Genomic DNA, 282,539 nt, shown 5'->3' with positions numbered 1-282,539 from the left:
CATAGAACTGATGTAATCGTTCCCACACCACATCCAACCCTACGTTACTGTACGTAGCATTTACAGCTATGGATTATTTAGAGCAAAAGAAATCTACTCCTTTTACCCAAAAATAAAAAGAAATCCCCGGCAGCATAGCTGGGTGACATGGAGATGAACTGCAACTGAACTCTGAAGGGCCGGAACTGAGTTCTTTCACTAAGATCTGTCTGTTTACTTGTAATGACCCTCTGTAACATGATGAATGCTGTTTAGTTGAAATGACCATCTGTAACATGACGAAGTGCATAGGAAAAATGCCACAGGATGGGTGGCACCTTGAACTCAGTCTGCCTAATAGGCGCAAAAGCCCCTGATTTTCAAGGCTGACAAACTCAGCGAAAACAACAGAGCCTCCCCCCCATTCACGCTAGCAGAGCCCTTTCAGATCCTGTTAGATAGGGTGTACTCACCAGCCAGTACGCCCCGGCAGCGAGCTCACGCAGCCGAGACGCTCTCGGGAGCAGGAGCACAGGTGCGTACAATGACAGAGAGAGAGCGTAAACACGCTGGGAGGCTCTCAGTGTGTGGAGATGTACTCTCCTTGGCTCCTCCCCCCCCCCTCTCTCTGCCCTATCTCTTCTCTCTCTTTCTCTGAGATGGAGAGAGAGGGTTTGGACAGCACAGGCACAGAGAGACATAGCCCTCGAAGCTGTGCGATCTTAACTGCACATACAGATGAGCTTCAGACAACACAGGAGAATCCCACTATTCAGCTATCGGTTCCACAGAAACGGTTAACCTTAGCAACAACTTCCACTAACCTTACTGAGAGTATTCCAGTCAGACCAAACTGAAACTTGGAAAATGAACTTGGAATTTAAAACGATAAACGACAGGCTCCATCAGTCAACAAAGCTCACCTCAAGAAACTTTACATGACAATTAATCAGAAAAGATAAATCTATCTGATAAATCTATCAGAAAAAAATAATACAAATATCAAACCTGAAACACCATCAAAGGCAAAACCTAGATCTATACCACAGACATTGTGAAACCCTTAAATCAGACAAACAAACCTTAAACAGAAGGAACACATTAAAGAACACATTAAACTCTTGCAAAATCACATTCTATTGACTGAAACCAACTCTGGAAAAATGGAATATTTTAAGTAACAAAACAGCTCACACACTAGCCATTAAAACTGTGAAACCTGGAAAAAAAACCCCAACTATTTTAAAAACACTTATTAAGAATTTGCCCAAGAAGACCTAAAATCAGAAGAGAAACTAATCCAAGAGAAACTGAAAACACTTGAATGAACAATCAAGCACAATCAAATATCCAGTGGAAAACCCAATTACTCTAAAAGGGTAATCAGACAAACTTCGAAAACTCAAATCAAGAAAAGCAAGCAGCCCCAAAAGCATTCAGAATAGAAAAGCTTAAAGGCATTACCCGAAGCGCAGAAAGGCCTTACTAAAATTATTCAGCCTGCTCTCGCAAACAACCTGCTTCCCTGGCATCTGTTAACCAAGGGCTTTTATCCTCAATTTCCGAAAGTGGAGACAAATTTGACCTTAATACCCGCTAAGGCATCTGTGTGAGCAGTCTTGTGGAGAGGGTTTTGAATGCAGAATGCAGGTCTTCATTGCCAACCATAGCATTTCTTGCAAAAACACTGCCCTGCTGATCATTTTTACAACCTACACCCCATCATTGATGAACATGTGTAACAAAAAAAATAGGAAAAAGTTTTCGGGTGTTTTACCAAATTCAAGAAAGCATTCTATTAAATCTGGCATAAAGGCCCACTTCATACAATTTTGAAATGTGTCTGAATTTTGAATATGTCTGAATTTGCTGGATATACAGTACCAGTTAAAAGTACTCCTACAATAGGCTGCGGTGATTTGAGGATCTAGCAAGTTTCATTGTGAAAACAGACACCCCTCCTTCATGGATGTCAACAGAAAACACAGAACGGGAATTTGGAGATTGAAATGTAGCCTGTGACATCATCGCCCAGCGGTGTGGCTCTGAGCTCAGCACCCCAGGTCCACAGCTCCGCCACTGCGTGGGTTAAAGGGGTGACCAAAGCCTTCTAACTTCATGAAAGAATTCCTCCAGTGACAGTTAAGCCAGACATCGACTAGTGCGCTTTCACTCTGATAAAGCACACAGCAAACAGCATTTTCCTTCAGGACCGAAACTACCGGTGAACTGTCATCCGTCGAATGCGGTGAACAGTTGATTATCTCTTTGCGCAAGATGACTGCAGGGGGTTTCTAATTGAACAATCTGGGGCGTGGCACAGGAAGGAGAATCCTGACCGGAGAGGATGCGGCGACAGCTCAGACATTTATACCCACCACACGCCCGCAAACTCAGCTGGATACAGGAGTATTTACACACAAACACACACACACTCGCGCACACACACACAAACACATTTTTGAATGTGTTCTTGCAACAGTGTATTATATATTTTCTTTGAAGTCAAGATTTGCAATTTTTTATATTTAATTACTGGTCACAAACATCTGTCTCAGCTCAGGAGACAAAAACACCTACTTCATGAGTGGTGAATGTCAATTATGCATAGCAATTATATTAAAGCTGTATTCAAAAACAAGGAAAAAAAACTCGTAAAAATGGAACAACTGAGATCAAAATTAATATGCTTAATAAAGCAATTAATCATAAAACTAACAAATCTGATAATAAATTTAATAATACGTTAATAAATGTAATGAGACAAATTCTCATACACCTTCTTTCATGCTCTGGGTACAGCACAGGCTCCTGACAACCATCAATAATATTCCAGGAAAGTAAAGTTCCAGTGTCATGGTAACAGTTCCACAGCATCCTATTACCAATACTTTAGGGAACCTATTCTCAGTATTATAATTTCAGACGTTGGTATCCATGGCAGCTGACAACAATAACACATTTATACCTTAAGAAAATGGAAAGCAGTCAGATATAAGAAGCAAAACCTTTTAACAACAGATACACTAAGCTGAATTATTTTTAAATCCACCACAGCAATCAAATAACACATGCTGAATGAAAACCTTTTTCATTCCATTCAAAAAAAAATATATATATTCTTCAATATATTAATATCTGCTGTAAAAACTCTGCAAATATAAGAGTTTATTTCCAGAACTTGAGCTTTTAAGAAATGTTAGTACAAAAATACTAGTATGGGAAAGAAAATTACAATCAGCTCACAAGGCAAATACTGTAATATTCTGGAATTGGGCAGTATGGCAAATGTCAAGATTACACTTAGTGAAATTTAAAAAAAATCGAAAAAGTGAAATCATCACGTTCCACAAAAATGATCATTTTCTAGTTGTGTTCCCTCAGTAATTTCAAATTTGAATGTTGCCATCACTGTGATGTCCTCTAATTTTAGTCTCATGCTATAATACATGCCAATCCCAGCTTTTTTTTTTTAACCTTATCATCGTTCCATAGCTACAGTCACATAATCATAAACCATTTACTTAGCTCTGAAAAGCATAACATGCTTATAATCAGTCCTATCAACAAATGAACAATAAATAAACTTAAACATATCATTGGCTGCTAGGCACCAGCACAGAATCTCAATATGCAGGTAATACTGCGAGTCGATAGATGACTGCCAGGACATCTCCTGTACAAACACGATGTACCTTCCTGGCTTCCACGCCCCTTCCAAGCACAGTAAGCTTAAAACCTATAGATACATATGATGTAGAGACACTCAGGAATAGAGTACAATAATGAGCTGAAAACAGCGTAAGAGCAAAGAGGAACATCACTGCTTATATAAAAATTCACTACATAAGACAGAAAAAGGTGCAGGTGGCCAGTTAAACGTAAAACGCATGCACACGCACACATACACACACTCGCACGCAAAGCCTCTCTCGGTTGTTGTATTACCATGGCAACTGGTGTTTACACTTCCTGTGAAGCAGTGAGGCTCCGCTAGGTTTCGGTTTCCACACGTGCGCACACGCGCACACACACACACACACACACACACACGGCATCCTCTTCACAAAAGACACGAGGCCACACACTTGCAGAGAAAAGACAATGTATTCCATCCAGTAAACCCATAAAGTGGAGCTGCTTACATAACTGCAGCTGGCCCTACTTGGTGTTGCATGTATAGTCCAGTGTGCAGAGGCAAAACCACCCAGGAGCTCTGATTTAGAGAAAACAGTGGTTCTGTGTCACAGGATTAGAGAGACAGGAAAAAACACTGACCGCTGCAAGTTCTGATCACTGTACCATTGGCTGTCTTTCTTTATGAAGGTTAGACCTCCCCTGACACACACACACACACACACTCACATACACCCACACACTCACATACACACACGCCTCTGACCATGTGCCACGGCTCTAACACTGGCACACACTCTCTCTCTGTGAGTGACGTCTTTCACAGGACTGCATCCTTCTGCAGCAGCACTGTCTCATGCAGACTGCAGTCTCTGGAACTGTGCATAGATCAGGCAGATGGCTGACAGTTTGTGTCTGCTGTATGCATGTGCTAACAATTTCCCTTGCGCAACACCACCAGACAACAAACAAACCTACGTAGTCCAGAAATTTGGTGGCAAACACTTGTGACGTTACAGATATACAAAATAATGTATTCGAGATTTTGTATATTAATGTAGGACCAATAAAGAGAAGATATTGCACACAAATACAGTGCTTGTTTACTGAGCCTGTTTCATGGTTGTGTCATCAGTCTTTTCTCCTAAATAGTACCGACAGAGCTGAGTCACGGCAAGTATTTTAGTTAAATGGCAACAAATTGCTTGGCATTATGAAAATGTATTCATTACTTGACAGTTGTTTGCTTCATGGATTTCTTGTGAACAACAAGTAATTGATATTTGATTATACTCACAAACTTTTTTGCAGTTCAAAAGGAGTTTTATTTGTTTCTGCTGAAGTCCTTAACATCCTCTTAGATTTTGCAGATGTGTACATTTTGCTGTGTCCATGTCTATCTTTCTAAATGACAGAACACGCAAGCTTATTTTGAACAAGGAAATTTTTCATGATGAAATTGCCGCGGACCCAGTCAAATGTTTTCATCTTGTGTACACAGATGGGAAAACCCCCTTAAGGGAGATATCGACACGTTTGCTCATACCCGTATTCAGAGAAATCTCATTTTCACTCTAATTCTGTGATCAAACGGAACACCTGTGGTCAAGAGTAGGATGAAATTCAAGCATTATGCTGATGTGCTTCCAGAAAGCTTTACTTTTCCGCAGATGCAACTCTTGCTGAAAAAACTGATCACGTTTCCTTGTAAGACATTAAACACTGAACACCGCACATTGCCCTGGTTAAGGATATCTTTTTAAAAACGCAGACACTGTATTTATGTAGTTGTGTATGATATTATATACAGCCCTTACAATGTACAGGGCACAATTATATATAGTACAAATCAAAAGTTTGGACACACCTACTCATAGACAGCTTTTTATTTTTTCTTACTCTTTTTCACATTTTAGAATAATAGTAAAGATATTATATTTTAGATTCTTCAAAGTAGCCAAAAAGTATTTTTAAAAGTGTTTTTTTTTTTTTAAGAAATTCATACGTTGACATCAACTTCACTATTTATATTTGTCTAAGAAAGAAATTTCAAGCATTTAAGCATAGGTCTTTAGATGAAAATGCCTTTGAATGCATGTTTCCCATCATCTTAATCAGGTGTGTCCAAACTTTTGACTGGTACTGTACTCAGGAGTGCAGGAGAAGTACATCACTCACAACCACAGAAGCAAACAGGGTTTCCAATCCTCTGGTCACACCCACAACCACTTACTGACCACATGGTGACCACTACTGTATGCTGTTGGGTGAAATTTAACATTCCTTTGTCCACATAGCAGATGCCATCCAGGTCATCTCCCATTGTGCACATTTGTATCCGTTATTCAGGGAAAAGGTCGTTGTAACAGCAGTGCCCGACCTAGCAAACTTGTGGATGAACGTTTCCCAAACCACTGCACCACACAGCTGACAGACCCTGCAAACAGATTCTTACAGTTTTTCTTTCCATTTAAAGTGTTCTTCTTAATTCAGCCATGAGTCAGGTCTGGCACTGCAGCAGTATGCTAAGGCTGTGGTCACCTTGGAGTCACAGTTGCGGTTGCCAAGGTGAAACCCCACCCTACCACTGGCCACACAGCCTGGTACTCCTGTATGGCACAATGTGGCCCCCTGCCCAGCTTTTTTGCTGCCCTCAGTGACTCCTGCATTGTGTCAGTCCTGACACACAGCCGCTTTTCAGTTTAACACAGAGAGCAAGGGACCTTCCAATGCTGCTGAAACAGATCATGGGGTGAGATGTCCTTTTACAACCAGGGACAATCCCACGTGGAGCTGTCATTTTACAGACAGACAGTCACAAACAATGGAAGAGCTCATTTTACAAACGGGGATAATCACGATCACTGGGTGAGCTGTCCTTTTTACAAGCAGGGGCAATCACAGAGTGAGTTGTCATTTTACAAATGGGGACAATCGCAATTGATGGATGACTAGTCATTTTATAAGCAGCGACAATCACAGAGGGCTGCCATTTTATAAACAGGCCTACATTCTTTTAAATGACAGAACACAAAGCAGTTTTTTAGGACTCAAATTCATATCTAATTTTTTGTAATTTTCTATTTTTCTTCTGCATTTAATGCACGGTTAATTGTTTCTTAATATGTTCATAAATTTTCTTAAATAATGTCATTAATGTCATCCTTTTTAATTTCAGAAGAACTTTTTATACGTTTTTTTATAAGTAATATAAGTTTTAAGGTCTAATAAAAAACAATTAAATATAAAAGATTTTTAATAAAATTCCTGCATTCTAAACACTACATTTAAAAACTAAGTTTAAAGAATACATTTAGAAAGTAATGGTATGAAATGTTTTTAAACAGTTAAGCCTTTTTAAATAAGAATTTCTTGGTGACAAATTGTTTAATTGTTTTGAAATTTAAAAAAATAAAAATAAAATGGAAAAACACATTACGTTAAACCTTCAGCCATAACAAGAAAATATATATATATAAATTTCATGTGTGTGAAACACACTGACATTTACATGGACGTAAATTCAAAGTTCTTTCTCTCATTCATTTTAATTAGTTGACATCTGCTAGTAATGGAGGAAAAAAATGCTATTTAAATTCTATTCATTATTATAAACATTATCACATAAACTTAAGTGCAATGTATAGGCATGTAATATATAAAATTTACAAGATGCACAAATAAAGTATTCTTATAAATTCAAATTCAGAGTGTCATTGGCATGACCACACAGATGTACAATATTGCCAAATTAATTTCACACAAATATGCGAACAAAACAACGCCTGTTTAGTATGCATTTTCGAACAATATTTAAACAGGATTTGTTTTGTGTGAAGACACTACCTTTACAAATAACTGTGAATAACTGAAAAATGTGCATCATGTATGATTACATCATAACATTAACATTTTCAATATCATAACATTAATGTTTTAACTATATATATATTTTAAATTGTCTAAATTAACTTTGTGTGTCTTGTTTTTCATCATTCCGCTTTTATATTAACTTCCAACACCATAAGTGACACAGAACCCAGTAAATTCACAGATTTATTTGAGAAGTCATATTCCAAAGCCACATTGGCCATGTAAAGCTATTGTATAAAACATGATCAATAGGTTCAGGGCGTTTTAATCATTTATAAAGTGATTATTTGGTCATTTAACACATGTTATCAACTTGGTTATTGGCCTGGTTTATTGTATACATGTAAAAATTTACATTAGGACACACCAGCAAAATGGATCAGTATTGGCTCTTTGAGGCCAGCTCATTAAATGTATTTATCCTCCTTAAAAAGGCTGTGGGAGGTAGTACTGTAAAACAGTTTTCAACCAGCAACATTAATCCACATTTTCATTGATTGCATAACAATAATGTGGTTCCTTTTTTACAAGTCACAAAAGGACTGGTCTCCGACTGATCACAGACTGATCATAGTTTTTATTTAGACTAAGCAGTATATTTTATGACATTACACATCTCAGCTGTACACATGATTTTATATCATGACGTATGCTGCTTTCTCAGAGGGGGGTAACCAAGCCAGGACAAAACATATCATAGTGCAATTTATTACTGATTTCTTGGCACAGCTGACCAATCTACTGAAGAATTTGTCCGAAGGATTGGGGCAATATTTCCCCTGGCTGCCATGGCAACCTGTCATGTCCTCCAAGATTTCTGTATGTCGGTTGTGTAAACACTTCGTCCACAAGTGGTAGGGGAATGGCTTGGGTACTTTCTTGCCTTTAGTGACCGATTCTGTACCAGACTGATCGTTTTCGGCTCTGAAACCTCTCCTTTTCCTCTCCCTTTCTCCACCATTTCATTCCCCCTTTTCTCCTCTCCTCTTTTCTCTGTCACACTGCAGTCCAGTTCCAGAAGGTTGCCATGGAGACAGATGGGCGTGCTGTCCCCGCTCTCTCACGGCAGTCCGCATGCCCTGCGGTCCTGAGCCAATCGGATGCCGCGGCTGGGACTTCGCAGCCAATAACCTGTCCGGTAGTGGTGGGCAGTTCGATTCATTTTAGTGAACCGATTCTTTCGAACAGTTCGAGAAACCGAACCGGGTTTTTTCAGGTTTTTGAGTTTTGATCCTTTTTCACTTCCGGTACGTTTCCTCACTCATTTCTTCAGCTTACGGCACTCGCTGAAGCTTTACAATGAATGCAAAAGGCTGTGTACAAATCTAATGTTAATAAAATAATTACTCAACCTTTGCATAATTTCAATACAGCTATTTATTTCTCCTTTGCTAATTTTCCCTTTATATTTAAATTCATGGAAATTTACATACTCACATATATTTATTCAAGATATAAATATGTATTTAAAATATCATTGTGCTCATTTTTGTTTCTACATTTAGTTCATACTAAATTCATATTTATATATTGTGCTCAATTTTTTGTCCATTATTTTATTCAGGCTATTTTATTTTGTATTGTTGTTTGATTATTCAAGTAATAAACTCATTTTGTTCTGATTTCTTTGTTTTGCAAGAACTTTTTACCGTTCTGAATTAAAGCCTATCCAGTGACTGAAAATGAATTGGGTCCGTTAGATAAAACATTCAACTTTTTGTCATGCCAAAGCCTGAATTTTATGAGGTAAAATAAACCAATTGACCGCATCAGTTAAGCATACATACATTTTGTGCGTATTGAAGCCTCATAACTCCTTGTTTTTGATCAGGCAAACAAAGTATCTTTTCGCCAATTAAGTTTGAAAAACACAACAACACGAATATTTGAGATTTGTATAGTGTTTAATTCTGGAATATTAAAAGAAGTGCATGTCAGTACAGTTGATTTTATTGTTTGTGATTACATAGACATACATACATTTCATTTGATATTGCTCATGCATTTATATTGTTGTTTAACTGAACCACACTAAGTTTCCCAAAGTCATTTTTGTCAAAACAGTGACACAGACACATAGGCCACCAGTTCCCATAGTAACTGTCAAGAAGAAGACCAATGGCAAATCTCTGGTAATTTTCCGGAGACAGCAGTCTAAGGGGGCTTTCACATCGGGGACCCAGGCCCAGATCCGAGTACACTGGACCCCAAAGTCCAGTTCGTTTGATTAGTGTGAACACTGTGTACCGTACCCGGGTCCACTTGAAAAGGTGGTCTGGAGTGAGGTTCATGTGTACTCGGGTACGGTTCGCACCAGGTGTGAACACTACTGTACCAAAACCACGGAAGTGGAACTGCTAACGCCGTCTGTCTCCTCCGAAATCTGCGTATGCGCACAGCACGCGCCGATCTCATCCTCTGAACTGCACAGCCGTAGCTGATAAAGTAGGAAGGCAGGCGAGAGGGTCGTTCTTGACACTGTCTCCAAAATATCAATAATATTATGCATAGAGCAAAATTCAACTCCATTGTATGGGCTTGGGATGTTGCGACTGGCGCGCTTTTCTACACTGCAACGACAGCATAAACAAATGTCGCGTAGTTGATGACGCAAGTCTACTCTCCTTCTTCTTTGTGTTTATTGGTGGATCGCAAACCAACTAGGTGCACATCGCCACCTACTGTATCGGAGTGTGTAGATACGCAAGTGTACTCGGGTACGGAACAACATTACTAATGTGAAAGCTGAGCGGCGGGGGAGTGGAGAGGGGGGGGCAATCGTACTCAGGCACAGTACGAAGCAATCATACCTAAAATGGAAACGCCCTAAGTGGGAGAGGGTATGGGGCAGGTCTCTCTCTGAGGTCATAGGTCACTTTATAGCAGGGACAGGTCTTTTCCCTTCCCATTTTGGTCACCCCCTCACCCCAGGGGTTGTAAACCTCAGTTACAGAGGACCTGACAGTAAGATAAAGATTTTCTATAAAAACAATGAGCAGCAAAAGCAAAAAGAGTGATATTTGGAAACATTTTACAGAGGTTTTCCCATCAAAAGCAAAAAGAACATTCCTGCAGACACTGCAGTCTTTTCAGGGTAGATCAGCGTTTAACATGAGACGGCATCCCCAAAGCAAACATCCAGTTGTGCAGCTGACACAGGTCAGAACTGAGGGCACAACTCAGCCTGCAGCACCATCCTCTGGAGAAAAGAGCCCTGAAGCTACTGTCACCTCTGTCAACCATCTGCTGGTCATGCAGCAGGCACCACCACTGTAACATCAAAGTTTCAGCGAGACCAAGGAGTCACAGCAGTCAACCCTAAGCAGCTTTGTTAGAAGACCTACTGGACCCTTAAAACAAAGGCAGGTGGACGAGGAAGCTGGTAAAAATGATTGCCTTGGACTTCCAGCCTTTCTCTATTGTTTAGGACAAGGGGTTCAGGGCCTACACCAAGGCTCTAGATCCGTGCTACATCCTACCAAACAGAAGGACAGTTACAAGAACTCTCCTTCCACAGATAAATGAGAAAGTACGAGCTGAGACCATGGAGAAAGTGAGAAATGCTTCATCTGTGTGTCTCACGGAAGAAAACCTACTCTGGAACACTCTCGGCTAGGCTGAAGCAAGCTTCAGGAAGGATACCACAGCAGTGGCCTCAAACCCAGAACCCTCTGATCACAGAGCCCTAACCTGATCACTGTTTCTCCGGGGTCACGACTTTAGCTTCTCGTCACTCCTTCATGTGCAATGTTATACAGGGCTCATTTTAGTCTGTGACTAGAAGGTCCTTTGCCTGCTTGGTTAGCATTTTATGCTTAGTAGATCCTCTTATCCAGGGCAACTTGAGGAGCTTTTACATTATAGTGTGGCATACAGTCAGGCAGCAGGCGGTATCGCCCATACTAAATTAGCACAGGCACCGTGACCTGGAAGAGTAAATAGCAAAGGCTGAGGTTTGAGGTTTTTCTCGTGCTGTAAGCAGGAGTATAATGATCCTGAGCCCTGCTCCGGTCACAGAGACAGAGTTCTGCCCTATTTTACCCCACACGCCCCGCCTCCTTTGGAAAGTAGACTGAGAACGGGTCGAGCCAGAGTGGTACTGACCCAGGAACAGCGGCCGCAGAGCGGACCTTATCCAGGAATAGTGGCCGCAGAGCGGTTCTGATCCAGGAACAATGGCCAGCACCACAGCGTCTAGTAACAGCATTCAACACTATGTTGCGTGTACAACTGAAATGCTGATTCTGGTCTCAACCTAAGCAACTTCTTACACGGGCAGCCTCTATCCTGTTCATCTGAACCCCGGCCAGAAAAACACACTCACTGCTAACGGCTACCGGTCCCGGGTTAGCTGTTTTGCAATTGCGGGATGGCTGTTACAATTTCAATCTTGCATCAGATCAAGAAATCTTACTCATCTAGCACGGGCTAGATGACTTTCACACAGTGGTACCATTTGAAAAAAATGCATTAAGCGCATCTAAGTGAAACTCTCGGACTGCATTTGCTCTAATTCAAATGAACAGTCGTTCTCACACTGCGAAACACCCCGAGTACTGATATGAAAGGTGAGACAGCACAGCGTCTGTTTGGCGTTGATCTGACGTTTTTTTTTTTTTTTTTCCCCTGCTTCGCTCGTACAACACTAATCTGAAGAGCCCTCACTGGCTTCGAGAGGCTGCTTCATCAGTGCAGATCACCACGGATACACATTAGAAACGGACGCCTCACACGCGTGACAGAGCTGTGGTGTCATGTATGTGCGCTGTGTTTTGATGTGCGGTAAAACGTGTGACAGGTGTGAAAGGGGAATACCACAGAGGAACACGCAGCTGTGCAAGATCAGACCGGATCAGGGCGGTCACCAAAACCTGCACCTTCATCTGCTCTTCACCATCTCGACCATAACCATCTCTCTCCCCATCGTTCAAAGAAAAGGAGATGGATGAAAAACAACCACAACAACGTTAGTCACCTCTCACCGTGAACCGCAGACAACCACAACTGCAATGATGATCAACTCCTCTGCTCAGAACCATGACCGTGCTTATGTTAAACTCCTCCAAGACCATACTGCTCAGAACCATGACCGTGTTTATGTTAAACTCCTCCAAGAGCATACTGTACAGAACCATGACCGTGCTTATGTTAAACTCCTCCAAGAGCATACTGCTCAGAACCATGACCGTGCTTATATTAAACTCCTCCAAGACCATACTGCTCAGAACCATGACCGTGTTTATGTTAAACTCCTCCAAGAGCATACTGTACAGAACCATGACCGTGCTTATGTTCAACTCCTCCAAGACCATACTGCTCAGAACCATGACCGTGCTTATGTTAAACTCCTCCAAGAGCATACTGCTCAGAACCATGACCGTGCTTATGTTAAACTCCTCCAAGAGCATACTGCTCAGAACCATGACCGTGCTTATATTAAACTCCTCCAAGACCATACTGCTCAGAACCATGACCGTGCTTATATTAAACTCCTCCAAGACCATACTGCTCAGAACCATGACCGTGCTTATGTTAAACTCCTTCAAGAGCAGCATCACTGCTACGAAGAATGTAACATCCTTCTGCTGACCTCAGATCCATATCAGTGCTACACAGAATGAAACTTACTCATGCTGATCTCAGATCAGTATCAGCACTACACAGAATAAAAGTTACTCATGCCGATCTCAGATCAGGGGGACTACTGAGACTTTCATCTTTCGTGCTTGTTTCAGTGTTCACTCGAGATTTTTCCTCATTCAGCCTCTGGGAGCTGCGTCGGGACTTTTCAGCCCGGGGTCAGTCAGAGCCGCAACTGTGAACGGTTGATCAGTGTTCCGACCAGCCGATCAGAGCTCTGACCGTAGTTCGAATCACAGCTCCAATCACAAAAAGGGTCAAATCAGAGCTCCAAGCTGATACTCAGTCCAAACTCCAGCCAAGTCAATCAGTGCTTCAGCCATTAACAATCAATCAGAGCTTCAACCTTTGAAACAGTAAGGACCAATTCTAATGGCTTGGGCGGAACACACCCGGAGCTTGAGATCACACTGTGTCCCAAATTGCAAACAACTTTTTGGAACGTTGATCATATATAATTCCTTAATGCCAAGAAAGAGGTGATGGTTGTTATTTGATGATGACAACAATTTTAATATTGGTCAATATTATCCCTTTGTGGAAGAAATTCCTGTAGAATTATGTTCAGTCTGATATAGACTAGCCTCCTGTTGTTTTAGGCATATGTGACTAATGTGGCTTCTGCTCGGTCCCCTTAACAGTTACTCAACTTTGCCATCAAGGAGGACACCGTCTGCGCTACATTTCTAGCTTATGTATGGGGCACTGTTATCTTGTGATATTGGGCATTTAGTTTTTCGTCTTTTGTGAGAATGTTCTCACCATACGTATCCTGTCACAATGACTTTACTCACAGTCTTTTTATATTTTTAACTCTAAGACAAAATATATATTCGACCTTGTCTATGCTTTGAGTTAGAGAACTGTAGTGCTCTGCACTTCTCTCCACGATATCATGCAATAAAGCTTGATCCCGACCGAAGGTTGTCTGAGAATTATTTGACACTCTTGCCTGGAATTTTACTGTCATAGTGTTTCATAATATCTGATCTATTTTCTTTTTCATCAGTATTAATTAAAATTAAGGAGAGCCTTGGAACTCTGCACAAAAATAAAATTTTTAATTACTTACTTAATTAATTTAAAATAATTAATTCATTAATTAATATGAATCATTTTTTGCTTTAAAATATCAGTACATGCACATCTCTTGTGAGTCATTACACAGAAAAAACTGGAGCGTCATCCATTGTTTTGGGGGAAAAAAATCAAGATTTAATTATTCATATAGTAGACATTGGGAGCCAGAGACCATTTGAATATCAGAATGTAGAGAGCCTGCCTGTCTGCATTTAGCATGTTTTCCAGGAATCTTAAATTGTATGCGAAACACATTCTACTGTTTCGCACTTAAATGCCTCTGAATTACAGCAGCCCGATTATCCGAAAACACATGACATTCAGGCAGTGGCAGTGAGGACATTAACACTTTTTAATCGTTATTCATGGATGTATCCATGTGCTGTTTGCTGCTGTAACTGAACCAATGTGAAGATGGGCACGTAACGGGCACTGGCATCGATGCACTGATGCCATCTCCTGGTGATTACATGCACTGCAGCTGACAGATCAGGAACTCGTGTTGCTAGCACACAGCAGAATTTGGGATTCAGCTATACACAGTCACCACCAGGCTCCTGTACCTCGCAATGCTATGCTCTGATAGGACGCAGCTGTAAGCCCCTAGCGTTCTGATAGCATCTCGCTGCCAGGCTCAATGGCTGCTGTAACTGAAGTCCTCGAACCACAAGGGAGCGTGTGTTTTCCTGATTATGCAAAACCACACTTCTGGTGTTTTACAACCGCTCCGTAAGCTTGAACCAGGCATCTCTGCTGTAACGGCATGACGAGGACCGTGCGTCATGAGCCTAGGGGCAGATGGGGGAATTCACACAGGAAAGCTCCTACCGCACACACTGTTTATTTTTCACAGGACTCAGAAACAATTCAGAATCCTTTTTCAAATCTGAAAAGGATGAAAGAGAGTATTCATCTCACACCGACCAATGAATAATATATACCCATAAGCTTATTTCAGACTATTATGTGTGTGTATGCGTGCGCCCATTAGTCATGGCAAAAAAGTCAATATACAGTATTTGTTAAGCTACTTGCTATTTGCAAATACATATAGTCACTGTCAATGAAGGAAGTAGTGCAAAGATTGTTTCGTATAGAGATCAAATGAACAGCCAAACATGTTTGATCTTTGATAAAATATCATATGTTTGCTAACAGTCACAAGAGAACAAAGAGTAACATGTATGTGAGGGCCCCATGTCCGTCTACTCGGTAAAGAGTTAAACAGCTCTCCAGTGAGGCATTCGCTTTTGTTTTGCCTGGTGTGAGTTATTTCTGAGACTATTTACACAGCCCCAGGAAATGGAAATAAAAATGATTTTGACTGTGTTCCAAATCTGCTGCGTCAAACAGGTCTCGGGGCATGACCACACCGAAGAGGAATGCATTCTGATGCCTAAAATAGGATCAGAACGCAGTCTGGAGTTCTCACCTCTCCCAGGGAGAGGTGGGGGAGTGCTGAGGACGGAAATGCAGAACCTCTTTATTTGCCATCACTCAGCCTAGCCCCAGCATCCGCGTTCAGTTTACAGTCTGATAACCACGGTGTGCTGGGTTCACGCTGGTTACTCATGTTTTCCGTTGGCTCCGAAACATGTTTGTTAAACACAAAGATTGGCCTTTCCCTGGAACAGAATGGATAAAACCTACAAGAACAGGTCTGCTCTCCGAGTTTCTCTAAGAGAGCATCTTGTGAGAGAGCCACATCCTGGACTACATCTCCCACAATGCCTTTACTTGCTAGTATTACATGGTAACCGGGTGTTGGCTTACAGGCTAATGATTGCATTGCATTACATTGCATTACATTTATTCATTTTGCAGATGCTTTTATCCAAAGTGACTTACAAGTGAAGCAGAAGCCATACAAGGAGTCACAATCTTAGTAGAGACACAAGCGCATTAAAACATTTTTTTTAAAGGACTGCACATTATTGACTGCTGAAATGAAAACAAATTCTTGTCCTCTACTCTAAATTGCTTGCAGGGATTGACAGTGGAACAGGTAGATGGATTTATGGAGCAATGCTTTTCCTCTCAAACAATTCTGCTGTAGAATGCCATTGCTGCAGAATTCTGACTAAGAGTGGAGGGGTCTCAAAGTGAACATTTTAAACCTCCCACCCTCCCCCTTCCCCTTACTGTTCACTGACTCACTGGCTCACTTAGTGATGTCAGAAAATGTTCTTAATGAGGGGGCCCCCGGGGACAGGGGACAGGAGAGAGGGGGTGGGTTGGGACGCAACATCAAAATCCAAACCAATCACACACATCACCGCCGTGCCCACAGCTCTCTGATCACACACACTGCAAGATAACACATCGCAAGCTATCCTGTCTGATGTGGCTTTGCTGATCTTCAGAAGCCGTCAGATATGGCCTGCACATCCTGCTTAACCTGGATAGAGGTGCAAATTAGCGAGAAAGCGCCGTGGCAAATGACGTCTCTCTCTACGTCTTTCTCAATATCACAACTCCTGAGGTTTCATAACAGCATTCTGTGTGATTATGAGGCAGAAAATGCATAATCATGTCATATTCATTCCCACTATCTTTTTTTGCCATTTTGAAAGCATTTCCCAGCATCCCCAGTGATCGCTCTGCTCCCGATATGACACAGTAGCCAATCCCAGTGAGACTCTGCGAGTATGGAGGGGTGGTAAAAGCTCGTTGGGCACAGAGGGGGTTGCAGGTTTGAACACTGCAGAGTGGTACTCTGGGAAGGGGCTTCCACTTCTTGGCTGCATCAAAACAGCCAGCTCCAGGACACGTAAACAGGTAAAGCACCCACTGCTGATCTCGATGGTGGAGGGCCACTCAGTAACTAAGAAGCAACAGCACTGAAGCCTGGTAATCTGTGGTCAGAGGGAGCAAAAAAAAAAAAAACAGCACAACTGGAGCAAACCAACACTGACACCAAGGGGGAAGACCTGGAGCAAACCAACACTGAAAACCAGGGGAAACCAAAATAAAAAAAAAAAAAAATCTGGGGATAAAGGCGTCTGCCAAATGAATAAATGTAAATGTTCATTCCGTTGTTAATATTTAAGCAATGATGAGAAGGTTTCAAATCATACATCGTACATATAATATTAATGTTAAGAAATTAAAAATTATAAAATGTAGCAATAGGCAAGATATTATTGTCCCAATATAATATTATCCCAATATAATATTATCCCAATATAATACTAACCATGCAAATATATTAGGAATATAATAAATAGGATTATACAAGTATTAATATGTTAGAAATATAATAGTATAACAATATTAATGAGTATATGTCATCTCAGTTAGCCCCTCAAATGACAGGCATGACAAGCATCCAGCTTTTCACTGCTGACACACAGTGAACGACTCAAACAGACAATGCAACCCCCATATTAACAGTCCCCTCTGCTCACAAGGTCACATTACATTACATTATTGGCATTTAGCAGACACTCTTACCCAGAGTGATGTACATTGTAAAACAAAAAGAACTGTAACCAATGTTATCCATTCATATAGCTGGATATTCACTGAGGCAATTGTGGGCTAAGTACTTCGCCCAAGGGTAGAGCAGCAGCGCCCGAACCTAACCGGCAACCTTTCGGTTACGAGTCCTGCTCCTCAACCACTATGTTACACTGACACCTTAACCGCCGCCCCGATGCTCACGAAATAAGTTGATACAGTAGCCTGAACAGTGAACAGTACCACGCTTGGCTGGCCAGCGTGCTGGCTATGGAGTGGGGGCGTATTGATCTCTCTGTTTGACTGTCGTCGTTGCAGGTGTGTAAATGGAGCTCTCTCCGCTGGACACTTAGCGAGGGTATGTTGTCTGGGAAGTGACCGTCATTCTCTGTGAGCCTTACTGACAACTCAAAAAAATCGACTCTGTAACACACTGCCCTCCTGACTGAGTGAAAATGAAAAAATGGCTTCAGAAACGATCAGTGTCTCAGTATTATTAAATAAAAAAAAAGGAAAGAAGAAGTTTATGTAGAGCTACCACAGTAGATATACACAGCGCAAAAGGCTACAGAAAGTGCAAAAGGCTCAAAGAGGAAGCTTTCTGTTATGCCCTCAAACAACAATCTACACAAGTTAACCAGACCCTAATCCCAGCCCAGACTACTTTCAGCAAAAAGTCAAGATTCTCATCACTGATCGCTAGATATAGGTTTGTATGGCAAGCTGAAATCTGGTTGAACTGAAAAAAAGCAACAATACAAGCACAGGTGTTTTCTGCATGGATTCAGGATGTTTTACCGTGAAATCTTTTGCATCCATCCATCTCTCAGGCTTGAGATCCATTCATTCCAGAAAAACTATCCCACAGACTATGTATCAATAATTCCCCTGATCACTAACCCCTAATAAATTTACATTCATACACCAGGCTTTACCGTACATCCTATTTCTAGGAAGTTTGAAAGGGCAAAACTGTCACTTAACGTTTGGTGGCATTTTGCAGATCTTTATAAGGCTTGATCCCGGATTAAATCCCCTTGGCAGGATGTGCGTTTCTTTCCTGGGCCGAAACTGGAGTTAACGGCAGAGAAACAGTTAACGGCACCCCGAAGGAGCTGGGTTGCATATATTCTCTACCTTTGCCACAGTAAGCTGTTTTTGACTTCCTCAAACAGCGCAGGGAGAACGTCCTGTTCTTTTTCTCGCGTGTTTCGGAGATGGCAGCATTCCGGGCGAGCGGTGCCAAGCGTAGCCCGGGTCATTCAGTAAGACGGATTCCTCTTCCACGCTAGTTAGTCTGAGAGCCGGAGCCGGAGCCTCTGCTCATTCACTTACTTCTCCCTCTCTCCTCCTCCCTCGTCTCTCCCTCCCCCTCTCCCTCTCATCTGATGAATGAGAGGTTTGATTAGGAAATTCGGAGGCCTCCAGAGCTCCTTTCTTTAATTACTCCTTGAAACCTGCATCTGTGTTGAACAGCACTGCCCTACATCGGCCCCACTGCGCCACGCTCAAATTGCTGCTGGGAATTAACAGGACTACTGGAGATATTTTATTTGACATTTATCTGACAGTTTTACTTGGTATTTATTGGAGACAAAACTGACCAATGACACTGACTGCCAAAACTGCAGGACTGATGCAGCTAAAAAAAAAGATACATCCTGAGATTTCTAGATATCCTTCAGATCCTTCATAGAAATCCATCATACTTCGCCAAGTGAACTTCAGCTGTGCTTAGCTCCCACCCCATTAGAAAACAAGTGCTACACCCTAATTACATCCTATTCTCTTATCTATCCTCCTCTATCCTCTTCTATAGCAACCACGTACAGTCACTACTAAACCTCACGGTCGAGCTGAACCGTTCTCCACCATCTCCATGCGATACAGAAAGCAACAGCCCACGCTTCCTGTCTTCCTCTCTTTCTAGACGTGAGCCTGTATCCACTTCTCCGTCTCTCACTCTTTCAGTGTCTCTCTCCCTGTCTCTGCTTCCCCCTCTTCCTCTTCCCTCCCTCCCTCCCTCTCTCTCTCTCTCTCTCTCTCTCTCCCTCTCCCTCCCTCCCTCCCTCTCTCTCTCTCTCTCTCTCTCTCTCTCTCTCTCTCTCTCTCTCTCTCTCTCTCTCTCTCTCTCTCGACTGCTTTGTGTGTCACAGTGAGCTTCCTCTCCTGCTCCGCGGTTAGATCTAAACAAACAAACAAAGTCACGCGGGTCACGCAAAGAACATCAGCACGGAGAAAATGTATGTTTCACATGTGGCTTTTCACAGAAGTCCTGCCGCACAACGCACAAAACACACACATTCGGGCATGCATTTCTGCTTTCCCCCTCCTTGCTCCGCTGATTAAGGGGACATATTCTTGTTCATTACAGTGCTGCCACTCCAAAGATGTGACACCTTGCTTGTTTCAAGCTCAGGATGAACCCGAACAAACCCAACCCGGGTTCGAAACTGGCCAACAATGCAAACAATGACTAGAATCCCACATGTTTGGAACAAACTGAATTCGGCGGGGGGGGGTCGTTGGGGGGGGGTCCCTGAGATGGCGGTCCCCCTATCACGCTACTGTCAACACCCCGACACTTACGCAGGGACCCAGGGACCCAGGGACCCATGAGTCACTCGTACAGTGTCAGGACGATGCTTCAAGCCTCTGACATCACCTGCCTCCTAGTTACTGGAGGGCTGGTGGGTATGTGTGTTTACCAGAGAACCTGTGCACCTAAGTGGTTTCAGTGGTTGTTGCTCCTCATGATGGTTATGAATTTAAATATGCATAATTGGGTGGGAAAATAAGATATTACAGTGCACAGGGGACCAGGGCCGACCTCCAGTCTTTAACAGACCTCCCGTTCTGGAGCTCAGTTCATTACTGTTTGTTTGTTCCCCCGCCCCCGCCATCCGTCATCGTTAACCTCCCTCCGCCGCACGTTTCTGCTCGCTCCCGCGCCCGCGGTCCCCCCGACAGGCCGATCCATCCCGCTCACGGCAGCAGAAAACTCCAGACTTCAGCGAAACTATTCTCACTCCGACACGCGGCAATGCGAAAGCGCACGAGCCATTCATCTTCTCGCGCCGCCGGCACGCGCGGGCTTGTTTGTTTGCTTCTGTTTACAGGTGGCAGAAATCCCCCCCGAGTTCATTAAACACAGCGCTCACGTCGTCTGGAGATGAATTTATTATGATGAACCGAATAAAATAAAACAATGCTGAATGTAAAGCAAATGGTTTATTTTGCTATAGGACACACAGATAAATCACAGGGTAACAAACCACTGCACGCTCAAAGCTTGGTACAGAACTATATGAAAGAAAAGACAAAATTACTTCAAATTGTTCACACTTTTAACAAAGAAATATAGCATATTACATTTTCTGTCTGGCCATTTTCAGAGATAACAGGACCGGAGAATAAAAAGCCTGCACTACTGCCTCAGAAGCTAGTTATGCAACACTGATATTTGAATTATGTAATCGTTTTTATTGCCTCCATCTTTGTTGTGGGCACCGTGCCAACTCTTATAACAGATCACTTTAGATGAAGGGTACAAATACCAATGACTCAGACACCTGCATTAGTCAGAGCCAAGGACATAGGAGACACTGTCGTTAACAGCCTGAACCAATCACAGCCGAGAATGGGGGTAGATGCCATTGTAAACAGTCTCTAACGGTCACAGTAAAGATGGGAGGAGACTGTCAATCTCCACAAGTGACAGCTGAGAGTTTATAAGATGGACAGGAAGACCAGGGAGACAGTCAAGTGCAAAGCATCCCCTACAACTCCACATGGCATGTCATGCATGTTTTTCTGCAGTGCTTGCAGCAATACCAACGTGTGAAATAATCTGATTAAAAGGAATACAGTGACAGACCAATGGTAAACAAGGATTACATCACTCCTGCCAACCTGTGGGATGCTGGCCAGACATCTGCTCTTGACAAACTTAAAAGCCTCTCCCACTGCTTCTAAAATGAAACCTTACCAGCTAAATTTTCATGCTCATTATATTTTTGTTGTAAATTCATCAATCAGAAGTAAAAATAAGTATATTAAATTGTAAATAATATTGTCCAAGTTGCCAGCTACTCATATGGTCAAAGAGTATGTTCGTATTATTAATGAAAATGATATATCAGAGTTAAAATACTTTCCGTGCTAATTAATTATTAACTAGCTAATTGTGTCATCATTGATTGGTATATTAATTTTAGAAATATGAAAAACATTACATTTCTGAGCTCAGGAGGAAGTCACAGACCTTCTTAGCAAAGGTTGCCCATACCAACTCACGTACGATAGCCGTGATTGTGCCACTGAGCTCCCATACTGGAAGTGGGGGGCTTGCCATTTTGGTCTGGGTCCCTGTTGTGGGGAGGCTAATGACAGACCCCAGCCCTGGAGGGACTGACATTCCCAAGCCATGCTACAGCAATCGCACCAAGCTGGGCGAGCACGCAGAGGAGAAATCGTGGCAAGGTGAGAGGTGGGGAGGCAGAGAAGACACCACTGACTGTAGTGGAAGGCAACCTTTTTTTTTTTTTTAAACCCAGAGGTAATCTTCCACTATTGTGCAGAATGCACCAGGATGCCAGGCTGACCGCTGTCTTATCCAGTCTAAGGTGGCATAAATTTGGCAAAGATTCTGGGCTACTGGAACTGCACTTAACCTTCACCCCAACCCCATCTTAAATAAATAATAAAAAAAAAATCTTTGAAAGCCTATTAGTTTTAGCCCTGACAATAACTATGAGAGGGTTGTTATGGTTCGTGTTTAAATTGAGTATATGCAGGCTGAAGCCCTGCATTTACTAATATTATTAAAATAAATTTAATTTCTCTGTGTGTAATAACAATGTCGAAAGGCATTTAATTTGGCGAAGCTAAGGTAAAATTGTTTAGGTATATATATATGTATTGCATTGACATCTGAGAGGAACAATAGTAATCCCATCAATTTCCTGCCCTCTCAAATTAAGTCATTCTTTTCAAGATTAAATATAATTATAAATAAAACCTTCGCAAGTCACGTTAAAATTAATAGAAGTGCGGGAAAAGTAGAGTAAAATGCCATGAAAGAGTTACCAGGAAACCCACGCAACCGGTATTTTGAAATAATCATCCGAGATGCAATGATTGAATAGTCTTAAATTTCGTCGTAAATGTCAAGTTATTTGCATTTAATAGTTCCATATTGAGTACTTTGTTATCTGATGAGCCCATCTCTCAGAGCTGTTTACAAACCAGTGTCCATTAGGAAACCCTGAGAGAACTGGCAATGCGCCAGGAAGTATGATGCACACTGGCATCAGTTAAAAGTGGGAAAATGTTAACTATAACGTGCGTCGATTATAACTGTTGCTGCATTATACCGATCAAAAGATAATACGCGTTGCTATACTTCGTCTATTTTTCTTAACTTGTAAAAGATCACGATCTCCTAGGCTACATCTGTGTCGTACATGTGCAGTACCCTGCCCTCTTTCATCTGGACGGAGCCGCGCACACCCGAGCAGCATGCGCGCTCTCGCGGCGGTCAGGTGCTCCTGTTGTTTTCGTACCTTTTTCCAACCACAACGAGCTTATGACGTCACGCATTATTGCCACGTTCCCGTATCTCCTGTTCTAAATCTAGGGAATGGATCTAGGACATGAAAATAGAGTAGCCCCACCTATAACGCGACAGTAAACACTTCCATGGCAACGCAATATTGGCTTTCACATCGCTCAGGAGCATTATCCAAATACGCAATTAAACAAGGACTCAGATGAAGGATGTAAGATGAACAGATCACGGTAAAAAGAGTGCATGTACAGGAACGCTTTGGTCATGCTGCGTATACAGGACCTGCAAGTTCAACACGGGCGAAATAAAATAAGCGTCCAGCATCTGCCGACCTGCCACTCCTTTACAGTAAACTTAATGAAATTCACCGTTATTCATACCAAGAAAATAATGCCAGTTCACAGTATGTAGTTATCTCCCAGTCAGCACTGCAATGGATGCATACGCAACTCAATGCAACTACGCAGCTGAATATATCTGTGATCTGGAAAAAAAACTGTGGTTTCAAACATACAGCTGACAACAAAACAATGCTTTGCGTTTCTGTTTCCTCGCTTGTCACAACAAATATTTAGACCACATCATAAATTACGTCAATAACCCTCAACCATGGCTAGACATAAAAATACATTCATCTTATGCAATGACGACGGTACTGATATAACAGCGCAAGTTATAAAGTGCGACCTCTTAAACGCGTAGAAGCTTCTCTCTCTCTCCTTCTTTACGCTGCGGTTTACGAAAAGACTAAAGGGCAAACAGAGACGTTAAAATAACTATAGTTTAACAGTGCATCACTTCGCATGTAAGCTAAAATACAAAGTGCATAACTGCACAGCTATCCCGAGGCGAAATGATCGCTCATTGCCGTTACACCACCTTCATTATAGCGTCTACGCACTTGGGGGCGTGAAGCGGCAAAGCGCCTGTAAACACCAATACCATGCGTTTACCTCTGTCACGATTAAAACTAAAAAAGAGATATATAGTTACACCGTGTTTGTTAGGCGTTGCCGAATCCACCCATATAGTTTATTTAACTTAGAATTTCATCTGCGCAACATAGGATGGAATGCGGACATTGGCTGGGCGCAAGTGTCACAGCCATGTGGCAAAAGATCAAAAAAGGTCTCTTAGCAACTAAACATGGCGCAATGTTTATTCCTAATCTTACAATTACGTGATTCCTCCTCAATTGGATTATTAACAACTGAAATCCGACATCTAACTTGCCAATGTACTCACACTGAATATATCAGGGTGCACACCTGACAGACAACAGTTTTAACAAACATAACTAAGTACAAATCCACTGGGATTACAATAAAAACACGGCACTCACGCTGCAATTCATGCATCCGATTTTCTATAAATAACTTCACTTACGTTTATGAGATGTGCATGGATTCCAGCTCCAGGTAAAAATGTTACAAAAAAGTACTTGATCTTCCTCTTTTGCAAAACACTACTTAAGAAGGGTAAAAGCAGGTGCAATCCTTTTTTGGATACTATGTCCCTTTGGTGAGACGAGCTGTGGGTGTTTTCGGCGGCCCACGTCTTCCCCTTTATTCCCAGACCCGACTCGAGCGCGCGTGTGTGGGATGTTTGCAGACGATTGCGTAGTTTCTCGATGTTTTGTGGCTAAGGGCGCACTTCGCTCGCTCGGTTCCTGTTATTTCATTATACCACGTCCATCATGTGACACAGTGAGGCCTCTCTATGGAAACTTAAAGGGGCCTCCCACGTGACGCTTCGCAGAAACACCTCGCGCAGCTACAGTGGCCGCATCATCCGAAGCTCTACGGCACAGAGCGCACCAGCACATTACAAATAGCAGGTTAACGCAGTTATACTTTGCAAGCAGGCTGCTTAATTAAAGGGCACTATATTAAGCACTGTACTATGTTACATCCCCTATTTGCCTATATGAACATTAAGTCTTACGTGTATGTGTAATTATATATATATATATATATATATATAAAGAGAGAGAGAGAGTTCAAGAAAGTCAGTTTTAGCTCAATTTTTCCCAAAAAGTAATGTAGCTACTCTCCATTTATATAAAAAAAATGATCCTTAAATCTTTGGGCAGGAATATCACTGTTCAGGGTTCCAGAAACTTTGGTGCGCACCACTCAACAATGTCAGCTCCAGCAATAACCAGGACAGCCATGCATCGCCACCCATTACAAGACTGCTATATCCGACTGGGATCCAGATCTTCTTGCATTCCAAACTGCCACTGAGAGATGGTGGAGGTCACCATTACCAGATTAGCTACTGCATAGTGAGATGTCAGCCCATGGGTGCCAAATTAGGGCAAAAATGGTCATGCCTGGACACAGACATTCCAGCAGAAGGTGCTCAAACGTAAACTATATCATTCTCAGCAATCATTCGCTATTGATTCTGCTATAGAATATCAGCAGGTGGAGACTGTCACATACATAGAGAAAGGTGCCATCATGTCGTGTTTTGGCAAGTAGACCGGTCAGAGGTATACAGATACAGGCTGCATTAGTGTCTATGTGTTTATGCCAATGTTTATACGCAGACTAATGTGGCTGTGGATTAAGTGTTTCGTGATCACGTCTTTCCCGCTGAATGATGAAATTAAGTGCCCACTGCATCTTACTTAGCGCTAAATAACGCTCTGACATCTGCAGGACGACACAGAGTCTCTGGGGCAGAACGATGAGTGTAGGATGGCCTGGCCACCCAGTTCATCCAGCACAACCCCATTACGCCCCTTAGACGCTCTGGACCGACGCGTGCGTCATTGTGACGGCGACAGCATACCAGGAAGATGGTTTCCCAGTGGGATGTATACGTTCCTGTAATGTTCACTCTGTGTTGAGTGAGTGACACACAGTAAACACGGACATTTACCCCTGAAAAGGACATCCCCCTTGAGACTTCACTTCCTCTGACTTCAGTACGGGTTTAAAAAGTGTGGCATAAGTTCCCTGTCATTAAGTGATGATGAAAATTTCTGCCTACGATCTGAAACATACCCCCTTCCCCCCTTTTAATCTTGTTTAATAACACAATTAAGCGAGAATTATTTGTTGCATTTTTCCTCTCAGTAGACACAAACACATACAGACAAACAGCCCAATTACCAAAGGAAGGAATTTGAGGAAGATACTGGAGAAACTCTACTGTTTGATAAAGCAAGTTCATGTTTTATTGCATGTATTAATGTAACAAAAAAGTCAGTGACACTACAATAGTGACCACCGCAGGCGAGACATCACGCATCATATACTACCTCACTCATTTCCTGTAAACTTGCATCACGCTGACCATTTCTGGGGGGTTAGGGAGTTTATTTCTCCTGTCAAGAACTTTCCAGAAAAAGAAAGATTTGCAATGCTGTGAGTCATGACAGGAATGGCAAGGACACAGTGCGTAGGGTGTTCAAAGACATCTGTATTTGCAATGCAATTACCGCATATAGCATAGCACTGTGTCAGCACCCCCCCTCCCTCCCTGACAGAGGGCGATTCCCGGAAAGATTCTGCCTCCACACTAACATACAAAGCCAATCACGTTGTGACGTCGTCCACAAACACTTACAGTTGCATCAAACATGTTTTTAATATACTAAATTACAATGACAGTGATGATAATGGACTGCCTTTATGTCACAGCCTTCATCCTTGTTTTTGGATCTAAAGGCATTTTACAGTGAATTTTAACAGTAAATGTATTAATAATTAGTAAATAATTAGTAACAGCGTTACACAGTCTCCCCCTGTTAGTGCAATAAGTTAGTGACCAATAACAGAAGCCCATCTTGTCTTTTCTGACCCGAGCACTTTCACAGAAGACAAATGCTACAGAGACAGCATCAATATGGCAGCATACTCTTCATTTCTGAGTGTCTGTGAACTTGCAAGAGAGGGAACACACCCAGCTTCCAGCGCAGTTTACAACTATTAGTTCTAACAGAACACATTCCCTGCAATATATAATAGCTAGGATCATCTCATATTTTCTTCTCTTCAAGCACTAAATTATGTTAACAATAATTTGTTATATATTTGGTCGTGATATATGCTGAAACAGTGAATCCCTTTTTTGGTAGCAGTGCAGAATAATTAAACACATATGTGCACGTAGCAATTTTTGGCCTGATGTAAAGCGAAAAATTACGAGCAGATGATGTCACTGTTCTATTCGAACGGGAAAGCATGCACTTCCTGCATAAATATTGGCCTGCGATGCTGTCACACTCTGTTCTGAGGCATGTTCCCAGTATTACCCTCATCATCAGGAAATAGCATATACGCCCAGAGGGCCAATGACGTGCTACCTGCTGTGAAACTCTTCCTGTGACAACTCTTTCAATATCCAAATCAGCATCGATAGTATTCATCATAATAACAACAACGATAATAATTTACTATTACAAATACTACTATGCTGGGTGACGAACTGCAATTCTCACTGTATAGGCTATACAATAACTAATGCAATACCTAACGAAAACAAGGTTAACAAATTACATCTAAATATTTCAAGAACACAATAGACATTAAAACAGTAACAAAATTAAGGCAACAATTCGTTAGAAAATAAGGTTGCCAATTGTTGAATCTTAGGACAAATCGTGTAAGGAAAGAAAACAACAGAATAAGTCATTAGATAAAATCCAGGGTTGTTTGAAAGATCGCATTTGTGAATTTGAAGTGAGTGTGGTACAAACAGGAAAAAAAATATATAACACGGAGCAGTAAAATGTGATTAGCTGTGATGAAATGAATAACAATTCACTTAAATTTACAGTTTGAACCTAAATGTGCAACCTTCTTTCTTGTGACTTGTACTTTACGCATGCCAAACGTCAGAAAGTTCACTTCGCTTCAATATTCAATCAAGGGCTTTCATTCACATCTGAGTGTAGGGACTTGGTTTCCCCTCTATAGCTGCCAATTATCTGAAGTCTTTCCAAATATTTATTTTGTGATATTAAAGGGAACAAACTTTTCTCAATCATCTTGTGCATCTGAGCGGCATCGCAAAGGCACAGCTGTGAAGATGTAGCCTACTGCCTCTTTAAGAAATGTTCGCTCGCCCCATCTCCATCCACAACAACAATAAGTTCAACAAGATGGCGGCCGTGTCAGAAAATATCACAATCGTGGAGTTAATAAATTAGTTCTTAGTCCCTAGCGCAATTAATTTAACGCCAGACTGAATAAAATCCTTGCATACGGAACTGATCAATGCCTACGCTGGCTGCAGCATAGTATGCACAGATCATGCACACTGTTCAGCAATATAGTTAGCTAACTACGCTAGGAAACAGCGCTGCAGAATACCCCACCCTATACCTTGATCTGACTGGCAGCTATCTTATCTGCTGCTGAAATCAGCTGTCTCACTAGTAATTTGCATTCCGAAACTAAAACAAGAATGAAACGCCTCTTCGAAAAAAGATAAGCCACTGAACTGCTGTCATTGTTAATGTCAATGCTACCCCGCCTGCTCCAGTTCTGCTAACCGCTGACATTGCGTCAGCTAGCCGTTTAGCTAACTTAACCTTAACTACAGCAAAGCCCGTAGCGATCTTGCTAATGAATGAACATGAGGACAAGATTATTCTACCCATTCTGCGCACTTTCCCAGGGAAATTCGGTAGGCTGCGGCTGCGGGTTCGCGTCCTTGCGTCATTCTCATGACGTCTACTAACTACGCTGATAGCCATTGGTTCAGCTCAATTCCTACCACTGCCGGTCCTACGGGCCCAAAGAACTGCGGCTTCAGCAGGCATAGGAATACTGCGTCTCTACGATGCAAGCTAGAGTGTAATGAAATTAACTCAAATGACCTGTTAATGATTATGGGATCAAAAATATATTTCATATTTTTAAAGATTACACAGAAAAAAAAAAAAACCTGTAATTTTGCGTTTGTTGTAACCAGTGATATGTCTGATGAATTATAGCGATTGGTCAACCGACTCATCATTCTAACAAATGTCACCATAATTATTATAAAATGATTATTACTGTTACTGTATTGATCATGGGACATGTTACTTTGTTTTTTACGGCTCATATATAGTTATCATCTAAAACACAATCATCAGACTTAAGGCAATCCCAATAAGTCTTTTTTCCCGATTGAAGTAGCATACATAGGGTGAATAATTGATTATGCTTCAGTCTTACTGAAGTTAAGAGGAACAGTATTGCAAAGCAGCATTGTAATGGATGTTTTGAATATCGTCTCTCTCCTTACATTTGCTTATCAGACACTTTTGTCCAGAGTGACGTACACATCTTACATTTTTTACATGTTATTAATTTCATTTATACAGCTTCGGGGTAAGAACCTTGCCCAAGGATACAACAGCGTGTCCGCCAAAGAATAGTAGTGGCAGCCTACGATTTATAAGCCCTGCTGTTTACAACGACACCACAATCTTTCTCTTTAAGTAACAGTTTAATCAGCAGTGATCAGTGAGCAGTGTGGTGGTGATGCAGTGGCTCAGATAACTTGAGATAGCACAAGTCCAAGCAGTCCTGTTAGTGTAATTACTATTCATCAGCCTAGTTTTAGGATTCAGAGACAAAAGAATGAACAAGAACTACGCAGGTGAGGCCATTTGTAATACAAGAGGAAATACCGGTGAGCGCAAGAAATAAACCAGAACATTCTTCAAATAAACTTGAACATTCTTCAGCGTTGAGTCTTCAGATAAATGTAGCAGATAACATATTAACTGTGCTGTACTCATCCAATAATGCCCTAAAACATTGTTGTCAGTGTAAGATGGTGCAAAGGAATTCTATTTTTTTGTCTTGTAGTGTAAGACCTGGAACCTTTGGATTGTTCCAGCCACTGTATGAGGTTAATGCATCTATATGACAGACAGAGAGAGAGAGAGAGAGAGAGAGAGAGAGAGAGAGCATTTTGTGCCAGAGTGAGGCTACGATTTGCTCTCTACCCAGAATACGGTGCGTTTTACCCTGTGCTTGTTTATTCCATCCTCTCCTCAGTGGAGATGGACCATGCTGGAATGTTCTGTCCTTATGGCCCAGTTTCAATACCGAATAAAAAAAAATATATATATTATTATCGGTTGGCCAAGCAAAACCAAAAGCATTTGCGCATAATGGTTTCACAGGCTTCCGTTCCATACGTCTGCTTGATCCAGATTGCAATGGAAAAAATGTGAAAAATGTATTCAATGCATTAAATGTTTTGCTTGGACTGGACCTTTGTCAGAATGTACTGTGTATTGAGCCCTGCTAATCCCAGCCTGCGTGAACATATTCATTAACCACTTCCTGCCTAAAAGAGGAAAAGGCAGAGTGAATTCACTGTCTGAGGGCTGAGTTTACTGTCCTCTTAACATTGTGCTTAAAAACCAGCTGATATTAATTGTTCCCAAAATAATATTCAGACACATTATACACACAGGTCACAGCATGGACAAACATCTACTAAACAACAAAATATGACAATATTAATGACAGTAGTTATGCTAAGAATCATACTACTGCAACAACCAAGACCATAAAACTATCTTCTTCTTCTATCACCTATTAATATGACCTTTTACCCATACATTTGGCACTTCTACTACTGATGGTGATGTTTATGATAATGGTGATGATGATGATGATAATAATGATGATGATGATGTCGTTGTGGGTGGTATTCTGTTCCTCTCTGTCCCTGTCCAAGCTGGTGGCAGTGAAGCACTGCAGGAAGACTCAGCTCTCACAACCAGGGTTGGTAGCGGGTTCGATTCCCCACTGGGTCACTGCTGTTGTGCCCTCGGGCAAGGTGCTCAACCCGCAATTGCCTCAGCGAATATCCAGCTGTATAAATGGGTAACATGTAAAAGTGGAAACTGGAAAAGATTGTCTGCTCACAGTAGTGCAATGACGGCTTTCTGCTGTGTTCTCGCAGACACGGGCTGGTTGCGCTTGCATCGCAGTGCAGAAACGGGAACGGTGAATCGAGGCCTTTGTGCGGTCAGTGCTCACTCTTCCCCCTTTGTTGCATGCACAGGGCGGGCAGGAGTGTGTTCTACGTGTCCACGGGTGGAAGGGAGGAGTGTGCGAGGAACAAGCTGTACTCAGTGTACAGATGGGACTTCTTTGATCCTCAGACTAAACAGTCCATTGTACATTTTTTGGCCGTGTGTCTGTGTCTGTGTGTGTATGTGTGTGGGTGTGTGTTTGTGTGTATATGTAAATTTGCTGGTGCAGGCCAAAATCTTTCAGGTTTTTTTCCCTTTGATTTTCAGCCCCACCCTGTAAATCAAACCCATGTGCTGAAAGCTCTCCCCCAGATGTACACTAACTCGGCAAGACATATGATCTGCCTGTTTTGTGAATGCATTGTAAACCCTACTTTCTAATCCTAATTTCTAGGCTCATACCTTTAACCCCTAATCCCTAGGCCCTAACCCCTAATTCCCATCCCTTATTCCCCTATTTTGAGGACCATCATTTCTAGGGCTGGTTTCTCCTGTCACAACCCAAAAAGTAGCAGATCAATAAAGAGAGATCATATATTACATTTCTTTTAGTCTCCATTGGCACCGCTTATATTTTACTGAAGCAATTCAAGCAGTTAAGGATGTTACTCAAGGATAAAGCAACAGAACCTGCACCCAGCTACAGACCGACGACCCTGATGGTGTCAGTGGTATAGGGAGTCTGTGCTGGCTTCATGCAGATATCAACAGGGCCTGATAGTGTAAGAGCTAAAACTGCTTATAATGTGTTCTCCTGTTAAACAAGTGAAAAGATCTGTTATCCTGAAGGGATGTTGTTGATTACTTTTGCCTTGACGTTGATATTGTGGGATAATTGAGTTCTGTCTAGAGAGTAGTCGAGGGACGGGGTTCTGAAATGTCTGCTCTGTACATTCCGTGTGCGTAAGGTGAGTAAACATCAGAAAAGAATCTGCGGTTCCCTCGAAGGTTTATTTGGTGTAGCGCACAATCTCATCTGCAGCATCACCCAACAACAACAAATATTACAATACCTTCTCTGACCCCTACACGGCAATCTGATCTACTCTTTACAGACCAGGGGCCTCACTCACCTCTACAGATCCTGCACGAAAGCCCAAGAGATGAATGTTAATTACTCTAATAGCGAAGTTTGAATTAGTCATCCGCTGATTAATAGCATGCATGGAGGAATTTAAATAAGTCATCTACTCACAGAGAGGAAAAACGGAAACAGAGCATTGCGTCAGGTTCCAAGAATCTCGTTCTGCTTGCGAACAGGTTCTTTGTAAGTCACCTCCCACGCAATTTGTGGCGAACCAAGCGCAGGTTGTCATATGACCGGCCTCTTGAGCAGCAGCAAAAGCAATTCACTCCTGCCTCTCGGAGGCTACTCACGGTCAGCTCTGCGGGGCAGGGTTCAGACCCTCGACCCGGGGAGTTGTGGGTTTGAATCCTAAATCAGACACTGCTGCTGTCACCTGGTAAGGAGCTGTCCTAACTTTGACCCTAACCCCAACCATAAACCTTTACCTCAACTGTGCAAAACTGAACTGAAAGGCCCAACCATGAGGGCCGCCGTCCTGAATAAAGGCCAACCGACTGACCGATGATTCTGAGAGTGACTGAAGGTGGCTTAGAGGGTGCGCATTTAAAGACCCCAAAGTCCGTCGAAAGCTCAGATGGAAAGCCGTCCCAACCGCGTCCGAGTCGTCTGCTTGTTTACCCCGCCGCCGCCGATGCATCTGTCCCGATAAACAGATTGCGTAAAAAATCTCGAAGGGGGCGAGCCGGCGAGGAGGAGGGTATAAATAGCCCGCTGTCCTGCCACGGCATGGTGGCGGCCCGGGACAGGAAAAGCACAGAATGTGTTCTGGCAGGAAGGCAGTCGCCGGGCCCGCGGAGCGCTCCCATAATCAATCTCACGTGTTTATTGCTGTTGCTCCTCCGCCGAGCAGAATGTTTCCCGCATCGAGGATCAACAATGTCACTGTGTGTGTCAAAAACAAACTGTGGTAAATAAATATGAGCTGGCAGCTAGACCTGCTCTCTGAAAAACTGACCAGGACTTTCCTACTGAAATATAGCGTGTATAATGTATATAAATCTAATATATAACGTACAGATACTGAATTTTGATGTGAAGTACATATTTACATCTTTATAAGTTATACATGTCCGTGCGTGATTAATCCGCCCTTCAGAAATGGACATTGCGTGAGCGCAGGCAGAACTCTGACTCCAATCAGTGTACCAGAACCAGGGCCACTTTCACAGGATGTTCTGAGCCTGCGGCGAGGATTAGCAGAGGGAGAACAATGTTGCATTTATGAACAATTAGAAAACAGTAAGGACGCTGTGCGCCTGTTTGCCTTGTGTGTGTGTATAAGGTGTATGTCTCTGTGTAGGAGATGTTTGTGTGTATGAGGTGCATGGCTGTGTGTGCCTGCATGTTTTTTATACAGGTCTCTAGGTACCAGTGAACAAATATGAGACACTTGTATTTGTTTATGTGGCATATGTATTAGTGTGTGTCACCCTCTGCTGGCATAGAGAAACAACCCTAGCATGGGGTTACAGGAAGAGGAACTATGTCCTGTGCACTAGCAGATATATGATGGCATTCGTATACAAGCCCTTTAGACAGCATATTTTCACACACTCATACACTCCCTCATCCACTCACAGGGAACAGGGTCATGTTTTAAAACAAACAGCTCTCCTTTCATTACATTACATTCATTCAGCAGATGCTCTTATACAGAACAACTTCCAGCACAAAAAAAACAGAAGGGCAGCCATTCAAGCTGAATGAGCAGCAGTGTCAGGCTAACAACATGCCCAGACCAGTGAGTGTGAGCATAACACTATTCAAACCCTGCCACAAGTTAAATTGTGCAACAAGAGAAGCCACGTATACTACCATATATCAGTCACTAGATCACAGAATCCAAAATACTCTGCAATACTACATGCAAAATAAACTGCAAGTACCACAAGTAGCGGGTGTTAGGGGGCAGGGATTGAGGTGTAACTTGTACCACTAAATGATCCAGGCTGTTTGCCAGAGACAAGGAAACAGAAAGCAGCAGTCCTTAAAGCAAAATCAAACAGCAGCCAGTATAGCAGATGGCATTTTACTCACCTCGATGCTCCATGGCTTGGGAGGGTTATGACCTGCAGGTGTGTGGTTAAGGTGCTGTTAATTAGCCCTGAGTGTAATGCACCTGCAGTCCAGGAGAGGGAGCCATTTCAAAGCAACATACTCTTACCAGCTCACACTTTTCAACAAATCAGACCTATCACCGGTGGGCTATGCTCAGAAAGAGAGGTGTTGGGACGCTGCTTGTAAAACTGTTCTGCAAGAATGGTAGTATTTGTGGTTACTGATCTCCATAAAATAGGTCAGCTTCTATTACTTAGGAGTTTAAGTTGGAATATTGTGTTTGCTTGGTGTCTAGTGCCATCTAGTGGCCATGTTCAGCCTTACAGTGCAATGTGTTCATCCCGGTGCGGTAGGCATGTCTGGCTGCTATCTTATGCTAAAAAAACAAAAAACAAAAAACTAGTATTTGACTTATGAAAAATTCCCACTAACCTTGATTTACAATAAACACATTATTGATGTATGTCCCAGAATAGATTGTTTTAACTGTGATCCTGTTTTTCTTGAACTCCTTATGCACCTGCTCTGCCTGCCTCTGTCCTATAAGGACATAAAATATGAGCATGTCACAGCGCCAAAGAAGAGTGTTTACATTATTGTCTGGACTGGGGTTTCTTTAGGTCTGTGAGAGCAATTTTGTAGCAGGTTGTTTGTGCTGGTGTTTCACACATGTGTGCGCACACACACATGCACTCACACACACATACAAACAGGCAGACAGACAGACATAAGCAGACACATATACACATACATGCACGCACACACACACACACACACACACACACAGTCTATCTCTGTTTCTTGTTCTGTCTCTGTGTCTCTTCGATTGGATGTACTGATGTGAAAATGTCTGTTGCACATCTGGGATGTCCGCCTCTCCCCTGCCTCTCCTGGAAGTGAAGCGCATGACAGAATTTTTTTTTTTTTTTTTTTGAGGTCCGGTGTGATCATATGTGTGCTCACATCCTGTTAAAGTTTAACACAGGAAATGTGTTCCTTAAAAAAGAGATTCCTATGGGATATTTGCACTTCCCCAACAGTACAACCACACTGAATTTGCCCTCTGGTAACTATGTAAAATGCACTAAAATAGAAGATTTGAGTTTGGGGGAAGCAGCTCTTTGTTTGGTCTCGTAGGACTGTCGTGTCTTCAGATGTATTAATTTCATTTTTCTCCCTTTTAAACATAAATGATCCATGTTGTGACTTATATTCATGAACAGCTTAAATATTTATCCTTTCCTGCTGCAGATGTATTTGAAATATTTATTTCACTTCTAGTGGCTTTAGCATGCTAGTACATTTTCTCTGAACTAAAGGTATGAGTTAAATGGCATAATTTGTGTAAAATTTTGGTTTTGGGACAGCTGAATCTATCAGAAGGAGATGATGCTGTTTTAGGCAAGAAAATAATAAAAGGATTAAATACCTTCTGTAAAATATAAAAAAATTGAGCAGTTTTTATTTGTTCTTGGTGCGAGAACTGATTTGTGTAGCGATGGCTCTATACAAGAAATTACAGAACAACATTATATGGAATTTGGATGATAAGTAAAAACTGTACTGTATTTATTGCAGCTCCTGTATGTGTATGTGCATCTCATTTACATATGAATGTGGTGTTATATGTCCCATGTCTTCCTCATTTGAATCATAATGGATACACAATATGATAATCGATCTATTGACACCTCTTTGGAGGTAAAAATATCTACAAAGACATGCAATGGTTTATGTCTTTCATGTGGTCACCTGAGAGTGGTCAATCAACTGCAAATCTTTTCGGCATTTGCAAATCAAAGATAATTTTTTTACATTTTTTTTTGTTTAAGATCAACCAATGACACAGTTTATTAGATACCATGACCAAACATGAAGCTGGTTTTCATTCATTCTCCTTTTGTTAAAGATAATGTTAGGGCACAAAGTTGTGTGAGTGACTGAATTATCCCTTTGCAACATGAAATGGAGAGCCAGTGTTCAACCTCACAAGCTTTATTGTTCTTCAGGTAACATGACAATGACAATCACCTCTGCCTGACACACACTGGTCATAAAAAAATACCCTGCCTTCATTCAGCAGGAGAAGAACCATTCAGAGCCAGGCCGTCGTGATCCCGGTCACTCCGGTGTTCAAAAAACACGATTGTCTCTTTCACTTGTACAGGAACGGGCATGTAGTGTACACACATTTTACATTCAGCAACACAAATACAAAAATACAGCAACTAATCATTTGAATTTCATTTCTGAGAAAAAAAAAAAGTTAAATGGTATAAGAGAAACGTGTGTCTTTTCAGAACCACGTTTGATTCACAAGCACAGATTCCAGTGTACCAGACCCCTGTTCTTCTGCTGGTTCAGCAACATCATAAATACAGGACATAGTTCACACCTACAAAACACTTTGGTAAAATTCGGCTCTACATTATGTACAAAACTACTTATAACAAAAGGATAGACACTGAATCTTTCAGAGGTTGTTATTTTATGCTACTTTGTGTCTCTTTTGTGTGTGCGGATAAACACTCTTGCCTTCATGACTCGACCACGCCAGAGACACAAGTGTGTAGTTATTTCTCAGTAGTTTGTTAAAAAGTTAAGACATGCAGACTTAAAATGTGTAAGTGCAGATCTCCCACGATTGGCTGTTGCAAGTCATGTGATCAGGACTTTTCCGTGTAACAGTCCTTTGCAATTCTTCAGTTACCAGTAATACAAAAACAGTACTATCCATTGCCTAATCCAACCTCTTGCCGAGTGACTATACACATTGAAGTCATCTTACTCACCAGGCACTTCTGAGTGTGTAAGCCAGTCATATTTTCCTAGATGCTCAAATGTGGAGCCTCACTGCATTCCATCAGTGTTTAAACTGGCAACCCTCTCTTCATGCGTCCAGTTCTCTTGCCTCTGTGGCACACTTTCTGACCTCTGACCTGAAGCTTGGAGGAGTCCATGTGACTCTGGAAACTTCCACAAGACGTTCAAGACCAGCAGATCAGGAGAACCAAAACCATCAGTGACTTCAGTGAGAGCACAATCTGTATTCACTTTTTTATTTGTTGTATCACATGACTAGAAGCCACCAATCAGCAGAGCCTGAAATGACACCCTAATTCAACAGCATGGTTCTTGGTCTATGGTCTATAAGACCTGACTGCAGATACTGTATACCAATACAGAAAGGAATTAATGTTGCCAGGATGATTTCAATTTATCCTGAAGTCACAACCTAAAACTACCGTGGCTTACCATCTGAGCTGAGTGTTTTTACCTCTCTAGTACTATAAAATTTATACATTATATACATGGGGAGGGGCTTAGAAGAATATGTTTGGGGAAAATAGCTCTGTGCCACAATATGAAAATATGCAAGTTATATTCTCCAGTTATATTCTTTTTTAGGTAGTCTTCAATCTATAATGATGATTGTGAAAACCAATATAATAATGGTGCTCGCTCACTTACTTGATTAAAAATAAATATGCCAGTGGAGAAGAGGTCAGCAAAGCCATCAAAGTCACTGAAAAACAAACAACTTAAAAACGCACAGAGGCATCAAAGCACAAAGCCTCCAGCCCAATTTGCTGGAGTGATGTCTGGTCATTGCAGTGACTGGGTGACTGCAGACTGCAGACACTCTGATTAGATCATCTCCTTCCAAGGAGGACGCACTGAGACCATATGGGAAGAAAACTACAGAATGTTATCTTTAGAAATACTTGAGTTTGATACCTTTACCCAATATTCAGACACACAAAATCTTTCACCTGCACTAGAGTGTTTTTTTAACTAAAAAGGGTCCTTTTGATCCATGCAGACGGGAATCACATAACCAATATGACATCAACATCACATGACCTCCTTTTCTGGCCACAGGTTTATCGGTTTCATGAAAAAAGTTCATGGATTTTTCACCTTTCTAATATTTCTGTGTTTGTAGAGTAGAAAGAGTGGACTATGGTATGTTATGATATAAATACTTGCATACCTCAGTGAAAGCTTATTTAAAGGGCAATGATTGTGTGACCTCATGAAGAGCCACAGATTGGCAGTAGCCTTTCTTTTAAACTGATTAATTTCCTTTCAAGTCATGTTTGCAAAACCTGACACTCCTGTGTATCTCTGACTGGGTGTGGAGTGGTTTTTGCGTGAGTAGTTTCCGTGGTGACAGGGCAGAGGGGAGGAGCCGGGCGGGGGGCGGGGGGAGCATCGGTCATCTTGGCCTTACAGATGTGTATCCTCCTCGTCCGGCAGGTCCTCCTTGGCCAGGTTGTCGATGGGGACGATCCAGCTGTCGTTGCAGTCCCCGTTCAGCCCCGCCTTCTTCTCCTGCATCTCCGGGTGCACCTCCATCACCTCCAGCGTGGGGTTGTCGTGGTAACCGTTCTCCACTGTCTGCAGCTCCTCCGTCAGGTGCTGCTGCGGAGCCCAGGCCGGAACGGACAGGTCAAAGAGGGGTCAGACTCCTCCCACGAATATGTGGCAAAAACTATGATGTGTTTGGCCTCAGTCGCCCCACTGGCTGGATCTCACACAGTTGCATTACAGTTCACAGAATTTTGATAAATGAGTATCTCAGTGTGACATCTTCAGGCTCTCCCTTTTAGTTTGACTGGTGTGCCTCACTAAACATTACACTGCTGTTTCAACACATTCTCCTGTCAGTCTGAAACCACTCCCTTTTACACACACAGCTCAGCACTGACTGGCTGATTGTGTGTCTGTAAGCATGTGCAAGAGAACACCAGCTCACCTGGTCCTTCCTGCGGGATCTGCAATGATATATGGCATAAAAGATGACACCAGAGATTATGACCAACAGGGCGATGCAACAGCAGAGGATGGTGATGAGGGAGGCGTTATTTGCTGGTTTCTGTTGGTGGACCACAAGACAGATGCTGTTAATGTCCCCTCTGGTCAGTTACCTGGCCACTGCACCTCTCCCTCTGTGACTGTTTCACATATCCTAACCAAAATGATTATTAAAATTTAGTGATAAGAAGCAGGGCTTCCAACCAAAAGGTTCAATTCCCCATTACATTCATCCGAGTGTCATACCTTGGTCTGATTTTTGTATATTTCGTTCAGGAAAGTGGGTTTAACTGCAAGAGAAGGAAAGGGGTGTCAGGTGAGATCAGACTGCATTTTGGATGCCTTACTTGTCAGCGGACTGGTCCTCAGCATCCAAGAGTCCTGGTGCAATGATCCACTTTATTTTAAGGTGTAGAAACAATGCTGCTGCAAATAATGAATGCTGATGGAACTGCAATGACCTCCAGTTACAAGCACAGTGAGGGAAAGATTAATCGGATGCTACCTCACTGTACAGTCCCCACATGGCAGCCATTTTGCTCCATCGGCTAATATGGAAAGCCAAGGCTTTGATTATTGAGTTAAAATGGGGATGATCAGAAGGCCAGCTGAGGACTTTGGCTGGGGCACAAAGGATCATGGGAGCCCTGCGAACTAAGCTCTGTGAGATCTTTAATTGCCATAGTGGCTCTGGTTAAACGAGTGCGCTTGAGTCCCCCTGGGGAAACCAGCTGTATCTAAACTCTCTGCAAGTCTACAGGGAGCAGTGAATACATTACTGCCCCCTCTGATGAAACAGAGTCCTTCACTCTATGGAGCTCTATATCCACCATACATTGAGATGAGGTATGCACCCAATGCAACAGGTGCACCCAATCCATTTTGGATTTGATTCATAAGCTCTAAGCTGCTGTTGCCACAGTTCTCAGGTGGAGGTGTGGAAATGTATTTGCAGCCTCGCAGGTACGCATGAAGCACACATACAAGAACATGGCAGCACGTGATATGAAACAAACATGACTGTGCCCAGCTTCCAGAGATTCAAAATACCAGCACTGATTAAACTGAGATTCCATGATGCTTTTAGAGAATTTCCCTTCGTCAGAACACTGAACAATAAGGTAGCTCACCCTTCACCATCAGATTACCATTCATCTGACTGAGACTGGACCGTGGAGACATTGTGTCAGGTTATTTCGCATGCTGTACCACCACTGCTAGTGGCTTCCTCTAACACTGAGCCCCACTCACTAATGGGCAGGTACATGATTCCTGTCTACTTCCTCCCAGCAGAAAGGCACTCCTGTCGAACCCACCTTGGATCACAGCGCTCTTGAAGACCGGGTCCCTGCCGCCAGTGATGACCGTGAGGGTGCAGTTTTCCACCTGCAAGCCTTCCACCAGCTTCTTGCACATCTGGTGATAGATGTCGTTCCCCTGCGTGGCCAGCAGAGGACAGCGTTAACACCCCGTCCCGCTTCCTCACACGGAAAGCTGCCCGCCTCCACACAGCAAACAACAAGGCAAGAGTCACTCAAATGGTCCCGTGACCAAGGAACCAAACCAAAACAAAAAAAACCCCAAACCAGCATTTCTTAGCCTCTCCTGGAGGACCCCTTGTCCTACCTGTTTTAGATCTCTCCCTGCTCCAACACAGCTGATTCAAATGATCAGTTTGTTATGAACTCCTGAAGCTGCTTAATAACAAACTGATCATTTGAATCAGCTGTGTGGGAGCAGGGAGAGATCTAAAACATGCAGGGCAAGGGGTCCTCCAGGACAGGTTTGGGAAACGCTGCCCTTAACAATGCATGAAGGAAATCACTATCCTAACAGCTCCGAAAACATCTGTACTGCCAAGAGATTAAAAAAGCTCAGCAAACAGACCCCGTCAGTTTAGATAAAAACAGCAAAACAAAGGGGCTAAGCACAACCATGCATGGTCCAATCAGAGGCCAGCAGCCCTCTGTTTTCGGAACGGGCCCTGAAAAGCTGGAACAAATATTCCAACCCCGCCATGCTACCTGTCTGCAGAGGGGGGAAATAGTTCCCTTAAAGGAGCGTGCTCTATTTCACTTTGGTTAAAAAAAAAAAAATCATTCCCTTTGTGTGTTTAACAGCTGCTCAGGTGCCATTCTGTAACTACATTGTGACAGGAAAGAACCCACAATCTGCTCAAAAACCTGAATTGTCTGCTTCTGTTCCCATGAAGGGCCTCCTATAAAAGATGAAGGGCACCGCATTGTGACATAACCACGATCTCCTTGACTCTCTCCCTGTTCAGGGCTTTGACATACTTGTCAAATGAAATGTTTCATTGTTTTCTCGCGAGTGAGACGTTTTGACATTCCTGCTGCACGATGTTCTAAGAGCTCCTGCTTCTCTAAGCAGGGCTTCCCCTACAGGCCCCTGAGTCTGATGTACCATGAAACTGAAGTCATTACATTACATTACATTATTGGCATTTAGCAGATGCTCTTATCCAGAGCGACTTACATTTTACAATGGTATCTGTTCATATGGAGGCAATTGTGGGTTAAGTACCTTGCCCAAGGGCACAGCAGCAGTGCCCCTTTGGGGAATTGAACTGGCAACCTTTTGGTTATGAGTCCTGCTCCTTAACTACTATGCTACACTGCCACTGATTTCATTACAGGTGCTACTGCAGGCATAGCCATGAGGTTGGATACTGATCTAATCATCCTGACCAATCCCAGATGTGGCTTTAGAGACCTGGCTTTGCAGGTTTGCTGATTGGCTGTTTAATCTTAACTCTCTGCTGCCAGCGATGAGGGGTAACGTTTCTGCAGTGGCCTAACTGTCATGCGTCGCCCAAGCAGGTGACGAGGCAGCCGTCCCTGCTTTTTCCGTAGAAGTCGCCATTTTAACGCATTCCGTGTCTGTGACCACTGAGCGCATGGGATTCATTTACTTGGGACCAGTGGCACCGCAGTGACCTCACCTCCACACGCAGTGCAATTCAGCAGCTGTGCCCTGCCAGAGACTGCTCAGAAAGAGAGAGGTCAGAGGTCAGAGGTCAGGGGGGTAGTGCTTCCTGTGCAGAGCGGAGCAGGTTATTCCAGCGAGCTCTGGCAGGAAGGAGTGGGAGAAGGGAAAGGTCGGTTTCCCACAACAGCGGCTTTTCCACCCAGATCACAGCGGGACCCTTTTTTAGAAAGTGAGGCGCGTTTTCCTGTCCTTCCATTGCTCACCAGCACAATGAAAGCCAGAGGTCAGGGCGGGGGAGAAGAAAGGCCTGTCATTACCTAATCAACGTATGGCCTTCTCACACTCTTTCTCTGCCTCTGGAGCTCGGTGCCAGAGTGTCACAGTGACGTCATGAGAACGCTTTCCAGACTGAGACATGCAAGCGGTTTGCCTGTAACATTCACTCAACATATGCAAGTGTCAATTTTAGGGTTCGACTTTTGGTTGGACCAATCAAGTGTGAACCGCTCCACGGCTGACTCATGCCTAACCAAAGAATTCCCCCCGGGTAAATTCTGACATGGGGCTTCTTTGGAGAGTGAGCTCAGAGGAGTCGTGTGAGATGAATATCTGGGTGTTGGATGTCAGCGGCAGAGTCCTGGAAGGTCTGCTGACACACATCACACGAGCTCGCTCACAGCGGGTCTTTCCACACACACGCTTTCACCAGCACCATAAACAGCACCATACCGTGTCTCTCTCCGCTGCGCTGTCCGCAAAATCATACTGCAAAAAAGAGAAAGCATTCCTCATTAGAAAGAAAACTGGAATTTTACATTTGTGCACATGGCAATACCTTCTTTCTTGCCTTAATTTGCCAAGCTAATTTCCAGGTCACTTCCACTGTAGCCAGGTGCAAGACACCTCCTGCCCTTGGCAAAAATAAAGCTATCTAGCTGGTTAACCAGTTAACCAGATCAGGCATTGACAGTGGGCTAATAGCTACCAGCTTAATAGCTAATTAGCCGGCTAACTGGTGGGCAATCTAGATACCTCGCTAATTCAGTTTTCCACTAGCCAATTTACGTCTAGGCAGCTAACTCACTACTTTGCTACCTACCAGCTAGTTTCTGTTTACTAGATTGCTAGTTATGTAATGTATATAATTATAGTACCAGTCAAAAGTTTGGATACACCTGTTTAGGATATTGGGAAAGATGCAAACTTTGTTTCCTAGACAAATATAAAAAGTGAAGTTGAAGCCTATGTATGAATTTTATCCCCTCCAAAAAATATTTTTGGCTACGTTGAAGAATCTAAAATATAAGACAGTTTTGATTTAACAGTTTCTGGGTCAATGCATAATTCAATTTGTGTTATTTCATAGTTTTGATGTCTGTGCTATTATTCTAAAATGTGGAAAATAGTCAAAATAAAGGATAAAAGTGTCCAAACGTTTGACTGGTACTGTATATATGTGTATGTATACAGTATGTAGTAAAACGATTTTCTCTCTTACTAAGAAGGTTTTTTCGGTGGGTGTGTTGGTGGTGGTGCTGCTGACATGGTCCCCGCTGGACAGGGGTGTGGTCAGGAATGATGTCACAACGTGGGCAGTGGATGTGATTGGTACTGCTTCTGCAGGAAGGAACACATCATTACCATCACCCTTATCAACAGCGACTGTGATCTTCAAACCCAAGGAAATATGCTGCTGAGGTGTGGTCACTGAGGGACGTTGACTGAGATTTATTAAGGCTGAGGTTATTAAGGCACAGTCACAAAGCCAGAATCTGAAAAAGGACTCGGGCTGGTTGGTCATTCTAGTTTTTCCAAATGAAGTACAATTCTTTTTTGCTTTTGCTTATTGAATGTGTCTTTGAACATCAGATATATTTTAATACTGTAATCTGGAAATATATAATTTGCCAACAAAGTAACAGCGCTTTGTTGATGAAGGCAGTATTCCAAAACATTTGGATCTTTTGCCTCATCTTGAGTGCATGTGTTTCAAGTATCCAAGTATTCTTACTCTGGGAAAGAGGGGATACTCTTACCTGTAGGACCCCAGGTATATGAAGTCTGGAAAATGAGGATTGTTTGCCTGTACTATACAGGGGAAGAGGAGGTGTTCTTACCTGTGGAACTCTGGGTAGTGTTAAGGATGGGCTTGTTGGTGTCTGTGGAGGGTGCAGATGCCAACACCAATGGTGGCTTGGTTGTGGGTTTCAAAGGACTGGAAGTGGTGGTATCTACTGCAGGTTTCACAGTGCTGGAGGTGACAGCAGCACTAGGAGACTGTGTGGGAACCTCCTGTGGGTGTGTTGTTGTGGGGGATTGCGTGGTTGCACTGTCCTTAGTGGTTGCTGTGGTGGCCGTGGATTTGAGGGTGCTGGTGGAGGTTGCAGGTTTAGGCCCCGCCTCTGTTTTGCCTGTTGCTGCTGCCTTCGTGCTGATGGAGACAGTAGAGCTGGGTGTTAAGCTTGTGAGATCTGCTGAGGGTTTTCCAGTGGTTTGTGGAGATTCAGGTTTAATGGTGGCAGATGGGGGGGGTGTGTCCAGCTTTACGGTTGTTGCTGTTGTAGGTGTGGCCTTCATAGTTGTGGCATCCTGACCGTGGGTCTGGTGATGAAGAGCTCCTGGGGAAAGCAAAACAATGAAGCAAAATGAGTCAGAGCTCGGCATGCTGTGACTCTAATGTGCCCACTGAGTCAGAGATCATCTATACACACACACACGCACACACGCACACACACACGCACGCACACACACACACACACGCACGCACGCACTCACACACACACACACACACACACACACACACACACACACACACACACACACATTCTCTACATACTGCTTCACAAATTTTGACCAAAAAAACCCTACTTTTTTCTCAAATAAAGGACATCTGGGCTTTTTAAACAGCAACACTGTTGAACAACATGTGCTTCAGAGACAATTATACAGTAATAATTATAATAATCTAAATAATAAAAAAAAAGATCAGTCACAAAACTCAGTCACATTCCTGCATCCACCTTTGGCTTTGATGACAATAAGTGATGTGTCCTGTAGTGTTTCATGAGGTGGCACTTCTCCATAGGAATGGGTCTAGGGAATATTTCTCCAGATCCTGCAGATGCATTGGTATTTTGTGGTTTAGTGCCTTCCTGGTTCAAAGCACAAGTATAGGTTTGAGGTCCAGACACAATACTGAATTGGAGAATGAGGACTGTGTATGACTCAACCATTTCTTTAAGACTTTGCAGGGTGCTTTGTATTTTGACCATGCAGGGGATGTCAATTTTCAGCTGAGCTTGAGCTTCCTAACAGAGGATACATGAGCTTCAGTCAACTTACCCTGGTACGTGTCTGAACACATTGTTTCTTCAAATCTGACAAAAGCACCATGACCATGATGCAGAACAACCGTGAGGCAAAACAGATCCGTTCAAGAAACACCTCTATCCTGGTAGCAACCATAATGCTGATGAAGTCTGTTAGACTCAAACTTTCTTTCTTGTAACCACATGACACAGTCACAGCTGTGAATGAGATGCAGTCTACCTGTTATAAGCCTCAGAAGAGACTCACATAGCTGATGCTGAGCAGTGAGATGTCACATTCTGATCATGCTAGACTGCCATGGTAGTCCCCTACATTTTGCCTTAGCTTTAAGTTTATCTTCCGGGCATGGCAAGACCACTGTTAACCATGTCTGGATATTCCAATGAACCAGAGTGTTCACACTCAGGAAAGTGACTTTGATGGGATGGACCCTGCTCGGTGACCCCTCTGTAAACCTCCTCATGCACCGAATTACAGAAAAAGGGCTTACCTCTCTAATAATAGCAGAGAGGAAATGACACACCCATTCCCACTTCACCAGCTGCACAATGTGTGAATAATGCTTGCAGCACCAACACCCCCCCCCCCCCCCATACACACACACACACACACACACACACACACACACACACACACACACACACACACACACACACACACACACACACCCACTATGCTCAAAACACAAAAACTGTTGACATACAAATGAACAGAGGAATAAATACAATAAGTAAAAGTCTCATTTTGTCTAAAAATGTCTCTAAAAATGTGGGATTTTTCAAAAGTTTCATTTAAATATGAGATGTCCACTCATGATATCCCCATTTCCGTTCCATGGGTGTGCCAGCTCGGTAGATGTGAGCTCTGTGTTTTGTCTTGTTTTTCATAGTTTTGGGGAGTTTTCACAAACCAAAACACCTCCTGTTCCTAATGGACATCTTCTTCCAAGCCGCAAATAAATATCCACTCATCATCACAAAACCCGCAGAGGAGCCCTGTCACACACCCAAAGCCACACTGGAACACTGTTTCCGGTAGGTACACATCTCCATAAAATAATTCAGAATGATTACAATTCAGTTTTCAGCTTGTTGGTTCAAACAAAAAGCCCTTTTTCACCATATCAGTCTGCTGTACTCAGGCACAATTTGTGGTTCATAAATTTTGAATTGAGATGATTTCCAAACGGCAAAACATTCCCAAAGAAAATCTCACCAGATGACGGGAAGTGACTTTAACAACAAAACATGTCTTTGCCAGGAGGTCACATGTTTTGCTGTCATGTTGGACTTTGTGGCCAATTTTTTCCCTGGTTGTTCTTGGTCCAAAACAATAGATGCAATGACTTCACGAGCGCACGTCTCCTGCGCGTGTGTAACACAATAGTGGTAAAGGATATTACTTTCGCTCAGCATTGCTTGAGCAATGTTGCTACAAGTGTAGTGATACGTTGTGACAACACTATCCCACGTCCTTTGTGTCCTCCCTCCCTTGGGGGAAACCGCTGGTGGTGGTTTGGGGGGTGTGGGGGGGTGCTGTATAACTGATTAGTTGATCCCACCCAGTGAATGACATTTATCATAACATGCATGGAGGATGGATCATCAGTTCACTGATCTAAACACCATATCAAGCTTTCTTGTGTGAGTGCTGTTGTTCAGAACTCCCCCTTTTCAAGCAATCAGAAGAGAAAATTAGTATTTGGTTATTTTCACATTTGTCTGGATGCGAATGTTAAGAGTTGTCACAGCAACGTTCTTTCTGAGTACAGAAACTAGCACAGATCATAGTTTCCACTATTATAATCATAGCACTGATCATACAGTAGATTTCACTTCTCTCTGGAGTATTTTAAGGACAGTACAAACTAGCCTTGATTTGTCATAAGAGAAGCAGCTGGGAGTCCATGCGTCCCACATCATTACAGGATAAATCCTGGCTATAACCTGATCTTGGGACAAACCTGGATAGGTTCATCCCCTAGGACTGCCATGGTAATGAGGCCATCTTGTCTGACGGGCTACTGTTTTCAGATGAGACCAGACAAGTTTGTTTATCAGCCCTAATTACAGCGTGTCCTGAATGCTGGCGGACGGCATACAAAAGGCCACTGGAGAAGACCTGGGACTGAGCCCGTGCCGTGTAATTGTTCATGTGCAGTGGCACAGAACGCGGTCTGCTTGTCGCACGGTCAGCGTGTCCCCTCCCTGCGACCCTTTTGCTCCTTACCAGACCACCTGGCCTTTACCCAGCGAAGAGGGTGTTGGTGCTCAGCCAATCAGCCTTGAGGCTGCTCTTCCCAGCAGCAGTACTGACTCTACTGACTCCCGCCTGTGCTTTCTCAGACTCCATGAAGAAACTACATGCTTTGTTTAGTCCTGAGCAACCATCCTCCCACACACATGGGTGTGTTTCCCAGCTGAAGGACAAGGATGCCATGATTCACCTGACCAGTGACTCAAGATCTTGTCCAGTGCTCCTGAGGGAATCATCAAAGCCCTTTGTGGTACCATGCGATCCCCACTGGACCAATCAGTGACCATAAACTAGGGTGTTAGCGTGGGAGGAAAGAGCGGCCCCCACCTGCTTTGGGTGTGTCATTACATCAGTGGGTGGAGACAGACTGGGTCTATCCAGCTCCACTTTGTGAGAGATCCTCCAGTTTTCACCCAGATGTTTCTGTGTTCAGAACCGGGACGAGGGTTTTAATCTGACTCGTCTGACCTGGCTCGTTTAGGGGTGCCGTACCGCTTTGATAACCAGGACACCAATGCAAATGCATTGGTGGCTTCTGTTTTGTGCTAACATCAGTGTGTCCTGTTAAACATGTTAAACACGAGCTGAGGTACTTGCAGGCTGTCACCGCTCTTCAGACGTGGGTTTTGATTCGGATTGAAGCCCCGCCTCTTCCCGTGCAGGTGGAGGGTCGTAGGGTTATCGACTGCGGAGGGGGGTGGGTTACGTTCCGGTTTCGGCGTTTCTGTGGCCGTGACCCTCTCTCAGACGGACGGGGTGTGAGAACCAACACGTTTTCTCTCCGTCTTCCTGCCCCGTGTTGACTCTGTTATGCAACAGGAAGCGTGCTTCCTCTCTGTGTATGATTTATACCGAGAAACACCACACCCGTCTCATGACTGAGACACACACCGAATTACCAATTACAATTACAAAATACAAAATGTGGTATAAAGCATTATGCCAACTACATTCACACTAAGTGTCCATTACATGTAATAACACTTGAGAAAAGCATTTCTGGCTGTTCATAAGAGGTTGTGTTATAAGAACATAAACAGGCCTTAAGCAGTGAAACAGTTGTTTATGTCAAGTGATATGATTTAGTGAGGGTGTTATGCATCATATTACTGTCTGAATGATAATTCTGTAATGTCTGGAATCTTTTGTATTATGCTGACTTATGCAAGGTTTTCCTCAGTCAGGCCCACCAGGACCTTATAATCACAATCATCTTTCCAAATGGCTGTCTTTCTGTTTCCACAAAACAAACACAGAGCCAGCCTAAAGACCGCGAAGGCAGTGCCTAGCTACTGTACAGTGTGCTTGTGTGTTTAACCTCTGTTCTGCTTCGTAGTGTGAAAGTTCAAATGGAAGCCCTATTCCATCATTCATACTTCATCATCAAAAGGTGACAGTATAATACCACATCACGCTCTGTCTTAGGTACACTTGGCATTATACATTTCAGTCCTATTATAGTTAATAGTTTTTTTTGGTTGGTTTGCTGTAGGCTTTAGAAGAGTTTGCATGATGTAACTAGCTAACTTAGTACTGTGTGCTTATTTAATTTCCTACATGTGACAAACCCCTGGATTAAATAATGATCACCATTTTATGAAGGTCACCTTCTGTGAAATTAACAATAATATTGTGTCACATCACAATACAGCAAAATTTCCCGAGGCTTCGGAGTTTTGATTCAGTACGAGGGTCTCTTACATTTACATTTACATTTATTACTTCACTATAATAATTTGTTTTAATGCTAGATTAGTTTGGGAGGATTTATCTTTTGATTGAGTATCACTTTAGGATACTTTTCAGGATGTTAAAGATTTATATTGTGAGTTATATACTGCGCCATTCCTAAAAACTGAAACACACACCAAGTCATGAACTTTGTGAACTGAAAGCATTTATGGTAGAAAGACTGGGCAGGGCTTGTTGAATTGTCTGACTTCCTGTGAACAAACAGAAAAACAAAGCGTAAACCCAGGGCCCACACAGAATAAAACAAGAGCTGGATGGAGAGACAGATTTATATATGCATGCTTTTTATAATAAGCTCAAACAGGTAGCTGTCACTGAGCCAGCCACGGCTGTGCCTTATTGAGGAAGTTACTGCACTGTGCCGTTCACTACCAAAGCAGCAGCAGAACCCAGAGGTCAGTGAGGCCTGGGGAAGACTAACAGGTGCTCGATCACAGTGTTTTGAGTGGGTCTGTTACATCAGGGGCTGAAAAGATCTGTTTTTGGTTTAACTTCGGTTTGAAAGGAAAAGGTCCTTTTCATTTTTGATACTGTGTGGTTTTGGTGGTTTTTTTGCTCTCTAAAGACCCCCACACAGAGCGTCTATGCGGCTTCATCTCTCTCTCTCTCTCTCTCTCTCTCACACACACACACACACACACACACACCTTCCCTCACAGACCCCCTGTCTCACACAGACATAGACAAACACACACACACACACACACACACACATATACACGCACACACACACACACACACACACACACACACAGACAAACACACACTTGAGTCCTCAGCACCTGACTGACCCGTTAAGTGCTGGGCACCTTCTTGTGTGTGCATGCATGCGTGTGTGTGTGCCTCCAGTAGATACTGAGTCTGTGTTTGCTGAGGGGCGTTAGCGTGCTGGAGAGGGATGGAGAGATGGAGGCAGAGAGATGGGGGAGGGAGAAACAGTAAGAGAGGGGAGGAACGGAGAGAGAGAGAAATGAGAGGAGGGAGGAGTGTGGCAGTGCCAGCCTACAGCTGATTTATGCATAAAGATAGCCTGTAAAAAAGAAAAAAACAGCCTGTGGAAGGGGAGTGAGTGCCCTCCAATCCCTCGCTCGTAATAGGTTACATCAATCAGACCTGTTGGAGTCCTTACTGTTCACACCCCCTCACAGAGTTATGCACAAAAACCCTCACGGCCGTCAACAAACTACCCATCTACCCCCTCTCTCGATCCCCCCTCTGTGACCTCGTCTGGCAGAGTAAAGGAATAACTCAGTACAGCGGGCCTACATCCTCACTGACAGGGAAGAGTGAGCCACACCCTCCACGGGAACAGCCATGTTGAAAAAGAGCTTTTCCTCTGCCTTGTTTCGCTCTCTCTCTCTCGTGCCAGCAGAATTCCACCGCATCCAGACCTGATCCAACGATCAGCAGCCTGCATCCAGACCTCAACCAGCGATCAGCATGCCGCATATAGACCCAATATTACAAAGAGGCAGCCATCAACATACAGCATCCGAACCTGAACCAAGCCTAAGCAACTATCAGCACACTGCATTCAGAGCTGATCCAAACGAGGGCGGCAATTAGCAGCAGAACAGATCCTAAAGTGTCCATTTCCACACCAGGGCTACTTCTGGAACATGAACTGTAATGAAGTCCAGAGAGAGGCCCAGGCAGCTCACTGATATCTTTGGCTTTTAATGAGGTTGTTTATAAATCTATAGTATAGTATATAAATCTATAAAGATGCTTTCTCTACCCCCTTCCAGTCAAAGGCACAAAAACATAATGAACAACAAACATATTAATTGCCCACAATACTTTTCTGCTTTTAGCGGGCAAGAACAGCTTATAGATTTATAGATTTATGTAAGATATGTCAGTTGCCAAATATGAAGTAATACATTTGTGCATAAGGTCCACTCTACCGTGTTTAAATACTGGTCCATCATACCTTCAAAAGTATGATAAATCATGTCTACATCCAAAACTCAATGACACAGACAGCTGGAAAACCAACAAATTTACTGATCAAAGATGGTCAAGAAAAAGACACAGCGGTCATTCAAGCATGAAATGTTAAACTGATAAAAAAAAATACAAATACAGTCTGCACAGGAACAGATTTGATGGCATCATAACTCAATTACCTATGGTATATACTTTTGTCCAGTATTGCCATCATTCAAGTACAGGGAGAAGTATTGTCTTTTGGTTGTTCACATATACGCAATTTATTTTAGTTTCCATGATAATCCAAAATAGACTTAAGTAAATGAAATTTGTCTCTAAATATCCTGTAAAATCGGTAACACTTTAATAATCTCCGTGTTATTAAAAACGTACAGTTTTAGCTACTGGCACTGCCACTCCTGATACTTGTATCAACACTTCCTTGAAAGCCCAATCTGAAAAGCAAATAATCATCAGCGAGTTTTCATGATAAAGGGACACATGAGAAGCCCATCTAATTAAAAAACAACAGAACTCCTCTGGGTCACTCCGGAGCACCCTTTACTTAGCGGACCGTGCACCGGTTCGGCAACTCCTCTGCCCTGACAGCTGCCTCGTGTCTGAAAGTCACTCCCGCCCCTCCCTACCTCCTCAAAGTGCTCTCCATTAAACTCCCACAACTCATATGACGTGTAATCATTTTGGTGTTCTAATCTAAAGTCACATTACATCGCATTCCCTGGATTACTGATCACCAAATTGTATTTAATATTGTCCAACCACAGCCAGACAACCAGTGAGGAAATTGTACTCCACCTGTTATTCTTCCCAGCTACTTGGGAAGTTTGAGTGCAAGTTTTGCAGTGTGACTGGAATAAAAAAAAACGTGCATCCCCGCCCGGTGCAAGTGCATCTGATCATTCCGTTGCTCCAATTGTGTCCCAGCACACCTGCCTAAGTGAAGACGTACACCATGTGCAGTACCTTTTCGCATTAACCCGTGTCCTGACACACAGTAACTGGCGTGCGTGACTTTCTACAACTGCGTTCGTCTTTCTAATTTTAGACTTGTCTGGACTGACACCATCAACAGCCAAATTTACATTTGCTACTTCATTTCAAATGTATAAATTTCACCTGAGTATAGCCAAAACAACTTTCAAGATCCTGGAAGTTACTTTGCAAGTGAATAAAACGTGAGATGTCAAAAATGTAAAAAATGTGGAGACCACTAAATCAACAATGAAACGATAAAACTTACCAAGAAAAATAACCACGCAGATTACACGCATTTTTCTTCCTTTCTTGTTTCTTTTCCCCACAGCATAAAACTCAGTTCAGTGTCGCATTCAGTCCGTGGTGGTCAGATCAAATTTTTGTGTAAATGAGCCACTTGACGATGCGGCGAGGCACGCCGCTATTCAATTCGCTACGCGTATCTCCTCGGGCTCGTATTTGAAGTAAATGATTTTGTCCCGATGTTATTGTTTTTTTGCTGAAAGCCAGGAATGCTTTTGTTTGCGCGTCTCCTCGCCTTTTCTCCCCCGCTCCGACTCGGGGATTTGGGGGAGCGTTTTTTCCAGGTTTCCTTGGCTGCGCTCAATGTAAGCCGCTGTCGCTGGCTCCCACTCGTCCGCTATTCATGCGATGACTCTCTGCTGGTGCAGACTACTGTGCGTATTGTGCTCGCACAACCCCCAAAAAAGCCCGTGACTGGACCCAATCGCAACTACTTTTCAAGTGTCCAGCTGCTCCCGCGACACTGGCGTGGCACTGCCCACATTTTCGCAGGCTGTCACGGTGCGCCTAACCACGCCAGACCACGAGAGATCCAATCGGAAACATCGGGCGGACCCCCTTCAATCGCCAAAACAATAACAGCTGACAACTCCCATAGAGAGCATGTTTCCATATGGTTAATTATGGAATTTGCCTTTGACATGGATACTGGGAATTAACCCAAAATATATGTTTTCAGATATTCAAAACAGTTTGTGTACAGCATTGACGCATATCAACATATAAAGTAACGGGAATGGTAGTAAAACTGAATAGCCTACTTGTGTTTTTCGTTATAGCCTACCTTTTCAGAACGTTACGCGTGGTATTAATGTAGCTTATGCAGATTTAATGTATACCGACAATTAAAGATAGTGGGTTGATTTTTACAGGGATTGAGAATAGCGTAGAATTTATGGCTATGTTGAAATAGGCTAAAACTTTCTACATGGAATAAAATTAAGTTAATGGATTAGACAAATTATGTAACTATACGACATCTGAATTGTGATTTTTATTGACGTCAAACGGCAAAAGCTGTTAAATGTGTTTAAATAAACATATTAGTAGTTGACAAGTTTCGCTAGCCTGCAGACGGGTGATGATCACTGTTTGTTGGCTTGCTTGGGAAAACTCCACAGCAAAACAGCTGTTGAAATGTTTGCCGTTTGAATTGTGAGCTGAAAGGCAAACAGTTCTAAGTGATGGGTGACTGCCCCGGTTCGACGCAACGCTTTACCAAAGAAATTTACCAGAATCTCAGATGTCAATAGCCCAGGACTTACTCTCCTTTATCAGACGAATAAGTGTAAAAGAAAAGACGAATATGTGTAAAATTAAGACAAATAACCTATTTCCTTAAATAAATAATCTCTTCAAAATGCGATGGCCACAAATTTTAAAATAACGTCTCTCTGAGAATTTAGCAAAAGGCCATTCTTTCCTTTATCGTTTTAAATTCACAAAAAAACATGATGACAAATAGCAACATTGATGGTAGCCTAACGTCCTCTTAAAATTTAGTTTCGGTATATACACACCTGCACATGACTAAGAATAATTCCGTTTCTCTATATTTAAAGTGAGTTGTACAAATGTGTAACAGCAGAAGACATTACAGACGGTCCAGAACTCCAGGTACACAGAGCTAACATTCCTTTTCTGGATTCTTTATAGTTGAGATTATTTTATATTTCTGTTACCTTTGTTGTGTTTATTTTGATCTTTCAACACCAATTAGTGTAATTACATTTTTCATAATTAAGACAAAAACCCTGGGGTACAGTTAGAAAATAGGCTCAATGAAATGCTTCGTTTCAGATCGGGTTTTGGCAGTTACAGAAAGTTACTGTAAGGCTGAGGTGAGAGTGCGTGCACACGTGTGGACAATAACGGCCGCAAAGCGCTGTAATCCCAGCAGCTGGTTGGAGGAATGCGGTGTTGTTTCTGTGAAACAGAGGGACAAGGATGGTCAAGTTCCTCAGAGATTTCAGAGCTCATTTACCCGCATCACACCTCACAAAGCACAGCCGTCCATCGCATATTATTTCAAAATAACTGAATCTGTATCAGGGCACTTTTCATATTTAATTATGACGAAAACCGATGTTATTCGCCATATACACCCCTATAAAGTTAATTCTCACAGTAAAAACACAATATGACATAAAATGATGCAGTTTCAAAAAAATGCACGACAGTGGATTTCAGCGCGATTGCTCGTTTGTTTCCTCATGCAGTCGATTAATGCATCTTGTTTAAATACAATAATAACGATAATGTCGTGACAGTAATAATATTGTTAATAATGCATGTTTCACAGAGTGCATCATATTACTTTACTACTTTAATTCGGCCGTCATTTGTGAAAATGCTCAGCTCAGAGCGTCTAATGCGGGTGCGTAGGGGTCGTGTGAAGCGCTGATTTGAATTGAGAGGCATTCTAAAGAAATCGCAGACTGAGGCTGATCAGGCCGCCGCTAGCCGAGCTCTCATTTCGGTCTTTTGGGATTCCTGTCCCGTTAGCTCAGTCACTCCCCACGTTTCGGTGGATTTGTTTCTCCGCCCCAGAGCAGCGCGTCCGCTCTCGTCTCTGGTTCATTAGACGCCAACAATAGTAGGGGCATTTGAGGAATTTCGGGGCGCATTCTCCTGCGTCCTCTCCCTCTTCAGCAACAGAAATGCCGTGCCAGACTCTGTCGAGCTGGGGTCAAGCCCTCTTCGTCATAACTGCCACGTTAATAGCATTTAATTAGCTTGTTGTGTGATGTCACAGATTTTACCATGCTATTCATTTTTGTTGTCTTGGTAACTTTGAAAGCGCATGTAAAGTTTTTCGATGTCGGTGTTCAGCATTTCAAACACATTTTCGGCGCTGTAGTGTAGACGTCGATGACAGTACACTGATAATTTTTTATTCCGTGCACATTGACAGCGATGACTCCTTCTGTCAATGGCCGTAGGTTCTAAAAACTGTGCACATTGTGGTATAATTTCTAAACCGTTATGCCAGTTTATCGCACCGCAGCGTCGGAAGCTCGATTCTAAAAAGTTCACTCACTTTTCGTTCACATTCCTCGTTCCTTGCAACTGCCTTTACGATTGCAGGGAGTGTGTGTGTGTGTGTGTGTGTGTGTGTGTGAGAGAGAGAGAGAGAGAGAGAGAGAGAGAGAGAGAGAGAACGAGAGAATATATGTGCATGTGGGAGTGAGCATGTGTCTGCATGAGTGTGTGTGTCGGAGAGATGAAGCCGCGCTGACAGTCTGCGTGGGGGAAGTTTGGGAAGTGTGGTATAACGCAGACCACTCCGCACCTCCTTATCAGCGGCCTGGTACCAAGCGGACCCCTCCCCGGGAAACCCCCAGCGCCAGGGAGGGAGGGTACGCTCTCCCTCCTCCTGAAGAACACCACGCACATCAACCCCACCACTCCCCAGCACATGTTCAGCCTTCACCCTCAAGTAGTACTTTAAGAGTGAGGGAGGGGGCACACTCACAGCATTAAGGGAGTGGGAGTGGCATTATGGGAGTGAATCTTCTCGCTAAGGAATGGTGTGTAAGTGCTGCAAATGGACAGAGGTCAGCTGGGGAGCCTTAGGGCTCTGGCGTCAGAGACCCGACACCATGAATAAGCCCACGTCACAGTGTTCTGGGTGGCCATCTGCGGCCGGTGCCGGGTTTGTGCTTGAAGATTAATGAACGGGTTTGATTTTGGCCGCCCCCCTACAGGGGCAGGGAATGAGGAAGCAAGGGATGCTGGGTGTTGGGGTCGGGGGACGGGGGCTGTGTAGCTGGAATGGAGAGGCTGAAAGTGGAGGGCTTTGCAGGTGCCAAATGGAACTCTTACCTCCACCTGAGCCGCGAATCAGCATTGGAACAGCGTGGTGTGAGGCTTCACTGGGTTCTCCATTAAGCAGGCAGGAACTGCTAAAGCAGGCCTATCCAACTCTGGCCCGAGCAGGTCTTCCGGCTCTTTCTCAGAGCTGGGGTGGACAGGAAAGCAGTGTGGACCTCCTGGACCAGGGAGGAGTCTTGTGAATCCATGATCACAGATTTGAAGGTCCTTGAACTGTTTTTTGTTCAACCATTTTCTGTGGCTTAATGAATCTTGAAAAAGAGTTATGTTAAACAGTTTCCCAGAGGATTTTAGATTGGGAGTGAGGGGGGTGGGGGGGGGGTGCTCTCTCTGATCTTTGAAATATTGTTGTGGAGAGGCCTGTAACCTTATCTTCCACTTTCAGAATGGACATCCATCTTTCTCAGGAAGGGTTTTGTTAAGGTTTATGGGAGGGTGGAAGCAGCTACCACACCCTGCAAGGGCTATGATTGCAACAAAGGCTGTCCAATGTGTGTCTGCCTGTGTGTGTATATGCACATGTGTGAGCGAGTGTATGATGTGTGTGGGGAGGTCTGTGTGTGTGTGTGTTTGTATATGCATGCATGCCTCTAAGTGTGTGTGCATGTTTTCTTGCATGCATGCAAGCATATGTTCTTATGTGTCTTATCTGTATGTATGTGTGTGCATGTACACGTGTGTGTGTTATTTTTAGCATGTGCAGTGAGTGACGTGGCACAGGGGGTAGCGAGAGTGGAGAGAGCAGGCAGGAAGGTGGAAAACTGTGTTTATTCACAAAGTGGGAGCGGCACAGGAAGTGGCCAACGGGAGCTTGCCTGGGAGTGGCCCTCCGCAATCCCGCGTCGCTATAGGAGGAAACGGGGCATGTGGGCGTGTGCGTGCCAGGGTGTGCCTCCGGTCCAGGGTCGATGTAACGCTGTGAACTTCTGCTGATGCAGGGGAAATCATAACAGTAATCAATCACAGTGGGAATAATAATAATAATAATAAAAACCAATCACACTGCAGATACATGGAACTTTCCATCGTTTCTCCCCCCATTTTACTGATGTTATTTGTTCTGTTCATCCCTACTGCCATGGAGTGTACAATTATTATTATTTTTTTTGTTTTGGGGGGGGTGGGGGTAGTATTTTTTTTTGGTATGTTTAATTCCTATTTGGCAAAAACTGCTGCCTACCTCTAACAACAGAACCAGCAGGTGTGTTGGGTTTGTAGGGGTTTTGATATTTGCTGGTTTTCACTGCCATGCTCTCTGATTGAGAGATGTCTGTGTTTCATTCCAGCTCTCCTCACATCTGTGTGGGTGAGGTGCCACCTCATGTCCTGTTTCAGTCCTTTCCTCGGCCCTTCTTCCTGCCCATAAATCTACCCCCTCTGTTCCTGCTCTAGTTAGTGGGGATACAACAACCCTACTGCTGCAAACATCTGTGTGGCTGCCCATTATTTCACCCAGGGGAATAACAAGCATAAAATCATTTCAAAAGGCCATCTCTCAATAGCAAGAGCTGCAGCTTCCTCCACGTCCAATCGAAATGCAGCTGCGTGTGCACGCTCATCCACAAACCAATGACTGTCCGCTCAGGTGTCCACGCCCGTTAACGTCACCATAATGTCACCATAACATGACCATAATGTGAGCACCCTGGACTCAGAGCTGGAGTTCCATCTGGTCTCATCATTTGTCAGTGATCTCATTCACAGTTTCACCTGTGTGTCCTCACCCCACCCCCTTTAACTTCTCTGCTTACCTGTCCAGTGATTTGCTCTAACTTGCAGTCAGCTAATTTGGCACCGGGCGTCATAGACGTCTTGCCGATAAAGTGGATTCAGCTTTTATGATTGGCCCATTTACAAAGCCCCGCTACCTCGTCAAATCCCATTGCCACTACAACCCAAGAGCATTCTGATTCAATGAGCATCATCATCAATCTCTCTGCTCCATGTGGTAAGCATGTTCCAACCATCAACAGCCTCATCCCCAATAACGAGTATTCCCTGCAGTACTCCCCCATCCATCATTCCATCACACTTACCTGTAATACAAGCCACAATGCTCAGCTGTCCAAAGCTGACATCGTAAGTGCCTGCAAGGTCATGCCCTTCCACCCACATTCCTGGCACTTGTTCAGTTTGCTGGCATAAGAAATATTATTTCGACACTCACCTTACCTTTGGGTCCAAAAGCAGGCCAAAATCATTTTATACACTCGCCAAAGCATTATGCAGGATTTTGCCTGACAACCATCATAGCCTTTCCTCCTACATCTTCAATGATTTCCTCATCGATATCTCCCATTCCAGGTCCTGACACTCTGGCTGGTGTACCTCTGTCTCCTGACAAAACTCTCAAAACTCAACTATTCAGCGACAAATCCTCAACTACTATGGGATTTTTTTTTGTATTGCAAACCCAGACACAAAAAACAACCGTTGACTCTCTCCTGTTCCGCAGTGAAGCCTCTCTTTAGGTCAGAGAAAGGCTCCAGCACACCTGGGGAAAGGTAAGCAATGGATAAGGGTGGAAATGCTGAGCTGGAGTGTAATACTTAATGATCTTATACTCATGGACTAAATCGAGCAAAAAACTTGCCAAGTGCCCCATTCATCTTCTACTAGATACTGGACTCGTAAGTCATGTTATTTCAGTGTAAAGGAATGTAATGGTGAATGCATTATAACTCATTCTAGCAATGAATTATGATTTCTATTCCATTTTAAGGTGTTGCTGCTTTATTTTGAGGGAGTAAACACTATGGTTAATAGGCAACCTGTTGTTAATATTTATTTTCGAGAGTCAGTTTGGCCAAGACTTCTGTACATCCCAGCCAAATCTTCTCCCTCCCAGGACCTGACCATCAGCCTGGGAGATATCATGGCGTTGGCCTCCCAGACTGTCAAGAGCCTTGGGGTGACACCGAACAGTGGACAGAAATACACCAACCACACAGTGGTGTGGTCAGTGGAAATTCTGCCTCAGAACACCAGAAGAATCAACCCCCTCCTCACCACCTACTCAACCCAGCTCCTGGTCAAGCCCCGGTCCTTTCCCATGTAGACAGTAACTGTAACTGTATTCCCTCCCCCACATGTGTAATCAAAGTCCTGCTGCTCATCCTAAACGCTGCTGCTCTGCTGGTCCACAATGCCGGCGTTAGCTTACTGGGCAATGCAGGAAATAGCTCCCTCATATCTATTATCCATTCTTAGACCTTTTCCACTAGCTGGGCCATGGCACTCGGCTTCTTCAGGACACTTGGCTAAGCCCCCCCCCCTTGCAGCCACATAAATAACTTGGTCGTCTATCCACCTTGGGCCTTATATGGTGGAACGAGCTTCCTGCGGTCAGAACAGCTGAGTCTCTGGCCACCTTCTGTCGCAGACTAAAGACCCACCTCTTCAGACTGCACCTCAGGCCCTCTACCTAAGCACGGCATTTCTTATATGGTTCTTACTACAGGGTATATGGTAGCTTTCTGTTTCGAATGGTTGTTATTACACAGAACATAATAATGTAGATATTCACTCGCACTTCTGCATTGAACCAAGTGTGCACCTGTAATCTCAGGACTGAGTTAGGCCCTCACGCATATTCCAATATGGTCAGAAGTGTCCTCTTTGTACAGCTTTTCATGCCTCTTTATTAGATGCACTTTGTACTTGCATTTATAAATAGCTCTGGATAAGAGTGCCTGCTAAATGAAAATGTAAATATAAATGGTTTTGTTCTGATGATACATAATAATACAGCATGCCATTTTTATAAAAAAAAAAAATTATATCCATATTTCTGAATCACCAGTTGTGCTACATTAAGCTTGCCTTGTAGCGGTTAGGTGAGCCTAATGGAGTTATCCCAAGCATAGGGTTGTATGACAGGGAGAAAACATAAAAAACACCAAGTAAATGTGTAGTGAGATGAGGATTCATTGTACAGTATTGGTGGGGCTGGCTGTGTCTTTTGCACCCAAGGCCAGTAGAGTCGGGGGGCAGCAGTGTGGCATAGTGGTAAAGAGCAGGGCTCATAACCAAAAGGTTGTTGGTGCAGTTCCCTGTTGGGGCACTGCTGCTGTACCCTCGGGCAAGGTACTTAACTCACAATTGCCTCAGTAAATATCAAGCTGTATAGATGGGTAAAATAGTAGCCTATGTAAGTTGCTCTGGAAAAGAGAGAGTGCTGGATGATATTAAACATTAAACAAACAGTAGAGTAGCTGTAGGCCCAGCCTGGTAAGGCTCAGGCAGGGAAAGTGGCACCCCAGCTTGGGCCAAGCTTCCTCACAAGTAAGCGCACAGCTCTTTGTAAAAGTGGAACTGCAGGCTGGTAAATCGGGAGGATAAAGGCCTAAGAGTAATGATGAGGGCAAAATAAAGGCTGGGTCTCTGGAGCTCCTCACCCATGGCAGCAGAGTTCTCCATGTTTGTGCTCTTTGGTCATTACCAAGAAACAGGCGGTAAACCTGGCACCAGCATGTCAGGGACATGAGGCGGCCTTAATCCCGCTATCTGCGCGGAATGTGTCTGAGGAATGTCTCGGTTATCGCTGCAGATAGCTCCATTGCCCTGCGTCTCCGTTCTGCCTGTAATCCCTGTGGTATTCCAGAAGGCTCTGTTCTGTCTCTGTACAGTTTGATGTGATCTCTCTGTACCTGCCAAACGCATGCTCTCACACACATTCTCACATAGCCTCGCACGGGTGCACTCACGCTCACACACATGCACAGACACGCACACATACAGTAACGCACACACACACACATACACACACACACACACACACACACTCACACACACACACACGCACACACTCACTCGCACACATACACCTTCATACACATTCACTCACATGAACACACACACACATGCATGCCTTCATATATGTTCATTCACATGGACTCACACACACACACACACAACACACACACAAGCACACACAGGAAACTAACTATAAAAAATGAGATGATTTATAAAAAAACACTCCTATTAGTATCCATTTAAAATTGTGCTAATAATACTAATACTGCTTTGTAGTATTAGGCATTAATAAATACTGTGTATCTTTATATTAAGATTGCACTTAGAGCTGGTTGTGTTGAGTGGGGGGGGGGGGGGGATCTTAAAATACCCTGAGAAGTGGATGGCATTCGCTGTCTTGAAGACAGTTTCAGTGCCTTCCTCCAGAGATGAGGTGTGTAGCTGCTCTGAGCTCCTCCCCCGCACACCGCTTGAGCGTCTGCTTTATCTCAGAGAGGCCGACACTGAAGGAGGGAGTTTAAAATGTCGCAGGTTATCAGCTGGGTTCTTGCTCTGAAATTCCCAAACCGCTGGTGGGAGTGAAGAGTTTTGACTGTGAGGTGGTGAAACCTGACACTGATACAGGTGCTCTGAAAAACAGGGGGGTGGGTCAGTCTATTGTAGTAACAGCCAAGTCTACTGTAGCAACAATCCAGTGTACAGTAGGAACAGTCCAGTCTACTACAAGAACAGCCAAGTCTACTGTAGTACAACCCAATCTATTGTAGGAACAGCCTACAACTTTCTTTGTGGCCATCTTTACCAAACTTACACTGGTTGATGGGGACTCCCTCTCAGAGATGTCATATTGCCAATGTCCACCAGAGGGAACTATTGTCATGGAAATGGCTTCTTAAATTGACCTGGAGGGTATGTGTTCCAGTTCAACATTTCCTGGTCATATCTCATCCTCATTATGCTTTACATTACAATCATTTACCAGATGCTCTTATCAACAGAGATTTAGCACAACAGAATATAAGTGTATCCATTCAAGCCGAATTTGCAACAGTGTCAGACCAGGCTAACAACACTCCCAGACCAGTGAGTGTGAGAATAACACTATTCAAGCTCTACCACAAGTTAGCTTGTGCAACCAGACTAGACAGTGTAAGATAAGTATACTACCATACATCAGTCACTAGATCACAGAAATCAAAATACAACGCAATACTACACATAAAATAAACAGCAAGTACTACAAGCTGCTATTGTTATGCTATTGTATTTTCTGAAATTCCTTTTAGGCCAGATGAGGGCGCTGTTGGAGGGTGCTAATTCTACAAATGTATGGCAGACCAATAATAATTTAGAAATAAAAAGGAATAATTGGATAAAAAAATCAACCTTTGCACTGTTACACATACACAAGTTACACTTTTGCTTATAAACAAAGTACAGTGAATACAATTGTTTCAAATTTAATTTTTTTGCATGTTTTTTTTTTTGCATCCAAAACATAAGAAAGTAATTTAAAATTGTGTAGAGTTGTGCTATGTATGAAGCAAATATACAAATGTACATGCATACAGAATTGCATTACTTTATTGCATTACTAAGGCATTACTTTCAATAAAAACATAGTCTGAAAACAAATGAAAAAGAGCAGAGCAATTTTTTTATCCGAATAGCACATAAATACACATAAAGCACATAAATTAAATCTCATTATCCATTCTTCATAGCCTGTAGTGAGTCTCAACAGCGCCCCCTTCCAGCCAGGAAGTGTTTCACCCTTTCCTGGGGACCTGCTGGATTCTCTGAGTTTCCTGTCATTATTCAGTCTTCCAGAGCTGCGAGGAAGCCCAACCCGTTGGTAGTGCTGCCCAGAGACAACCTGAGACAGGGCAGACAGCAAGACTACTGTATGAAAACCAGGAAGGTGAGTGATTTACTGGCCAATGGTGGCGATTAGTGAAGAGAGGCCGGGAAAACCTGGTTCACTGCTCTCTTAGTCATGCAACCTAACAATTGTTAATGATACAAAAGCCGACCAAATTGCTTCCCAGAATTTGTAAACATGGCATATGGTCATAATATTTAATGACAGGTTTAAAACTTCCTACGACAGATGCAGTTCTTCCAATTGGAAGCCCATTGTTTCTGTGTGACCTTGCAGCTGAAGAGCTTCTGTTACTGTGTGGTGGTTACTCAGAAGGTTTCAGCTTTGCAGTATTAGAATGGACCCATTACAATGCCACAGGGACATGAGTTCAGCTCCTTTTCCTCTGTGGGCTGCGAGGTGTAGTGGTCAAAGATCCAGCACAGGGTACAAAGCACAATATACAATGTACTTATTCAACATGCTATGGTCATTACCTTTGATTAGTATACATTACAATACATGCCATTATTGGAATTTAGCAGATGCTCTTACCTAGAGCAACTTACATGAGTTAATTTTTTTTCCATTTATACAGCTGGATGTTTACTGAGGCAGCTGTGGGTTTAGTACCTTGCCCAAGAGTACAACAGCAGTGCCCCAGCAGGGAATTGAACCAACAACCTCTCAGTTACTAGCCTTGCTCTTTACCACTATGCTACACTGCTGCCCCTATATGCTAAACGCTGAATGTTACTTAACAAGTACTGTTATTTAGCAAGTGAGTACTGTTTCAAATGCTTTTAGAAATGTTAGCCTGTACAGAACATTGTCAGTGTCTTGCTCCAAATCTGGGTCTGAACTTGAAAGCTGAATCTGGAAGTAGCCGAGGTCTCATGGCCAGGACTCACTTGTAATAGAGATATCGAATATTATACTAAAATATAAAGGTTAAGTAAAATTAAAAAAAAAAAAGTTACGGTGTTCATGTCATCACACAGATCCTCCTGCCTCTTTGGGCTCTCTCGATGCTGTGACAACGTTGCAGTAGTGTTATGGCAGTGTTGTGTGTGCTCTGAGAGGATGGCCTCCAGCGCCGAGTAATGGCTTTAGCAGTGACAAACTCATCAGGTGGAAGTGAGGGTAATTAAGGGTGATTGTGTAGGCGGGCAGGAAGAGGGCTCAGCCAATGGGAAGTGGCAGGAGCAATAACGGATGTCCCTCGCAGCCCAGCACAGGTCAGTGAATAAATCTAATTGTTTTTGTTGCTGCACATTTTAATTGAATTGTCAGAAAGGGCTGATTATGCTGTGCTTTTCCAGATGGACTGGAAAAGGCAGAAAACAGAAGTGGGAAAAGGCTCCCTGACCCTGGAAGGGTGGTTAAGAGACTCCTGGAAAGCAGTGGGAAAAAATACAGATAACAGATGGCAGTGGGAAAAAAAACAGATACATGATAACACATGAAGGCTAATGAATGACGTAGCTCACTGATAAGGCTACAAACTGTTATGTGGCCAGAGGGAAGATATGCTAGGCTAACAGTGGCCAGGGCAGGAATGGCATGAATTGTCCTGGAGAACTCATGCAGAGAGGAAGGCCCAGACCTCTGTGAATCTGACTAATGCTAAACAGATGACACTAAATCCCAGCTCTCTTGAGCTCACTTGTGGTCTAAATCACTGACAAGCCAAATCATAGCTTTCTGTGATCATGGAACATCTAAATCACTGACACTCTGAACTTGGAAATCTGTGAAGCAGAGTGGGTGAAGCTCTCATTGGGGAACGGGCTCTGTCCTAATGGTTTACAAACATACAGTATGAGCTATTCAGATGATTTTATATATGGTAATTTACAAAGTGCATTGGTTATGGAATTGCTGAAATCATTGCTGTAATTGTTTAGAACACACAAGAAGGCTATACAAATAAAATTAAATTGAATTGAATTGTAGAAGGTCCACTTGGTGGCTCCACAACGGATGGGCTCTTCAGATAAGAACTGAGCTGAGTACATCTTAATTCTCCATGCCACCAGCAGAGGGCCCCATTGCACAGATTTTTGCAGCTATTGAAAATTCTTGAAAAGAATAAAAAGTACTATTCAAATTTCAAAGAATTTAAGACCAACACCTTTTCGGTTTGAATAATAGCTGGAACACTGACATGAGGTAGTTTACAGCATGCATTACATTATACCTCTGAATGGGTGTGATAAATATGTATTGGTAAAAGGGTAATGTGTGGCTAGCAAAACTGAAAGGCTAACTTCGCCCTGCAATGGTGCAAGTGAATGGTAGCGGTCAGAGGTCCCGCTCCTTTTAGTCAGGCCCAGCTGACAGACCTGCACCCTCTCACAGCAGCAGAGGGGATATACGCTGTCATGCTGGTCTGTATGTACGGCTTTCAGCCCCGGCAGCTGGATGATGGTGCTGAGTAACTCCACAGCATCTTGGGATCTTTGTCCCGTTCAGCTGTTCCGTCTGTTTCCTAGCACATCTCGCGCTGACGGAAATAAAAGCAAAACAATTTTTTTTCCTGTGACAACAAGGCAACATGCAGTATTACCCACTGTTACTGTTTTCACCCTTGCAACCCCCTCCGTTACTCTCTGCCTCATTATATTACTCTGCTTTACAGGTACAGTATTTTCTTTCTCCTCTCACTCTCTCTTCTCCCCAAAGTCAAATGGAGCTTTGTTGGCCTCCAGTGGAGATAAATAGACAACTAGGAATATGAACAACATATATACCACATATCTTTACTATTACATGTAATGTAAATCCTTAGATAAACATACAGTATATCATGTCTTTAATCTGCTTTTTACTGTCCCTCAGGTTATGGCAGGAGGATTCATCTGTAGTTGCCAGGCAAACAGATTTGACACACTGTCCCAGTTGGATAGGGATGTTTTTGATTGCAGGAAAGATGGTGCGTTTAGAGAATGATTTCTGGAGCTGTGGGACATTTGTCACAGAGTCGCGGATATTTTTAGCAGCACAGCAGGGATCCGCCAGCATCTTGCTCCTTCAGTGACTCTGTCAGGTCTTCTGATGGTCTCTGGAGGATGAAAGTGTCTCGAGTGCCATACACGTGCTTCCCAAATGCTTCAGTCTGCTTTACACAATTGCGTAATCTGCCTCACCATTGCCTTTGAACCAATGTGTCAATTCTACACATTGTATAGTCTGCTTTACACATTTTACATATACTTTAGTCTTCTTGACATATTATGCAGTCTTTCCACACGGGCATAACAGTGCTTTATAACCACCCTACAGTGTCATTGCCACACACAATCTACACACAGTACAGAGTACAGATGCCTGATTACATGTCCCCAGTTAGCAAACAATCCTAACCATCAATGGAGGCGAGAGAAGACAGAAAGAAAGAGAGACAGAGACAGAGAGACACAGAGAAACAGAGAGACACAGAGAGACAGACAGAGATACAGGGGATGAGGTGAGAGGGAGGAACAGTGAAAGTGCTATGTTATGTTGCTAACACTTTAGAGAGAGAGAGACGCTTTTCTGATCGACCCAACAGCGTGCGTGTTCAGCTTGATAAGAAAGCTCATTGATCTCTGGTGCTGCACACAGTAGGTGTGGCTTTGCCTGAACCTCTCATGTTCCATCATCAACAGCTGCATCAAAAAGAAGTATGACTGGCCACATCACAGCGTTACACATCCAAATCAATGGGAATGATTGTCAGGGAAATGGAAAGTAACCTGATCAGATCCGCTTCGGTAATGTCATTATATATCAAGGATTGGTATGTCTTTGTTTCAAGTACTCAGGCTTTCTAAAAACATGGATGATAGTGTTTAGCCTCTTCCAAGCAGAAATCGAAACTCCATTCCAGTCTCAGGGAGCTGATGGGTTGACACCAGATTTTTAGGCCTCTAAAACTAAAAAAAAAAAAAAAAAAAAAAAAATTGGCAATGCTAAACTCTAAAATCTAAAATTTTTGGTCTTGATGTTCAAAGAATGCTGACACCATTCACTTGAGAACTACAAAATGGCAGGTTTTAAGATCCACTCCACAGGCTCTTCAGGCACTCTCCAAGCAAAGCACTGTGCCTAACTATCCTGGCACTGTACATTTACATTGCACATCACGAGCGGCGAGCGTTTTAGCGCTGATTCACCGCACCTGTTAAAGAGACAGAAACCCGCCAAAGCCTCCTTATGCTTACAATTCTCTCACCTGTTAGTCCCACTATTTGCTCTGCTCAGGTGAAAAGCCTGATCGCTTCAGGTAGGCCGTCATTATACTGGCAGCAGTTTAACGTGATGAGCAATTCGGAGGCCCGGTTCAAACATTGCGAGTTAAGCACCGTGGGGGACCTGTTAATGGCATGCAAAGACATCTATGAAGAATATTCACCTTTCATATCCAACTCATCGCGTTTAATTGTACACGCCATATGTACACAGAGCTGTAATTAGTAGACATGGACCGCCTGTGAATCCGATAACAGCTCAGGGAAAAAGGCGCTGCTTTTGATACTTGTACTAAACTCACACTTTTCCACCAGTTGTAGCATGAGAAACTATATTTTAAAGCACTTTATTGGAACCACCCGGGTTAAGTATGATAATGAAATATTAGGATTCATTGCAGCATCGAGCCCATCTCTCTCTCTCTCTCTCTCTCTGTAGAGAACACCGAGAGAGAGTCATCGTCAATGAGTCATTAAATTTTAAGTGTTTTCTTATTTGCGGCTGAATTATTCAGCAGACAGAGGGCAGCAGATCCAGGATCTGTCTGAGAGTGTGGTATTAAAAGGGAGCAGCAACACTGGTCAAGCAGATACACACTGCTTTACACAGAGTGGAGGGCGACTGATGGAACAGCCAAGTTAGGATGCAGATGGGAGGGAATATAATAGAACGGCTGAAAAAGGAACACTATAAATATGATGTATTTATGTCGCTTTTACATGGAGTTTGAATTAAATTTTAGAATAATCTTTCAAAAACAAACTACGGAGACATTCTTTATAAATTATTATATGATCAATCACAAATACTAAGACCACACATAGAGCCATAACTATAAACTGCAAATGTCTACAGGCTTCACATCAACAGGTTGTTCTAAGTTTTAAATGAACAAAACTGTGGACACTGTTTAGAAAGTGCTCTAGGTGGTTAAAATGCAAACACAATACTGTAGGAATGTTAGTGTGCCTATCTGTTGCTCCTGAATTACCCAAACCACCAGGTAGAGCCCTCAGCACCACACACACACACACACACACACACACACACACACACACACACACACACACACACACGCACACACACACACATGCACATGTATACACACACACACTCCAGTACTGACAAAGCTAAAAGTACTTCACAAGTTCTAGTTTATAAGTTCTAGTTATAGCAATACCACACCAGATATACAAATACAGATTCCATCTAAGGATGTGTGCTATGCGTTCACCGGAGCCAGTGGATAATTACTGTCCAGCTGTCCTGACTGTTGCAAATGAACGGAGAGCAGCAGGCAGTTCTCGGGCCTCTTTCATGTCTGTGCTTTTTTTATTACACTGCAAAGCAACGGCCAAATTAAAGCCGCTAATCTCATTAATGAGCTCACCCTTAGTACTGTCCTCTCCTCCCACTTCCCTGGATTTCTTTAAACACATAGAGAAAGAGCAAACAGCACACGGCTCCCACAGAACTCACGCATAATTGTTAACTGCTTACGTTTTTTTCAGCGCCATAATTTTGATGGCAGTGTGGTGAAGCTGGCCATCTTTGCTTGGGGTGTTTGTAAGATGGCAGTAATTTCATGGAACTCTGAGGTGTTTGGGAGATGATGGTGCTTTAGGCTATAACTGGTGCTGACCTCCATGGACCGTAAAGCCTGAAGCTGGTATTACACCCTCTCTGTTATCCTGCACCTCCTGTGTGCTGGAGGAGGGTAAGGCTGGAGGGTGGAGCTGGAGTCTACGTTTGGACCTCTCACTGGGGGTCTCTGAATGGAAGCTACCGCATGTACAGGCAACATAAATGACTGAACGTCATCACTGTGCGGGCCAGATCAACATCTCCACCCACAACTCTCTAAATGGACCAGCATTGCCCCTTTACATGGTCCTGATTACATTACATGACATTACGTTATTGTCATTTAGCAGATGCGCTTATCCAGACTGACTTACACAGATTACAACTTTACATGTTACCCATTTATACAGCCGGATATTTACTGAGTAAATTATAGGTCAAGTACCTCTCCCCAGTGGGAAATTGAACCAGCAACCTTTCAGTTACAAGCCTTGCTCCTTACCACTGTGCTCCACCCTTATATGATGTAGTCAGGACGGTGCGTAGAGGCAGAGCATATGACAAGAGCTCCCGCTCCACCCTGCAGCCAGACACTCCGGCCGGGCTGTCTCCAGCCGGGCTGTTTACCCAAGGGGTCCCGACACGCAAGAGGAGAAATCAGCATAAGCTGTTCCCACTTAACGGAGAAAACACCGTCCAGCCAATCAAAACAGGATGAGTTATTGGCCTGTCTTAATGGAGAGGCATTTGAAAAGGAAACCCATTAAAAGCTATCACGGAGAGCTTCACGAGTGACTCACCATCCGAAAAGATGATGGACAGATAAAGCACGAGATCCACAAGCCGCTCCCGTTTTCACCCACACAGCTGGGGGGTGGCGCAATGATAAGGGATGCAGGGTAAATGTTTAGGGTTAGGATTTTAAGATTAGGGTTAGGGTCAGGGCCCCATTTTCAGCTGTACAGTTTGGGGATGGTGTGATGAGAACGGGTGTAGTGTAAACGCTTTGCTTGTTGAAGTGAGTCTGGGGGAATTGCCTCACTCTGTCAGCCAGGCTATGTCGGCCTCTCTCCCTGAGCCCGGGAGGCTTGGTGCAGCACACGCGCAGAGCTACGAGAGGAGACCCCGTCTCTGAGCGGCAGCGATACTGTGTGGGGCAGGGGAGAACAGGGGTGAGCACTCAGAGTATGGTACAAATCCTCTTTACTTACTGCTGCAACAGAGGCCTGGAATCTGTCATGTTTTGCTGTGCCAGTCATGTGTGTGTTAGCCATGTATGTTTCTGTCAGGTGCGAGTCAGTTTGTGTATGTGTGAGAGTCATGTGTGTCGTAGTGGTGGGTGCGAGAGTCATGTGTGTTGTAGTGGTGGGTGTGTGATAGTCTTCTATGTGTCTGTCATTAGTCATTGAGTAGGTTGGGCCTTCACACTATAGTGACAGCATAGGGGAGCCAGTGGATGCATAAACCTACCACAATACAGGCAAATCATTCAGTCTCATTCAAATACCAACCATTTCCATACTTGCATAAATGTATAAATAAACACATGAATAAATGCTTACATGCTCATATAATAATAATGATGGTTTCTCCCCATTTTTTTCCCCCAATCCCTGACACAAAGCCAGTAATATGTCTTTGGTTTACATGTGTTCATCCATACAGCCAGCTGTACAGGCTCTTCGTGCTGCTGTTCTGATACTGTGTCCTTTGCATTACAAAGCAGGACTGTCACACTGGAGCTGGGATAGAGCTCAGGAGAAAAAGGCCTCCAGGAAGTTGATTAACATGGCAGAAAACCGCATAAAGAAATTACACATCCTGTCACACTCGGTTATGGGGCACCACTGCTGAACACAGAGGCCTGAACAAAGTGGATCTCCCCGCTTCTCTGAGTGATTAGGCCCGTCTTTGGTCCGCATCAGAGGCATGTCTGGTGTGTCTGTATGACATGCGCTTTCAGTGAGGGCCATTGTTACCTGGATTTACCCCAGCACATACTGGATTTCAAACATTGCTGACACATTGCTGTATCTTGGGCAGTAGGACAGAAACGTTGTGAGAATGTCCTGTTTGTATGCTGGGGCTACATTTGTCCCTAATCATTTACACACTGCTTTAGATGATGTTTATGAGGGAAATTATAAACAGCTATTATTGCTAATAAAATGGAAAGAAATAATGAAGAAAAGAAAAGGAATAATGATCATTGTTTAATTCTTTATGAGTTTTAAATTAACCCACATTTAATTTATCTGGCAGTTTGAAGTAGTATTAATCTCAATTACAAATAGGGGAAATGTAAACATTTGTTCATTTTACATCATAAAATTATTTCGAAAAAAAGCATTTATAATTATATTATATTTTAATTACATTTGTAATGTCCTGACCTCTAACTCTTCTGAACTAAAACATGAGCTTTTCCTGTTTGAACTTACAGTTCAACTTAGTCTCTTTTAGTCAAAAACCCTTGGAGCTTTCGTGAGCAAACTCAGCACTGACACGTTTCTCCTTATTACAGGCAATGTGACGAGTCAAGACTGATTGACCTGTTTACATGAGTAAACCAACACAGCATGCTCATCTTAAAATCATTTTGAAAGAAATATTAATATCATTGTCACGTCATTGTCATTCGTGCTCTCAAAGGAACCACCCCCTCTTGTGCTGTGTCTGTGTTTCCTGCGTTTCTGTTTCTGCCAATAACTGTAGGCATTTTACAGACTTTTGGAAGCATGGAGAGAAAAAAAAATCAAAGCCATTCTTCATTTAGACAGAGAGAAAAGTGCATTGTGGGTTTTGATTTATTGTAAGGACAACAGCACTGTGGAAGCACTAATCCAATGAGCCTAATAGCCTGTGTTGTCTGTTCTGTGCCCGATGGCCTTACCTTTTGACATTTACACCTCACGCATGGATGTCTATTGGCATTAGGAAGGAGAATAACCTCGTGCTGGAACAATGTGTGTTGACTGCACCTGGAAAAGCTGAAATAATCCAATCAAAAAGCATCATTTATATATTATTTATTCATACATAGAAAGATGAACATTTGATGAAAAGAAAGAGAGAGAGAGAGAGAGAGAGAGAGAGAGAGAGAGAGAGGTAGGAGGACACTGGGGTAATCAGAGCAATGTCATTTTAGGATGCACATCAGAGAGAGACATCTCTGACTTGGCTTCTCCCGGCTTTATATCACTTGTTGTTGAATATTTCAAGCCAATTTAGGTGAGGTGATTCTCCCTCACACCTCTGCTGTCAGCACTTATAAACACTTTCTCCTGCTGGAGTGTTTGATTAATCCCACAATCCCTCTGTAATACCCTTGGGCAGGATTCCAGAACCTGCCTCTACCTCCATATGAGGGGTTTCACACAGGCAAACGACGGGGAACATTACGTCCGCGCGAAACTCTGGTCTCAACGGCTATACTGGTCCCAACAGGAGACAACGTTATGGCCGGCACTGAGTACTGAGTATTTAACTCAATAGCAATGATATTTCAGACAGCAGTGAGACTTACCGTAAACAGTACGGTAATCCCTGGTGCGTTCCTGACAAACTGACTGTAGACATTACAGTACTCAGAGGCGCTTTTTGTACGCCTCATAGGACTACATGTTTATTTTGTTTTCAAAGACACCACTCTTCCCTGTAAGTCAAACAAGCTGTTTACTTTGTGCCTGCCAGTCATACCTTCTCATACAGTCAGAGAGGCATCAAAATTGTGACAAATTGCAGCGCATTGTACGTTTTCGAGAGAAACCAAGAACGATTTCAACAATTTTACGTTTACTTGCTCCAGCACAAAGGTAGGCAGACAGCATACTGTGGATGTGGGGAGAGCCACCATCCATGCTGCACTGTGTGGAGGGTTTATGGGCTGTAATACAGTATTGATCCCAGTGGGTGTCCACTAGGGACTTTGTGACTACACTCCAGGAACATTTTCTCTTCCCGTGTGAGTGTGTGACGGTCAGGCCACCCTGTTCACCCAACATGAACCCAGCAGAGCCCCTTGGGGAGCCTCTGCACTGGCAGGTATTGCTGTGGTCACATACGCTCGCTGAGCCGCGCGCACATCTCTCCGCTGAGAGGAATGCGATTTCCCACAGAGGAGTAAACACTCTCGTAGTGTTGATGCTGTGCTGAGGACTGAAAAATGGGAATGATATTCCACCTTTTTTCGATTTTTTAATATGAGTCTCTATAAGGGAGGTGGGGCTGGGGCTGTCATTCGAGGAGGGGATGGGGATGTGTGTGTCATTTGAGAAGGGGGGTTGGGGCAAAGCTGTGTGTCATAAATGGATAATGTATAAAAATTGTAACCTATGTAATTTGCTCTGGATTAGAGCGTCTGCTAAATGACTGTAATTTCATGTGCTGTAATGTAATGTAATGAATATGGGTTTGAAATTTCATGTGTCATATTTCTCCCCATTAGACATAAGTCACTGCATATTTTGTTCTTGTTCAGCAAGTCATTATCCTTTGCTGGTTTGGATCTGAAACACTCTTCTCTGGACCAGCGCAAAGGGCCTCCAACCTCCAGCCTCTTGCCTTGATTCCATGACCTCTCCAGTCTGCTTAACTCTAGCACTCAACTCAACTCTACCCCTGTGGTGAGTACTGGTAGTGCAGCCAGGTGCTTGACAGCTGCAGTTGGGCGATATCCTGGTGACAGCGGGGCAGTGATGTCTCTTCCTCTCTCTGCGGACGGGCTGTGGGAAAAACTGCCCTCAGGCTGTGCCAGCTCTGGGCCCTGAGTAGAGATAAGCACCTGGAGGGCTTTCCAATTTAATTCTAAAGAGGCCAGTGGAGTGGGAAATGAATCCGCAGCAAAGAGGACCATATACTCCCCTCACTCTGGAGTGCTTCAATTAGCCCTGTGCTTGACCATGGTCCCTTGGGGGTCACATATCCAAATGGAACGTTTAAATCTCCAACTTCTTATACTCATTCTCTCCATCGCTCTCTCTTTCTCTCTCTCTCTTTTATTGCTGAAAAGCCTGTTTGGGAAACATGAGTTGGCCTGGATTTCTTTTAATGATTTCTGTGCACGTAATTGTGTGTGTATGTGTGTGTGTAATGCTTTGGGGATCACAGTGGTCCACAGTGCAAAATTTAAAAAGGAGGAAAAAGATGTGCAGATTTTAAAGCACTGAACAAAACTTTAATCCTAAAAGTTCTGAGTCAGAGTTTCTTATGCTGTGCGTTGTCTTTTTTGCACTCTCTCCCTCTCTCTTCCTTTCTCCCTTTACCAGTCTTTTTCTCTCCCTGTCTCTCTGTCTCTATCACTTTCTGTCTCTCCATATCCCTCATTTGAAACAGCATGTGTGTTTGTGTGCTTAGCGGGGGTAGGACAATAAGCGTGTGTGTGTGTGCATGTATGAGACAGAGGAGTGTGTATATGTGCATGCGTGCATGCCAGAGTCTTTGAGTGTGTGTGTGTGTGTGTTGGAGCGAACAGGACATTGTCCGAAGTTCATATGCGAAAACGGCTCAAGTCAGCCAAATATGTCTGAACATATCACTCTTAACCAAAAATAAATAAAACAAGCCCCAGAGCACGGATGCTCTCACCCTTTCGCACTGCAGGTGATACAGCTAGCCTCTGGTCTGATCTCAAGTACTACATCTTTTATTTTGCTTTATCCTCAGATATAATTACAAAAGCGACACGCCCACCTTCACAGCAATTAAAAGCAGAACGAGCGAGCAATTTTTTTCGTTAGCAATTTTTTCCCCTCAGCCTGTCCCGTGTAGCGGTGGATGTGACACATGCTAGCTCCTGCTTCACAGCGGTCGGTTCCGGCTGGGTGCTCCTCTGATGAGACTCTCTCCAGCGGTCTTCCAGCAGTGTTTTAATTAATACTGGGGGGGGGGGGGGGGCGGGGGGAGGGAGCTGTAATCCCTCAACGGTGGGTAACACTGGCAGCTCAGCCTAAAAATCCGGCAGCGCCGAGACTTGGACAAAAATTGGCAAATTTATTGAACCGCTGGTGCAAAAAAAGCTGTTCGTTACTGAGGAAAGCAGGGCTTGATTGCTGTATTTCAGTGGGACTGTTATTTACTCATGAGCCGAGAGTTACCATAGTGGACAAATGCATTTTGACATTTCTCAATCTTAACTGCATCAATAAGAGAGATCAAACTGTTTCTTATTCTCTTCACGGGTGGCTTCGATGTTTTATTTCTTGTCATCTGGTCAGATATTTTCTATAGGAACCTTTCCTTTAGCTGGTAACCCCCAGAATCATGTAACCAACGCTATTAAGTTTTACTCGTTGAATTACCAGGGCTCTCCTGGTGGTGGAGCCTGTAGATCTCAACCAGAGATGGTAGCTTATGACATCCCTTCAATTCTTTCAGTGGCTTCACTTCAATTTTCACATTCCTATCCCTCACTACCATTCATTACCCGCCCCACCCTGTTACCACATTCTCATGTTTACTCATGCCATCACTAATCAGCCAGCCAATCAAAAGGCTGGGTTGTTGCCACATTCTCACGTCTGCTCACACTACAGCCATATACATGTATGTATGTATATGGATATCCCTGCAGCTAGCTAGTTAGCAACCTCACCAATATATACCCCCACTCGGCCCAGACCCCTGGCACCCACACCACCACCCCCACAGCCTGGGCCCAGACCTTTCAGTCCTGCAATTGCCCAACCCAACCCTGACCTCTGTAGCCGCTGTAGCCCCTGTCTCTTTGCTCTGAGGGTGACCCTCTGCCTCTCTGACTGCCTCCTCCGCACACCACCTTTTGCCAGAGTCACTCACTCCCGCTGAACCCTGCACCGCCTCGTCTCTCAGCCGCGAGGGGGTTACTGCAGCCGGCATCCCAGTAGCCTTCAGTGCAGCGGTCGCCGAGGTCAGTGGCAGGACCAATGATGTTGACCTACTACACAACTCTGCAGACGTGAGACACGTTGGCAGCCCCATCCACTCTTTAGCCTCTCTGCCACGGTTAATGGAGTATCATACAAAGCCAGTGCAATCTTAGTATCACACCATACTGACAAATTCAGATCTTTAGGTTCCCGGGTAACCCAGCCTGAAGCAGAGCCACCCTTTCCCTCTGGAGAATGTGTAAGGCACAGCACCTGGACAGTGGAAATGCTGCTAGCTTCTATCGGTTACAGAAAGCAACACTTATTTTTCGTCTGTTTTCCACTTATTTTCCAGTCAGTTGAGCTGCGGTTTCTTAAGATCAAAGCGGAGACGGTGAAAGATGTTCAGGGTGAATGAGAGGCTGGGAACTAGTGAGACAGACACACTCCCCAGGCATCGCGCTACAAATAAGAAGCAAGCGGGAGGGAGTTGGCTTACTGAGAAACTTTGCTTTCCCAGGTGCCCTCGCTGGTCTAAGCCCCCCAGAGTGATGCAAAGTTAGAGGACAGCATGTGTGAGGAAGATGTCAGGCTGACTTTATCTTATTTTAGTGGTGAAGCCTTGGAGAGGTTCTTCTTCATCTTCACTGGAAAGTGAGTCTTCCTCTCCTCAGCACCTCGCTCACAGCCAGCCTTCATCCTCCTCGTCCTCCTCATTTAACAAACCAGAGACACTCTCTCTCTCTCTCTCTCTCTCTCTCTCTCTCTCTCTCTCTCTCTCTCTCTCTCTCTCTCTCTCTCTCTCTCTCTCTCTCTCTCTCTCTCTCTCTCTCTCTCTCTGTCTCACACACACACACACACACAAAATGAAGCACACACTGCACGTGTTCCAAAGCTGAAACAGTGGCCTGGCGTCCTGCTTCGTACACATTGCTTTGTGTGCACCAGGCCCAAGACGCCTGTCTCCCTTCCCTCCACAGTCAGCACCTTCCTCCCGCTGTGTGGTCCTCTGCAGGCTCTTTTGATTAATATCGCCTTTAATTCGTTGTGTTTCTGCTGACGACCATGTTTTTTTTTTTTTTCCTAGCATTAATCTGGCCATCATTTAAATTTGTGTTATGCGGGTATCGAATGCCTTTGCCCAACAAGTTGAATCGCTCCTTCGGGGCTGCATTGATTATTGACAGCCATGTAATGAGCGCTCTTTCTGCTGAGTGAATAATGCACTGCTCTGCACAGCCCACGCTGTCTGCAATCTGATCAAAGCTTGGTGTGCAGTTTTTTTAGGCTCAAAGTTAAACTCCAGAGGGCTCGGTCTGTGCTTGAGATAAATGACTTTACCGCCCGAGCCGTCTGGGAGCCCAATCCTGCATTTTAACCTGTCACGATGTTCAGATGTGGGACCTTGCTCCAGGTCAGAGGTCATCTAGGTGTCTACAATGGCACCTAATTTGTCATCACTCATTAACTCAGACCTTCGTGGTAACATTTGTATATACAGTACCAGTCAAAAGTTTGGACACACTTTATTTTTACTATTTTCCACATTTTAGAATAATATTAAAGACATCATAACTACGAAACAACACAAACTGAATTGTGCAGTGACCAAAAAAAGTGTTATAAACAAATCAGAACTACCTTTTATTTTAGATTCTTCAAAATAGGCAATTTTTTTAATTAAAAATTTTTTGGAAAGAAATTCATGTGAATGCAGTTAGCATGCAGAGCGTGTTGGCCGGTGGTGCGGAGCATGATTATGTCTTCTGGATACTAGTACTCCCATTCCTCCTTCCACAGTTATGGATTTGAATATTTCCATATAAATTCTGCAGGGATGATGGCGAGGCTGCCATCTGTGAAGGTCACTAATTTAATCCCGCTTTTTACATTTTTAACTGTGGACATCAGCTAATTGTGGACATCATGTATAAGACACCCAGGACTAAAATGTAATGTGAAGTTCACCTCTTGTTTGGAATATTAGGAAGTCAGAACGCTTTTGACGCCCTCTACTTCCCAGTTACCATTGTCTCAGCTTGCATTCCACCAACTCAAACTGAGCAATATAAATAAATCCCCCAGCACTGCTCTGGGGTGCTTCACAGACAGGCTGCACAAACCCACAGAGACAGACATTTAACATCCAAATCGGTCTTCAGTACATTTCCAGCTACAGTTCACAAATGTCTCGCACAGCACAACATGGTATAACTCAACAAACACATTACTGATAATCAATATCAGCATAAATACATACACAAACAATGACTAAACACTGACAGCAGCAGTCATAATATTCCCATAACTACTATACATTTATACTCTCAAGATAACTTCAGTTTAGCTACAGCCTGGCTTGTACCTCTGCTCAATCAGTTAACACTGTCCAAAACGCTCTGGAGATGATGGTGGAACCACAAATATTTATCCTATTTGCTGATGCCTATTAAATGTAGGCTACATCACAAAGAATTACACTAAGAGTGTTCTATTTTCCTCTCACTTGTCACTATGAAAGGTGGTGTGATCTTCTAGCCAGGAAGTATTTAGATCGGCGTTTCCCAAGCCTCTCCTGGAGGACCCCTTGTCCTGCATGTTTTAGATCTCTCCCTGCTCCAACACAGCTGATTTAAATGATCAGTTTGTTATTAAGTAGCTTCAGGAGTTCATAACAAATTGATCATTTGAATTTGAAAAAATACCTACATATGCAGACAAATGAAGACACATGCGTGTGCACATGCGCACACACACACACACACACACACACACAAGAAACATCTAGAATATAGAATGTGGTGTATATAGAAGGATGACAGATTGTGTGCAGTCAGATATTATAAATGGCTTATTTCCAATAAAACTCAGGCAGCCATGAAATGAGGATAGTGAGGCATACACCTAACAAAAGAGCAGTTTTATAGGTTTCACACTCCTCTCTCAGCCCCACCCCCATTACTGCACACACCCACACCACCCTGCCTACCCCACCTCCAGCTTCAGTGCTACCTCAACCTCTGACAGGGCCCAGTCTGAAGAGGCACTAGTAAAAGCACTCCCCTCTCTGCACTACACAAACACTCCACTGCCATAACTCCGCGGGCGAAATTAGTGCGCAGTGAGTCCTAATTACTGCCCGATGCTCTATTTTCAGACCTCATTACAGCTGGAGCTCCTTTTAATCAAAAGCCAGAGTGATTGCTCAGAGGTTAATTGTGCCATTATTACATTGTGTGGGACTGATTGATTGACTGGGGCAATTGTGACACCGAGCAATCTCGCGGTGAGGGGAGGGGTTCCGGAGCATTCTGGGAAGGACCGAGGAGTGAGAAGAGAGTTCCAGAACGCACCGGGAAGGACTGAGGAGTGAGGGGAGGGTTCCGGAATATTCCAGGAAGGACTGTATTTCCCTCTGCTGATAAGAGGTTGAGAGCAATACATAGCACTGTTTGAGTACAACTATGACAGCATCTCACAGGCTATGGTAGGCAAAGGGTTTGCTTTAGTGCTGATGAAGATTAGTAACTGACCTCCTTCTCAATCAGTGAAGGCCTCTGGACCACAGTGAGGCGAGGGAGGGGGTGGGAGAGAGGGATGACAAGGAAGAGTTCATCAGAAAGAGAAGGGAAGTGAATGATCATAACAGAAGAGAGGGTGAAAGAAACACAGGGCAAATAAACTTCACAGATTATGCTGTCTTTCCCCTCTCTGCTGACACGCTTGAATAATGTGAAACTGTATAGCGATCACAGCCTGAAAGCTGCAAAGTCACCACTGATGACTGAGGTGGCGCTCACACGGCGGGTAGGTGTGAGAGAATTAAAGAGACAGCGTCGCTATTTCTGTGATGTGGCGGTCACCTGCTTCTGGGCTTTGTGTCACAGTGACAAAGGGAATTATGAAGCCCGTAATGAACCATGGGACTGTACCTCTCTGAATCAACCAGCCAATCAACCAATCCGTTAGCACATGATCAGAGGGTGATTCTGTACATGGGTATATGTGTCAGTCTGTGACTCCATAATGACAGCTGGGGCATGTTTCAGGTGAAAAACCTGCAGACTCCATGGAAATGGTTTGTGTTAAACCAGTGAATAGTCATGTGACTCTGCCTTCCCCGTGTGTGGGCAATAGCTACAGCCCATACACTAATGCTCTAATATCCCCGTTACATCTAAACGCTATGGCAGTGCTCAATGAACATGCATGCACTTTGTGAAATACTTTCACACACACACGCACGCACGCACGCACGCACGCACGCACGCACGCACGCACGCACGCACGCACGCACGCACGCACGCACACACACACACACACACACACACAGATGCACGCACACACACACACACACACACACAGATGCACGCACGCACACACACATACACACACACACAAACACTCTCTCATGCACAGGCACATATACACATACACTCTCTCTCTCTCTCTCTCTCTCTCTCAATGATACACACAGGCATGCACACACACACGCACACGCACACACACACACACACACACACACACGCGCATTCTTGATTTCCTTGCGGTGAACATCGAGTCAGCGTATGGGTGAGCAATGGGCCAATAACATGTCAGTGGGTCATGGTCAGACAGGCTTCAGCTGTCCTCATGGGCAGTAAACACATCCGGATCCAGCACCTGGCACAGACCACATTACCCACAGATCAGCACTACGGCGAGGTACGTTGCGGTGTGTGTGTGTTTGGGGGGGTGGTGTGTGTTTAGTGAGGAGCGGAGACCCCCCCGGGCAGCTGGCAGGTGCGCTCTCTCACCATGCGTCTCGGCTGCTCCTTCCAACAGGAGCCCGGGGCACCATCTGCGCCCTGTCCTGTTCTCCGAAGAGCCCGCCCTTGCAACCGATTCATCTCCTCATCTCCCGGCAGCAGAATTCAGACGCAGCACCGCGGCCTCTCATAATCTCCCCGAACGTTTTACACAAACACGTTTGGCGTGAATCTCTGGGGACTCAGTCAGTGTGTAGTTACAATTAAAAGACACACGCATTGTGCTGGCTGGGGATTGCCTCTTCTAGTCTCTTCCTCCAGGGTAAGGACAACCAGTCTTTCACGCTCTCTGTGTTGGCTCTTCATTTGGCTGTGCTGTGCAGGTATGATGTGGTGATGTGTGAAGCAGACTAAGTTCCTAAGTGTGTCAGATATGAGTCCAAACCCCCCCCTCTGAAACAGGGTAGGCAGCTGATTAGTACTGGGCTCAAGTCAGAGAGGAGTGTGGTAGTTAATTCCTCTCCATGTCTCTACATCTGGTCCACCCTCAGCTGTTGTTTTTTGTGGTTGTTTTTTTTCTAAAATGTTTGGAATATCATCACACCCGCCTCTGTGAATCAGCTATCCAGTCCCCAACGTGCAATCTAGTGCTTCTAACGCCCGTGCATCTGGAAGGCAGCTAGATTCAGCCTCACAGGAGAGTGCCTTTCCTATAAGAGCAGAAGCATGACAAGCTCGTGCAGCGGAGATAAGGATGGAACAACATTTGAAGAAGAAAGAGAGAGATGGAGGGAGCAGAAAGAGAGGGAAACAGAAAGAGACATTAACGCACACAGTGGAGGAAGACAGTCCTCATTTCCAACCCTGAACTCCACCTTTACATGACCTTTGACCTTTATTTTAGGCAAGCCCTGTGACAAGCTAATCTGGTACATTTGTAACACCATAAATATCACCAAACGGAATGACTTACAGCAGTGCAGTGTGCACTACACATGCATCTTTATTTTATTATTTTTTAAATTGATCTTTTAAAATCAGGTATAATATACACCAACATTATATACAGTGCACACAAACAATATGACTCCTTTGATATGGCTTATATGCACCATAGTAGACACCCAAGGACGAGAAAATATTAAACATCCAGTAGAGTAAAAGACAAATTATCTGAACTAACACACAAAGACTACACCAGCAACACTTATACACAGGGGAGGAGGTGCCACAGCTTTACAGTTTTGTGATAAACAGATATGCCACGAAGTAAGAAAAGAAATGCTAGCGAACATGATATGTATCAGGTAGCTGCAATTTTGCTGTCGTATGGTTTTAAATCCTATAATTATATCCTGTAATTCACTCCAGGTTTTTAAAAATTGGTCTTCCTTATTCCTTTCTCTCACCTTCATCAATATTTAAATAATAATTCCTGCCAAGCATGCCTTCCAGTTGTCCAATTTTAAATTCAATACTATCGTGGAGAACAATATCACCTTGTTTTGAAATTTTGTTAAGCCAGGAATATATTTTCATTTGTGAAGCAAGCCAGACCAGGTTGCAAATTCTATTTACTTGTTTAATACATTTGACATAAATTTTTCCATCTCCTCTCCAAGCTTTCTTATTCCATCTGATGAATGCATCAAAGAATTTTCATTTATTTTACATTTCAAACATTAAGCTGAAGCGCTTGTGTCATATTTATGCATTTTATATCTAGTATAAATTCTCGCCAAGAGCAGAATTGCCTCAAACCCTTGCACTTTGTATATAGACTTTCCATAAAGTTGTAATGTCACCCAGCTCTGGATATTTATTCTTTATTCAAAGAAGGAGGTTTTAGCTGTGTTTATTGTCAAGAGACTGGAAGCACCTTTTTTTTACTGGCAAGTGAAAGTCTTACAGAAAGGACAGGCAGGGCATGTGCAGGGAGTGGATTTCACTTTTCTTTGGTGGGTTGCATCACATCACAGCAGGCTCTGATATGAGGCTGCCTGAGCCTCGGAGTGTTGGACACAATGCTCAGCTTTGCAGCGGCGTTCGCAGGAGGAAAAACAGAATATTCCACTCGTCTTGGTGAGGTTTACAGATCTCCGACAATCACCCCCCCCCCACCCCCCATTAGAGTTTATATCCCTGACACCCCGCATTGATATTTATGATCTTCTGTTTCTTTGTGGTTATGAAGTTGAGATGGGAGATGCAATCTAATATTCCGGATAAACGATGAGCGGTGTCACAGAATGAGCCGAAGGAGTCAGACCTGCCGAATTTTAAGCGTGGAGAATTGAATTTCGGGGGAGGTGAGAGGCGGCATTTTAATGGCCGTCTCATCCACCCCACACCCCCCCTCCCCCCAAGTCGGGCTTGGATATGAGATTTCGCTCTGCCCCATCAATCCTCTACACCTCGTCATGGCGGCGGCCGCCCCATCCGTGAACTCACACCTTATCCGTCGGATCGAGCTCTCTCAGGGCCCGCATGAGGCCAAGGACAGAGCGGCGCTCTCGATTGGCTGCCAGCTCAAACCTGTGGCTCTCAGAGGAGGATTATGGGAGCATTACGGCTCTCATCATTGGTCCGAATGCGCTGTTTGTTTTAATGAGATGGGTCCTTCCAGGCCGCTCTGTAGTTAACTGGGTGTAAATTGTGATGGCAATAAACTCATTAATAAACTTAGTGGATGCCTGACGTTTTGGATGAGGCCAGTTCCTGTGGGAGGGGTGCGGACTGGGTGGAGGGAGGAGGAGGGGAGTAAGAGCCGGGGTGAAGGGCAGACACATGGTTCGATCAGCGCGGAGGGGAACAAGCGTCTGTCTGGCAGCGGGACGTCTTCACGGGACGGAGAGACGCGAGTGGACGGGTTGGACAGGCCCCAATTACGGCGGGCCCCCTGCTTCGCTCTCGCCCGCCCCGTTTCCCCTTCCCGGGGGAAGAACGCGTGTGATGTGTTAAAAACAGACGCCTGTTACCTTTTGCTTCATTGGGGGGGGTGATGTTTCCAAGGACTCTTCCTGACATGGTAATTATCAGCTCTTCCATTTCGGTGTCAAAGTGGTACCTCTCCTCTCTTTCTGTCTCTACCCCCCATCCCCCCTTTCTCTGTCTCTTCTTTCTCTGCATCTCTCGGCTCTTCCTCTCCACCTATAACCATAATTAGCACTTTAGCGCTTTCCCGTGACACCTTGCCGAAAGTGATGGCACAACATCCCTCTTCCGCAGTGGAGAAAGAAAGGACAGAAGGGGGGGTGGGGGGGGGGGGGGTGAGCGCTAGCCCAACTCCCCAGGCGATCGATTCTCCGCCTTTTTTTTCGCCTCTTCAACAGATGATTAAAGCCCAAAGGCAATTACTGTTCATGTGAAAGAGAACAGGGTGAGCCGAACCCTCACAGAGGCGTGAGGGTCCATCCATTATCTGCTCCCGCGTGGCCCGGTAGGAGAGCAGGACGGCCCCAAGGATTCCCCCCCCCCCCGCCTCAAACGCATTCCCCAGGAGCTCTGACCGCCGTGCCGAAGCAGCCGCCATCTGATCACCTGCCCATTCTGCGAGCGGGACCATCTCCTGCGTTAGCGCTTCAAAAGGAAGGCCTGTGAGTGAGGTGGGGATGGTAGCAGTCTCGGGCTGAACGTCCTCTTCTCATTTGTTGGACAGACCCACAGCCTGCACTCCTTGTACACTTTGACTTACTGTGCAGTCACTGTTAAATTATCATACAGTGTCTGATCATATTTATTTTTTATATACCTCATTTATATGTATTTATATGTAATATGTGTTCTGCACCACTCTTGTTGTTTGTTGTACCACTACTGTTGGATGGCATTTGTTGTTGTCACCTTGAAAATCATTGTATGACCGCACTATGAGAGACACTGGGACCAGAGTCAAATTCCCTGTATGTGTAAAAGATTACTTGGCCAATGAAGTCTGATTCTGACTCTGATTCTGATCCTCATCATCAGTACCATACTCTTTTGCTCCTATCCTGGCCCCTATGCTTAGGAGGCAGTTCCAAACTCATGCAGGTCTGTGAGATAAATGGTTTGAAAGCATTACTCTGCTCTGTGTATAGGATTAAGGGATTATAAACCACATATAAATAATGCATAAATGGTGTACAAGTCACAATTTTGTACTAGTCCACGTCCCTAGCCTTCTAAGACAACACTGTCAAGAAAAAAGGGAGAAAATACAGAACAGAGAGGTTCAGTGGTGCTGTCAGTCCTTCCTACTTCTGTCTTATGTTTCAAAACATAATATAGAAAGAGACTTTTACATCACAATATGACAGCACACCTGCCTGCATATGCGTGTGTGTGTACATGCGTGTATGAGTGCATGCAGTGTCATGTTAATATTTAACTGCAGGCTTCTCAGCCAATCCACTGCACTGACATATCCCATGAGGATATATTGTACCTCTATACTTAAATACTGAAATGAGGAGACAATATTTAAATCATGGGCAGAGGCATGGTCTAAACTCTGATTTGAAATGAAGGGCGATAAATACAGCATTTATTCAGCTCATATTCAGTGTTCTTTACAGAGGCTGCTGGGGGTGTGTGGAAAGTATATCTACTGTTTATCTACTGTGTACTTTATCTGGAATTCCCCTCTGAAACAGGATATTAAAACAGTCTGGTCAGAAATGGAAGTCTCTAAGCTCCAGGCAGGAAAGACCTGCCTTCCTTTTCCCCCTCTCTGACACCAGCTGCAATCATATTCTGGAGAATACAGCTGGGGTGTATTATTGCAGAAATGTTATTAAGGTTATTTGTTCCCTCACTTAAGATGAATGCCTAACCTATGCGCACATGATGAAGGAGTCCACTGCACAGGGCTGGCTTGTGATGTTGCCAGTGAATAGGTTTTTCTCTTGTGTGCTCCGTTTTTGCTTCAGTTGAACCATATCCAGTGGCAGCATTTCAAAGGATACATTTCCTCAAGAAGTACAGGTTTCCCGTACATTAGCTATTTCACAAATGCAGTGATTTCCCATAAAGTAGACATTACCTGTAAGGTACAGAACTCCCACAGAGTGGAGCTTTCCCTAATGTGATAATTCGAGCAGTATCAGTAGTATGAAGAATTTTTCTGTAATGACTCTGTGTGCATAGCTGTTTCTGAATGCATTTTTTGCTCAGCAAAAGGTGTTTTTCAGACTGCAACACAATGCATTTATTAATCTGCCAACAAAGTCAACATCCAACTAAGTATTTAAATCAGTGAATAACTGCACCCCACATAACTTCACACTCATGTGTAAGGGGTTTGGCGGTGAAATTATAAACAGTTAGAAACAGCACTAACTGTGTGCGCACACCCTGACCTCTCAGTCTTAGTGAGAGACAGACTCTGAGCACAGCCTGGCCATTGTAAATGCTGACGTGGAAACACAGGACTACCTAAAGAGAATCTACCAGTGCAACGACATTGAGCCTGAACTGCATTTCCTTACAAAATGTGAAAAATATACTGAAATCTAACAGTGATTCCACTACAGTAATCAAAATATGCCCCTCATTCACTCTTCATTTGGTAAGAATGTACATAAATATGTTTGGTACAGATATGTCTGCATATGTCCATGTCCCTTAATTTTTGCTATCATTATAATCAAAATTAAAAGCAAATGGTGTAGGTCTATTGCTTATCAGAGAGAGAGAGAGAGAGAGCGAAAGAGAGACAGGAAGGTGAGAGAGCAATGGAGATGAAGCTCATGGAATAATGAGTATTTATACCAGTGCAGGTCCAAGTCGTTGGAGTGTCTTTGTGGGCCATTAAGACGATGGTGGAGTCCAAATTAAGATCACACTGACAAGGGCAGGGCCGTGATTGTAGCTCAAGGCCAAATTTATGGACAGAATTCGAATGCAAAATGACGCCTCTGCAGATGGGTGTTAGACGCACCCAGGTGTAAACAAGGCCGGGAAAATGACAAAAGAGAGAGGAGCAGGTGAGAGGAAAGAGGGGGCGAGAGGGAGGGAGGTGCGGACATTAGTTCCGCTTGGTCTTATTGTTTCATTTGTTTCATAATGATGTAAGGGTTTGCAAATCCAGCTCTAATTTTCGGCACATCAGACCGATGACGAGCTGCTGAAATTGTTTATGACAGACTGACTCCTCCATTTGTGTGAGCAGAACGCTCGCATATGCTGGCTGCCGAATGGCGTGGCTGGCGACCCCAGACGTCCCGGGAACCCTGCGACCGCTCCCATCACGTCTCCCAGACTGTTGTCAGTGATATGTCCTCACTCTTACGAGAGCACTGTCTGAATCTCAGAGATCGAAGCTGAAAGACAGCATCATGCCATCCTCTTACAGGGTAACTGAAAGATGGGATCTGATGTCACACAAAGACAGAGAACAGCATGCACCCTATAAATATATTGTAATGGGCCGTAATTACGGTCTACATTACAGCTACATAATGTGCCATGATGTGTGTAATTACAAAATGAGGCAGAGCCGGGCATAAGCGCTAACCCCTTTGAATGGTCTAAATTTGGACCCAGTTGTCATTTAATCTCTGGGTGAATTCTGGTATTAAGATTGTGTTTGGAATGGGATTACATTTGGCACAGTATTTAAGATCACGGGGTACATTTAATGTTCATGCACCTGCCTCTGGAAGACAGTTCTGTAACAGACCAAGAACCTTTCATCCTGTGAGGACAGCAATTTAAGTATTGGATGTACTGATTTACAGGATACCACCTATTTACACACACACACACACACACGCACACACGTATTAAAATAGTCTTTCTGAACTATTTTTCCTTTCAGCAAACTGAGGTAAACCTATTCTTAAAGCAGTGAAATTATGGTAATATTACACGTTGGTGTGGAGATAATCCTGCAGCAGTAATAATATTATAATTCTACAGCAATTGCACTATGGTAATCCATAATTCCACAATAAGGGATTAATGTAGTAATCCGACATCAGTAATTCTCTGGTAATCCTACAACAGCAATTCTATGGTAGGCCTACAGGAGTTATTCCGGTAAAAACCTACATCAGTAATTCTGGGGTGATCATTCAGAAGTATTTCTATGGTAATTCTGCGGCAGGAATTCCATGGGGGTTCCACAGCAGTAATTCCCTGGCTGTCCTACATGCAGTGTTTCTTGGGATTGCAAGGTATGGGAGAAACGAGAGGTGGTTTGCTTATGATGACAGCCCACAAAACAGAGTGGCAGGACCGCAGAGTAATGCATTAGCACTATTGCACATGGATGCTACCATGCTATAATCATGCTACCTGTTTCGCTCCACAGCTGATGCGTTACTGATCACTCTGAAAAGTGCTAACCTGCAGAAACCCGGCCAAACAGTCACGCTTCATTCTGGAACGAGCCCAAACGTCTGCGTGATACTTGGAACATTAATATTGTAGAAAAATGATTATACTTTAAAATATTGAATACATTATTGTAGCAGTGGCTAAGTACCTTTGGTACATAATGAAACGACGTTTGCAAAGGCAAACGAGTCCGCGTTTCACCTCCACAGAACTACTCCATCAAATAAACTGCGCGGAATCAATTACTGTCCTCAACATGGTACAGTGGAATATAATCACTGTTAATTACCTCTTTAATACCGCTTACCCACCTAATCATTCTCTTTAATCACCGTATGCTTTAACGGCGGAGTGTGGGACTGGGTAGAGACACTGACTGTGCTGATGAATTGCCATGCCTTAAAATACAGCATTACAATGCAGCAGTAATAGATGGGGGTGGCAAACACTTTGAAATCCAATGAGAGCTTCCTTTGCAAGCTGTCATCTGCACGAGGAGGACGTACCACAATCAATTAGAATTAGCAATCGCAAAGTATGCAAAACGATTTAATGCGATTGATATTCTCATTAATTAGCCGTCTCTGTAATTAGGACAGTGAATTGTCAGACGCTGATAGCAATCAACCCAATGTAACTGTCTTCAGCTTTCTTAAGTCAGGGAACCGCTGAGTTTCTGCACCACATAATTAAATGACAAGCAGCTAAATGTGTATTGAAAGACTATCATTATTTCTTGATAGGAAGTGCTTGTCCGCTAATGCTAGCTTTTGATAGCACGTTAGTTCCATTTGTGCTTGTGAGGGCTTATGAGTGACTTTGATGCGAAAGGCAGCTCCTTCTTTTGAGTCAAAGAAACGTCATTAGTCAAAAATAAATAATGCACATCCAAATGAACTGCGAATTGAGTAGTCTAATGAAGAATAAGCTACTGCATAATGTGCAACACTTTGCACTGCTATTCATGAACATCTGCGAGTGCTTTCAGCTAGTGGAAGACACAAGGAGTGAAATTTAAAAAAGAGGGTACTCTTCCAGTTGTTTGTGGGGATTACAGTTTACAGACTGAGCCGTGGAACAACTATTGTGCGCCCTAGAAGGCCGTAATTGTTTTGAGAAAGTTGAGTATTCATGGGCATTGCCAGGAGATAATTTCTTTCATTTCAAATGACACAAAATCCGAAGCCCCCCCCCCCCCCCCCCAAAAAAAAAAAACTTCTCCCCCCAGTGAGACTTGTCAACATTATTAGCTGGCTTTAGAAGCGATCGAGTGTTCTTCACATTCTCGAAATGATATTTTTCAAGGATGACTTGCAGTCTTGGCAGGCACTTAATTTTCATCTGCTATTGCCAAGCCCTGGCAACCGTCATTCCAGACCCACAGATAAGTTATTTTCAATAAATTTAGCAGAGTTTAAGATCTCTGCAGTCTGTAGTGCTCCAGTCATTTCACACTCTACAGAAGACCCTTCCCCATCCAAAACCTGTTATTCAGAGAGCACCAGCTATACTACCAAATGGCTTCTCCTTAAACGGGAACAACCTGTCATGTGCCAAGTTAAGAGTCAAACGACAGGATATATTTTCCTTATAAGAAATGATAAAGGACTTGGATTTTAGATTCATCATTTCAAAAAGACATTTTTTTAAATATGGGAATATGCAATATGTAATATGTTAAATGTTCTGAGTTGTAGGTATCAGCTGAATACAACAAAACATGGCAACAAGCATAGAAACAATTATTTTTGAACCTGCAAACAAAAACTGCAACACCACAACTATATACAGCTACAACAACTTGGTTTGACTTCATAAATGTGTTGAAAATTAGTAACATGACTCTCTCCAGGGTGTGTATGTAATATGAACAAGAGCTATGATGTACAGCAAATAATTACCAAATTTGGTCTATAACTGTAAGCCAATTTCAACCTTTAGTCATTACCATTAAATCCATCAGAGCCTTAACCTAAACATTCCAGTTTAATCACAGCTGCATTTTGACAAAAGCCCATCCTTTATCTCTGTTGGATTAATTGAAAGCTCTTTTTTTAATCAGAGGGACCATCTTTTTGGAAATCAGATAACATCACAAAGCACAGAAACTATGACCTTTCAAAGACTTGACTGAATCATGTTCCTTTCAAACTGAGGCTGTCATGCACTCTCACCCTCAGCCTTCAAACGCTACTCTGCTGTGCTGTGTGGGAGGGGGACCAAGCGTCTCTGTTCAGGGCTGAGGCAGATTGGTACTCCTGACTTCACTTTCTCTCTACAGAAGACCTTTAAGACTGACAGTCAGATACAGGGCCCCTTGGTGCCTGTGACGGTGTTCCTTTTAACACAGCTTACCCCGAGGACAAGACAGGACAGACTGTACTCAGGGGGCAGTGCATCATTGCTGATGATTAAGTATATCCTGAAATATTTTAAATTATGTATCTGAGGCTCACATGCTCTCCCCCTCAGGTGATAAATCAGCACCCCGGGCAGTGAGGAGCTCTGGCCAGTTCTCCATTTCCTGCAGTCTGGGAGTAAAGAGGTCAGGTAGAGGTTGCAGTCATCAGAGGCTGGACAGAAGAGAACTTTTTAACTGCTGCGGTAGAGTTGGGTGCAATTACAGGAGACCCAGCACAGAACTACCTCTGTCCCACTTTCCTAAGAGTGAGAGAGGAGAGAGGGAAGGTGAAACCGAGAGTGTGAAAGAGAGAGGAGAGAGAATAAGAGGGAGAGAGAAGAGAAAGAAATTTCCCCTGAACTTTTCAACTCCCCTCCGCCTCCAGCACCACTTGGTCAGCGTCGTTGGCAAAGTAACCTTTCCACACAGAACTGTTTCAGAAGTGCGTCATGATTTCGGGCGCTTCCATGGTGCCTGACTAATGAAATAATTCCAAACTAATACTAATGTTAACGTTAACATCACATTTTTGTGTGCTGAGCAGTTTTATAGGAACAGTCTAAAAGAACAGAAACGTGTGTGCATTAATGTGTGCATTAACGGCTTTACTGAAAATTGAGGAACTGATTGCCAATTAGCTTGTACATTGTGAAGAAGTTTTAAATTTAGCTATTGAAATCATTGAAATTTAGCTAAATTAAAATTACAAATCTTATCCACATCTTTTAAATAAAACAATGTATGTCAAGCTTTTGTGAATGTAGTTACTGAAGTACTTATGGTCTCTGCACCTGTTTATAACCGGCAATGTAGGCTGAAATGAAATCACAATCCACTTTTGTTCTGAATTCACACAAAACTCCTGGCCATGAATTCTCATCACATATATAAACAGGCAGAAGCTACCCCACAATGAGAATTCCAGGCCTTTTGAATACACTCGACCATGTATCCTCTGGAGACAACAGCATGGAATATGCACTTCACTCCCTCCATGTCTTGCCCCCCCCCCCCCCCCCCCCCCCCCCCCCCACATTAAAAATTCACAGCAAGCAAGACTCTGATGAAGTGGATGATGCATTTTTTAACAGCACTGAGCTCCTCTCTGTCTCTGACCATCTCTCTCTCTCTGACACCGTGATCTGACCGATGTGGATCATTAGGACTGGTCTCATCAGGGGTAATGGGCCTGTCATTGCCTTTTGTCCCATATGGTTAAATATGTATGCACCCTTTTTTGCCGATGGTGCTCACCACTGGAGCTAATGGGGCTGTTTTCTTTTTAAACATCATTGTTTTCTGCTGATTTTGCAAGAAGAAGAAAAATGTTGCTGATTGTGAATTTTTTAAGCATCTGGTCAATGCTATGGTGCAGTTTTGACCTTTCTCCCTGCCATTCAGGGGCAACAGGGATTGGCTATTTGGTCCTGCTGGTTTCTTTCTGCAGTGGACATAAACAGGCCAAAGCTATTGATTTAAAACTGTACAGAGCAACACTGAGTGACACAATATCCGCAGGGTGATTCCAGCTTAAATATCATCAGAAACACATCAATAATGTTACTGTGAATCTCTGAACAGTGGGGCATATGTTAGTGCCTCTGCTCTGATCTACTGCAATCTACTCTGCTCCCTGGTCACTCTCCAGGCAGAAATGAATGGCTAAAATCACACGCACTGACAGCTCTACTGTCAATGAAACACTATACTGACAATAGATAATATGACAAAAAATAAAATAAATGCATAATAATAATATCCCAGCAGTGTCATCAGCAAACAATTACCAGGACTGCAAAGAGGTAGAAACAATTGGCTTTTGTTTCTGTGGGGACTGGCCAGGGTCACCTCATTTCCTTACTCTCAACCACTCTGATTCATTTGCTACTAGGATGATGTTAGCGGAGCAGTGCCTATCCTGCAAGAGGCGCCCACTGCGCTGCGGTGCATTCTGGGACTTGTAGTTTGAAAAATGGCCAATGCTACATTGAATGAAGATTACAAATTGTCACAGTGAGACAAGCCTAAGTGCAACTGGCAATTTCATACTGGGCTGCATAATAAAGGGGGAAAAAACCATTTAAAAAGAAATGCTGACTGCTGAAGATATAAGGTGGCTTAGTTTGGCTGCTTTACATCAAAAAAGTGGGCAGGAGAAAAACAGTACCAAGAAAGAGGCAGTACCACGAATGAGCATTATATCAACAGATGTTTACCGTTTGACACACATCTGCACTGTGGATTGGTAGATTGTTTAGTAATGTAATGTAATGTTTAGCACTCAGTAGCACAGAATACAATTACATCATGGTAATAGGATAACAGTGGGATTCCAATTACATTAACGTGGTACAGAGACCCCTTTGGTATAGCCTATTATTCAAGGATGGGTGGGGGGTGCACTCACACCAAGCATATGGCATGCCTGTGTGTGATGAATGCACTTGTGCTGCAGTGTAAATTCTCCCCTCTGCCCCACCCCCCCACCTCACCCCTATGTCAATTACAGGGAGACATCTTTGTATGAGGGGGCCCAAATCACTGCAGGTTCACCGCAGGGTGACTGCTCGAGCAATTTGTTCATCTCAGGGCCCCGGGAGAAAATATCCCATGCCATGCCATTATGGCCGTTATCTTCTCCATCATCTTCCTTTTATTATAGAGACATCCTCTCGCCGAGCGAGAGGGGGAGTGGCGAGGAGAGAAATGGAGAGGGAGGGAGGGAGAGGCGGAACAGGCGAGAGAAAATGACAGAGAGGGAGGGGAGGGAGAAGAGGCAGAGGGGAAGAGGGGGGAAGACAGATGGAGGGAAAGAGCCGGGGGGTGGCGGGGGTGCAGAGAGAGAAAGAAGCACCGATGATGATAAATGCTCAGACATTACTGACAAGTCAAATAAAGATGGATGTGAGACGGGTGTGAGACAGGCGTGAGACATGTGGGAGAAAGGGATGAGATGGATGCGAGGAAGAACAGTATTGTAGAATGCAGCCTCCTGTCACCCAGAGATTCACACTATGAGCCCTTGTTTAGGCGCAGCGGAACAGGGGACATTCAAAGCATCTGCTACACTGACAGCCATTTATGAAAACATCCTTTATACCACTCACCAACACACACCTCATGCTAAATGCGTGCTTTCATTTATTTCTCCCTTGAGAAAAAAAAAAAAAAAAGAAAATTTCTGTGCTGTTCGCCGGAGAAAGATCATTTTCTGAAATGCTATCCTTTGCCATTTTTCAAAAGCGAATCAACAGAGGCGGGTATCACTCAATGTCACACGGAAGGTCTGAGAGCTTTGATGGATGTGTTTTGATGAGGTGTGTGTGCGCATGTGTGATGCTAATCACAGTTGAATAGGAATCTGAGATGGCTACAGTTTCACAGGCTGAATGATAATGTGAAATCGAACATCAGCCGAGTGAAGACAGCTCTACGCTGCTGTGCCTGGCTTTTCCTTTCACCGGGGTCTCTCCCAACCCTGTCCTCACAGTGATGACAGCCTGACAGGCAGCTCCTCCCTCTGTTCTTCTGAGCTGCCTCGACAGAACAGAGGCCAGCGGAACATACTCAGAAATGAACCATAAAGGGCACGTATGAAATGGCTTTACTGAGGTGATGGCACACGGACGTGTCTCCTCATGCAAGTACTTAAGCGCATGCACATATCTAAACTTTCTGTCACATTATGAATATTGATAAGCTCAACATTCCCCTTGTCACAGATAGCCATGACGCCCCCTGTTGGCTCTGAGAGTAACATGCAACACTCAGAGAAAGCTTTCTTACACAAATGTATTACATTGTACAAGCATTCAAATTGATTTCCATAGCTTGATAGCATGTTGTATTACCCTTGTAGGGCTGGATGTTTACCAAATCACAGCAGGTTAAGTGTTGAGCCAAAGGGTGCAAAAGCAGTGCCTGACCATGTAATTGAATCTGCACCCTTCTGGGTATAAGCCCAGCCTGCACCGCACTTTTTCCATGATTGTTAACCGGAAAAAAGCACTTTCAGTAGTACAGCTCAAAAGAGAACATTCACAGTTTTCAAGCTTTCAAACCCATTCCAAGAGAGAGAGTGTTCAAAAATAACAGTCAAGAAGGAGCACTCTCAAAGAGTCTGAGGGCTTTCTGTGTTAAAAAGTCATTTGCTTAAAAAACACTCCAGTAGGAAGAAAGAGTGGGAAGCGGAGCTGACTGCTTTCCACTGATCTGCCAGAAGAAAGTCTAGAAATATTAAAAATATTAAAGGCATACCTTATTCAGCTTTGGAGGCCTGGACTTTCTAGCCAATCTGACAATGGAACCGCATATTTCTGCATCCATTAGAAAGGTGACACAAAAAGGAAGTTACCACAACCATCTGTGACCATAGCCTCACTGCAGAGACTCTAGTCTCCATCCAGCCAACAGTGAACCTTCTTACAACGTTACTGCAGTGTTGCCTGGTGTACCTGTAAGAAGTGCATTTCTCCCATGGTTTTGTTGACTGGAGGAACATTTATCTAGTTCCTGGGGCATTGGGAGTTGGTTTCCCTGTGGGATCACAAAATAATCTTTAGGATGATCCCTCACGTGCGTGTGTGTGCGTGTGCGTGCGTGTGTGTGTGTGTGCGTGTGTGTGTGTGTGTGTGTGTGTGTGTGCGTGTGTGTGTGGGGTCAAACACACCACCTGCGGTATTGCAGCCCCAGTGAAGCGCTCTGTAAGTTTCCCACAGACATATTTAATGCACTTTAAAGAGAATTATCATTCTCCAAATATTATACATTACATTACATTCACTTGGCAGACGCTTTAATACAGAGCAATTCAGCATAGCTACAGTTTTTCCATTTACATGGCTGAATATTTACGAAGACAGTTCAGGTCAAGCACCTTCCCCAGCTTCCTCAGGTCAGTATTTGAAATAGTTGCATTTTTTTTGCATAATTTTTGCATTTGGATACAGGCAGATCTGAGTTTTTGCACAGTGACAGCACCCTCCTCCTTTTGAGATGAAATGAAATGAAATATAACTGTTTCTTTCCTGTCTGTTCCATCCGTAGCCACCACACTGCTGCTTACACGGCTCCCTTTTCACAAGTACAGCCATTCTAACCATCGTGTGCTCACATCACCGCACCTTAACAGGAGCACTGTGAGACTCAAGGACACAGCCAAGGTCCCACTGCAGGAAGTCTTTCACACACACGTGCACACACACACACACACACACATACTCACCCACCTCATCAAAAGACACACACCCACAGATGAAAGGTAGCAGTATGTGAATCTTTGACCTGTATTATAAGTCAATTCCATCAGAACCGACGCCCTTTATAGCTCTTCACATGTAGCCTGGCTGCTCCGACAGAGCTGTACTTTACAGATGAATGCACAAAGGAGGGCTATTGAGTGAAAATACACCGCAGGGTTATAAACCTTTCAAGGAGACAGGGGAGAGAGAGAGAGAAAAAGGAACTCTCACCAGAGATGCCCAGTGCAGCTTCCCATAATCCCCCTGACCTCTGACCCCCTGACCTCTAACACTGTGTGCCCCCAACTTGTGCAGGTAGCGGCTTACTACAGAATCTTACACTACAGTTGCTTACCAATTTTTGTTTGTTGTGTGAGTGTAGGAGAACGTGTGCAGGTGTGTGTGTCTCTGTGTGTTTGCATGTGTGCACAAAGTGAGAACAACAGGGTCTTAAAGTAAAGTGTTCCGAACACTAATAGTGGTGAGAATAGCAGGGTTGGGGACAAAAGACTTAAAAAACTAGATACGCATCCAAAAAATACAAGACTTTAGACTTACTGAACATCAGCTCGTTTTTAGACATGGGAGCACTGTGGATAAGGATATCTGATCAGAAAGCTGTAGCTCTCTCTAAAAATGTTGAACACAGTATATGTAAGACCTCTTGTCCGTGTGCTTCTAAACCAGTCTTTTGATATATTTCCACATTCATTTTCAAAGGAAGCAAACTGAGCTGTTTCATTGAACCTGTAATCCATTTTTCAGGATATTCAGACTGCACATTGGATAAAGGAAGCGAAAGATTTTCTCAGATGTGAAACATGGGCCGGTCTCGCAGCTCAGTGTATTAGGGAGCCGAGACTCTACACTACGTGATCGCCATATGAAACGGTCTGCAGCATAATCCCTCACTGCGGAGACGACCTGTGAATACTCCGCACAAAAACGGAAAAAAAAAAAACATTACAAAACAAAACAAAAGGAAGCCCGTGGCCTTCAGAGAGGAAGAGATCGATGTGAACATTCAAGGTGATCAATAATCCTCCTCACCGTTCTCTGTTGATAACCACTCAGCGGCATCAATGGCCCTCAGTGCTCTGGGTTGCGCAACCACTCGATGTGATCAATACGATGCCTCCTCCTGTTCATTAGCTGATCTTTATAGCACCTTTGATCAAAGCACTGCACAATACACTATTGCTCTACTAACAGCTAACTGGGAGGGGGGGTACCGTCTTTGGACCGGCTCAGTTCGGCTCAGATGCCTATTAAATGCGTTGGCTCAAACCGTTGAGCAATTTTAACCGATCATAGTGCTTTTCAGAGGTCCATTACTGGTCTCACATGGCAGATCCAGTATAGCTGTCCAAAAAAACGTAATTTTTCATCAATGGCTACACTGTAAAAACTGTGCTGAACTGCAGCAGAACTCTATAGAACCAGGGAAGGTTAAACCCACAGCAGAAATTCAGGATATTGTGTGTGTCTGACAGAGAGGTTGCACCCCACACAAAAATGAAATATATAGCAATATACTGAGACATATGTTGTGTGGCTCAAGAATATATCAGAAATATGTTTAAAATATACAGTATGAACACAAAGCAGAAATATATTGCAACATACCAACCATTTGTAATAATTCACATATTTTGAATATATTGATTGAGCTAAAAATGTACATTCCCCATATATAGTTTTTTTTTCTATGGGGTTATTGAAAAGTCATGCACTACAGGACCTGAAGTGGACGTCCAACACACCTATAACTGACTGAACCTTGTACATGTCAGAATTAGATTTGGTATCAGTTCCATTGCTTGCTTGTTGAAGCTAGTGTGGGGCCTGCTGTCTTCTTACACGTTGGCCTCACCCATCCGTTCCCTTACCGCCATTGGCAGTATCCGTCAGTCCGAATGATTAGTGCTTCACGCTGCATTATATTCAGCTGGCTCCAGCTCTCAGACAGAGCTAACACTCATATATAAAAACTTAAAATGTTTTCTCTTTTTTTACCTAGATAAAACACCTCGAGCATTGAACCCCTGACCCTTCTCAGCGAGATGAAGTATGAGTTATGAGATTCTTTTTTTTTCCCCCACATCACATAAGGAAGAGATGAGGAAATAACTCACCATTTCCCCTCGGTGAGCTCCAAGACCAATTGGTGCAGATCTTCACAGCTGATTGGTGCAAACATCAGCAGCTCCAGTGTTGATTGGTGCAGACGGTGGCAGGTCAAGGAACAGATTGGTGCACATGCTGTTATCTCCAGGGCTGATGGTATTCTTCTGCCTCTCTGCCACTGATTGGACTGGAGGGCAGACTCACCTGGTGTTCCAGGTGTAAACTGCTAAAGAGAGGTACCTGTAAATGCAGCAGGAGCCTGCCTCCTTTTCCTTGCCTGTGCGAGGTTACGCCATGCTTTCACCTGTCTTTCTGTTGCCTCAGGAGTACGGCTGCCTCCTCTTCCTCTCTCCCGGGCTGTGCCCCCCCCTACTGCTGGATCGCGGGGCTGAAGTACAGAGTCATACGCAACCAGAGCAGAGAAACAGCGTAAAACACTCTCTGCTTTCATGGTCCATCCGTATATGTTTATGTGAATGTATGTGTGTATGTATGTGTGTGTGTGTGTGTGTGTGTGTGTGTGTGTGTATGTGTGTGTGTGTGTGTGTGTGTGTATGTGTGTGTGTGTTATGAGCGTGTAAATGTGCGAATGTGCAAGAGTGAAGATGGCCCATGTGAATGCACGTGGAATGTTTGGGTACTGTGTGTATTTATGTGTGTAACAGACAGGAGTCACTATTCAGAACACTTTAATGTATATTCTTATTCTGAACACCTAAAAAGACCAAACTAACCTGTTTGTTTCATAATAAAGTTTATTCTATATTACAAATAGTATCTTGTTCTTGACTGCAAAATAGGAATGCATATATATTTACATACACAGGTTTACAATGAACTATAAAGTTAAGAGAAGCTTGCATTTTCCCTAAAGGTCATGTTTTTTCCTCTCAAATATATGCGTAATTTCTTCTCAGATGATATTAAACAATTTCTTTAAACGAGTCTGTCACCTGCTGTAACATTGAGATCTACAGGAACACATGTTCTTACAGAACGTTACAGGTGGAAGCTTTACCTGGCACCATGGAAACGGGGTCAGTCCTTTGTGATGACATATTTCCTGTGGAATGTGACATCATGGACTGGCAGAATTTTATCCATTTCTGTACACAAACTTTAAAGCTTTTACGTGACCAATGGCACTGGCAGTTGTCACAGCAAAAGAGTGGAGGTCTCACACAGCCTGGGAAAGTGTTAAATTTTGCTTGTGTTACCTAAAAACACAGCCACTGGCTCACGGTCACCTTGTGTGTTGCTCAGGGTGTGAATGTCACATGAAAGGACTGGAAAAATCTGCTCTCCAACTATAGCAGGAGAATGTATCCTGTCTGTGGTTATTTAACATCAATCTAAGCCAGTGCTTGAAATGCACTTAAATCCAGAACACTGTCTAACACAGACCATGTACCTAAAGGAGGGACGGAACTTTTGCAAGGTGAAAACATGACCACTATCTTAACACATTACATCCAAGACAATTCCAAAGTGAAGCCTGGTCTCAAATGTCCCAACCTTTAAAACTCTCCAAATTCAAAAAAATGCTGCAAATTGTTTGATGATTCAGATTCATTTCTTAGTATCCAGATTGGTCAACATGCATATATTTGTTTTTAAGGTACCACTTTCACATCAGTGTAAAACGAACAGCATGGATTTGATATGGGACACCTTGATAAAGGTTCCACCTTAAGAGAGCTCTTACAGTTCAGAATGACAGTCTGATCCAGTGATCCATCCAAGGCTTCCAAGCAAAACAAAGAAAAAGGACAAATCCACATGATCGCAAGGCATTTTTCTCTATGCTCCTTTTTTTTTTTTTTTTACATTTCGATACATGCGCTTAAAAGCCAGTACAGACCCGGGGAGGTCTCCAAACGGCCACATCACCACATCCAGCATGTCTGTCAAGGCAAAAGAAAGGTCAAAGGTCAAAGAAAGCAGAGCAGTTCTGTCTGCTCTTACTGACAATATCAACATCAAGCGTTTTGTCCCCCCTCCCCCTTTCTGTCTTTTTTTGTGGTCTTTCTTCCACCGTACCCACAAGGCGAGGCCGCTGGGGGGTGCCCTCTGGGAGTTCTCTAGGTGTCATCCTTTTCCTGTGGGCGTGGCATCAAATGACAGGAAGTGGTGAGCGTTTGGGGGAAACTCCAGCCGACTAGTTCAGGAACCACTCCATAATCCTTAAACTCAGGGATCTAGCATACTATCCATGATGGGTGGGTTTTTACTTTGGTGGGTGGGCTTTGTCTTCTTGTGGTGGATATGGTTTCATTGACATTTCCTTTGTTACACGGCACTTTGTATATAGATATATATGTATATATGTGTGTATACATTTGATATCCTTTTTAAAATCAGACTCCTTTGGTTTTCTGCTGGCCAGCTTCTTCCATGTGGCCATCAGACCCAGGTCTGTTTCTATCCATGACTTCCACCAGCTTCTCCGTCAAACAGAACAGGCCCAAGCTCACATTGTCAGTCTCTCTCCTGCCAATCAAAACCAAAGCTAGTCACTACATTTCAAAGTAAGAGTTCACCGCCGCAAGACACTGCTGGGCAGCAGCATGACAGCAGGCTGTGCTTTTATGTAGACAAATGAGGGACCGTTTTCCCTCGTAACCCTATAGGCGTCTTGCATGAAAAAAATGTATTTCCATGGTACAGCTTGGAGAGATGAGCATCGTCACCATTGGTCAGGTACTGAGGTTGCTGCGATCAGGGTAGAAGTGTGCTTCTTTAAAACATTACCTCCTGGCCATTCCACACCCCCCTGCTAACAGCACAGGGTTCATTTTCAACGCCCTCAAGTCTAATGTGGAGGAAATTTGAACAGTCGCTAATTTTAGAGCAAGCAGATGAGGGAGCCACTACTAAAGATTTCAATCCTACACCATCAATCAAGACGAGGCTCAAAAAAGTAAAATTCAAAGAGCAACATGCCTCCCCAAAAAAGTCTTTCAACCGCATTTTCTACTATCATCATGACTGGGACAACCCTGGAATTGTTCATTGCTCTTCATCTTTTCTGTTGCCTTGAAACTTGGAGATGCACGATTTCAGTAACTCATAGCAGCACTATCAGAAAAAAGCGTTGTTTCACTGTGCTGGTTTGGTGTGCAGCCCTCTTCAGCACAAACCCCCCCTTACAGCTCTGTCAATCTCCTTGAACAGTTTAAATAATTCACTGGACGCTTTGATAGGTTAATTTGCATCGTTCTGGAAAAAGAAGGCAGAAATAACTGACACCAAACTTGTTTCAGAGACTTCGTCATCAGCGGCGTTTTCAAGGCAGCATAACAATAAAGTTTTTTTTTTTGCCCCCTGGGGGGTCGAAAGTTGCATATGTGGAGAGGGAGACTGCCCCCCCCCCCCCCACCCCATCCCCAAACACACAAACACCTGTGCACAGCACAGCTAAAGATGAGAACGCTAGCAGCCGCAAGGAAAAGGAACTTCGAAACGGAGGAGATGGTGAGACAAACGACAGACAGGTCTTTTGCTCAGGCACGGCTCAGTTTCTGCCCTCTCCCAGTGCACTCTGGGAAACGCGGTCCTCAGCTCTCCATGCTCATCAGCGTGACCACCTGCTCCAGCTTGAAGGCCAGTCTCTGTTTCCTGGCAACGTCGTCCTGCTCCAGCACGCACACCATCTGCCAGGAGAGGGGGAACGTACAGGTCACTACCCAAAACCTTTCTGTAACATTACAGCAACGTTATCACAATTTTGTTTCGTTTAAGCAGCACTTGCTTGATGTCTCACTATGTTTCTATAACATAATATCACGCATAGATGCCCACAGTAATGCTGAGATTATGTTATTGCTATTTAGTGGATGCTCTTATCCAGGGCGACTTACATTGGTTACAGGTTTTTTTTTTTAACAATGTTATCCATTTATACAGCTGGATATTTACAGAGGAAACTGTGAGTTAAGTACCTTGCCCAAGGGCACAGCAGCAGTGCCCCAGTGGGGAATCAAACTGGCAACCGTTCAGTCACACATCCTGCTCCTTAACCATTATGCTACACTGCCGCCCACAGATAACTTTACAACAGGCAAGCATGTTGAATCAGTGACAGATCTGACTAGAATGTGTTACTATGGGTCAAACAGTAAATTTCTGCTGTTCCAGTGAGACACCTGCTTTAACAGCTTATATGACACAAGCAGGTGGTGGGGGACACAATGTCTTAGTGGTATTTTATTGCCAAACTATAACATAATTCTACAAACCCTTTCAATCTCCTACACTAAACACATCATAAAGGAAAGAGTATAAATGATGCTGTACTCTTAACATGCCTTCTGACTGAGACTGTTAACTGTTTTCAGCTCCTTCTAGTGACCTTATAACCAACAGAATTGATCATATTACTTCTCTCACAGTTGCATGCAAATGCCTCACTGGATAAAAATACTCTGGCAGCCTGTATAATGAGTTCATCACTATCAGTCACAGAGCACGTCAATCATAAAATCCCTCAGTAGACTGCCTTCTGATGTCAAACATATATGACTGTTCCAGTATGTAGCAGATTACAATCTGTGTGTGCTGTATATTGGTTTAAACAAACTGACACATCACTAGTGACAGTATGATGAGAATATGACACAATGAGAACATGACACCAATACTCTGCTCACATCACATCTTTACTGTTCATTTTATAAAATGACCACTGTGGTGTCTTCTCATTACTGTATGTTTGTAGCTGGTAATCTGAGACAGAGGGAGAAGGCTGCCGTTTTCTGGGCGTTTCTTCAACGTTTCGTGGGCGTATACGGTACCTCCTCGCTGTACTTGCTGGCGTAGGAGTAGATCTCGCTGAGGGAGCTCATGGCGTTGAACTCGTGAGCGTGCAGGCGGGACTGCTCCGCCAGGTAAGCGTTCATGTCCTGGTCGCTGATGGCCGGCAACCTGCTGATGTCCCAGTAGTATCTGCAGGATCACACGCACGCACGCACGCACGCGCGCACACACACACACACACACACACACACACACAAACAAAGAGTATTAGCAACCAGCTCAAGGGCCAAGATACACAAACACTCTCAAATGCACTGTCACACGGGCACAAACACATGCACTGACACACACAGGAACACACAGAGCATCAGCAGCCAGCTGGAGGGCCAAGGGAAGCACACACACACACACACACACACATACACGCACACGCACACGCGCACACACACGCACACACGCACGCACGCACACACACACACACACACACACACACACACACACACACACACGCTTATCACATGCGTACACCTGGATGTGTTCCTGTGAGAAACACATACTGTATTCCCATTACACTCAAAGCACTGACCTATTGCACATAATTCATACTCAGCTCTCTGCAAAAAGGCCTCTGTGAGTCAGTATTCCTGTTATCACACTAATTGGTGATTTGGGGTATCATGGGCGCCAATTCCAGCATCCATCCACTGTTCCCTTTCGTGACAGTCATGCCACTCCGCGCCGTTCTTGAAAACCCAGGTGAAGTGTGGCAACGGACTCTGAAATCCTGTTAAAAGTGTCTTTCAGCTTCCGCCTGGCTGACTGGAATGAGGCTTGTGGAAATATGATAATGGTCCATACGCGGGCATCACGCGCTGACACGCTAACAGCACTATCAGCACACAAAGGGACGAGCAATGCTGCACGACAGCGCTAACGGTGACAACAGCCCCTTTCCTGCGCCGCTCAATGTGACAGAGAACTACTCGTCAGATGATAAAGTGTCAGGTGTGTTTTTGGGGATGGGTGCCGGTCGGCAATTGCCAGATCTCTTCTCCCTCTATTTAGTGTCAGAGCTTCATTGAGTTTTCCCAGTCTGACCTGCACTGGGGAAGAGTAAGAACACTGAAGTCACAGCTCCTCTGCGCTCACCTGAACACCTGAAACACTACCACCGAAAGCAATGTCTTATATCTTAAACTTAGTTTTCCTTATAAAATGTGCTCGTATCTCTACCAGCTAGCTTGTACCTTGTCTGGCCAACTACTGAAACTTGGTCATGCAGCGCCTCTAATATTCTTGACTGCTTATATGGCTTTTTGCTTGTGTTGTACTCTGCCTAACTTGTAAGTCGCTCCGGAAAAAAGCGTCTGCCAAATGAATAAATGTAAATGTGTAATGTAAATGCAGCCAGTGCTGTGTACGGGACGCTGTCCTTGCTGTGTGTTAATGAAGGGCTGGAAGCGTGGGAGGAGGAGGAGGAGGAGGAAGCAATCAGTCACTGTCACCGGCAGATGTGCCGTTCCCGACGGCCCCCTTCATTAGGCTCAGTCATTTACATTTTTAATTCCCGCCGCTTTGCCGAATCATCTGTTCCCCGCGGGCTCCCGGTGCTGCGCCGCGCAGCCGTTTCCACTGCAGATGCCCTCCCGCAGACCCTGCGCATTCTGCGACCTCTTTAACTCTGCTGGAGGTTTACTCAACACCCTCAGGTGAAGCTCCCCGCACAAGAGCACTACATCAGAGTGCACCTTTCTGACGAGCTCTCACACAAAGCCTTCTACTGCATGTGAGGCTGTGTTGGGTAGCGTGCTTGGGTATTTGGGGAAGGTCTGCATGGAGGCTGTGTTGGGTAGTGTGTGCGGGTATTTGAGGAAGGGTTGTGTTGGGTAGTGTGTGTGGGTATTTGGGAGAGGTCTGTATGGAGGCTGTGTTGGGTAGCATGTGAGGGTATTTGAGGAAGGTATAAATGGAGGATGTGTTGGGTAATCTGTGCAGGTATTGAGGTAGGCTCCTCGAGACTGTGGGGTGCGTACCTGGAAACTGTGCTTTGAATATGAGACACTAGCTCCCACTATCCTACGCTTCTTTCTGATCCCAGAGGGTGAGCAGACTGCTGTCTGAGGGAACACCTGCTTACCAAGCTCACCGTGTCACAGCTACGCCCCTGCTAAATGTACACCACCCCCACCCCCCCAGTAAAGCCAAAACAATCCACACACTCACAACACACACGAAAGATCAAAGCATGACATGCCATTCTCCCTCGTCCTCCTCCCACTGGTCTGGGATCAGTCTGTTACACTCAGCACCGGTTACAAACCCCCCCCAAGCTGCTCTGACTGAGCAGATTACAGAGAGGAGACAGCTTCATCGCAGACACATTCACCAGTCCACCTCTCATAGCTTCACCTGGCCACAAATTACGCTCTCAGGGCGTTGCTCTAAAGTCTTTGCACCATCACAGCACTGCTGCAGTGTCACAAGAATAATTACATTGCATCACAATATTGTCATTTACCACACGCTTTTATCCAGAATGACTTACACAGCTTACAGTCTTTTTGACATGTTATCCATTTATACAGCTGGACATTCACTGAGGCAATTCTGGGATAAGTACCTTGCCCAAGGGTACAGCAGCAGCGCCCCAGTGGGAAATCGAACCGGCAACCTTTTGGTTACAAGATCTGCTCCTTACCACTGCCGCCCATCACAACAACGCTGCATGTCATCTTAGTTACCGAAAAGTAACTATGCTATTGAATGCACTGTGCACTGCACTGAGATCATGGTGACAGAGTGTCAGCTCCGCTTCACTGACTGCCACAGAGAAACAGACAGACCCCAGATTACAGGGTGGAGACTGGGGCAACAGAGGAGACAGAAAGTCCTGTTCTGACCAGTCCCAGCTACCCTACAGTGCAAGGATACAACAGCAGGCCAACAGTGAGCACTGGGACAGGACATGGGAAACTCAAACACTGTAAATGGTGTAATGAAAGCACTCAGTTACAAAAGGAAAAGGAACCAAGGAACCAAGAATAATCAGAGATAACTTGCAGTACAGCAAGAACAGCCCTGTTATTAGTACTGTTATTAACGCACTACAGCATGCACAGCCATTATTAATGCTGTTATTAACACACTACAGCAAGTACAGCCCTGTTATTAATGCGGTTATTAATACACTTCTGCAATTATAGCCCTGTTATCACACTACAGCAAGTACGGCTATGTTATTAATGCTGATATTAACACACTACAGCAAGTACAGCCCTGTTATTAATGTGGTTATTAATACTCTACTGCAATTATAGCCCTGTTATCACACTACAGCAAGTATGGCTATGTTATTAATGCTGATATTAACACAGTGCAGCAAGTACAGCCCTGTTATGAATGCTGTTATTAATTCCGGACCATGCGGTAGAGAGGCTCATAAAGAGAGCTCCGTTCAACCTTATTTTAATCCATATTTAAATGCCTTCCATCTCAGTATCCTTCCCTCGCACAGTAACAAAACGCAGCCAGGGAGAACACAGAACAGGAGGGATAAACATCTCCTCACCTCAGACAGATGCTGCCATCACTTCAGCTGCCAATGAACAGACACTTTAGGAGCCTCAGAGGTCTTATACTCCATTCAGCCATGTGACAAACCCATTTAATAAAGCTCTTATTTTAACAAGTCACCTGCAAGGCCACATGGACATATAAAGGCTCAAACTGTGCACATTAATAATGGACAGAGCTTGCAGCCCCCAGCCCTATGTTTTATGTTCCCTGGACAGACAAAACGCAGACAGACATACAGATAAACAGACAGACAGATCATGCAGACAGATGAGACCGACCTCTCCACCCAGCTCTTATAGCTGGGGATGTCCTTGGCGTAGAGCAGCTTGTTGGAGGGGGAGTCCTTGCCCAGGCGATGCTCGGAGGTGGAGCAGGAGTCCATGAAGGTCTGGGCCACCACCGACAGGCAGGCGTCCGTGATGCTGCTCTTGTGGATGTCGAAGACGAACTGCGGGTTCTTGATCACGTTCACCCAGAACCTCAGAGGTAGGCTGCACCGGGGAAGAAGACATCTTATTACTGCTGATAAGAGAAAACCTCATACCCTCTGAAACCACCAGTTAACATCTTAGTGCCTACAGCACAGAGCACTGACATTACCACCTTACTGCCTATAGCACAGTGAGTACCAACATTAATATCACACTGCTTATGGCACACCAGAGCTATCATCTCATTGTCTGGCTGCTTGTTCCCTCTTTGAGTTCTTCCTGAGTTTTCATCACATGGTTTCATGTGCTAGGTTATTCACTCTGAGACCATAGACCATAGAGTGGGACAGTGACCAGAATTCTGACTGAGCAAAAAAAACGCTCATCCCTAGTGTGAATCCCATTTAATTCACAGATGCTTCATATTGCTTTCTAAATTTGAGCTAAAACTGATTGCCACTGCAAAACATTCTGATTGGCTGATATCAGGGAGTTGTTGATGAATGGGAAAGGGAGAGAAAGAGAGACTGAGAGATGGAGAGAAGGGAGGAGGAGAGAGAGGGAGTGTGAGAGAGCAATAGAGAGAAAGGGAGAGAGATAGAGAGAGAGAAAGGGATAGAAAGAAAGAGATAGAGAGAGGAGGCGAGGACGCTAGTGTTAATGTGCAGTATTCTGGCATGTTCCATTCTTCAGTACAAAGCTAATGCGAGGGAATAGGGGAGAGGCAGGTGGGCTCCATTAGCAGCGGGTTGCAGCTGTGGGAGCCCTGCTTTCCCTGCTCGTGTTTGTCTTTAACATGAGCCCATACACCGCTGTGTGTGTGTGTGTGTGTGTGTGTTTACTTCCAGTTTGATTACTGGCTGTGTCGATGGTACACCTGTTGTTGTGTGTAGGCAGTCAGGGGCGTTAGCCGTTACTGGATGTGTTTGTGGCTGCTTTGTGTTAGCGTTCAGGGGTGTTAGCCGTTACTAGATGTGTTCGTTTATACCTTGTTTATACCTTGCATTAACATTCAGATGAGTTAGGTGCTCCTGAATGTGTTTGGTGGCTGATTTCTTTTAGCGTTCAGGGGTGTTAGCTGTTACTGAATGTCATTTTGGCTGCTTTGTGTTAGCATTCAGGGGTGTTAGCTGTTACTGGTTGTTTCTGTGCCTGCTTTGTGTTAGTGTTCAGTAGTGTTAGCTGTTACTGGATGCGTTTGTTGATACTTTGTATTAGTGTTCAGGGGCTCATTATACTAACGCAGCTGCAGGGAGAGGCAATGTCCCTTAGAAAAGGAAAAAAAAATATGACCCTATTTATGGGGTGCCCTGGTTGGCTGGATGGATATACTGTGTTTCAAACATCAAAGAGAGGAAACACAATTGCAATAATTTCTGCCCCCCCATCCCCCTTTCCCCTGCCGAACATCACTCAGCCGTGACAACACCACAAACGAGAATCTGAGGGGGGAAAAAAACCTTCAATATTAATCTGGAAGAATCCAGAGGGATTAGCAAGAGGATCAAAAGGATATTAACACCATCGCTATGGAGACTTATTGTTGACAGTCTCCTGCAGCTGGCCACAACGGATAATATTATTTCCCTGGGAGAGGGCAGAATTAATGCCGGTCTCCACACATTTGTCTTTGTGCTTATCGCAGTAACGTTGTGCGCTCACTGGACCGAGCTATGGGTATGAATATGAGCACAGAACCCAGCAGAGAGCCAGGAGTAGACCGCTGCAGGAAGCAGGAACTCTACATGGCCTTGCTCTGCTTGCGGCTTCCTCGATCACAGGAAACACCTTATCAATGGAAGCCATGCGTTAGCGAGGGTGACTCATTCAGTCAGAGTTCATCCACATTTCTGTTGTGAAGAGATTTGGTGGCTCGAGTGCATTCCCTGGACAGGATCCTGGTCCGTTACAGGGCGGCAGTGTAGCATAATGGTAAGGAGCAGGACTTAACAGAAGTAACAGTAACAGAAAGGTTGCCAGTTCGATTCCTCACGGGGCACTGCTGCTGTACACTTGGGTCAGATAATTAACTCACAATTGCCTCAGTAAATACCCAGCTGTATAAACGGGTAAGTTGTAAATAATTGTAACCTATGTAAATTGCTCTGAATAAGAGTGTCTATTTATGCCAATACTGTAATGTAATGTGATGAATAGTCCCCTATATTCATAAATATGACTACAAAGAGGACATAATTTGGACAACGTCACCGCAAGGCTGTGTGCGTAGAGCTGTGTGTAACGTCAGGAGCCGGACAGCAGGGGCGCTGAGGATTCGGCTGGGGGAAATGAATGACCCGTGTGACAGGAGTCTGCAGCAGCATGCGGAGAGGCGCTGGGCCGTGTGAGCCACATGCTGGCCAAACGGCTGCAGCTCAGCCTGACTCCGCGTTCCGCACGCGCGTCGGCGTAAATCGCTTTTTAAGGACCCCTCTTTCCGCGGCGGTTCCATTAATGCCTAATGAAAGCGTGACCCATGGTGCTCTCTCAGAGTGCTTAACGCGCCCGTGAGTGGTGCCCATAGAACAGATGCAGAGAAAGGCAAACAGAGCCTGCTGCCCCCTCCCCGCACGCGCACGCGCACACACACACACACACACACACGAACGCACGCACACATGCACACACATACACGCACACACGCATACAGACACACACATACACGCACACACGCATACAGACACACACAGACACATACACACACATGCACACACACATGTGCGCACACACACACGCACGCTTGCATGCCACCACACACACACACGAATGTGTACACTCACCAGGGATGTTTTTTTCAGTGGGAAACTGATGAAGTATTAGTGTACCATATGTACACAATCACACACAAAGTACACAAACACGCACACACACACAAAACACACACATGCACAAACACACACAACACACACACGATAAAGGAGCTGATATCCTCACTCTTTGTCCATGTAATGAGTGAGGTGCTCAGGTGTGAAGAACAGAGATACCCAAGACCCCTCCACCTGTCAGAGACCACTTTCTGTTTTACATATAGGTCCTAATGGCTGCCACAGCCTCTGCAAAACAAAGACCCCGGCTCCAGCTTGCCTTTCCAATCTGGCAACCAGACTACTCTGTGAAACTTTCAAGCGTTCAGGGTCATTCCGTGTAACGTGAAGGGGAAGCTAATTCGTACCACTGTCCTCAGCTAGAATGATCTACAATGCTTGTGATCCGGTCCGACCGCACTACAACACCCCCTTCTGTTCACGAGCACATCCTATAACACTCATCTAATAAAACACTTCAATTATCATAATTGTCTTTTTACAGATATAAGCACTGTGCATGTCTCTGCAGAGTAATTTCTTAGAAATGAGAGAGGTGCCGGAGCCTCTTTCCACGCAAATAACTGTCTCCCTCGCTTCATCGCTCACATTCATTCCCACAATTAAAATCCCATTCGCTGGCGCTTGGCGACGGTTTCCGTCACAACATTGCCAAAGGCAAACCTGTGACAATGGGCATAGAGAGCTGAAGAAATCCTGCCTGCAGTAGGGGGCGCTATTGAGCATGCTCATGCAGGCGATGTAATCACTCGAGCCCACAACAGCAGTCAGTCACTAGACTCTACAGAGTGTCCTGACCCCTGAGAGTGAGGCCTGTATATTACACAGATGTAACTCTGTCAGATTGCCCTGTGCTTTGAGCCACAGTGCTGCACAATGCCAAAAAAAATGCCCCCCTTCTCCTTTCACACATCACTGTGCAGATAAATACAAGAACGATAACTATAGGACACCTTTGTGTATGTGTGTCTGTGTGTATGTGTGTGCGTATATTTATAAACGCACGCACGCACACACACACACACACACCAATCCACTTAGCTGCGTCTGTTTTTTTTTTCATTCTTTAATCTGTGTTGTGTGAAGCAGACAGGAAGGCGACAAGTTAACTGGTGACAGTGTGCAAACAGCAGTGTGAATGCTAATGAAACCGCAGATGTGTTGTTGAACGGAGGAGAACGGTGCCTCTGAGGACACTGTGTGCTTTGTTACGGCCTCCAGAGAGACAGAAGGGCGATGGTGGAGAGCCAGGGCAGAGAGGAGGGAGACAGAGGGAGCGGAGACCGGAAACAGAGGGAGCGGAGACCGGAAACAGAGGGAGCGGAGAGACAGGAAACAGGGAGAAAAAGAGACAGGAAACAGGGCACAGAGAGACAGAGACAGAACACAAGAGGACAGAGAGACAGGAAATAGGGGATAGAGAGACAGGAAATAGGAAACAGGGCAGAGAGAGACAAGTAACAGGAACAAGGGATAAAGAGAGAGGAAATGGTGATGGAGAGACAGGAAACAAGGGATAGAGAGACCGGAAACACGGTACACAGAGAGACAGGAAATAGGGAACAGAGATGGGAAACCGGACAGAGAGGCAGGGAGTAGGGGAAAGATTAACAGGAAGAGTGGACATAGACAGGAGGTGCCGTGCCGGCTCAGAATGAGGCTCTCACCAGTTGCTCTTCCACGTGTGGCGGACGTGCGGGTCGTGGATGCCGTGCTTGTCCGCCTGCTCATCCAGGAAGTCGAACATGTACTTGATGGCGAGGGGCAGGGCGCTGCCGCGGTGCGCTGTGCTGAAGATGGTCTCAAAGAGGTCGTCCACAAACTTCTGCAGCGTGCCCTGCGGGAGAGAGCAGCAGGGAGACAGGGACTGTTTACACAAGGTCCTACACACACAGACACATACACATGCTCATATAGACGGACACATGCAAACACACAACACACACACACTCAGACACACACACACACACACACACACACACACACACACACACACATACAAATACACACACACTCATACAGACAGACAAACACACATGCACGCACACACATATGCACACATAGACACACAAACACACACACACACACACGCTCAAACAGACACACAAAAACACACACGATCATACACACACACACACACACACACACACACACACACATACTCACCCGAACACAAACTCACATTTACATAACTACACATAAATGTGTACTGTTTCTGTGTAATCAGTATGTGTGTTGCTGTGCATATGTGTGTATTTGCACAGCAGGGTTATTTCCCAGGATGGACCACAGCGCGTAATTTCATTTAATTCTGTGGGGATTCTGGGTCAGAGAAAGAGAGAAGTGAAGGAATGTGTAATAAAGGAAAGGCAGGATCTGACTTCACCGAAGGCTGCAAAGCCAGTCAGACGTGGTGTGAATAAAGCCGCTCTCCTCCAAGCGGGGACGAGAGAAGCAGAGCTGATGATCTCAGGAATATTTCTACACCTGCCCCATACTGATGACTAAAACACTTTCTCCCTCTCACCCCTCTGTCTCCGTAGCAACTGCAGCAAGGGGTGGAGTCAGAATCCAGGTTGATCCAAAAAAAAAAAAAAGTATCCTCATATTTCCATACGTCGAACGAACCAAAGAACAAGGAGTGGCATCTTCATTTGTGCCCAGCAAAAGTAGCAGTTTCCATGTTCTTCGTGAATTAGGCAAACAAACATGAACAGGCCTGCCAATTCAAATAATTATTTGGCCAGACTGCCTTTAACACTCATTTACTGTGAATCATACGAGTCATATCAATAGACGAAGCGGAACAGCAGGGAGGGAGAGATGGGCGGGCGGTGAGAGAGAGAAAGAGAGAGACTGAGAGACAGAGAGAGAAAGAGAAGGACATTAATGGGCGTAATAAGAGGGACGTCAGCTCGGGACACACAGCAGAGATATTTATTGGGGAGGTGAAAACTGAATGCGGTCAATTACAGCGCTGTCACACCAATCATTTTTCATGAAGGGAGACGCTTTCAGATCGACTGGCGATTATACAGGGACCAATCCATCTGAACAATAACACAGTGTCCCCGTCCCCGGCTGGGTAATCACTCACAAACACTGTGTGTGTGTGTGTGTGTGTGTGTGTGTGTGTGTGTGTGTGTGTGTGTGTGTGTGCACACGCTCATTAAATGCCATTTCCCACAACCCCTTAGCCACTGCTGTGTTTGTGTACTTGAAGGGAACTGGCCAATAGGAGCAGCAGAAACCAGAGAAAATGCCACATGTTGTCAGTGAATGGAACACCCTGCATAGTATGATGTTATGAATCTCTTATGAATATCAACCCAAAGAACCAAATGTGCCTTTCTCTTGTTTTTTTTTTTTTTTATGTCCGACATGTTCACAAATCACACATTCTGACTCAACAGTTAAGAGTTAATCTCGCTTTCTTTGTTTTTGCTCAAATGAAATTTGGCCATTAAGCATGGGCAGGGGATTGCATGCGCAATGTACTCAAGACCAAAATGAAGTAATTTCCTGAAGGAGAGTCCCGCTCAAAAGGAGCCTCTTCGAATGGAAGTGTTCATTTTGGTGAGGTACAACTACCTGAAAGACCCTTTCTACACAGGTCACGTTATTGTAATAGAGTAGAGTAAAGTCAGGTAGACGTACCTTGGTGGCCAGCAGGCGGGTCAGGTAGATCTCGGACACCATCTTGCTCCCGCGGTCGCCCTCCTTCTGGTCGCCGTGCTCGTGGTTCTTCACCAGGTGCCACGCCTTGACCCCGCTCTCCGTGTCAGGCGTGATCATGGGCGTGCGCGACCGCTGGCTGTCAGGGCTTCCCGTGTACTTGATCATGTTCTCTGGGAAACGTGGGGGAGAAAAGAAAAAAGTGGGGACGCCGCTGAAAAAGAATCAACGTGGACAACCGAGGCTGGGTCTCCCAGTGCAGCGGGAGCTGATTTAGACACTGCGAATGCACCCACATGCCTGGGAAAGAGCTGAAATTAAATTTCAATTTTTAAAGACTGTGCTCCGCTTCAGCTTGCATTTTCACCAGCATCCCTGAGTCTGCTAGAAGACACAAAATCGAAGAGGTGTCAGATGAACAGAAATATTCATAAGCCGCACACACTGGTTGAAGTGATGGTGACATTTAAGAAGACACGACACTCAACGGCTTGTCTACCCAGTTTGAAATACCTGATCAGCAGCTGGCTGCATGGGGGAAAGTTAAAAAAGGCATGTTTTTCTGAGCTGAGGATGAGGAAAACAATCTCTTTCTCAAGAAAGAGAAAGATAACAGCAGCCCTCCTAAAAACAGGAGAGAAAGAGAGAGAGAGAGGAGGAGGAGTGTGTGGCCCAAACTTCCTGAACCCGACTCAGACCGCTTGGAATGATGGGAAAGAGTAGCAGAGACCCACCAACGGACCGATGGACCCCCCTCCTGTGGGTTATTGAGTGTGCTGTATTTCACTGCGCCGGAGTAATTGGGCCTGACGGGTTCCACAGAGCGGAAAAACTCACCACTGAAATACGGCTCACCGTATCACCACCAGCTTTTGATTAAGAGAGGAGTCTGCTTTCTTTTTTCTTTTGCTGTGCCCCCCCCCACCCCCTCCCCCTCCCCAGATGCAATTCATTTGATTTCCTCTCCCTCAGTGTATAGCCACCGCACGCCGGCTCAAAGCAGATCTCCTTCTCCCGCGCGCTGAAGAGGTCTGGCCGTTTGAAGCTCATTCGAAAGGCAGAGAAAGTGATGTGTGGTGTTCTCCTTCTCCTTCTTCTCTCCGGTTTTGAAATTAATTTGGAGTGGAGGTGAGAGGTGGAGATGCAGGGACATATTAATGCTGTATTTGATGTGGCTGGAGTGTCGGTAGCTGCCACTGGGCTTTGATCTTGTTCTTTATCAGGTTAATAGACCTGAATCTGATGCTAGGCTTAGTCATAGTGGTGAAAGATGTGGGAAAGGAAAGAAGGAAGCAAGAATAGCAACAGATGTCTGTCAAACGCGCGTGTGCACACACACACACACGCAAAAATGATGACATACCATATTTACTGGCAGAGGTTCTGGAGACGGTGGAGCTGTTGACAGAGTTGTACACCATGACCTGTTTGGGGACGAGGGCCACCACCGAATTGTCAGGCACCTGGGAAGATGGGGGCACACACAGGGTTACAACAATAATCAGTCACGAATAATGTGGCAGTGGTAGGGCGGCAGTGTAGCATAGTGGTTAAGGAGCAGGACTCATAACCTAAAGGTTGCCGGTTCGATCCCTGCTGGGACACTGCTGCTGTACCCTTGGGCAAGGTACTTAACCTACAATTGCCTCAGTAAATATCCAACTGTATAAATGGATAACATTGTAAAGAACTGTAACCTATGTAAGTCGCTTTGGATAAAAGCGTCTGCTAAATGAATAAATGTAAATGTAAAATAATGTCTTTCAATGATACTCCGTTGTAGACTCAGCTGACTGCACTGGTGAAAACCTTGTCCATTAAATCAGTGATAGGGTATCTGGAATCCCCCAAGGGTCATACTTTCACATCTACATGTGCTCCGTAGTTAATTTCATGAGACTACAGGGTGTTAAATTTCATTTCTACACTGAAGACATTCAACTCTAACTACATTCTACATTAATGTTTCAAAATAGCATTGAGCAAAAAAAGGAATGTAATGGAATGAGAGATGAGAAAACTGATACAGTCAGCTACCGTAGCGAGGAGGCTAGCCAGCAAGCCATAAAGCAAATACAAGAACACAACACAATTTCTGTGGATGGCAGGGCACGCTGTGGATTTGTGTACATTCCTCATCCCAAACAGCCAGCTCTATGGCCCCAGCAGGCCACTCTTTATGACATGCACCATTTGCATAAATCCAAAAAAAAAAACAATCAGTGCCTGAAAGCACGGATGGCCACTAGGTGACCATATGCGGCTTTGGTCTTCCAGGTGTGCTCTCTGAGGCGAGAGTAAGCTGACATCAAACCAGCGATACAGGTCGAAGCAAATTTCCAATTCATTTTGTTTTGCTGTCAAATATTTATTTATGCATGCCTTTTTTTTTGGTGAAATCACACAAAACATATTGCGCCAGTGAGCTGTATTTTCAATTTGCATTACCATGGAGAACAGTCTTAACTTCCACCCTACACTGGCTGTAGGGATAAGAATTCACGCTCCGATGAAAGACAGCAAACAACTGTCTGATGCAACAGGGTGTGAATGATTTCGAGCTTCCTGGGCAAAGCGTTAATCCAGGTTTACGCCCCAACCAGCCCCTGGATGCTGTCAATTCAAATAACGTCCCGACTCCGCTCACTTCATTTCAATAACAATGACCTTGCGATGTTATGTAAAATGTTTCATCATGGAGTTACCTAAACCTTGATCACCACATCAAATCTACACTACACAACATTTACTTTTATTCATTTTTATCCGAAATGCCTTACAAGTGAGGCAGAGTACAAGTAAAAAGCGATATAAGGAATCGCAAATCTGCAAGTGAGGACTCCTTTTTTCCAATTCAGAAAACTGATTCATGGATAATCCCTCTCCACTGTTGTCTATGCTTTTTTTTTCCTCTTGTGCTTTTATCTTTTAAAATAGTGATCATTTTTTAAAAACTTCTTTTGGTACATGCTTTTTTATTTTCAGATCTTGGCCATTTCCCTGTCTCATACCCACTGCCAATAATCTGATATCCCCCCCAACCAAAAAAAAAGGAATGAACTGCTGTGTTTGTGGTCTCATCTCCGATTCCAATCAGGTCCAAACACGTGTTCACACCGTCAGCCAGTGTGTGTGTCTGTGTGTGTGTGTGTGTGCATGTGAATGCATGTGTATGTGTGTTTGTTTGTATGTATGAGTGAGTGTGTGTAAATTTATTCATGGAATGTGTAGTTGATGGAAACTCAGCGTTGTACTTATCTTCCTTATCTCACATCCTGAATTTCCAGCAGCTCATTGTCATGATGCTCAGCCTGTCCTTTATCTGGTCATGTCCCTGTGTGGAACCCTCTGCATTCACTCCTACCCCAATGGCCTGTTGAGTCTTTGGGGGGGTCCTGTTACTCACTCCCTCCACCTTAAAATGGTCCTGCAGTTTCTCTGTCACGGGCAGGTGCATTCCTTTTCCTTCCATTCTTGACCTTCCATCGTTTCTCTCACGCTTTCCACTTTCACAGTCCAGCTCACCAGTCACAGTCATCCACTCACTGAAACATTCGGAGGTGCACAGTATAGACTACGGCCATACCTGCGAGGGGGTTAGCGTGTTGAGTCTTTGCTGTGGGTTTACCTGGTAGTGGGTCAGCGTGTTGAGTCTACGCTGTGGGTTTACCTGGTAGTGGGTCAGTGTGTTGAGTCTGTACCGTGGGTTTACCTGGTAGTGGGTCAGCATGTTGAGTCTGTACCGTGGGTTTACCTGGTAGTGGGTCAGCGTGTTGAGTCTACGCTGTGGGTTTACCTGGTAGTGGGTCAGCGTGTTGAGTCTCTTCCAGTCGGCCTCGATCTTGGTGGTGGCATCCTCGTCCTGCAGGATGAGCCGTGCTCCTCTCCCCTGACGCCACTCTGTGGAGGAGTAGGGGCACAAAGTATGAAGTATGGTCTTTTTTAAAGGTGCATCTCTCTCTTTTTCTCAAGAAAGAAAGGGGAAGAGGTGGGTGGAAACAGAGGGAGATTTCCTGCCAGCGAGCTGAGCAACATACACTCCACTGAATTCTCAGGTCAGGTGATGCAGTTTGTGCGGTTGCCAGATCATGGGGAGCTGTGGATCCTGTTGGGAGAGGGGGCAGGCAGAGCAATACGTAACTGCTACCAGTCCTGCTACAAAAGCCAGCCTGAACAGATATCATTGTATTGTAAAAACGTCTGGGCCATTTTTTAAATTGTTAAGTCCTGTGCTTTTTGACTTCTGAAAGCAGCTCATTCAGCTCCAAGCGTACTAAGTGTAAACATTGCCATGGCAACTGAAGCAAAGCATGAAAACACAGGAAACAGACATTTGTTTCAGTTTGCCAGAATAAAATTCATCTTTACTGTCCTCAGTCAACCCCAGAACACCCTCACCCAAATACCAAATAACACTTTCTGTTTGTTTTTTTTTCATACTCTGCAATGATGTTTAAACTACAAACAGAATATTCATAAGTTGTTTTTTGTCATTTTCCACAGTGTCGTAATGCTGTTTGTCTTGTGATATTAGGGTGATCAGGCTTGATCAGTGAGCAGCCTCAGTAATCAATCAGCCTGTTGTTCTTTAGGCTGAGGGAAACTGATCGGCCAGTAGAGAAACCTGTTTCACTTCTCGTTTATAATCAGCCTTGTGGATCAGCTCCTCCTTCTGTGTTTTTGTCAGGCTGCCTGTCTGGTCGTAGGGCAAAAACTATGTTGCACTGCTAGAGGGGTGGATGGTCTTAGGTCTCAGACTGAATTTGTAGGCCTGTGATTACCATTGCTGGGAAATGAAGTACAGTCTGAGCCCCAAAGAACACAACAGAATCCCAGGCGATGGAAAGTGTGATCACTGTGCTCTGTGGGATGCATCCAGAAAGCATCTGTCGCTGAAAGAAAGACTCTCTGCTTATGCAGACTGTTAAAGTTTCTGCACCAGAGACTGCAGGGAAAAACAGACTCTTGTTTTTCTCTCAGCACTTGCTGTCTTTCTATAAACATAGAAATTAAGTTTGCTTCCTACAAGATCACAGCTCCAGCTCTTTCACAGACATAGCAGCTACAACGGGCTCACAGACAGCTCCCCTCCTCTCACAGATACAGCAGCTACAGAACCACAGACAGCTCCCCACCTCTCACAGATACAGCAGCTACAACAGGCTCACAGACAGCTCCCCTCCTCTCACAGATACAGCAGCTACAGAACCACAGACAGCTCCCCACCTCTCACAGATACAGCAGCTACAGAACCACAGACAGCTCCCCTCCTCTCACAGATACAGCAGCTACAGAACCACAGACAGCTCCCCACCTCTCACAGATACAGCAGCTACAACAGGCTCACAGACAGCTCCCCTCCTCTCACAAATACAGCTGCTTCAGGACTACAGACAGCTCCCCACCTCTCACAGATACAGCAGCTACAACAGGCTCACAGACAGCTCCTGAGCTCTCACAGATACAGCAGCTACAACAGGCTCACAGACAGCTCCCCTCCTCTCACAGATACAGCTGCTTCAGGACTACAGACAGCTCCCCACCTCTCACAGATACAGCAGCTACAACAGGCTCACAGATAGCTCCCCTCCTCTCACAGATACAGCAGCTACAGCACCACAGACAGCTCCAACACAGACACACAGAGCAGCCACTATCCCTCACTGTGTCCACAGCCTGTGTAATGGTCTGGTCTGAGACTGTTGCTCATTCAACTTGAATAGCTACACTTCTGTTCACTTCTGTTCTCCTGTCACTCTGGATAATAGCGTCCGCTAAATTAATGTAATGCAACGCAAATATCATGGCACAGTGGGCATGAACAGCACAACTACTGCATAGGTGAAAAAAAATCTCATCTACTCCACAAAAGCACCCTTCAACTCCTCAAGTGGAAGAAACTATATCATATACCAGAGAGGATTAGCAAGAGATACAGAGAGAGGGGGCGACAGGGAGAGACAAATAGCGACAGATGAGGTGGACAAGCCTGCTCTGATCTCACCTCCCACCACCAGGGGGCTCCACCAGACAGGAAAAAAATACTCTCTCCTGCTCAACGTGTTGTAGGAATGACTGGAGTAGGGAAGCTGGCACAATCCCATTTCCCTTTATCTGGATCGGTGATCACGGCTGCTATGCAGCCTGAATATGGGGGAGTGGCACTGTGATTCCACATCACTGAGATACTGTTGCATCTCCTCCCATTCTACACAGACCCCCCTCTAACTGTCCTCTCACATTCTACACAGAGTCCCCTATAATTCTGTGCTCTCACGTTCTATATAGAGTTCCCTATAACTCTGTGCACTTATATTCTACACAGACCCCCCTATAACTGTCCCCTCCCATTCTACACAGACCCCTCTATAACTGTCCCCTCCCATTCTACACAGACCCCTCTATAACTGTCCCCTCCCATTCTACACAGACCCCTCTATAACTGTCCCCTCACATTCTACACAGATTCCCCTATAATTCTGTGCTCTCACGTTCTATATAGAGTTCCCTATAACTCTGTGCACTTATATTCGACACAGACCCCCCATGACTGTCCTCTCCCATTCTACACAGACCCCCCATGACTGTCCTCTCCCATTCTACACAGACCCCCCATGACTGTCCTCTCCCATTCTACACAGACCCCCCTCTAACTGTCCTCTCACATTCTACACAGACCCCCCTATAACTGTCCTCTCCCATTCTACACAGTGTCTTCTCTGTCTTTCTCCTCTATCTGTTTGCTCTCCATCCATCCGGAAGCCCCTCCTCCAAAACACAAGGGCCACACCTGCCCCTGACAAATTCCCTCTCTCAATAAGAACAAATAATAACACTATAATAAAACTGCACCCAACTGGCAGTGGCCATAAAGCGACCCCACACAGGGGTCCATAAAAGGCCAAAGAGAATTCCTTCACTTATCAGACAGGCACCCCCTCCTGGAAACCTAATCAAAGTCCCATTGCTGGTCGTAAACACGTTATTACTGAACATGCAGTGCTAAAAGAGCTACGGTGATATTAATCCATAAAAGCTGCGACTCTCTCTGGGGGAAAAAAAAACCCTCCACGCTGGCAGATATACAATCAGGACCAGAATGACTGCAGGCAATGGTGTAGAGACAATGTGGAGAGATTATATCATGTGAAAGTCTAATTCATTATAACAGAACAGGATTACACAGAGGGGGGTGCAGCGCGGGGCTATTTCTCATCTCCAACAACGCCGCTTCCCTACTGGTCATGTTTTATAAAATAAACAACCTTTTTTTTGTTACCAAACAACAGAGCCAACAGCTATAAAAAGCACAGACGCGTCTAGTAATTTCAGGTAACAGCATGATTATATTAGAATGATTTCATCACAGCGTTTACAGAACTGTCCTGATGTTTCTCAAATTGAATTCTCCTCTGCTTAGAACATTCCTTGGCCGATACATTTCATGATCAGTTTGCTTATAAATTAGATGACCAATTAACATGACAAATAAGCCACTCAGCAACAGGAAACTGAGGAGTGAGAAATGACTGCTGATATAGCTGATAGAATGTTGATTTCAAGTTTAAAGACAAAGTGGAAACATAATGAACTCCTACAATACGAACAGTGGGATCTAGATCTATGCTGAGTTTCATGGTGCTGGGTCCTGCCTCCTAAACTCAATCTAATGTTCTGGAATGGACACATATATCTTTAAATTGGGCCTGGTGTGTGCAGCATTCAGAATCTCTAATTATTTTCTCTTGCATACATTCTTCTTATTCAGGATTGGACCTCATCAGCTCGGTTTTGCAGGGCCTTACCCAGGTCCAGATCGGAGGCCTTTTGTCTGTGAGAATAGGGCACGTTCTTATAGATGGCGTCCAGGATCTTCTCCTTGACCTGGCTGATGGTGTCACAGTTCAGAACCTTCACCTGGATCTCTGGGCTCTTCTCGTTGTCTGGGTGTATGCAGTTAACGACCTGCAGGGGGAGCACAAGACACAGCGTTCGTTGATCTGGAACCTTGGCCCTGGAGTGAATGGCTTGTCTCTGGTTGCAGCCAGATGCTTTTCACCAGTGAAACTCTTCATTGCAGCAATATAGTGGGGGAGGGAGGAACTGACTCTTACCTGTGTGTATTTCCACAAAGTTCTATAAAAATAGTAATATGCCCACACATATCAATATTCAAGAATCTTGCAATGAAAGCGGACCACACAGATATTTTTTTGTAACCTGGAACATTCATTTGTACCAATGACTCAAGCAGCAAGATGGAAGGAAACAAAGTCAAAAATTTTCATAACCATAAGAATAACATCTCAAGTGTTTACTAAATTCACAGGGAAAAACTGTCTAAATAATTGTGTTTCTGGTGGAGAGGCTCTTTAAATGTGAGGCAGACTCCCGGTCCATCCCCTGCCGCTGCCCCAGCGACAGGTTTTCAGACAGGCTAAATACACAGAGGCAGTGTGACTGCGTGTCCTCACCAGTGTCTTGTAGTCGATCTGCTGCCTGATGAGTTTGTCCTCGCTGAGAGAGTAGCGTGCCTCGCCCGTGATGGAGTCGATGGGGCCTTTCTCCATCTGCTGCTTTATGGCACAGAAGAGGGAGAACAGGGGCTCTCCAGCGCACTCCTGAGGAAGAGTGACACAGGCCGTTACACACATGCACACGTGCACGCACACACACGCACACACACACGCACACACGCACATGCACACGCGCACACACACGCGCACACGCACACGCACACGCACACAGATAGTGGTGAAAATACACCCATAGGCATGCATGTAAATGCATACACATTTACTGATTCAAATTTGCAATGCAATGTGCTGAAGCTGGAAGAAAATCATGTGCGGTATAGTGGTTACCTTTAGAAACTTGTAGAGCAGGAAGGTGAACCAGTTTGTGAGCATTTTCTCTGCAACAGATTCGGTCCTGGTAAATAAGCAGACAAGCAAACACGGTGACCACAACCATAAAAGATTCTCACAAAACAAAACCACAGCCATGAACAGCACTCTCACATATGAGACACATCCCTGCTAACAGGACCACAAACTTCAACAGCTCTCAAAATCGTGATGAACACCACTCTGACCAGCTTTCAGCAGTAAAATTCACAGTCAATGTTTCAGATTTCCCAGGAGATCTAGCTGCACACAACCCCTGTGGCTTGGTGCAGAGACCGAACCCCTACATTATGAATGGAAACTAACCCTGCAGCTGTGTTACAGCAGCCTGACAGGCACCCTGAGAGAGAAGCCGCACACTGACTCCAAACACCAGGAAATGAGAGCCAGACATATGCCCTGTAAAACAGGGAAAGCTACACTGGGGAATGGGGTGCCTGGATCTGTACTCTCTCTGAATTATATGCGTGTGTATATCCTATCCAGGGTAGTTAATCTGCCAAATCAGCCTTGGTAACAGCCCGTAATGCGTATCAATATTTCAGGATGTGTGAGCGTTCCCAGAAGAGGGGAGAGCCTGGGGGCGGGCATGTGACGCGCCCCTCATGCACTATCCACCGCCTACTGCCCCGCCCCTCTACCCACCCCTCACATTAAGTTCACTGCGTGGCATTTTGGGGGGGTGGGGGTGCCCGCTGGTCCAGTAGAGCTGGCACTGTGCCCATCTCAGCATCATATGTGAAAGGGATTTCCCTCCCCTCCCACTGCACCCACTCTGCCCCTGCCCTGCCTCGTCAGATACCGAGGTCAGAGGTCGGCTTCAGTGCGTCAGCTTCAGTGCGTCTGCTTCATTGCTTCAGCGAACGTCCAGCCCTAGATACGGATACTATGTACAATCTGTGCATTTATCTGTGTGATCACATAAACAATGTAATGATGTTAATCTCTCAATAAACTGGCAAATGAGCAGTAAGAGCCAGCCCATGTGGCCCATGTGAGTGAGCTCATCTCCGCTACGCAGCGGTGTGCTCAAGTGCTCCTTCAGCAAGACAACGGCCTCCCCTCTGCCTCAGCAATCCCAATGTAATGAGCTCTGCATGCAATAAATCTCACCTGTGCCAGCCCATAATAATCACTGCCCATTAAATTGGTCCCTGGTGGAGAAAATGTTCCTGGTCAGCTGTTACACAAAACCCCTGCTATTTTCATTGTATGTGCTCGGGGGAGGAGAGCAGAGTGGATATGGGGGGGTTGCACCGGCTCTTACAGAGCATCATTGGTGATGACATGAACAGACCTGGCAACCTGTGTACTGCACCTGGCAACACTGTATACAGCACATAGGGTATGAACTGTTCTTCATTCTGCACTGGGGACTTTACTGAATTCAGCCACCCAGACACCTTCATGGCCTGTACTGAGTGAGTAGCCCCCCCACAGCTTCACACTGACACTGTAGGGCCATGTTAATTAGGTTGTAGAATAATTCATTAAAGTTAGACTTTACCAATGGGTGGCTTGGACAGCCCCATGTTCATTGTGTGATGATGGACATCTTCCAATGTCATTACACTTTCCCACTGAATACAGTCTAATCCAGCTTGAGGACTAAGATTCTATTTCATTATAATACAGTGTAGCTCATTTAATCAGATCCAGTCATTTGTCTGAATTCTCATCATCTCCCATCTTAAATATATTTGCCAGGGACACGCATGCGAATTTGGGGGTGGATTTGAAAGCGCTCCCTTCCTATCCGAAGGGAAGGGACCGGGGAGGGAGCAGCAGGTAAACCCTGGGCGTTAATGGGCCGTTAGATGCCTGCCACTGTCCTCGTTACGGAGAGAGGGGGGGCCGAGAGGACCTTCCCAGCGGCTGTAATGAGGTGACAGAGCACCGGGGTCATGCTGCAGTGGCTCTCAGGCAAAGTGAGACTCAGGAGAGAAACAACCCTGGAAAACGTCTTGTTTCTCCTGCATATCTCTCTGTTCTATGGCCTGGTAAACCTGGTTAATAAAAAATTACACACTTTCAACATGTAGCTAAATGTGAAGGATTGGGGCTCGCTGTAGATGTGAACAGGTGCCGTTTCGTTACATTACATTATTGTCATTTAACAGATGCTCTTATCCACAACGACTTACATACAGTAGCCTACAATTTTATCCATTTATACAGCTGAGACACAGGCTGCTCCTACCTGCGCAGGTGTACCTGAGACACACACAGCATGGCTTCACCTGCACAGGTATAACTGAGACACAGCCAACTCTTACCTGCACAGGTGCACCTGAGACACACAGCCTGCCCTCACCTGCGCAGGTGTACCTGAGACACACAGCATGGTTTCACCTGCACAGGTATAACTGAGACACAGCCTACCCTTACCTGCACAGGTGGACCTGAGACACACAGCCTGCCCTCACCTGCACAGGTGGACCTGAGACACACAGCCTGCCCTCACCTGCACAGATGGACCCGAGACACACAGCCTGCCCTCACCTGCACAGATGGACCCGAGACACACAGCCTGCCCTCACCTGCGCAGGTGCACCTGAGACACACAGCCTGCCCTCACCTGCGCAGGTGGACCTGAGACACACAGCCTGCGCTCACCTGCGCAGGTGCACCTGAGACACACAGCCTGCGCTCACCTGCACAGATGGACCTGAGACACACAGACTGCCCTCACCTGCGCAGGTGCACCTGAGACACACAGCCTGCGCTCACCTGCGCAGATGGACCTGAGACACACAGCCTGCGCTCACCTGCGCAGCAGCAGTTTGGGGTGGTTCTTGCTCTCCAGGTTCTTGTCGATGAGGTCGGAGAGCAGCTGCTTGAGCACGTCGGTGGCGTACTCCAGCTTGCTCTGCAGCACGGTCATGATGAGCGAGGCCACGTTGCCGCGGTCGCGCATGGAGAAGCCACGCTGAGACTCCAGCGTGTGGATGAAGCACAGCAGGAACACCTTGTTGTTGATGAGCTGGCCGAACAGCTTCAGGCCCTTCTCCACCTGCTCCTGCCGGTAGCCCGGGACCTGCGGCACACGCCACAAACACAGCTCACGTTCACAGTCACAGGGACTGCGATTCAACCCCGCAACCATCTGGTGTCAAGCCAGGGTCCGACCCCACTGCCCCATACTGCAGCCCATATGACTGGAGCCAGGGGGGTCAGTGGGTAAAGCACTGCTCTGACCAAGTGTGAGGAAAACAACAGCAGCCTCTGTGATCATGGGGTTCGCAATGCATCATGGGATTGACCCATGGTTAAAATGGATCAGTGAAGTTCCTTTAATAATTGTGTTGATGGCTTTCACTACCCTATGGTTCACAGAGACAGAAGAACTGAGAGGACTGTGTGTCATGCCATTCTAATGCTGTGGGACTGTGAAGGAAAAGAACAGAAAGCTGTTCACTTTGTGCATCCTTGCATTGCATAAACGCACATGTTTGTTTATCTGGATTCACCACTGCGGAAGAACGCGAGATGAAAGTTGCACGGATTCCGTTGTTCTCGGGATATGAGAAACCCCCCCTTCGCTTGTCTGCGGTGATCCGTGCGTTCTCTTCTTTCCGTTGCTGGAGAGGTTCTATTTCGAGACCTGTCATGTACATCTCAGACAGGGCGGCTCTGGCTGGATCCGTCAGCGTCGGGGGGGGTGGGGGAGAGGGAGGCGTGTCTCCCCTAATCCACTGCTCATGCTTGCTGCCCACCATTGCTCTGATGCTCACTCCCTTTGCTCATGGCTGACAGGATCCAATGAGAGACGAAGTATTCACTGCGCAGCCTCATGAGAGGAACCACAGGGGTGAGAATACGGGTCTGCTCTGACCCCCCTGCCCCAAACTGCAGGGTGAATGGAGTACAGGGCTGAGAGGGGAGCAAGCAGGCACCAAAGGCCGTGGACACCCCCCCCCCCGGCTACAGTATCCTATTGGCCAAACCTGCCATCCACTCACAACTACAGCGAAACAGATGAGATGAGGAGGAGGAGGGAGGGTAAAGGAGGAGGGAGGTAAACCCTTTGTGTTCAGTTATGTAATTTTCTTATTTCCCACCAGCTTACCACCTGTGTTCCAAATATGGGCCTTCATATTTGTTCAGTATTGACAGGTACAACAGATTTTGATAGTAAGCCTCTTTCTGAAACAAGACTTTCTGAACACACGGTTATGACAAAAGCACATTTGACACAGGCATGTTGTTAGACGGCCATCACCTCCAGGTCCCTCAGGACAGGGTGTTCCTCAATGCCGGGGAAGAGGACCCTCATTGTGTAAGTCCTATAATCCAGGAAAGGGATTCCAGCACCGTCCAAGTCACTGGTTAACTCGTGGATATCCGTCTGCAGCTCTGCGAAGGCTGGGGGCACACAGAGAAAGAAATGCCTGCTCAACAGCCACGGCTACATCATGCTAGCCACTCCGTCTCAGTCTAGATAACCAACTGTCTCTCTAAAGCCCACGCTTGACCCGTGTAAAGCACAGACTCACCCTGCTTATTGCCCACACTCACGCTGTTTAATACACACATCCTCTGTAAACCACACTCTCGCCCTGTTTACACCCCGCACTCGCCCCAGTTTACGCCCTGCACTCGCCCTGGTTTATCACCCACACTCGCCCTGGTTACACCCCGCACTCGCCCTGGTTTATCACCCACACTCGCCCTGGTTACGCCCCGCACTCGCCCTGGTTACGCCCCGCACTCGCCCCGTTTACGCCCTGCACTCGCCCTGGTTTATCACCCACACTCGCCCCGTTTACGCCCCGCACTCGCCCCGTTTACGCCCCGCACTCGCCCCGTTTACGCCCCGCACTCGCCCCGCACTCGCCCCTTTTACGCCCCGCACTCACCCCGCACTCACCCCGCACTCGCCCCGCACTCGCCCCGCACTCGCCCCGCACTCACCCTCTTTGCACTCCAGGGCCACGCGGGACTCCAGGTTGTCCATCTGCATCTGCAGCCGCTTGAGCGTGCGGTCGCTCTCGCGGGACTTGCGCTTGTAGGCGATGAGCACCACCACGATGAAGAAGATGAGGAGGGCTCCGGCTCCGGCGATGCCCACCACGGCCGTGCTGCTGAGCGGGCTGTCCGAGGAGATGTGGACCACGCCCGGCGAGAACTCGATCCCGCCCACCCGTGCCTGGGGAAACACACGCCGTGACCATAAAGCTGCGGTCTTACCACAAGCAGTCCTGTGATATGCTGCAAACCCGCTCTGACCACGCACAGGTCACTGCTGGGACAGGTTAAAACAGGAAAAAGTGGCATGGAGCAGACCAGCGCCCCCTGGAGGTCAGGTGTTATTCATTCAAAAACCCTCATCCCTCAAGGCTCTGTTTGCTTGTTTTACAGTGCTGTGGTTCAAAGCTTCCTGCTTTTCAAGTAAGTCGATACGGTAGCCCTGTTCATTCAATGAACCATCAGGGAGCAATGTACACTAGAGTTATTTCTCTGTAGCCCCTTTTAGAGTTATTCTTTTTTTCTGCATAACTTTCCATACAAACAACACAATAATCATTGAGCTGTTGGCATTGCTCAGCATCCCAGACAAAGTTTTACCCACGATGCAGTTCTCACTCACCAGGACCTTGTGGCGCCCCGTCAGGTTCGGTGACTCACAGAGCAGCTGGGTGTTGGAGACAGTTAACGGACAGGGTTTCTCTCCAATCAGAACGCTGAAGTTCAGCTTGCCATTGCCCCCGGGGGCGGGAGGAAGGAAGTTCCTGCCCTTAAACCAGAACAAAAAGAGAATCTAACATTCAAGTGCATATTCAAAGATCACATTTCATAATCCGCATACACAATATGCATGGAAAAAAGGGAAACCAACAGAGCGACAGAGTATGATATATTATCTAAATCAGCTCCGAAGTGCAGGCTGCCTCCTCATTGGTCAGCACGATTCTGAGGAACCTTCAGTTCTTACCTTCAGTATGATGGGTGAGCCGGGCTTGAGTTCCAGAACTCCGGACGTGCTCAGTGCCTCAAATACAGGGTTGGGGAAGTACGTGAAGCTGGTGTTGAGGTCCTGAACGGACTGAACGTCGTCCAGGACGAAGCCGAACTCGTCGGGCTGCTCCGCCACCTCCCTCTGGCGGCTCAGGCTGACGGGCAGCTCCGGGGCCTGGCACAGCATGGCGGTGGAGCTGCGGACACGGCACGTCTGCGCGCACAGAGAGGGACCCGTCAGAAAGCCGCACTCTGATTGGCCCTTGGGTTGGTTGCAGTCAGGAAGCTCATCTCTGATTGGATCTTAGCGCAATATTATCAGCAACATGGACTCCAGCTGGCCATCAAGGTTAAGCAATGAGGTTGCTTAACTCTGACTGGACCTTGATGTGGAGTGATCAGACAACTGAACTCTCATTGGACTCCAACCGGACCTCAGGGTGGAGCAGAGAGGTTTTATTTCCCTTTGTGTCCCTGACATGTCTGCACAGTATTCACCAGGATTCTTCTGCTGAAATAAAACTATATCCATCATGCATGCACATACGTATCCACTTACTACATAATATGTTTTTACTGAAAACATTAAACATCAGGTTTTCACCCTTTACTGGGAATTTCAAGGGGGAATTTCTGACATCATAATTAAATATGGTACAGGACTTAACTCATAGCCAGCTGAGATCCCAGTCTGATCTCGTTAAACACCCTAATGCAGTGGTTGGAGAATCATAAACCTGCACAACAGACATGGTGGGATGTTTTTGGTATCCATGGAAACATTTCCAATGTTTGTTCTTCGCTTCAACAATTTCTTTTGGAGTCTTCCTGTCATTTTAATTGCTTCTTCACAAAATCTGCTTCATGAATGACGATTCCACTTTGATATGCACTTTGTGAGGAGCTATAATACTTTCCAGGAACTCAGCAGGAACTGAGCACAAGATATATGTCTTTCAATCTACCTGGCAATATCAAGCTCCTCAAAGTCAGCCATTACTTCGATGAGTGCATTTCAAAGTTTTTAAATTGCTGCTGAGACAGACACCAATATGGGGATCTGACTGTGTTATGAATTGTTTTAACAAAGTGCAGCTTTACACAAAGGCCTTTTTGAAGGAGCCTGTGTACCTGAAGTAGCAAAATGAAACTGAACCATTTCAAAGGCCAGATGGCAGATGTAACAGCATCTGAGATCAGGCCTGGAGATTACATCACTGTCTTTTGTCTGAAGTGCACTGATCTTCCTTAGATCTCAGATCAGCCAGAGTGCTCTGTGAAAGCCATGTCTTTGGGGGAAACCGGATCTCTCGGTGCGGACAGATTTTTTTCTCTCTCAGCCTTGTGTTTGTTTCAGTGGAGAGAGAACAGTGCAGGCTTTATTGTATTGGATGGGGGAGATTTCTGTGTAGTGAGTTGGCTCCTTCAGGATAACCTGAGACTTCTTCTCACTGATGAATCTTCTGTCCTGCTTTGGGCTGTCCATAGCTCCTGTGCCCAGGCTGAGAGATCAGAACACTGACCACCTCAGGCAACACAACTCATGATGACCATTTGTAGGTGGTTGGTGGAACAGCACTCACGGTGACCGTTTCTGGGCAGCTGGGGGAACAGCACTCACGGTGACCGTTTCTGGGCAGCTGGGGGAACTCACGTTCAGTGTCTCCAGCCCGTTGTACTTGGCTCGGATCATGGGGCTCTGAATGATGTCTAGATTGGTCCCTGTCACCGTCACCGGGGTGTTCCCACTGCAGTGCAGAGACAGGCTGTTAGCACTGACTTCTCTTTCACTCACACGCCCAGAAGCAGAGACACACACAATCACGCACATACCATTCTATTCAAGAAATTGGAATGGGGAACAGAATTTTTTAAAAATCTTAATTTTTTTTTTGCATCCTTGCACAATAAGCATCCTGCCCACCAAAACCCTTCTCCCTGACTTAAATGGTTTCAGAACTTTCCTATTGTGAATGACTCAGAGACGTTTGTGTGCCACAGAGCTCTAACAAGCCAATGCTTCACACATCTCCCACTCTCCTGAGTGCTGATAACCTGCAATCTCTCACGTCTCTAAAGCTCAGAGACGCTCTGATAGGCTGAAATTCCCTCTCACTTCCTGCACCCACTGAGCTGTGATTGGCTGAGGTGTCTACCTGAAAATGCTCCACTCGGGCTCCAGTTTGAGGATGGTGGGGTCCTCCACGTACTCGAACCTGAGGTCCGGCTGCAGATGGGCCTTGTCCACGCTGACCGACACGCTGACGTTCCCGTAGCCCTGCAGGGAGGCCTGGGAGCGGCAGGTGATCCACTGACCGCCTCTCCTGTGAGGGCCATGGAGGAGCATAAGAGCCATCTGCACCGCTCGCCCACACACATGCACTCTGCCTCTCTCACACTCGCACTCGCGCACGCACACACACACACACACACACACATACACACACACACACACACACACACACATACACACACACACACACACACACACACACACACACACACACATACACACACACACACACACACACACACACACACACACACATACATACACACACACACACTCACACTCACACACACACACACACACACACTCACACACACACACACACACACACACACACACACACATACACACACACACACACACACACACACACACACACACACACACACACACACACACACACACACACATACATAAACACACACACACACACACACACACACACATACACACACACACACACACACACACACACACACACACACACACACACACACACAGTCTCCTAAACAGACACACACACACACATTTTCTGTCATAAACACACACACTCTCACACACACAGTCTCACACACACACACACACACACACACACTCTTTACAAACACACACTCTCACAAACACGCACACTCTCTCTGTCTCTCTCTCTCATACACACACACACACACACACACACACACACACACACACATTCTCACACACATACACACAGCACATGAGACCGACTCATCACTAGCTCATTCTTATTGGGGGCTGCTGCTGTTGATAAAGCAGTAACACAATACAATTGTTTCTGACACTATTGATTAGCGGAGACACTTCTCATTCTTAATCAGTGTTGACTGGCCCAGGGTCAGTGCATAAGCACATACACAATGAGTTTTTGTGTGATCTGTCCCAGGGAAGTCTAAGGTTGGGGGTGAGGCTGTTTATTCTCACCTGAGGTAGGTACACTTTTGGTCCTTAAACATGATGGAGACATTGCTGCCAGCATCCAGGTTGCTGCCGGTGATGTTGACGACGGTTCCCCCGGAAACAGGCCCTCGGCTCGGCTTCAGATGCAGCAGTTTGGGGACCTGAGGATGCCAAAGTCAGATCAATGCTGATCGGTAACAATGATTACTTTCTCATTAATCAAGGAAACCCTAGGGGTTGCTCATAATTTCATAATTTTTAATCTGCTTCATGTCTGTCAGGCTGCTGCACTGAATTTGGTGATCAACATGAGTAATGCAGAAAGAAAATATACAGTAGATCATCTCTGAATGAAATCAATAGTCAATATGTCACTGTTCATGATAAATGCATATCATGGAAGTGATTATATAATAATTGTGACATATATGCATTCAGTCTCTTTCTTTAATGTACGTATATGGGTTACCCAACCTTCTCTTCGTAAAAGCTGGTTTTGTGGCCACATTGTTCCAGGCCCCACAGTGACCTGCCTGTCCCAGCTCTGACCCCGGGACAGTGGGAGAGTGCGAGGGTGTGTGTGCTGGGGGCCGCACTCACCACAAAGTAATAGTACTTGTATGAAGTGGCCATGAATTCTGGCCGGCACTCCCCCACGCACACCTGCACGTTGCCAGCGTACTGGCTCTTCTCTGCCTTCCCCATCTCACACACAATCCTGCAAACAGAGACAAGTGTCACATAAGACAGAAAAATGAGAAGAGTGACTTTATTTATATAGAGCTTTATATAGAGCTTTCGTAGTAGTGCTTAGATCACACATGCGCATGCACGCACAGACACACAGACACACAGACACACACACACAGTCACCAAAACACACAAATAGACACACATGCACCCACACAAAGTGCACACACACACACACACACACACACACACATATACACACACCCATATACACAGGCACACCTCCATGCACATACACTCACACACACACACACCCACCCACACACAAACCCCCCTCAAACACACGAATACACGTACAAATCTGTTAAAGGCAGGTTTTCTTCTTATCAGCACCAGCGTTTTATTCCTCTTCCGAGTCTGTCTAATTCATATAATTGCATTTGTAAACGCGTAGGCAGAGCAGGTCAGCAGGTTAAGACAAGTTCTAATCCTGCTCTTCATTTCCTGACAGGTTTCAAACACAGAATTATCTCACAATATTTAAGCAGCTTATCGCTGACAGCCACTTCCCATGAAAACACCGCCGAGGTCCTTTCACAGAGGCAGCTTACTCCGGGGGGTCACACATATTAATGGAGATTTCCCACCATTGTGCTGTACAAAAAACCTCAAGTGATATTATTATAATATTTTCAATCCAGGTGAGAGATTATATGGTTCCTGATAAGGCTTGTTCAGTTTTAGACAGACTTGGTCGCCCATGTAGTAGTAATTCAGGGTCCAAGAGATACAGCATGTGCTGACTGTGTTGGAGGAGGGGGTTCAACTTGATTTGACCTGGTCTAACCTGGTTTTCTTCTTCAGTTCCTCCTAAAACACTCACATTGAAGTGAGTGCAGGGGCTAACTGCACTTTCCCCAGAAACAAAAATCAGGCTGAAGGAGGGTAAATAAAACCAACTAAAAAAGCCTGGCAGTTGTATTGCAGTAGATTTCTGGTTGCACTGTGGTAACAGTGTAGCATTACAGTTGTGGTTGTGTCGTGGTCGTGGTGCGACCGTGACCGCGTGACTCACTGCTCTGCGGGGATGTACCCCTCCGGGACCGGCCTGCAGTCCACCTCCGCCACCTTCACTCGACCCTGGATCTCCCGGAACTCCAGGCCCAGGTTCTCACCCCGGATGGTGACCAGGGTCCCGCCCTCCCGGGGCCCACGCAGGGGACTGATCTGGGACCAGTCAAGAGGGACACTATGAATATTCACACCCATCAGAGGGCTCTGTTAAATGTTAGACCCCCCCCCCCCCCCCCCCCGCCCCTATCAGAGAGGTCTGTTAAATGCTAGAGCCCCACAACTACCGGAGAATTCTGTTAAACATTGGGACCCTGCCCTCCATTGTACCTTATAAGTATCTCAATGTGAAAATACTGTAACTGTTTGCTGGGGTTAGCAATACGATTAAAAACTGGTACAGTGGTACATTTTTCACACACAGCTCATTCTTCTGTCAGAGTCTACCAGTGCCTTAATTTGAACTGCACTGAATCCAGGAAGTGAAAGTCTTAGAACTGAACAAAGGAAGTATTTTCACTTCACTTTACACAAAAGCAAAATGACCACACAAAATGAAAAGCATAGAAGATGATGTTGTGATTCGGATTTTAAGCGGGTCCTTATCAGGCAGCACATCCTAGTTTCTATACAGTGGCATTACCCAAACTGATTAGCTCCTGTTCCACACGGCTGCCCTAATCCCTCCAGCCCCAGATACCGCGGCTGCTCTGAGCCAATCAGATCGCTTTGTTTCACTGAGCATCCATCTGATTGGGCTGATGAGTTGGTCCATTGATGCCTGCCAGAACTATTATTTTCACACGCGTCTGACAGAACACCTCATTCAACACAGCACATCACTACCCTAAAATGACCTCACAAATAACTATGCCCAACCTCATCACAAACATCATACCCCATGAGCTTCTGCATCTTAAAATAAATAAGACCCACAATTTGATGTTTCTATATATTGTTAGGGGGTGTTTGAGAGTTTCATGCTTTCTGTTGTTATTTAAATTTATAATGTTTTACATCGTTACTGTTAGCCCTGTTCTATGACACCAAAGTTTCCAAAAAAGTATGATGTTCACAATGCAGGCAAACGAGACAAGAGTTGGAGAGAATGTAGTGGTGCTCCAATGTAGCTCTGAAGGGATCCAGGCTTTTTCATGAAGATGGGAGAACTACAAAGAGAATCGCTAAGATTTTCTTCAGTCGATTCATTTGCCTGTGTGACACCTTGCCACAAGATCAGCTCAAAGTCTGCAAAAAATGACAAACCTCAATGACTGTATAATGTATTTCAATTCATACCATTATGGTATATAGTGTTCACAAAAAAATGCAGGCATTATCTGTCAGGCTATTAGTGACGGACGAACCCTCTTCCAAATACTAGATAATAAAATGAGTTGAGCTCAAACAGAGGGGTGAATCAGTGACAGAGGTCCCTGAGAGCTATGCATATGACTGTGTTCCCTGTAAGAGCTGAATGCATGAATGTGGCACCTGTGTGCATAAGTTGTTCTACATCTGACCTCCTCAAAATTGCCTGACAGTTTGGCAAAAAATTTGCTACGCCCACTCGTGTCTGAGTCGGTGTGGTTAGGGGGCGGGGCATAGGAAGGAGCTCATGACAGGAGGGGGTCAGTAACAGGGAAGGGGCGGGGCTGGACAGATAGAGGGGTGGGGTCAGAGGAATGGACACCTCATCAATTAAAGCCTTCTCTATTTGCTCAACTGTTAGACAGCACACGGAGCAGATGACTAACACGAAAACAAGTTATTAAACATTCCTCTCTGCTGGACTGCGGGCCGCTTCCCACAGGGACCCCAGGAGGGCCAGGCCCTGGCACAGGCGGCGAGAGAGAGAGAGAGAGAGAGAGCGCACTGATGTGAGACTCATTAAAACCTCCGCAGAGCGCAGAAACACTGTCAGCGTGAAAAAAAAGACTGCCTTTCATTCCTCCTTTGATGTAAACACCCATGTCTGCTCATTAAGACAGACACGGGAGTGCTTAACGATTTTTAAAACTCCTGAACGACTAGGGTTAGACTAGAGAGAGACAGTGCAGGAAGAGAGACAGAGAGTTGGGGAGAGAGAGAGAGAGAGAGAGAGAGAGAGAGAGTGCATGCCACTTAAAAGATGTGCCCGCTGCATTCTGGGTAGCGGTGAGTGCCAGCGCAAGGGGACTTGGGATTTTCACATCATTGGACGCCACGCGGTTGATTAGATCTGTGACTCTGACAGGCTAATTGATGGTTGTTGGTGGAAAACACTTAATCACTCTCTCAGTCCCGCACTGAGTAACAATGTCTCATCTGAGCTGTCAGTCTAATGCACCCCGTTAAAGTGTGCTAAGACCCTAACTGCTGCGTGTCTCTGAGGGAAAGAAAAAAACAACACAGGAGGCAGTGACAGATTCTCTGAGTGGGTGACAGGAGTGTGACATGTTCACAGAAAGCATGGTCTCAGTTCCAGGAGGCCTGAATCCTCTGGTTCCCCTCTGCTGGTCTGGGACAGGCGCTGAAGTCGTACACCTCAACCTATTATTTCACTCCTGTGTGTAAACATTATTATGGGGACTTAACAGCATGGACGTGATAGAGTGTGGTCTTACATGTGACCGTGAGGCTGGTCTGGAGAGAGTGGTGGTACCTGCGTGATTTTGGGGTGGGTGCACTTGCTGTTGGGGCCGGCGTGCTCCAGCTGCTGGCTCTCCGGGTGGAGGCAGTGCTGCTTGAGGGTGCAGCGGCTCTCCGCCTTGCACCAGACGCAGCCGAACAGGGGGTCGGCCTTCAGACACAGGCCGCAGCTCTCCCGCCGGGCGTCACACTTGTACAGGTGCACTGGGGGCACGGGAGAACACAGGTGAAGGGGTGAAACAGCAGCGGGCACAGGAGCACACAGGTGAACGGGTGAAACAGCAGCGGGCACAGGAGAACACAGGAGCACACAGGTGAACGGGTGAAACAGCAGCGGGCACAGGAGAACACAGGAGAACACAGGTGAACGGGTGAAACAGCAGCGGGCACAGGAGAACACAGGAGAACACAGGTGAACGGGTGAAACAGCAGCGGGCACAGGAGAACACAGGTGAACGGGTGAAACAGCAGCGGGCACAGGAGAACACAGGTGAACGGGTGAAACAGCAGCGGGCACAGGAGAACACAGGTGAACTGGAAAACTCAAATAAAGACAGGGACAGTACAGGTGAGGTCAGGACACAGAAACATGAAGCTTGACCTGAACACAGACAGAGCAGAGGTGGTGGCCTGCTCTTTATTCATGAGTGAGACTGCTGGGAGAGACAGAGACGGGTCAGACAGACGCCACGGCTGGCTGATCTTCCAGGCTGTCTGATCCCTCTCAGGTTCTCTCTTCCCCCACCATGCACACCTTGCACTGCGGGAATATATGAGGGGAAGGATGCCCTGCTGGATGGAAAGTTACGGAAGCTTCTCTCTCTCTTTACTCCTCTTCGTCTCGTAGCGTAATGGTTATCACCATGGAAACCAACTGGACACTGACAACCATTAGACCCTTCTGTGATTGGTGAAAACACACCCACTGAGCAGCGTGTGCCTGTCTCACAGCAGGAGATAAGAGCACAGAAAACCTGACTGCCTTACCTTTATACACACACGCTCACGCTCACGCTCACGCTCACGCTCACGCTCACACACACGCTCACGCTCACACACACACACACGCTCACGCTCACGCTCACGCTCACGCTCACGCTCACACACACACACGTTCACGCTCACGCTCACGCTCACGCTCACACACATTTATGGTGTCAGTGGCTGGCTGGGCTGATGCTACATTAATAGCCAGCACGGAAGGGAAACACTTAAGTTGTGTGGGGATGAGGAGGGATGGAGGAGGGGGAGAGAGATGTGTGAATAAAGTTAAGGTGACGAGAGAGACAGACACAGAGAGAGAGAGAGAGATAGGGAGAGAGGGAGAGAAAGTGGAATGAGTGGGGGGAGTGTGTGTGTGTGTGTGTGTGTGTGTTTCAGGAGCTGGATGCCCGTGGGTCCGTTGCCATGGTGAGGGGGGGGGGGGGGGGGGGGGGGGGGCTCACCTTTGTTGTCTGCTGGGTTGTCAATGCTGAAGTCGCCGTTCCAGATGACCGTCAAATCCACCGGGAGGCTGCTCGTGTCCATTCCATCATACCAGTACTGTCGCCATGGAGACGGAGGGAGATGGAGGGAAGCAGGGCATGTTACCAAACTACTGTTTCTACGACGACCTGCCAGTCACAATATTCTAACCCCCTACCAGCAGCCTGGATCCGTCCTCCAAAAGGCTGTTACTGCAGTCAGTTCTGTCAAACTAAACTCCAACACTGTAATCGCCTCCATAAAGGAAATTGACTACAAAACTGTAGTCAACTCCATCAGATGAATTAAACTCCAACACTGTGGTCACCTCTGTCAAACAAATTCACTCCAATACTGTCATCAACTCCACCAAGCAAATTAAGTCCAGTAGTGTTGTCATTTCTGTCAAACTAATGAACTCCTATTCTGTGCTCACCTCTGTCAAACAAACTAAATTCACACACTGCAGTCACCTCCATCAAGCAAACCGAACTCCTACACCGTAGCCACCACCTCCACAGTTCCAGGCTTCCAGTAACTTCTTACCGGCTGATGTGAAGAGACAGCTTCACAGAGCCGTACCACGGAGCAAGCAGATGATTGTCAAACACCTGCAGTCTAACAGCTCTTATATAAGACCCCTCCCCAGCTCTGGCCATGTGGTCAGCACCCTCCACACTGTGGCCTTCAGATATGGATTGAGTGCTGTTCCAGTACTCTCGACTAAACACCTCAACTGACACATCTAAGACCCATTACACAACACTGAGTGAAATTTTGTGTGACGAGACAAAGCAGATGTTTGGCTCTTCAACCACTGATACATTATTGATAAAATTCACAGCAAACATTACTCCGCTTCACCTTATTATTTGTGCGGTCTAATTGTACGTAATTGTAATTATGTCTTGTATTGCTGCACTACACTTATGCCCCTGTAAATTGACTGAACCATGCATACTCTTGTTGTCACTAGTTATCACAGCAGTGTATAAAGAGTGGCCACACACGTGTTCAGATGGAGTCAGTTGTGTTCTGTGAGTCTTGTCCATTTTTCATGTGAGTACAGTGCCAGTCAAAGGATTAAGATAACAGGAAACATGCATTCAATTTTATTTCAACCAAAAAACATATGCTTAAATGCACGAAATTTGTTTCTTAGACAAATATAAATAGTGACGTTTATGTCAATCTGTGAATGTCCTTCCAAATTTTTTTTATTTAAATATTTTTTGCCTACTTTGAAGAATCTAAAATATAAGATGGTTTTGATTTGTTTAACATTTTTTGTGTTGCTCTTGATAAAAATGTTAAATGACAAACTAGGAATGTAAATGAAAAGGGAATAAATCTGAACAGTTCAGTTGCAAAGGGAACTGTGCTGCCTGCTGTTTTTACTACAGCAACTGGAGTAAAAATATTCCTAAAAGGTGTTAAAATTAATATTTCAGTAAAACAGTTTCTCTCAAAGACAAAATCCTCCTCATTAACCCTCATGGGTACTGCCTTCAAAAACACTTCCTTAGCTCTGAAATCCTGCTAGAAATAAACGCTGTCCTCAATTCTTTTTTTTTGTTTACTGCACTTCAAAAGGATATACACACACACACACACACACACACACACACACACACACTCACACACACACACACACACACTCTCACACACACACACTCACATACACACACACACACAAACACACACACACACACACACACACACACACACACACACACACACACACACACACACACACACCCACACACACACACACTCACACACACTCACACACACACTTACGGAGGTGTTCTGGCACTGCACGCTGGAGCTGTTGAAGCGCAGGGCTGGCACTCTCTGCTCCTGGCCCTGGATGGTGAGGACACACTCGTACCCGCGCTGTCCCGACTGGGGCTGGGGCAGGTTCCGCGCCCGCAGGGTGATGGGCTTCACCACGTTCACCGGGACCAGGATCCGCTCGGCCGGGAGCAGCTGGGGGCACTCCTGAAACAGCACCGGTACAGCGGGTCAGAACCCCCCACTCACACAGGCTCAGGGAGGCCTGTGCAGATCACATACAGTATCAGTCCGAAGTTTGGACACACCTGATTAAGATAATGGGAAACATGCATTCAATGACATTTTGATCTATATACTTATGCTTAAATGCTTGAAATTTGCAGTGCTAACGTACAGTACGAGTACAGCCCTTTCTCACAGTTAGCAGACGCTGTCTCCGTTTGTCTGCTACCCTTGTGATCCACCATGACATCTGAACAGGACCTGACAGTGCAAGCGAGTGAGAGTGAATGAGCGATAACAATCTGCCCTGAAATTTAAGTTTACAAAAAGACTCTGAGCGATGGGTTCTTATTATACCAGGATAAACGGTTGGATTACACTAGAAGTGTTCAGCAATGACAGGCTGATCAATCAGACTACCGTCATGAACTTGCAGGCCACAGCCAGCGCTGAAACCATGTCATAAATACACCCCACACTACTGGTCATTGACATGCACTCCATGTCTTTCATTGGACACTAAAAAAATCACCCCAAACATGATTGGATGATTGACACGGAACAGACAGACTGTAACTGTGAGGGACTTTGGGCTGCGGCACGTTGTAATTTTCTGATTCAAACTGTCATGTTTCTCTTCCAAGCGGAGAGAGTGAAGATAAGGTGTTCATTTGTTCCTCCGGTGAGGGCCCTTCCGCCTGGTTAAATTCAGGATAACACGTGTTTGAAGGCTATTAACATGACTTGATTGTGCCCCTCTGAATGAATGGCTGCTTTACATATAAAAAGCTTTATGTGTCTGCTTAAAAAAACTCATTATAGATAATTGAAGAGGGTGCCGGTATGGGGGGGTTCAACTTTTTTGCTTTGTTGCACTGATGAATATTTCAATTCACCTGTTAAAAGGAAAACCCGCTCATTACTCCCTGGAACCCAAGTAACAGAGGTGCTGGAGGTTCAGAGGTGTGACCTCACTGTTATTCAATGTAAAACAGGGAACTGGTAGCTCCAACTTCCCTCTATCCCCAACATATAATGGCAGAACAAGGGGTCTGTGGCCAATGAAAACACCCTACCCCCATCAGAACACAGCCAATTATTCCCTTCCACCGTGGACTCCAGATCATTGCCACTTAATGACATAGTGCAGTATAGAACATGCAGTCTTGGGCTGTAGGTTTCACCTGCTGTTGGAACAAGTGCCTTAACCAACTGTAGGACTTATCAGTATGTGTGAAAGGGGCGAGTGAATACACTAGGCTGTAGGGCTGATTAGTATGTATGAAGGGCATTACTGAATACACTTGGCTGTAGGACTGATCAGTATGTGTGAAAGGGGCGAGTGAATACACTTGGCTGTAGGGCTGATTAGTATGTGTGAAAGGCGTTACTGAACACACTTGCCTTGGGCTGATCGGTACGTGTGAGGGATCAGTGGATGACCTTGCATGGCTCATGCACTGCAGCATATATGGCTTTGAAAACGCGATGAATTGAATACTCTCACACATTTCATTCTATCTTTCACACGCAACCCTATAATCTGAACCCCTGCCCTCTGCTCTTGACCCACAAAGCGGAGCTCCGCCCATAATCACACGTTTCCTGGGAGACCTACGGGCAGGGTGACAGTGAACGGCACGCAATCATCAATAACGCTAACAGCTTAAGGTACGCTGCTGGCCCCTTCCACAGCCTGCCCTGCGGTCCCGCGGCGAGAGAGGGTCCGGGTAATTAGCGGCCGCGGCGACGGTGCGGCAGGATCGTCGGGAGGGGCCGGCGCACGGAGGACGCCTTAATTAGAGGCTTCTGAAGGCTGGGGTTTGAGGGGAGCACAGTCTTTAGCCGCTATCCGCGCGCCTCTCCGACATGGTGGGCGATCATCAAGGCCTCTCTCCAGCCGAGCTCAGTTTCATGCGCACCACAGCTCCAGGCAAAGGCGTTTGAACGTTTCTCTTTCTCTCTCCCACACCGCCTCTCTCTCTCTCTCTCACACACACACACACACTCATACTCACACACACAATCTCAATTCAATCGCCTTTATTGGCACACCAAGTATACTCTCTCTCCCTCTTCTCTCTGACAGACAGACAGTAGATCTTCAGAAGAGGACTGCACATGGGATAGTGCTGTGGCTACAGACAGACATCTGGCACACCTGAAACAGTACCGTAGCATCACCACTTAGTCACCCGTCAGAAAGAGTAGTACGCTCCAACTTTGATGGGTTGGGTTTTGTCCCTGCAATGCAAGGTTCAAGCCCTTACCCTGACTTGGGGATGGAGTTAACGACACTTTTCTCCTCTTCCCTGCCTAATTGGTACATAGTTCCCCATGTAACATTTAGGGGTGTCAGACTAAACCCTGAATACACTGAGCTGTTTCATAACATTGTGTATGCTCTCCCAACCCCAGTGCACGCAGTACTTGCTCGTTTCCTTCGCCAGGGAGAGCTAGAGTTCTGCTCCCACACCCTCTACAGCGGGACCGAACTCATGAAACCCGTTAACTTTTCATGATCTTCCTGCTTGGCTGGGAATCAAACGTTTTGCTTGTCTTCATTTTCCCACTGTGCTCTGGATGAGTGCAGCTCAATTTATAAGAGGCAGACAGAAACACAGGCATACTGTGCAAAGCTGGGGAGGACCTGGAAGCATCTGTGGGTGACACTAGAGCTCCTCATTGGCTGATTAAACAATGCTGCTTAATACTAGGAAAATGTAAAGTTTTAAAGGTAGTACAATGGCCACGTCCTTAAGCACATCAATTTAATGACATGCAAATCAAGAACAGGCATTTTGCAGTTTTATCATCTTATATTTCCTTTGTTATCTCATGTTTGAAACATGCTACACACAGGAAACAAACAGGCTATGGGCAAAGAACGTTGGAACACGTTACACACAGACATGAAACATAGTACAAAAAGACGAGAGAATGAAATATACTACATTTACACAGGTAATGTCTGAGTCATGCTACGCTCACATAACATTGAAACACAATAGGTGCACACAGGACATTGAAACACGGTACACACATAGAACATTGAAACATAATACACACCTCCTAGAAACATGATACACACATAAGACATTGAAACATGATACATAAAGACCAGACACTGAAACGCACTACATTTACCCTGGACCTTTCTGCCAGAGGCAGTACTCTCTAAGTCATTAAAACAAACTGTCAGCGGATTATTTGGATCAGTGTCAAAAATGCAGTAATTGGGAAAATAAACAGAATTCATCCCTGAAAGGTCACTGCAAAGGTCATTTCATTTGTCTGAGTAAAGATGACTTATCGTCATCTTCGCTGAGGACTGTTGGTAAACAGCCAAACTCATTAATTCTGAGCAACACAGAGCATAGAGACAAAGCATAGCCTCCGGTTTGAGAGGTTAATTAAAATGAAAGGAAAGTCATTAGGCGTATGAAGCACCTGCCTAAAAACAACAGTCAAACAGAAATATGCAGAAATGCGTCATTCATTGGTTTGATATCAAACCCCCGCTTTCCCCCCTCCTCTTAGGTACACAGTACATAAATCCATTTTAACCCTGTCCCTGCTGGTGATGGAGTGCATACATTTGGTGGAATAACAAACACTTCTAGCTTTTGAAGAGGCCCAATGAGGTGCCTCTTCAAACGCCATGCCTGAGACCCAATCAAAACCATGCACGCTGTATCCGAGACCCAGTGGAAACCATGAATGCTGCATCTGATACCCAATCAAAACCATGCACGCTGTATGTGAGACCCAATCAAAACCACGCACACTGTATCTGAGACCCAATCAAAACCATGCCTGTTGTATTTGAGACCCAATCAAAACTATGCAAGCTGTATCTGAGACCCATTCAAAACCAGGCTGAACCTGAGAGATGTGTCAGGACACTGACCTCTGGCTGCTTGACCCGGCCCTCCTGGAAGGAACAGGTTCGAGGGTCGTGGGTGCAGACGTGTCGGAACTTACACCAGTGACACTGGTAAGGGCTGCCGACGCAGGACAGACACCTACAACAGATAGAGGGAGAGAGGGGGAAGGACAGGAGGCGGGGGATGTTGTGAAAGACAGCGAGCATGGCATGACATAAACCCTCAGCCCACTGTGTGGTTCAGACTCACCGCGAACTAATCTGAGCTGCAATTTAAAGCACTCCAGTTGTGTTATCGCTGCTTTCTTTGTGTAGCCCACCGTAAAAACACATTATCAGCTGATATTTTCAACGCTGCTTCAAAATGCACAGACATGAGCCCGTAATCACGGTGGTCAAGTAGGGGCAGCGTAGCGGCGCTGGTTGGCCGCCTCTGTGAGGAGGAGCGGCGGGGGGACACTCACGATCGGTGAACGCTGCAGTTGTAGAAAACGAAGCTGGTGTTGGCGAAGGCCAGGCCCGTCTCCTTGGACTTGAGGTACAGCTGGATGACCTGATGATCTCCTGGAGGGAAGAGGCACATAGAGGAAAAGCAGGGGAGACCGTTATTCCATCTGAGGGAAAATTCATTTCCCTGCCTGACAGGAGGGAACTCGCATCAGACTGACTCTCTGAACCCCACTCCATACACACCCTACAAACCCCATTCTCTACAGACTAATGGGGAGAATCCAGGAAAACACCAGCCAATCAGAAAAGCACCTTGCACTTGGATGTGTAGGGTGGCTTTGTACTGAGAAACCCAGAGTTCTCTGCAGCCACAAGAACATGTCAAGGAACACAGGTGATAATACAACCTTACTAAAACAGACAGATATGAAAAGGGAAGAAAAACTGAGAGCAGCACACCTACAGTAGTATATTGGTTTTCTTGTGGGAACTTAAGCCTAACGATTAAGCCAATAAAGTGTCTGGATATTGCTTTGTTCACACTCACTAGCTTACACATGTAAAGAAAAAAGGAAACATGACACACTTGACAATCTAATGGTTGAATATAATTCTTTGGACTCTGACAGAGGCTATATTCATAATTATTCATATAAACGAGTCAAAAACGATTATATTAATTAAATATAAATATTCGCTGATTACTTATTCAACAGTGTGGTTACTTTTCTTTGTAACCCAATAGAATATTTTGTTCCCTTGAAAATGAGCAGGACTGTCCTTCTGCTTGCTCTTGTCCTCAGAGACACTCCTGTCCATTCATTCTGTACGGCAGAAGACTCTTTACATTTCACTCTGTCCACAGAGACGAAATCATTTCCACCGAAGTCTTTCAAAGTGTCTTTGAAATGGCAGATACAAAAAATAACTAAAAAAAAAACCCTCTATGAGTTAATCGAAACATGGCACAAAGAGGACCCTTCAGTGTCCTTTTGTCTGAGCTAATGAAGAACCTCATGTTTAATTCAACGGAGTGTTCATGGACCTCTCCGCTCAAAGGGAGAACACTCTGCCTCTATCTCCTTCTCTCTCTCCCTCTCTCTGTCACTAACTGTCCATCCTTCTCTTTCTCTCTGTCCACCCCTCTGTTTCCCTCCCTCCCTGTCTCTCTCTGCCTGGGGAGAACCATTCATCAATCTGAGGAAACTGCTCCTGACAGTAAATCTGTCTAAATTAGCACCGCTCCCCCCCCCCCCCCCCCCCAGCATGTCTGTAATCCTGGCTTTCCTAATGAGCCACAGAAAGGGACCCGTCTGTCTCCACACGGAGGGAAAATAACACGAATCAGGGATCCGGAAAGACTCGCAACGCAACTCCAGCAGCGTCACAGCAGAGTGAGATTGTGGCAATGTCACAGAGACATTTCCAGAACATTTTGCAGACTGCCTAATGTAGATGGCGGAGTACAACATGAGGTGACTGGAGATGCGGTAAAAGTGTTTCCCTTCTCTTCCCTTGAAGCCATGGAGACTTGTCACTGCATCCATGGGAGCCCTCAGTCACAAACTGAACGGCAAAATGCATTCACTATGTTTCTTTTTTCACCGTAGGTTGTTTGTGTGGTTGCGGTCTGAGGAAGGAGAGAGGGGGAGGACAGAGGTGAGAGGAGGAGAGGAAAGGATAAGAGCTGTGACACTCAGAAACCTGTTTCTCCGTCTCCTCGATGCTGTGGGAGACTGTTTGCAGCCTCAGAGGCTGGAGTGAGAAGCCTACCAGGCCGCAGGGATTGGCTCGTCCCACCAGCTCCTCCTGTTCCTGTCATGACTGGTGCCGACCCTGAGAGAGCACTTTACTGCCCTCCATCACTTCCCTGGCTACTCTCAATGGGGAGGAGAAAATAAACTCTGCTCCAACTTAATGATAACACAAGCCTCATTCACCTGCCCACATCGGCAAACACAACAGACACAATCAAAGCCCTATCGGTACACAGGAGAAATGAACAGCTGAATCCCGCAATGGCTTAGAACAAGATTAGACAGATTGTATGTGTAGTATCGCGATGTGTTTTGGATTCTGTGGTCTAGTGACAGAACAGGTGATCTCCCACCTTTGCTGACGACGATGCGGGGCACCTCCCTCTCTGCGGGTGAGCTGCACTTTATACGGTTCCCCTCCACCAGGCCATCCATCTCTGCCAGGTCCCCAAACGAGCAGTGCACCCCTGCAGAGAGCTCCGGCACGTTGTGGGCCTCCAGGACCAGCTGAAGGAAAGAGCGAGAGGTTACCCACTGGAGCAGCCCCCTGAAAAGCCGGGCAGAGTCTTGAGACCTAGTGTACCATCAAGCATTTTCTCTGAGTTTCAGTTTCAAATGGGCTTTTATTTTATTCACTTCTTCAAGTAAATTTAAAAAGCTCCTTCATTTTCCATTTAATGAGCAAGTTTGATTATAAGAATTTGGGACCAAGGTCCACAGAAGATACGGCCTTTCTTTTCAAAGCTAAATACACAAAAGCACTTGCCTCCTTGACTCTGCCATTGCACTTACTCGGTCCTTTCAGGAGGACTGCAAAAAGAATTAAATTTCTGCAGTCATCTGAGAGCCAATGCATGCTCCATGAATGTGCCGAGACTCTCACACACGCTCACGTGCCTCCACGAAATAGCATCTCAGATGTGAATAGTGTATTCAGATGCAAAGATGGTCGCTCTCAAAGTCTGTCATCCATGTTTTATCACGACTCAGATGTAAGATGCTTAATGCAATTTTTTTTTGCAGAGCCATGATAAATCATATAGAAGAAAACCAATACAGGGCTTTAGGCTGTATGCAGTGGTATTCCATCTTTTAATGATCTGAAGGACAGATTGAATAAAGTTGAATAGAACTCACATACTGCCACAGTCCCAACATCAGAGTTCAGTGTTTGACCTTGTGTTTTAGGGTTTATCCACATAAAGAGTATTTCTTCTCACAAACTAATGGAAAAAGGCTTGCCGGAATGAAAAGGCAGAAAAGCGTTTTAAACCACTCTGACTGCAGAGGAGAAGAATCCAATTCGGCAGCCAGCTATCACGCACTCAGTGCTGGGAAATGGCTTTCCGGAGTCTGATCTGAGAGAGAGGATGTAACGTTTTGTGTCTGTCTCAGCACCAGGAGCCTTTGGGATCACTGCCCAGGGAAGTCACATTAAAGATTTGGATTAAATGGCATCAATTACCTTTACAGTTACAGACACAGACTGGAGCTGTGGCTCAGTGATGGGGGTGAAAGTGCTACCACTTGCAAATCAAGAGGCTTCAGGTAACAGAAGTGAATTTGACCTCTAACCCACTCTAAGCCTTTGGGGCTTAGTGAAGACCTCCATTCTCATTGATAAAAATGTAGGATTTTAACAGCTAAAATAGTGACCTAACACTTCTTGAAGTTCAAGAATACTTACAACTAACAGCCTTCAACCCAAAACAGGAATCCAGAACAGTGTATTTAACATATGCCAGATGACAAGCTCAGGCAAATAACGATGCCTCTACCTTTTACGCGAAACGCAAATTTCAGAACCCAAGCGTTTCCTGCAAAAGAGAACTCTGGTGGGGGCTTCAGCTTATCTTCTCAAACATATATTTAATAACGGAAAAGGTCAGGGTCTGCCCTGCCTGTCTGTGAAGGTGCCACAGGAGTCCCGGCTTTCAGACGCGGCGAATCGGCCCGGGGTAATTCACGCTCTCGGAGAAAGGTTAAATGCTCTCACCGCTCCCCGTGCGCGGAGCCGACCTGGACGAGCTGGAAACACGCAGACCTGTCGCACGCGCCAGCGCCCCCGTCATGTGAGCGCGTGACCCGCATCGCTAAAGACAAACCTCAGCCCGGGACAGTCTGTGCGCTCTGCCTCACATGAACTCTAAGAATGGGGGCTTTTCAAAGCACGTTTTTACACAATTTTGAATTATGCAGGATCTCAGCTCTGTTGTTTTCCCCCATTTTGTGTGGTCCTGCTGACTGGGCGGACCCCATGTTCCTCTTCAGTATGAATGGAAGACATTATCAAACACTTTAGCCCAAATTCTAATGGGAATTTTTATTTTTCTCCATGGTTTTTTCTTTTTCTGCATTGATTGACAGACTAGATCTCTGGTGCACTGATTTTAAGTCCAAGTTAACTGTACGTCAGCATATGTTCTAAGGCGTTTCTTCACAGAGAATGGAAGTACCTACTTTCCTGAGTTTTTGTTGCAGTTTTTGAATCAAATGTTTTCCTGAAGTCAGTAAAGCATAAAAAAAAACTTTTCTTTTACTTTTTGGTACAGGTAATTAAGGTATGTGGGTTGTAAAGACAGTCGGTACTGTAGTGTTTCTGAAGAAAGATAGGATATTCAGTAAGGAATGGCTGATTTACAGCATTTAGAACATTGCAAAAACCTTCCCATCTCCCTAATTACTGTTCACACAGATGACTCATAATTAATGGAGTCAAATCCGTCCCTGCTGTTGTAAATTGTGGATATACGTCCTTAGTTCTATATGATTGCGAAGCAGGGATTTGACGGACCAGGTTTAGTAATTCTAAGTAGGGCCTTCTGCAGTTTTCTCTGCCTTCCCTCCACACCAAGGAGACCGATACCAGGCTTTCATGATAAAGAGCCTCTTTAACACATGCTGAGGAGGAGGGAATCAAGGCTGCATGATAATCAAAGCATAAAAGAAAATGTCTGCCTACTCAATGAGAGTAAACCTGCAGTCTGAAACCACTAACTGACAGGCAGCCAATCATAAAACATCAGGATCCATTCAGAAAAAGAGGCCTTCTGGGAGTGGCTGCTAAGAATGACCTCCTGCTCAGCACTGTCATATGGCAGGTACCATAGAATTGAGAGGACATATACCTACCTGTTTGAGGTACCACAGAAATGAGGACAGGGTTTAATAAAACAGGTTCTTCCATGACATAGGACAGACTTTTTTGTTGTGGGTTTACGAGTTTCCACCACAGAATAAAAAAAAAACACAACACAACACAATTGCCTCAGAATTGGGTACAGACAAGGCAGAGTAGACAAGAAGTCAGTGTGACCATGAGACAGAGGGGTGTTGTGGAGCTGACATTCTGACAGAGAAACTTTGATGCTGTACTGTGAATCACACCCACCGTGACGCTGTACTGGGACACTGAGATGTTGCTGGGGTGGACACTCAGGCGGACGCACTGCTTGATGTCTGAGGCATACCGCCTGGGCTCGGCAGAGCGCTGGCACATTTCCTTCCTGGTACATCTGTAAGATAAGGTAAGGAAAACCTGTCACCTGAGTGACGCCATGGGTGGCTTCTTGCACCTGTAACAGCAGCTGCACCTGTGGGATATTGTTGCCTCTTTCACCTCCCAGAGCAGATACACATCACCGAAGTGACATCATTCCCTGTTCTCCCTGTGAAAGCAGGTAATGTCAGCGTAGTGAAAATCTATAAACCATGGCAAAATACAAACCAAACTGGAGGCACGACTTTAAAAAAAGTATTGTTTTCAAATCTAGTTCCATTTTTAACAATTCCAATTCACTTCCAGGGCTCCCCTTGAACTGGAACGACCTCAGTCCACTGCCAAAGAGATCCCCCATGTGTCTCCTTTGAGGTGATTATAAACCATAGCTTCCAGAGTGGCTCGGCTGGCATTTTTCTGAGTCCTACACAAAAGACCCGGGATCGAATCTGAAGTGCGTCATTTGACGACAATGACCAGGAGTCCGCAGCGACGGAACACGATATGGGGTCGAATGCGACTTGCAAGGCACCTGCGAGATTCTCAGCTGACGTCAGGGAGACGTGCCCATCCCAGGTTTGGAAACGGACACAGCTCGGCGTGCGAGCGTTTCGGAAGATTGCACTTGTCACACTTCAGGGCTCCTGCATGGGTGTAGAAGCTGCTGGTGGCAAGGCAAGCCTCATCGGTGATTCCAAACGTTGGAGGGGAAAAAGCCAAAAAATACAAAGAAAAAAAAAAAACCTCACAGCTTGCTGCCTCTCACAATTGGCTCAGCCACGTGCCGCACAGCAGAGAGCTCAAAACAACCTTCTCCGCATGTCAGGAGAAGCTGCGAACAATCTCCTAACCAATCGCTGTGCAATCATTAACCGATGACACCTTTCTAACGCACTGCGGGCCCCCTCCTGCCTCTGCTTCCTGACCAAATGAGAGCCCCTGCTGCTGTGTAGCACACATTAGACTATTGAGCCTGTCTGAACCCAGATGGACGCACGCCCCAAGCACCACAGAGAGAGAGAGAAGCTCCATGCCTGGCACTGTGGGGAAACTCACTCTGCTGATTAGCTCACAGTGGTTCCTGAGAGGCCTCCATGTCGAGCTGTCAGCTTCAATGACTAAATATTTCTTAGAAACTATCACACAAGCACAGAAATCAGCTTTAGGTCTCTCTCTCTCTCTCTCTCTCTCTCTCTCTCTCTCTCTGTCTGTCTGTCTCTCTCTTTCTCTCCATCTCTTTGTCTCTCCTTGCTTATGTATATTCGAAATTTTAGCTCACCAGAATGCAATTACAAGTAGGAAATATTCTGAATTCTCTCTCATTCCATGAATAAAAACATGCTCAGCTAAAAAAGGTGTGATTACTTAAAAACCCATTATAAGACAGCAGGTGTGGAGGACTCCTCATGTGCTGGCAACATAAAAACAGTGTTGCAGTTTCCTACAAAGAAAATTGAATTGATTTTGGCCACAATCATATGTGATGTGATGTTGCCATGTAAATTGCCCCTACAGTAGATGAAAATTTCTTCTATTGAACTCTTTTTTTGCAGGCTTCCCCATGCATGACTGATATCCCTCTGTCTCCCTGGTTTTGATATCAAGACGGGTAAAAGATTTGACATAGTTTGACTTGTTGTATACTTTTAAGGTTGAGCTCTGTACAAAGCCCTGCAACAAGTCTACTGGAAAATCTTTATGGTCTAGCAGAGGCCCAAGATGCAATAAAGGAAAAGTGATTGATTGAATGTCTGGTGTATGGTGAGAGCTTTAAAGTCTGTATGCCTTATGTAGTCTTGTTATTCTATTGTAATATGTTGCTTCTGTATCTGATTTGTGCATAGTTTTTATTTTATGACTTTTGTCATTTATGACTTCCTGTCATTCCTGTCATAACATGACAGGAATGACAGGAAAGCATTCTCAAAGAGGACACAGAAAACTAAATTTTCCCCATTTTTAGTTCGAATTAAAACAGGGTTACGTAAAAATATATATTAATCACAAGTCTGTGCACAATCAGTAGCTTACAATCACTAGTTTACAAATATATTTCAGAACACATCAATCAGTTCGGTATCCTGTCAATAGATAGTTTGAAATATGTCCAAATAGATGACAATTAAGAGATATGCAACTCCTTTTATAGGTATGCAGGTATGCAATGAGGAAGAGCTAAGATCATTACGTTACTGCAGTTTTATGACTATGGACAAAGTCTACATGAGGAGACTGTATCACCACCTTGGGGTTGGAAGACTGAACAGCAGGTTTCAAAATTAAGCCTCAGGACATGAGGAAAAGCAGATTTGCCACAAACTGACACCTCTTTAGGAAACTAAAACTGGTTTGGAGGAACACACAAAAATGATCATGGTGAATTTGGGAAAGCAGAAGGACATTTCTCCACTGACAGCGAAATCTTTCATTTAGGTTTCAAATGTAATTGTTGGTAGTCAATTAAACTGTACGCTGTTTGTGCTGCTGCTTAAATTCATTTTAGGGCCTCTGGAATTTTCAGAAAACTGCTTCTGTAATTTATCATTAGTAAGGTAAACTATTGCACTGAAGAAAGAAAAACTGAGGGGTAATTTGTTGCTTGCATTATGCAAATGAGGTCTGAACATGAAAGAATTTGTTACTTTGATGAATAATGAACAGAGTGAAATCACATCAAAGGAACCAATCACGGGAGCTAGCCTCTGAGTCCCTCGCTCTCTCTCTCTTTCTCTCCAATTTCAATTTCACTTTATTGGCATGACAAACACATTTGTGTTGCCAGAGCGTCTCTCTCTCTCTCTCTCCCTCTCCCTCTCCCTCTCTGTGATCGTCCTCTCGGAGTGCTCGCCTCGTAGTGACCCACATTCAGGTCCAGACAGACGCGAGCCAGACGACCACAACGGCGTCTGCATGATCAAAAGCCAGTGCGCTGCCTGCTTCAAGAGGAGTGCACCTCAGTGTGTGTGTGTGTGTGTGTGTGTGTGTGCGTGTGTGTGTGTTTGTATGTGTGCGTGCGCGTGTGTGTGTGAGATGCACTGAGAAGATGCCTCTTGCTCCTCGCACCAATTAATTCAAGCCGGCACAGTAAAAACAGCTTTGTTTGAGGAGTGACAGGAGCCGCAGATGCTGGAATAATGGAGTGCTTTGTTCCCCGCAGGAGAGAGCGGATAGATCACTCCCTATCTCCTCTCCTCCTTCTCGGACCTCAGAGGACGGGACGGGACAGGGGGTGGGGGCGGGAACCAAAAAGTTCTTTAGGGTCAGGGTGGCGAGGGGTGCCTGGCCGACCTTGTAACCTCCCCAGGTGAGGACGGGGGTGGAGCTTGTGGAGGCAGACTTTGCGCTTATTTTACGTTGTTTAGCTACTTAAGTTGGTGGAGAAAGCATTCCTCTCCTGCAGCAGAGGCGTGCAGAATCAAGGCAGCCGTGGATAGTGTTGCTAATGCAAAGAAGCGGACGATGGCCGTGTGTCCAGACTGACAGGTCCTGGGCATCAGGGTAAGCACTGCTCCTCTATGCAGCGTCACGCCCTTCTTAATGACCACAGTCAGTTCATTGGGATTGCATTTTGACTGACAAATCAACAGGTATGTTTTGCACAGATTTTACCCTATTGAAAAAGTCATTTTAACTCTCCCTCCTGCAAAAATAAATAAATTAATTAAAAAATGTAATAATTAAATTTAATAATTTAGATAATTAAATAAATATAAAATCAGGGAAAAAAACCCTCCACTTCACTGATACATTTCCAGCCTCTGTCCATTCATGGTCCAAGCACATTTCTCTAATACAAAGAGGAGGGGAGTCAAAATCACATCAAAACCATAAATTGTTTCACACTAATCTCCTAATTGCTGGTGTCATAAATAATTCATGCTTGTCCAATAACAGAATTAGCATTATCGCAACCGTAAAAATGTCAGAAAACAGTAGGACGGCTATAATCAGATGTTTTTTAAAAAAAAAGACCCTTGAATAATTTCATCACCAATTACACATCAAACATGTACTTGATCTTAAGTAAACAGCGCTTAACATGACGCTAATAGAGGCTGCGCTGAAAGGATTACAGCAAATTGGCCTTCAGAGGGAATCGTCCTCGGTGTGTTTCCCTGTGCGCTGGGATTACACCGAGCAATTATGGGTGGATCTGAGCCCTCCCACCCTCCTCAGCGCTGGCCTCTTGTGCGCCGACCCTTGTTAGCGACGCAGCTTTAAAGTTGCTATTCATTAAAAAAAAAAAAAAAACAATTGCGGGAGGACTCTGAGGGCTGCAGGCTGTGAATCCGGTGCTCGGAGGAGGTGATGGTTTCCTGGAAGCGGAGGCTGTAGCCAGATACACGCGCGTACCCTCACATTCACACCCTCAGCTTTCCAGTCAACTGTGCAGATGGGGGAGCCTGTCGGACATCTGCGCAGACGCTGTAGCAGGGAATGGGGGGCTTGGAGACAGCTGCGCAGACGCTGTAGCACGGAATGGGGGGCTTGGAGACAGCTGCGCAGACGCTGTAGAAGCGAATGGGGGGCTTGCAGACATCTGCGCAGATGCTGTAGAAGGAGATGGGGGGCTTGCAGACAGCTGCGCAGACGCTGTAGAAGCGAATGGGGGCTTGCAGACAGTTGCGCAGACGCTGTAACTGCAAATGGGGGGCTTGCAGACAGCTGCACAGACGCTGTAGAAGCGAATGGGGGGCTTGCAGACAGCTGCGCAGACGCTGTAGAAGGAGATGGGGGGCTTGCAGACAGCTGCACAGACGCTGTAGAAGCGAATGGGGGCTTGCAGACAGCTGCGCAGACGCTGTAGAAGCGAATGGGGGGCTTGCAGACAGCTGCACAGACGCTGTAGCTGCCAATGGGAGCACTCACAGTAAGCTCTGCAGGCTGGAGCTGCGTCCCTGAGACTTTAGGCCTGATGCATATTTAATGCCGGAGAGAAGGTGAGGCAGTGCAGGGAATGAAAGCTATGCATGTTCCAGCAGCTGACAATGACATACAGCTACAATACACAGTACAAGCACGACAGCCAGGAGAAGACTGAGCTGCCACTCAGCCACCCACTCTGCTCTTTGCCTCTCTCTCTCTTCATCTCTCCACAGCCTTTCTCCCTCTCTCCTTTCTCTGTGCCTCATTTCAGTTCATTACATACACACACAAGATAATGCCATAAAACATACATTCTGCATATACACACATACCAGAGAACTAATTACACTGATGAGGAAATGATAAGTAACAATTTTAAAAATTCCAAAAAGGAACCAATTACATTGTTCAAAATAATGTACCATTCCAGTAAATTTAAACTATTTCTTTCCCTCTTACTTTCTCTGACGTTCAGAACATGTTATCAGTCATGCAATACGGTAAACATGGAAATTTGCAAATCAACCTAATAAAATAAACCATGGACAAAATTTACTGTAGCAAGTGGACTAATAACAAAACCTAAAGAATTAGACGAATGGATGAATTAGAATGGATTTCCCTCTCAGGCACTGTGTTATCCCAGCCTGATCACTGCCCCTCCCTCTCTCTCTCAGTTTCTTCTCAATTTCGTATCAGTGTCTCTTTGCTCTTCTCAGTTTTTCTCTCAACCTTAAAATTAAATAATAACATTAAAAATAGCATTCATAATACATGAATTTTTCAGTCTGGCCTCAGTGACTGCTGTTCCTCAGGCTCTGTCTCTGTTTCTACCTGCTCTGTGGAGGACACAGTAAAGCACCGTCCAGCCACAGTCATTAAGAGTCCCACAGAGCCAGTGTCATTTCCCAGCCCAGTGGCCCCAACCAGATTTATACACACACACACACGCACACACACACACACACACACACACACACCAGAGCAGAGGAGTATCATTAAACACCTTTGTGGTTCTGATCCGATTCCTCCCCTGGGAAAGCAGTGTTCTGACTGATCCCAGCAGGTCCGGGATCATCGGTCAAGTGTGAGATTAGCGGGGACCAAAGAGACATTATCCCCCGCAAAGACTCTTCAGCCTTCCAGGACCAGGGCTGAGGGCCCACAAATGGTACTGGTACTGGTACAACTCAAATTTCCGTAAGTTATAAGTGAGTGACCTGTGACCCATCACACAAGGTGTGGCTGAATCAAGCTGGACCTAACACACCACACCAGTTTGGGTCTTTCTGTGCCATATCTGGGACTTTGTGTCTTTGTGTATAGGGATCCTTTGCACTAATGAAAAAACACAACCAGAAGAGTCAGTTTTCTTTTTTTATAAATAGATAGCCAAGTTGATTCTCTGAAAACGAATCAATACTGAGCAGGGATTATAACTACATTTGAACCTGAATAGAATTTGTAACTAACGTTTTATATTTATATCTGAATGGAGGCTGTAACTAAAGTGGTAGTTAGAACACGGATGGAGTGTCTACCCAGACATTCATTGAGAAAAGAAAAAAATTCTAAATTGTTAAATGAAGAAAAAAAAAAATCTTGATCCATTTCAGAAAGCTGTGGCACTGATACTTCTCCTTGTAAGCATGCATTTAATTCTGTAAAGTAAACAAGGTTTCAGATATAGGTCCATCCGCAATCAATATCATGTCAATGAGGGAACAGAATGGTATTATAGAACGTGAATTCACTCGTAAGTAAAACATTAGCCGTGCAGTTTCAAAACTGTCCTGGGAAAAGTAATGTCAGGTCTGAGAAATGGCTTTTGTCAGATGAATTTGCACTTGTGACAAGACACTAAGCCCTGGATCCAATTGAAACTGTCAAGCTCCACCTATTCAATGGCTGACTGAAAGAATGAATAAACCAATCAATCAATCTCAAAAAAATCTCCACAGATTATCCAGTGTCATGCCATGACAAAAACATATTTCTCCTGAAGATGGATTGGTATTAACTGAATCTAGGTGAATCTAGGCATCTTAGCCTTCTTAGAAAGTGTTCTCAACATTCTCTACCTTCCTCAAGCTGGCATTGCAGCTAGGAATTCTGGGAATGCATGGTCTGGCTGGTGCTGGTGTCACTCATTCCTCATTTTTTCCTCTCCCTCAGCATCAGCGCTAATGTCAGCCTCTCACAAACATTCTACAACTCCTTTCCCTCTGCTCATGTTTCAGCGGAAATGTGCTCCATCATCCCGTAACATCTGTTTATGTTGTATATATTCATTATTGATTATCACAGTCTCTCTGCATATCTCTCCCTTGGCATCACTCTAGTTTCATTCACTCTCTTCTCGTCCTTCCCATCGGTCTGCCTTCCTCTTCCTTCATTAGTGCATGTTCCCGTCCCTCTATCCCTCTATCACTCTGTGTTTCTGCTCTTTCTCTCAGTCACTTTTTTCTCTTTCTCCCCGGTGACCCTGTCTCTTCCTCTCTGTCTCCCTCTAGGTGCCTGGCTAACGCTGTAGCAGGGCAGGTGACAGGTGGATGACAGGGTGGGTGGCCGGGCAGGTGATGAGTCACACAGCAGCGCAGGTGAAGGGTGAGTGGCGGGGCAGGTGACGAGGCGGACACCCGGGCAGGTGAAAGGTGAGACACAGGGCAGGTGACGGGGGGGACGGCGGGCTAGGTGAAGGGTGACTGGCAGGGCAGGTGACAGAGAGAAATGGCCCCATCTGTGTTCTGCAGCCAAGAGCGCCTGCAGCTGTGCACGTTCTGTCTGGGCGGGGGTGTCTGTTCTGGAGCTCGCTTCCTTCCCTTAGGAAGAGGAGACCCATGGAGACCCCCAACCCCACCCGTGGCCCTTCCCCAAACACAGCAGCATTCTCTGCTGGGCTCAGACTACCCATTGGCCCACGCTTGTCATAGACCACCAATCACCTCAGGTACATGGAGACTGGAGGAAGGTAAAGCATCTGAATCAGGGCTCTTCAGAGTAGTGTTTAGCTTTTCCTACACTGAAGCATTCCCACAGCACACAACACACGCAGCACTGCACAGAGACACCGGGCCTACAAATACACTCGAAAACTGAATGAGGAGAGAAAAAGAGTATTTCATTTATCAGAGATATTAATGACACACAGTTAAGAACATAAGAACTGAGCAACATGCAGTCAAAAATTAATCTACTGGACTAACACTAATTTTTTTTTAACTAAACAGCCTTAGAAACTACTGCCCTTCCCTAAATGACTGGCTGGAGTGCACAGCTCCCTCAAAGGGATGGCAGTACCTTTGTTTGACCAATAGATGGCGAAGGCAGCATTGATGAATCCATGGATCCAAATGAACCTCATCACGGTCCCTAAACTGTGCCTTTTCTTGTGCTTTGCTGTCAGAGTCCAAACATCTCAGCTGTCACTATCAGCCACGACTGTCACCCTTTGCAGCGCCTCTTACATGCCTGTGTGTGCAATACGTACATGTGTGACACAGACAGAGACAGAATGTGTGAGAAAGAGGGAGTGAGAGAGAGAGAGAGAAAGAGAGAGAGAGAGAGCAAGAGAGAGAGAGCGAGAGAGAGAGAGAGAGTGAGAGAGTGAGAGAGAGAGAAAGAGAGAGAGAGAGAGAGAGAGAGAGATTGATCCACTAAACAGAACTCAGCTGTGGGGCATAAGGCTGAACGACAGATCAAACACTGACACAGACATGAATGCAAATAGATTTAATTTCTAGATAGCCGAATGATCTTGCCTGAGACTGAAGTAAATATTACGATATATATTGAGATATCACATATTACCCTGCACATTACGCAGACGCTGCCTGTCAGTATTGATGAAAGGTTAAATTGACGAGGAATCTCAGATTCATTCCGACAAACCTGACGCCACGTCTTATTAAAATCCATGCAGCCCCATCCATCGCTCAGAGTTGAACTGACAGTGTTTTAACTCTGTGATAGCCCACGGCCAGCAGACCTGCAGTGCAATACGGTGAAACATTCTCAGGAAATGACAATACTCTCAAACCCCTGTAGAAACACCACAGCGATATGGCAACAGGAGAAGAGAGGCCGGTGTGTAGTCAGTGTAGTGGCCACTGTGCTGCACAGAGCGGATAGTTAGCCAATGAGGGGGTAGAGGATAGCTTTGGATAGTTTCGGAGACAGATGATTGGAGAGGAGGAAGGGTTCTCAGAGTGGTACTCTTAGACAGCTGGTGACATAGTGTGTCACTCCTCTGTCTCTCTCTCTCCATGCTAGATTGTGGATTCTCATTCCAGGCCCTGTGTGTCTGCATCAGACGAGGGCACGGCGCATTCCCCCGGGCCAGACAGGAGACAATCGCAACAGCGTTCAATCCTGCCGCATCTTCCTTCCCCTCCCTCTCAGCTGGAGACTAAAGAGATCTATGGAAAACGCTCTGCCGCTGAAACCACAGCAAACCGATCCGCTAAAAGCCCTGGCGGAATTCATTACAGGAATTCAGTTTGTGAGAAAAATAAAAGGCGCGCAAACACAAAAAACAAACACAAACATCCGGAACTGAATTCTGTTTCTCCCTCAACATTTATACTGCTTTTGGTTCCACGGTCCCACTTTTCCGGAGTATCTCATTAGTGTTACATGAATCTGATTAATGAGCAAGGTCATGTATGGTAATGATCGCTACGGTGAAGTGAGACAGGGCAAAGTCAAGTCCGCTGATTGACACACAAAACACCAACCTCCTGAATAAAACACATCACCATAATTCAGATTAAGAATGCTGTGCATGTTAATGCTAAAAGAGAAATCAAATAAATATCTAATCATTTACATAATAAAACTATCACTAACACAGAGCCAAACTTGATGGGCACAGCTAGTACATAGGTAACATCTCTGCATAATCCAACGCTGTTGTTAATTCACTGAGCACCTGCTCAAGGACCCACACTTCACTTCTCTAATCGGGGTCAGAATGAAAATTAGCGGTGATTGCTCGCTTTGCCAAATTCCATGATTTGACCCATTATATCCTCTATTTTCTCCACATTTTTCCGCAGAATTAATTTGTCCCCTCCTAATAACAGGACATCAATGCGGCATAGTAGTGAAGTGGGCTTGTAACCAGGACACTACAGGTTTACATCCCATGTGTGGCACCAACATACCAATGACCAAGACACCCAGCCCAGCTAACTACAGTGAATACACAAGCTGTATCAAGGGATCAAGGGATGACCTGAAGTTTGGCTATATACTGTTATTGGCTCTAGATGAGGAAGTCTCCTTGAACCAATAGGAAATGTAACGGAGAACACCAGGTGGTTTAAGTGATAGTTCCTCAGGTCAGACTCCCATGGTAGTATGTCTGGAAGAATAGGTGCCAGTTTCCATTGGAGTGAGTGATTGGATACTCTGAGGGTGGGGCTTGAGTGTGGTGCTAATGCATAGTTAATTCAGCTGGCCCTCAGAGGGTAAAGGTTTAGACCAGACATGCTCCACTAGGAGAAGCACTGACCTCACTAAATGTGCTTAATACAGGAGAAGAGAGATGCTCTGTGTATCCCACAGCATGCTGTCGGGTAATCACCGTTAGCCCTGGGACAGAGGCTCTCTGGCAATGTGTGTCTCACTGATAATCGTCACACATGTGGAGCCACATGTCAGTGCGGGCACACACACACTCACACACAACGTGACATGCCTCCTGCCACTGACTGACATCTGTGTGTGCATCCCCACATACACACACATACACACACACACACACACACACACACACACGCACGCATGCACACACAAACACACACGCGCACATCATTTTAACCCTAACACCCCGCCCCCCCCCCCCCCCCCCGCCAACCCCCCACACACACAATGTGACACGTCTCCTACCACTGACTGACGCACACACACGCACACACACACACACACTTACATTGGGTCTCTGGTCCCATGTGAGCAGGCTGTATGCGAGTTTGATTTCTGGGCCACACTCTGTGTGTAATCTGATCCTCCCCACCCCACCCCACCCCGCCCCCCCTGCTGGCATGACACTGCTCTGAGGCTTGTTACCCATCTCTCTCATTAAAAGTGCATCAGATCCTGCTCTCCCACACTAATCCTCCCATCACTGGGGCTGTCTAAACATAGCTGCCACCCCTGTGCAGTTGAGGTCACAAACCCGGGCGCACTGCAGAGACCTGCGCGTACGAGGTCGTGACCCCCTGACTGGACACGTGTTGGGGGTTAATGTTGCTTTCCACTGTGGGGAGCACCTGGGGACGCTGAGTTATGCTGCTTTCACAACCTTACTGAGAAATCAATACTGTATTTACTATAGTACTCAAGGGCCTCATTAATAGCCCCCTCCCCAATATTTCCTCCGAGGCTCTTCAGAATGATTGCCCCCCGTGTCCTGATAGACTGTCCCTGCCCCTTCTCCAGACCCCGGTGTCCTGATAGACACCCTTCCTCTGTTCTGCTGTCTCCATGTGCTGATTGATAGGGGACAGGCCATTTGGCTAGTGGGTCCATGAAAAGTTACATTAAGCTCATGCTTCAGCTGATTTCCACTTGAGCAATCAAACCTGAAGGGTGGTGTTCTCTGAAGACCTTTTCTCCCTTTTGACCCTGAGCATCATTTTAACACTGGGAACGTTGAGAAGGCCGATTGATAAACGGATGGTGTGTCCAGACCAGACTCCCCAGGTTCACGTTCGGTCCTGAAAACAGCCAATGGGTGTCCCTTAAAGTGCGAACCCCCGTCCCCCCCCCGTCCCCCCCCGGGAAGCTGTGACTCTCACACTGAACGATCGGCGCAGGCGACACCATCTGTCTCCTCTTCCGCGGTCTCGGCCGTATCGATCGGTCTCGCTGCGGGACTCAGGCCCCCTTTAAAAGCGGCCCTCCAGCCGCCCTGCGCCAGAGCAGCGCTGTAGGGGTATGTTTTTAATCCCGGTCCGAGGGACTACAGCAGGATTACAGAACAGAACAAGTCTGCACAGAGCTGCCAGCCAGCCTCCTGACAGGGATTCTACAGTTACCAGGGAGCTATTAAATATTCAGAGGACTTTCACTGGCAAAGGTAGAGGAGCCGTCAATTAGGCAAGGCTCGCCTCGGCGGTATCGGGTTCCCTGTTTCTATCAGACTGGGTATTGCGCCAGTAGACTGAGGGGGGTGGGGGTAGTGAGAAAGGGAGGAGGGAGACAGAGAGGAGGGCAAGAAACAGAGAGAGGTGTGGAGAGACGGAGAGAGCGAAACCAGGCACAACGCCAGGCACAGGGCCCAGATATTTTCCGCCCAACAGCATGCAGAACAGGGATTTTTATTACTGTTTCCTCCGGCGTCTGTTATCCTGCGCCAGCTCTCTGCCGCCGCTGCCCTCCACGGCCCCCGGCGCTGCTGGGAACTGGGGTCCAGAGAAACCAGAACCATCCGCTTCATAACATTACAGAGGGAGTAAAGCATGGGGTCTTCAGTGTGTGCGCTGAGCAGGCTAAGCAAGGACCGGGGAGGGTCCGGAAATTCAGCGCACCACACGAGCTGTGCATGCCTACTTTCCCTGCACCATGCCTGCTCTACCCCTGCTTCACTGATGTACTTACGTGTTGTGCAGCACACACCAGCCGCAGTGCGGATCCCCAGACCCCAGACACTCACTGCAGGTGGAGTACTGTCCACACACCTCCACCGGCACCCGAGTCAGCTGCAGAGAGAGGGAGAGGAGTCAGGCACAGCTGTAACTTCAGCTTTAACAGACCGACTGAATAAAACTAGGAGTTGGAGTACTCTACAAGCATCAGCTGGTAAAAGAAGAGAATAATTCCCCCACAATGCATTGCAGGTTCAGGTTAATGGGTCACCCGCTTTCACACACGGCCCTGTGCCAGAGCAGATAACCTGTGAACCTGAACCCGCAATGTATTCTGGGATACGATTGTTCTTTCATTCTTACACAGAGCTGTGTGGATAATTCCATTAATTCATTCACACACAGCTGCAATGGTGACTCAACCTGTTTGTTTAACACACACAGCTGTGTTGATGCAGAAACGCTATACAACAGGAACTGCCAGATTCTGGTTTCCTAGAATGGCTCCCTCCTACTGATTTCAGAGTTGCCTTTCAATTAACACCACTTTTACACCTGGGATAGCAACTTTCTATATGATACATTCAGTCAGAAAGGAGATGGAGGAAGAAGCACAAACTAATGTTGCTCTCCAGAGCTGAACCAAGTCACGTCAGGACAAAAGATATTACAGCCAGACAGCACAGTAGTTTTGAAACACAAGGTGATTTGGATACTGTGGCACTCTATAGCAACATCTTTAATACCAGGAAAAATTGTGTTCATGTCAACAGGAGATTGGATGTCACAGATCAGTGCGATTTGACCTTTCACACAAAGGCAACAATATATCAAAGACGTGGTGGATGTGTTTGTGTTATAACAGATAAGGTGATAGAATCAAAGCGCTCCTCTAATCCCGCTGGCCATCTGGCTCAGTCCACGATGGGCTGTTGTATAAAGGTTCTGATTCCACCAGGCTAACGTTTGCAGGGCTTTAGCTGCCTATTTGCAGGGGTATGTTATAATACAGCTATCATTCCCTTCCTGGGTTGGCAGTGGTGTGATTGTATCTCCACGGAAACAGCACAGCAATGCTATGATTAAAAGCTCCTCGCTCACAGATGACTGCTGTCACTCATCCTGTTATTGACAGCTGAGAGGCGGAGAGATACAAGCCAATCATTCACCTCTGAGCCAGGAGACAGACAGCATCTTTGCTGTCCACAGCATTTACAAAGTTTCCGAATGAAGTGGAACTCTCATGTATTTAATTCAAGTTTAAGTTCCAGGATTGAGATTCTAATAAAATTCCGGTCACACCAAAGACACCTTCATCCCAGAAAATTGCTCTTGGCTGCAAATTCAGGGTCCGTATTTTAAAAACGGATGTAGAGTGTGATAACCCTTTCTGCAGATGGATGCTGAGTGTTCTCTGGTGCTGTGGAGGGCAGAGTACTTTCCAGTTTATGTACTGCAGTTTGTCTTTTAGTTCTGCTGACATTCACTATCACAGCTGTTACAGCCTCTAAATCATCACACACACACACACACACACACACAGACGAAGCCATATATTTGTTGAATGTAAAGTAACCCAAGAACAAGACCAAAGACAGTGCAACAGTCCAAAGACTAAGAGGAAAAATGGGAACCTTCCAATGTTTTCCCACTAATAAAGGTCATGGCTATATTTAATGCACCAGCATTTCAGAGAATACCATTCCATAACCAGAATATACCGTTATATTTACCCTGTACATAAGAAATGATACATCCCCTCTATTTACCTATACTGTATCTGTACCGGGAAGGGATTCATCCTCCCTTTGGATATTTACCCTGTTTTACTTCTATCAGAAATAATACCTTCTCCCAGATTCATACCTGCACTATACATTACAGAAATAAGAATGGACAGGAGATAAGTTGCGTGTGTCTATTTATATTTATGTATTGAGGAAGGAAACACACAGAGCAGCAGAAAATGGTTGTGATGTCATCTTCTGCAATTTACTTATTATCTGAAGAAAGCTGTCTTCCACAGTGTAGGTATTTTCCCTCTACCTCCCACAGTGAGGTTACTGTGTCTCGCATGTCCTGCCACAGTGCAGATATTTACACTCTCTGCCTCATGCCTCATACAGTGTAGATGTTTTCTCTGTCTCCTACAGTGAGAGAAACTGTCTCTGTGTCTACTACAGTGTAGATATTTGCTCTCTGTCTCTTTCAGTGAGGGCGCTCTCTCTCTGTCTCCTGGGTGTCAGACTGTAACTCAGAGGATCAGTGTAGCATCAGTGCTCTCTCAGACCTGTCCCACGTTCTGCATTAATTATAGACCACCAGCTCCACTCAGAGCCTCAGTTAACAGCAGGGGTGAGTCACACACTCCCCCCTCCCATTCCACCTGCTAAATCTCTCCCCCCCGGCATCGGCAGCAAACCTGGGCAGAGATTTACGATGACCTGTGATCCACAGAGTGTATTTCCATGCTAACACTTCTCTCCTGCCATAAAGAGCTCTAGTGGTGGAATTCTGCCGAGCTATACCGCTGGCCTGGCCAATCAGAGGGAGAAGATATCAGCTCCTGCCACCTCATAAACTCAAACCATTTTCTGTTCACCATTTCATTACCAATGTTATGGTTCCAGGCAAGGCTGAGAGGACATGGACACACACACACGGACAAAGACACATGGAGACACACACACACACACACACACACACACGGAAACGGACACATGGAGACACACACATGGACACATGGACACACAGACACACACAGACACACACACACGCATGCGCATGCACACACACACACATACGGACATACACACGCACACGCACACACGGACGCACACATGCGCACACACACACACAAACACACACACGATTTATTCTGACAGGAGAGTCTATGATGCTCATGCCATCCATGATCTGATATATAAAATTTCTTTATTACAAACGTGACAAAAACAAATCTATTGTATTCCTTTCTCATACAATCTTTGCTGGACGCTTCAGCTACAAGGCCTGTGGCGGGAGCAGTAAGTCCATTTTACAGTGTTTGGAACAGGGCGGGGTCTACAAGGCCGGGCCGGGGACCGAAAATGCAACTGCGGCTCCCGTGAACCCTAGGACCTCTCCCCTATTAAGTGGATTTGCATGCTGGGTGTCAGGGGCATAAGTATATCAGCGCTAATTCTGTTTGGGCCGTGCCATCCTGCCCTCCGGGTACTGCATGGTGAACAGGGCCAGGAATACAGCGTGCTAACCACACAAAGCCAAACACCGCGCTTCAACACTTTCATTTCCCCTCCAGGAGTCTTTTACAGGCAGGGTGTTCCGCTTTTTTTTCAAGTTGCGCATGTTTGCTTATTTGTTGTGTGTGTGTGTGTGTGTGTGTGTGTGTGTTTGCCCTAAAGCTTTTTTTTTCATTCTATATTATATACCCATGCATATATTTATACGTATATGCACACTAACGGACGCTCTATAGTGTCTGAGGAAAATACCCTCCAGGAAAAAATGTAGGGCACTATAACAGCCCAATAAAACCACTTCACAGACTCTATGTCGCACGTGGGAATTACGTAAGTGCTCCAATGATTGTCATTAAACGCATGGTTATAATTGAAATCGGAGGTCGTCCTTATTAAACATTTTTGATGAGGTTGCAGATGCGGCTCCTGCCAGGATATGGCACGGTATACATTTCCCTCAGGGCCAAATGTAAATCAAAGCGTTTGACTTTCAGCTATTTCACATTATAGTACACAATCTTAATAATTCATTTAACTGCAGTTCATACAGCGAACATTAATAATTAATAGACAGATGTATGGTAGTGCTGCACTAGTTCTGTATTGTTACATTTGGATGATAATAAGTACCTGAGCTACCATATAGGAAATGCATATAAATACGCAACACCTCACACACAGTACTCTTCTGATAGAAGCCTATCTGTCTTGTCAGCACTGTGGCTAAATGGTGAACCTGAACCCCCCAAAAAAGACAATTCAAAAACAGTGTTCAGAAAAGTGACCACTCTCACAACCCCCGTTATTCTGAAACTGCAGCAACGTAACAAAGAACATTACATGTTTGCCATGCCACATTATTTCATGGAGAGAGACCACGGATAACATTATTCCGTAAACTAACCAAATACAGTTATAAACGATCTGCATTTGCAACAATACTGTATGTTTCCATACTGTTACGACAGAAGGACGCGGGTATGTCCGCGTGAAACAGGCTGCGTGATGTAAAGTGAGGCTGGAAGCCTTTTTCAGCTGTGCGTCAGCTGAGCAGAAGCACCCGCTGCATCAATAGCAGAGCAGCTCCTGCTAACACCTTCCATATCATTTTATCACCCGATGACAAGTGCTATAATAACAGCACACTATTTATGTGCAAGCGCCATCTGATTGCATCCGGAGCTGGGAGGACGGGGCGGGCGGCGAGAAACGGTGCGATCGGTGAGTTAATCTCACGGTTCTCTGCACTTTGGAGTGGTCAGTGCTCGGCTCCTGACCTCGCTCACTGACCTGACAAACATGCACTACACCACTCCAGCAGGCAGTGATCTCCTTCTTAATTATGGTCGCAGTTTCCTTGTGCAGAAGTGGGGAAAAAAATCCCTCAACCAGATCAGATGCCCCACACTGCTGCCCTCACTGCTCCATACTGCTGCTCTGACCGCTGCTCTACACTGCTGCTCTGACCGCTGCTCTACACTGCTGCTCTGACCGCTGCTCTACACTGCTGCTCTGACCGCTGCTCCACACTGCTGCTCTGAACACTGCTCTACACTGCTGCTCTGACCGCTGTTCCACACTGCTGCTCTGACCGCTGCTCCACACTGCTGCTCTGACCACTGCTCCACAATGCTGCCCATAGTCATGGTTCAAAGATGCATCAGGTTCTATTACAATCTGATAGGAACGGTCTGCTGAAAGGACACCTCTTTCCTTCCACATCAGTTATCTCTGCTTTGATCAGACACTGCCCTCCTTCTTAAAGAGGGGTGTTTATCTCAATCTGAAATAAGAGGTAAGTAGCCAGATTCAACGGAAGACGTAATCAGGGAGATTAATTAGTGGGTCACTGACAGCTCTCTTTGTCTTGCAGACAAGTTGCTCAGAGAGGCCAGCATATAAATGAACTCCTCTCAGGGCTTGTGTATGTGTTTGTGTGTGAGTGTGTAGGCACTGGTGTGAGGTAGCTTCATGGTAGTCCTTCATGGGCCCATTGATCACCAACTCCTAGTCTCTTCTCTGTGTCACTGCTCATATTAACAAAATCACATTAAAATGCTTAGTCTCAGATCACACTCTAAACATGCCTGATAAAGACGAGAGGGGAAAACTAAATACAGCACCTTCTCTATTGCATTACAGTATTATCATTCAGCAGATGTTCTTCTCCAGAGCATCTTATGTAGGTTACAGTTTTTACATGTTATCCATTTATACAGCTGGATCTTTGCCAAGGCAATTCTGGGTTTAGTACTTTGCCCCAGGGTACAGCAGCAGTGCCCCAGCAGGGAATTGAACCAGTGACCTTTTGGTCACAAGCCCTGCTCCTCACCACTATGCTACTCTGCCATGCAACATGCTCACAAACTCTTGAAGTACCTGATGACCAAACATGGCAGAAAAAATCCTAACACACTGATCTGAAAGAGACCCTTAAAATACAGGTTTCCTCGCAATTATCAAAGCCTCCCTGTACGATTTGCATTTAACAAGCCGATCTGATAGCCGCTGGTTAAGTCCTGTCAAATACTGCGTTAAAAAATCTGAAAACAAAAACTCAGGGAACGTGTTTTGTTGAACACAACAGGAAACCTAACCCAGAATAACAGGAACCAGAGCACATGCATCATGAAATCAGGACACACAAAGCTTCACTTCACTGTTATACCACTGAGAAATAATTCATGGCAAAGGGTTTGGGAGGGGGCTTTCATTAAATTTAAGTGCGTAAATGTATCCGCAGTCCCCAAAGAAGATGTCAAAGGACACTTGGAGAACACAACTGAATAATAACTTGCTTACTAGGATAATAGGCTAATTAGAAAGAACGTTACTGCTGGGAATTAAGGTGTCGTTATCTGATATAATGAAAAAAAGCAGCTTGTTGTGTTGTGAAATGTGAGATATCGGCAAGCTTAATAGATGAACGAGATGGTTTGTGCTGTACCTCACAAGAGAACTTGTGATGCAGTAGTGATGGTACTGCAAAAATGTTATTTTCCCAAGTGAGTATTTTCTCGCTAATAGCTCCACATTCAAAAAGTCCAGCTGCTAGTTCATGTGAGATGTGCCATGATGGAGCACATACAGAGAGTTGGAAATAACCTGCGTGTCTTGGTGTTGGTGTGTTTGGGGCCACAGAGTGGTGGTTGTCTGTGATTGGAGGAAAGGATGCCACTCACCTGTGTTTCCGACATGACATACAGGAAGTTATGGTCAGCGGAGAAGGCCATGTCCCGTAGAATGGGCCCGCTGTCCACCACTTGAACCGTCTCGTACTGCAAGGCACCGTGGGAAGGTCCATCCACGCGGACCTGAGAGAAGCAACAGGAAGAGACCGTGGGGGTTAGGCAGCTGAAGGAACACACACACTGAGGCTTCGACGCCCTCACCACATCATACATGATTAAACCATGTTTTCACATTTCTCATTCACTCAGCAGGATGCGCGCTGACACCGCTCAGATAAACTCCAGCGCTTCTCTCGCGGGCGCCACAGCTGGGTTTCAGCAATGCTCCCATCATGCCCCTGCTCTTACACAGAAGGCTCTCTCTCTGGTGAGGTCAGGCTGCTAAGAGGTAGCTATGTGTGTTGGAGAGTGGGCTCTATCCACTCCACTGGCCTGTGCTAAAAACTCAGGCTGGTCCCGGATCAGTGATCTCTGCACTATGAGCGTCACCACGATCATGGTTGAACAAACCAATCAATAGGATCCAATGGTGAGGGGACACTCTGACAGGGAGGGGGTGTAACCCTGTGGGCGAAGCATCAAGAAAGAGCACTCATCGAATACCCTCCTCTGATTATGTGTCTACACTGGCCAATAAAAATGGCCGACACTGTGTGGCTGGGGCGTGATTTATTCAGTATGAGTCCTGATCTTGCACAGTGCCATTCATTTATGCATGCTCAAACAGATGTAATACTTATTCATTAAGAAATAAGAAACACATTCATATCTTATAACACCCTGCATCAGCTCATCACAGAGAAAGTGACTTCCAAAAAGGCCACATAAAGCCACAGCAGTCATTCTGAGTAACAAAAAGCATATCAAATATGTTTTTATACATGGTGTAGTACCCCTTTAAGCCATTGAAACAAATTGCTGAGCCCTTGACAGGCACACACATATATATTCTGCTTCATTTCAGCATCAATAATGTAGATTACATATTCAAAATCCTAAATGGATTACAGTGCTAATCTCTGACATCATATTAACATAATGGAATTAATTTTGGGGGTCCTTAAATCCCACTAAATCTTGATAATGTTACTCAGATATCAGATTCTCTCTCATTTAACAAGTGTTCACATCACATTCGGCTAAATTCAATTAAATTAATTAAGAGGGAAAACTTTAAGGGATAGGGACAACAATGTCTTTTTTTACTATGTAGCATCACCTTCCTCTTCCACATACTATCATTCTGACATTTTATACATTGTGATGCTCTAACAGAGAGACAGATATGCCCCACATCAGCATGGAGCTAAATGTAGCACAGCAATTGTGTCTTGCCTTCACAAGACACTGTCAAGACTCCTCTGTTCCCACCTCAAACACACAGCACATCCACAGCATGTCCACCTAGTGGCAAGAACCTGAACTGCCACAGCATGTGAAATCAGGGAATCCTAAAAAGAGCACTTGATTGAGTATTTTGCATGAAAAGACAACTCACACTTATTATACTTAAATGCTTGCACACCCTGGCAGAATGTTTCCATGGCACTGTAGAATAACTGCTTTGTAAAAGATTCCATGTCTAGATCTGCAATGTATTCTTTATGTTAAAAGTCCTGTACCTGTATTTTTTAACTGTTCACTGGAAAACTTCAGGTACAACTATTCCCACAGGTAGAGTGCATAGTTTCTCTTGTGAACAGATCCTAGGATCATATTGTGAAACATCTATGATGAATTATCTAATGGTGTTTCTATGGTGTTTCTGCTCCATGTCTGGGTGAACCCGTGAGCCAATCCCACAGTGTCCCACTGTGCCTGGTGCTGGCAGAGTTCACAGCAAACAGGCGGTGTGATGGAGGTCACCATTCTGGTGTGGAAACCACTGAGCTTTTCCTGTCCTCATGCAGTGTCAGTTTCCTCCTCCAATGGAAACTGTACCAACTCCTCTGGCTCCGCTCGGACCTCCATTTCAGCTCTGCATGGACCTCCATTTCGGCTCTGCTTGCATGGCCAGACCAGGCAGCTTTGAGGGCAAATGTGTCAGTGCGTGTGGGTGGGAGAGGATTCATATGAGAGGAACTGGCCTTTTTCAAACAGATTTTTTTTTTTTAACGGAGCAGCTTCCATATTCTTGGTATTTTGTTATTTTAACAAAATAAATCTTTGCATAAACATCAATGTCAACAAATCAGCTAACATTAAATCTGTTTTAGATTGTGTAATTATCTAAAGGCATTAAAAGGCAATACAAACAACCAGCCATGGAAATTAATAGCACTAAGGTTGTGATGTTGCAGATATCAGGTAGCATTGTCTGGTATGTATTGATAACACAAGGCATTCAGTCAGATGACAGTCTCTCCAATACCCCCACCACAACAAGGGAGCTTCTCTGCTAAAACACATCCCTTTGTTACCCTGATGTAGTACACCTGCTCGCTCTCAGCCAACCCGAGAAAGCTGGATCACATTATGATGAGGGAAAAAAGCCTGATTACACAACACCATCAGAGGCAGGAAGTCATATCATCACACATGTCAAAGCAGCCCATCACTCTCCTGCCCTGATGGATCATTTGGCTGCTGACACTGTCAGAGTGATCTCTCTCTATCTTTCTCTCTCTCTCTCCCTCTACCATGTTTCTCCATTACTCTCTCTCTCTCTCCCCCGCAGGCAAAGGCAGAGTGACGGAGGGACTTCCTGACTCACTCACTTGAGACAGTGGCTGAATTGTAAATTTAACACCAGCTAACAGCACTGAACTCCACTGGGCACAGAAGGCATACATAACGAAAACACACACACAGAAAAGTGACATGGTACACACAGAAAGTGACATGGTACACACAGAAAAGTGACATGGTACACACAGGAAAGAAAGATGGTATACACACAGGAAACAGTGACATGGTAAACACAGGAAAGTAAGATGGTATGCACACAGGAAACAGTGACATGGTACACACAGGAAACAGTGACATGGTACACACAGGAAAGTAAGATGGTATACACACAGGAAAGTAAGATGGTATACACACAGGAAAGTAAGATGGTATACACACAGGAAACAGTGACAGTACACGCACAGGGAACTGACAGGGTATCAGAAACAGTAATACGGTACACAGAGAGAATGGTAACGTGTTACACACAGGAAAGTGGCAGAGTACAGACAGAGGACACAGTGACATTGTACACACTGACGAAAAGGGAGACAGCAGGAGAGTTATGGCACTCCATTGAGAACCACAGAGCCATACAGATGACTGTACTGTGGGATTATCTGAGTGGCACTCCAGAGTAGAGAGGTTAAATACCCTACTCCCTACATGTGAGCTGAGCTCCACCTACAGGTGTAAACTGTAGGCTTGATATCAATTAACGTTTTACTGTTAATACATACTAACAAACATAAATAATACAGACAAAAACACCACACTGATGTGCCAGAGAGTTAAACTGAACCCTGTGTGCCACCCAGAACCAGGTCTCTGATTCACTGGGCACCTCACGGCATGGGAACCACAGAACAGAACAGGCATTTTGACAGTAATTAATTCAGGGATAAACCCTCTATTCCCCAAACTCTCCCCCACCGCAGCTTCAACACCTCGCTCCAGGCCTGAGCAGCACCGGATGTCTGAATATTAATCTGTGGGACTACAGAAGAGATGAGGCAACATAGTGACATGCTCACTGCGGACTACGCTGAATGCCGAACGCAAACATCAAGGACAGACGCGCAAAACGCTCTCTCTATTCCCCACGCTGACAAAGCCAAAATCAATTTCACACGTGCTCCAGTGATGTGACAAACACATTGGACAGCGCTGTCTTGCCAGAATGTAAAAATCATACAAAAAAAAAACAGAGCAGTATTATTATTTCTGTTACTGTCAATGGAAAACCGGCTAATTTTAGCAGTTCATCGTATTAATGGAAGCCCCAGACTAAGACTACCCTCCATGCATTAATGAGAGTTATTATCTGTATAGATGTCTTTCTTTCTCTCTTTTTGTCGTCCTCTGTCAGTTTCCCTCTTTATTTCAGAACGCTTTATTTGCATGAAGTACATTACAGAAATTGCATTTTCTTGCAAACATCAAAAATTTCAAATACAGAAAATATATGCAGAACCCAATGAACACAGACACATTTCAAACATTGTAATTATAATGTGTAAGTTACTGTAGGAGTAAAGTGTTTCTTCATAGAATGGATAATTATATCCGTCTATCTAATTATTTGATACTAGTCTGCAGCGAGTGGTTACCCACTGTCCCTCAGGCGACATCTCTCTTCCTGTCTCTCACACACACACACACACACACACACACTTTAGCTCTCTTTGTCTCTCAATGTAGGAAGAAAGCCTCTTCTCAGAGAGCGCTGTGGTGGAATTTTCAAATGAAGGTGATTTTTTTTCCTGAGAAACACGCCGGAGGAAATGACACAAACCCATTTTCTTTCGCCATGTCTTTCTTTTTTTTTGCTGAGGAACCAATTATTTGCTATATATCACTGCAGACAGTGATAATGACTTCGAGTGGTGGCAGTTTTAAGGGCCGCATGCTGGAGAGGACAGATCCCAGTATCTGTGGTGTTTAATCACCGCCTGTCTGAACGCAAGAGCAGTGAGATATAGGATAACTGTGACATGGGTGTCGCAGAAAGTGCCTCTGTCTCTCATGGAGTGCTTCACTGAAACGCGTTAATGAAACACCGCAGGTGTCAATCAAAACGGGAGAATGGCGACTGACGTGAATGACTGATGTCCAAAGCTTTCTGTATATTCCTGCCACTGCATTCCTGCTGATCATATGACATACAGAGCTGCTGCTACTGGCTGTGAGCACTTCAGCCTGGATTCAAAGCACTTTACATCTGGGTAGGGCCATGTGATTTGGGGGACAAGTGTGTGTGTGTGTGTGTGTGTGTGTGTGTGTGCGCTTGTGTCTGTGGAGTCAGAGTCCAGTATGTAGCATGTATGAGAGTGATGTTTTTATTATTTCAAAGATTTTTTATTATTTTAAACATTCCTACACATGAGAATCAGGTGTGTGTGTGTGTGTGTGTGTGTCTCCCTCTCTCTCCTGCCACTGCTGGCGTGGTGCTCCCGTTCCCATGGCAACAGGGTTCTAGAGCGGCGGTGAGAACAGCAGCAGTCTGAGTGTTCTGCAGCGACATGGTGAGGGTTCTGTCAGGGGGGACACCTGCATGGCCCTGCTGGATCTCCCCTGGACCTGGACCCTCCCCTGGTTCCACCCCCTGGTCCCTCCTCGGTCATCAGACTCCAGACTGCACTGATAGAAGCTTTTGTGGACAACAGATTACTTCTCCAACACAAGTCTGCTGCGAGTTGAAGAGCAGCTGGACCAAGGTTAACAGATGGAGGCTTTCCAGATTTCTGCTTTTCTGTCTCTCTCTCCTACCCTGTCTGCCCCTTCCTCCCTCCCTGTCTCTCTGGGTGTCGGTAGCCCCTCTGAGCGCAGTCGAAAAGTCAAACAGTGCTTCTGAACACAGATGAACACAGGCTCAGATTCTGACAATGTCTTCAATTAAGTCAACAATGGGATGATCTGTTGAGCCGTAATGTCACAGCACCGTGTGTAATTACAGGCCAAACCATCAATCAGCAGCCTGTGTGCAGAGCTCAACTGATCCAGCCTGAAAAAGCTTAGCAGACTGCAGCTGTGTGAGTGTGTGTGTGCGTGTGTAAGACTGATGCCTATCCCTATTATTAACGAGATGGAGGTCTGGATGTATTCATCAGAGTACAGTAAGTTTGACATTCTTCATTTCGGTTTCTCTGTTGCAGGGCACACAGTACTTCCAACTGTCCTAAAAAGGCAATGTTTACAGACACCAAAGTGATGCTGTGCAGAAACTGCTTTAGCGGTTTAGACAGATGTGTCTAAACTCTAAATGAGCTAAGATCTTTTTTTTTTTTTTACCCACACATCATTCCATGAACATGCCAAATAGACTGTGGGCAGTAAATTAACACTATTGGTATAACCTGTTTACTGTAGGCTACAGTGAAGCAGATCATTGTACGTTGAGCTGAAAATGCCTTAAGTGTTCAGAGGTGGGTCACTAAATATTTTATTCAAGTTGATTGAAAATCAACTGCTGTTTATTCAGCTCAGAACAGAATGGCACACAACAATATTGTACATGCCAGAGTGTACGTTTATACTTCTCCAGAGAGTCGCTCAGCCAAGTATGTATTCTCTGTTTATGCTCAAATAATAATTCTGTTCTGGGACCTGGTTTCTTTTTTTCCAATATTCTAGAAGCCACGAACAGAAGCTGGTTTTTTGTTTGTTTCTGTGTTTTTAAATCTACTGCCAGGGCCCAGTTCTAGCAGCACTGCTCCAGAACACCCGGATCCTGCTGTAAAAATGTTCCTCTTCTACAATCTCACGCTGTTACACAGCCCAGCCAATGCTTGTATTCCACATAATACTCACCATTCAGTATTTTTAACTGGCATATTTTACTCAGTATTTTAATTCAGATTTTAACTAGTGAATTGACCTATGCATAAGAGGGAGCTATACAACGGCTGTGCCCCACTTGGGACTCAAACCTGTGGCTCTCAGTCACTCTAACAACAGCCTGCATTCCTGGTGACATCACAGCTGCATCCTTATATTCCTATTTCTCGCCACATCCGGAGGCTGAGGTGTGCGGCGGGATGGTATTTGAAAGAAGCTGGCAGCTACGCCAAAAACCTCCACGGGGGGGTAAGCTTGAATGGCACAGGCAACGCGCGGAGGATGGCTTCTGCCAAAAACACCTCAGAATGAGCAACCTTACAGGCTGGGGTGGGGTGGGGCTGTTTAATCTAGGGGAATAAAGCAGGAGCCAGACTCCCCCAAAACTGCCGCCTCCTGTGCAAATTATCCTGCTCAGATCCTCTTATTTGAGGCTCTAAGTTTCAATTAGTGAGGGGGTTCCTGTCCCAGAGGGCAAGAGGGACTGAACCACAGCAACCAGCCTAATGCACCTCCCCTCTCTCTCGCACTCTGCTCACCCTACACGGGTGTCCAAACCCTGGAGGACCATGTTACTGCTGGACAAAGCCACACCTTGCAAATCCCATGAACCTACACCCCATGGTATTAATCAAACACAGTGGTTTAAATAGTTCAACTTTCATCCGCAAGGATTATCATTTTGCTTGCCAAAAATATTACCAATTTATATTCCTATTGTACCAGCCAGCACACTTCAGTAGTTGGATGGTTTATATTACATTATATTGTTTGTTGAGCAGAGGCATTTATTTTACATAACATGCAGCTGATTTTTTTTTAAGTATGGTTAGGGTTTCAGTACAGGCTAAGTTGTTTGTTGCTTGGTACAACAACTGTGCCCCACTGGGGAATCGAACCAGTAACCTAGAGGTCCTGCACTTTCCCACCACACCATGCAACACTGCTTCCCTCGATCAGACAGGTGCCGGTGCACTTTGTAGACCAGCAAATGTGAATTTCCACGGTTTGACTGATTTTTTGATCACAAAACCACACAGGATTTGATGGGGGGGGGGTCTCCATACCATATGAAGCTCTGAGACCCTCGCAGCCGATTCGCCCCAAACGCAAACACACAGCGGTGGAGGTGTGTGCAGCAGGGCACGCTGACAGCTTACACACTGCGGCAGGAGTTTAATTAGAGAGGCCCTCCAGCTGTTTGCCTGCACAGTGCGCTGTGGCTGATTAGAGCTTTCTACAGGGACCCTCTGTCAGGGAGCTCTGTGCAACGCTGCTCTTTTAGAGTTCATTAATGATGAACAGAGTCCGACCGCAGCGCCGAGATTTAAGACCCGGGATTTACGCCCGCTGCTGGCGCTGCCCCCCCCCCCATACGGCTCTACAGGACACGCGGCAACTGAGCTGCATTTCGTGGAGAGAAAGCGGAAGACAAATACAGACACTGAGACGGGCATCATCGAATGAAACAGAGGGATAGAGAGAGGGTCAGACCGAGACTGGCCTCATTAAAGGAAAACTGGAGGATGTGAGAGAGGCATTTGTGTGTGTGTGTGTGTGTACGTGTATGTCTGTGTAAATGTGTGTGTGTGTGTGTGTGCGTGTATGTCTGTGTATATGGTTTTGTGTGTGTGTGTGTGTGTGTGTGTGTGTGTGTGTGTGTGTGTGTGTGTGTGTGTGCGCGTGTATGTCTGTGTATATGGTTTTGTGTGTGTATGTGTGCGTGCGTGTATGTCTGTGTATATGGTTTTGTGTGTGTGTGTGTGTGTGTGTGTGTGTGTGCGTGTGCGCGTGTGCGTGTGCGTGTGCGTGTGCGTGTGTGCGCGTGTGCGTGCGTGTGCGCGTGTGCGTGTGTGCGTGTGCGTGTGCGTGTGTGTATGGTGGGGGGGTTTCAGAGTGGGAAGGGTACTTCTGTGTGTCCTGCCCTCCTACACCTGTTCCCTCGTTCAAATAAGCCAATAAAGACAATGATACTCTCCTCACACACCTGTGGAGACTCTCAGGAAGAAAATACCTTCCTCACACGCCTGTGGAACGTGATGAGAAGGTGATACTGCCCTCCTACACCTGTGGCGGCTTTAATGGGCAATTCTAGTCACCTCACACTCCTGAGTAAGGTGATGGGAAGGTGATACTCTCCTCACACACCTGTGGAATGGGATAGGACACTGGTACCCTCCTCACACAGCTGTGGAATGGTGCAGGTGAAGCTACTCAAGGTGGCATCAGTGCCATTGCAGGGTTGTCTACCCACAATCCACCTCTGCAATGCTGAAAAAAGAACATTCTTTTAAAGTACTTGGGACTCGGTTGAGGCTATAGACATACAAATATCTATTGTCAGGGCAAGCACTTTAACCTCAAAACCACAAAATGTGAGGTCTTATAATCAGAAGGGAGCATGTTCAAAGCCCATAGGGATTTATGAAGGTTATTCCTAATTCAGTTAATATCGACCTGCACTAATGGTTGATGTATAAATGGATGAGGATATCTGCCAAGCGAGTAAATAGTATAATGTAATAATGTAAAAAAAAAAAAAAAAAAAAGACAACATTCTCCAAGCACCAGCTTTCACATTTACAAATGAAAAACATTTGCCATTCCCAAGACTAATGTAATTACTAATGCCTTTTAACAACTGGCAGAGTACTGCTAAAATTAAAATTATACAAATGAATAAAAGAGTATGTGGTGCGCACTTTGCATCATCAGAATTAACGAAGCACACAGCTCATTCAGTTTAATTATTTCAGCCGTTTCAACAGGCCCACTGTGTTTGTTTCCATTTATACGAATTCAGAACCTAATTCTCCCTTAATGAAACACGGTGCCACACTGCAAACGATTTCCGCTTAGCAGAAATTTATGTGAGTGCCGTCTGCGCTCAATTGAGCTGTGAAACTCCAAACAAACACAGAAACACAGGAGTGCTGCGTAGCAGACGTCGCTGTCGGCCTGGTGCGCGCGGTATGCAAATGACAGCATTTCATATTTCATATAAAGCGTAAGCCCCTTAATCCCGGCTGATCTCACTGAATGGCAGCTTCAGAATAATGAAAACAAAAGGCCGGCAGCTTTCCTCCAGCAGGTAGGTGCTGGGGAGAGTGTGGAGACGTTATTCCAGGGAAGCCAACGCGCTGACCCCTAGGTTTCCTCACCTCCGCGGCCTACACAGACAGTTCGTGACATCATCTCCTCTCTTATTTTCTCAGGGCTGCTGACCTGCCTCTCCAGCGTTGTCTCTCTGAAGCCGAAATACAGAATTGTGCAAAAAGGCTGGTTCCCTGAGGAGCTCCTCATATATGCCCCACCGCAAAAAGACCCTGCATCCTAGCTAACCTAACCTCCACCACACACAGACCCTGCCTCTAAGCTCCACCGCAAACAGAACCTGCATCTCACATAACCCTGGCTCCTCCTTGAGCAGGCTGCTCTGCCTGCGCCCTGGCACAGGTGTTTGAGTTGGTAAAAGGTTACACCAGAGGATTTCAGTCCTGGCTGTACCTGGCCATGCCCACACAGCAGCCCCACACTCCAACAGAAACAAGGCCGTGCGTCTCTCTTCCCAGACAAAAGAGCATCAGTCAAAGAAACTAACACCGACACCGACATCCTGAGCCTACTGTGGTTACCATAACAACTCACCAAGCGCAACCACACACTTCCACAGTAAACAGTGCAGACTGTTGCATTGTAGATGAAGACATTTAAGGCCAAAACGAGGTCTCCTCTCTGCCAACACCACCACCTCCGCAAACCTGAGTCTGAACATGGCACGCAGGCCAGACGCTGTAGCTGTAACCACCTGAAGGGGGCAACGTTGCGCACAGTGAGTGGAAACGAGTGGGAACAGGTGACACGTTAGCCGGTCAGCAGAGAGCTGCTACGGAGGCGGGGGGGTTGCTATTCAAATTAAATCAAAGGAAACATGCCCAACAGCGGCGTCGACACCTCATTAACACGTTCGGTGTCTGGAGTCTCAGTGCTCAGGTGTCTCAGGTGACGAGCTCTGTGCTGATCTCCTCCCCTCCCTGCTGTAGCAGCCCGGATGACTCATCGGTGGCGTTTCCCTCGGTAACTGTGACTGGAAGTGAATCATCACATCCAAAGTACCTGAATGCTACGCTATACTCTACTGAATACTGTAATTGAATAATGGGAAATAGTAGCTATGCCTCTATCAGCCACCAATTACCACCACAATCCATGGAGGCATGACAGGCTAATATGCTACCTGCATATAATAAAGGATCAGCAATAAAGGTGAACCATAAGACACAGTCGAATTCAACAGATATTCCATCATTGTCATTGTGAGTTGCATTATAACAAATTTCGTGATCCTCATCATAGAGGTCTGTTCTTCTTCTCCCTCGTCTTTCTCTGAGGAGCAGCGGGATCCACACAGCCAGGAGGCTCTGGTCCTTGATATGACGCCATCCTGCTGCACAGGCAACAGATCGGGCTGTTAAGCGGCTAAGATTAGAAGGAAACCGCGCTAACCGTCACAGGTGAAATTGTGGGGTGATAAAAATCAACATTTCCCACGGGAGCTGGAACAGGGTACGATAAAGCAGACTGCCTTCCCCATCAGAGGTGGAACAGGAAGCGTTAGAAACAGCAGCAGCTGCACTGCTGTCTCACCGCTGTGAGCGGAGACGAGGGGGCGCAGACGGAGCAGCCACCGAGGGCTAATCCAGTCTCAACAGGGGCGCTCGCTGGAGCGCGGAAAAAACGGAGACGTCTCTCTGTTACGTAACATCCCCCCCTAATGCCGGGTTAACATGCATGACTGCTCCGAGCTCCGAGGGAGCGACGCGGCGCTGGAGTTAGCGCGCGCGGCCGCGCTCTGCTCTGTGAGAGCGCGGCGAGGGTTAATCCTGCGATGCGCCGAGCCATTTACACGCGGCAGAGTGACACGCCGCGCAGAGGGAGCACAGCGTGATCACGTGTAGTGTCCTGGTTAGAGCACACCATTTACACGCAATTACGTTTACACGGGGGCGACTCGTCACTGAAAGGCTGCGGGTTCGATTCCCCACTGGGGCACTGCTGCTGTACCCTTGGGCAAGGTACTTAACTCAAAACTGCCGCAGTAAATATCCACTTGTATAAATGGATAACATTGTAAAATACTATAACTGATGCAAGTCGCACTGGACAAGAGTGTCTGCTAAATGGCAATAATATAATGTTACAATTCAAATTAGATTTACACCAGAACAATTAAAAGCAATATCAAATCGCGTACGCAACACCATGTCATTTGGCTACATATGATGAATATCAAGTTCTGAACTCATTATAAATGACAATAATATAATGTATTAAACAAAGACGGGTAGCTGTATCAAAATGTCAACTGATGAAATCAAAATGGGCCTTGAGTGCTTTAGTTTGGGTTAGACATCACACACAGAGGCAAAGTCCGGTGTAAGAAAGCGTTGCTGAGCAGGTGAGCAGCTCCATATGTAGTAGCTAAGACAGCAATGACATCATACCTCTGCTGGGGTATAATGAGCCAGCCTGGTTCCACCTCTGCAGTAGAAAAGAGGTGTAACGAGCCAGCCTGCTCCCAGCTCTCCTGTGAAAGAGGGATATAATGAACCAGACAGATTGCAGCTCTGCAGTGGAAAAGGGCGATGTTGTTTCCCAGTGTCTGGTCGGTCTTCGTTGTCGGTCTCCGTTAGATACATGCGCTCATAACCACGTATAATGACCCCTTCTTATCCTTAGGAGTGCTTTCATGCAAAGCAATATGTGCTTTCAGGAAAAAAAAGCCAAACTGGGTAAACATGGTTTTAAAAGTTGATAAAAAGCTAAGTCACCAGAAAAGCTGTAGGCCGTGGAAGTTGCGGTTCACCTTTTTCACAACTGCTATTTGTGATATTATCAGGGTGGAATGCTCTAATGGCTGATTCACGAAGACACACTAACACACAAAGTGTTGTTTTATTTTCCATATTGACCTGGTGACCAGTGCATCTGTTAGCCGGCTGGGTGATACCCATGTGTGAGCGACAGCTTGGTAAAAATCAGCAGTAAAAATCAAAGCATAAAGAGACTGTTCTGAACTGTCTTCTTTTCCTCCTTTAGTCAACCGTTGTTCATCTTCCAGGTTGTTCATCTATCAGGTGTGCACATAACACGCATGTCTGCCACAAAGCACCCAGGGGACACCAGGAACCTTGCGGACAGAATATACTTCAGCTGCTTTGACTGGCTAACTGGGTGATGCATTTCTGTGGTCTTCATCTGATGAGCCCCTGCTGGCCTTCAGTACAGAGCATTCTCTGCCTCTCTGGCTCCTCCATCTCTTGCTGACTTGTCTGAAACACTCACTTCATTTGTCTCCAAACTATGTATAAAGGGTTGTAAGTGTGGCTGATACGTTTTGGTAATTCCTAACACAAAACAGCATGTGCGTTTGTACTTAATTGGGTGTTTGCAATTAGGGGCCCAAAAGCTGAGTGAAGTTTGTCTGTGTTTGCTTCAGTGGATCCACAGACAGGATGCGAAAATAATTGATTACACCAAGGCTAATTACTCTGGAATGATCTTTGATCATTTCGGGGGCTAATCCTCCACAGTTCAGCAGCAACTAATCCAGCGCATTCACTCTGTGGCCATATTCAAAAAGCCTTCTCTTCAACCGCTGTTGTTGTCTCAGCATCCTACCAACCTGAGAACGTGTTGTCTGTCAGAGGTCATGACCTATGATGCAGCACAACAGCGGACTGTCCACGGTCTATAGCGTTACTGTCCCGAGGACAAAGAAGCATACAAGGTGCATCAAAACCGCATTTAAGATGCTGGGCTTTGGTCAAGAGGTTTGCCAGCTTGAATCCACCATGGATTGAACTTTAGCACATGGGACTTTGCCTCCATTGAACCAGTAAAATCTAACTGTGTCAATGGGTTATATAATCATCCTGTAAGCACTAATTAGCCATGGATACTGATCTCTCACATGCTGACAGGGAAAAGTGACTGACAGATTCAAACGGGGGGCCTTTTCATCTGAAAGCAACGTTTTCACCACACAATGGCAGGAAAAGGAACACCAAAGCATTTCTCAAGCAAAATTGCCAGTTTTTATTAAATGGAATAATTTTCTAATCAAAACATTCCCACAAATTGGCAGCACAGTGACTTCAACAGTTAGTAAATATGAAATGGGCAATTTTTTTCCTCTTCTTTCGACTCTTTTTTTTTTTTTCCTTAAAACATGTTTTTTTATGCCAAGGCAGACACGGCCGCCACATAATGAGACCTCAATTTTCAGCACATCGTCTGAGCACAGCACACCCCCGGACGGAGACAAATGAAAATAGAGAGATATAATATCTTCCCTAACTGTGACTAAAACGCCATCTAATGGGTGGCCACTTATCCTGGCCCGAGCCGTGACTGTGTTAATGAGCTTCTCCCCCAAGCGCGCTATGATCCACAAACAGAATGGCCTGCCACATGAAAAACACACCCGTCTTGGACTGCTGCGTTTCAGAGGTCACAAAGGGTACCCACGGGCAATCTCTGATCAGATTAAACCCAGGGAAAGTCTTTCGGTAGGACTGATCGAGCCTGTCTATTTAGATGTGTTATTTTGTCATTTTAATGTGCACTGTGGGTCGTTTTTAGAGCAAGCCTCAAGGTCCCTCGATACAGTCTGAACCCTGCGGTTTTAAGCTCTGCTGAGGATGAGTGTGTGTAAAAACCCAGTGGAGTGAGACAGAAAGGAACATCTGTTCTCGTAGACACCAATCCTGCATGCTTTTCACCTCACATTACTGAAAAGCACATGACTACGCTACATTACGTCTTTATGCGTGTCACTATATATGTCTGCTATCCTTTGGAGATGGGCCACAGGGCCGGGGGTTGTGCTGTGTTGGGGGTTAGGTCGTGCTACCTGAGGGGAATCGGCACCCTCTGAAATTCTGTCCTGCCTTCTGTTCGGAACACTGGAGTGGGTGACGCCGGGTCAGACCCCTCTGCCCGACCCTCACTCAACCCACTGCCAGACATCGCTGTGGGTGCACCGTTCCCATGGTAACGGGGCCAGGCTACAGAGAGGGTGAGTGCGGCTAGCCCGCCCTTTCGGGTGAGGCCCAAAGAGCTGGGTCTACTTGTGTTGAGCCCCTCATCTCTTTACCTTAAAAATACCCCTATCTGCAGATAAACAACGTGCCCTGAAAATGTCTTTCAGTATCCACAAGTGGATCAAGTTGGCTTCGCCTTTTCCCCACCTCGAGCGAGAAGCAAGGACAAGCAACAGAACCATTTGCAACTGGGACATCTGGCTGAATAATAATCATAAAAAATGCCGCTCTTTGTGAGTGTTTATTATGCTGAATGAGAGCCACAAAGATGTTACACTTCATGAATGTTTATTATGTTGAATAACAGCCACAAAGATGTTACCCTTCACAAATGTTCATTATGCTGAATATCAACCTCACACACAGACTACAGAGTCACATTTAAAACTGAATCTAGGCTGCAGACACGAGCTAATACACTACTTTGGATTGTAGAACAGATACAGAGATATTTGCAAAATCACCTGTGGCTGCTTTCAAAGGCCTCCCCCCACTGACTCCCTAATAACGCCTGTCAGAGAGTGAAAATGGCTACACAGTCGCGCTACAACAACTCATTCGCTCAGCCAGCGCCTTTTATTCTGGCCGACTTACACAGCTGACAGTTTTACATATTATCCATTTGTACAGCTGGGTATTAAATGCAGCGGCTTGGGTTAAGCACATTGCTTCGGGCTAAGGCTGGATGTTCCACCTGGGAATCGATCCTGGAACAATCTGGTTTACCGGCCCATTTCCCTAACCACCGCCGCCATCCTATTACAATTCAATTTACCTACTAACGAGGTCTGCCGGAGCAATCACAAAGTACGCTCGCGTGGTCCCAAGGAAGGAAATCCAGGAACGCGGCTCTAATACGTCCGTCTCTTTTATAGAAGTAAAATAGGTTTCTATTTAAAACCCACGCTGTCCGTCCAATAATTATGGCAGGTATTCCCAGGGCAGGCGGCGTAACCCAGTTTAGGACGGCTCGTAATGGCGGAACGGGCTGCCGTTGCCGTGGCGCGCGTAGGGAGACAGACGTTATTACAGCAGAACACTCCCTGTGGGAGCCGGTGGCCTCAGAGCAACGCAACGAGGAACAGCACAGGGCTGAGGGGGCACTGCTTAAATGTGTCTCTTTTCCACACACACACACACACACACAGATTGTTAATGCTGCTCCTGCCAGCACCAGCAAAGTCATCCTGAAATAAATGTGTGATAGTGTGAGAGTTTCGGCTGCTGCTGCTTGCCAGGATGACCAACAGGTGGCCTCGTAACTTCCTGTCAGGGTTCCTGGCTGCTGCTTCCTGAGATAACCATCAGATGGCCTCACTCACTGTGTGCTCCCTGTCTCATTTAGTTAATGTTGTTCTACATGTGTTGATTATTGTTGTCATTGTTATTGTGTGTTTTCTGTTATTTAAGCTCTGCCCTTTGCCTTCCTTGTCGCTCAGCCTTCAGCTGTGTTTTGTGTATGCACTCCTGTACCAAGCCTGCGTTTGCCTCTCGAAACTTCAGTAAAGAAAACCAACCTCTCTGCTTTTGGATTCACCCTGCTCCTTGTAACAGATAGCACTCTTATTGGAGACGCAGATAGCAGCTGATCCCCAGCACCTCCAGCTGAACCCACAGCCTCCTTCGACGGGCGGCACAGAATGGGGCTTTGAGTCCTACCATATTCCTTTGAGTCCTACCGTATATTCTTTATTAAATATGATACCTAGCATTCTGTGTCTTCCCACAATCCCACCATTACAGCCTAGCCAATGTATTTGACTCCTTTCGTTGCTACTACATTACAGAAACGTTGTGGGATTGCCATGTGGCAGCAGGGTTCGAGAACCTGGCTGTGTGAAGTTGATGGCTTTTGCACAGAGCCAGGCCTGGCACGCAGAGGCAACCTGGACGAGGTGCCCGCAAATCGGAAAACGCTCGGCGCTCGTATCAGGCTGGAGCGGCTGCTCCCTTCCCACAGCCGCCAATCAACAAGGAGAGAGCCAATCCCATCGCTGCGCTGGGATCTGATACAAACCCGCAGATGGAAAATAAACTCAGCTCCATGTTTAGGATCGAGACCAGAGCAGCGGAGACAGATTGAATCACAATGACGAAGGTCTGACAACACTGTTCACAGTCTAACAATCCAAAAGGGATTCAGGGGACAAGCACTCCTCAATGCTCCCTCCCTGAAACAAGAGGAACAGCGTTTTAAATGTGTATTTGCCCACATGCAGTGGCACAGTGGCACTTCATAACACAATGGACAATGGTGACAGGAAGGACATTAGAGCAAGAGGAAGTCAGCAGCAGGAAGTCATAAAGACGAGAAAGAAGCCAATTTTTGAATGTCTCATTTTCTCAATAAAAGGAATTAAACAATAATTGTAATTTTGCACCTGTGAAATGACCACACATATATCTACATTTCTATATTAGACATATGTACGCGCGTGCGTGTGTGTGTGCATGTGTGCATACATGGTGTTTGAAATAATGGCAGCTGCACAGAGAAAATGCTCTGTAAAACAAGTGAGTAAAGTGTTTTCCTTTAAATGATGCTTGAAACTTTCATCTTTCCACTTATCGCTAGCGTGCCTTCCGTTATGTTAATTAGTTTTTTTTAATGGAAACGAAATAACTCTAAACTAAAGAATCAATTTGCGCAATTTAGGCTTTAGTTATGCTAGTTAATTTATTTTTTGGGTGACTTATTGCTCATTAGGCAGAGGTGTTATTTGGGTGGGGAAGACGACAGGAGTTCCTGGCACTGCCGAGTCTTCCAAACCGCTTTCATGCTGCACACTTTGCCGCTCTGCTTTCTCAAAATCCAAGCCCCACTGGCACAGGCCAGCTGTCTGTGCTGGGCAGACTCACACAGACTCACACAATGTTCTCTCAGTCATGTGACTGTCGCATTAAACACCACAGATAAACAACTGTGTTTTGACTGCGAAGAGTGCGAGCAGATTATTTGGTTTTCAGTCAAACTTATTAACTAATCTTGTCCTCGTTAAAAGATGAGATTAACTGACCAAATGCTGCATCGTGTTACTGTCAGTGGGATAATGAAGACTGTTAAACAGAGCTTGCATGGTATTGGGACTGCAGTTTTTTTTTTCAGCTTGATCTTAGTGCTATCAGGGGTTTCTTGTTTTCAGCATGGCAGCACATTCATGTTTCTTGATTAGCACAAAAAGTGCTTCTGATTTCAGGGACGAAAATAAACATGAAAGGGAGGGGGGGTACTTTATTTACATGCCTTTTGATGCAGGACTTCACAATCTAGCGTGATTCAGGCCACGCTTTCACAACGCTGAACATGTTTGGAGCGTCCCCTAATCTGCGGAACTGCCTGCACTGGCCGTGCGCTGGCTGATGGGCTTCTTTGAGAGCCGCTCTCAGGGAAAGGACAAATGCGCGCACACACACAGACACAAGCGCACGCACATGCATGTGCACACCCACACATATGCGCACACACACACACACACACACACACACACATGCACATGTATGTGCACACCCACAAATGCACGCACACACACAGACACACACACGCACACGCATGCACACATGTATCCACGCACGCACACACAAACACACATATACATACACGTGGACACACACACACAAGCACATGTATGTGCACACCCACATGCACACGCACACACACACACACACACACACACACACACACACACACAAGCGCACGCACATGCATGTGCACACCCACACATATGCGCACACACACACACACACACACACACACACACACACAGGAGAATGCCGATTTGCTGGGAGTTTGTCATCACTGTTTCCATTAACCTCCCTTTCAGCCGAGGCCACATCACCTCACACGACAATAAATACCATCAGCTTTCACTCTCTTTCCCGATTCGGTTTCTCTCTTTCTTTATTTCTACACCAATTCACCTCATCCTCCTCTCTCAGGTCACTTTAACGGTGCTTCAGTGACAGGACAAACGCACGCAGAATCACACAAAAGAATATATACAATAAGTAACATACATATAGGTACAACTGCACACACAAAAGGCACACATGGATGTGTGACTATATGTATCTATACACCTACTAGCAAAAGAAATAAAATAAGCAATTAGAGATTAGAGATCAACATGGACAGACACATACTATTTCCCTTTGGAGTTCCCCTGCTGTTTTCTCCTTACATCACAACATTTACACACCTGTATTTTACTGTGATGGACACATCAGCAACATCTCACCTATGTACTAGTAAAGAAAAAAAACAAGCAACAACTAAAAATAACCTACAACCAACCGTATTACAGCAGGAGGTGCCATTAGGACTGCTAATGAGGACGAGCAGTGGGAGCCATGCCAGCACTACAAACACCATTAGAGCACCGTTACAACTGTAACCGAAAGGTTGCGGGTTCGATTCTCTGCAGGGGGACTGCTGCTGTACCCTTGGGCAAGGTACTTAACCTGGCATCACTTCAGTAACCATCCAGCTGTATAAATGGATAACACATAGAATAAAAACTGTATCCTACGTAAGCTGCTCTGGATAAGAGAGTCTGCTAAATGACAATGTAATGTAATGTAATGTAAGGTAATGGTGCATTACTAAACACAGACAGGCACATATTATTTCCTGTCAGAGGCTATTTCCTCCTTACGTCATGCGATTTACACGCCTGTACATTAATACGCAGGACACATCAGCAGCATCTTGCCTATTTACGGCTGCGAGTCGTTTCTGCTGTGACCCACAGGAAGTGAGTATCAGTAATCACGCGCACCATCCAAAGCAACATATATTACCCTGGCTGCTCCCTCCAATGTTATAAAGTTGATTTCCGAGCATGCCAGAGCACATTGCGGGCAGATGCCATATGTCACTCTCCTGCTGTGATTACACTTTCTGTAAGTCTCCGTGTAGTGATAGGATCAGGATCACAGATTCAGTAAGCCGGCGTGTCAGGTCAGTCTTCACAGGGGAGACAGAAGGGACCTGCGCTCAGCCCTCCTCATCCACAGAAATAAATCAGACAGTAACATGTAATATGACCTTCAGCGTAACCTCTACAGGCCTGAGGTATTCCTCGGGTATCTCCATGCTGACCTTGTCACCTGCAAGAGCCCCCCCCCCCCCCCCCCCCCCCAGGAGAAAATCAGCATTACAAGCTTTCTTTAGAGGTTGTACATTTTGTCAGTACTCCAAGAAATGGGTTTCATGAGACTTAACGGGCGGTGAGAATGATTTGATTCACATAATGAAGAAGGCATTATGTGCCCAGAGAGAGACACGCTTTCACTTGGAGCTCTGAACCAGCACATTATGGGTTCTGTGCCTCACATTCGGTACATTTGTACTCTAATATAAAGCTTGAAAACAAAGAATCCAATGCTTTAAAACTCTGTCAAATGGAAATGAACCTGTAAAGCACTGAAATAAAGCTCTACAGATAAGACTTCATTGTAAATGACAGACATGGTCTTGTTGATGGGTTTCCATTAGCCCGCTACAAAAACATCAGATTTCAGTGGCCAAGAAATACCCAGACAGGTTCCAACAAGTGTGTTTAGATTCCGATGAGTGCTTCCATGAGAGGAAACTATGAAACTCAAATACAGAAAAGGAGGTCGTATCTGCCTGTACTAATGTGAAGCTGAAGTTGAAGTGCTCAGGAATATTACCAGGATCGATACGCGACTACAGTTTCAGAAATACTAGAGCAGACAGAGTGGAAGTAAGTAACGTAATGTTGCGTGTTGGGATTCCAGTATCGTAGAAGGCTGTCGAATCTCCATTAATGGGTCAACCCTCTGCGGGGTACAGGGAGGCATGCTGCACTTCAGGTTACAGAAATTATCCATGACACACAGAAAAACCATGCAACTGCTGCAAAGGACACTCTCATTCACACCCCAACACACACACACACACACACACCCCCCAACACACACACACATACATACACACACACACACACACACACAGATGTGACTGCACATAATCACAGGTAGCACACAGACACACACACACACACACACACACACACAAGCTCTCATGCACACACATGAAAAATGTGCATCCTTCTACTACGCTCCATTACCATGGAAACAGTGTCTAACATCTGTTTTGCATGCTCGGCAATGCTGCCTTTTCACGCTGCATAATGCATACCAGCCTCTATATATTTTTGTTCTCACCCAGTGATCCTGCTTATGAGATGATGGCCATGCATAATTGAGGGTGAAGATCTCCCCGCGGAGGAGCGACGGGAGGTGTTACTCTCCTCTTTTAACTCAGGCAGCAGGAAGGCCACCTAAATACCCGCAGGCCCCGAGGCACCCCATGTCACCTGGTGCCAAGGCTGTGCTGCATATTCATTTCAAAAAGAGGATCTTTAAAAAGAAAGAATGGAAAAAAAGAGGCATATCTATAAAAGAATAGTACAAATTATTTTATTCACTGATGATTTAATAAGGTTCTGAGCCCTGGTGAGGGAGCAGTGGGGCTGTCATTACCCTGTGCTGAGGTCCTGACTCTACGAGGCTGACTCTAAAGGCAGGCGAGGTCACGAGGCGTGCCGCCTCACACGGCCTCACGTTCAGCGGGTCGTGTCCCGAACCCGGGCTCCTCGAAGAGGCCTGCTGTCCTCCTGTCTGAGACCCAACAGAGCACTTGCTCGGGTCAGAGGACTGAAGATGGCTGCGACCGGAAACTGTGGCATGAGGATCAGCTCAGTGACCTCCTGCCACCTAACGGTAACACAATCAAAGCTCTTTGTGGAAGTCACATGACACCAGCAGCATTTAATCTTAGCCACTCTATGTATTGAGGTAAGATATTTTAACCCTGCGTCTTTTTTCCATACCTCAGCTGATGAACTTGACTTATTTTCACACATTATAAGGTGCCTGTAGGCGCATATGCCATGAAAATCCCTCTCCTGCCAATCAAACCTTTGCGCTGACATTTTGGGAACACTACAGACACAATTTAAAAATGTCATCTGTTAAGAGGGGTCGCGTTTTTCGGTTTTTATCTGCAGCCTTGTAATGATTATTAAAATTAGATTTTATCAGCTGGAAAAAAAAATCAAAGCGATTCTACTGTGTCCATTTTTGGAAACGTTTGAATATTCCAGCAGATTGTTAACAGTTAATTACTATATTTATGAATTAAACCAAAGCAGTAATGCTCTTCTGGAATGCAGCATCTATCATGAACAAAGGAATCCTTTCTCCCCATGGCGGCTTCTCTGTTCTCTCTAAAACTCACAAACCGTTCTGCGCATCATCCACACATCAAATTCATACCAAAAAGAGTTTCTACACACAACAGAAATGAAATGTAGTGCATGTGTCAAATTGCATCACCAGCTGCTGAAATTTAGTGTTTTCTTGGCTACAAAATGAAACGCGAACAGCTCATTAAAGGCCTCAAGGATGTGTAGTCTCTAAAAAATAAATGGAAGCTGCAGGGTCTCATTCAGTCAGACATGTGACTGAGGACTCCCCCGCACAACTATTGACCACCACACAGATCATTAAAGAGGGTTATAAACAGTTACCAAGAGCACTGCACAGGACATTAAAGGGGGTTATAAACGGTTACCAAGAGCACTGCACAGGACATTAAGAGCAGCTAAAGAATCTTTTCCCATGTGTGCGAAATTTAAATATGCATCACAAAAAACTGTTTTTGAACAATTACAAAAACCAGAATGTACATTTAAAGAAAGAAAACTTCAAAAAACAACCACAGATACATGTTCCCCCTTTCACACATCACAGTGAGAAGGGAAAGGGCATGTCTCATGAGACCAGTCTGTGGCAGAAAACAGCAAACTAAGACACAATTAGTCACAATCTGCTTTTGGTGCAGATGCCCACCTAAGAAAAAATCGTGAAAAAAATACCCTCGGTCGAGCATTGAGGACATCATCAGGCAAACATTAATATAATTCACTATCCCCTAGTGTTTCCATTAAGACAACCAACCCCTTGGCTAACATCCAGCTTCACAGTTACATACATCAACCTGACGTGAAATACATCAGCGCGATCTGTGGTACACCAGGGCAAACAGCGGTGAGCACAAACACTAAAATATGCACTCTGCTTGGCAAGTCTCACGCACAGGCACCTTAACAAATGACTGCGAGTTCGTTTCCTTCAGGGCTTACGTATTACAATCGCAAATAGCGAGAACATTTTTTAATTGTCATACTCCTGGCAGTTATGTGGTTTGTGAGAGAGGTTCTGTTCCTGCAGTCACCAGGTGTCATGAAGAGAACACCAGAGGGGAGACCGCTGGACACGTCTGACCCTCTCCAGCCGTGACAAAGCTGGGCCATCCTCCTCACAGCATATGGGGAGAACGAGTTATGAGCAACGACCTCCGTGACTACTCTTTGCTGCTTACAAACGTTAGCCACTTAGAACAGAAAGGAAAGCTTATTGTGTGGAAAGAACACAGTTTCGAAAAAATTCTTGCACATGCTCCAAGTGCTGTGCTTCATCATAGTGCCCTTCAGATTCAGCAACAGTTCCATTTTCGGTACCATTGTAAACATAAAATGGCAGCCATAAAAGAGAAGCAGACAGCTGCATACACAACACGGCATATTTCTCAACCCAAAGGAACGCTGTCAAACAAAATATCTGACGCCGTGGTTTGGAAGAGTCCAGCCAATCATCATCTACATCCATCGCTGCCCCTCCTTTCAAGACTCCAATGCTTTGAACCCTGGGCCCACTGTTAGCTGCCTGCTCCAGGGAACATGTGATCACACCAGAGCATGCTGATACACAATGTCCGTTTACTGCGGCGATCTCATTAAATCCTCAACATAAAATACTCAACAGCTGCTAAGTACTGGAGACATACAGTTACAATATGAAAGTATAAAATACACTTTCAGGCTTTCTGTTATTCCTGGTTAGCAGAGGCCTGTCCTTCAGCATGTTTCTGATCTGAGAACAGTGCGTGCAGTGTGTTTCTGATCTGAGAACAGTGCGTGCAGCATGTTTCTGATCTGAAATCAGTGGGAAAAAGCATGTTTCTGATCTGGGATCAATGTGAGATTGTCCCACGTCATTCTGCTGTGCTGGCAGGGAGAGAGCTGCTGGTCTAATCCACAAGAGCCACACTGCAGTGTAAAAATGTCTCCTAACACACACACACACACACACACACACACACACACACACACACACACACACAGTCTTGACCATGACATTAATCAGTCAAAGGGCATTTTCAGGCTGTTTAATCAGGAGCGTTACGCCGGTCTCAGGTAGCTCAGTAATGCAAGAAACGCAGCTAATGGAGGTACGGCAGGCCCACAGTATGGCCCACTAAAGGCTCAGAACCAGGCAAGCATGACCAGCCACAGCTCGAGGGCAGTAGTACATCAGCCACCCAGCAATCAGCCCTACCCACCATTCTCAGCTCCACCACTAACTGATCAAGTGACTGCTGTGTCTCTCTCTCTATAATTACATTACATTACATTACATTAAATTATCACATTATCACATTACATTATTGTCATTTACCAGACGTTTTTACCCAGAGCGTAGGTTACAATTTTACCCATACAGCTGGATATTTACTGAGGCAATTGTGGGTTAAGTACCTTGCCCAAGGGTGCAGCAGCAGCACCCTTGAGGGGAATCAAACTGGCAACCTTTTGGTTAAGAGCCCTGGTCCTTACCACTATATATATGTATAAATTTATAAATATATTATATATATATATATATATATATATATATATATATATATATATATATATATATATATATATATATATATATATATATATACACACACATATGGAGAGAGAGAGAGGGAGAGAGAGAGAGATAGAGAAAGATTACCCATGGGTCCAGGGGCACGTTGGCTCATTTTGTGCTCATAACCCAGAATGGCTCCAACTGTGGTTTTTGCGCCAGGCCGAACAGACGCCAGCTGCCTGGCAGCCGTGCAGACGGATGCGGATTAATTAACATCAGCTTCCCCGGGGGCGGGGCGCCAAGCGGGACACCCTCCGACAGGTGTCGGCGTGGCCTCACCTCCCGAGGGCGGACACAGCTCGCCCCCTGCCAGGGGAGAGGAGGAACTGCCGAAACTCAGGCAGGAAACGCGAATACAGCCACGACAGACAGGAAGAGGAAGCCGGGCAGACTGTTACTTCAAAGGCGCGTGGGGTGAGACCAGGGAGCAGAAAGAGAGAACTTAATTTCCATCACTTTATTCAGCAGTTTACAGAAGCGAATTTATTTATCACCCGATTTTTGTGCCATCCGCCGAGCGCTGACACTAACCGCGGCGGTGCCTCTCCCTGTCGGGCTCAAACGCGTTCCTGATGTCATCAGCAGCTTCGCTTTCCAAGGAGCACCGTGCGGGGAGAAGACTCGGCTGACGTTCCTCAAAGGACGGGGAGAGAAAACAGAACAAGAGGGATGCCAAGGCGGTGAGCTCGCGCACAGCACAGCGTTTTCACAGCGTTGCTCTAACGCTGCTCTAACGCCGAGGCGCCACAGTGACATTGCAGCGAGTGCTAACTGGGAACACATTTCAGCAACAGACAGCGTGACAGCCAAAGTCTGGCTGGTCTGTGCGGAGAGACAATAAGAGTAAACAATGGAGACAGCCTGGAGCGAGAGAACATCTGCTGCTGAAGACGCCAGCCCACATATCTCCAACCGCAAAGCACTCAGCATTAAATATCATACACTGTGCTACAGCACACACCATGAGATATTACACACTGTGCTACAGCACACACCATGAGATATCACACACTCCTCTACAGCACACATCATGAGATATCACACACTCCTCTACAGCACACAACATGAGATATTACACACTCCTCTACAGCACACACCATGAGATATTACACACTGTGCTACAGCACACATCACGAAATCTTACACACTGCTATACAGCACACACCATGAGATATTACACACTCCTCTACAGCACACATCACAAAATCTTACACACTGCTATACACCATTAAATATTACGCACTCCTCTACAGCACACTATGAGATCTTACACATCTCCCTATAGCACAGTATAAAATCTGACACACTGCTATGATCCACCCACCACTACGTATTACACGCTTCTCTACAGCACACACTATGAAATCTTACACACCTCTTTACAGCACATTATAAAATCTTACACACTGCTATACACCATTCACCACTGGAGACTGGAGTCTTGTATCACAGGAGCAGACAGTGATTGGTGATTGGAGTTTGACATCATTGGAGTAGACAGCTGATACTGAATAGGGTTCAATGGCACAGAAGCAGACAGTGGTGAGTAGAGACTGATATCACTGATGTCGACTGCTGATTTGGGGTGCAGTTTTATATCACTGGAGAAGACATTTCTTCCTCTTCTGAATACAGTCTGTTTTTAACATTCACGCTCACTGGTAATGGGCAAGGGAAGCCTCAATCAACACTAAACCCTGGTGTAACCACAGGAGTGCAAGGCTTCACTAGTGGATCAGCTAGGCTGTCCGAACCGTGCCTTGTAGCGTGGAGCATTCATCTCTCTCTGACTAGCCCAACTGTGCACAAATGACTTTAGTGCTGCATGGACCCCTTTGGGCCCGCTAAGCACTGCATGGAACTGCGCAGCTACAGCTAGCTTTGTGTTACTTCAGGAGAAGGATATGTAACAAAGCAGATGGTTAGCTTTTTGTTGTCCTGCGAAAAAAGAGCCCAGCACTTCAGACTTAATTAACGAGCGGTCCCCAGAGGGAGTCTCCCCCTGCATTCTCATTCCGCAATATCAGCGAAAGACTGCCCTCCCCGATACACCCCCCCCCGAATCTAAACATGCAGTTTTGGTGTGGCTCCTCTCTGGAGAGATATCTCCTAATTAATCAGCCCGGTTTCAGGACAAACAAGGATCTGGGGATAATTAGGTGAAAGCCGAGTCTGTGTTATTTTATCAGAAAGCTGCAGATTTCGGCAGTTCTATGCCCATCTCCCGCTCTCCTGAGTGCCGCTTTGTGTGAGAGACATTTATTAATTAATCACTGTCTTCAGTTCAACGGCCCCCACCACTGAACGCTACGAGACCGCTTTTGGCTCTGGGTGCATGTTTGTGTCCGCTGTTGCGCAGTAACATATCTGAAGGATTTTCATGAGGGCAGGAGCTGTTAATTGAGTATATTTCCCCAGGAAAGGTCGTTTGTGGAATGCCGGGGTCACAGGGCTAAACGGCAAACAACGAGCCGTGAAGCCTTCCAGCTGCAGAGAAGGAATCCGGAGCATCATGGGAGTCTGCATGAGCGAACCCGGTGCGCGGTCACTCCGGAAGCACCTCTCTCCCGCTCTGATGTGCAACCCCCCCATTTCTTATCATCTCCTGACGTTTATGGAATTCATTGCATATTCTATTTCCAATTTTACAGCCCAGTTAAACAGCAGTGACTTTTACTGGAGCCCAGAGGGAAGGCGAGTACTGGAGAGACTGCTGGAGAGCTCCGTCCACCACAACCCAAAACCTGTAACCAAGAGAGAGAGAGAGTCAGGACCACACTGCGCATTTCCACCCTATATATTCCCTACAGCCATTTTTATATAGCAGTAAGAATGAAGGTTAAAGGGCAGCCAAGTGCAGTTAAAATCTCAGTCACCACGCAGTTGTGCCAGAGCTGAAACACAGTCAGTGCCTGCGTCTGTGTAACACAGCAGTTTATCAGTCAGAAAGTGGTGTGATCTCGTCTGACTGCATCCGCCTGTGGGCCGCATCTAAATGGATGAGCCTGAGTGGAAAACAGCATGAGGCTAAAGCCGTTTCAGAATGTGTCCTAACCGGCAAACAATCATTTCCCTTTCCCTTTTGAACATGATTTTAGCCAACAATAAAAATGGACACAAGCACATGGAAAAGAATCCTCTCCCCCAAACAGATGCTCCACAATACCAACGCCACGTTTCTGCTCTGTTGCTGCGACGTCAGATAAACGTTTAGAGAACGCTGTGTGTGTACCAGCTGGGAAAGCACGGCGTTCACAGAAGTATGTTGCGCAGGCAGATGGCATTGGGCTTAGTTCACTAGCAAATGTAAACACCAGTCACCCGAATTCCAAATACACTTTGTCTTTCTGAAGTCAGGAGGCCATACCTCCTGTATCTATAGAAAAGATTTATGCCTTGTGTATAAATTCCAGTTCTCTGTTGATTTTTCCTCTCTCCTTCCACAAAGCATGGAGACATGTGAAGCGAATCTTTACTGAGCAACAGAAAACCAAAAGAGGTGGGCAATCTGGACCCACTGACAGTTCTCTTCACCTGCCCCAGGCAGAACCAGAGGCCCTTGTTCAACACTTTGAACAGCACACAAATACTGTGTCAAGTAATACTTGACTTATATTTATACCAATTAAACAATAAGCTGTATTACCTTATACAACCACGGCAATATTTGCTTGATTTGAAAGACGTCTAACGTACTTACTTTACACAGGCAAAACAATCCACATCACCATTAAAAGACAGTGGGGCTAGGATCAGCACACCGAGAATCCTACTTCACCGCTGATCTGGGATCAGGACCTCCAGAACCAGCAAACTATGAATCATACTGAAGTCCTGGCCTAGGATTAGGACCTATGGAAACTGCACACCGCAAAATCCTGCAGGACTCCTGATATCCTGCTATCATGATAGCATGCAGTCCACTCCATCTGAGTCTCTGATCGTAGTTTAGACTGTCTATCAGATTACATCCTTTAGACTTGAACCTGAAGGCAGTGGCGGTTGTATATGCACTATTTGCCTTTCAGACAGAAACGTTGTTAAGCCCTGAGACCAACACAGAATGCTGGGTGAAATTGCTCTCCAATATCACAGCGTGTGTGTAATGCTCAGTCACCGCTAAATGCACCTGGAACTTGCAAGGTAAAGGAACATTATCATGTTTCCAGTTTCCTGCGTTTAACGGTTCCTCTGTTTAAGTGCTTGACACGATGCCAGTGTGGCGGCTGGCTCCATGGGGCTGAGTGTTTACGGGCCTCTCCCATCTGCCTCAGACCCGAGCAGGGCCTGCGTCGCAGCCTGACCCCCCCCCTCCTGCTCCTGTCTCTCTGCTCATCACACCGCCGTTAGATTTACATCTTTACTTCGCGCCCGCTGATAAATGTGTCTAAAGTTGCGGTAATTACCCCTCGATTGGATATAATTGGCAACAATAAGCGCAATGTCTATGTGCGCTTGCAGGAGAGGCAATCACGTCAAGCTCTTCAGATGGGCCTGACATGCAGGCATGCAGGGAGAAATTTAATGGACCTGTGCTTAAGCTTCCATTCTGTCTTTCCCTGTCTCTCTCCCCCCCTACTTCTGCCTCCTTTCCTCACTCTGGCAGGGCAGCGGCCGCCCCTCCCTCCTCCGCTCGCACATGCTGTTCTCTCCTCACTTCTGCCATTATGTGTTTATCAGGAGCAGGATTAGTTTGACCTGCGGTGGCCAGAGAAAACTCACCCATAATGGAGATTTAAAGCTCATCTCCTTTGTCTGAGGCATCCCTGACACAGGTCCAGCGGGCACTCGGAGCCGCCGCACGGCCAAAGAAACCGGCGCGGCTGAGGCAGCGTCGATGCGACGAGAGCACCATGCGCGGTGACTCGCTCGTGGTGCCGTCTTCCAGGGGCCGCGTGACGCCAGCCAGGCATGCTGGGAAGCTCCGGCGCCGAACCCAAAAAAGACAGGCGTCCGAGGGTGCCCAGGGACTCCGGAGCGAGAGAAATCCGCGGGCCGGCTGAGAGGCACGTGGGAGGCGTGGATCGGCCGTTTGCGCACGCGAGAGGTTCCTCCGCGAAATTAAAAAAGAACAGCCGCGCGCCTGGCGGGGGTCCTGGCGTTTCGGCTCCGTAAAACTCCCACAGCGTGTCCCTAAATGGCCAGCTGCATCCTGGTATTTAAAGTCACGTGGCTTTCCTCACGTGGTGTAGGCACTGAATTATAGGAACACCTGTGCACCTGTAACTGAGGCGCTCACCTGGAGCAGGTGAGGCCCTGCAACTGCTGCAACTCAGCGTACCTGGAGCTATATATATCACAGCGGCAGTGTGAGAGAAGAGGGCAAGCAGAGAGAGAAAAGCGCTTGGCTGTGCTGTGGCATTAGTTACAGGGATTCTCCCTGGAGAGAGGAGACAGGGAGGGAGATCATGTGAGCCCGGCAGATCCAGAAAACAGGTCTCGCCACCTGTTGTGCAGCTTCAGGCCTGGCCACAGGGTGACACAAAGAGAGCCAACAACAATGGACATACTGTATCAAATCAAAACATCATCCTTAATGAACAAAGACCCTTACCCTGTTAAAAGTGAGCGTAATTTCCAGGGGGAATCCAGGACACACAGAGTAGAACAGTGCAATTCATCTTATGTCTTAGAATCAATTATTCCCTTTCCCACTGCAGTGCAAGTGCCAGGCTAGTTCATTATACCCTTTTTCCACTGTAGAGCTGGAACCAAGCTGGCTCATTATATATACACCTTTTCTACTGTAGAGCTGGAACCAAGCTGGCTCATTATACCCTTTTTCCATTGTTGAACTGGAATGAACCTGGCTCAAACTGTTACCACAGGACCCTGCCCAGGGGAGAGGAGAGAGGGTTGGAGGGGGGTGGAGGCCTTCATTTTAAAGGTTAATGTATCCCATTGGTGTAGTGTAACTGATCAATCTCCAATATTTAATATTTAAACATCCCCTGTTAATCGTTCATCTTGTATACAACTCAATGCACTGCTATTTAAGGGACTGGGGGGGTGGTCAGGGCTCCTGGGGGCTGTACTGATTGTGGAACAGCCATGCATCACCCCTAACACATAACTCACTGTGGCCTACTTATTTCAGACAGGTCCCAGAACAGCGCAACAGGATACCTCTACACCTGCAGAGAGAGGGAGGGATGGAGAGAGAAAGAGCATCCCACTTGTGCAAATAAACACTTTAGATCCAAAATAAAATGGTCTTCTGTATGAATTATTGTATTTTATGCTTATTAAATTCTACTCAATTCTTTCTCAAAGGAATCCTCATTATCGTGAACAAACAGCTGTAGATGAAATTGTTGTTTTGAGTTATCGAGGAATTACTGTTCCACTCAAGTGTGATAATATTTACACTGACAAGATCAGTGCACTGTGTATGTGTTATCCCAATAAACTCAAACTCAATACAAGTGAATTCAGAGAGAGGTGTTACGTTACTGCAATACATAGACAGAAACAGACACACCATTACCATACATTATACAGTCATTATCATAACAACAGTATATCCTGTTTATCCTGGCCCAAATGTAAGTCTGTTTTTATTCAAGGTTTGGCTATGTTTACAGAATGTAAGTGTTGTGCCAGCCAAGCGTATAGAATAGAGATGAATGGGGGGGGGGGGGGGGCGCTCCTCCAACGCAGGTGCCAGGCATCCATTGAGACCGAGGGCCTATCTGTGTTTACACCACTGACAGATTCTCGCTGCCCGCTGTCCTCAGGTAACGCATTATGCTCCCACAATGTTGCCTGAAGAAATCTCCTCAGACACATTACCGGAGTGTTCATTGCAAACTGGGAAGCATTAAGAGAAGGCACCAATTCTCCATGGCGACTGAATGATGTAGATGTAGGTACAACATCCTTTCTTGCTGCAATAGGCAACTGACCTGTCCTATCTCACATCACTGATAGTCCGGACTACGACTACTACTACAACTACTATGATGACTACTACTATTACTACTATTACTACTGCAAGTACTGCTACTAATACTAATACTACTTAATATGACTACTATGACGATGACGATAATGACTATTACTACTACTACTACTAATACTGCTACTGCTGCTGATGATGATGATAATAATAAAAATAATAATTTTAAATTGCGGGTGATTGGATCATGCTGTGTTACAGCCAAACCTTATTTTGATCAATTATGACAAAAATGGGCCCTGGCAGCAAATTTTAGACGCAGATTATGGTTTTATGAATATATGCTGAGTGACAAATAACCCAAACTGAAAAATCAGTGTATCAGAGACCTTTCAAACAGAAGGGAATTCAAGTTTATAGATTATACTTCTACAGAGGGAGACAGAGAGAGAGGGGGAGAGTGAGTGTGTGACTGAGAATGACGGGCAGAGAATGCTTATATGAGGCCCATCTGTTGTCTATTACTAAGACTGCCCTTAATTTGAAGTCAGGGACACCTGCACTTACGTTTCCTGCCCAAAACACTCATCTGGGAGGTGAGTTTTAATATCAGCAGTAATAAAAGTCACGCAAAGCTGTCACCAGCGAAGTGCCTAAAGATTGGAAAAAAAGAATGAGGTTATTAAGATGTAAGGCTTCCCTGGAGATGACACCTCCAACACATGGCAAGGGTTAGAGAAGGAATTTTTGGAAATTTACCCTGAATTGTAATTACTGAAAACACCTGCAGTTCCCACTAATGCAGTTAGCAAATGTTCCAATATATCACTTTCATGAACAAGTGAAGTTAAGTATTCAAAGGATGCATTTGTGATTGTAAAACTGAGCTTGACAATTACAGCTGTCATTTTTGCCATATTTCCCCATATTTTCACTAATAATGTACGTAGAAAACTGGCTTTTTTGGTGCTGTTGACATGGATGAAACCACCTCATACAAAATATCAATCAAATCTTGGCACATGAGGAAGTGAAAGATCTACTCTGCTTCCTGCTGACTTACTCATGAGGAAGGACAATGGATGCCAGCTGACAAGCATGGAATCAACCAGAATTGCTCTCAAGAGACTAACAGATCATGATTAGTAGGTAAGCATCATGACATGTCCTGTAGTTTCCTCAGTGGAATGTTTAACTGAAGGCGTTTTGTTAATTGTCTTGTTAATTGGTGTGTTAATTGTTGACCTCTCTAAATGAGTTTATGTACTGAGTTCATTAAAAACCTACCCAGGTCTATCCATGTCTCATGAAAATGTCCTGCAGAACTAGATCAATCGTAAGAGGGATAAGCTATTATACGTTGCTTTGGAATTTTCCATATGGATTACATGTCACTGTAGAAGGTGTCATTGACAGGACAGAAAATATGTCTGCTAAAACTGGATGCGGCTGATTGAATTGCCATACTTCATTATCACCGGCCACACTCACACACAGATGGAGCACGCTGCGTCGGCCCCGGGCTGTTCGAGATTCCATGGGCGCACCTGACTTTCCTGACCTTGGGCCCCTTCCAGCAGAGCTGCGAGCCACGCCCGTTTTTGTGTCAGCAGGACAATCGCGGAAACATGACCAGTGAAGGAGACGGGATGCTCACGCTGCTCAGTCTCGGCATCATTTGGCATACACATCTGACTGGTGCTGTGTCTACAGTAATTGCTGCTGCCATCCCCAAATCCGAGTCAATTGTAGTTAAGTCAGCAGCAGTGAAATCCCTTGTAATTATGATGCGAGTGTAATTTTCACAATAACGCATTGTCTGAAATGTGTATGTATCTGCTTGTAGGAGGAAATCAAGGGTTTAATTGTAGCCAATTAGCTACGTCAATATGTTTCCCTGGCCATGAAAGAAGGCACATTGTTCATACACAGTGACTGTACTGGGTGTCTATAGCTCGGTGTTCAACCTGATGTACGGTCAGAGCAGCATCAGGGCCTCTACCTGTGTAGCCAGTTAGGGAGTGCAATGCACTTCATTGCAGTATGAATCTGGAAGAATAACAGCAGTTTGTCAAATGCATTTTGTATATCTCTACCCCATTTTGTAATATTTTCACCATAATTGTGGTATGGCCACAGACAAATCATTTTGTTTCTTTCCCCCAGTGTCCCATCCTGGAAAGGGTTTTTTTTTTGTCCATGAGCTGTTAAAAGCTGAGAACCTCCAGACATGAAGACCCAAAAGCATGAATGAGTTCTGCCATTGTTCCAAAAATAATTTTGTCTCTTAGCATATGCTGAGGGATGGAGTGATGAACAAGATGAGAACACCAGACACCATTTCCACCATCAAAGACCACCTCCATACCAAATACCACCATACACAAGCTCCGAATCATTGGCCTTCTAGTTTTAGGGCCATATCTAGGTTTTAAAACACAGACATCTCTGGAGCAGGCAGTTTTGTAAAAATGAATCTTTGATGAGCCCAAATGGTTTCCTTATGGCTGCCTTCAGAGGTCTAAGTAGAGGCTTTCAACTCTCTGAAGGTTGGCTCCCTCACCTGGGGGAAGGGCAATGGTGCTGACCCACTGCACTCTTACGACTCTGAAGAAATGCTTTTACACTGTTACTGCAAAGCTCCTGGCTGAAGCACTGCATTTGGAAACAAATGGCAGACCTCAATAAATACTGCAGTTCGAACCCAAGCCCAAACTGTACTGGAAGCACATTTTAAAACAAAACAAACAAACAAAAAAAAATACAAGACAGACAGAAGGACAGATGTGAAGATATATGGGAAAGAATATGGGAAAGAAATACTGTTCCTATGCACAAGTCATTAGAAGGTAGAAAGGTGCTGACTCTAAGCTCTGGTGCAGGCTGCACCCAGATGCTTGGCCGCGCTGCACCTCCGTTTGGTGACCTCTCTCACTGCAGCATGGGGGACCGGTCAGTACCCAGGACAGAGTCAGAAGCCACCTCTTTAGCGGCACGGTTTAGGATGTTTTGCACCTCGGTATGACCATTTTTGGTACCATGGTCATAATACGATTCACTCCACCACTGCACTGTGGCTGCTGGTAGAGCACTCTGGTGAGAGGTGAGCGCAGTGCTTCCTCTGTGGTTCCGGGATGTCCTGGGATGACAAAAGGCAAAATGGGAGGGCCAGCCATGTGACAGTGCCGGTCACATTGTAAAAAGTGAGGACCGCTTCTGGAGTTTCCTTTCCTGAGCAACAGAAGGTGCCATTTGCTATGTGAGCGTGGGGGGGTTGACATGACTGGGCTGAGGACAGCAATGGTTTCTTTTTTTACCATTCTAAATATGTTGCGTATTTGTCACACGCTCAGATGTGTCACCAAACAGTCCCTCTCTCCCTTTCTTCCCTCCACCACCCCTCCGTCTCTCTCCCCTCCCTCTCTTTCCTTATTGAAGAATGAGGGATGATTGACTCTTTAAGCAGTTATGGTGCATCCTCCTCATCAAGTGGACCCACGATCTGCCTGCCCTGCATGTATGTCTTCTTCTGTTTGATTGGTTAATCAATAGGTCATCGTAGAAAGTTCATGGACATGGCTGTAGGAGCTACAACCCAACGGCCTGAAAAATGTAGCAGACGAAGGAGATTACTCCTGTGAGTGAAAAGTAAGGCATGCAGAATAGTGTGTCATCCTCCACTGAAAACAAAAATGTCACATCTAATTTCGTTTTTGTTTATTCTCTCCACAAAGCAAGGATATCGTCACAAAGTGCTAAACACACATTTATGCATTTTCCCCATTTCAGTTCTCCACGGAAAAAACAGCTTTTTTTCAGATGAGGGGATTTTATTTCTACCTTTACTATAATGAAAAGGCTTATGTCATGGACCGTAGCAGAACAGGGTTCCAGGATAACAGAACAAGGTCTGCAAAGCCAGGTCTGGGCTGTGTAGCATAGTGGTAAGGTGCAGGGCTCATAACCCCGAGGTTGCTGGTTCAATTCCCTGTTGGGGGCACCAGTGCTGTACCCTTGGGCAATGTACTTAACCCACAGTTACCTCAGTAAATATCCACCTGTATAAATGGATAACATATAAAAACTGTAAAACTATGCAAGTCTGGATAAGAGCATATGCTAAACGCAAATGTAATGCATGTGCTCAACGTATATCATAAAGCACAGCAAATCTGAGTACCCCTTTTATATATGGTTACAGATCCGGCTCCATGTAAAACATATATCTTTCTTGACTGCCTGAGGATGTTGTAAGCTGCGCACATGATGGATTCGCTGACAAGCGCAGAGATGGGACACATGCAAGCACAGGAGCGTTCTGGCAACGTGTCGGGAGCGCTTCAGCAACGCCGCCACGCTGCGGCGTGATGAGAACAGCACGTCAGCAGAAACATGCAAATCCCTCAGTGACAGCACAGGCTGCAGGATCTCTGTGAGCTCAGCGGCAGCACGGCACTGTGAGCTGCCTGCCATATAAGGGCAGCACTTGCTGTCTTTACAACAGGAACCACTGACTGCAGCCACAGAAGGCAGTTATATTTCCATATAATGTAATATTTTACTGTACGCTGACTGAGACCAGACGCTTAGATGGTGGCATTAATATTAATTCCACCTGCTGTTAAGAGACATCTGTTGTGTTCACACCAATCTAGAGAACCAAATACCATTTGTCTGACCTACAGAGCAAAAGGACAGCAGGTTGTAGAATTTCCCATAATGCTCTGATTTAAGTGATGGGGGGAGAGGAGGGGCACTGGAGGAACATCCAGGGAATTTACTAGACATGTGCATGCACACACTAGCGCGCACCTGCGCACACACACGCACACACACACACACGCTTTTTTACTATTACCATTCAGGATGTCCTGCAGTTTCAGTAGATTTATGATATCCAGGGACTAACGATCATTCAACCCTTCTCCTCTGCTTCCTCTCTCTCCCCCACACTCCCTCACTCACTCACTCGGTCTCTCCCCCTCTCACTCACTCTGCCACTCACTAAATCACTCACTCACTCTTCCCGGCTCTCTCCCTCAATCACTCACTCTCTCTCCCTGCCAGCTGAACCGTTTTACATCACTACATGGTACGCTGTCAATGCTGCCAACAATTAGAACAATTACTGCCAAATGTACCACCTAAAGGGAGAGAGCTGACCCAGCCAAGGAGGGCAATGCACACACTCTGCTACACAGAAACACAGAGACATGGAGACACAGAGACAGACATACAGACACACAGAGACAGACATACAGCGACACAGGGACAGACATACAGAGACACAGGGACAGACATACAGAGACACAGGGACAGACATACAGAGACACAGGGACAGACAGACAAACAGAGACATGCAGACACAGTCAGATGGACTCACAGAAATAGGGACAAAGATACACACAAAGAAACACAGACAGAGACATGCCTAGACACAGAGACAGACATAGAGAGAGCAATATACAGAGAAATACAGAGACACCCACAGACACAAATCTATCTGTGCGCGTGTGTGTATGTGCGTGTACTGAATTTGGGAGTTAGCGTGTGTGTATGTCAGCTTCACCCAATGATGCCATTATCATCATCATCATCACAGGCAACACCTAGGTCTTGTCATATGGGAGTGGTATGTGGGGCATTGCAAGGTCACTCTAAGACAGTTTGCCTGTGGCCTGGTCACCTTGATCCCACCTGGGAGTGTTGGACTGCTGCAAGTCAAAGAGATAAATGCAGATCATTAATCATGAGGCCACAGGGCAGTTACAAAAGCAGGTGGACATGACAGGGGTGCATCTGCAACTCCCTCCTATACGTGTCAGACCTCGAGTTAATTTTGTAATCGTCTGTGATGAGCCATGCTGGTGAGCGTGTTTGAGGGTACTGCACTGTAAAGGCCTCTGTTCTGTGGAGATCAACTGCTTTTAAAAGAGGCGCACGTCAGTGTGGATCCACCCAGTGGTGATCCACATTTCCTCCAATCAGTGTGTGCCCTGCTGTGGTGCATTGTGGGATTTGTAGTGTGGAAAACAGCCACTGGCTGAGTCTGGGGACATTGGAGGGCTCCTCTCGTCTCGCTTCAACTCTCTATGCATGTAGGGTATGCGTGAAGAGACAAAACTACTGTACAAATGCCCTGGATTGTATAAATTAGGGGGGAAAAAAAAGCATCTTTCCTGTGCTAGTCAGATGTGTCTGTCATACCATAGGGGATTTAATTTTTCCATAGAGAAACATCAGGAGCCATTGGAGTGACCCATTTCACACACACACAGGCGCGTGCGCGCACGCACACACACACGCACACGCACACACACACGCACACACACACACACGCAGCCTGTCTGTGCTACACTCTGTCATCACTCTGCTCCGCTGATTATGAAGCGTAATTTGCCGCTGTTTTTGTCTCTCCGACACGGCGCTGCTGACAGCTCTGAATAATGAAGATCACCAGAGCGGGGGTGCGCATTTGTCAAAGTATTAACTCCCTCCCTCCCTCCATTCCTCCCTGTCTCCCGAGCTTCAGAGAGGACGCTCTCTGCTAAACTTACAGCACGATCAGGTGTGTGTTTGGAGGGAGACGAAACCCTTTAATAAACATCTCTCACCCCTCTTACCCTCTCTCTCGGTCCCTCTTACTCGCTCTACAGTGCTGTTCTGAAGAGGAACCCCCCCCCCAATACCAACAGTCATTACATTACATTACCTTTTTGCCACTGCATGCTGCAAATAGCAAAGCCACTTCCTCCGGCGGAGTGCGAGGTCTCACACCTGCTGGACTTCTTACGCACTGATCTCCACCTCACACCTCTGCACGATCTCCACTTCCCCCTCACGTGTTTTTCCACCACGCTGTTTACTGCTGATGACCGCACCCAGGGTGGCATGCCACACCGGCATCCTCACACTGCTTCAGGAACAGGTACTTCCTGGTGCGGTTACGGCACTGCGCCCTGTCCAGGACCGCAGCAGTAGCCAGCCTGAGAGCCTGTGCTGTTCCACACCCGCACAGCGCAGACCTGGGACACTGAGCAGGGGACATGCAGGCCTGACGGCAGCTGAAACACACACCCTGCTCACTGTCCTAACTGAGCCCGTTCTTATTCTGCCCACTGCACCAGAGGATGCTCTGAGGACGTCTGCAATGCCATAACCATGGCCCTGTTGAGCTTGCATTTCCAGTGACAATTTTTATTGTTTGCTGCCAGATATTTACAAAATCAATCCAGGTTAATTACCGTGATCGGGGTTCAAGCAGGCCACCTTCTGGTTGGAAGCTCAGCTACTGAATCACCACCCCCTCCTGCTATCTCATTGGGTCAAAAACTGAAGCATCACAGCTGATCTCTGATTCCAACACTGCTAAAACCACTATCTGGCTCTGATTAGCTCAAAAACACACAGTAACACAAATCACTATTCAGAGCTTGTTTACTTATTTAAGTACTGCTTTAATTGGTCTGATCATAGTTTCCTTTTAATATTTGAGCTCATTATAAAGGTGTCAAGATACTCCAAGAATTGATTTAATAGTTTACATCAGACCCAGAGGAACAGGTGTATAAAGGCATCTTAATAAAATTGTTTATTGATATTTGTCCTCAAATTAAGGCAGACCTGTTTGTGCAATCAGGCGTGGACCATTAGGAAAGGCAATTTCCCCAAGGTTCACTAAACAACTTCTCTCTAAGGCGGGCTTTTTAAGGATTCACAAATGAGGGGAAAAACTCAGTGCAACTTCCAATAAAGAGACTTAGGAAAACACACAGAACCGCACAGTCAAGACTGTGGGGTCAGTGTTTCTCATGCAAACAGTGCCGGTGTGGGGTCAGCGTTTCATCTGTCATTACATTGCTTTACTTTCAATTAACAGATGCTCTTACCCAGAGCAACGTTTAGCCCCCAGCAGTAAGTCCCTCCATTAAATCACACCCATCGTTCAGACACAAACACACACCCCTCTTCACAGGATCTCCCTGAACCCAGCCTCTTTTCTTTTCCCTGCAATGTCTCTATGACACAAGCCACAGACTGCCAGGGCACGCAAGCAAAACCCCCTGCTGTTGTGTCTGTACTGTTTGACGTTAATTAAGGATCTTTCATCCGATGCGCGGCCCTCTCGCACACCTGCACCTGCTCCGGCTCTCTGATCAAAGGCGCTCGCGGAACCGGGGCAGAACGCGAAATCAACCCCATCACCACATCCTCCGCCTGCTCCCTAATCACAGGCACTACGAAAATACACAGCGTAGCCTAGCTATCCGTTTCCTCGCTGAATTTACATTACATTGCATTACATTCATTTAGCAGACGATCTTATCCAGTGCAACTCCCAGCACAAAGAAACAGAAGTGTATCCATTCAGGTTGAATGAGCAACAGTGTCAGACCAGACAAACAACACTCCCGGAGCAGTGAGTGTGAGCATGACACTATTCAAGCCAATACCACAAGTTAACATGTACGACCTGACTAGGCAAGGGAAGCCAGGTATACTACTATACATCACATTCACTGTATCACAGAATCCAAAACACATCGTGATGTTACACATAAAATAAACAGCAAGTAATACAAGTAGCAGGTGTTTGGGGGTAGGATTGAGATGGAATCGAGATGCAATCTGAGGTGGGATGAAGTGAGGTGGATGAGGTGGGTCTTCAGTCTGTGTAGGAAGATGGCCAGTGATTCTGCTCTCCTGACCCCCATGGGAAGTTCATTCCACCTCTAAGGGACCAATACAGACAGGGATCGTGTCTGAAAGGAGCAACCCCGTCAGGATGGGACAATCAGTTGCCCCGTGGTTGCAATTTAAAAGAAAAGGTCATTACGTCAGCAGAGGCCAGGAGCAGTTCCACGGATCCATATTGCCAAATTGTGGGCGTTCCAAGGACTATTCAGAGACACTCTGATACTCCACTGATATTCCACAACAGATATTCTCTGTAAAATTTTCCAACACTCACCATAAGCAGGCTGTAACAAGCCACCCGCACCACACGCTGGTGCCATGCTAGGATCATAAGCTCATTTCAGCGTCTCTTGGCCGATTTATATAGAGCACCGCAGCCATCATTGTTAAAGAATACTTACCTTCAACCTTTTTTTGCCGGTAGATTTACAAGACCTGGCGAAATCTGATGAAAAACCCACGGTTGCTCGCTAGCTATCTGTGTCTCCCGAGTTGCAGAGAATGTCGGTGTAAGCAGTCCTGTACCTGAGTCACAATTCATGCGGTCATCCAAAGTCTCTGTGGGCCGAGAGGGACCACAACACGGATTTAAGTTAAGAAATTTTGATGATACCTGTGGGAAAAAAGATCACTTCAGACACCAGAATGGCTAACTATAAAAAAAATCCGCACTAACACCGAGCAGTATTTATTTATAAGAGAGCCCTTATCTTTTCAGCGTCAGTGTCAGGTCTTGATTTTCAATTCAAATGCGGCTGTCATCACAAGCACAAAGACGGAGAGGAAAGAACAGGAGATAGACGAGTGATCTCCGCATAAAGAACCTCTAAAATGGCAAAATGGCAGGTCATTACCTCTCTCTTGGAAAATTTCAAAACAAATTCATTGATTTGCCGAACTGCCTCGCCAAGTTCACTTTACTCGTGAGCGACTGCCATCTCAGTGCATGCTGAAAGATTCCTTTTTTATTCAGTTGGGTTTGCTTATTTTCAGAATGTAAATGAAATACATTTGTAAAATTCGAGTTTTTTTTTGAAATTGCATTCTCTTGCTTCTATGTGTAGAGCAGAACTGTATTAGTTCCACCTTGCATCTTTTCATGTCGTTGCTGAGGTTTTGTGTTCCATTTACCTCTGGGGTACTCAACACATAATAAAGACCCTATGGGCTGTACTCACTGTGTTTGTTTAGACCATAGCACAATGCCCCCCCCCCCCCCCCCCCCCCCCCCCCCCCCCCCCCGCCAGCCATCCCATCCCCTTACCCAGACATTAGCAGCAGACCCACAGAGTAATCCCAAGGGACCTCACACCCACGTCACAGTGGCAGCTGGAAAGACAGTCCCCTCCATCCCCGCGGGACCTAGAGAGGATCTAGAGATGTCTAGATCCAGGGCAGCAGTGTGGTGTAGTGGTAAGGAGCTGGGCTTGTAACCGATTCCGCCCTGGGGCACCGCTGTTGTACCCTTGGGCCTGGTACTGAACCCATAATTGTCTCGGTAAATGACCAGCTCTATAAATGGATACCTTAAAGAAATGTAACCAATGCATGTCGGTCTGGATAAGAGTGTCTGTTAAATGACAATAATGTAATGTAATGTAATCTCCCACACAACCGTTTCTGCTATGGTGGTACACACCATTTGAGTCAGTGACATTCACGGTCAGTTTACCACAGTCAGTCAAATAAAGGGTCAATTTACTACAGTCAGTGATTATGCATGGTCTCCAAACAGGGGAAAAAAGAAAAACAAGCTATCAATTATTGAAAACAACAAAACAAAAACATTTTCATCCATAACGCAGTGTATTAGGGGAATATGAATAATTAACCTCAGCAAAAACAAAGCAGGCAGCCACTTTCAGCTGCGTCTCAGAGTAGATGCGAATAGCTGGTGAGACAGGGGTTCAAGCACAGTCTGCCAATCATCTTTTTCTTTTTGTTTGCATCACACGGATGACCCCGGAGTGTCTGCCTCTCTCGTCTGTCTGCTTCCACCCCTGGGTGCCGTTCTTCAAAAGTGCCAAAAACAAATACAGTATCTGTGTGTCATGCACTGTCGGGGGAAAAAAATCACAAGAATAATCAACAGCATTAGCAGGGGTTTCAACCTCGAGACCATTAAACTCTATTAGAAGTGGATCTGCTTGGAGATAAGGAGCAGCTGAGGGGGGGGGAGAGGGGAAAGAGAGAATGAGAGAGGAGCATGACAAGGAAAAGGAGAGGATGTGAGGGAGTAAGAAAGAAGAGAATGTGGAGACAGAAAGAGGAGACACAGAGAATGAAAAGCAGACAGCAGAACTGGCAGTCTCTGGTGTACGCACAGCTCCTGGGGAGTGAAGCCTGCTTCATACACAATGTGGTATTTCTAAAGCATGGGAATGCAAATTACTCCACACTCATCACCTGGAGTGATAGTTACCAAACACGACAGTGCTTTTTCCTGCATGGTAATTGTGTGTGATTTACAGCTGCAGTGAGTCTGGACTGGATTGTATTTGTGGTGATATGTGTGCAAACGAAACCAAATCCCAGGTCTGACTGACCCCGCCTCTTTAACCACAGCATGGCACCCCAACCGTGAGTCCAAGCGGCCAGTGACTGAAACACACTGCACACACATTATGACCTTTCTGTAGGGGCAGGCACATATCACACACACAGCAGCATGCACACACACTGTATACACACAGTATGCACACAGCATACACACAGCCCTGTTTTAGTAACAAACCATTTCTAGGTGTGTAAAAGTACTTTTGTATGATTGTGTCATATTGCTATGAAAGTTGGTTTGACAATAATGTACAAACATGTGGACAGGCCAGTTAAGATTGCCTGAATTTCAAATTGAATTTGAGATTGAGGAGTGTAAACTCTGTCACTCACATCCAGAGATCTTCACTCTGTCTTCCTGCCCTCTGGTAACTTACCTGTCCATCACTGTGTCTTCTGACACAGGAAGTAAGCTACCACAGGACAGGACAGGACAGGACACACACACACACACACACACACACACACACACCATCCTGCCACTGTGCACACACATGCCACCCTACAACTGCGAGTGCACGCACACACTCATATATAGCACCCTGCAGCAGAGTCTCAGGTGGGACTGGAGCCAGCAGTGCTCAAGTCTGAATTCTCTGGCCTTGATTACTACAATACAGCTCTGCCCATTGAAACAGCAAACACGGAGATACAGTACAGAGAAGATTATTTCCCCAGCAGCGGAAACCAATCTCTCTCCTTTCAAAAAGCGCACACAAGTAGCAATGCTCTGGCTCACAGGAGGCTCAGGCTATTATGTAGCAAACACAAAATGGGAACACAGCCATCAAGTTAATTGGAAATAAATGGAACCATTGTTTAGACGACACAAACTGGCGCCTAAACACATCTGTGCCGCTACTGTTTTGAAGGGCTCTTGTACAAAACAAACTTCAATCGCTCCGGCGGAGGACCATCAGAACTGCGCGAGACAACCAGTCGGACCTTTTACACCGGAGCACACAGCCAGCGGGACTGGTAAAAGGGCATACCGCTTCAGTCGGGGAGAGAGGGAGAGAGGGAGAGGGAGAGGGAGAGGAGAGAGAGAAAGAAACAGGAAACAGGACAGAGGGATAGAGGGATGAGGGAGACAAAAGAGGAGTGAGAGGAAGAGAGGGGAGGGAGGGCTGGAGAGATGAGAGAGACAGGAAAAAAGAAGGATGGAGAGCAAGACGAGAAAAAGGATGAAGAAAGAGGATAGAGATGGCAGAGAACAGAGAAAGGACTGAAGGATGAGAGTGAAGAAAGGAGAAATGAATGAGAGATAAGCTAGAGAGGGACATTTGAGAGAAATGAGAGGGGATGGAGGGAGAGAACAGAGGGATGAGAGAGGGTGGTAAACACTTGCCAATGAAACTGGCTGTGTGATCACTGCAAGCTGCCCGAGGTAGAGACAGAGGCCCACTTCCCTTCGCAATCACCTCTCCATCAGGCGACAAATACTCCCCTGAAATGTCCATATGGAGGAATCGCTTTCTACAACCAGGGCGTACAAAAACACCAGAAAACCTTTCAGAGGCATGTATCTACCTTCTTGAGAGATGGTGTGAGCTAAACCAAGGCAAAATTTAGCGTTCTCTGGAAACTGTGGGACTAGAGTCTGTTATATGGCTGAAGTTTTTATTTTTGGGGTAAGGCAGGTCATAGGCAGTGGGCTTTTTTGTTTTATTCTCTTACCTGTCATGTAGGTACGCACGCTTCAGCAACTCTCTTACAAAGGGACTCGCTAAATTAGAGGTGGAGGTGGGGAATCGGAGGGAAAGAGAGCAGGAAAAATACAGAGGGAAGCCACTGGGAAGGAGGGAGGGAGAGACAGCCCTGTCATCTGTGCCTGTACTCTCTGTATGTGTCGATCCAGCAGGTATTCCCTGTGTGACGCAACCTGGAATGATGGAGACCAGAAACATGTTTTCACTCTTAACCCCCCCGCCCCCTTCTCACCGTTAGAGGAGCAAGGTGACGTACAGGAGGGCACTGAACGTCTCCTGTGGTTGCCATGGCATCAGGACAGGGGAATGGCCTTGGTGTATCGGCCTGCCCTCAGTGCCTATGGTGAGCATGGAGAATGCTTTCTGAGGAGCACTTTATATCAGTTTTTTTTTTCTCTCATTTTGGCTCACACCACTTCCAATGTCCTGTGCAGTGTCTGAGAGGCACAGGCAGAGAGAGAGCAAAGGACGAGAATGAAAGGACGCAGAATGAAAGAGAGAAGAAAGAATGAGGGTGCTGTCACTGAGACGCCACTTCAGACGCCAGCATGGGGAGATGGGGGGGGTTGGGGTGACCCCCTACTGCCTTCATCTCCTGAAGCAGCTTCTCACAAGTGGGTCGTTTTATGTGAGAACGTTCCTCTCTCTCTCTTTCACCACTCTCTCCGTCTTTCTCTCTCTCTCTCTCTCACACTCTTTCACTCGCTGTCCCTTTCAAACAATGGCGATAAAAATAGCAGCTGTGGTGTGCCAGCCAGGAGAACAGTCATTAGACTCTGTCTGAGATATTACTCCGGGCTTCATGGCACGAGAGTGAGGACTCCAGCATGAATAATTTAGCAAAGTGGCAACCAAGACAAAGTCAGCTGGGCTCTGACAACTTCATTCCAAAACCGCACCAACGAAACCAGGCCACGCCAGGCTAATGCACAGGGTTTTGCTGCACGCACACACACACGCACACACACACGCACACACACACACACACACCACACACACACACCACACACACACCACACACACACACACACACACACACACACACACACACACCACACACACACACACACACACGCGCGCGCACACACACACACACACACACACACACACACCACATGCACACACACGCACACACACGCACACACACACCACACACACACACACACACACACACACACACACACACACACACACACCACACACCACACACCACACACCACACACCACACACCACGCACGCGCGCGCGCGCGCGCACGCACGCACGCACGCACGCACACACACACACACACACATCACACACATCACACACACACACACACCACACACACGCACACACACACACACCACACACACACACACGCACACAGCTTAGAAAGCACGCTGCTGCACATGGGCTCCCTGCATCCTCTCCTTGCATATGGAAGCAGCTGAAAGGCCATTACTCTGCCATGAGGAGATGGGCATGAGCTTGTGTTCCCTAATGCTACATTAGTTAAACACATGCAGAAAGAACATATTACTGAAGCTTCTAAAAGAGAAAGGTCTCTGATAATAATATTTTTTTAAGACAGTTATGGACAGAATGGCCCAGAGCCACCAGATCAAATGCTCTCTCTCTCTCTGCTCCACTGCCTCTCAGAATAACCCCTCTGAAAAAGAAACACTGCCATGGATTCCAGCGCATGCCTCAGAGCTTTTTAAGGAGAGAGAAAGGGAAGGCAGGTGGAGGAGGAAGCTGCTATTTAACAGCCCACTTAAGAGGTGCAGGTCTCAAAGAGAGAGAGAAACAGACAGGGACAGGGGGAGAGAGAGAGAGTGAGAAGGTGAATCTGCCCTGAGTTTCTCCACTTGAACGAGGCCTTGGAGGACACCGCACAACTCTAACCCCAGCTCTGTTCAGATGGAGCTAATGTTTTAAAACTTTTGTTTTTCTAGAAACACATAAGGACCAAACACATCTTTCTTGACATCTTAATTCTTAATTAATCTAAATTCGAAATTCAACCCTTGTGGAAGGAGAGCTTGCTAATGCAGCAGCAGCTGTGTGTGTGTGTGTGTGTGTGTGTGTGTGTGTGCGCAGGTGTGTGTGTGTGCAGGTGTGTGTGTGTGTGTGTGTGTGTGTGTGTGCATTTAAGTATGTATTAAAATCTAGTTTGGTTCAATCAATCACACTGCTCTCTGCACATATTGCTAAAGCGACTGGTTCAGGTTTTAGGCGAAAGAAAGAAAAGAAAGAAGTGTCGAAGGGGCAGTTGGATTGGATTGTAATTCCTCTAATGGAGTGGTCAGGGAGAGTCACACAGCCGGCTCTAACAGGCTTAGAGGGACTCCGGAATCGATAAAGGGCTGCAGGTAGATGGAGACACAGGAAGTGGCCCTTAAATAAACAACCCCGCATCATTCCCACCTGCTCCTCTCTGCCTGTGATAAAGAATACAGCCGCAACCAGACAGATCCACCTGCAATTTCTCACCAAGAACACGTCAACATACAGTACCAGTCACAAGCTTGGACACACCTGATTAAGATAATGGGAAAAATGTAGTCATAGATATTTTTATCTAAAGACTTTAATGCTTAAATCCTTGGAATTTGTTTCTTGGACAAATATTAATAGTGAAGTTGATGCCTATGTATGAATTTCTTTCCAAAAAAACATCTTAATTAAAAAAAATCTAAAGAATCTAAAATATAAGGTAGTCTTTATTTGGCTTTTTTGGTCACTGCATAATTCCATTTGTGTAGTTTTGATGTCTTTACTATTATTCTAAAATGTGAAAAACAGTAAAGATAAAGAAAACCCCTTCCATGAGTATGTGTGTCCAAACTTTTGACTGGCACTATACATTTAAATATTAAATCTAAAATTTAAGGAATACACTAAGTGCACAGCAAAATGTGGCATGTTGTGAAACGTGTAATGGAGTTCAATTTTGAATGCTACGTTTTGACACATGCTGAAGAAAGTGACTATCCTGTTGCTCCACGAAAAACTGGCATTCTCCCAGGTTTTCCCCCAATCAGAGGTCAGAACCGGCGTAAACACATTTCCCCCACCCAATCAGAACACAGAACCACAATAACCACAACCTACACAGTGGATTAAACTAAGAGCGTGGGGGTCCTCTCACCCAAGACATCCATTCAGTGCATTAGTGCCAGGCCTCGGAAGAAATGGAATCATTACAAAGGATGCACACTATTGATTGTGGCCTCTGGAAAGTGTAGAAACAGATACTTGCACAGCATAAAATGACATATAGGATTTCATAAACCACAGCTGTTTACGATTGTATTGGGTTTCCCCATAAACAACTTGACAGACCCACAACAAAGACACTAAGTCTGATCTCTGCAGAAAATGAACTCTGCCGCAGCAATTTACCGGCACACTGCTCATGTCATATTTTCATTATACTGAATGCTTGGTAGATGGTCTTCTGATGAAGACTATAATATTACATTTTACTGCATTCGTTGTTCGCAGACATGCTTTTCAAGAGGACTTACACAGCTAGCTTGTGGCTTGCTTTTTTTTTAACACACTGTCCATTTTTAGAGACAGCCATTCCACCCAGAATTTAAATCTGCAGCCTTCTGCTTACAAATGCAGGTCGCTATCCACTGCACCACTCCTCTGATCCTGCCACAGTACGGCTCACAGCAAAACCTGGACACAACCGTAACTTCCGTTGAGGTCAACCCCCACGCCCAAGGGTATGACTGCGGGTGTCGGCCCAGGTGAGATTCAAACCCAGCCCCTCCTGGGTGCTGAGGACGAACTCCGCTGTACCGCTGCTGTGGGCTGGACAGCGCTAGACAGAGCTGGCAGGGCTGCGGGGTTATCCAGGGCAATGACAGTTCACACAACCAGCAGCCAGCTCCCCTCTGGGTTCCATCCAGAGTTTAGTTATGCGTGTCCTACCCTATTAAGTCTCACTGCAGCAAATTACTCAACACCCAGAGCTGAGAGAACGCTTCACTAAAGACTCAACCTGAGCCATTCTCTGGTAGCAGTCAGAGAACAGCAGAGGGAGGAGGAAAGACCCCCCGAGTTCCCTGTCTCTCGGACAGTATGGGTGCGGGTGGGGTGTGGTCGGGCTGTGACCACACCATAAACCCTCCCTCTATGATTACATTACATTTAGCTATTTAGCCATTTAGCAGATGCTCTTATCCAGAGCGACTTAAGAGGTCACAATTTTTACATGTTATCCATTTATACAGCTGGATATTTACCAGTGGGTTAAGTACATTCCCCGAGGGTACTGCAGCAGTGCCCCAGCAGGGAATCAAACCAGCAGCCTTTCAGTTACAAGCCCTACTCCCTACCACTGTGCTGTACTGCCACCCATGATAGTATGGGTATGGTCGGGTTGTGGTCAGGCTATGACCATACCCTGAGCCCTCCCCTCTAGGACAGTGTAGTTATGGTCAGGATGTGGGGGTAGGTTTATTTTTTTAAGGGTGTTGCACATTTGCCTGAATGGGAAACTGATTTGCGACTCCACAGTGTGGAAGTTAAGGCTCTCCAGTGACAATAATCTAACTGGTAGGATGACCACAGCATGACCATACATGCACTAAAATTCTACCCTATTTTACTCCAGCTACCCCATCTCTCCCCTTACCACCCTGTCATCCATCTTCTGAAAGCGCAAAACTTCATGCTGAGCTTCAAAACATTTTCCCCCTGTTCATGCAAGTTATGACAGAAACGCTCAAACGTGTGCCTTGAGGAGCAGCAAAGAGTCTGGTCCTCAGAAGAACATAGCAGTTAAACCAATGCCAGCAGACCTGAAGTGAGGTCACCAAATTCACACAGAGCAAACCTGAAAATAATAAAAGGGTTGGAGTAATTTGGAGTCAGTCAAACCTAGTTTTATAAAAACCCAGATACAACTAGAATGGCTTTTTTTTGTTGGTGGTATATTTTTAGTTTCAAATTCTATCCAGTTACTAATGCCATTTCTCTCGATTCACTGAAAAACAAGGTTTCGGTATCAGCAGATGATTGAGATGTGCAACAGCAACAGTATCAACATATTCCACAGTACCTCGCAGGAGGTCAAACTTTGATTGGTTGTGATTTATCCACAATCTCACCAGTGTGTTCTTTCAAAGGGTACTTTCACAGTTACAGGCTGCTGTTTAGAAAAGGGAAAAAATGAGCAAGAATGGTAAAAAATAAATAAATAAAAAGTCTCACTGTAAAAGCAATTTTCTTTCTGCTGAGACAAATGCATGGTAAATTACTATGTGTAGACTCTTTATTCTACTCTTTCCTCCCCCTCTCTGTCTCTCCCATTCTCTCCCTCTGTCTCCCCCTCCCTTTCCCTACCTCTCTCATTCTCTCTCCTCTTTTCCCTCTCTCTATGCCTCTCTCTCCCCCTCCCTCTCTCTTTCTCCCCTGTTCCTCCATCTCTCTGCCTCTCCCCCTGTATTTCAAAGCTCAGAGAAGGTCCCCACGAAATGATCATTCACTCCCTATGAAAATTGGAGTTATTACCGCCCTCCCTGGGCTAAGTGGGCTGAATAAGACACCAGAACCACGCAGGTTATGAGAGTTATTACCCGCTCTGCAGGAGAGGGTGAGTTCCAGTCCCTCGCCAATATCACACCTGTCAGTCAAATAAAGACACAGCCATGGGTGCTGCTGATATCTGTCCCAAATGGAGATGAGTCCGTCTCCTCTCTCCTTTTCAGACTGCCCTTGCTCCATACGAGCCTTCTGAAAGGGAACACTGCTGCTGCCTAAGGAACATGAGCCGGAACAGGAGCAGGAGCAGGAACAGAAGAGGAACAGGGGCAGGAACATGAGCCAGAACAGGAGCAGGAGCAGGAGCAGGAACAGAAGAGGAAGAGGAGAAGGAACAGGGGCAGGAACATGAGCTGGAACAGGAGCAGGAGCAGGAACAGAAGAGGAACAGGAGAAGGAACAGGGGCAGGAACATGAGCCGGAACAGGTACAGGAGCAGGAACAGAAGAGGAACAGGAGAAGGAACAGAAGAGGAACAGGAGAAGGAAGAGGGGCAGGAACATGAGCCGGAACAGGAGCAGGAGCAGGAACAGAAGCAAGAGCGGGAACAGAGGGAGAGTTGGAAGAGGAGCAGGGCTGAGGAGAAGCCCGCTCAGATCATGTATCCCTAGTGAAAAGGGCCTACAGTGAATGAGCTCCTCTCCCCGCATGGCTCATCCCAAGGACTTCAGCGTAGTGAGTGAGTGTGCAGTGAGTGGTTTACACCATACTGCTCGGCAGAGGACACTGATGTGTGTGAGCTGTGTCCCTCTCATAAACCCCAAATGCTTGGTGTGTCACGCTCTTTTCAGAACTCCTCCCCACAGACTGAAATAAGAGGAAAGGATCTGGCTGCCGAAACGCGACTACCTCTCCCTAAACGAGCAGAAGGGAGGGCACCCTCCACCCCTGTCCTCCTCTCTCAGGCTGCAGGCTGCTTCACCCTCGCACCCGGAGCCTCTCCCTCTAATGAAGCCGCCCTGCCTGCCGAGCGGAGTAACGCCCCCCGGCTCCAGGGCGGCTCCTTCAGGGAGCGCCCGCCGAGCGGCGAGAAATGCGGGGCCGAATAAAGAAATAAAACGCGCACATTAGAATATCCCCGGAGAGCCGAGGGCGCCTTCGCATCAAGGACGAGAGATGAAAATCCACTACTCTCGCACACTCTCTCTCTCTCTCTCTCTCTCTCTCTCTCTGACTCCCCGGAGAACTCTGCTAAATCACACACAAAGCGGAAATATCTCTTGCGTAACCGCACCGTTTCATTAACCAGAAAAATAAAATGAAATATATTAAAGGATCGGTTAAAAGAAGGGCTGCTAACGCAGATGCTTCCTCTCTGACGAGAGGAGTGTTCCGGAGGGGAGGAGTGTTCCGATCCAGCTGGCTGCTGTGACGCCGAGGCAGAGGGGGACTCGCAGATATTTTGTTGTTGTTGTTGTTGTTGTGGCTAAAAGGCCTTTTCCCCACATGCTCCGTTATGATTTTTCACTGCGGGGCCCCTGCCGCCGTGGTGCCAGCGGCCCTGTCACAGTGATTAAAAGCAGCTGGATTCGTTAGATGGTTCGTTCCGGCGTTTTCTTTTCTGTTTCGACGTCAGGCGGAGAGAGGAGAGGAAAACGCCCTCCGAAAGAAAGGCAAACACATCCTTTTTTTGAACCAAGTAATGTACTACAGAGACTCCATCTCACTTTCAAATAATTTCAGACGGTGGAGTATCCCACAGACTCCTCTTTGGAGTGGTGAAGCATTAACACATGTGACTGATTTGGGGCGGGGCACAGTGCTATGGATGTCCAAGGGGAAAGTACTGGAGTCCTGGTCCAATACATTATCCTAAGAACATATCGCATTGGGACACCTGCTCCAAGTGAGAGAGCAGATATACAGTTATTAGACTGGTCCCTGCCAGGTCCAATCAAGTGAGAAAATATATGCATGGGCATGTGTGTATGTGTACATGTGTAGATGTCCTTGTAGATTTTTCTCACCAATTAGTGGGTGAGATTCCTGCTACCCACAATCCCCTAGGAGCACTGGTGTAGAAAGGTTGATGAGAGTGCCTTGCCTACATTCAAGGTGTTGTTAACATCTGTTAGGCTACCTGAGAAAGTCACTCTGCCCCCTCGTAACAGGTGGCATCTTACACACTGCGACATGACCCCACCTCCTCCACCTTCTGCAGTCCTAGTTAGGACCTAGCATACTGGGTGGGAACAAGGAAGCTCCTCCCACATGGCGCAGTCTCTGAACGGCAGGGAACACATTCACACCAATCACTGATCTTCCCCTCTCACACTAATCACTGACCCTCCCCTCTCACACTAATCACTGATCTTCCCCTCTCACACTAATCACTGATCTTCCCCTCTCACACTAATCACTGACCTTCCCCTTTCACACTAATCACTGACCTTCCCCTCTCACGGTAATCACTGACCTTCCCCTCTCACACTAATCACTGACCTTCCCCTCTCACACTAATCACTGACCTTCCCCTCTCACACTAATCACTGACCTTCCCCTCTCACAGTAATCACTGATCTTCCCCTCTCACACTAATCACTGACCTTCCCCTCTCACACTAATCACTGACCTTCCCCTCTCACACTAATCACTGACCTTCCCCTCTCACACTAATCACTGACCTTCCCCTCTCACAGTAATCACTGACCTTCCCCTCTCACACTAATCACTGATCTTCCCCTTTCACACTAATCACTGACCTTCCCCTCTCACAGTAATCACTGATCTTCCCCTCTCACACTAATCACTGACCTTCCCCTCTCACACTAATCACTGACCTTCCCCTCTCACACTAATCACTGACCTTCCCCTCTCACAGTAATCACTGATCTTCCCCTCTTTTAGGGTTGTAGATGGCAGAAAGTCATTTCTGCAGGTTTCAACACGTCTGTCCGTGTGTGTGTGTGTGTGTGTGTGTTTGATTATAAACTGTTTCAGACAACAAAGCACACTGTCCCACATCCCCTGATACATTGTTCATATTTTCAATATAGCTTCTCTCCTCACTTCCCATCAAGAGAGTATTAGTCTGAAAGTGGTAATCGGTGTAGTACACACACACACACACACACACACACACACGCGCACACACGCACACGCACACACACATGCACACACTCTTCGCCAAGCTGTTTCCCCTCCTTGTTGCTGGATGAGTAAGAGACTGACCCAGTTGTGAGTGTACCCATATTCCCATCTGCTTTCTCCCGGAGGCCCACGGTGGACCCTGATTGGCTGCTGGAAGCTCACCTGCAGTCTGTGGCCTGTCCTCTGCAGTTACACTGACGTCTGCAGAGCAGAGTGTAGGAATTAAGCACCACTGGAGAAACGCCAACTCCAGAGAGAGAAAGAAGGAGAAAGAGATGGAGAGGGAGAGGGGGAGAGGGAGAGGGAGAGGGAGAGAAGGAAAGAGAGATGAAATAGAAAGAGACAGACATGGGAGAAACAGGGAAGTGGCAGTCCTTATGCTAGTCATTTATACAGTATACCTGTGTATCAGCTGACCATGAGGTTCACTGTCTCCAGGGAGCAGGGACTGTAACAGATACTTGGATATACTGTAGGTGTAAGTGCATTGAGATGGTAGAGTCTAGTAGAGGACGAATGTGAAAACAGTAAGGTTTAAAACTACTAAAGGGCCCATGCTGACATCATGTGAGAAGGATGAGAAAAGATGTGAGAGGCAGGTGAGACTCTGTGGCAGGTATCACACGTGCACTCAGTGACACACCCAAACCTCCATGCACGCACACACACTGCACAGACTACACACCCCCTGCCCCCCCCATCACACACACTCCAAAGCCCTGGTGTCAGCCAAAGAGCGTGTTAATGTACAGTACCAGTCAAAAGTTTGGACACACCTACTCATTTTCTTTACATACAACAAAACTATGAAATAAAAACTGGAATTATGCAGTGACCAAAAAAGTGTTAAACAAATCAAAATTTACCTTATATTTTGGACTCCTCAAAGTAGCCAATTTTTTTTTTTGGGAGAAATTAATAGATAGCCATCAACCTTACTATTTTTAATTGTCTAAGAAACAAATTTCAAGCATGTAAGCATAAATCTTTACATCAAAATGTCTTTGAATACATGTTACCCATCATCTTAATCAGGTATGTCCAAACGTTTGACTGGTACTGTATAAATGTGTCTGGAACATAATGGAGCAAAAATGAATGTCTGCATCAGAAAATGAAATATATTGATTACTCCTGTAAATAATGAATAATCATCCCAAGGCATTATGAAATCTACTGATTTTGAGTACTGGTGATTAATGATTGATAATTTGATTTCCGCTTGTGAAAATATGTTAAGGAAAAATATTCCCATTTGCCATTGATGCATGCGAGGCAAAGTTTGAAGACTAATTAATACAATGCAAGTTTTAGCTCGCCGAAAAAGATTTGAATAACCTTCCTGGAGCAGCATTTAATTAAAACATCAGCTTTGGTTTTAATTAAAGGTTTGAGAGAACATTCACAGTCTGCTACACAGAGTAATTGGTGTAAGGTTAAGCAGATATTAAGTCTTTTAGCACGTCAGATCTCTATCTACCGGAAAAGACTTCAGACACAGGCCTGTAGCTCAGAACTCAGCCAACTCAGCCAATAACTCTGAGCTTAGGTCTCACATTGGGAGCTGCAAATGAGCCAATCACAGTCAAGCTCCTCCCCTCCCCTGAGCCATTGGTGCAGGCTTTATGGTGGTCAGATGTGTACCTCTGATTGTTTGGCTTGTGTTTGCTGACAGTGGTTTCAGTGACATTGTGTCTGGATGTGTTTCACTGCACTGTGTAATTTTTAGCTGTGCACGGCCAGTTGTGTTTTTTAGAGCAGTGACACAGTGCAGGAGGAGCAGTGACACAGTCCAGTTATTGCAGTGACACAGTGCAGTTATTGCAGTGACACAGTGCAGTTATTGCAGTGACGCAGTGCAGTTATTGCAGTGACACAGTCTAGTTAGTGCAGTGACACAGTCCAGTTAGTGCAGTGACACAGTCCAGTTAGTGCAGTGACACAGTGCAGTTATTGCAGTGACACAGTGCAGTTATTGCAGTGACACAGTGCTGTTACTGCAGTGACACAGTGCAGTTATTGTAGTGACACAGTGCTGTTACTGCAGTGACACAGTGCAGTTATTGCAGTGACACAGTGCAGTTATTGCAGTGACACAGTGCAGTTATTGCAGTGACACAGTGCTGTTACTGCAGTGACACAGTGCAGTTATTGCACTGACACAGTGTAGTTGTAAATGAATAAAACTGAAACCTATGTAAGTCGCTGTGGATAAGAACGCCTGCTTAATGACAATAACGTAACGTAATGTACCGTAATGTAAGGTGGTCCAGCTGTAGTGCTAATTCCAGGGGTCCACGAGGATGATGAGCTCTGCCCTTAATGCGGCCTCTCACGTTAAATTTGAAACGAGGACCTCTCCTATGCAGACTTTATGTGGACGAGGTCAGATGTCAACAGGCCTCAGAGAGCCAAGCTAAGATGCACACTCTTCACCTTCTCTCATTTCCCATGGTTCCACTCTGAACATCAATCACTGACAAAAAAACTCCAACACACTACATCAATATATCCCATTACAACATTACATCACATTACACAATACATCAGCAACCCACAGACTGCTTGTCATCTGGAAGCCAAGGATGTTGTGTTGCCAGCTGGTATTTATCACTGAGGCTTGAGTGACAGTATCAATCCATTTATCAGAAGGTCAATTAAATACCTCATTCGCTGAGAGGAATCAAGTCCCATCGTTGGTCTGGGGGAGGCATTATTTGCATCAATGGAGTTTCCTGGATTGGTCAAGGGGAGTGATTATGCGTACATTTGGATCAATGGAGTTACCTAGTTGGCTCAGAGGAGTGAGTACATTACATTACATTGCATTACATTATTGACATTTCATAGATGCTTTTATCCAGAACAACATGCATACGTTACAATTTTTACATGATGCCCATTTACAAAGTGAAATATTTACTGAGGCACTTCTGGGTTAAGTGCCCTACCCAAGGGTACAGCAGCAGTGCCCCAGCAGGGTTCCTTACCACTATACTACACTGCTGCCCACAGTACGGTGCAGAATGCAAAAAAGTATGATCCAATAATAAAATTGCAACATTTTCTTTTCATTTTATTGTGTAATACATGCTGCCATGTATTTTTGTGAAACCATGTTGCCACTGTGACTCTCCCCACCACCACCAAAAAAAAAGACGCATCTCTGATCAATGATACAAGAGCCCAAAATGCCAGTGAAGGGGTGCCCTAATCGGGCTGTTTACTGAGACCGAAATCTGTTTCCAGTGGTTCATAATGAAATGCCGGGCTCAAAGCCCTTAAATGAAATTAAATGGCTTGTAAAACGCCAGCTTGGCAGCTCTGCTGGAGGGCCAACCCACACATGCTAACTATGGCCACAGTCCTCCCTCAGCCATTACGCAACACGACTCCCCTCTCACACGTGCACACACACACACACACACACACACACACACACACACACACACACACACACACACACACGCACGCACACGCACGCACGCACACACACACACGCACGCACACACACGCACACACACATACATGCACACACACACGCGCAAACACGCACACACGTGCACACACACACACACACATGCACACACACACACACACACACACAGATCCACACATGCACACACCCACATGTGCACGCACACACACACGCACGCACGCACACACACGCACACACACACACACACACGCACACACGCGCACACACACACGCGCACACACGCACGCACACACACACACACACAGATCCACACATGCACACACATGCACACACACATACATGCACACACACACACACGCACGCACACAGGCACACGCACACACACGGCCTCCGGTGTTGACTCACTCCAATCAGAGCAGCCCTCGGCTCCCGCCGCACAATGGGACACTTTGCTCAGTTCCGTTCCCGACGCGCTCGCCGAGACGCCGGCTCACATTACTGAGTCATGCCACTCAAATCATTGACTGAATCAGCCTTCATTTTCATCTTTATTATGAATTTATAGAGAGGGAAACATTCGCGAGAGGCCTCGCTCTCTCTTTCAAGGATTCAAGCTGACTTCATCAGCGTGATGAAGGAGTCAGCCAGTGTTGCCAAAGCAGTGAGGAAAACAGGAACATAAAAGACCCTCCTCCTCCCCTCATTCCCCCTCTCATTGCCTCTCTCATTCAGCATAAATGGCCCTGTATAGCCATGCCCTGCCACGCTGAGGTGCTCTGTGGCGCTGGTGGGGTTGTTTGTCCTACCCGACCAGAACCTGCAGTTTTCCCACTGTCATGGAAATTAAATTATTCCTAGCTTGAGAAGATGCATTGAATCTATTTCCTTATTCAGCGCCAATGTTCCAGACAGAAACTTAAGAAGCCGTTTATGTTGCTGCCTGTTAGTGTAGTGAAGTTTAGAACCAGAGGACCACCGGGCTGTGTTCTGGGACCCTTGTACCGGGTTTGAATCGTATAGCTGTTTAATTCATCCCTGCGTGCATTATTGTTGAATTTCTCTGTCCTTGCAGAATGGTCATGCAGAATTCTGCAAGCAGAATTTTGGGATTCAGCAGGGTATTTTTCCCATTAGTTTCATTTTGCTGGATGACATTATTGCAGGACATTATACAAGACATTTATATCAGGTTGTAAAGGGAATACTTGTTTCTGATTGCATAGTAAGTTGTTGGCTTTTTCTTTTAACACATTGACTACCAGATCATATCTCCCTGATGCACTGATTGCCAGTCTGCAGTTATGATAACTGAGTGTATATTCTAAGGCTTTCTTTCCTAGAGTAAACATAATATGCTTTCCTAAGATCTGTGTTCTTCATACAGGACCACAGTCTTTGGCTTTATAAATTTTATTACCAGAGCCCAATTCTTGCAGTATTGGTCCAGCAGATTCAGTTAAATCATTGGGATAATTATGAAAGTCTTGGACATCAAAACTATACTTCACTTTTTTGACTAATTTTATTTTGCTCTTGTTTTATACTCATAATATTAGTTAAGTCAAACTTTGCCCACTACACCAGTCTGTAGAATAGGAACTCTCAGTTCTTATCGTCTGTCAGTCTGTCTCACTCCCCCTCTCTCGGTCTTTCCCTGTTATGTTTTAAAAGAAGACTCATTTGCAGCATCGACAGATTTGTAATAGAAATTCCAATTTCTGCTGCAGAATTTTGAGTTGTTAAGACTGTACGAGACATTTCTACATCTTCACAAATGGTGGGGAGAGGCCGAATGTTTAATTTTTACCAGGAGTAAGCCCCGCCCCTTCTCCGTGCAGTAGCATTAAGCCCCGCCCCTCTCTGTACCGTATCTGGAGGGGAGCGGCAGATGAAAGGGGAGACTGTTGTGGGTTAAGCCTGAAGAATGCCGTTCCCCATGATCCCATCTCTCTCTCCCTCTGCCTCCCTCCCTCGCCCTCTTTCTCTCAGCCTCTCTCTCTCTCTCTCTCTCTGTCTTTGTTGCCCTCCCTCTCCCCCACGCCTGGCTCAGAATAACAAGGACACAGAGGATAAGTCTGACAGGCCTTTCTATGTGCGGCTCTGAATCCATTAAGAGCCCATTCTATCGTTCCGCTTCTTATTTGCGGGGTAGCATTTTCTGACATAACAAGCACCCCCACAACCCCCCATCCTTCCCACCCGGCACCAGCACCACCCCCTCCCCAAATCGCCCATGCATCTGCCACCCCTCTCCCCTGGCAAACACCCCCCCCCACTTCAGAGAGACTGAGGGAATTTGAGTTTGGATGGAGGCCAGTGTCAATGGGCCTGGAACAGCAATGCCTTGCGTTTGTGTCATAGCCTGAGGGAAAGTACTACGAGCACTGAGTCTGCAGAACGATCACATTACACCTCACACTTTGATCAATTATTTACACACACAGTCCACGCGTGTTTACAAATTGCATGTCTGTCTCCCGGTTATTGCTGTTAGCACGCATGTTCACTGTAATAATACACATGTATTATCTTTATGTATTATAAAGTATTTATGTGTTGGCCAAGGTAGTTTGCCGTTCGAGAATTGCATCAAGATAGTTATCAGCAAGGCAGCTGAGAAGAATCACTGCTTTGCACTGCATGGCTAATGGAAGCCAAGTCTCTTGCTAGCCTTGCTAATATTGTAGTCATTGGAAACATTTTTTAGTCTGAGGAAATATGGCTGGACAGCCACCTGAACAGCTGGTCCAAGAAGACAGAACAGCTGGTCCTCTCTCATGAATCATGGGGTAGACTTTTTTTTATTTAACCCTGCCTTAACCAGGAAACTCAGCTGACAGCTCATTTCTAATTGGCAATGACAACCTGTAGAACAGAGATTAGAGAGGGATAGCAAGGCATCGTGTAGTCAGGCAGGTGCTGGGTAGGAGAACTGTAAAAACGAGAGATATCTTTCGCTTTTGTGCTGTTGGAAAAAAATGGTGACCTTTCACTCATCGAAGATACTACTTTCTGCCAGCAAACCGCTCGTGCTTTAGATCGGAATCAAATATCACTGCTGCAAACCTGCCTGGCTTCAGTGAATCCCCTGACTCTGAGGGGTGAATATTCAGCACACAGGCATGTGTGCGCCACACACACACACACACACGCACAAAGAAGTCAAGCTGCTGCCCGCCGCACTGTTCAAGGTTAGCTGGTCATTGTATTGAGTGACCAGGTCTGATGCATTAGCACCTCAGCTTGCTATCTAAATCTAGGCCAGGGTCCGCTGCACACAGACCCACTGAAGTGCTCGAGCAGCGCGGGCCGAGAGCGGGAGGGAAACCATTTACCCTTGGCTCAACACCGCCTCGCTGACTGGAATTAATAGGGTTTTATCTCCTCTCCTCTCCAAGGACAACAAGCGTATGGACCAGTCACTCAGAGGTAACGAGAGTCACAAAAGCTCAGGCGAGAGGAGAGAGGGAGAGAGAAGAACAGAGAGTGCTGATGTTTAAGACGAGAGGATTCATTCTGTGTTTAAAAACTGCCGATGAATCTGTGGGGGGAGTTGGTTTGCATGCTGTAATTTTCTTTTTTTTTTTTTCTCCCTTATGTAATTATCTCCACAAGATATGATGGGTGACAGCTTTCAGCCTTGGTGCAGTGGCATGCACCCTGAATTTTTTAAAGAATAGAACAGGTTCTTTTTTTTATTTATTTTTAATGGCCTAGTGACAGAGGGAGAGATAGAAAGAGAGAGGGAGAGAGAGGGGAGGAAGAGCGAGTTCCAGAAGTTAAGCATTAGCTGATAAGGAGGGAGCAGAAGCCAGGTGACTCCCCAAAGAGACTCCTCTCCATGTAAGACTGCACCCTTCGTTCCCCACTGGGAAGACAGCAGTATTTCACTTAGTGAATCTGCCATGTAGCCATGTGAAAGAGGACAGCAGCAAGCTCCAACACACAATACCGCAGTAACTCTCACAGTGTAAAAATAGGCTCCGCAGACTTTCCATACGTGACAAACCGCCGCTGTACCGAGGTCAGCCACAATGCCACTGTGTGATATTGTCTGCTGCATCAGTACCCACAGCCTTTCTCAGGTTTCCAGTGTCAGGTGTCCCGGCTTTATACACACTGTGGTTCCGGTAGCTGCTTTCGGACGCTCAGTGACAGGAGGGGCAATGGCGGGAAAGAGGGCGGGGCTCGTGAGGAGGCGGGGCTCGCGAGGAGGCGGGGCTTGTGAGGAGGCGGACCGCGCAATGAACGCGTTCTCTCTGCGGTCCTCTCGCCTAACGCAACAACAACTCACACGCAGTTGTTCCACCCCCCCCGGTTCAGCTTATCAAAGGCCAACCATCAATATCATGTGAGACCACTGTTCGATCCAGCTTCCTGCATCTGTCCCAGTTCAATTCGGTTTGCTTTATTGACGTAACTAATTACAACACGGTATTGCCAAAGTGACAATGCCAATGCCACCATTTCCCTCTCCAAAGAGGGAATCATCTGTCATTTGGAAGAAACAGTGATGATGAACTAAATTTTCAGGTAAAATTACTCTTATTTTTGAGAATTTCTCACAGGATATGAGAAAATGCATACTCTGTCTCTTCCACACCTGTTGTGAAGTGACCACATGTTGGATATTTGGACAGCCATGATTTTTTGGTGCCTGTTTTTCAATGGCTACGCTGGTCACTGGGCCTGCACTTGCTAACGGCTTTCTGTCTCTAACAGAGAAAAGACACTCTGCTTATGACTGTTCTGTTTTCAGAGCCCAATAGCAATTAAACTGCAATTAAGTTTTGCAATTTGTTTTCATAATCCCAGTGTTCCAGATGTGATATGTTTTTTTTTGTTTGTTTTATAATTTGCTTTACTGTGATTTGTACTTTCTAATTAGCTGCTGGTCAGGGGGCGGTGTGTGTTAGCTGTTACTGGGTTGGTTTCAGAACCAGCTGACTGATAGGGCTCCATTTTGAGCTCAGCTCTTGGGGCTTGAAATGCCTTAATTTTCAATGTTATGGGGACTTAATTTTAGACGTAATTTAATTAACTTAATTAACAAATGTCAAACTCTGCTGTTTGAAGGGGCAACTCTTCTCCCTCACATCCCAAAATGCAACACTTTGCTAATTTCAGTGCTGGAAGCTTGCCTATGTCCCACAATTCAGTGCTCCCCTGCTGCTGGTATTCAGCAACAGAAAACACTGGGAAGGTACCAGTTGGCTCCTCTACATCTGAGGATCACGCTGACGTGTCATTAACCCTGTCTAATCGCACCATCGCAGTTCTGGGGGGATCTTTTTCTCCCAGTACTGGTCAAAGTTTAGATTTCGAACACTGTGATATTAAGTTCCACCACAACTGTAATTCAAAATCAGCCGGCTCCCGCTTGCTTCATTATATCATAAAAACTATTTCCACTAATGCTAATATTTACTGCTCTCCCTATCATAAAAATATAGATCTAAGGTCATTAAAGCTTATATTTACTCCTCCCAATATGCTCGTCAGTAGACACTAAATAATGTTTTAAAATGTACCATGGGGCTATAACTCATTAGCCATTAAGAGGGGCTATAACAACATTGATTTATGGTCACACGTTGAGTCTTTTATTGGTTTGCTTTGTTCTACTACCGGTGACATCACACGATGCTTTCTGACACAGCAGACAGGCAATCACTTAAAGAGGATCAGAACGCATTTGTCTTCATCAAAAGAGAAACACAAAAAGACAGCGTGTTTCGCGCGCGTGCGTTCTGAGTTCTTTCCCTTTCTTTGTTCGTCCTTGTTTGTTCTAGCTCTAATCACTTCTGCACGCTTTTCACTCAGCAGAACGAAGGAACAGTGAAACCAAACGGTGCCGTCCGACTTCGGCCCCAGTAAAGGCAGGAAAAAAAGCCCACGTGGGATTACTGCAATCGCTCCGGCTCCGAGTCTCTTCTGTTTTCTGCGACCGTTTCACCAGATTTGGATCGTGTCTGAAGGGACTCCAAATCCACCGTGACAGTGCAGCACGCCGAGGAACACGCCTGCGACTCTACAGACTCAACAACAACTACGACCAGTCAAACACTCTGTTCCACACACACTCACACTTTTTCTCTCTCTCTCTCTCTCACACTCACACTCACGCACACACTCTCACACTCTCTCGCTCTCTCTCACACTCACACTCACACACACATTCGCAAATACACAGTACCGGTCAAAAGTTTGGACATACCTACTCATAGAAGGGAAACAAAACTATGAAATAATGCAAATGGAATTATGCAGTTACCAAAAAATGTTAAATAAATGAAAAGTTGTATCTTATACTTTAGGTTCTTCAAAATAGGCATTTTTTTATTTTTGTTTTGGAAAGAAATTCATACATAGATAAATATAAATAGTGACACTGATGACTAAGAAACAAAGTTCAAGCATTTAAGCATAAGTCTTTAGATCAAAATGTCTTTAAGATAATGAGAAACATGCATTCAATCAGGTGTCCTCCAAACATTTGACTGGTACTATACATACAGGCATGCGTATAGACTGTATTCCTATAGGGCTCCCTGTTAGTCTCAGACACCACATGTCAATGGCCAAATAGGATAAAAGCCTCATTCAGGATCATCCGATTACAACCGAGTGGATCTTCCCTGGGGCAGGGGGCACCAGTGTGGGCCCATATTGGTTTACTCTCTGAAGACTTGCCATCAATCAACCCTGGGTTCAGTGGTTCCTAGCCAGAGGGCATACTGTAATAAGTCACCTACAAACAAGGGTTTTCAGTCCATGGTTGCTTAATCTTAAAATGCCATACAAGTACATAACTGATTACATGAAGCATTTAACACACACAAAATAACACTCAAGTAAAGCCCAACCCCAAAAGAAGTTAATACCCAGGCACAAATACTTCAGTGATTAAACAGGTTAACCAGTTTTTCCTTCTCCCACAACATCGGTCCCAATGTAGGCAACCAATAGCCCAGCTATATCAGAAGTGAACGGGAAGAGGCCGCCCATGTCATAAACCAAAGAAAAGAGCCAATCTATATAAGCAGCCTATTGTATGAGCCCAACCACATCAGCAGCCAATGAGCAAATGAGCAGATGAGCCCAGTAGCTCCTACCTTCTTAAGACGCCCGCTCTGGGTGCCCACGAAGGCCAGCGAGTGGTTCTTGTAGACGTAGGCGATGACCGAGGTCATTTTGTCGGACTCCTCGGAGAAGAGGGGCATGCCCAGCACCATGTCCGACACTCCCAGGGGCGCGTTCATATCCAGCCCACAGAAGTTATCATCGATCGTCAGGAGCTGTGGCCAGACAGACAGACAGACAGGGAGAGGAAGACGGAGGGAGAGTGAGGGGACGAGTTCAAGGTTCTGTTCCGTTGCTCATTACTGTACAGCACTATCGCCATCATTAGTGTCATTATTAAATGATATGCATACACTCTATAGCACCTGAAACACTCTGCTTCCAAGTCCTCTTTGCTAAACACTGTGCCACACTGCTCTAAGTTTGCTTCACTTCCCTGGAGGTTGGAAGAAACAACAATGTGGTACTCCTGTGTGTAACACCATCAGGAGACCCTTGGGGGGAAAAAAACCCTGTCATTTCAGACAGAGCGACCTAATCTGAAAATAAGCAGGTGGCAGAGTGGCCATTACTGTGTCTGCTTTGAAGTTCAGGAAACGCCATTTTCAGGTATCAGGACAAGGTTTTCCTCCATAGGGTTCAGGCTGGATGTCCAATGCCGCTGTGTAGTTTTCAGACTGAATAGCAGACAAGTATCTGGGAATTTTGCACTCGCTAAAGTACAGGCCACGGCTAGCAACATCTGTGGTGTGTGCATACTTAAACAGCTCTTTAAAGAGTGAGCATGTGCAAGTGTATTTTACCTGTACATCTGGGTAAGTGTTTCCGTGTGTGGGAGTGCAGGAGCATGGTAGCGTGTGTGTGTGTGTGTGTGTGTGCACGCACTGAAAGACCAGACAGAAAGACCACTGAAAGACACATCATTGTGGCTCTGAGCACAGTGTACCAAGGAAACTGAGTCCCGAGCAGTGTGTAATTTAAAGAGAGGGGTGTGGGAGCACCGCTTTGTGATGGTTGAATCGTGAGACCATCATTGGTTGATGGATAAACCTCATCATCATTTTGTTTTTTGTTTTTTTTACCTGTTTGCTATCAACCCTTCATTTTCACTTCGGTTCTATCCGTCTGTTGTGAAAATGAGTTTCTGTCATTTCCCAGCTGAGCTGTGTGACTTGCTCTCTGATCACACAGCAAAAGGTGAATTCTCCTGACAACTGATTGATTTACTGATTATATGGAAGCTGAACGTAGTTACAGGGGGCGGAGACCACAACAACACTCCTATACAACACTGGAAGACTGCAGGAGCACTTCATTCTTGTGGGAGTGTTTTTATCCTGCCAGAGATTAGAGGACAGCGTCCTGGTTTCACATGTTAATTTTCTAAAACACTTTGGCAACGCTACATGACTTTTTGACACTATATGACCATGCAAATAAAGGCAATGAATCCTTGAAAGAGAGAGCGGGAGGAGACTGAAATAGAAGGAGAGAAAGAGAGGGAGAGGTTGAGAGAGAAGGAAATGAACATGGAGTTAAGAGAGCAGGTCTCTCTCTCGCTCTCTCTCGTTCTCTCTCTCTCTCTGCATCTGCTTATCTAACCAACCTGGAGTAATGGGGTCATTTAGACAGACATGGGAACATGACATATCTGCTCTCTGCCGTGTTAGTCTTTCTTCCACTGCCACCTGTCCTTCCTGGTACCCACGTCATCGTCAGCTGAACCGCCACATAAACTAGCCAAGACCAGGCCCATGCACCCCAACCTGACCCGTTCCGCTCTCGTTTCTGATTCGATTTCCAGCCACATGAATCTGTTAGCTGCCCTGTCAGAGAGGAGGGCGGCAGCGTGGCCTAGCGATAAGCTGCAGCGCTCGTAAGGAAAGGTTGCTGGTTCAATTCCCCGCTGGGACACTGCTGCTGTACCCTTGGACAAGGTCTTTAACCCAGACTTGCCTCAGCTGTATAAATGGATAACATGTAAAATCTGTAACCTATGTAACTCTCTCTGGATAGGATTGTCTGCTTAATGACAACAATGTAATGAAATAGGTATGGGGAACAGGTGAACAAGGCTTGGCTGGAGCATGAGTGTGAAGGAAACGGACACCTTCCTACTGAGGGAGGAGAGAAGGAAAGCCTCCTCTCCACGTTCCCCTTCCCGTTATTTACAGACCAGTCATCCCCATTTCTCATTCGTTGCCTCACGTGTCAGTCACGTTGTGTGAGACTTCCCTCTCCGTTTTCCTTTTCACAGCTCCATCACATTTCCAACAGAGCCAAACAGCAAACAGCAAAAAAAAAAAAAGCCCAAGCAAACAGCCCAAGGATCGCCATCCTCACACTCTCCTCCTCTCTCTCTCCATCCCTCTCTCCTCTCATCTCTCCATCTCTCCCTCCCTCCCACTCCCTGTCGCCTTCCCCCTCTCTTCTTTTTTTCTCTACCTCTCTCCATCCCCCTCTCTTCGTCGCTCTCTCTCTGCCTGGCTCGGTCCATCCCTGCCGTCTGTACCGAGGGTGTCTCGGTGTAAACACTCGCAGCAGTGAAAGAGCCGGTGGTGAATCCCCGGTGAACGCGCTCCTCCTCCTCCTCGGCGCTGTCTGTGCGAGGAGGCAGATATCAGGCTGCCTGCACAAAGCCGCAGCTCCTCTGAGAGTCCGCGCTCCGCCATGCCGGGTCTGCAGCTACAGAGCCGGGCTCCTCATTTGGCTGCTTTTTAACTCACATCTGCCCTGGATGGGAGGCTTTAGAGGGTTTAGTACCCTCTGGGGCAAAGGGGGCAACTGCCCATGTGGTATGCAGTGCATGCGCACACACACACACACACACACACACACATACATACACTCACACACGTATACACACATGCATGCTCTCTCTCGCACATACACACACCTTTTTATTTTAATAGCAGACAAAGCACATAATTATATTTTCATTTCCTCCATGCTGGTTGAGTGGAGCTGTGTGTCTGTTAGCTCCGTTGGCATGACTACCCACCAGGCTCAGGTCTGTAATACCAACATTATAATTACCTCATAAACACAGCACCCAGAATAACACAGCAAAAGTCACTTTCTCAAAGGGAAAATACACAGGATTATATGATTATGTGTTTGTAGAAAGGAGAACAATTTTCACAAGGAGACAAAAAAAACCCAGAGGAGAAACATGGAAAACACGTGCTCTAATGACTCTATGCTCTAGATGCTCTAAAGATGCTCTAATGACAAATGGCGAGTGCATTTTATACTATATATTTTAAATCATGCATTATATTAAACCTATAACCTTTTTAGGTTACTTTTAACTCTGACTCAAATAAGCAGTCCTCGTGAGAGGGTACCTCCCCCATAGTAATGACAGTACCTCTTTTTGCCACTAGATGGCAAGCAGCAAAGCAGCAGCCCCCAAGAAACAAAAATTATGAACAGTTCTTAGTGTTTTCAGGGTTCAACTAAGATATCACTGTTATAATAAATTCAGATGAACATGGTGAACTCCACTGACAGCAAGAAGTGAGAAGTCTGTACCCTTGAGACTTGTTACTGAAGAAAACTGTTTTCCAATGCACAGACAGAGCTGCTAAATAACTCTTCTTAATGCTAATAAAAAAGTACTTCTGACGAGGAAACAATACCTAATCTTACAGTAATGATCTCCAGTTAGCGGGAGTGCTGATCCAGTCGGCTGGCAGAGTGCTGGAGCCCAGAAGCCGTGACTGAAGGACTCCCAGCCCAAATGGCCTTGAAGCACCAAACATTTCTCCTGGCACAAACTCCCATCCCCCACTTTTTCCTCTCTCTCTCTCTCTCTCTCTCTCTCTCTGTTTTTCTCTCTCTTCTATCTCTCACTCACCTCCCTCTGTCTCTCTCTCTGTCTTGTCTCTGACCCCATCTGTCTCTGTGTACCCTCTTGATGCTGAGTCAGCATGTGAAAACACAAATCAAAAGAGATTTAGCTTAGTGTGCATTTACTAGCGCTAAGCCTGCTAACTCAAAACCCCCTGTCTGTCAGTGAGGAGGAGGTCCCTTAAAAGTCTCGTGGCCCCCTAATGTGGGGCCCTAATTAGGACCTGCCAGAAACACAGGGCCCTTACGAGGCACTACTGTGATTGTCTCTTCTGTAGCCGTGTGCCCTGTGGAACACCTCTACAAACAGGAGTGCAAGTTGGACAGAAACCTTGAATCTCCAGTTATGGTGTTTTCTGCAGTAATTTTTGCTTTGCTTTCACATCATCTGAAAGGGTTTTTTTCCCCCCACTGATGCTTTCTCTGTAAACTGAGGGCCGAGAGAGAGAGGAGACACAAAAGCCTGCCTCTCAGGACACGCTGGTGCAAAGCAACAAGTGACCTGTGTCGCAGAGCAAAGAGCACAAGGAGACACCACGCCAGACAGTGAGGTCATACACGGTGAAAAGCATGCTGGGAAATCAATGGGGGCTCACTGGAGCTGCTCTCAAACTCTTTTAGCCTGTGTGTGTGAGTGTGTGTGTGTGTGTGTGTGTGTGTGTGTGTGTCCGTGTTTGCACACTTGTGAGAAACAGAGAGAGGGAGATACATTTACATGAATATGTAATAAAGCATGTATGTTTCTGCCTGACAGAGCTGTCCATGGTGGACAGATTACTTCTAATGAGAAGAGAGACAAAGGCATCCATAGCAATGTGGAGGTTTCAGAAAAACTGCAGGGAGTTCATGCTTCTGCCTGTGGCGTGAGGGTCTCTCTTATCAAATAAGAAGATTTCACTGTGGTGAAAGGGTCTAAACGAGTATTCATCTCTGGGCTGTGGAAGAGACTTACCGATTAAAATCAAAACACTGAAAATCACTGCAGATCATGGAGAATTTCCACACAGAGTCAAGCGGGAATTCAAAGGTAAATGAAATTCAAAGAAAAATAAGACAAAAATGAAATCTGAACTGAAATCTGAAATCTGTGGAAGGTGATCATCTTTAACTTCTTAAGATGCAAAACTATAGCATTCAGGAAAATAAAAAATAATCTAAAATAACTTGAAATATTTTAAAATGGCAGAAAGAACTCTGCTCAGCAAAACAGAGTACAGATTTTAATGATGTGTAACTGGCATAAATCTTAGTTCTGAGGTGTGACTGCGTGGCCTTGTGTTCGCCCCGTCCCCCTGGGAGGATTCCCATCTGTTGACACGAACGCAGGAAATTTGCCACCTTTCTTGTCCCTTTTCTGCTGACGCGGTGAACATCACACGCGGCCGATCTTAAAGGTCAAATGTCACTTCATGATGATCTATAGTCACAGGCCTTCACGGGGGGATTCTGCAGAGTCAGCACTGAGAGAGTTCCTGAGGCATGCCCTAACACCAGAGCTCCCCTTCACCACAATCCCCCGCTATGCCATATGGGTCATATTTCTCAAAAACTGTCCCTTCGCACTTTATATTACTATGGCAGTCAATACACCGTGTCCATGAATAAGTCTTTGCTACAGAATCTGATATGTGCATTTATAATGAGTTGGATTCATGAGGGCTAAAGACAACCTGTGTACCTGCTTACACCATAGCCTTCTGCTGTATCTTAGTGTTGGTACATGTAGTAGGCGTGACACTGTAATTGGTCAGATATAATGAGAACTTAATATGAAGTGGGATTAATTTGCTACGTTGTATACTTGCTCTTTAAATATAAAGTGCAGCATGTGGTAGTGACTGTGTGTGCACGCATGTGTGTGACTGCAGTGTATGATAGTAATTGTATGTGTGTGTGTGTGTATGTGTGTGTTCATGTGTGAGTGCAGTATATTGTAGTGACAGTGCATGTATGTGTGTAGTATATGATAGTGATAATGTGTGCAGTATATGATAGTGATAGTGTGTGGGTGTAGTATATGGTAGTGATGGTGAGTCTGTGTGTGTGTGTGTAGTATATGGTAGTGATGGTGAGTGAGTGTGTGTGTGTGTGTAGTATATGGTAGTGATGGTGAGTGAGTGTGTGTGTGTGTGTAGTATATGGTAGTGATGGTGAGTGAGTGTGTGTGTGTGTAGTATATGGTAGTGATGGTGAGTGAGTGTGTGTGTGTGTGTGTGTGTGTGTAGTATATGGTAGTGATGGTGAGTGAGTGAGTGTGTGTGTGTGTGTGTGTGTGTGTGTGTGTGTAGTATATGGTAGTGATGATGTGTGTGTGTGTGTGTGTGTAGTATATGGTAGTGATGGTGTGTGTGTGTAGTATATGGTAGTGATGGTGTGTGTGTGTGTGTGTGTGTGTGTGTGTGTGTGTGTGTGTGTGTAGTATATGGTAGTGATGGTGTGTGTGTGTGTAGTATATGGTAGTGATGGTGTGTGTGTGTGTGTGTGTGTGTGTGTGTGTGTGTGCATTTGTGTGTGTGTAGTATATGGTAGTGATAGTATGTGTGTGTAGTATATGGTAGTGATGGTGTGTGTGTGTGTGTGTGTGTGTAGTATATGGTAGTGATGGTGTGTGTGTGTGTAGTATATGGTAGTGATGGTGTGTGTGTGTGTGTGTGTGTGTGTGTGTGTGTGTGTGTGTGTGTGTGTGTGTGTGTGTGTGCATTTGTGTGTGTGTAGTATATGGTAGTGATAGTGTGTGTGTGTGTGTGTGTGTGTGTGTAGTATATGGTAGTGATGGTGTGTGTGTGTGTGTGTGTGTGTGTGTAGTATATGGTAGTGATGGTGTGTGTGTGTGTGTGTGTGTGTGTGTAGTATATGGTAGTGATGGTGTGTGTGTGTGTGTGTGTGTGTGTGTGTGTAGTATATGGTAGTGATGGTGTGTGTGTGTGTGTGTGTGTGTAGTATATGGTAGTGATGGTGTGTGTGTGTGTGTGTGTGTGTGTGTGTGTGTGTGTAGTATATGGTAGTGATGGTGTGTGTGTGTGTGTGTGTGTGTGTAGTATATGGTAGTGATGGTGTGTGTGTGTGTGTGTGTGTGTGTAGTATATGGTAGTGATGGTGTGTGTGTGTGTGTGTGTGTGTGTGTGTAGTATATGGTAGTGATAGTGTGTGTGTGTGTGTGAGTGCAGTCCTGCTGTAAGTGTTTGCTGGAATGCTGCTCCCAGGCTGCCTCCTCTCCCTGCGATCCGCCGCTTTAATTCGCTGCCTGGCCCAGCTGCGCAGATCCTCTCCGCTCTTTGTGCGCCAATCAAAGGCCAGCATCTGCCTTTAGCGAAGGCCGGTAGCCATAGCTACAGCCTCGCCGTCACGCGCGTGCCTCTAACGTACACGGCGGTGACCGTGTGGCGGCGCGTGCCACTCCAACACCCCCCTCGCGCATAGCCTCCCCCTCGCGCTCTCGCTGGGTGGCGGGTTTGGCGCCAGGGGAAGCGTGGGAGAATCGCAGCCTTTCTGCGGCGCAGAAAAGGCCAGGAGAGGCTCAGCTTCCTGCTCCACTCGGGCTCCATCAGGCACCAGATCCGCGTCCTTACTTTACATCACACTACATTAGTGGCATTTAGCAGACACTCTTACCCAGTGTGACTGACATAGGTCACAGTTTTACATGGTATCCATTTATACAGCTGGATATTTATGGAGGAAGTTCTGGGTTAGCTCGGGTGGACATGATCCGTGTCCAGGGGTTACTGAACCTTGGGTTCTTGAATCTAAGGTAGTGCACTTATTCATAACTCACAACATTACATTGCATTACGATACATTATTGGTATTTAGCAGATGCGGTTATCCAGAGCGACTTCCATAGGTTACAGTTTTACATGTTATCCATTTATACAGCTGGAGTGCCCTGTTCTTCCAGTTTCCGGCTGCCATTACATTACATTATTGTCATTTAAAGTGATCCAAAGTGACTTCCATTGTGATATCCATTTTATACAGCTGGACATTTACTGGGGGAATTCTGGGTTAAGTACCTTGCCCACAGGAGGAGTTCCCCAGCGGGCATCAAACTGGCAACCTTAACCTCTATGCTACACCTGCCACCCCTCTCTGACAGGGTGGCTAACCTTCTGAATAGCGGAAATTGAAGCAGCGAGAGAACTGAGCTCCTCGGTAGCAGCGGAAACAGGGCCACAGGCTCTGAGCGGAAACCAGGGGGCTGGCTATTCAGTGCACGGTGTCATTCCAAAATGCAGAGATCAATTTTAGCCGTGACCGGCAATAAGTGATATGTCATTACCTTATTAGACCGGCTCTGAGAGAGGGAGGAATGCTTTTTAGCGCGTCGGTGATGAAAACGCACTAAACCAGAACGTTACGCTTTGCTTTGAATGATGTTTTTAAGCTGGGGGATTGGACATACAACAGGTTTTTTAAAGGAAAATAAATTTGGCAAATTGGATTTTAGATTTGTGGGAAGGGCACAGAATCAAATTATGGCTCCTATTGTACGTCCACCTCTGCAAAGGTAGTAAACATCCATTGAAACCAACCACAGCATTACAAGCAGAGGAGTTAATGATCACCTAAAGTCAAACAGGAAGCAACCAATTAAGCTGTTACCGACAACAGCACACTCAGTATGACCTGAAGTATGAAGTGAACTGAGCATGTTTGGGTTTGTTATAGTAATATAGGGTGTACGTGCATTTTCATAATTATAGCCATATAGGTTTTCCACGTGTGGAGCTTTGAAAGCATTAAGGTGTTATGAATAAGCTGTTGCTCCAAGGGCATCTGAATGTCAAGAGGTTGGTGTGGTTTGATTTGTAACAAATTGGCACGAGCGTGCCGCGGCCACGCTGCGGTGTTTACAGCGCCCCCCGGGGGTGACTCACAGCGCTGCTGCAGGGGATGTCCTTGACTTTGAGCCAGGCCAGGTCCAGCGTGCCCTCGCCGCGGTAGCAGGACTGCAGCCGCTCCTTGATGCGGTCGTTGATCTCTCGCAGCGGGAAGACGCAGAGCGCCGACTCCCGGGAGGCTTGGCGCGGCCGCCGCTTCTGGCCCTTGGAGAAGATGGCGTAGAGGACGTCGGCGCCCGGCGGCACACGCAGGGCCCGCGCCAGCAGCGTCCCCGCCTTGGACAGGTGGGCGGCCTGCAGGAGGCGGTACTCCACCCCGCCCCGCACGCAGCCCAGCGGCACCTCCACGTAGGAGTTGAAGGCCGTGTCGTCCTTGCAGAGGCGCACCAGCTTGGAGGTGTAGACCTGCTCACGGGCAGCCGCCGAGCCCGCCGCCGGCCCGCCCATCTCCGGCTGCAGCGTCAGGAAGTAGACGAAGGTCCCGCTGCCGAAGCCGTACACGTAGTAGATGTCGAAGTCCGGCACCACGGTGAAGGTGTCCGAGGGGATCTTGATCATGGAGGCCACGAACTCGTCGTGGAAGACGTAGGCGAACATGCCCTCCTCCTCGGAGTTGCGCGCCAGCTTGCGGCTGGAGATGGTGGGGAAGTACTCGGGCTGCCCGTCCACGGCGGTGGCCACGAACAGCTTGTCGGTGGCCGCCGCGTCACCGTAGGAGACGATCACCCCGACGACGGAGCTGCTGGCGTTGACGCCGGAGAGGTAGTGCTCCTTGCGGTGCGAGGGCTCGCCCAGCTTGAAGAGGTCGTCCAGCCGCAGCAGCTTGCAGATGCCCTGGAAGAGGCTGCCGCAGGCCAGCAGGCGGTTCTCGCGGTAGTCCACCAGCAGCATCTTGTTGACGTTGTTGGTGAGGGCCAGCGGCTCGCCGCATGGCTGCACAATGCGCGGCGGGTAGCACTTGCGGTTGTCCTCGTCCGGGCCCGTCTGGTGCGACACCTGCAGCTCCAGGTCCGGCGACAGCTTGTAGATGCGGTTCACCGCCCCCAGGTACACATTCCCGTTCCGGGAGTCCACCACGAGGTGGTTGAAGGTCCACTCCGGGTTCTCCGCGCGGAACACGCTGTACTCCCGGTCCAAGGAGTGCGGCGGGGTGGGCTGCTGCTGTTGCCTGGACGCGGACGACGGAGCCGCCAGGACGTGGAGGAGGCAGCACAAGGCCAGAAATGTCCTTCTCCGCAGGAAGGACGCCATCTCTCAGGGTGACTCAGGGGACTGACTCTCCCCCAGGGTGGAAGAACTGCACGACCCAGTACTTTCAGCCAATCGGAGATCACTCTTGCCTTTTACCGGAGGGCATTGTGTACCTGAAAAAAGAAAGAGGGTCAGAGGTTAAACACGACACGTGCCCGCAATACACAGCACGGTGCTTTTGCCACAGCTCTCTTCACACATTTAATGCAACTACCAAAGACAGAAGAGGCAAATTTACATGAGAGATGTGTTAAACATCTCTCCCAACCGTGAGTAATTAGATCTGTCAGGTGTGAGGTCAGTCTATGCACAACTGCTCGATTCTATGCAGAGAGAGAAATGAAATCCCAGGAGCAGATTTCTGGCAGATCCATTTGTCCTTAATGCTGGGTGCTTTCCTGAGCTCTGGAACCAAGGCCTCATCACACTGATGGAAGAAAATGGAGACAAATTTTACTGCAATAACTACAGAGGCCTGAGTAGTTATCTGAGGGAAGGTTTTCCGCAGTATTGTCTATGCCTGGATACAGGCCTTCCCTACCAAACGCAGTGTCTCAGAGTTAGGCTTGCTTTTCTACCAGCTCAGTGCAGCTCTGACCACAACACATCCTGCACACCCTAATAAACCGACATTTACTAAAGCTGTGGAAAAAGATTCACCCATTTTGATGATTTTAAAAAGGAATCTGACACACAGCGTTACAGATCATTACTAAAATTTAGTCATCGTGGTGTAGGGGCTGAAATCGATGACATTATTATTATTGTAGACAACGAAAGAAAATAAAGTCAGCAGATCTTCACCCAGAGGTGTTGAGTGACACAAGACTACAGTCCGGCTCTGATATCACCATCAACAAATCGGCAAGAGTGCAAGTCTTCAGCCCCAAGATTCATGTTACAAGAGTTTGGAAATGAACTTCCTTCTCTCTGCAGATGTCCTGGTTCTGCTGTCTCTGAAAGGGTACGGCCTGCAGGAGAAGCCGGCACTGCTAGAGCATTACTGTCATACCAGGACACTGGCAGTAAATCCATGTAAAACCAGTGTGTTGGTTTTACGCATAATGGCAAATAACAGGGAACTGCTACAGAATAGACCCCCATTTATACCCACCTGATCATTTGCACACCAGGGAGCTTCCATGTGGTCACAAATGCATAGAGAGTGCAAAAACGTGTGTGCGCGCAGACACACACACACACACACACACACACACACACACACACACACACACACATATACACACACACACACACGCACACACAAACACAAACAGTTCTACAACATGAACCCAATGCTAAAAATGCACCCTGACACGATCGCTCATTAGAGTGACGGATCCCAGACAAACATAGACCTCAGCCAGAGACCAAAGACCTTGCGTACAGACCAACCGACCACTACCTCTGAAAAGGGCTGGCAAAAAGAGAACTGGCTAACAGAAAAGAGGGCTGTCAAGTTTGTGTCAATGTTTGTGACGAAAGGCTGAAATTGATGCACGGCATCACAATGCTGTGCTCCAATTTGAAACTTTTAATTATATGAAATGAAGTTACTTTAAGTAATACATGACTAAGGGCATAAGACGTCCTTAATGATCTTATAGCCTCAGCATTGAAAGATGATTTGACTGTATAATACACGTGTTCCTGTGAGTGTGTCTGTGTTTGTGTGTGACTTTCACCCTTTTTCTCCCTTACACACATGAACGCACACACGCGCACACGTGCAAACACACACACACACACACGACAAACCCACTTTGCTGCCCTCGCTGCTCTGATCTGAACCAGTAACTCACAGTTAATGACCTCCCAGTGGGGAGTCGCTGAGCTCCCATTTTTCTTGCCTGTGGATCATCACATGTCATTAATTAAACCCAGAACAAAGTCAGACATATGCCACACCACACATCACACCGCCTGGTGTGTTCATGAACATATAGTTTTACCTGGTATCCCCTGTGGACAGCATGTGTAATGTAGTATACATGTAGTATCACAATGTGTTTTGGATTTTGTGATCTAGTGACTGCGATGTATGAGGGTATGTGTACTCGGCTTCCCTTAGTTTCGAGGCTATCTAGTCAGGTCACACAAGTTAACTTGTGGTAAGGCTTGTATAGTGTTATGCTCACATTAACTGTTCTGGGAGTGTTGTTCGCCTGGTCTGACACTGATACACTTCTGTTCTTTTGTGCTGGATGTCAGTCTGGATAACAGCGTCTGCCTGATGAATGAACTGTACTGTACTGTAATGTACTGTGGGCACCAGTCACCTCTCAGTATAAGCCGGTGATTACTTTAATTAAAGGTCCGCCCCGATGCCACGGTGTCTGTGTGCACCCAGGGGGGCTGGCTTTTGCATGGTGTCTCAGTGCCATCATGCCACCCCAAGCAGGTGAGACTACATGACGGAGAAACGCTCTGACTGGCACCTGTTCTGGGGAGACGGTGCATTGTTGGCATTGGATAGGTTCTCGCAGTCCCAAGAAAAGGTTACACCGACCACCCCCCCCCCCCCCCCCCCCCCCGCCCCCCCCCAAACCCCCTGCTGTCAACTTCATTAATGATTAAGGTGTTCTGGGGGCTGCTGTTGGCTTGAACGCTGCCAGACAGACGCCAGCTCAACCAGCGTAAATCCTATAAAAATCCAGAGGGTGCACACTGGGCAGGCACATCAAAGAGGGCTAATGCAGTCGTGTTGGCTGCCACACTCTCCCCAACACACAGGGCTTACTCGCAATGTAAAAGTATGGTAGAGGAGGAGATTACACCAGCTGCCACGCACTTGCCAACTCGCTGGATAATCACGCTTTCCCTTATCTGTCCAGGGTATCTCTACAAATGAGCCATGGCTTGATACCAACGAAACCGCCCTTCAAGGGAAACAAATTGCGCTAACATCTCTGAACTATAAATATCTGAATTAAAAGACACCATCTGGCTTAAAGGGGACTGACAGACACGCCATAAATTAGCCCTGCGGCTACGTATAGGAGCCAGGAAGAGAGGAGATGAGCGGCGGAAATATCGATCGGGTTGTCTCCGGGAGACAGAGCTGACGTGCACCAGACAGGTAAGGCCTCATCTCCGAGGGGGAAACATCAGAGATCCGGGCCGCAGTGTTCCACAGCACAATGCAGAGCAACATCAGAGAGTCCAGGGTTAGAGCAGACATCACAGCGCTGCCTTGCTACAGAGAAACTACTGATAGTCCTTCAATCTTCCCCGCCAGCCCCCACAACCCACTTAAACTGCTGTTAAAGGAGAGCAAACCTCTCTCAAGACAGCTAAAGTTAGTCACACAAATGTCGTACTTTTACACTGGAGACACACCTAAGCTGAGGTTATTTACCATACCTGTAAATTTGATGACTTCGAGGGCTGTGATTAAAAAAAAAAAACCTATGTGGTACTTTATGCAGAATTAATATGAAATTCATTATCACTGTGTCAGCCGTGGATATGCAGAGCTCACCTGTTGGAGTGTGAAGGCGAAAAGCTTTGGCTGTCACGCAGCCAGCTTTCGCACGCAGTTCTGCGTACGTCAGAGAGAGCCGTTCAGCTGGTGCTGACGCTGAAGCGTGACGGCGCGTTACAAGCGTGTTTTTCGATCCATTATCGCAGCATAAAGAGGGACGGCAAAGCCAATCTGACTGGAACTACGCAAGTTCACCCGCTAAGCAGGCCACTTTAGCAAGGACAGGTGAGAATGTGAGTTTGTGTGTACATTATATTAGTGACATTATTGGCATTTAGCTGAGGCTCTTATCCAGAGCGACTTACACATGTTACAAATTTTACATGCTGTGCATTTATACAGCTGGATATTTACTGAGGCAGTTCTTGCCCAAGGGTACAGCAGCAGTGCCGCAGTGGGGAACTGAACCATCATCCTTTCGGTTACAAGCCCTGCTCTTTAACACTATGCTACACTGCGTCCCCCACTGGGGGCTGTGTAAGGGACAGAGATATGGCGATATACCATAGCCAAACAACAGGCAACACAGAAAAATAAAAAATACATATTATTTGTGCCATCATTGTTATTATTGTTACTGTGGTTAACAATGGTTTATTATTACTGTTTGTTTCAGTGTTTGGCCTCTTGTTTTTGGGTTTTCATTATTCATATGCACTGCCAGTACAATACTGTGTGTTTGCCATGCCAGCAGAGCAGAGAGATCAACATTAATCTCATACTGAGACTGAGCTCATGATGTTATTGGCGGAAATCACACAGGTGGCTCTCACTGCTAAATTTACACCAGATGCGTCAGCAGGCTGTGTTTCCATTTTTAAAAGAGGCAGACCGCCTCTGTCAGAACATCCACTGCAGTGTCAGGTCACTGTTTAGGGAGCCTGCCCTGACCTCAGATGGGTGTGGGTTCAAAGCTGGGGCCACGTCATCCCGACACACACACACACACACCTACAAACGCAGCCACTCACTCAAATTGTCCTGTCCCAGACATCTTGATCTTGTTGTTGGTCTAACACAGTGCTCTCGACAGCACTACAGCTAGAGGTGCAGACACTGTTTTGACAGCCTAAAGATCCAGCTATGCCCCGTCTGTGGCCTCCTGTTATTAGGTTAGACTGCTCTACACACCCCTCTCCTCCCGAGATCCTCGGGTTATTGCGGTGGCTATGAAGAATCCTAAACAAACTAACAGGCAGGACACTGCGCCCTGCATCACACGTCGGCTCTGCTCGGTGGTCACTGTGACGCTGGTACTTTCTTTTACCCGTGTTAAAACATGAGCCTCAACCTTAGCTTCTAAACATGGCCAGCTCCAGGGAGCAGCCTATGCAAGCCACCCTAAAAGCCTTACGATAATGGGTACAGAAGTATTATGTAGTAATCGACACACACAGACACATACACTCTCTCTCTCTCACACACACACACACACACACACACAAATGCCCCGTTGTGGGGTGGAGGCGAGTGTCAGCACTGCCGTCCCGGGGACCATACCTCCTGTTGTCAGGTGCACTGTGGGCACGATCGGCACCTCGCGAGTCATCACCAGATGGATGCACAGTCAATTTCACGTCTGCGGCAGAATGATACGGAGCCCATGACAGATCCGGGCCTTCAGCCGGACTGGAGAGGGGATATCTCCGACAGCCATAAATCCAGCCTTCATTCTAAGCAGCCTCGCGCTTCAGTACAGACACGGACATGACTGCACGATCTCCTATTAGCACGGTGCCTCACCAGAATAGAAAGGTGTTCTGGTTATTCACACTGCTTCCCAGCATCAATACTGTAACTGTCTGCAGCACTTTACCGGCCAATTATCATATAAGTCAGATCTCACCATTCACACATTCTCTCACCCCTTCCCTCCCTCCCTCTCCCCAGAGCGGCTTGCATAGATTACAGCTTTTTTTTAATGTTATCCATTTATACAGCTGGATATTTACTGAGGCAATTGTGGGGTTAATATCTTGCCCAAGGGTACAACAGACACACCCCTTTGGCCCAAATTGCGCCCGATGTCAGTGCTGGGGTCTGTGGTTCTAATTCTGTTCACCAGTGCAGAGTGGTGCTTACCAGACTTCCCACATATCACATATGCTGACTTTCAATTCAACTTTTTTTTTTTTTAATTAATTACGCTTCATTTGAGCTGCTAATGAAGACAGTCTGGATTTGACATGTCTTGAGAGTTGTCAGCTGCGAGTCCTTAAAATGTGCTTGAGATGTTCTGTTTCACCAAAATGGAAATGCCTTCCTCTAACTTAGTGCTGTTGATTCTGCCCTCTTAACACTTAAACCTGTGACCGTCTCGACAAATCAGACTTAATATTTCCTTTAACTGTTATACTTCCTTTATCTTATTGAAGTCAAATACTACTTCATGTTAAATGGTTGAGGGAATATATTTTTAAAAGGTTGAGAAATACCTTTCCTCTTTATTTTATAAGCAGAAACACTGCACAACAACATCATTTAGAGGGCTTAGAGCAGTTAACTGGGTTTGACATTTCTGAACAGTCATCAGCCCTGATCTCAGCTCAGGGAGGAGTAAGCTTGTCACGCCACAAGGTTTTCCAAGCATCATCATCCGAGCCTCATGCCATTACCGGCTTCTCATGACTCCGTACAGTAAAATCGTACATTCAAACATAAGCGTAAAACTGATGTATCCGGGATGTTCTGACAGTAATCCATCCTGACGTTAATCCATTCATTCGCAGGAGGTTGTTTGCCAGTGTAAAAATATAAGGCTCTCCACAATGGGGCCGAGCTTTGAGTAGATTAGTGTCTCAGAGTGACAGCGAGGGAGTTCTCTGAATGAGGAGAGGACTCATTAGAGGACTCTCACAATGTCCGTACAGCCACAGAGCGCTTTGATGCTCACAGCTAAAAGATTTTTTTATCACCTAAAGGAGAAATTCTGTGAAATATTTAAATTTGAGAGTGTGGCACAAAGTAGTACTAGAAGAGTGTAGCTCTGTCCCTTTCCAGAGCCGGTACATCCTCACTCTAAGCTGGCTACACTCCACTGCACCCCCCACTCCAACCGCCTGCTATACCGTTACATTTTACATCACGTTATTGGCATTTAGCAGACACTATTATCCAGAGGGATTTACATCAGTTACAGTTTTCCATTTATACAGCTGGATATTTACTGAGGCAATTGTGGGTTAAGTGCCTTGCCCAAGGGTACGGCAGTGGTGACCCTGAGGGGAATCAAACCAGCAACCTTTCGGATACAAGCCCTGCTCCTTAACCACTATGCTACACTGCCACCCCAAGCTTATAAATGAACATAAATACCACCTATGGTACCACTCAATATTGCAGAAGTTTTGCCTTCATATACCTGCTCCTTAATTACTACAGTATGCTATACCTCCACACTGAACCCATTACACCCCTGATTCTGAACTGTCTGCGCCCACTCCAACCCATTAGCAACACTCCTAGCCCAAAACCCGCTACAACACCACTCAACCCATTATGCCCCCACTCCAACCCCTTAGCTGCATCCCAGCTCCAAACCCTCTGAACCTCTACTGAGAACTTGCTACAATCCCTACACTGACAGAGAATCACACAGACAGAGCAGGCCTGGAAATCAGCTTCGACACGAAGCCCGCAGTGAGAACACTCTGCTAGAAGCCCTACTCAATCACCGAGCGCTCTCCGCAAACGGCAGACCTCCACATCCAGCGCCTCAGCAAAACCAGGAAGTCAGCGACGCGATTCCTCAGCTCAAGGCCAGTTTCGCAGACACACTGCCTAACAACACCCGAGAATCACACTCTTCCCATCCAACTCGACGTCTGAAACAACACTGAAGGACAGGGTGGTGGCAGGTGGTTTCTGGTTCAGCAGCTGAAGTGTCAAGCTGAAGTGCACCTTGTAATTCACTCTTAAGGACTGTTGTGGTAAAAGACCTTGCTGCTTCAGTGTGAGTAGCACTACAGCATGGCATCTTCCATCTGGCTAATATGAGTATTCCTCACACCTCAGGTATACTATAGTCTGTATAACAGATGGGGGCAGGTCCCAGGCGAGGTGTGATGGACGCTTCAATTGCTCAGAGGATCATGACTTAATCCTAACCGTTCTCCAATAATCAATTATTTTCAAGTGATTGTATGCTAACGCCCACATCCGCTTCACCTCTACAGTCATTTGGAGAGACTCACCGGTGCCCCCTAGTGTGCTCCAAAGGTGACTACAGGAGCTGGACAAAAACTGAATGACGGTCCACACTGCTGACGAAATACAGCTACGTGGGCATCAGTCGGAGTGCACAGCGCAGCCACAGACACTATGCCAATCGCACATGAAACACCCAAGACAAGAGGGGTGGGGAAGATAGAGCAGTCCTTTGCATCACCTGCCTGTCAAAGTCATAGGGAAACTCTGCAGGAGCTCCAAGCAGGAAGACTTCCTACGAAAAGTGGGCTATATTTGACTGTGCAGTTATGATTAACATGCTATTTCTAACTGGATCTGGGAAAATAATCTAAAATCCTCAGAAAACTGGAAATTAAACTCAGGGAGATCATTCTGGCAGCCTTCCTAAGAGTACACCAAATAAATGAACAATTTATTCTTTTTAAATGAGATTCTTTTTTTAAGGCAATTATTTTCACTGTCCAGTTGTGAGTCATTATTGGGTTTTGGTGTAAAATTAGAACTGGCACAAATGGAGGGACACATCGTCCATTTGGATGAGCGAATGAGCTCCATCCCCTTCTGCCGCTTCAGTGAAATTAACTCGCAACGTTACAGAGGCGTTGTGGGAACGTTGACAGCCAGCTGGGCCACTGTCTAAATGAAGAGACAGACTGCAGAGGGGAAGGTTTCCTGCCTTGTAACCACACTGAAAACCCCTAAGATGAACCATGAATGACAAACAGTTTTCTGCAAAGGCCCCGGACAGAAGCCTTATGCTCGTGATGGCAGATTGTGGGTCTGCATGGCAGGAGGGATGAGGCAAGGCCGTGAACGACAGAAACGCGGCCCGCGAACACAAGCAGTCCTGCTGCCGGCAGCCCGGCACAGAGGGACAGGACCACCAGCTGAGAAAGGGGGCGCCATCTCCCTCCCTCTCCGCTGCCCCACACCACTCTGCTGCAGTGTTTGGGGACGCCCAGCACCCTGGACCGATGGAGGCAACCAATAGGTTGTGGGTTTGAATGCTTAGTTGAGATACTGCCACTGTGTCTCATAGCTAGTGGGCTGAGTGAGAACCTGTATCAGAATTAAATAACTACAACAGAAGTGACTGCACTGTATGGCTGTATTTACTGTGCTCAGATAGCTTCACTCAGCTGCCATTCCAAGTGCCTAGCGATAGCTACAGTTACACTGAATATTAAACAAGATTATCTATTCATTAGATGTCTACAGTATGAGACATGCACCTTTTTGGTGATTTATATAAAATGATGTAAGGGATTAGACTCAATCCATGCATATTGTTTATCTGAAAGAAATCACACAAACACTTACTGCCAAATCTCACAGATGTTTGGGCAAGTCTTCCTTACATCAAGTACAGAGACAGCATCACTGCTTGTGGGAGTGACCCACTGTATCCATAGGTACATGTGTCATGAAAAAAATCCTAATTTCTTCATGCCACATTTCCGACAAAAACACGCACATGCATACACACACACACACACACACTCGCATGCACGCGCACACAATTGGCACTGAAAAACACGCCTCTTGACACTGACAGAGTTTTCCAAGCAGCAGCCGGTGTTTGAACACTGTTGCTGCATCATTGTAGGGATGTAACTATTCTGCTGAAGAACCATTTGACTCCTCACACTGGACATGTTTCTCCCGTTCCTGTAACGTGATGACAACATGACAGCGTTGCTGCACTGCAACTGAAAAGTTGGAGGAAGATCATGAAAAATTCTCCTTCATAACAACTGCCGGGTTTCCGGCCACCATCAGAGCACAGCCTGGTAGCTTGAAATTGCTTCCACGCTCCAACAAGTACTTCAACACAAAACATTTTTTTCTATATTGCAGAGGCATCCTGGCATCTTCCGTATTCTTGTGATGCTGATCACGATGGTGTGTGTGTGTGTGTGTGTGTGTGTGTGTGTGTGTGTGTGTGTGTGTGTGTGTGTGTGTGTGTGTGTGTGTGTGTGTGTGTGTGCAGTTTTCTGGCTGTCATTCACAGATAGTAAGAGATTTAGTGAGAAAGAGGAAGAGAAAGAGAGAGAAAGAGCCAAAGAGGGCGAGAGAGAGAAAGATAAATACATAAAGAGAGGCATAGCTTCAGGGACAGGGTGAGTAACCACCTGTCAGAAACCCATCAACCACCTGGCCAACAAAAAAATAGGCCAACAGGAATGATTTGACAGACATATCTCTTCTCACAGGTTATGGAACTGATTAGTGTAAAACGACAGCAGTTAATTTGTATGGATGTTCACTGATTCATTGGTTTTGATTTATAGCTTTAATTTACTTGTTTCTATTTTCATTTTGTATTGTGTATAATGTATAAATGTACTTGGTAATAAAGCAAATGTGAGTACACTGAATAGAGGAGAGTGAGACAGAGAAAGAGACGGAAAGAGAGGGAGAGAGAGATGAGGGAGGGGACGGAGCGAAACAGAGATAAAAATATATAAAGATATAAATGTTCTGGTTTCACACGCTGCATGACTGTCTGCATCTGCAATAAGAATCACATGCGCGCCAGCCCTGATGCCACGGCGACGAGGAGCCAAGTTTCCAACGGGAGGAGGGCGACACGCGTCGTTATCACCCTAGACTCCCTCTCACACGTGCGTACACACACTCACCTACACACACACACACACACACACACGCACGCACGCACACGGCTCTGTGAGTGATCATAAAGAGGACTGGTCTCAATAATCAGGATTACATTTGCACACTGCATTCGACCCCGTTTTGCATTTTAATGTAATCACGGGGCTGCCGCTCTGCGCTGAACTACAGCTAATTGCGTATGAAGGACCAGCCTCCCCTGCTCTTCGCGTGGTTAAGCAAGGACGCTTTAGGCAAAAATATCAAACACAAGAAATTCCTCTGGCATACAACAGCAAATGAGCACCAGCAGGGCAAAACATATTTCATTTCCTCAACTGTGTTCATATAAAACCCCGCCTCTGCACACCCTCAGATGACCGTGACATACATCTCCGACTTCTGCTCTCTCCTCACTCAATTAATCCCATTTACAATGCCCTCTATATTTATTCCAACCTCAGATTAAATAGGAAACACGATACACACAGAAATACACATGCGCTGGGTCATTGTTTCAGAAAATGTTCGCAATGGAATCAGAATATTTTTGCAAACTTCTATGCAATTCTTTCCAGCACGTGAAAAAGCTGTGATACTAGACAGTGAATTGGCCATAGAGAACAAAACCATTAAACTAAACCACTTGTGAATGACAGATCCGTGGTGTTATTCCATATTTTGGCTCAGTTGTTCCCTATACACTTAGTGTGAAACAATGTGTTCAGTCCGTGATGCCTGTTCACGGTGTAGTTGTGGTGGAGTTACCATTAATGCCATCTTCCTGACCCTTCATGGCCCCTGTGTAAAGGATCTAAAATGTATCAAATGTCTCACAAACTCACAAAAGTAATCGCTTGATGAGGTCCTACATTCAAGCATCCTTAACATGTCGACATCGCAATGTGTCCATTTCACAGCACCGCGTAACAACCTTCAGGTGAAGAAACCACACCGCCGCCGCTAATTCTCGCCGTGTCCAAACGCAGACAGCCCGCTGCGCGCCGGGTCTGAGCGCGTCCCCCGCGGCACCGCGCCGTCCTGACACCCTTCACAGAAAGAAGAAAACCCGCTGACACGTGTTGCGCCACATGCTCCGGATGATCATTTTAAACAGGGCGGATTCTTTTTCCCCCCATTTGTGGAGCGCAAAACACGGCTCTGGGGCCGACAGCGGGATGAACGCAGCCCTCGCCTTTCCGCTGCGACACAGCCGAGGCAGGTGTGGTTTCGTGTCGCAGGTGGAGAGCGGATACGCCACGAAAGCCGAGCCACCGCTTGCCATAATGGTCTCAGGTACATACCCCGGGGCTGGCCTGTGTGTAATTCCTGCCAGGGATTACTGTTAAAACCTCGCTGTTCTAAATTTCACAAACAAAATATGACTACCAGTTTCTCTCTAATGGCCGAGGAGGCTGGGATCTCCCCGGACCACACGCCCGAGATGCAGGCACCGCCAGCACACAGACAGTGCGGGAATGTGTCTTTTCGACCGTTAAGAGCACACCCCCAGTACCGCTACTCCATAACTGCTATTTAATTCACTTAAAAATTAATAAAAATGATGATGGTGGTGATAATGATTAAATTATTATCGTTGTTGTTATTATAATCATTACCGTAAAGCATATGTGCGGCGTATTATAATCACACAAAGTTGAATAAAGTATACTGATTTATATATCCAAGTAAAAAAGTTTTTTTTTTTTTTTAAGTTTTAAAGAGCATATTGAGTGCTTCACAACCCGGTTGCCTTGTTACGTTCAGAATTATTTTAATCCGCCACTGGTTATATCAATTTATTGGTGCGCAAACTAGGTGCGGAAAATTTTAAACACATTTAATTAACACAAGCTGAAATATATCTGACGAATGTGTCAAAGTAGAGGGTGTGAAATAGAGCTTGTGATATGCAATCTGATAAATGCACTACAAGGAATTTGCCAGGAAGCGTCTGCACGATCTTCAAGAACGTAAATTCTGACGCACCAGGTCAGGGAAGTCAATCACCACTTACTTCAAGAGTCCCCTTTTTGCTACCCAATGTTTTCATACCTGCTCCGAAACCTTCCTCATCGCAATACCCGGTTCATGGCCACTGCAAACAAGTCACCTTCACTGTCTCTTAAAGACTGGGCGTTTTGGGTCAGTATTCATTTAGAATGAAACAAGGCGTGCTTTCCACGAGTTAACGCTGCTACTCTTAGAAAGCGCTCAAGCACTGGTGCTACAACATCATGGCGCAATGACAGAAAAAAAAAGATAAAACACCGACTTTGGAAGATGAATATAAAATACCGGCAATTATTCGGTGTAATGATGTCGTTTGCTCGCGCTAAATAATATTCCCGTGTTGTGCAACGCCGTGAACGCTGCAGAGCCCAGTGTAGCCATCTGTGTTTAGGTAGGAAAATTCCTCTCATGTTTCGATATCCGACAGTGTTCCTCCAAAGATCTGGAGCTGAGCAGCGCAAAACACGAAAATACATTCAGAGGCAGAAACGGCAAAATGAATCAAGTTTTTTTTTTTTAACAAACCGTGAATAATTATAAGGTACATGAAGAGCTTCGGATATAGTGAGGATTTAGACAGGACGGATCGCAGCTGAGAACACTGCGAGAAAATCGCCAGAGGTGTGCAGCACACAGTGAAGATGGTGCAGTGCTTCAGCCGTGCTGAGGGACGAATGGCAAAACAGGTAACACGCCTTACCTGGAGATGCGTGTCCGCGGCTATCCGCAGGAAAGATCCCGCCTTTCACCTAAAAGTGCAAATCCCCGCTTCCCCATCAACACAGTACGCATTTCTTTCCGACAGCCCCTTACCTGTAGTCGCTGCCTTTCGACTTCACAGCCGCAGTCGCATTGACATTGCAGATGGGCTGGTTCACAGGAATTCCACTTCCCAGATACTCCAAATATACAACTGAGACATGCGTGGAAAAAAGACTGTGCTTTAAACCAATCCCGTGGGTTTTTGGCTCTTCTCCACGTCTTGCTTTTATTTTACTCCTGTCTGCCACGCCGAAGTTCACAAAAAGCAGGCTATCCGCTGCGCAAAAAAAGCGTTAGCCGCAGATCGCAGCGTACACTCCCAATGAGCGAGTCCCTCCTCAACTACGCCGTGCTGAGGACTCCCGAACCCGGCGGTCTCGCTACATCTCCCATCCCGTTTGCGGCTTTCCCTCTCTCGCCCTCTCTCGCATTCAGGTTGTAATCGCTGCGCAGGGATTCCGCAGTGTGGCCACTCGCTCCAGGTCTGGCTGCACTCGAACACTCTGTGCCCCTAAAATGGGCAGAGGTGGGGGGACGCGAAGTTCACCGGTTTGCTGCTGATACCAAGTAACTAGTTAGCGATTTTTTTGCCGACGGCTTTCTGCCAGAGCGCAAGAACTGGCAGTCTTCTCTCACCCACCTCTACGTGACTCGCCTCTAGTGGCATGTCGAATCGAGGCGTTGATTGAGCTAATTGTAAATTTTCATCACCGGCAGTCACCGCGCAGACTTCGAGTGAACGCGAGTCTAACGCCGAGCCTTGCAGACGACGTTCATGTAGGCTAATGCATTATTTCGGTGTGAAAGGGATTAGTGGCAACCACCGGGAGTTCAGTATAAGCACAGGGGGTAACGAATTTCAATGTCTAATCTACTGTGCGTGCTGAACCTGGTGAAGGTTTGAGCAAACATTTAAGAGAGGTCTGGCTGGTAGTAAAATGTGGATATAACAGTTTGTTATTACCCATACCCTATCCTTCAGAATATTCAAAACTGAACACACAACCAGTGAAATGTACGAATATGTTGATTTGTTAATGTGTGTGACGTACGTGAATTTCACACTTTAATTCAGTTTGGCGTTGCCGCACTTTACAAACATTTTGTTGTACTATTGAATGACAACAACCCGCAGCTTTAACATGCCAAAGATTTAATCCATTTAAATCCTTCGAATATAAAATATTAGGTAATACCGTATCTGATATGGCCGTCCACAAAAGTGTCATTCTTAAAGGGGTCTCCCTCTCTCAGAATAACTTGTGTGCGAAGCGGATTCCACTTTCCATTGATTGGTGAGTGCGAAATTCCGCAAATCTGCAGACCACAATGAGGAGCCGCACATGTCTCAATAAACCAATGAGCCCGCAGATCAAGAAACGTGCACCGCCCGCCCGAGGATGCTTTCGCTTGACGGGGACCAAGCTTCAGAAAACTGCTTTCAAGCGCCCCCTACAGGCAGACGACGTGTCGCCACTGTCATACCTGCGTCTTGACGCAATCATAGCTGTACTTCTAGTTTTGCAGTTTTCATTTTTTTTTTAACAATTTCGCTGCCTGATCATAAAACCCTTTTCCGAAAAAATGTACATCAAGCGGATGAAACAATAATATACATGAGTTTATCCCAGTATTCTGCGAGATGCATTATTTACCAATGTGTATAAATTAGATAAAATGATAAAAAACGAAATATACTGGGAACGTATTTGAATGCATGTGCGAGAAGAATTTTATTTCTCATGCAATGCAGTTGTACCTTCTGTCCCAGCGCAGTTTGACCGTCAATTTCAATTGAAATCCGCTGAGGTGAGAGCGACGACCTGGAAAGAGGACACACCGAAACGGCGCCGCCGGGGAAACCTTGGGAGTCCAACTCAAGGGAAATGAGCGCTTCGCGGGGAAAGAGAAAAGCTCCGCGGCCATTATCTCCGTTCAATAACGGGAGGCGCTAAACAAGGACTGAAGGTCACCGCAAACTTTCCTGCGGTGACGAGCCAATGTCAAAGTGGCAGGCTAGTCCGGCTCGCGGGGGAAAAAGCCTTTCAGCAATTCAGCACCATGAACAACTGAGGGCAATAAATGGCAGGGCAGGCGTCAAGAGTACTGCTACACCTACCTACCGTTGCATTTCCTTTGCTTTTACAACGAAGCAGGGCGATAATACATTGGGTCTGTCCCTGGAGAAAAAAAATGACGAACTTTGTGCACCATGTATTATGTTAAACGAATTTCCATAGACGTGGTCAGTGTGCTGACGACATTTATCGTATCGGTGCCTTTTTTGGCAGCAGGTGGGCATCTCTTGGAGGTCTGTTGTCCCCTTGCATCACCAAAGAACAGTACAGTGCAAAACCTGAATTGCCACGCAGCGATGAAACCGAAGACCAACCCGACGTTAGCTGTTTTGAGGACAATCGGGGAGTGTACTGCAGACAAAAAAATAAATGCTGTGGAAAATTGATGCGTTTTATAAACAAGTTCAAGGGTAATATATCAAAACGGAGTTGAACAGCGTCTTTGAGCTGTGAATGTCACCGTAATATGAAGAGTGATTGGCCGAGGTGTGGAAGGTCAGCCTATTTTATGTGTCTCCGTGACCACGGCGGACAGTCCTTACAACCAAAAAAAAAAAAAACCTCAGTGACAGACCTTAAAACCAAAGCGGAGACGTCATTTAAAAAAATACGCAAATGTACAGAACTATCTACAGTAATTTGTTCACTCCAAAAAAGAAAAGAAAAAATAGAGCACCAGTCAGAATACCAACGTGAAAACGCTATGCAAAGTGTTTTGTTACAGTTACAGTTACAGCATGCTCACATAATAAAAGTATGGCACGCAGACTCACAGAGTGCTTACTCTGATGCAGAAGGTTGGGAGGTTTAGTCCCCAGATCTGTCACAGCAAATAGCTGGCAACATTACCTAGTACCTTGGGACGCTGTATACCGGGAGCCATTCAGGCAGAGGGTGACGGTGTTTTTTGGGATGCAAATAGAGCAACTGCAGGGTGCGAGAGTCACATGATTAATCCAGCCGGGGGTAAACACAGGGGCGCCACAGTGAGGACAGGCCAGAACCCACTTTTGACCAAACGCAGCCAGGCCATTGCGGTCCAGCACCTCATGGACATACTCTGCTGCTTGCACAAGTAATTCATTCTTTCCTCATTCAATGCATTAAAAGCAAATCAGTAGGATAAAGCTGTAATAGGCTCTTTGAAATGTGTGTGTGTGTGTGTGTGTGTGTACATGTGTATTTTAGAACAGAATGAAAAGGGATTTGACTGAAAGCACTCTGTCAAAGCACTCCAGTGGCACGTCCAACCGCATGTTGAGAAGCGTGAGGAATAGGCTGGAAATATTCTCCAGCCTCAGTCCGTGGCTCAGAGAGGTCAGAGGAACACAGACCGCTGTTATCAGGGATTAATGTGGCTACACAGCATCCCATCCAGAAGGCCTGACAGTCACACCATGTGTCTTCTCATAAGCACCGAGGACCACTTCAGGTGTCCCACTCTGCTGAAGGGAAACCTTTCCAGGATCCTCACACATTGGGAAACTTGCAAATTCTCTACTGTACCTTTAACAGAACTGCACACGAAGGGGAATTTGTTCTGGCCACAACACATTTAATGTAATTCACCAATGCACCAAACAAGTGATTAATATGTGTATTTACATAATAATGGGGGTGGGCAAAGCATTAGTTTTAATGGCAGTCCTTAGGGCTAGCTAAAATTAAACCCTGGTAGCGTAGAACAATTTTCATATCACAGATGGGTTTTTTTTTTTTCTTTTACAGCATGACTTTAGATGAGTAATATTTGAAATGGGAAAACCAGAGAGCAGGAGTGAATATAAGAGAGTGGGACCGCTGTGCAGGAGCTGAGGCTGGGCCAGTCTCACCTGAGCTGAATCTGAAAGGTTCTCTTCAGCATTTGCAGACGTGTAAGAACTGCCAGAGGGAACAGAGCAGTGCATATTGAGATTAAACAAAGCAGGGGACTGCAGCTAGTCCACAAGCAATGCCAAGAAAGCACCCGGTTTTAGGATACGCCCCTGCATCCAGCCACCCCCCCCCCCCCCCCCCACACACACACACACACACACACACACACATGTTACATTACATTAGTTTAGCAGACGCTTATCCAGAGTGACTTCCAGCACAAAAGTAAAGAAGTGTATCCGTTCAAGTTGAATGAGCAACAGTGTCAGACCAGGCTAACAACACTCCCAGATCTGCAAAGGTGAGCATAACACTATTCAAGCCTTACCACAAGTTAACAAGTTAAGTGTGCATGCTTATTCTGTATTTCTGTGGTTCTTGCATCGTACCTCTTTTTTGTTTTCCCTAACATCACCATGGCATGGAGGAGAAACTTATGCTGACTGGCACGAGGCCATTTCCAATGGCTTGCCATTTGCTGCTGAGGAGCAGCAGCTGATAGCTGGCTCTGATCTGTAAGAAAGGAGGGCCGGTGGCCGGTCCTCGTTTGCCTTGCAAATGGGACACGTGGCGGGGCAGCGAATAAGGAGCCGTCCTCACCGGAGCCGAGGATTCCAGCCACCAGCTGGCCCCGGGCCGTCGCAGCAGGTGCTGCGTCTCATTGTGGCTGCATGCAACGGGGGCCGCTGCAGAATACCTGTTTGCACAGCTGCTCTGTCCCAGCGCCGCCGCAAATCCCGCCCAACAATGCGAGCAGGGACGGCGGGAAAGACTCATTATGTCTGCAACGTTCTGCACCGCAGATGGTGGTAAAATTACTCCCAAAACTGACCAAAGGTTTAAGATAAAATAAACCACCTTCCGCCTGCCGTACAATCCCATAATCTCGTGACCTTTAAAGGTCATTTTTACCAATTTCTGCGACAAGTTTGAAATGGTGTATGATACCAAGACCCATAAGCTGGCGTTGTAGGGGGTGGCAGTGTAGCATAGTGTAACTGAATGGTTTCGGGTTTGATTCCCCACTGGTGCCCTGCTGCTGTACCCTTGGGCAAGGTACTTAACCCATAACTGCCTCAGTAAATATCCAGCTGTATAAATAGATAAAATTGTAAACCTACTGTATGGAAGTTGCTCTGGATAAGAGCGTCTGTTAAATGACGATAATGTAATGTAATGGCCACTAGAAACTGAGAGAACAGGGTAGTCCAGCTGTATAAATGAATAACGTAAAAATTGTAACCTATGTAAGTCTTTATGGTAAGAGCATCCGCTAAATGCCAATAATGGTAATGTTATGAGTTTTTGAATAAGTGCACTACCTTGGATTCAAGATCAGTAACCCTTGGACACGGGTCCTGTCCTCTCGCCACAAAAGCTGTGGAGCTCCTCACAGTGGCAGGGGACAGTGATGTCACTGATCCAGAGCTCACTGAGGCTTTTATCAGCCTGCCACACAGGAGACATTCACCACCTCTTTGGTATTACAGGGACACACCAACAGGTCCGGATCATCAAATTACGGATAAAAATGTTTATGCGAGGGCCATTTGCGATTTACAAGTCCGGCTTTATGTGGGGCCGTAATATTTATGAACCCTCCAGGGAACAGAGGTTTCAGCCGCCTGTCTTCATAAAAGCATCGTCCTTATCGGTCGACTCGGCTTTAAGGGAACTTCCTGCCGTCTTGCTCCGACCACAGGAGACACGCTCAGAGACACGTTCGCGTGGCATAGCTGAAATGAAGGGCCTATTACAGTTTATTAATGAAGCATGTGAGGAGCGGTCAGCATTGTTAAACTGCCATTAAACCCAGGACTCCTTAGCATAGGTCACAGAACCAAGGAACCTGACCCCAGTCATGTGATCTTTTCACGTCTGTGCCTGTGTGTGTGTGTGTGTGTGTGTATATGTGTTCATATGTGTTTATACAAGTGTGCTGTGTGTTACTTTGTGTGCATATATGTGTGCTGTGTATGTCTGGGCGAGATGTCTGTGGGTGTGTCTGTGTGGTTGTGTTTTTATGTGCTCGGTTTTTGAGATGTATGAATATGTGTGTGTGTGTGTGTGTGTGTTCTGTGTGCTGTGTGTGAATGTTAGTTGGTTTGATGTTTTTTGAAGTGTGTTTGTTTGTGTGTGTATGTGTGTCTGTGTGTGAGTATATGTGATGACACTAGTCATATATGACTAACCTTTCTGGAAGGGGTGTCCAAGCTTTGGGATCTCTGAAAATTGGCAGAACGCTCCTCTGTTTGTATTGCATGGAAATAACAGCAGCTCCAGGACACAGACCTGTCACGGCTGCTCAAAGCACAGCAGCGTTTCATTTACATCATCAGCTCTCATTGGCCTGCTCTTATCTGAGCCAATCTGAGTCCAGTCAGTTCAGTGTCCATTGTTTCTGCACAAACCTACCCTCTGTCATCACCGCATTCATTTCTTCCCCCACATTACTGCACAAATCCAGTCTGCCTTCCCTCCACTTCCAATTCATACTATACTAGAACATTTACAAAATGTTGCCACTGCGTTGTCATAATCAGAATGCTTTCCATGTGATGTAACAGAAGGGTTAAAAGCGTCTGCTAAATAAATAAATGTAAATGGTTAAAACACAATGACCACAACGGCCCAGTCCGACTTTGGATGCTGTTGTAGATGCTGTAGATGCTATTTTTATTCAGCTGTGTATCTGTCGTGGTTTGATTTGTGCCCGTTGACCTCTACTCAGTCTATTTAGGCCTGCCATTGTTCTTTGCATGATTACACACACACAAATACACACACGCACGCACACACACACACACACATTACTGTCATTTAGCAGATACTTTCATGCTTTCACACACACGCACACACACACACACACACACACACACACCCCATAAACAGGTGAGGCTGAGTGTTGCCTTCCATTCGCAGTAGCGCTGGCAAGGCCACAGAAATAAAGCACTGAACTGTACCCACTCCTGAGAGCTGTTGTCCCCCGCAGCACAGCACTCCGCGATTCATCCTCCTGCATGAATTATTGAGCTGAACTCATTACATTCTTTTGATTTATCACTTGTAAAGGATTCAAGGTTTCTTACCTTTTTTTTCAGTTTCATTTACCTCTTTTCCCATAAGCGGTGCCGAACCCTTACCTCAGCAAGGCAGCTCAACAGTTTTCATTTCTTTCCCCGGCTTTCAGAAGAGAGGGACGGAGACAGAGTCAGGACTGGTGGAATGAATGGCGGTGATTACAGCAGCCATAACTCTCTGGGAATCACCAGCCCTGCTGTGTGTATGTGCTGTAACTTCAGCGTTGCAACTGGACACTCAGTGCTGGATAGACTTATGTTCTGTTGCGCTGGAGGTTGCTCTGGATGAGCGTCTGCTGAATGCATGTAATGTTATGTAATCTAACAGCAGTGGTGCACTGTCTTCCCCGACTATGCGGTTCAGTCTGCGCACCGTCATTCTCAATGAGCCTTGGAGTGCACTTCCTCTCACACACTCAGTGACAGGAAACATGAGAGGCAGGGTCTGGAAGCATCACAGACCCCTCCTCACCCCTTCTCATTCCACGTGAATGAGCTACACACACAGTACCAGTCAGGACACAGCTACTCATTGAAGGGTTTTTCTTTATTTTTACTATTTTCCACTTTACTATTTTTGAATAATAGTAAAGAAATCAAACTTATGAAATAACACAAATGGAGCAACCAAAAAAGTGTTATACAAATCAAAACTATATTTTAGGTTCTTCACTGTAGCCAAACATTTTTTTAAAATTAAACTTAAACAAAGGCATCAACTTTACTATTTATATTTGTCTGAGAAACAGTTTGAAGTAGAGTGCAGTTGGTTGTGTGTCTCCTTTTGGACAAGCAACAGCTATCACAATTTATAATTCCTATGAATGTTCAACCTACTGAGTCCAGATAAACAAGTTCAGTACCTGGTGTGGGATACCTTCACCTTGCCACACTCAGAGAGTCACTCAGAGAGACATGCCAACTCAGAGAGTCCTCTGAATAAAGATAGCTCATATAGTAAATCTTCATGAAACCAGAGGAGACTTCCTGTTGAGTCATTGCCTCTGGTTTACTTACTGTGTGGATTGGCACAGCAGTGGACCGTATCTCTTCCCATTTATTCCTAATTTATTTTCAAAACAACAATTTGCTTCTTGATGAACTTCTGAATTACTTTATTTTGATACAGATTATCCAGAAACAATGTGTTTTCTAGCTTTTTTGAATTAACAAACAGTATTAAAATGTAAAGATTTCTTATTGCAAAACATGATATATTCATCTGGCTTTATAGATTTATTAAAAGGTTATGGATGCACGGATATTTGGTCATATACTTGAAAAATGGGTATCCATTTGATTATCTGCTATTATAAAACAAGTATCTGAGATGCTCACAGACAAACACACAGACAGACAGGCAGGCAGGCATGCAGGTAGACAGACAGACAGACACCATGACCCATGACGTGTAACATTCTGCGGCAATGAGAAGAGAGGGCAAGAGGGACTTATAGGAGCCAGCAAAGACACAGAGGACTGTGAGAGAGACAGGAGGGACAAAGAGGAAAAGAGGTGAGGAGTGGAAGAGTGAGACAGAGACACGGGGGGGGGGGGGGGGTTCCAGGGGAAGCGAGCGGAGCGCCTATCTAATGCACCTGTCCATGTTAATGGGGATAAAGTGGCGTCACGCTCCGCAGCTGTCCGGGAGGCTGCTGTGAACAATTCAGAGTCAATTGAGTGAGAAGAAATAAATAAGTAGATAATACAATTCATGGGCGGCTGTCTCTGTCCTGCAGGCTTGGATTACAGCTGCAGAATCTCCCTCTGCTGAGCTGGAGGTACCCAGAGCACATCCACCAATGAGTGCTCTCACACACCCTTACACACTCACGCATGACACGCACATGTAAGCTCTGCTCACGCTCTGATACACACACATGAACTCTCATACACTCTAGCTCACACATAAATGCTCAAACATTCGTACACACTGACAGACATATATATAACCTTTTCTCACACTCCAATACATACATATAAACTCTCACACACTTGAGCACACACACACACACACACACATGAACCTTCACACTCTCTAAAACATGCATATAATCTCTCACACTCTTACACACCTTAATACGCATACATAAACTCTCACGCTCTCTAACAAGAACATATAAATTCTCATATACTCTTACAAACACTAACACCACATGCAAACTTGGATACACTCTTCCATACTCTAACACACACACACACACACACACACACACACACACTTTTACACACTCTCACAGTCACACGGTCAAACTGTGCTGTGGCCAGGCATGCTGCCATAGAGAGGTGGTCCTGCATAAACCATTGGGTTCATCACTTCCCAGCCAACAGCAGCCATAAAGTAATTGGCCTGGGCTCAATAGCCCCAGAGGGCTACTTACAGACTTCGGCCTGTGGTGGTTATGCTGCAGGGGGGGCATTCTTTTATATCTTTATTTATTGTTATTTTGCGGTATTTCACGCATTTTTTATTTCTTTTTGTGCTGTCAAATAAACAGCCTGTGGTGTCACTGCAGGAACCATAATTTCTGTTGTTGTCTGCACATTATCATGCACACCAGTGCTTTCACTGCGGCCTGCCTTCCACAGTGTCACAGCGCACACATATAAACTCACACACTCGTACACACTTATATATTCTATCTCACATTCACATGCAGACTTTTACACTCTCTCACACGCACTCACACCGGCTACACTTATACACGCAGAGATACATACACAATTCACACACAGAAACATGGTCAATAAAATCAGAGACACACACACACACACACTACACACAGTACATACATCCAGAAACTCAGCCTGGAGTCACATTCTTCATTCTTAAACTGTAACCTCCCAAACAAAAGTGCAATATTACTGAGAGTGCTTTGCTCAGCGGAGTGGAAAATGACTTCCAAGTCCTCCCTGGTCTCGTTCTTTCCCATTTCTGCCCGCAGAAGCGCTGTCCCTCACACACTCTCTCCCCCATGACGGTTCAAAAGGGCTCCGCCAACTCATTTCAGAGTCGACACGTCGAGTGTCTGTGACTGACAGCCCGGAAACTGTCCCCCCCCCCCCCCCTTCGATCGTGACATTCCCGCCACGGACAGTTTGATGACATCCGCAATCAATGCACGGGTAGACGCAAAAAAAAAAAAAGGACCAACGACATACACGGGTCCTTAATGATGTGTCTCCGAGAGGGCTCGTTCCTTGAATGAATGCTGTTTGATAAGTGCTCTTACGGGGAGGTAATGACAGTGATCTGCAGCTTCTCTCCATGGGAACACGGTAAAACGGGGGCCGTGACGAATCCCACAGAAAAGGAGGAAGACAGAGATGTGACATTTACACACGACAGCAGGGCACCCAATCCCCCTCACATAGCAAATATGGACGGAGAGGGCAGGCGCGGGGGTCTCTGCAGCTGCGATCTGATCTGTGAGGAGACGCGGTGCTGTGTTAGAGGAGCAGCAGTGCTGTGCGTTACAGTTATAATGGCACCAGTGTTGTGTGTTACAGGTATGACGGCAGCAGTGCTGTGTGCTATAGGCAAAATAGCAGGAGTGTTGCTTATTTTAAGTGTGGTAGCGGCAGTGCTGTGTGTTATAGGTGAAATAGCAGGAGCGTTCTGCATCATAGATGCAATCAAATACAACAGAATTAGCCCCTGATGGGTGAGCCTAATTTAAACAAGCATGCTTCTAATTTATGAAAACAAAAACAGTTTCAGGTAATTATTCAATGCAAGCTCACTGGCTTAGCCTGTTATATTTCACCACCCACCACTGGGGTATTTGTGCAAACAAACAGTGCATGTTTTTCTCATGGTTCGGAATGAAATCTTGACATTTTTGCATCTTTCATTGGCTGCCGCACAGAGAGAGAAGCAGCCTGCTGGTGGAGTGGAATCTGTTCCTGGATCAGTGGGGATGGTGGTGGAAACAATGGATTCACCACTAACACATCAGTACATAATTGGGGGGGGGGGGGGGGGGGTTCTCCCCGCTCCTGTTTCTCATGAAAGGCCTATCTTCACTTTGAGATGAGGGTGGGGGGGGTTGTAAACAAAATCCAATTTCGCCGGTCACTTGCAGGCCCGGGGGGGTGTCCTTCGACGGAAAGGAAGAAAGGCAAATACTTCATTCCGTGTCGATTAAAGACAGCGTTGCCCTGCGCAGATAACACTCCACCTGCCTCTCGGGGCTCTGTCAGTAAGACGGGGAAACCGCATTGATAAGAGAATGGCATTTATTCGCAGGGGTTATCCGACATTTGACGCTGTCACAGCCAAAAATCAATAATCACCCCAGGAAAAAAATAAATAAAGAAAGAAATAAGAGGCTAATAACTGAATGTTAACAAGCTCTTGAGAAGGTCACGAGTAAAGAAAGGATTTCCCTCCTTATAAACATTTTGCTGTGATTAAATTTAAAAACAAGTAAATAAGTCCTTAGAATGGAGGGTCATTGAGAGCAGAGATAATGGGCTTGGCAGGTCTTAGCTTTCACAGAGATTAGATCCACTGAGGCACTCCTCCATCAGGTGTAATGAACCACTGAAATGGGCTTTCATTAAATAAAGCTAGACTAAACCTGAAAACATGCTGTGATCCTGGTTTATAAATGGACACTGTCCTGAGCTGGCTATGACCCTGTGTGCTGTCTCATGAACGTGTGTGTGTGTGTGTGTGTGTGTGTGTGTCTGTCTGTCTGTCTGTCTGTCTGTCTGTATCTATGAGTGTGCATCTGCAGATGTGTGTGGGTGTGTGTGTGAATGTATCTGTGTGTAAGTTATCTGTTATCTGTATGTGTGTGTGAGCGTGCATATTATAACTATTGTTTTACTTTTACATTGGGTACACAAGGTAAAGACTATTATATTTGGCTTGTAGATTGCTAGTAACAGGTAAGCTGAGGATGATCACTGTTGTGGTCATTGTACAAAATTGTACTAAAAAGTAATACATCTTAATATGAATTGAGATACTGAAATATTTTGAGCATATTCAACGATTCACAATATGTGTCCTTCATAAAGTCAAGACACAATTCAATATTTAAAACATTAAATTATTTCCTTATATAAGCAGTGCATTGTGCATTGTGAATTTGACTATGTCTGCCAGGAAGCACATTTATAAGTATGAAGGGCTTAATGAGGAGGGGGCATGTTAGTGTCACACACAGAGACGACCATGATACCAGTTGTGTCCTGGTTCTGCCAGCAGTTTCACAATCACAGGGAAAAGATGAACCTGAATCACCCCTCAAAGAGAAAAGTCACTTTTATAGTTTTATAGTAAACTCATCCTTTTTTATGGCTGGAAGGATTTCCACTGGTCTTATAAACAGGTTTGTTGGCCCTTTGGCTTATCATATCAAATCATACGTGTCTCCTACATGTGTAGGTCTGTGTGTGTGTGTGTATATATGTATGTATAGCATTGCATTGACTGTCATGCAGATGAGACGTCTCTGTAATGTCACTTTTAGCAGGACAGGGCCATCGCACTCACTAATCTCAAGGACACCTCGTGTTGTCATGGCAGCGATGTTGAAGTTTTTCATTGCTGGGCTGTTTTCACGGGGGAAAAAATAGTAATCTTTCAAACAGCACACCCAAGCATACACAACAGCATGAGTGTGTGAGAGTATGTGTGTGTGTGTGTTTGTTCATCTGTGTGTATGCGCACCTGTGAGTATGGATGCAGGTGTGTTTCAGATGGGCTCCCCCTCTGAGCTGGGTTCTGCTCAAGGTTCCTTCCTGTTAATTGGGGAGTTTTTCCTTTTCACCGTTGCCTTAGGCTTGCTCTCAGGGGGTCTCAGGCCTGGGAACAATGTAAAGCTGCTTTGTGACAACTTGTGTTGTAAAAAGCGCTATACAAATAAAATTGAATTGAACTGAATTGAATTGAAAAGTAGAGCCAGTGAAATTCAATGGTCCCATCTTTATAGTCCTTGGCCTGATTCAGCTGGGAATCGACCCCACAACCATATGGTCTCAGCACAGATACAACTAACTGTAACGTTAGGAGCTGCTTGACTCCAATTTCCTAAATGATGACGTGGCAACAGGTGTGCACAATTTCAGTGCATAAAGAAAACAATCCATTAGTGTTCAGCGACAATTCCTTTCTAGCAACTCAGCTGCTCACTCTCGCTCAGCAAGCAAGCCTGACAAACACATCAACAAATAAATGACTGCCAGAGAGAGACATTGTGAAAAATACAGTAATCGCGAGGTGAATCCACATGGTGCTCTGCAGGGATGCAAAGCTACAGGCTTCATGTGTCAGAATGCTGAACAGATTAACACTAAAACAGCCACAGCATGCACTTCTAATATTTCACTTCTAACCATTCAGCTGCTATGAAGGACATGCAGTAGGCTGCTAGTAACTTTCCCTACACATTTGGCTGGTTTGTTTATGGATATTTGGATTTGACACCCCTATGCCTCTATCACAAACACACACTAGCTGTCATTTCTTTCTGCCAAACGCCGTTAAAATGACAGATGTCCCGCTAATCCCGCTAATTCCACCTCTTTATTTTGAGATGAATTTCCTCTTTTTTAATGAATCGTCCTAGCATTTACTTATGACAGTTTCTGACTGTTTGTATACAGAGTAAAGAACTGAAACAACAGATATGTCCTTTACGACAGCCTCTTAAAGGACCTTTCTGTTTAAAGTTAGGCCACACAATAAACATGTGATTCATTCAATTACTAAGTCAGAATCAAAATCTTTCATAGAATTATATCAGTTCATCAAAAGTAAATGCGAAGGGATACTTGTGAAACAGGTGAGCTGAAGTTACCTTAACATAAAATAAATAAATGAATAAATAAATGTATAATGTATAATTCCCTATGTCAGCTTTGTACAGCTTTGTTAAAACGAGCAGAAATTATGTGTGTAATGTGCATTGGTTTAATTTTGTACACTGATGTTCGTGAATAATTATTTTAATTATCCTGACATGGTTTTGGAGCCACGGCCCAGCTAGGCGAGGCTGGGGGAAGGCCTGCATTTTGGAGATAATTGGAGTTCGATGTTGGAGAATGTTGCGGGGTGATGAATAGCGCACTCGAGCTAACGGTGCTGATAAAGGGAGCTGCCATCTGCCCGGCCGTTAAAATAATGAACTGTGTGCCACCCCGCGCGCAGCGCCTGAACAGCGCGGGGAGGAACAGAACGGATCGGCCTACGCGGGCTCGCCGCAGTCCGCGCTGGAAACCGAGGTTTCGCTGCTGATTGGTCTCTGTGCAGTGCCAATCACAACCTGCGTGCCCGCCCAATCACAGCCTCAGGGATGGAGCACTGATCGCACGTGCTCATAAAAGCACACATCAAGAATAAGAAAGGCAGAGAGACAGACAGACAGATACAAAAAGAGAGAAAGAGAGAGAGAGAGGGAGAGAGAGAGAGGAAGGCAGAGATGTCCTTAAAGGCACACCTAAAGAGTAATAAAAAGAGGGACAGACAGGTAGAGAAAGGGAGACGGGAGGGGTGTGAATGTGTTTTTTGTTCTTTCACTCTTTCAATCACGTCCTCACAGGTTTTGGATAGGTTTGGATTGGTTTTAAAAGATGCTAAAATTGCAGTAAGAAGATGTGTGAGGCCTGTGGTTCAATGCTGGGGGAGAAGAAAAAAGGGACCTCTAGAGGGGTTTCCCAGCATGCCTTGCTTCTCTGGCACCAGCGGGCTGGAAGCCTAATCCTCTTTTGCCAATTGTCTCTCATCTGTTTGAGGAAAAGCAGAACTGAAGGACAAAGGTGCCGCAATGAGAGGAGTCTGCCGTTGCGGAGAGAGTGAGGAGTAAAGATGGAGGGAAAGGCTGAAGGAGGGAGAGGCGGGAAGAAAGAGAGAGAGGGAGGTGTCATGCAGCGGCAGAGAAAAGAGCACTGAAAGGCCGGACGACGACGTGACGAGGTGTCAACATTACATCAGATCAAAGAAAGCCCCATTTACCTTCAACTGGTCCACATCATCTTTACAAAAGAGAGAGGCGAGAGAGGGGGAGCGAGAGAGAGAAAGAAAGGTGAAGGGAGACAGAACAGAAAGAGAGAGAGAGATGTTGTCCTGTATATATATATATATATATATAAAAAAAAAAAACTTTAGCGAAAATGTTTACCTGAAAATTCAGTTCCTTATCATTAATTTCTGGCACCTGACAGATGAGGAAAAACTCATCCTTGTTTGGACAGGGAAAATGCCAGCATTCGCTATACAGTATCTCTCAGCATGTCACAGCCCGAGAGACACTGAGCAGCCATAGGCAGGGGCCAAATCATAGAATGTCATCATGTCTGTGTTAACGTATATGTATCTGCTGCGGTTCAAACTGACTTGTGTGTTTTACATTTATATTCATGTCTGTTGAGTCTTTGTTGCTATGGTAATACTGTACTGTAAATGGACACCTAAATGGAGGAAACTGAATTGAAATGGAATTGAGAGAGAGAGAGAGAGAGAGAGAGAGAGAGAGAGAGGGAGAGAGACAGAGACAGAGATAGAGAGACACACAAACAGTGAGAGAGAATTCTGCAAAAACATGCAAAGATTGCAATGAAAAAGTCCTAAGAATTCATTCAGAACTGAATGAGGCCTTTAGTGACTAATTACCGGTATTCAAAAGAGAGCTTTAAAACACACCGTCCACCTGAAAAACAGTGACCCACATACATACACATACTGCTGAAAGGCCAGTACCTTTCAGTACCAAAAGCTCAGCACAGAAAAAAGTCCCTTCTGCCATCTGGTGCTCAGCAGAACTCTCACTGAGTAGAGCAATACCACTATCAGTCAGCTTAACAACAGCATTACATACACAATTCCAGTTAGAATAAGCTAAACTATTCATTAAAATAAACCTCTCAAACAAGCAACACACTTTTACTATCTGGACCATCCGAGTAAAATCATTAAAAAACAGAACAAATCGCAGTGCTTTCGGACCCTAAACAGCAAATACACCTTAGCAGAACTGCAGGTAACTGTCAGAAACACAAAGTGGAGGGAGGTCCTGATGAAACGAAGCCTCAGAGACCGCAGCCCAGCCACTAAAAAAGGCCGACACAGGCAAACACAGCTAGCCCGACTCTGTATTCACCGTAATGCAGGTGACCTGGAGGCAGAGATACACCTCCCACAGCACTGCCAGAAATAGCATCAAGGAAAGGGAGATCTCCCTCCTTCAGTTTACTCAGACGAGTGAATCTGAAAATACAGACATTCTGGAGGAGGGACTCACAGCCCCCATAATGACCCAATATGCTACCCCTCCACCACAGCCTGGGGGGGCAGTAACGGAGCACTCTGAATGTGCAGGGCCAATCAACACTGTTTCGGCTTGGCTTGGCTTCTGTTGCCTAGTCAGATTGCAAAAGTTACCTTGTGGTAGGGCTTGAATAGTGTTGTGCTCACAATCACTGGGAGTACTGTTAGCCTGGTCTGACACCGTTGCTCTTTCAGCTTGAATGGATACACTTATGTTTTATTGTGCTGGAAGTCGCTCTGGATAAGAGCCTCTGCGAAATGATTGTAATGTCATGTCATGTCATGTAATGTCTTGTAATTTTTTGGTTTGGTTCATATTTTTGTACTTATTACTATTTCTGTGTGTGTGCATTTTTGTGTATTGTGAGTAAGAACGTTCGTTTTGCTTTGACAGCACAAATGTGTGTTTGTCATGCTCATAACACTGATGACATTGGGCCGAGAGAAGGAGGGCAGGATCTGATAAATGCAGGGAATGAATGGCCGATTACACAGAAGTGGAAGAAAGCGGCAGGGCTGTTGAGATGAGGGTGGCGTGCTGGTGATGGTGGCGGTGGGAGGGGGGGGGGGGGTGCTGCAGTGGGGCGATTGCATGGCTCCAATTGAAAACTGTGAAAGGGGGGGGATGATTGAAAAATTAAAAGGAGAGATGTGAGATCAGATACACAGAGGTGAGGTGAATGACAAGGAGGAGCTGGCGGTTCACTGCTCCTGACCCTCTGACCCCCTCGCTCTCATTCCCTCTCTTTCCCTTTCTCTCTTGCTCTCATTCTCTCTCTCTCTCTCGCTCTCTCTCTCTCTCTCTCTCTCTCCCTGGGTCTTTGAAATAACCCAAAAAGAGAGAAATCTTTGAAAGATACAGGAAAGTAAGTCCTCATTTACTGTCACCTCAACAAAAAATTATTATTATTATTATTATTAGAAATGAGCAGTGCTGTACAGTGCTTGTGCTGAAACAAAGCAGATAAAGGACATAAAGATTAATACCATAGCGGATTCAGACAAGGGTAAACGAGAAACAAATAACCACAAAACACATGCGCTCAATACATTAAATAACAGAGGGTGAAGGTGCATGACATCAGAATATGAGTGAGCGTGCTATTACTCTATAATAACGTGGCCATATGAGTGAGCATGCTATACCCTTATTATACCAGAGTAACATGAGTTAGCGTGTAATAACCTTATATTAATGGGAATATGAGTGTGGTATAGCATTATAATAACAGGAATATGAGTGAGTGTGGTATAGCTTTGCACAAGGAGTCAGGTGATGTATGGCAAGGAAAAACATGTATCTTGTAATATTGTCATGTTATTAAATTGCAAGACACATTAACTGCATAGTAAAACAATGAGTGTGAATGAATGGCTACAGTATGAAGAGGTGGGACTCGACACATATATGTCATCAATAAGAGACGGAGTGAGTCTTTCTACAGTTCATTGTTCCTTCAACAGGTTGAGCCATTGATTAAAAGGTATCTTATTGGAGCAAAGACTGAGATTACTTGAATGAGTAAAAACAGACTTGAACCATGTCAGTTTTGTCTAATGAGTTCAATGGATTGCATTTAGAAGAAAAGAGAAAATATTTCAGCAGTTCAACAGTAGTTTACCAAAGTGAGTTGCCGTTGGATAAACAAAGATTCATGCCCAGTTTTTGCCAGGGTGCCAATGTTTTGTCCTATTCAGTGATTCTTCTATAAATCTTATGCAATTGAGTTTTTTCAAGAGGACTTAACTTTAATAGTGGAGGATTCTAGCCAAAGCATCCCATCTAAATTTAATGAGAGGCAGAGTCTTGCATTTATTCCATTTAATGAAACAGCCAGAAATGTGGGCGAATTTGTCAATGATGTTCAACGCCTGTCAACTGACAGACAAGCTGGGAAAACTTGGGGGAGAACTTCTTCCACATAGAAACCTCTTTCATGACAATGTGGATGTTTATCATCATGACTAACATTGGCTAGGCATTCTGTAAGGAAAAATAGTGGAGGACAAGGCAGACATGCTTTCCTGCTCCCCCTGGGCAAGGCAAATGGTGATGCATCCATTTGTAATGACCCTTATTGAAAGAGAGCTGTGCCAGATTTTGATACATTTAATAATGGATTGACCCAAACCAAACTGACAAGTTGAAAAGGAAATGGTGAAGAAATGATTGTGGGGCTGACCGGCCCACTTGACACCAGAAACACTATGCATACCACGGTGTAGTGTGGAGTTCTAACAGAGAAAGACAGGCTTAATAAGTTGTCTTGCTGTTTTGATATTTTTGATAAAGATATAAGGGTATTTTTTTTAAATCCTTAAGTAGCATTTATATCTTTTTCGTTATTTCTGTGGATTCCCGTGCCATCACTGATCACTCAGATAAGAGAGTTTGCAATGTTTTTGTAAATGTCATATTGTTGCTAGGCTCTCAACAGAGTGATGTGATTTGTGTCAGAGGGTGACTCACTCTCTTAACTTCAGATTCTACTTCAGAGAACTTCAGAGTTTTTTTTTTGTTTGTTTCATAAGAAGAGAATGCTAATAGCTTCTGAAGACTCATTTGGCAGTTTCCCAAGCTTAGTTGATCAAATTTCAGGTGAGTGATGTGATTTGAAGAGGAATGCTCTCTCTCTCTCTCTGAGTATGGGGAGTGAATTCTATATCCCTTGAGAGGACATTAAAACGCCATCTTTGAAGAAGACATGGAGGAATAGTTATTTTAAAAAGAAAGTAACTGGCACATGGTCAGAGGACACAATTATTGATCAATAAGAAATCAGTGCCTGACAATGAATTCTGATATTGTGAGAAGTGAATGCACCACATATTAGAAATTCCTGTATCTCTCAAATATTTTTTGCTTTATGATGCTGGAAGGCTGTGGTAAACTGTAGATAAAGAGTGTCTTACAGTGGCCTAAAAGCATGTTTCAAATGGTGCTGAATTCACCACCATTTATGAATTTAGGGAATTAACTGAGAAAATTCAATGAGAAGAAAATGGGAGCGAGGTGCACAGAGATTTGAAATTCATGTTATACAGTAATATTTCCATGGCCACCAAAACAGCTGTTCACAATCATGAATTGCCCCTCAGCATCAACAACGGATTTATTATGGACATACAAAGCATTTTCACAACACAATTTAGATCACTTTTTAATAACATGAGGCAGTGAGTATCTGTCCTAACCAACTGGCTCTCAGTTTCTGACTAAACTTCTGTAAGATGTGTTTGTTGGAGTAATTTGATGCCTGCTTTGAGTTTACTTCCGGAGTTGAGAACTTAATTTAGCTGGCAATCTAAAGCCTCTAATACCTCAGGATTCAAACTTTAATGAGGGTTACATAATAGAGTGGTTACAGTTATGTTCTGAGGAAACAATGTGTAAGTATGAGAAACTGTGCCTAGGAATATAAGAAAAGGAGAGAGAAGTGGGATGTGGGTGAACCGAGATGTGGAGGTGATTAGCGTGTGGTTTTGAGTGGTGGAGAGTATGGAGCTATACATGGAGAAAAAACTGGAGAACTGGGGAGAGACAAGGGGGGGGGGAAGAAGACAAAGAAAAAAATGGATGACAAACTACACATATACAAACTACACACATACTTCAATGAAAGAACAGTATAATAAACACTGGAATTATATACCTGAAGCCAGGTGCTGATACAAAGGAACGGAATTGTCGTAAGGTAAAACTGCTTAACCAGGGCCAGCTTTAGTGCGTTACACATGTAAATGTGAATGCATAATACATAAAAGTACCTACACACTGACTTAGATATAATTGCCTATATAAACCTATGTATTCATATGCATATACTTGTAGCTCATGAATCAGCATAAATGCATTAGCCTAATCAGAACTGAGTTAACGCTGCAGCCGAGGGAGACAGTAAAGCCATCCCATCCAAAAAAGCTCGGAGAGAAAAGTACATAAAGATACTTTTATAAGTTCATTTTTAGATGGGCTATTAAATCATTAAGATGGTGAGTCAAGGTAATTGGTGGAGTTTATCACTCTCTACTGTATAATTTTCATAAAAAGGAAGTTAAGATAGAGTCGTTATAGAGTTGTTTTTTTAATTTTCTAACACTAGAAAATGTTAGAATGTGGACACCTGTTTATACTCCATAGAGGAGAACATAGTGGAGTTTCCTACCTCCTTCTGCCCGGGATCTCCAGGGGGCAAGACTCATTTATGCCAAATAGTTTAACTCTGAAAAGGTCACCCTCTGCTTAGATTGAACTGTGTGCATTTGAATTCATGATAGATCTAAGTCACTGAGGTTATTGTCGGAGGGATGCGTTTTGGGTTTATTCTGCCAAATGGGGATGATTTTTGAGGATCTTTGAGCAGTACATTGGGATTTTCTCTTTCACTGCTCAATGTAAATATTATTCCATCACTTATTAACCTACTTTATATGTCTAATACTGTTTTGTGCATATGGTTGTCTTTTTATGATTTTTCCTCGGCAGGATTTTTCCTGTTTTTTTGGAATGGTCATTGCACATTAGGCTTGTCCCACTGCAATAACCTCACACAGGACCACTGAGGCGAGATGAATGCAATCCTCTGATAATCTCACATGCAGCCAATGGCTATTTTTTCACCAATCCCAAGGGTTCAGTCTGCATTCAAAGTGAATGTCTTGCTGACTGAGCCACTCAGTGGTGGTGGTTATCACTTGCAACCCTATCAACCTTATGGTTGAGAGGTTTCATAGATTTCTTAGAATCAGTTTTCTTTTTTGAGGTCACGGGCAAAATCCAGCAATTTCTTCAGCTCAGAAACGTCTTCAAGAAGAGTCCGATACGTTCCGCTTTTCTCCCAACGTGTTCCAACACCTCTCATATGGGCAGGTTTACCATTATTCTTTGAAATAAATTACTTTTTAGCGGAAACTTAATGAATGAAAGGGTGAGTGGGTACCATGTGGCTCCACCCATCCAGAGGCAGGTGATTTACAGAGACATAGAAAAAAATTTGAGCATTATATATCCAGCAAGGTTGGAAAGCAGGGCATGGTACATTGGACCATTTTGTCATTTAGACAAACAAGCATGCAGTGGTTCGTAACACACTACATGTACCCACTACATGGCCATGCGGCTGTACAGTAAAATCACTGCAAAATCTGAGCCCAACTCCCACACGCCCCCTAGCATTGATCATGTCACCGGTCCATTACCTGGTGATGTCATCTCGGACATTGACTGGATAGTGGAAAGGCTCCAGAGATGACATCAACGCTTGCTGATCTCAGGGCCGGATTAATGAACCCTCCTTTCTTCGTGGACAAATCTGGCAGGATGACTCACTCTGTCGGGGTTTTGGCTGCTGCTGCTGCTTCCCGGAATGACCAACAGGTGGCCCCGTAACTTCCAGTCAGGGTTCCTGGCTGCTGCTTCCTGGGATAACCATCAGATGGCCTCACTCACTGTGTGCTCCCTGTCCCATTTAGTTAATGTTGTTCTACATGTGTTGACTATTGTCATTGTTATTGTGTGTTTTCTGTTATTTAAGCTCTGCCCTTTGCCTTCCTTGTTGCTCAGCCTTCAGCTGTGCTTTGTGAAGGCACCCCTGTACCAAGCCTGTTTTTGCTTCTCGAGTCTTCAGTAAAGAAAACTTTTTCTTTGAGCCAACTTTTCTGTCCTGAGTCATCTCTGAGTTTGGATTCGCCCTGCGCCTTGTAACACAGGCCATGTGCAGGAGGGGGGGGAAGCATACCTGCTGAGCAGAGCCATTCTATCCTTTCACACTTCCACACATAAATCTTAAGTCTTCATTTTTCCTGTGTATAACATTTACCAGTAAAGGGCACAAGAGGAATTACAGGGTAGGGAGGCTTAGCTCTAGCTTTTAGCTGTCACTTGTATAGATTGCCTCAGACATTCACATGTAGATTGCTAACAGAGACAGTGCTGGTTTACAGACTGTAATACAAGCACGCATGTCGCACTCACACACTCCCTCACACACACACACGCTCATCTTCTCTAGGTTAAACCACTCATAGAGAGGAGGAGAGAACTTTGCAATCACAGCACACAGACAACCCAAGCCCACAGGACCAAGACTTACAGCACAGCTGGGAGCGGCATGTTCTTCTCAAATAGATTTCCCCTCCAAAAGCATTTCGGTAAGCGCGGACGTTAAGACTGCGTTTAGGGAATAAAGAGAGTGATCTGGGTGCAAAGGAGGAGAGAGAGGGGGGCAGAGAAAGAGAAACTGTGAAAGAGAGAGGGAAGTAAGGACTGAGTGTGCACAACCTGGCCATGGAGACTAGAAGATTCTGTCAGACAGGACTGCACAAACAAGCTCAGACTGTTCTCATTGTCAATAGATGGAGGGAGAGGTGCACTCTCCAACCAGAGGGGGAAAAGCACAGGGATACGGGGGCACGTTACTGCCCAAAAAGAGAAATGTGCCCTGAATCTGAGAACCTCTCAGAGGCGGAGACGATGCCGGTTCAATCTTGGGAGAGAGGAGGGAATGTGTAGCACTGGAATAAAAGAATAAAAGAAATAAAACAAAGGCACATTTCATTTATGGTTTATAGTTATTTAAATGTTGGCTATTTTTATTATTTCATGTATTTTCTTAGAATTTTAGTATCAGCACGCTGTTCTATTTGTTGTTTGCTATTTCAACACATTCTTGGGCAACACGCACAATTGTCATGCCAATAGAGCAAGCTCAAACTGAAAATTGAATTGAGAGAAAGATTATTATTAGTTAATTGTTATTATACCAAACTATTATTAATCCTGGTTCATTTATTTTTTTGTTTTATTATTTGAGGTGTTGCTGGAGGTCCTGTTGGGAGTTGTTGGTGGCGTCTGTTGCAATTGTTTAATTTGTTTAATATTTGAATGATTAGGTGACTCAGACCGTGATGAAATACTGGCTCTGGGTCCCGCATATCGCACCGAATAGTTTGTGCAGTGTGGATCTGCTACAGAGTACTGCACCCATCCCCCTGGTGAAGCACGGCAAGGTAGAGAGAAATGAACAGAGAGAAGGGGCACTGACCTATCAATCAAACAATCAAACTTTATTTATCATATTGCCTTTTTACAATGTAAAGTGACACAAAGCACTGAACATTGTGCTCGGCAGATTTTCCAGAGGGAATAATAAAAACAGGAAACCCAGAGCCAACAGGAGAAATATTATCTGCGGGGTTCCTCTCCCGTTTCTGGCAGGCAGGGGAGGGAGAGGCAGGGAGGGAGAGGAGCAGGGTGAAGTGGGGAGTGGGTCCCCCTCTAGGGTTGTAGTGGTAACTCCCTAGACTTCTTCTTCCTGTCTTCTGGAATTGGGTGTGTCTCTGGTCACGACTCTTCTCCTCCTGGTCAATATCGGCAGCGGAAGGATACACGGCTTCTTTACTACCCACCTGTCCTCATCTTCTTCTAAGGTGAGAACATACAGAGGGAAGGAGGGGGGGAAGAGAGGGAACGAGGGAGGGAGAGAGGGAAGAGGGAAGAATGCATTTCATATTCATGATCAGCGTCCCGTACTTCACAGGAAGGCCTTCCTCTTGACACACGTTTGCCAGCGGTCATTGATCATGTGGTGCCAGGGGAGAAAACTCCCAGAATGCCGTGTGGCAAGATGGCTAGATGGAGGAGAGAGAGTGAGGTTACCGACAAATGAAGCCAGCGGGAGGGAGGAGGTAGGAGAGAAGGAGGGAACAGCCAAATAATGAGAGCATGTGGGAGAAAGGGAAAAAGCAATTAGTGTGCTGTGGTCATTTCCCCTCACTATCTAACCGCCATTGACCCATTCATTTGAGCTCTACTTCAATTTATCTAAAGTCGATGGAGCCAGTGTTCTACAACCTGAACAGGGTCGATTCAATTCTCCGTATGAAAAAAAAGAAACAACCGGGATATGAGATTTCATGATGTTAAGACATTTTCCTCTCATTAGCACCGAGGAGGCAGACAATCAGAAAGGATCACATCCAATCAGAAATAACTCCATCGCAGACTTGAGTGGGCTTTGATCACTGAACGCCAGCGTAACCACGGATATCTCGCACCGGCGCACACAGAATCTTATTCATTTCAGCATCGATCCGAAAGAAGTAACTGAACAAATGGTTTCGACTTGTTCTGTGTTCTCAGAGAGAGTTTTTTAAAGGGGACAGAGAGGAATCAATGTTGGGGGGGGGCAGACAGGAGGTACAGAATGCTTCAAGGGCGAGAGAAAACCACTCCCAGCCACTTATGCTCTGCTACCAAACGGCATCTGGTGGGCTCAGCACATCGCAGTACAAAATCACTCTCCAGAACTTTCTCTGCCGTTGTCCCCCGATGGGGGAATGACCTTCCAGCTCTTCCATGCTTACCTGATCACCTGAATCGCTACCATCTAAAGCAATTTCTTACATGTTAAACTCTGTTTTCCTTAAAAAAATTAATGGTTTAATGCACTTGTGTCTCTACCAGCTATCTTGTACCTTGTCTGGCCAACTATTGAAACTTGGTCATGCAGCACTTCTAATAGGGTAACTCCATGTATGCCAAATGAATAAATGTAAATGCTAATGTTAATGTTTTAGAGGTGCCAAGGGAGTCAAAGACTCTTTTAGACATACATCACACCAGAATAAACCAGGAATAAAATGAACAAAAACATGCAATGATAACAAATAATATTCATGGCAACGGTCTCTGAACCTGTGGGTTGTGGGGTCAAATACCAGGGTGTTAAATGTTATGGTAGCCTTGATTTAGGAAGATCTGTGCTGTTTCTGTTTCAGTAAATGGGCAGATGGGTAACAGTGTCGTGCACACATTGGGCAGATCTGGGTATGAGTGTCTGCTGAGCTGGCACAAACTCGGAACAGTTCAGTAACGTTAATCTCCAAATTACTTTAAGAGCTGAATAATTTCTTTAATCTTTTCAACGGGCTCATTTCAAAATAATCTAATTGAAAACCTAATTTGTTTTAATAACTATTAAAAATCGCTGCAATAAAGAAAGCCTATTACTTTTCTGTGCTAATGGTGATGAATTACTTAAATCAGTGGTGATTTCCGCCAGCATTGTGCAGGAAGGTCCACTCATTAATTACAAATCTACAGATCCGATCGGATTTTGCTGTTCTTGCGCCAGGTCTGCTGAAGTGGCCCATTGGCCTGGTTCTGATATGAGGGGAACAGCATCATTCTCCAGCCTTCTGCTCTTGTGGAGGGAACTGGGTCAGAGGGTGAGTCCTGATTGACACCATCAACTCTGTCCATTGCAGTACATTATTGGCATTTAGCAGATGCTCTTATCGACTTACATTAATTACAGGTTTTTACATGTTATCCATTTATACAGCTGGATATTAACTGAGGCAATTGTGGTTTAAGTACCTTGCCCAAGGGTACAGCAGCAGTTCCCCCCGTGGGGAATCGAACTGGCAACCTTTCGGTTACGAGTCCTGCATCTTAACCTGCACTGCTGCCCTCCCCAACCAAAGTGCCTGTTTGACTGACAGACACCCAGCCCAATCATCACCTGTGATTGTGTTCTGTGCTTTTTCATTGGTCTGTTTTCAATCTGCTTCACCTTTACTGTTGAGCATCTTTTACTTGAGCTTGGACAGTGCAAATCTTTATATTTGCTTTTTCATGTGTGTGTTGCCAGATTGGCTACGAAGGAGACAAATTTTAATGTTTGATACGAATGAAAAATGTCTGCATTCATAGCTTTGACGTTTTATTGTGGAGTCAGACTGGGATTTGTTTGGCATTACTGTTTTTGATGCAATCAGTAAAGTTAAAATTCAGTTTGAATTCTCTCCTTCCCCTTCATCTCTGCTCAGTTTCAAAAGGGGCTTTACCGGCAAAACTGCAAATTACATTTACCACAAACATGATTTAAAACAAAACTGAAGTGCAGCGTTCTTAACAAGTCACAAATTCAAAGTTAACAAAAGACAACTAGAAAACAAAAAGGACATTAATGAATTACACAAACAGATAATGAATACCAAAAATCTTTGAAAATAGGAATGCATTAAAAGCCCCACATAAAATTTGTGCTTGCAAATCACCACACTCCTCTCCATCTCATAATGAATACTCAGCCAGCACCCCAGACTCCAGAGCAGCTCAGGCTAAGGCTGCAGTTGGCGTAAAATGTTATTAAAGTGTTGTTTATAAGAGCGCTCATCGCCTTTCCAGCCTTATCGTGGGATAATACCTCACACCTGTTACTGCGCTCTGATTGCAGGAGGCCGATAACACAGACCGCCGCGCAGTTTGCGCTGATCGACCCTTTTTGTGAATGAGGGGAGATTTAGAATTTGGAAGCGTTTAATGACACACACAGAGAGCATCCCACACACGGCGCTGTCGAGATTAGGGGCAGCCTTTCACCCACGGATGAATCAGACAAAGCCGCATTAAAGTGATGCAACACTACAGTTTCAAAACCAGACACTCCGGCTCAGAGACAGCAGGGACGGCTGCTTTACAATATCCTCATATCCAATAGCGGAGAAGACAGTGGCGGCAGCATAGCATGGTGGTAAAGTGCAGGACTCACAACCAAAAGGTTGCTGGTTCGCTTCTCTACTGGGACACTGCTGCTGTACCCTTAAGCAATGTACTTAACCCACAGTTGCCTCAGTAAATATCCAGCTGTATAAATGGATAACATGTAAAAGCTGTAACCTATGTAAGTCACTCTGGAAAAGAGCGTCTGCTAAATGCCAATAATGTAATGCAATGTAGTGTAATGACACGGGCTCTCTGAATACAGTTAAACTGTAAGCAATACAATCTAACACAATGTTGTATAAATGTATGATTCTGTATGATATTGAAACATGATTCTGTATGACATGATACTGAAAACATGCTGTATATTCAAGAGACATGGGCACATGGGATTCATAGCAACCATTCAGATTAAAGCCACCCACAGCCTGAAAGCTTCCACTCCGAGTCCTTACTGTGAGCACTGGGCCTGAAACGTGTAGAAAGTGAGTGAGAAACCAGAGCGTCATGACTGTGCTACCCGGTGCCTCCTTACTGGATGAAATGCAGACCTACGCGGAACCAAAAGCAGTGCGTCTCAGGGGCATTATGGGAAGGATCCTTTACACAGAAGCTGTTGTTTAGGGAGCTGGTGGCGTGGTGGAAAAGCAGCTGTCTCTTTGCAAACGTGCTCCGTCTCGGGGGACAGCGGCTATAGGACTGTCAGCTACAAGCAGGAAGAGTAAAGGAACAATAGCCTCTGTGTTTAATCCTCTATTGCGTCACCTGCTACTAAGGGGACTGTGAGAAGGACACATCCACACACGCACATGCTATTTTCCACATTTTCAATTATTAATAAAGGCATCAAAGCTATGAAATAACATAAATGGAATTATGCAATAACCAAAAACTGTTAAACAAATCAAAACTGTCTCGTATTTGAGATTATTCAAAGTAGCCAAAAAACATTTTTTTTTGGAAATTCACACACAGGCATCAACTTCGCTATTTATAGTTGTCTAAGAAACAAAATTTCAGCATTTAAGCATGAAATTTGTTTTAGATCAAAATGTTTTTTTATGCATGTTTCCCATTACCTCAATCGGGTGTGTCCAAACTCTCTCCGGTACCGTACACGCACATACACACACAGGCGCGCGGGTGCTGACCTCTTTGGCCTGGGTGACGCACTGCAGGTAGAGGGAGGCGATGCTGGAGCAGGCCAGGGTGTGGCCCGCGTTCTCCCGGTAGCACTGCAGAATCTGACTCTGCAGCTCAGCACACACTGGGTTAGTCTCGTACCGCCTGCAAACGGGTGTGACGGGCAGAGGTGGGGGGAGAGAGAAAAAGGGAGAGGCGCACATCAGCACTGTACGATACGGCACTGAGAGCAAGCAGAATTACCTACATAGGGAATACAGTTAATAAGCTAACACAACTTACCTCATGGTGCCAAACAAGAATATCCTACAATAATCACTATTACAGCCAAACCTCATGCTACTTTAGCGAGTATTGCAGCAAACACCAAAATACACAAAATATTATGCTTCTATAGTGACTAATACAGCAGACACACCGAAGATTACCCCATTGCAACAAATGACCATTACAGCCACCAAACTGATAGCCTACAAAAAAACTCTTCGAACTCGCTGGAAGGGATGCTGTGGGGGCGAGTCAACAGATGGCCTTCGTTTTCATTTGGAGGACGGGGAGACTTCCCAGCATGCTCTGTGGTAGAGGCTCTCAGAAAAGCCGGTGACATCGAAACGAACTTTCCTGCCTGTACTGTGGCAGTGCCAGAGTAAACTCTCCTGTCTGTACTGCTACTGTGACATGCCTTGCTTCCATCTGTGTGCATTCAGGTGCATGCTAATAAGGCATTTTTCATCACAACCTAGTGGAAGTGAAGCGCACTACTAGTTTTACTTCTTGCTGGTTATCTTCCACCATGAGAGAAAAAGGAT

At 45.4% G+C, this 282,539-nt stretch overlaps 2 protein-coding genes across 3 annotated transcripts; both read right to left on the bottom strand.

Moving 5' to 3' along the window:
* Positions 1-38,527: 38,527 nt before the first annotated feature.
* On the bottom strand, positions 38,528-53,133 carry LOC118772145 (podocalyxin-like). Of its 2 annotated transcripts, none has more exons than XM_036520419.1 (8): positions 52,682-53,133; positions 44,268-44,768; positions 43,649-43,767; positions 42,880-42,915; positions 40,518-40,638; positions 39,448-39,491; positions 39,143-39,262; positions 38,528-38,805 (listed from the first exon to the last, which is right to left on the bottom strand). In XM_036520419.1, the coding sequence occupies exons 1-8, from the start codon at positions 52,710-52,712 to the stop codon at positions 38,614-38,616; spliced, it is 1,164 nt and encodes a 387-aa protein (XP_036376312.1). In that variant the 5' UTR covers positions 52,713-53,133; the 3' UTR covers positions 38,528-38,613. The 2 variants fall into 2 exon arrangements, with proteins under 2 accessions (XP_036376312.1, XP_036376311.1); XM_036520418.1 differs by having other exon boundaries at positions 38,528-38,808; positions 52,682-53,132.
* Positions 53,134-101,224: 48,091 nt separating this feature from the next.
* Positions 101,225-254,093, bottom strand: LOC118771897 (plexin-A4-like). Its single transcript, XM_036520044.1, has 32 exons — positions 253,819-254,093; positions 239,493-240,820; positions 230,796-230,978; positions 167,348-167,479; positions 160,937-161,037; positions 148,358-148,481; positions 145,320-145,473; positions 143,224-143,323; positions 142,784-142,898; positions 138,655-138,855; positions 136,836-136,932; positions 135,404-135,594; positions 132,764-132,915; positions 131,599-131,716; positions 131,023-131,159; positions 129,950-130,117; positions 129,448-129,541; positions 127,771-128,007; positions 127,426-127,572; positions 126,750-126,984; positions 126,058-126,200; positions 124,604-124,872; positions 121,794-121,860; positions 121,404-121,550; positions 120,735-120,894; positions 116,726-116,829; positions 114,293-114,392; positions 112,912-113,102; positions 110,922-111,091; positions 106,277-106,489; positions 102,461-102,611; positions 101,225-101,320 (listed from the first exon to the last, which is right to left on the bottom strand). Exons 2-32 carry the CDS (start codon positions 240,705-240,707, stop codon positions 101,225-101,227), a joined length of 5,712 nt encoding a protein of 1,903 aa, XP_036375937.1. The 5' UTR covers positions 240,708-240,820; positions 253,819-254,093.
* Between the last annotated feature and the right edge of the window lie 28,446 nt (positions 254,094-282,539).

Source organism: Megalops cyprinoides, chromosome 25 (genome assembly GCF_013368585.1).
Source record: "Megalops cyprinoides isolate fMegCyp1 chromosome 25, fMegCyp1.pri, whole genome shotgun sequence".
NCBI classification, from domain to species: domain Eukaryota; kingdom Metazoa; phylum Chordata; class Actinopteri; order Elopiformes; family Megalopidae; genus Megalops; species Megalops cyprinoides.
This window is presented reverse-complemented; position numbering and strand designations above follow the sequence as displayed.

What these genes read in the sequence shown, in the direction of transcription:
- LOC118772145 (XM_036520418.1), bottom strand. Translation starts at nt 52,712, where the DNA reads ATGCGTGTAATCTGCGTGGTTATTTTTCTTG. An exon ending in CCACCGAAAAAACCTTCTTA is followed by an intron (nt 42,916 to 43,648) that starts GTAAGAGAGAAA and finishes TCTTTTTTGCAG; the next exon opens with TATGATTTTGCGGACAGCGC. An exon ending in GATCCCGCAGGAAGGACCAG is followed by an intron (nt 38,809 to 39,142) that starts GTGAGCTGGTGT and finishes TGGGCTCCGCAG; the next exon opens with CAGCACCTGACGGAGGAGCT.
- LOC118771897 (XM_036520044.1), bottom strand. Translation starts at nt 240,707, where the DNA reads ATGGCGTCCTTCCTGCGGAGAAGGACATTTCTGGCCTTGTGCTGCCTC. An exon ending in CCCACCCCAAAATCACGCAG is followed by an intron (nt 132,916 to 135,403) that starts GTACCACCACTC and finishes GACTGGTCCCAG; the next exon opens with ATCAGTCCCCTGCGTGGGCC. An exon ending in ACGGGCTGGAGACACTGAAC is followed by an intron (nt 128,008 to 129,447) that starts GTGAGTTCCCCC and finishes CTGTGCGCGCAG; the next exon opens with ACGTGCCGTGTCCGCAGCTC.